At 38.6% G+C, this 288,358-nt stretch overlaps 4 protein-coding genes across 16 annotated transcripts in view; 2 read left to right on the top strand and 2 right to left on the bottom strand.

Annotated features, from left to right (window-relative positions):
• ALDH1A2 (aldehyde dehydrogenase 1 family member A2) overlaps positions 1-36,972 on the top strand; it is a 214,198-nt gene extending 177,226 nt beyond the window's left edge. The window contains exons 3-14 of one of the 2 annotated variants that reach the window (XM_072870179.1): positions 5,681-5,785; positions 5,983-6,123; positions 7,736-7,865; positions 13,730-13,791; positions 16,524-16,652; positions 16,785-16,898; positions 26,380-26,482; positions 29,412-29,596; positions 30,342-30,506; positions 30,946-31,103; positions 31,914-31,988; positions 36,717-36,972. In XM_072870179.1, the coding sequence (XP_072726280.1) occupies positions 5,681-5,785; positions 5,983-6,123; positions 7,736-7,865; positions 13,730-13,791; positions 16,524-16,652; positions 16,785-16,898; positions 26,380-26,482; positions 29,412-29,596; positions 30,342-30,506; positions 30,946-31,103; positions 31,914-31,988; positions 36,717-36,789 (1,440 nt within the window). In that variant the 3' untranslated portion in view covers positions 36,790-36,972. The remainder of the gene's footprint in view (positions 1-5,680; positions 5,786-5,982; positions 6,124-7,735; positions 7,866-13,729; positions 13,792-16,523; positions 16,653-16,784; positions 16,899-26,379; positions 26,483-29,411; positions 29,597-30,341; positions 30,507-30,945; positions 31,104-31,913; positions 31,989-36,716) is intronic. The other variant, XM_072870180.1, reaches the window with a different exon arrangement.
• A 92,539-nt stretch (positions 36,973-129,511) lies between these two features.
• MYZAP (myocardial zonula adherens protein) lies at positions 129,512-214,424 on the bottom strand. Of its 5 annotated transcripts, XM_072869237.1 has the most exons (18): positions 213,774-213,884; positions 209,736-209,893; positions 206,730-206,844; positions 206,475-206,640; positions 184,752-184,841; positions 175,071-175,229; positions 171,871-171,963; positions 169,467-169,580; positions 168,450-168,602; positions 165,412-165,537; positions 164,418-164,546; positions 162,146-162,231; positions 158,668-158,773; positions 143,886-143,969; positions 143,357-143,457; positions 132,049-132,744; positions 131,163-131,385; positions 129,512-130,180 (listed from the first exon to the last, which is right to left on the bottom strand). In XM_072869237.1, exons 4-18 carry the CDS (start codon positions 206,571-206,573, stop codon positions 130,043-130,045), a joined length of 2,397 nt encoding a protein of 798 aa, XP_072725338.1. In that variant the 5' UTR covers positions 206,574-206,640; positions 206,730-206,844; positions 209,736-209,893; positions 213,774-213,884; the 3' UTR covers positions 129,512-130,042. The 5 variants fall into 5 exon arrangements, with proteins under 5 accessions (XP_072725338.1, XP_072725333.1, XP_072725337.1 ...); XM_072869232.1 differs by lacking the exons at positions 129,512-130,180; positions 131,163-131,385; positions 132,049-132,744; positions 209,736-209,893; positions 213,774-213,884 and adding exons at positions 138,267-141,907; positions 206,997-207,385; XM_072869236.1 differs by lacking the exons at positions 129,512-130,180; positions 131,163-131,385; positions 132,049-132,744; ... (2 more) ...; positions 209,736-209,893; positions 213,774-213,884 and adding exons at positions 138,267-141,907; positions 214,305-214,424.
• On the top strand, positions 133,126-151,947 carry LOC140656238 (uncharacterized). Its single transcript, XM_072871734.1, has 3 exons — positions 133,126-133,164; positions 133,260-134,173; positions 151,774-151,947. Exons 1-2 carry the CDS (start codon positions 133,126-133,128, stop codon positions 134,157-134,159), a joined length of 939 nt encoding a protein of 312 aa, XP_072727835.1. The 3' UTR covers positions 134,160-134,173; positions 151,774-151,947.
• On the bottom strand, positions 212,400-277,057 carry CGNL1 (cingulin like 1). Of its 8 annotated transcripts, none has more exons than XM_072869227.1 (20): positions 276,917-277,057; positions 258,385-259,987; positions 257,759-257,853; positions 256,680-256,773; positions 255,550-255,651; positions 254,684-254,832; positions 254,034-254,169; positions 251,846-252,058; positions 236,719-236,925; positions 236,292-236,396; positions 229,806-229,958; positions 228,975-229,145; positions 226,353-226,514; positions 225,435-225,524; positions 222,339-222,389; positions 218,996-219,079; positions 217,038-217,162; positions 216,363-216,471; positions 215,296-215,459; positions 212,400-214,648 (listed from the first exon to the last, which is right to left on the bottom strand). In XM_072869227.1, the coding sequence occupies exons 2-20, from the start codon at positions 259,966-259,968 to the stop codon at positions 214,513-214,515; spliced, it is 3,930 nt and encodes a 1,309-aa protein (XP_072725328.1). In that variant the 5' UTR covers positions 259,969-259,987; positions 276,917-277,057; the 3' UTR covers positions 212,400-214,512. The 8 variants fall into 8 exon arrangements, with proteins under 8 accessions (XP_072725328.1, XP_072725325.1, XP_072725326.1 ...); XM_072869224.1 differs by having other exon boundaries at positions 212,400-214,651; positions 276,917-277,056; XM_072869225.1 differs by lacking the exon at positions 276,917-277,057 and adding an exon at positions 275,871-276,575 and having other exon boundaries at positions 212,400-214,651.
• Between the last annotated feature and the right edge of the window lie 11,301 nt (positions 277,058-288,358).

Here is a 288,358-nt window from a genome sequence, read left to right as displayed (position 1 = left end):
TTTGTACTTCCTTTCTGGTAAATAGTGATTAAAACACAAAATCCTATCCATTTTCTCCCTGCTCTAAATTTTGCTACTGCTGCATTGCAGATTAGATTGTTCAGCCTGGTTTTGTACATATCCCTTTCTCTTTGAATACTTATCACTCCAATTACCTGCATGGTTTGAAATGAGCATTAAGTTGCTAATTATTAGCAAGCCAACTGGGACAGGTGCCTACTTAAACAAGATATTGTAGTTGTTTATTTGCAAAGCTTAATTTGCTTTGCTTTGTGCTAAAAACATTTATTCTTGGCTTCATTTCAACACTGATAAGCATCCAAAAATGCTATTGAACTCAGTGCAGAACGCTTTTGAAATGCAGGTCTTATGCAAAATGCAATATATAATTTCCTTCCAACTACATGTCAGCAGAGTCTCAAAGTAACTTGGCTTTTTACATGATAACTTTGACTTTTACTTTTCCTTTGTATACTTTTTTGTATGATATGGTATCTCAAAGGCTCTGAACAGTCATGTGCCCTGAAGGATGGGTCAGATTGCTTCCTTGATTAGTCCTATGGAACTCTGCCAACAGTGGCTGCATGTAATTAACCACGGGCAGAATTTGAACCTAGCAAATATGTGGTGGGACCATTATCTTGCAAAGTTCTATCAAAAGGTCTATGAGAACATGTGTGTGTGAGGAAGATGGTTATTGTCAGTATCAGGAGGAATGTGCCTGTTCTTTTAGGAAAATACCATGCCCTCTCCATGGAAAGGAACAGAAATTATCAAGAGACCTTTACGATGAGATCTCATGAGAATGATCACAGTTCAAGGGCACGTTTACAGGGGCAACCGGGAGCTTCAAACTGCACCTATTACACTGTAAGACCCATTTGAAACTTGCCCATCCCACACACATACACACCTTACCCACCCACAACCTGAGCTGCTGCTCTGTTCTGCATGTTGGCTTAGGCAGCATTGTTAGTGAACAAATAGTATTTTGTTTCCTCCTTAGACCATTGTACACCAACAACAGCCAGATTCCTCACTTATAAGAGGCATTGTCTGTTTTGCCAGTTGTGTTTGTTCTTGGCCAAATCACTGTACTGACAAGGACACCTAAGTGAAACAGGAAGGTTTGCCTTTTCTCTTCCTGCTCTGCCAGTACTGCAGTTATTGGCTCTACTGAGAGTAGGTGGCAAACTAAATGTTCACGTGTTCCAAAATTTTTCAAGTATTCCCTTCTTCCGTTTCCATTTTGGCACAGTTCTGTTGATAGCACCCAACAGGCCAGATTATTTAACTACTCACAATACCGCATAGCAAATACATGACATACTATATACTTTTTCTTTTCCTTACTGCAAATCACAAAAGGTAACACTAGGACTCAAACAAAAACAAATTACCTCAGTAACTCCTGGAAGACTCAAGTGGTTAATCAGTTACCTTTTATTTACATATATATGCTTAATGCTGAATTAAGTTGTAAAAACCAAAGGCTGATTTATAGCCCCAGTCAGCCTTAATTAACATTGATTCCAGGGGAATAGTAAATGTGAATAGCCTTCACAATTGAGGTTGAACAATGAACTCACTGGGTGTTGTCCAATTTGTAGCATGATTTACATGGAAGCAAGCCCTTCTTTTTTCTAGGGTTACCCCTTTTTCATCTGGTGTTTAGGATGGGTTATATATAATCCATAGATAGGAACATTTGCTGTCAAATATTCTCCCTGATTTAGAGTTAGCCTTTACCATGGTCACTATAAATAAGGCAGAAAAAAACCCAATTTGAGGCTTTGCAGGGATTCCTTGTTCTTGCAATGTGTCATCGCTTGTCCATTTCATGGCATTTTTACGAAGTGGCCATAATGAAAGTCAGATTAAATGTACAGGATATATACATTTAATCAACAGCCATTGGAGTCACTAGTGCTGGAAGAGTTATAAAAGCCCCTGTGAATGCAAATTTATTGCAAAAGAATCTGCGTCTTGGTGGTAGGAATATCTGCTGAATGGTACTACCTGACACAGAACACCTAAAACTTTCAAAAGTGAATTATTTAAGTGTAAGGTTTTGCTTGTAAAGCTGCCAGCTGCTGCATTTCAAGACTTGAAACTGTTCCAAAACATGGGACTAGGTACTTTATTTGTGCACTAGAGTAAATACTCTGATTTTACTGCCAATTTAAATGTGCTCAGTTTACAGTAATGAGCTTGTATAGGCAATACCTTGTTTATAGAAAGTGGAACAGGAAGAAACTAACATTAACCATTAACAGTAGCAATTTCTCTTGCCTTCAATTCTAACTTTATGCCAAATAGATCCTTCTCATGTCCTATCTGAAATACTTGCTATTACTGTTCTTTTTCTAAATTTGTGGGATAAATGGAGCATTCAATAAAATAATACACCTTATAGTTCCAGTCAGCTTGAATTGCAACACTCTTTTGTAATTCTAAGGCACTATTATTCCTATGGTGAAACGTATTTTCAGAACAAGTAAGTGTCCTGTGTACTAGCAAACCTGATGATAGGTGTTCATCCCAGCAGACTGTAGTTACATTTTTTAATCTTTTTAAAAAAGAACAGACCACTTCTATAAGAGAAGACTACTGAATTGTGGTTGCCTCTGCTTCTCAGGTTCTTGTACTTAACCTAACTGTTTTATTCTTTCAAGACAGATCACACGAGGAACCTGTGTGTTTATGTACATACTGCAACCTTAAACAAACATCCTTGCATCTCCTTTGGCCATCTGTTCCTGAAGCTGCAAGCTTTTCTCCCTTCCCCTCCCTCCTCAGCACACCCACACACACTCTGGGCATGGAGTTAACTCCACTGAACTCAATGGAAAGGATGACAGTAAAATCCTTCTTCCACACAGGTCACAGATCTCAAAGTTTCTTTGTTTCACTTACAGTCTAAAAAGTGACAATGATACACCAGAGGATTTCAGCTTATGGTGTTAGTCACTAGAGATCATACTGGTGATTCTTTCATTATCTTATTTTGGCTGGGTTAGCTCCAAAATGTCCTAACGGGGACAATACTTTGGTTTGCAAAGCAGTGTAATCACTGACCAGGAAGACACCACCCACGGTCTGAGGAGCTTACAGTCCAAGGACATGAACAGGTTCAAGATAAATACAGTGTGCAAAGCAAGTGATAGATGGGAAATGGTGTGCTAGGTCCTGGGTTCAGCTACCTCTGAAAACCAAAACAAAAAGTTTAGGGGGAAGTAAAGAAAGGATGGACTCTGAAATGGATGGAAGGGCACACAGCAAAGTACCTGAGGCTAGAGGCACAGGGAAGATGAGGAAACACAATGCAAATACATCCATAAAAGCAAAACCACATGTAATTGTTGGGTTTTATGCACAGTTGTTATATTGCCAGGGTCTTTTCCAGGCAGGCACGGGTTCCTTCTGCCCATGTCCTGAGTCAGCTGGACGTGAGTCAGCTCTGAACCAGAAGCTATGTCACTGCAGTTAGTGTGGCACTGAGCCTGAGCTAATAAGCCCTGCTGAGAAGAACACAGCTACATGGCTCCCATTTGGCTTGGAGAATAGGTTGAGCAAGCTCATATCTGGTAACAGAAAATTCTACAGGTGCATCTTTGCCTTCATGTGCAAATATGAGTGTGCAATTTCTTAACTTTCTCTAAAATGCACAGGCACACTGGTGTCCTCATCATGTTCTTTTCTTTTCCAGACACGTTATACCTTTTGGTGTTGCAACTGTTCATCTTGAGTGTTTTGACTGTATTTTCTCTTGGCTGCTTTTTTTGCTAGAATAGTGTTCGTTTTTTCCCTAGCTCAGTTTCTTCTCATCAATTTATGACTAGCTCTCTACTTGTTTCCTTCCTTCCTTACAGATACATTAAAGCTTTGGTGATCCTCTTTCCTTAGACACCCAGCATTTTGATGCTGATGCTTTTTTTGCCATCAGACAAGTTGTAACCACTTAAGTTAGAGTAAGTTTTAAACTATTTAGTTGGCAGGCTGGCGCGGCTATCCTCGTTGTAGTATTCCAAGCCTAAAAAATCAGCAGCTGATCTATAATCATATCATACTATTCTTTGACTAGAAAGGACCAGTATTACATTCCATTCACTTCCACATGAAAAACATGTAATTTTTTTGTTCTGGTTTTGCCACATCAAACTTTGCTATGAAGAAAACAAACAAAAAAGGAACCAACAGCCTGACACCATTTAAGCAAAGTCCTTACATATGAACTGTCTTCCATCATCTCCCTGAGCTCATCTGGCTGACCTGAGCCATGTACCAGTACAAAGGTAACAGCTTCTTTATTGCATGGTAGTAAGACAGCAGAAAGTGCAAGACTGAAGAGGTGGCAAAGTACTACTCTGGACAAGTGGTTTGTGATGTTTAGTCTGTCTAATCAGTGGGACAGGTTTTTGTCCCAGCATCTACGGTGGTCCTGTGAGGAAGCTGGACCGATGCTTAATGTATCATTCTTGTTCTGTAGCCATGATCTAAAAAGACAGGCCAGTTGCTACCACCTAACTATCTCTGATTAGAACTGAGACTCCTGAATCTTTCAAAGGGTTCCTCGGCTTTCTACTCATCCACAGTCGTAGGATCTGTATGGGGTATGGGGCTTTGCTTTGTTTCAACCAGAGAAAAGTCCCTGTCTCTATAAACACAACTTAATCCCTCATGCAAAAAAGGGTGGTGAACATTTCCTCTACCTAGGGTGGAACTCCTGCCTCCAATGAAGTCAGTGGTAAAATTCCCATTGATTTCAATGAGGCCAGAATGTCCCCTTACACATTTAAAGTTGTATTTCATGGAATACAATGAAAGAACATTGACACCTCAACACCAAGGAACCCATATGGTGCCTGGGCTTTCTGAACAGTTCTGTTCTTAGAAAGATTTCAAGGACAGGAATAGTCTGAATAGCTGGAAAACCTTTCACTCAGTTGTTTTCCTAGAGTGATTTATTTCATATTTGCTGATAAATAATTGCATCCTGTTCTTGAAAGTCATTCAGTAGAAAATAACTGGCATGTATGCAGCTACAAGTAAAAATATACTTTAAACAAACTCATTTGTCATTACCTCTCTCAAGACAGCTGTTGTCAGCACCATTAAAACTCAAATTTGGTTTGCCCATGACAATTAAAATTATGTCAACACTGAGAGAATTTAACAATTTCCATTGTTCCAAGCAGATAAGCAAGTTAATTCTGTGCTGCAAGCCATCACTGTAGCCATAATCAACTGACTGTGTATTGAAGAACTGTGATGTTTGAGATTATTCAGCCTTGACTGGGTTGTATCAGTGACCAAATGTTTACTTACTGAATTGAATTATTACTCCAAATCCTTGTCTTGTCTCCAGCAGTTTCAAGGCTTTTTCTGTGATACAGGTATTTCTTTTTTTAGTTTATTTGTTACAGTATTTGAACCAAATTTGAATGTCAACCAAGTTATTTAGAGTTTGATGTTGCTTCTATAGTAACACTGCCACAGAATACAGAAAGACATCAGGGGCTGACCCTGAGCCTGAACTCTTGAAAACTGTGATCTTCACAGGCATAAATAAGTTTCAACTCTTCTTTATTAGAATATGCAGCCTTTCCCAGGAGTTTGTTGTTATATACATTACTGTTTGTTCATGCAGGAGGACTGATGACTTTTCTTCCTTTTCTAGATTTTCATCAATAATGAGTGGCAAAATTCTGAAAGTGGGAGAATATTCCCAGTATATAATCCAGCAACAGGAGAGCAGATCTGTGAGATCCAGGAAGCTGACAAGGTAATGCATCCCGTGAATGGGTAGAAATGTATAAATAGATCAAAGCAACAGGTCCAGAATAGCACTGTTGGACAGTTCTTTTATCTATCACAGTTCCAAAACCCATAATGTGACTAAGGTTGTACAACAGAAAATTTCATGAGCCTGGTAATGTTATTTACCTCAGTGACTTTGGTTTTTTTCTTCCTTCTTGACAGGTTGATACTGACAAAGCAGTGAGGGCAGCTCGCCTTGCTTTTTCTCTAGGTTCAGTTTGGAGGAGAATGGACGCTTCCGAAAGAGGCCATCTTTTGGATAAGCTAGCAGACTTGGTCGAAAGAGACAGGGCAATTCTTGCTGTAAGTGGCATATGAAAATCAACAGTCAAATCACCTGTCAGTTTTACATTCTGAGAGAAAATTAGTTCATAAATGTGTTAATATAAATTATATTGGAAAACTACACTCAGCTTGATGGCTAAGATGGCTGACTGTCTACTTAAGACCTGATCCAAAGCTCATAAAAGTCAACAAGAGTCTTCCAATTGACTCAAATGAGCTTTAAATTGGACATCAGAGAAATGAATGGGTGTGCATACACGTGTATGCCTGTTATGCGTGCTTGTAACTTTTCTAAAATAAAAAATGGAGCACTGAGTGAAGTGATTTGTGCAGATATCAATGAAATGGCAGGTGAAACGCTTACTGACACTCAACTGGGAACATGAATTCTGGGTATTGCACTCTTTCACTCACGTATGAAGCCATCTAAACAGAGGCATTGTTAATGTTGTTTTCCGCATGTCAAGTGCTTTGAACTAAGCTGGTGAACATCTTAATTCCAGCTTTGTCAACACTTAAATCATCTTACCACCAGTGTATACTGTAAAATCGCCACAGGGAGAAGGAAGTGCACAGCAAATCAAGTTTACTCTGCCTGTCATTTGATTTGTATTTCTACAGCCAAGTTCTTCACTGAATTGCACTGCAGGCAATGCTATTAATTGCTCTTGGGGATATAAGTCAGTGCAGAATTAGGCATCCATTCTTCTCTATAGAAACTCATTTGATGGTTGGTGTGTTACACATGGGCGTACTTTGCCCATTCTTAACAATTTCTGTTAGACAGCTATCGAGAATGAGTTAAGCTACTCAACATCTTAGGATATTTTATTGGATTCTTTTTGCTAAATGATCTTAGGAACCCCTAAGAGGATAGCTTATAAGATATTTTAAAAAATAAGAATATTAACTTAAAAATAAGGACATTAGCTTGTTAATTTATGAGCTTCCCTAGAGGAGAGTTTGTTTATTTGATGGCAATAAATAAACTGGCTGTACAGTATAGATATCTCAGACCTCAGCAGGAGTTTTGGCAGCCATATAGAGAAATTTTTATATTCACATCCATTATATAAAGGGGGATATGTCCATTCTTCTCTTTATGGATTCAGATCATTAATATGGGGGTTACAAGGAGCCCTTTCTCAGCTGTTATCATTATCATAACAGAACCTAGTTTGACAGGCATTTTTATCTTGGCTCCTGATTAAAGCAATTTAGCATTTATATATCTGGACCAAACACAGTGGCTATGAGGTCCAAAATACACACAGGCACATGTACATGCATGTGGATACACACACAAACCCACAAGACAGACAGACAGACACACACATAAACACACACGCACACACATGTTCTTAAAATCGTAGTCATTCCAGAATACTCCAGAAGGAACCAGATTTTTTTTTAAAGACAATGCTTTTTGTTCACGTTTGCAAAAAGAAGTAACAAAGGGGATCAGATAGTTGTTCTGAACCTTGTGGGTTAAGACTATGCCAAGGCATAACTGGTTGGTCTTCATTAAAATCTGTTGTGATTGAAGAGCTGTTAAGACAGTGAATACTTAAGTACAATAGTCTAAAAATGCTACTGTGCTTATATCTCTTAACTTTTTCTTGTCCTCTAGACTATGGAATCACTGAACAGTGGCAAACCTTTCTTGCAAGCTTTCTATGTAGATCTTCAGGGAGTCATAAAAACCCTGAGGTATTATGCCGGTTGGGCAGACAAAATCCATGGAATGACCATTCCTGTAGGTAAGGGGGATTAAAGCGCAGGTACGCACCTAAACCTTCTCATGGCCAAATGGCTTAATAGATTACAGCTTTGTGAAAGGTAGAAGAGAACCCTGTTTTGGTCTTATAGTGAGTAGTATGTTGCTGAAGCAGATGTTTAAAAGTCAGCAAGGGCTGGACTAGATGACCTGCTGTTGTTATGCCCTACATGCACGTCCCGAAGAGTGTTTTGTTTCTTTTGCATGTGTCCATCTGAGAAGGAGATAGCTCAATACCTACATGTAAATATTGTTACACTTACAAAAATAGTTGTGGTATAAGCCTGGCAAATACCTTGGAACACATGACAACAGTGTTAGCTGCCTCTTTAAGAAATGGTATGCTTAGGTATATATCTTGTTTATATATGTCTTCTTACTGCCTATGCAAATCATTTTACTTGAGACTAACACTGGATCCAAATTCATTTATACCTTGAGAGAGTTTGTAATGTTAATATAGAGAACTGTACATATGTATCAGATATATTTTGTTATATATGCTTCTTCAAATTATTCAGTGGGATGAGTTTTATTATGTACATATGAGATAAATCTTTATGAGTGCTAGGAAATTAGTTATTCTGCTCTTATTTTTTGCTAAAGAGATAAGAAAATAAATAATCCTTACCATTATTTTTATTTAACAAGTCTCTTCCTCCTGCCCCTCCCTCCCAGCTGTTTAACAAATACAGGCTGCATTTTCTGTTGTGAACATATTCATTTGCAGTCTGGACTAGATGTACCAACTGCTATAATTATGCAAAATGGCACATGATAGCAAAGAATGATTTTATGCAGGTGCAGTCATTAAGATAAATGTACTCATCTTTTACCTGCATAAAATAAATCTTTGGAAAAACAGAAAGGAAAACTAACATTTATTCTATGGATTCTTTTTGGCTTCATGGTGCACGCTGTTCCTTGCACATGCATGTTTATTACACTTCACTGAAGGAGACCAGGAAGGCACACTCACAAGTAAATGAATTTTGCTGTTGCCCATCTAGTTCCATAAAATTGCATTATGTAACATGATATCTGCAGTACACTAGCTTGCCTCTGTACAGCAAAGCACAAAACTATCAAAGTTAGGCAAGCAGATAAATTGAAAATGTGGCCCCAAAATTTTCAGGAGGAAAACAGATCATGTAACACTTATTGCAGCATTATTCATCATGGTGTTTCAGCTTATTAAAATTGCAGTGTCTACTGACTGATGTTTATCATCACTAGTATATTTTCACCAAAGAAATTACAATATTAATATTTCAGGTGTAGACTCTTCTGTAAGGACTCTTGAAGATTTCCACAGTCATTTAAGCTGAGATTCATATATCCTGGTTTTGCTGCTTGCACTTCACATTTAAATGTGCAAAAGTGCAGAGCACACCATAAATTCATATATTCAGCAAATTTCCTGTTCCCTAATCCCTTTCTCCCTGGTCAGTGAATGCCTCCTTCTCACTCATTAGCCCGCAGGTACACAGAATTTAGGTCAGTTACCAAAAGGCATTGCCAGGTTAAGGAGAGTAAATATTCTCTGCTTATTCTTGTCCTCACATAGTGTATCAGATGAAAACCCTGATTTTTTTTTCAGTGAGGTGGGCTATGCTGAGGGAGAGGAAGGCACATTTTCAGTAGACCTTCCTAAATGCAAACTTCAGTGCTGACAAACACAGTTATCAGTAGTGTAGAATTGTAAGTCCATTCACAGATTTTCAGGGTATCAATTAGTTCTTCCGCTTGGTTTAACACTCCTCTGTATTCCTCTAGTTTCAGACCATACATTTGTCATTCTCATAAAGCTATTTTAGAGCAAGGCCAGTGTTAAACAATGGTGCTCTTTACCATCAGCTCATCAACAGAAACCAAACAAGACAACAAAATCAAAATAAAAACCCTATTACATCTCCTCCTCTTTCATTCAGTATGCTAATAAATCTTTCATCTGTTTCTGTTGAGGTTTTCTTTTCCTCTAAAATAAAAATAGGCAAGTGATAGACAAGTAGAAGAAGAACAGTGTGTTTTACAATCACATTCCTTTTGGTCCCAGAGTTGCTAAAACCTTCATACTGCCCTTTGCTTGCTCCCATGCATAAAGCCTTGATGATTTAAATTAAAACAGAAAGAGGCTAGACTAGAAACTGTTAAACTAATAAACTGAATGCAAGTGAAAATGTATCTTTAAATCAATATATGATATGATACAGCTTAATGGACCAACTTGGCTCTCCTCACCCACTTGTTTGCTGTGTCCTGCTATATGAGGCATGTGACTGTATAATGATTGTTATGCAAATAAAATATCCAGGACGGGGACTCCTGATGGAAATCTGAGCAAACACATCTGTGGAAGGTATTGCTGTCCCACAGTGAGATCCCTGGATAAATGGGGCTTTCTTTCTGATTAAAAAATAAAAATCTTTGGGCCAGGTAGTAAGCAGCTGAAAACTGATCTGGCTCTATTAATATCAGTGAGGACTGAAGAATGCCAGTTTACATCAGCTGAGAATAGTAAAAAAAACCCTTTTAAGACAGATTTTTAGATTGGATGTGGGATCAGACTGTCAGATCCCTCTCAGGCAATGTTCTTCTGGCTGCCAGCTAGTCGAAGGGTAAAAGTAACAATCATCAGCAATAGCATCTTAGAATAAGTGTCATTAGCATGACTTGTATAAACTAATCTTAAAACTCTAAAACATTTTAAAAGTCTCGCATTTAATTTCTGAGCATAGGGGAGCTTTCTATGCTCACTGTTCAGAAAAAGTGATTCACTTCATCAATCTTGAGTTATTTTGCCATGGTAACAGCTTATTTTACATTATGGACAAGGCAGCTTTTAGATACGTCTTTGGCCTGTCCAGAGGCATCTGAAGCTTCTGAGTAACTTCAAGTCACATATGTTCACAAAGATATTGTTAAAAAGCAACCTCAAAAATCCCATCTGAACAGCAAGTCTGTGGATGATGAACTTTGGAAGTAGGTGTCAAAAAGGGCAGCTGTCTAGAGTCTAGTGGAAGAAAGCAGGGCAAGCAACTCTGCATGGGAGGTATTGCTCTGCAGAGAACGTTCTGCCTACATTTGGTAGAATTAACCACCATTTGTCTGACTTGGCAAGCAGGTTCAGGTTATCTATAACTTTATGTTATGAAGCACGCAGACATGTGGCAATGATTATGCAGTGACAATCTAAAGTCAGACAGCGCTAACATAACTGTGTTACTGTTACATTGTCACCATCCTTCTGGCTGAGAATCCACCTCTCACAGTACTACCAAGTACAAGCTGGTATTTTTAGCTGACTCCTTTATGTGCCTCTTGAGCACTTAGTTTTGCCTGTAAATACTTCTCTGTATTTTGGTTTCTACTTTACTTCTGTCTGGTCTGATGATTCTTCCTATGGTCTGTGAACCACTGCTAGTATCTGTGAAAGATAACCTAGAAAATCAAACTGATCATCTCAATTTGTGAAACAAATATTCTCATCTCCACTGGGAAGTTGTTAAGCATCTAGAGATCAAAACAGTGCAATGACATTTTGTCAATGCAGAGCAAACTGACTGATCAACTATTTTCTTCCTCCTTTTCCTGATGTGAATCTCTTTTCTATCTCTCCCTCCCTCCTTTATTTCCTCTGTTCTGTCCCTTGTCTTGGTTGCAGACTATTGTTACTTTTCTCATAATTATTCTGTATCTGGCCCCCAGCTGATATATTAGCTACCCTAGCTCAGGTTTCTACTGAGCAAATCCTGTGAAGTAGATGTACAGAAATAAGCAGCCCTGAAAATAAGTTATTTCTAATCAAATTCAAGTTGAAGTCTTTACTTAAGCCCAAGAAGCTTTATGAATTAACCCATTTATTGATACCAGATGCATAGTACAGGACATTGCAGCGGCTTCCCAAAATGTACTCTCCGTTGTGAAGTTAGGTCTTTCCCTGATATTGAACAAGGCTGGCTGCAGCTCCAGACTGAATGGGGTAGAGGCCATAGCTGCACACATGCTCTCACACCGTGTGAAGGAAAGCACATACCCCTGCATTGGACAGTGACAATGGGAGCAAAAGCACTGTCATCTCTCCTCCTCTTACTCCCTTCCTCTGTCTGACCATTTCCTATCCTGGTAAATCAACTCCTGTGATTGAGCCTAGGTAACCTTCTCATCGTTACCACATACTTAGTTGAAATTATTTTTCTAAGTAAAGAGATTCAAGTTTTTCTAGATGACCAACCACTCCAGGCCAAGAGGCACATTAGCTCATGCCTTTAGCGTAGCCCTTCCCTCAGCTGTAGCCTCACTGAAAAACATTTGACCTAAATTCAGAGGTGGTTTGAGCTAGGGCTAGTTTATACAGCTACAAGACTCAATTTAGGTACAGAAGTGCTATCAATCTACTTTGCACAGATGCAGGCCAAGCACACTAACAAAGCTGATGGTTCGACAATACCTTAACCGGTCCCCACACAGAGCAGATCATTTTCGTGCTCTTTATCAACTGGGAGGAAACCTACATCGTATCACAGCATGTATAACCTCAGCATGTACTCCCAGACCACAGGCAAGTGCTGAAGCAGCAACAACCATGCAGCTTTGTGAAAGAGCATGAACTCCATCACCCCCCATGACAGTCACTTATACCAGCTGTGCAAAATGAGCCAGCACAGAGGCCTGCCGCTCTGAGCAGGCCGGGCCATGTGAAAGGTTCCCACAGACCACAGGCCTGACCCCAAATCACAGATCTGTTTATTTCATGACCTAACTCAGGCTGCCTTGAGCTCAACAGTGCTTTAGTTAAGGACCGCAGATCTAGCGTAGCACTCACTTTAATTAATGATACTTCTCACCCCTGGAGTTTTTTGCCATTTTTGGTCATCAGGACCTTAAAAATAATTACCAGATCAGAGAGTTAATTAAGTAATTCCCTTTAGCCTCATACCATCCACACCTGCTGTTTGTGAACATGCAGTCTGCTTTTCCTGCATCTTTGTTGTTAGGATCTTTCTTAGTCAATATTCTTATTTCTGTCAAAAGTCCAATGAGAAAAGCCCATAATTTCCACATTTCCAGTGACTTGGTCTCTTCATTTATTTATTCACCTCCACCTTGCCCAAAAGGTTTGTGAAAACTTTTCTTATTCTCTGATGTCTTGTTTTCTAGCTGCATCCAACTTTTCCCTGTCAACTTAAATTGACTGCCTGTTTAGCTTGAGGCCATTTCTGATACAGGCCTTGTTCTACAAGTCAGCTATCAGAGCATGGCTATATGATGACCCCTGTATTCTCCTTAGTGTTGTCTTCTGCAGTAAATTATGTTCAATTACACATCAGTCACAGGCTTCTCCTCTTCATTCCACATGTACAGAGTGTGGTATATCATTCCATTACTTCAAATTGCCTGTGTCTTCAATGGAAGATGAGCGAGATGTATGTTATTCTATTATCCCACATCTGCTTCTATATATACCTTTACATTGCTGTGTTCTAGTCATGCCTTTCAGGAAATTGCCTTTGTGACTCTTCCTTCACATTTCTCACCCTGAAATCAGCAGAGGCTTCCTCGCTACTGCCCTTTTTTGTGCAGTACAGCTTGTCCTCTTTCCCAAGAAACAAAGCAGGTTACTTTCGGATGGGATGCCTGCTTCCTTTGTTCTACAGAAAGAACAGTTAGGTTGCTCCTGAACCTAGGTTTCCCATGCTGGCTCATGAAAAAACATTTCCATGGCTTCTTTATTTCTTTTACTGCCATCAAAGGCTGATACTTAGAGCTTTTCCCCCCCCTCTATTTTTTTTTTTTGTTCTGCCAAGTCAAACTGCACTTGAGAGTAACCATGCTCATCTGTTTCAGATGGAGATTATTTTACGTTTACAAGACACGAACCCATCGGAGTGTGTGGACAGATCATCCCTGTGAGTATCTCTACTAGCGCTTTCTATTTATTTTCATTTGAACGAGCTCTCTTTAAAGACACATAAAACATGGTCCTCAGCTATGTGTGTTTTCCATTACGAAAAAAGCTGAGCTCATATTGTTGACATATCTTTAACAGCCTCCCTGCAAATGCTTATTTGAACATGCTAATAGGGTTTAGGCTCTGTTATTAGGAGTTAAGTTCTCAAGTCATAGAATTCTCATGATTAAAACAAGCAAAGCAAAACACAGTGTTAATATGCTGTCAGTGGTTATGGATGTTCACACAACTTATAGAAAATTGATGCTTTGCTGTGGTAGTCTTTTTATTTATTTAGTTTTTACTCTGATTTAATAGGCTCCTCAGTTCCTGGGAGAATGTGGTGCATTTTAATTCCATTCTTTCCTGCTATTTCTTTTACAAGGCTGGAGGAGAAAAGGAAACTCCAGGAGATGTATCATTACAATTAACATTGTGTAGCTAATAAAAGACATGAAATGTTTGTTTTATTCGTTATGAGAGAGAAGCACAGCATTTCATCAAATCTAATACTCCCCCTACACCTCAATATACATCCTTAATATACTCTTGCTGAACACTGCATGGGAATTACACTGAGAAGCTAACTTTTTCAGAAGAACCAGTTAACTGACTTCGGCAGAAATTTCAATGGGAGGCTCACATATAGCTATTAAAATATTGTGTGGAAGCTTTTTTCCTTGACAAAGCACTGGGGAACTAATCAGGACATTCTCTGAAATTTTTGTTGATGTTGGTTTTTTGTTTTGTTCATGTTAACCACAAAGCCACTAAACAGCAACATGCAGCAATTCCATTAAAAGAGGAGCAGCCAGAAAAGATTGCTTTAACAATGTTAAGCCCTTTTCCCCTATTTATATTTGTTGTTATTTCATGTGTTTGTTAAGGGGTGGCTATTGTGTTTGGCATTCCGTAGAAACCCAGAGAAACATGCAAACGACTCAGAGAGTCTGTGGCTACACCCGTCCTGCAAACACCTACGCACTCCCCTAAATTGACTCGCAAGTGGCCCTTATGAGTGAATGATTCCACAGCTCTGTCCCCATTCTTCAGCCAAGCACATGGATAAGCATTTGCAAAATGACAACCCCAACATCTAACCCCAAAGTTGCTGGACATCTCTCATTGAGCCTAACTTACAGATCTGTTGAAGAAACTTGGCCACAGGCTGAAGATCATGCCAAAAGCAGGATTTATTTAGTTTAGATTTGTAAAACTCTTTGTTCAGGGTACCCAGCCATTTACCATACTTGTTTATTCTTCCCCCCAGTTTGTCCTCCAAAACTTCAACATGGCTGTCATACACATCTATTCTAATACTGCTCTTAATCTAATGTTACATATTTCCTCCACAGCTACCAGTCACACAGTACAGCCCCTGGGCTGCTGCATGCACTTAGCCATTACACTAGCAAATATGTTATTACAAAAATAAAATTAAACAGCAAGCCTAACACTAAACTCCTCATCCTCTCACATCCTAGCTTCCATCAAAACATATGCTCTTTGGCAGCTTTGTAGCATAAACAGGGCTATATACTACCCTATAAAAACTCGTCAGAGCTGTCCTTGCAATACCATTAGAAGTACAGGCTGTCAGCACACTGTTGGCCCTATAGCTCCCCTCCCAGGTTTATATACTGGCGATGGAATTAAAACATCACTTTGTCTCCAGAGTTTATAAACAACTGAGGGAGTAAAAAATTGGGTGTTCAGTGAAGGAAAGACAGTTGTGTATTTTTTCAAGCTAGCCAGGGGCTAGAGAGATGTCCATGAGAGTGGCAGCTGATATGCATCAGGCAATAACATGTTCTGGCCAGTGGCTGACTCTTTGTGACTGGTATTTTCTATTTTCTTTCCAAAGGAGATTATTATGTGCATTTATAAAAGTGATTGTGCAAACGCAGTTATTTTATTACTCTGGCATTTCCACTGAAATCAGCGGGACTATCCACTTAACCTGTTAGGATCAGGGCTTGATATAGCAAGGCTTGTTACTCTTATCTTTATCCACAACTTGTTTGTGCATCAAACTAATATAATTCACTACATCTGCTGCTGCAGTTAAATGATGTTGAAATTAATGATGATACAAAATTTTATATCAGTGAAGAGTGTTTCTCAACTTGTTCTTTTAACATCTTCCATGTAAATTGCTCAGCAAAAAGTTTTAAAGAAAATTAAATACTTTGACCAAGCATCGACATTTATGGGCTTTTTATTGTAATCCCATCAATTAAGGATTATATAATTTTGAGTATAAATTTTATATCTTAAGATGTATTCAGGGATAGGAAATTTACATCCAAAAATGCTTCAGCATGAACAAACAGTTCTTTCCAAATGTATCAGAAGCAAGAACTATTTGTCATGGGCGAATTAAAAGTGCCAATTGCAAAACAGTAAATGAAATAAAAAGTTGTGACTAAAAAAATTAACAGATAACAGAAGATCCTTTCATGAAGACTGCAGGTGGGGGCTGTATTTCTTCGAACAGGAGAGAAAGAACTAAAAGGTCACCATTGTCGCTTTCTTAATGGCAGTAATTAAAAAAAAAATCCTTGCTTTGTGCTGGGAAAGATTTATGTTGAGGATCAGCCTGAGAAATAAGTGAGGTAGCAGCTTGACATCTTGAAAACAAAACACCACTGCAATATTTTTCCATCTATCAACTTTTATTTTTTCCTACAGTGGAACTTCCCCCTGCTGATGTTTGCATGGAAGATTGCTCCAGCTCTGTGCTGTGGCAATACAGTAGTTATTAAACCAGCAGAACAAACACCACTCAGCGCTCTCTATATGGGAGCCCTCATCAAGGAGGTAAGAATAATTGACAGGAATAATGTCTCTGTCTCTCCTTGTGGGGAAGGAACTACCAGCACATGTCTGGTTTAATGTGCTCCGTCAGTTTTAATAAATCATGCTTCCCTTCATTCATTCCTATTTTGACAGGCTGGCTTTCCACCAGGAGTTGTCAATATTTTGCCAGGATTTGGTCCAATTGTTGGTGCAGCCATAGCATCTCATGTTGGCATTGATAAAATTGCTTTCACGGGATCCACTGAGGTAAGAGGATTCACGGATATGTTACTGTAAAATGTGAGTAAATACTTAGGGTGATAGTATTAAGTCCTTGTGCTACATTTCTCACTGTCACCAAGTAAAAGAGCCACATCTAAATAACAGTGGTCTGTCCTTCCCAGCTAAACTTATGTACTGCAGTACTTCCAAAGCAGAAATGGCTGCTTTCCTCTGGCCCCTGCTGTGCTCGGCACCTCAGCACAGGAGATATGCCTGGAAAAATATTGCTGGGATTTCCTGTGGGCTTATGAGGATGTGAATCACATGCAAGTAGGCAGAACATCCCGTGTATATCACAGCACACATAAATGCTGCTTTAGCATCCATAATTTGTGTATCTTGGCATACTTGGGGAAAAGGGGAGAGGAAGGGGGCAAATTGGGGCAAATGTACTTCAACTTTAATGCTGCATTCAAGTATATTGAGAATGAGGAGGAGGTCTAAAAAGGAAGCAGTGCAGGGAGAAAAGGAGATTGTCCAAGGTGTCTGTTCCCAACATGATGGAAAGAAGCTGTCCAGAAGATGAAGGGAGTCAGTTGTCTCCTGGATGCCAAAATGTCTTGCTATAAGTCTATGATGCAGATGTTACAGAGGAGGTTCGGTCTGAAGATGAAGGCTGTAATCTACAGAAAGAGTAACAAATCCCTCAAAACGCAGATCATGTCTTGCTCTCCAATATGTGGAAAGCCAGCTGTTATCAGGGTTCGGGTGGGGATGATAGAGGTACTCCAGACTGAAGTCACAGGAGAAGGGGCCTTATCTCATTGTCTGAAGGCAGACAGAAAGGAATCTCAGTGGGAGTTTCAGGGCTGGTTATATTTAGAGAGTGCTAAACCCAGCCCTTTTAAATTCAAAATCTGACAAACTATTGTATGGAGGGAGCTAAACCCCAGGGATCCAGTCTCTCTTTGATATGTTTGACTCCCACTCGTGGCAGTGGGAGGCTTTATGCATCCCAGGGATACTGCTCTTCACAATGAGTCAATTTGTTTTTGATTTGAGTTGATAAATTCACTGACCAAGCAGCCCTACTAGATATGTGTGGGTATCTCCCTGGTGGGCCCAGGGATTGCAGATTATTTCAAATATTTCATGCAATTATTTCAAAGAAATTATTCTGTTGGAATTATCCTGTAATTGAGTTTGGAAGTCACCACACACAAGCCTAAATTACCAGTAAAAGGTAGCTGCAGTCATATGCTTAATTTGCACACACACAGTTGTTTTGCAATTACTATATGTCTACATGATTTTTTAATGGTAATTTTAGATTATAATATACACAGGTTCCATTCTAAGTCAATGGCAACATCAGATTTCAGATTATTCTGTGGAATTACTCTAGTCATTACATCTCCTGTAACCAATTTATATTAGCATCCTGGAATACTGAAAACTTTAATATGAGCTGATTACCCCCCATAAATTAAGCTGAAACAATTGTTTTCATAAAGATATGTGGTCTCTGTTTAAGATAAATATTCTATTATACAGGATGTTGCACTGTTTGGAGGAGGGAAAATACAGATGGGTTAGGTTTCAAAGTTGTCTTTTGTAGCCAAAATAAATTTTTATTGTAGTTCCAGACAGCTTTAGTTTTAATAGGCGTTTAAACTCAAAAGCTGTGGGTTTTATACTAACTCAGTGCCCACCTTTAAAAGCCTTACTAATAGGAAGTGAAAAGCATTACAGAGATGAAAAAGCAATTCTTTAAGAACCTAAAGCAAGAACAGATGGAACGTTTTAATGCAGAGTTAGTGTAAACTATTCCATATTGTTTCTGATTTCCTGTAACACTGAATTTTTGTAACAGCAAGTCAACATTGTAACATTTTAAACACAATGCTGTGATATGAGCTATACTGTAGAGTCTTTGACTTCTCCAAAACAGATTTCAATTTCTAATGAAATAATAATGGAAATATTTTGTCTCTCTGGTCTTGCCTGAGGCATGTCAACTGTACACTCCAGTGATGTGGACTTCCGATAGCCATCAGATATATAAATGCCACGATATTAACTTCCATTCCCCCATTTCATCCGGTGCTAGTTAAGGCAGTTAATACTTTCAACTTGAGCAAGTTAATGATAAAGCCTATCAGTACAAAAGCAAAGATCAAGTTTAGATGTCCGAAGCACAGGTTTTTCTCAAGTTTTCACAATGAGGTTCTTTTGGAAAAAAATATAAATGCTTTACCTTTGAAGTATATACTTATGGCTAATGAATATGCCCCATTTGCCTGTAAAAGTCACAAAACCCAGGCTATTATTATCTATTTCCTGCAAAGTTTTTTTAAAGGCAGAAAACAGGCTGCTCTTCCTACAAAAAATTTAATGCTAATGTTTTCCAAAATTTGTAGAACCCAGTCCATAGAAATATGAGCCAAAAGGCCAAGTTCATGACCTTAACTCAATAAAGCCTGACATAGCCCCCACCAAAGATCCATCCAGCCTAGCACCTTATCTTGCAACATGACCAGTAACAGATGCTTATAGAAGAGAGCATGTGTAGAGTGATCCTTTCCTTGCCATAGCCTCACAGCTTCTGGTAATCAACAATTTAAAGACTTCCTGAGCCCGAAGGTACATTTGGACAATTGTATTTAATAGCAACCAATGGCCTTGTCGACCATGCATTAGTCCAGTACCTCTTGAAACTCCTGACAATTGTGAGGCCTCGAGCCTGTGCCTATGCAATGGCAACACATAAATGACTTGTAATTTATGAAACTGATTTCTAATTTATGATGCTGGTCCAGTTGGCACTCTCTATTTCCTTTCTGTTTCTTAGATTCTTTAGTGCTTTGAAAATTGTTTTAAGTACTACTATTTACTTTTCACACACTCCCCCCAAAAATATATAGGAAAAAATCATAAAGAGCTCTTTCTCTGTGGTACCATCACTGTTTGATTCCACTGCTCTCCCTCTTTCCTTCTGACCCCTCCTTTTATGGGTTAGCTCACACATGTTAAAAGAGTAGTCTGCCAACTCTTTCATGCCTTAGCCGGCCTGCTTCTTATGAAACACCCTCCCATGGATCACCTCCTCTCCCAGTCCCCTAGCGCATGGCTCTCAAAACTCTTCCCTCTACAGCTCACTAGGAAGGGTTCTGCAGACACCCAGGAGGCTGTGAATTTCACTTTGACAACTGTCACACTGAAAGAAAGAAAATCATACTGAGTATGAAAGCAAGCCTAAAAATATTGTGCCGCCTTAGATTCCAGCAGCTTTCTTGGCTTCTCTGCTTGCTTTGGTTCGTACTCTTCAGCAGCTTGCTTGGTATGGGTATTTTAATAAAAGTGTTTATTTTTACTGTGTTGTTTTTAGTGAACCAGGGATAATCCATGATCCTCCGGCAATCTCCTCTCAGGCTTCACTGACACGTTTTTTCCTCATCTTCCACAATCAGATGAAACTTAAACTGCCAAAACCAATCTTTCTTCCAGCCAATCTGACCATGTCAACACTTGATCCTCTCCCTTTCCTACCTTCCCTTGAAAGCCCACAATCAATTTAAATATCTCATTATGTCTTACTGTATTTCTCCTTGATCTTTCTGGTCCCTAGCTGTAGGGTGAAATGCTCACTCAGCAGGACCTTGGGAGTGGTTCTGTTAAAGCTCAGCTATGTCCCACACTACCCCAGTTGTTAATTATACATGCCTCTCCCTTTTACTCTGCCCCTCTCTGCCTCAGCTTCCTCACTGTTCCATCTACTCCTTTCTATTTGAGTTCCTTTTAAAAAATTACTAGCAACAATTTAATTAGAATAAAACTCAGTCATTTGTATTTTCTGAGCTTAAGAACAGATCCAAACTCAGGATGTCTGGCTTACCCATGTTTCTGCTGTTGGGCTGCAGAGCTCAGAAGTACAGGAGAGGTTACACAAGTCTCTTCGCTTCCCCAGTTAAATGAACAGTGGACCGTATTTATTTCCAAGACAAGTGCTGATGAGGAGACAATTTTTACACATATCAGAAATGCAGAGAGGTTCTTTATATTACCTTCTTATTTTCTGAAATAACTTTTGCTAAGTAGCAAAGGGGAGGCCTTCAAATAGCAGAGAAAAGCAGGCATCAAAAGCTGCTTTACTCTTCATTTGCCTTTATTTCCACTCAAGTCTGTGAATTCAGTTACAGGCTTTGCAAATACAGCCATTTTGACTGCTGCGAACTGTCTGGCCACGTCTGTATATGTGTGCTCCATTTGAACGGGAACTGCATACCCATAAATTCCTGGTGTACATGGAATAGTTGGGTGCAGTATGTTCTGGGCTTAAGAGTAGAGATGATTATGGAGAGCAGGAAGTTATAAATTTAAAAATATGTGCATTTAAAGCACTGGCTGCAGCTTACAAAATTGTATTTTGCTTGTTGCAAAAGTTTAATGAGTTCTAATAACTTCTGTTCAAAAACAAATGTGTTGTTAGCTCCAAATCAGAGTGGCTTACAAGTCTCTCCAGTTGTTAAATGCTCTCAAGATGAGAATTATAGATAGCACACAAAACTTTGAAGCCCTGGCCAACAAGAAATGTATCCTAAGTGGCTGGTTTCCACTTTATTCAAACTATGACCCATTAAAATGCAGGCAGATTAAAGATAGGATTCAGGTCTGTGTTCATGAAGTTCTGTAGAGTAACCCAAATAAATATCCAACAAATTGGTTTGGATGCCTGTGTAAACAAAAGGTCTATAAACAACTGCAATAAACCCCAGCAAAAGAGTCTACATTTTGCTTGGCAGAATGTTTTCTTTATGCACTTAGATTAACAAACCATGATCTCATCATTAGTCAACAAGATACTAGAGAGACCATCAAAGCAAACTACAGGAGAGTCGAGATTGATTCATGCCAAACAAATGTTTGTAGCTAACAGCTGTATTACCACTGATTCTAATTTACTCAGCAGGATTCTCCTTTCATTTCCAAAGTGAGATGAATGTCACAATGCATGATGTAGACAGAATGTCTACCTACTGCACGAGCAATGAGTTGTGTCAGCTCTCCTGGATCACACAATCTCTTGCTGGTTTTGGATATCACGAAGAATTACATCCTGGCATTTTCTACTTTAGCAACAAGAATCCTAAAGGTGATTTGACCTGTTCTGAGAAGTCTGTTAGCCTACCACGCTACACACATGCCCTGTTCAAAATAAGGAGGATTTAGGGAGGCTACATTATCATTAATTCCTGCTTCTGCTGAATGTTTTTGATCATAGCTTGGACAGCTTGTGCCTCCTGAATGAACAGCAGTTGTTTCCCTTTTCCTTCCTTGGTGTTTTTGGTAGAATTTAGGGAGCGGTCCTTGGGCAACTGTTCTGCCTCTTTGCCTATAAAAGACACGTGTCAAAAGGATTCACCTTCTTAAAACTGAAACTAATAGCGTGGTGTATCAGCCCTGTCAAAGTTAACAAGAGTTCAGCCACAGACTTCCATGGGGCCGGGATTTATCCCAAAGAACAAATGAGCCATTTATAGCTTAGGATCCTCTCCAGGAATTTCTGTTTGGGATTGCCTTTTTACTTGTACTGCACTGTTCACTATGCTCTTTTCAGGGCTGCTACTCACACAGGGCATTGCACAGTCAAATAAAGCTGCTCTTTTTCATGTCAATATTTCAAAATTCACTTGTCTTTGCTGGAAACACACCCTGAACATGCCATGCAGTCCTAAAATGTTTCTCAGAAAGATTTTGCATACAATCTGGAATTTAAAAAAAAAATCGGACAGACTAAGTAAGCAGCAGCATGGGTTTGAAGGTTTTGCCAAAACACTGACATCCAGTGCCTCAACAGCTGGAGAGAGAAAACTGAAATTCCAGAAAACATAGAAAATTGCTGTCTGATCGTACCATCTCCCCAAAACTTAATCAATCTCTTGTAACTTAAAACACTGTTCTTCAGATATTCTCTCAATATCCCAAGAAAGGTATAATAGAGAAGATGGGCAGCCCAGTTACTTAAAATGCCTAAATAACTGAAGATGTATGTCTCCTCTGTCAATTTTTGTGCTGTTCATGGAATCTTTTGTTCATCTACATAGCTTCCTGTGCAGTCTTACCTTCACAGTCTTGTCTGTGGCAGTATGCAAGAAAATTACATGCTGTTCAGCTAGACTGCTGTTCCTCTACATTCAGGTGTTCCCTAATGACTTAACGTGTATCTGCAATCAAAGGAAGGTTCAGAGCAGAGGAGAAGCCAGACATTCTGACAGAGCTGTAGAGGTAGTATCACAAACCTTGGAGATTTGCTTTTGACTCATGAGACTTCCAGTGCTTTAACAGGAACAGGCGAACCCACCTGTACCATTTAGAAACACTGATTTCTGTCTGAAAACAGAAAATTTAGAGAACATGAAAGGCAACAGACTTTTTCGAGTTTCTGCACGAAGTATTTAAAATGTGATTGAATAAGCCGCCTCTTGAAAGAGACATTAAACTTCCAAACACAAAAGGCATAAATAAGCAATAATCAAATGTTTTATATCATGATACACTCTCAATGCCTAACGTCATACAGTTCACAGTCCAGAAACAGACCCTTCCAGGACTATTCTTCAAATAGCTTTTTTGCACAGGGGTGCCGCAAAATGTTTCTTTAATCTTTTTTGTTGTTGTTGTTCTGAATAACAAATTGTTTTCTTTGAGATGAGCCAAATTACATCTGCCTCACCCTCCATGCAGCTTACAATGTTATGGTACTTCACAAGCTATCCAGGGATACTCCTGATATCAATCTTGAAGCCTATTCAAAATAAGGATGAGGAGTCAGGGCTTTCTCTGCCAACATTCCTGCTGAATAATCACAGAGCTCCATTATCTGTGGGGGAGTCCTCTCTTCCAGTGTTCCCTTGCAAGGCTGTACTCTCTATTGGGAGCTCACAGATATAGCTGAGACACACCACAGGAAGCATGTACTGAAAGACCATACAGATTGCAATACTATCACTTATCCCTTTCATGCTGTCTTTCTCCATAAAGGGAGGGTCAGTCACAAAAGGCTGCCTTTGTCACTAAATAATCACAGCGCTGGTGCCTTCCCTAAGACTTTTCTCAACCTGTAAGTGCATAGGGCACAATAGGAGCACAGTGAACAAAAATGCTGAGCAGCATGAGCCCTACCATCCTGATGTCTACACTGATTTCTAATGGGAGGGACTCACTGATTTCTAATGGGAGTTTGTACTTGGAAACTTGACAACAACCTCCCTGTATTAACAATAGTCTGCACCATACTTTCTCAAATTAACACCATTGCCTCCAAGCCCTTTGGCTTGGAGGCAATGGTGTTATGTTAAATGTTATGTATATGGTGTTATGTTAAATGGTGTTATGTTAAATATTATGTATATTTGCCATAGACATAATATTTGGACTTGCATATTTGCCAATCACTTGTTTGCATAGAACCCTTTCAAAATCTTTACTTATGTGGACAAAAGAGTTTTGACATTAAAGTGGTAGAATGGAAGGTGGAGAGATGGTGGGCTGGACACACTGCTCTGGCTTCCTTGGTCTGTTCTGCTCTTTGTGGATTTTTGAGGGGAAATAGGTGGCTGTTCTTTGAGAGAGGGAGGTTCAAGGCAGGGAGGGTGCGAATGGCATTGGCTGGCACTGGCTATAAACACAGGACTCTCACTGGTTTCCAGTGTACATTTTCAGCACAGTCTGAGGGATTGGAATTTCCAGATGATGTTCTCGATGTATGTGGTGGGGGTGGAGGGCAGAAAGGGTCCTTCTTTTTCATGTTCACTTCTGGCTGTCAGTCAAACATAGCAATAAAATCACCTCCAATTAAGGGGATATGCAAAGAATTTCATGATAATGTCAACACTCCATTCCATCAATACAGGGGTAAAGAAAAGAAGCTAATTTAAATTTTTTTTTTTTTTTTAAGAAATAACCTCAGTCACACTCGACTGTGGTATCACCAGATAAACAGTTAATCACAAAGGTATATGAAGTGGTTGACAATTCCTTCATTATCCTGTGGGGGTTTTGCTTTGTTTTTTCTGTGGGGGCCCTGGTTTCTGTTTCATTTGCTTTCTGATTACTCCAGTGCTGACTTAACTTTCTCCAGCAGACTGCCTTCAGTTCTCTAAGAGGTTCAGCTTCTCATCCATTAACCCCTTACTGCAGGGAATCTCACTCACCTGACCTTAGAAATAGAAAACAGCTAGAGAGACCAGAGTACTACGTGGAGAAGAAAGTCCAGCTCTGACTCACTCCCATCTCACTTCACATCTAACTTTCTGTGTGACCTTAAAACATGTCACAGTTAAAAGAAAGCACGTATCAAGGTTCTCAAGCTTCTCAAAATTCAATAGATACTTTTAATCCTGTGTTTTACCATGTAGGGGCCTAAATCTACCTGTGATTACTTCCTTAGCTGCAAAGTGGGCATAGTTACACTGCAACAGTATAAAATCTGATCTATTTTGGATTCATTGATCCAGGGAGGGGAGAATTCCAGTGAGCACAGCTGCCTCTCCAACTGTACTGATGTGGAAATACATCAAATATGTAGCTGTCAGATTGCTACTCCTTTTAATCTAGCCTCATGTTCCTTGGTGAGATCTGCAATTTGCAGCTGCTCCAGCCACAGGGCTGCATTCTGCTCCAGCTGACCCCACAATCTACAAAGACATTTTGGAGGTGCTTTTGACCTCCTCAACCCATATTAAGATTATCTGTGGTGCGGCTGAGGGTCAGGTCTGGGATGATGCTTTTGAAAATTCTTGCCCTACTTTGTATTCTGCTATGTGCTGTTAATCCTGCAGAAAAGGCTGATGATTTCATCAGAATTTGACATATTCTGGATCATGATTTCATGGTCAAATTACTTAAACCTTTGGGCACTGAAAACTGTATTTTGAGGAGAACAAATGGCCTCCTACAAACAGGTTGGCTAGCAGGTTAGTAACTATAAGTAGTAAGAGTGAAATAAATTCTAAAAGCAGTGATCATCTGGGGTAACTAACACCTGGACTATATAAAGTAGTGATAAGCTTAGTACATGAATGAATGAATAGTAATAAGCTTAATACATGCTTAATACATACTCAGATATCAGATCTATTTTTTTTCCCCCACTAAAAACTATATAACTAAACCTCTTAATAATAGTATCTAAAACCTTGTGAACATGACACTAGTTTGGATGGAAGTAATTCTAGTTACATCAATTTCAGATTTTTAATTCAGCCCTCCTAAAGCACCCTAAAAGAAAGCCCCCAGCCGTTTTAGCATAGATACAAATGGGTAAAGGGTACAAACACTTTCTGCAGGGCCTTATCCCCTCTCAATTTCTAGAAAAAAACCAGCTGTCCACTGCTGATGAGAATCTGTTTGGATTGAAGAATCTGCTGGATTATTTAAAGCTCTGTTCCAGTGATAGCCAACATTGGCTGTTAAAGTGAACTCTATGACTACATTCCCTGTAAAATGTGTCTCCATTTCCTTTCAGGTTGGGAAGCTGATCCAAGAAGCAGCTGGAAGGAGTAATTTGAAGAGAGTTACACTGGAGCTGGGTGGGAAAAGCCCAAACATTATTTTTGCAGATGCTGATTGTAAGTCAGCACTTCCATATTTTTCTTAAAAACATGTTTGTGTGGTGTCTTTTTTTTTCATTTTAGGGCATATCTTTCATATGAAGTGAAATGGACCAATATAGCTGTATCTAATTGCACTTTTTAATCTTACAGAAGCAGCCTAAGGTGTGATATTTTTTATAAAAAACCCTTTGAACCCACAGATTCATAGACAACAAGAAAACAGAAAAAAGTTATAACCAAGCATATAGAAACGGTCTTATTCACAGTCATGGTCCCATACACATTTGTCATCCTAAACTCGGCACCAAGGTGGTTTAGTGCTTTAAATCTGGAAATTCTGTGATTTTTTTGTTTCACAGCAATTATAAAAAGGGCTTTAATTTACACTTGAGTTCCTAATCTAGTCAGTGCAGTATTCCTTTGTTAAGCTGTTTTGATAGTAGCTATAAATGGAGATTATTCCATTTTTTAAATTTTCACAATTGAAGAATTGTGTATTGAAATATCCTCATTGCCACTGTCAGCAGGGAGCTGAAGATTTTGGCAGCTAGATGATGTTGTGCAGCTGAGATTTTTGGCACCTGAGAAGGTACAGGACAGCTGTTTAGGATAGGATAAAAACACAAACTGGAAATTTCTGCTTAAATGATCAGCAATTAAATAGTTAAAAATGTTTATATCTAAATTGTCAGCAGGAGGTTTTGAAGTTAACGCCCCATTAAGATGAATGGGACAGTTCACACCTTGCTTTGAGCTATTGTTTCAGGCTGTGTGCAGGCACACTGTATTCAATGCATTTTCTGAGAACTTTGAAACCCAAATCAATAGACATATAAGGATTTGGTCTTTTAAAAGGGGAAAGTGAACAGAAGAATGATTCTGAATAGCATGAAGTACAAGGGTTGGTTACAATCCTATATCCGTTTTCAAAACTTACCAATGTCTGAAAGACTAGGGAAAGCTTGAGAACTTTCAGCAGCTTTTCTACATAGACATGTTTTACCAAGTTGGGGGTCTACACTACAGCCACAGTCATGCTGGTAAGCTAAAAAGGCTCCTGTCAACTGGAGCCAGATGCAGATGTTACAGCCTTCTACCCCAGTTACTCGTCTCCATCTCTCACCGGAAATCACTGCGTCTCAGATGTCCCTAACCTACTAACTCAGACTGGATCACCAGAACACTTCTAGTAGAGTAATATATGCTGGGGGCAGGTCTGTGTTATGGCCTTCCACAGGGGAAGGACAAATGCTCCTAGCTGCCACACAGAGCTGTAGTTTATCTGTGACTTGCTGTATCTGCCAAATAAGGTTGAGGACCTGGGGAGAAGTTGCAGGCAACAGGGGAATAACAGGGCACAGAGGAGAGTACAGTCTTCTTCAGGACTGTCTGTTCCACAGTATATCATACTAAAGCTCTCTGGTCTTCCCATAATTACAATCACCAGCACTCGCCCTGAGATTCAGACTTCAAAGCTCTGATTATTTAAGAACATCAGACTATTTGCTCACTATTCCAAAGGAGCTGTTTGTTCTGTTTGAGGAGGACTGTGTGCCAAAAGTTAGCAGAAAGCATGACAAAACTGTTCAAAAGTTTAGTGTACCAAAAAAACAGAGAATGGTTAGACCCCCTCATGGTGAAAAACTGTGTTCACAGCAGAGGAAGAAACAACAGTTAATTAGTTCTATCCACTAGTGTTTTCAATCTCCACGGAGCTGCCTGGGAAAATTTGAATGTGGTCCAGGGAACACCCCATATAATTTTTTTTCAAGACCACACTGAGGGCAGAATAAGACATTTCTGTTAGATGGAGTTGTCTAGGGTGTGCTGAAAATAAAGCACTGTTGCTTTGTTTATTCCCTAAAAGATTATATTTTAAGCAATGTTCCAAAGTGCTACAGCTGATAACAGAGGTATTACAGTGCTGTAGGGCATCACTGTTTAAGGATGAATTAAATATTCTTGTCTAGTCAGCTATTACACCCAATGGGACAATTTAGCTCTGAATGTCTAAATATGGATCCTCTCTCCTGCTTGGATAGTGGATGTGTTAGTTGTACTTCCAAGGAAGTTAGAGTAGAAATCAAGGGTTGATTATTCTATAATTGACCTATATTTTTAAAGCCTTAGCCAGTCACCTGTATGGGCCAAGCAGATGTTTCTGCCTTGCAGAAAAATAATCTGGCTTCTTGGGAAGGATAGGTCTTGCCGTTATCAAAGTCAAATTCTCTCAAGTACCTGGTTGGCTGTAATTCTCACATATGCAGTATTAAACCAAGTGTAAACTTGGATCACAGACAAATTTTTCTCTCCTCTACTGACCCCAGTGAGACAGACTTCTATAATGTGGGGCATAATCCGCTTCCTAGGGTCTCTTAAGAGTTTTAGTTGATGAATTACATGTTGCTGGTATAGAAAACATTGGCGAAGTTGTTCTTGCATACCCTACTGCTATAGACTGCTAAAGCACTGTCTTGATTTAATTTTTGCAGTGGGATATTATGCAATATTTTGTGGCTTGTATCACACGATGGCATGTGGAATGTATTACCTATGGACTCTTCTTTACCTAGATGATACCCAAAGTCCCACGTAATCCCTTGCAATCTAGTGTTTCTGAAACAGTTGTAATGCTCCTAATATCCCTCCAGTATAGCTGTGTCCAGGGTGGAATAAATGGGGAAAAAAAATCAACTTTAGACATGTTTAAAAACTCCATATTTTCACAGGGATTATGACACAAAATGAAATGAATCATCTTCATTTATGACCCGACACAACAATAGTATGTTTTGATTTGGTCACTGTTTAGTTTCTTTTAACCAAATCCTACTTCTGCTTTGAAGTTTTGGGAATGTGGCACTATGTAATACACATGACACTGGTGCAATAGCAGATGTGTCTATGATGTTTCAAAGCAACATATGCTGTCTTGTTTTTTTAGTGGACTATGCTGTGGAACAAGCTCACCAAGGAGTCTTCTTCAATCAAGGTCAATGCTGCACTGCAGGCTCACGGATTTATGTGGAAGAATCAATCTATGAAGAGTTTGTTAGAAGAAGCGTAGAACGTGCAAAGAGGAGAGTTGTGGGGAGTCCTTTTGACCCAACTACAGAACAAGGTCCACAGGTAAAGGAATAGTGCTTCAGCTCTACGGCCCAGAAGGTGCCTGGAAGCATTTAAACTCTACTAGGACAGAGGTCAGTCAGTGCATACTCACTCACAGTGAAGGGTAGATGACATGATAAACATTTTAAAGATTAAAATTCCAACGGAGTAGATAATCTGTGCAGCTCAGAGGTGTTTCTTTTTAAGTAAAAACTCTCATCTTAAATATCAATAAGTTTGCCTCCCAGCTTTCACAGCAAGATTCTGATAGTCAGCCCCAAAGATACAGCTGTAAACTGTGAGAAGCTCTCAAAAGTCTCTGTGGGCGCTTACTTTCAAGAACTGTCTACAACCATAACTGTGCTTGTAGACCACTAGAGATACAGGAATTCCAAGCAAAAGACGGGCAGAAATCGAAATAGGTCTTTAGAAAATGTTCCTGCCACTAATAACCAGCTGGGCTTATACCATTTTCAGGAAGTTAACCTGGGACAAAAAATAATGATCTGCCTTGTTTGTGCTTATAAACCAGATTGCTTAGCAAGAATGTGGGTTGAGACACATTCATAAGGGGACACATCCTTAAGAAGACTGAGCCCTAGGTTACAGTCAGCAGCTGTTTGTAGATCTTTGGCATCTCCAGCCCAAAAAGTAGTGATTATAAGCATGAGTGTACTTGCTGGGACATGACTTGTCTAAAAAAGCAATTTTGACTTGATTGTCAAGTGCACAGTCTTCAAGTCAAACAGCTTCTTCTCTCTTTCAGATTGATAAAAAACAATACAACAAGATCTTGGAACTGATTCAAAGCGGCATTACTGAAGGAGCAAAACTTGAATGTGGGGGTAAAGGGCTAGGAAGAAAGGGCTTCTTCATTGAACCTACAGTGTTTTCCAATGTAACAGACAACATGCGGATTGCCAAGGAGGAGGTATTCACACACATGGGCAAAATCATTTTAGAATGTCCTAAACATGATTTTTTTTTTTTTGCCTTTTGTTTACTTCCTGAGAAAATTACCACTATATTAAAAAAAAAAAAAAAAAAAAGAGTAAAATCTTTTCAGAACTCCTTATGCACACAGCAACTGATGACATCAGTTGGGTAAAGAGGCTCAACTTTTGTCATTGGCAGTAAAGTCTCAGACCTCAAAGAAGAGATGAGGGAAGAATGGATGAGTTCCACTGAGGCAACTGCTTTGGGAAATTAATGCAGTTTTACAGACAGCTATTATCACTATTAAATGTTGCTGTGGGAATTTGTAAAGAGTACAACAGGAGAGAGAAGACAATTATAAAAGCAGAATAAAACAGGAATAAAATGCCTCTGAGTGGGCTGGTTCATGAATTAATGATTAATCTTTGTTGCAGATTTTTGGGCCTGTTCAAGAAATACTGAGATTTAAAACCATGGATGAAGTTATAGAGAGAGCCAACAATTCTGATTTTGGGCTGGTAGCTGCTGTCTTTACAAATGACATAAACAAGGCCCTGACAGTCTCTTCAGCAATGCAGGCTGGCACAGTCTGGTAAGGCAGAAGTTATCACACTCCAGCTCTTGGAGATAAAGAGTTTGACTCACTATCATTATGGCACCTCAGTTTTGCACCCTTTGTCTGAAAAACGTTTATCTAGACCATCCTAGTGGTGAATCACTAACCACGATATGGAACAGCTGTAGGGAGGTGTTGTGACTCTGCTTACTGCGGGTGAATGCTATTGAAAACTGGAGAGTGCCTTGCTTTCCATTAGCATGGCAGCCACGCTGCTGAATGGCATTACTGAAAACAAACAAAGCAGACTGTAAACGATCCTTTCTGTGGAGCAGAGGAATCCTGTGAGGTTTCTGCTAAAGGCACAAAGAATCATGTACTTTCTACAACATTAAAGAACCGAGGGGACACCTCTTCTCTCTAGTCCTTAGGAAGAGGTAATGCCACTTCTGGAGTTTAATAGCTTGCAATTTGGTATGTCAAGCCTGGGTAAACTAAAGATCCATGAGAAATCAGGGAGAAAAAGGACAAATTCAAATCTAACAGCTCTGTATTATAAACTAGCACTGAGATTTGTCAGCAGATTAACAGTCCATTACTGAAGCTGCGTCCAAGTGCTTGGTGCCCTCCTCCAGTCCTCACAGGCCAAATCCCATTCTCCTTATGAGTAAGGAGCAGAATGTTGGTTTTGTGGCATAAATCCCTCATTCCTTTTCAACATGAGACAAGTTTGTTATTACTAAGAGGTATCCAGTGTCCTTAGCTCCACAAGTTTCAGCCTCTCCCTGAGTTGTCCAAAAGTCTCTTTGACAGTGCAGTTGGACTTAATGCCTCTTCCTGTTACAGGATAAATTGCTACAATGCCTTAAATGCCCAAAGTCCTTTTGGAGGATTCAAAATGTCTGGCAATGGGAGAGAGATGTAAGTATTACACTGCTGTCTTCTAAACTGTTTTCAGCTCTACAACTTAATAAACATTAGTGAATCCTTCCATGCAAATTAAGATCTGGAAATACTCCCATCTGAGGATCAGGGCATAATATAAGGTGACTGATAATCATTGCCAGTTCTAAATGCAGTTGATTTACATGGTAAGACCATTTTCTTTTCCTTTTTTTTGACATAGCAGAATAAGTTACTGGAACTCCCTTCTTACTCTGAAAGGAACTGAAAATTTCTGAGTATTTTTCTGAACTTGTAACCTGTGTTTTCTGAGAGTTTTTTTAGCCATATTAACCAGCACTTTTGCAGAAAGATTCTCTTTTTGGTACTGCTGTGTGCTTGTTGACTGGTTTGGTGTACTTGTTTGAGAGGTGTTTGGTGTACTTGTTTCAGAGGTGTTTTGCCACATATTTTGCCTTTTTTGCTATTTTTTCCTTTCTTTACTTTTTCCTACATTTATTAATATAGGTGCATCTGAATTTTATTAAAATGTTATCTATCTCTTCCAGATTTATAAGCAACGTTAATTGAAATCAGGCCTAGAGAAAGATATAGATAAATGTGTTCACATCCCTTTCAAAAAATCACCTTCCATTACAAAGCTTTCTGTCTTGTCTTATTCCATTTGGAACTAAGTGCCAAATATTTTGAAATGGAGCTCCACACTCAAATACTGTCCCATGTACCTAATTTAAAGTCTTACCAGTTTTTAATTCTCATTACAACCGCAAGGAAGTTTAGCAATTGCATCAGCCCCAGATTGGTTATGCATACAAAGGATTCAATTAATTTCTGTGCAGGAGGCATGTATACCAGATATGTCTCACCTAAGCTTTCAAAACAGCTTATGGCTAATGGCAAACTCAGCAGTAAAACTAAAGTAAGGTCAAACTCTTTAAAACTTTAAATATGTTGAAGTATACAACTTGATCTATAAAATAAGCTCTATGTAGTCTGAAATATTTTCCCTCATTAGGGAGTACTTTGAATAACACATTCATACTATTCCCCACATTCATGAGTTATGAGGTGATCTTACACTGGCATAAATATGTCAGCTCATCTAACTCTTATCATTGTGAAAATATTCTAAAACTACTAAGCTCGATAGAGCACATGAGTAACTTGACACCCAAGAGTGACCCCATTGACTTCAGGGAGGTTAACTGTGCAAGCAAAATATTCACATATTGATATCATACAGTTTTTGAAAGGGGGGGAAACCAGGCAGCACCCCAGCTCCCATAGAACAATCTACAGTAGTTGTACACTTGATTACCATCTACAGCTTTAAAAATATTCATCATAAACAATAAATGTTTGGAATGGCAATAATCTCTATCTCACAAAGATGCCTGAAAACCTAATTATGAGTAATTACTCCTTTCAGAACCTCTTTGATCAGATATCAACTTCTAATTCACCTCCTCCCCCCTGCATTAATATCTGCATACTTTTTATCAAAATGTCACCATTTCTTAGATCCCTGTTTTTAAGGGATACATTTTACAGCATAAATAATGTTGAGTCAGGCAATTAAAGAACAAAAAAAATCAAGAAGTGTCCATACATATATGCGTCATTGCTAAGCTAATACTATGTTACAGACAGATCGTAATTGTGCCACTGTGCTGTCTGTGCTAGCACTGTATTATCTGGGACTTGTTTTTTTCCTGCATTTAAATTCACAGATTTTTATCACACATAGGGAAAAAATGAACACAGAACGTTGAGATCTGCTATACTCATTTTACACTCCCACAAAATGTAGCAGGGTATGTGCATACCAGTAGAGGACCTGAACTCATGTACACAATACCACTGATTTCTGTTTACATTAAGGCTCCTTACAATATTCTTGTATTCTTAAAGGAGTCTAAAAGAGGGGGTTTTTTTACATTTACACTTCTTTAAAGCTTCTTATCACTACCTGAGTGGTGTAAAATTTAACTCCTGTAACTAAAAATCAGGTGATTCATCCCAGATAGCCACATGTGGCCATTTTATATTAGATAGAGTCCCCCAAAATTCTGGTCTCTGTCCAAATGTCTTCAAGGGAAGGAGGTGCCATTCTACTTCAGAACTATCCTTTAATGTCATAGGAATGATTGTATTTTATGTATAGCTCTGAGATACAGCAGTGCATAGTTGCATTCCCAGAAAGAAGTGCAAGCAGGAGAATGGCTTGACGTTATAATTCTTTTCCTTATCTTTTTTCTCTTGGAGTGAGAGAGGGAAGAGAGTATGTAATATTTCTTTTTGAAGAGCAATTTGTTCCCCTTCCCTCACACCTACACAACCATGATAGCATCATGCAAACTTGACCTGTGGGCTCCTTCCTTTTCACAGACACAACCCTTCTTCTCACCCTGATACCTAACTGCAATCCAAGAAGACCCAAAGTGGCCATGGAACAGGATGTTATTGCTCCCTGCTTCCCTGTATTAGGCTGTGGGGACAAGCAAGCCCTTTAATTGAACACACACTGACTCTTCTGCTCTGAATGTCTGCAATAATCTATCTTCCTATTCAGCAAGAGCAACTTTTTAACTTTTGAAAAATACTTGCCTTAGAATTCACCACAGTTGTCCACTTCCAAACTTTCGGCCAGAAAACAAACGCATAAGGCTCTGAAGCCTTGAGCTGAAGAAACAGACAATAAATATATCTAATTTTGTTTGCCAGACTAAGATAAGAAACCAACTGGCAGTTGGAACATACATAAAGGCGCTGGATACTCTGTTGGCTAGGTTATCTGTTGACTTGCAAAAATGTGTCTAACAGGTGTCTGTAGCCAAGCCGCAGCCCTACTGAATCAAGCAGAAACTTTCAGACAGAGAGACTTACTAGCGTTAGTTATTGGGCCCCATGCAGCTCCCGGTGACAGCTTCCACTGAGCCATAACAGAATAGTTCTGTGGCTCAGTCGAGTCTGATAAATAGCTAAAGTTTTTGGTCACTCTTTGGAGACAAATCTACCACTTTCTACTGAAAATTGGGGGTGGGGTGGTCCAAATCAATGGGAACCTTTCACATGTCAAAAAATCTTTACTAATATATTTCCTTGCATGTACTTAGACTCTGGTAAATCTTAAAATGCCTACTGAATAATCAGTCTGAGTTAAATGTCAACCACTATATCACATGTAAGGCTTACTAAGTCAACAGGCACATCAGAAAGTTTTCAAAACTGCAGGTGGAGTGAAATGGGCTGGTAAATACTCATTATTTCTGCCCAAATGAATTAACTTTCCAAGGAAGGTTACAGGAGTTCCTCTCCCGGTGTTACATTTTGTGTAAAATTTACAGTGTAGAGTAAATAAAAAGTAGGCTATGCAACATGGGGGGCATACAGAGGGGTTTAATTGCTTTGAACAGTGGCCCCTCACTCCATTCTGAAAGCAACACTTATTAGAAGGCGGTTCTGAGGAATTCCCCTGAAATATTCTTTATGGTGCAGTTAGCATTAAATTCTGCCCAAGGGGGTCCAGAGGGAAGGCAGTGTCAAATAGTAAACATGCTAACATGATATACATGTCAGCACTTTTTACGTTTTAATATAAGTGAGGGAGCAGTATTGTGTGTTTTAGGGGCAGGGGTAAGAATTTAACCAAGAAACAAATGTCTGTAAGAGCTTATGCAAAAGAATCCTCATATGAGTTCATATAGAAGAGATACTCTACTTCCAGACTTGAACTGTACCTGTTTTGAGGTGGGGGCATTGTTTGCTTTACCTACATAGCATCTGGCAGATATATTAGAACTTAACTAATTACTTGACTAGAACACACTTCTCCATTACTCAAATATGCACAGCAAAATGCAAATACCGATACTTCAGAGAAGACAGGCATAACTCCCAAGAAGCCATGCAATATCCACTCTAAACCTCAGCAGAGTTGCCTAAGAGATAAGCCAGGCCAGAGCTGACTACAACAAAATCTATATAGCATTCAGAAACACCAATTTCTTAAGCATAATTTATCCAAAGCAGAACATGTACCCCTCAGAACTGTGTGTTAGATGACAGGGACCTAGTAAGTGGCTAGCTTCTAGCAGTATAAAGGATCTTATGTAAGATGCTTTGCCAGGCATCTTACATAAGCTATCTTCTTACAAAAAGCTATCTTCTACGTAAATCTAGTGGAAATCTGAGCATGCTGAATGCTCTTTCACAGAATGTGCAAATGCTGATTTTTGCTGCTGCTGGATATTTTGTCAGGGAAAAAAGATCAGTGGGCTAGGAGTCAAGTTCATCTTTGTCCAGGGTTGTGAGTAGTTCATTTTCCATAGCACTCAGTTTGGACCTTCTCTTTCTTGAGTGCAAATATAAGCAGTAATTTCACTGGCCAGTGGCGTAGGTCTTGGTGTTTGGACATTTTCAAGGTCTGGAAGGGACAGTGAACATCAATTCACTCCCCACAGTTCCATCAATGGACAGTGAGTATTTCTGGGTTTAATGTCATTCTGTATCTTCTTATCAAATGCTGGAGCCATCCATTAGTCTTTTGACCTAAACTGAAACTTCATCTCCAGGTTTTCTGAAAGATGGCATGAAAGGAAAACCTGTACAAAATCATAGTACAACAGAAACCTATGCCGAGAATTTTAGGTTATATCTTAGCTTTATCAAGGAATCACTTTGCAGGTTTTTGCTTCATAAAGAATTAATGTCTGGTGTAAACTGATGCTGCAATTTGTTTTTTAGGGGTGAATGTGGATTGAGAGAATATTCTGAAGTTAAAACTGTGACAATAAAGATCCCTCAGAAGAACTCCTAAAATGACGAAGGACCACGTGCAGAAGAGCACATGATGCCACCCTCTCTATTCCTTATGGAGACCAGCACTCAGGAATAAAAAGTGTTACACAATATATATTTAAGAAATTAAGTTGCAACATATATACTGGGCACATAACTGCATATGTAATGCAAACCAACTCTGCATGTTTTCATAAAACTCTTCTGAGAATCGTTACATCTTTATAAAACAAATCATAACAAGAGATAAAATTGCTATTGGGCATCATTTAATAACGGTTCTAGCTATGAAACTGTTAAATGCGAATGCATGCACACATACACATTTATCTCTTCTTTAAATAAACAAAATAAGTCTTACTGCTTTTGGGTTGCCTTCTCAAACAGACCTGCCTTGTACTGACATTCTAGTTTCAATCAGGGCTTTACAAGCCAGATTTTAACCAAAACGTTAGCAATGAACAATGTAAACAAGTATCATTGATGTTCTTAAAAAACAAAAGACTCTGAACAGTAATGAGCCAAAAACTGGTATACTGGCAACTTTCCAATTAGCATGCTCATATAAAGAGGTCAACCTGGGGAGGGAATCAAACCATTATATGGACAATGAAATCCAAATACTTACCAGTGTGATTTGGCTTTCATGACCCCCAGCGATTTGGTTTTCAAAGCTTATTTTCATAACTACTTTATGTATTGCTCTAAGCAAAAATCCTCTCTCACTTACAGGAACTTGAAAGGTTTTACCTGCCTGCCAAAAGAGCATGGCCAGACAGGGTGGGAGGGTGTTAAGGAGAACGGGAACAGATCCCAAGGCTTCACAGAATATTTCAGCTTTCACTGCTTGTCTAATTTTGTTGTTGTTGTTACTGTTGTTGTTTTCACCTTTTTTCTTTCTTTAAACAAGTATATGCACACGCAGACTCCATTTGTCTGCTATTAAACTGCCTGTGATTACACTGGGAATTATTAAGTATTTGTTACAGCAGAAAGAACCCAGCAAAAGTCCACCTGACAAGAAGTAAGCTTGCCTTTATTTTCTTACTAAATGATGGCTTGCCATCCTCACCATGCTTGTGAGCCTCAGGTGAGCTTACCGGCTGGTACTGACTTTTCAATTATGTCTGTTCTTTTTTTGGCCCAGGACAAAAATATGAGCAAGTTCTTTTAGAAGTGAGGTGTTTAAAACCTGTCACATTATTACCTGCTGCCTACAGAATCTCTTCCAACTTGTAACTAACAAACTAAACGCCATCCCTTTCTTCTTTCCAGCTGCAGAGCTCATTGATTCCCCAGACTTTTTTTAAAGAGGTTTCATTTTATGTTTTAACTTAGAATTAAGAAAATTTATTTTAAAAGTACAGTAAATCATCTACACTGTGTAGCTACATTATCTGGGGTATAAGGACAGAATTATGGCCTCAGGTGTAACAGTTTTCCTAGCTGCAGAGTCTATACTACGAACTGTTGAAAACTCCAGACCTGATCAGCAAATCATTTCTGCACGTTCTTAACTTCCTTTACTCTCTGAGGAATTCCTCTTAGATTTGAAGTTGTGTGTGTCCTTAAACATACTGCTGGATCAGGACAAGAGTATCCAGCACTTTGTAGTGTGGTGGCCCTCAATATTTTGTATTTCTAACTCATGTCAAACTGTGTATGTGTTTTTAAAGCAATATGTATACATGATGTTATTCAGAAATGACAGTACATTCACAGACATAGAGATGAATCAAAATATTCCTGAGTTGTTAAATGCAAATGCCATATACTTCTACCGTAGCGTATGTCTGAGTGAAGAAAAACAAAATACAGCTAATAAGAGATTAGTTATCTTTTAAACTGCAATATAAAATGTGAAAAGGGAGATTTTACTTCTTTTCTCCTATTTACTTAAAAAGGAAACTTCCTGTGCTAACAGCATTTACACCGTGTACTCTTTTATATTCTTTTTTGTGTATTTTGTATGTCTGTGCTTTATTCCCAACACATTCAGGTAAATAATATAGAGTTGCCATTTTTTTCAGCCCTGTCACTGCAGCTCCATTTGATGTACATGGATTTGTGAAATCCTTTTTTAAATGTACCATCTGCATGGATCCAACAAAACATTTTTCCAGTCCCTGCAGCTTTTTGTTACAGTTTTTAATCATGTATATAGTTATATGTTATTAAAAAAGTAAAAGGATATTTTCTATGAAGTTTTTTCCATTAAAAAGGTTTAGAGAAAGACTTTAGACTGTGAGACTCCTTTATTGTTGACAGAGCTATAAAAATATTAAAAAAAATATTTTCTTAGCAAAAGATCTGCTCTCACAGTAGCTTTATTTTCATTTGCAAAAGTGAATGAAGTAAAAGGCCAATTACATTTTCTGGAATATTATTGCAGCTGTATGAAAAACACTTGTGAATTGCAGATCTAGGTCATAGCCAAAGTTCATCCTCACCCTCATGGTCATAAAGTTTAGCTATTGGGGAAGGTCTGAAATCATCAGAACCAGTGGGGCACCCTTGCAAACTGCTGCATCACAGCTTGAGTTTTGGATAATGTTTAAAAAAATCGTGATGCCTTTTCTTTCTCTAGTAGATGAGTCACATACATGATTAAATTAACACTCAGATCTTTTATATTCTGTGATATAAAGTGATATTCTGCTTGTCTTTAATTTCAAGATGCTAAAACAGGGGAAAAGGACAGACTGAATGTTATTTGACAGCCAGTAAAATTCACATGGCCAGGTACCATACAACTCTCCCTCATGCAATCCCTTTATTCCAGGGTTACTTTCATTGCCAGGAACAGCATTCCTCTTTTGAAATGGTGCCTATTTAGATAAAGTAACTACTCAGTTAATAAGGCCAAGCTACTTCATTCTATGGCAAGCCATGGTTATACCTCAGTGTCACGGAATAATACTGTTGGTTTAATAAACACTCTACAGGCAACCACAGTAGATAAAGTAACTTAACTAAAACAGATGGGATAAAAGAGAATAAAACTTAATAATAGGAGTGAAAGGAGTACTGTTCCTGAAAGTCTGGGGTATCGGGAATACATTAAGCAGAGTTTCATTTCTATTTAACTAGTGGGCATGGACAACACTCTGTCATGGGACTGTGAGTGGACAATTAGCACTTTCTATATTCCCTGTCTCTCTGACCTGTTTGCAACCTGTCTCACCACTCCAAGCAGTCACATAGGCACAAGCAATGGAGTGCTTTTCTGAAAGCAAAATGAAGGAAGGAAGGTTGTTCTGGAACCCACTGAAACAAGGAGTGTTGTCACCTAATGAAATGAGCCAAGTTCAGTCCATAGTAAATAAGCACTCTGTGGAGCCCCAGCCAATGAAAGTAAATGTATCAATAAATATGTATGTAGGTGTAGTAAAGGGAGAGTTTGGAAATAATTGTGCATTTCTTCTGGGAAAAGGATGTGAAGAAAGGCAAAAACAATTTCAGTTCTGTGGCCTTCAGACAAAGCGATGGATATTGATACTACTTGAATAGCATTCATACATTTATTGGTGCTGTGTTACAAAGAATGCTCTTTCTCTTCCTCCCCACAGAGGCCAGGATGAAAAAGCTTGCCTTGCATATGCAGAGGCACTGTGTTACAGTGCCCTCTTATTTCTCAGTTCTGTCCTGGAAAAAAGAGAACCCATAATAACACTGAATTCAGGGCACCAATTTAGCTAGAGAGGAAGTCAAAGACAAGCAATACACTATACTGTTTACTTACAGCTCTCTGCCTGGTCACACCTAGAGCTCTGGAGAGCTACATTTACAACCACCTTACTTTGCATCCATACATCTCCGTTTACTGCATGCTAAGTCCATCAACACAGGAAGTTATTTTTCTCATAACAACCTCATACCACAACGACTGATATTCACAGTGCTATATCTATCAGGAAGCAGGAAAAGCCTCTGTGGCTATTAGATGCCATCAGCATTCCCAACCCATTCAAACAGACTTCTCTCAGCACATTAGACTACAGCTGCATAAAACACATCTTTCTTCCTTGTCCTTGTTAAACACATAGTTGATTAATTCTTTCTGTATCTTCACTGTATCTTCTGTGTCCACTGACAGTGCACAGGTATTGGGAACTATGTGCAGCTCTGCCAGGAACTTCTGAAGCAAAGTGGGGGACTTTAGCATGAAGTTGGGCCATTTGTAAGGATAGATTAGGCTGATGTGAGAGTAGCGGTATAATTTAATGTGACTAAAGTGTGGCTAGAATATGCTACTACTAGGGCTTGGGGTCCCACTTTCCTCTTCCACACAGCACGACGTGGAGTGCTGGGATGCTGGTTTCAATAAGCACTTGCCTAATTTTTCTCAGAGGACTGGAACTGACACACTGGAATTCAAGGTTAACACAAGCAACAGATTATTACAGCTGGCTGCAGTGCAAGTCCAGTCATTTTAGTGGTGAAGAGCAGGTTAAGCTATCTGTGTAGCCACAGTTGCTACACAGGGGTAGTGCTCAGCACCAAGTGCTTGGTTATCTAAGACTGAGGTGTAGAGGCTGCACACACACATATGACTGAGAATCTGTCCCAAAGACAGTGAGTAGAGGCACAAGGGTGACTTGCCTCTTGGTACAACTGGGATAAGTCACCAGAGCTGTTGCATAATGTCCTTAATCCCCTTAGCTTACTGTTAGAGGGGGAGAAAAAGCACATCTACATGGCCCTGGTTCATAAGAATGGTTAGTTCTAAAACAGTTCAGCCAGTTGAGTTTAAATCCTGAACCCTCACTAAAAGCCAACCTCATCCCCCTAGCACAGGTACTCTAGAGCCCTGTTGCACCATAAAGACCACAACTATTTTTTTCTGATATCAACAAATTTAAATCCACTCAAGCCACTACTGAAAAGAGGGACTGCACCCATGATCCACTGCTTCTATATGGTGAGCATTTCCACTGTTACTTTTCATGGGTTTATAGGATGAGTTTCATCAAACAGCAGAGACTGCCCTGTACTGTGCACAGCACATACACTTTTGGCTGTGCCTGCAGTGCCAGGAAGCACTCCAGGGAACATTATTTTACCCGATTTCAGGAGACCTGGATTGTACAACCACAACAGCAACAGACCATAAGAAAAGCTCCAGCTGCAGAGGTTGCCAAGGAGGCTGCGCACACAGCAGGCTGAAGTAACCCAAAAGGGTGCTTGTGAAATGTTTGTGCTGCTGGCAGGCAGCACATTGCCAGGACAGATCACACATCATGCATTTGCACATCAAATGAAGCTGCACTGGTCTGAGAGCATGGGAAAGGCCTGTCTTGAACGGCATGTGTCCTACTTCCTAAACATGTATATTTTACACTTTACACTTGGTTATTGGCCAGATTGAAAGTACCGCAAGTTCCCCAAAGCTTGTCGTTTTGCCTTTGAAGTAGAACTGTTTGGATAATGTTTCCTTTGGCAATTTATCTATGTAACAGAGCAGGAACTTAGCTGCACTGGCCTCTCAACAATCCACCACTAGCTTTTGCCGAAGTATTCATGCCTTTGTGTATATGCACTCACATACAATTTGATAATTTTTCATGACCTTGCTTAGCCCCTCTCCTTCTCCCTTATGGTTCCTCACAATGAGGTTGGTGTAACTTGTGCTAATATTAACTGGCTTCATTTTGGGGTTTTTCCTTGCTCTTTGTACGCCTGGCTGAGTTCCCATTTCCTACAGCAGCTTAATTAGTAAGACATTTGTGTGCAGCTCACTCCTGCTGCCGAACATAAAGAAAATGTGTTTGCACTGCTTCCCCTGGCAAAAGGGCTCCAGCTCATGGTCCACTGGTTGTCTCAGACTCACCTGGGACCATGAGATGGGACATAGAGCAGGATCTCTTGTGAAGATTTCTCTCTGCTTTCTATTGGTCCAAAACCTCTCCCACAGTCTTTGGCACTTGACATCCAATCTCAAAGCACAGTCAGTGCCTGGCAAGAGAGGCCTCCTTTTAGTTTTTAATTTTGAACTTCACAAACACTAAGGCTTCTGGGAAGGATGCTTAATGGAAAGGTACTCCTCGCTCCCACCATGAAACTGCAGATTAAGGACAACGGCTAAAGCATTCCCCTTGCATCTGATGGTCCTGCATTCCCCTTGCATCTGATGGTCCTGCCACTAGTCAGAACTCGCAGCTCATTCATTCACCATGGGACCGTGGCTGTCACTCAGAGCTGGCTAGTGAGATGCCCTGCCCCCAGGCTGTACAGCTATGGGGACTAAGTAGACAGCCTTTATTCAAATCAAGCATTCCAAAAAGTCCAGAAAAGTCACCAAATACTCTTCAGCCTTATTCTTCCAGCATCATGTGCATATTCTCTTGTAAATACAACCTGGCCGTGAAATTAAGAATTGCCTCCAAAGAAATGGGCATTTGTAGAGCTACCAATCTGTGGTTCCTGAGTAGCCTGGAGCTCCTGAGCAGCACAAGGAAAGCTTCTATGCTACGATGTTGCACTGCACCAGGATTGCCTTATCACAGCAGCTTATCAATGTGATTGCTTATCACATTGCCTTATCACAGCAGCATCCAATGCAGGGAAGGAGGCAAGTCTGGTGAGGCTGCTGAGAGCACTATGGCCCTGCTGTCCTGGCATGAAACTAAAATGGAGCAATGGACTCTTTTCTGAGAATCTGTCCCATGTTTCTCCACAGTGCATATTGCACACCTTAAGCCACAGGAAGCCATTGCTAGAGAGCTCCTGGGGACTGATAAGTTGGCCAGGCCTCTGATCATATCAATATATACAGACACACATACTCCCATAACTGAAACTGCAGCAAAACCCAGAGCAATTCCTGCTCTGTCTTTGCTGCAGCCCTGCCTCTCCAGCAGTCTTTCCCTTGCAGCATTTGCCTCCCAAGGACAAACACAATTTGCCAGACATTTATGGGAAAAAATGCCCAGGAAATGCCACTGGTACAACAGACTTTTACAGGAGTTTCCTTAGAGAATGCAGAACATTTGACCCTCTCCACAGTTCCCATTAGATTCCCCTTTGTGAACCTCTCTGATGCCACCATTTCAGATTACTCTAGTGGGAAAATGACAGTAGACTCCAGCTGCCCAATGCCTTTCAAAAAGACCCAGAAAGATGCTCTCATCTCCTGCATCTGTAGCAACTTTATAGGCAAGGCTCTGGGACAAATGTTTTAAGTTAATTTCATATTCCATTATAACAGACATAAAAAATACGATGACAAAATCACCACAGATACTGTTTCTCAGTGTTTCAAATCCCCTTGCAGCTCTTTCCTATGAAAATGCCAAACCCGTTTTCTTCCCTGTAGTGAACTGCACATGTATTATAGAAGGGCTGGTGCAAAGCTCTGTTAAAAGACAGGGTTGCTGGTTGATCTCTATTTTAAAAACACATAGAACATCCTGAGCTCTTTCTCAGTGTTTTGGCAAAGAGGATCTTTTAACTAACTGTGTTCTTAGGTAGAACAGCAACAAACGGCTCAATGATGTGTTTTTACAATGTCCTCTCTGGGAAGACTAATTACCAGCTAGCCTTCTAGCATGCAGTTTCAAACATTTGGGGCCCCATTCTTTTTCAGGCAAAATTCTTACTATGGACTGCAGAATCTGTCTGGGTGGGGGCATTTTGCTGCAAGTTTCTAAAAGCTTTAGGATTATGGGCTGGCCAAGAGATTTCATGATGCTTCTAGAATTTTGAAAAATTAAGTAGGAAAAAAACATGCTTTCCTCTGTATTACTATTTGTCTCTTTGAGGTACTAATGCAGTCACCAAACCAAAGACACTGCAAATACTGTTCTCAGCTGTTTTGTACACAAAGCTCAGAAGAACAAAGGTAGATTTCCTGCATTAGTTGTGAAAGCTGTGTTCAGCAGCAAGAACCACATTGCACAGAGCAGTGCAGTATGTTGAGCCACCAGCAGATTCTGCCTGACAAAGGAAAACAAACTGATGGGCTTCTTCCAGTTTGTCTTCTTTTTATACAAAGTTTCAGGACAATCAACTTGTCTTCCTCATTATTCTCCCTAATGGACTTCTTTCTCCCTTCTTAATTCTTACTCCTCTGGAGTAAATGGTGCCTCTCTAAAGGTTCTGACTGAGGCAAAGCACTGAATGTTTAACTTTACCGTGCATACAGTCTCTGCTAGTATTTTCCAGCTTTGCCATTAAACACTGGGCAGGCCGGACAGTAGCTCCTCATTAGACTGTTCCTGGATGATTTAGACTGCAGAACCAAGGCAGCAAACATAACTGACTTTCCAGACTCAGTCACAGCAGCCAGTGTTCAGTAAGTCATTATTAGTCTCATCTGCACCAGCCTATCTTAACCAGTCCAACATGCCTTTTTTCCAATTATAAATATCAACCTTTACAGCAAGTAATTTTGTAATCTATTTTTATCAGGAAATTAAGCAGCAGCAGAGGTACTATATGTTCAAAACTCATTGTTCAAACATGTTTTATAACCTTTAAAATAAAAAATGAACAATCACAAAGACTTGCTAGGTTTCTATCCAGAGTCGAGTCTTTCCCTGCTTTGAATGTTATTAAAGCTCTGGAAGACATGCTTGCTTACTTTAGCTTGAGTCACAAACCATCTCCCATTGCATTCACAAGCAAATTAGTATATCTAAGCAATTGCAGATGCTGCTGAGCAGACAGAAAAACTGATAAGCCAGGATGAAATTTATGGAAGGGAAGGAGTAGTGGGAGTGGGTGGCTTAAATGGGCTTTCACTTCCTCTTTCCCCCACAGTCCTTAGCACACCTCATGCAGCCTCACGCCTCACTCCCAGACATGCACTTGATCACATCTCCTGTACAGCTCCTCTTCTACAATCTTCTGCAGTTGTCCCCTAGCATTATTTTAGAAATCTAAATGGAAAGGTTCCTCTGAGTATAAGAAATCAAGCTATATAAACCTCACACAATATTCAGAATTTCCAGAATCCATACAGAATCCAAAACCACGAATATGCTTCAGCTGCTTATTTACATCAGGGATGTTTGAGAAATACAGACCTGGAAAGAAACTTGTCCTCTCTTCATGAGACTGCAGATACGGACACTTCCTATGGAACACATTTACAACACAAACAGGCTTTGGATGGTCTATAAACCAAAGTTACAAGAACTGAGGGAGTTACAGTTACAAGGTAAGCATCCATTTTGAAACTGTTCTAATAAAATAAAGTTATTTCAGCTGCAATAGCCTGTAGGGACAACAATATTTGCTTTCTTTTGCATCATCTTTGTTAATCCTCCTTCATGACACAAAAAAAGAAAAAGGTGTTAATTGATCACCTGATTATTTTTATGCAGTCAGTTGAAACCATGGCCCCACTGTCCTCTACAAACATCACAGACTTTGTCTAGGCCTCAGAGGTTTTAAAAGTAAAATGAAAAGCCAGGAAAAAAGAACATAATTATTATTACCATTTTACAGACAAGGAGGTAATTGAAAGAAACAAATGCAGCAACTCATCCCAAGATTACAGAGGAAAATCTGCTGCAAAGGCTAGGACCAAATACAGATCTCCTGACTCCCAGCACAGTGCCCTACTTGGTACTGGCTTTTTCCTGAGCCGTGTTTCTTGCATATAAACACTGTAATTATACTATTGTAAAAGAAAAATTAATACACGCAAACACATACACAGAGAACTGATGAGACTCTTACAGAGGAATTATTTTTGTCTAAAGATCTGTAGGAGTAGAATTTAAATACTTTTCACTTCTGACAAACTGAGCTGGGGAAAGCCCTTGAAATTCTTTGGAACGAATGATCTTTTAAGACCTTAGGTAGGGGGGTCTGATTTTTCTTGTTACAAATAGCCACACCAGCCATTCATTTCTACGTATTTAGACTCAGTGCAGGATCTCTCAGCTAATAAATAATAAAATCAACTTTCACCAGGGCTTGACCGTAGACAAATGAGCTTTTCAGCACTTATATCAGTTTACTGCCGTTTTGGTGTGTTGTTTCCTGTTTCCCCACAGCCAAGTGGCAAGCTCCATACTTAGATATGCCTGTAAGTTATTTATTTATTTATTTTCTCACACACACACACACACACACACACATGTACATTCAGGCTACAGTTTTTTTATTTGGATGCATACAGTTCAATCCCTTGCATTCCCTTTCTCTCCCCATTCCTGCATTTGCTCCCCACAACAGGAGGTAAGCTTGCAGAAGAGCTAAGCACTGTTCATCCCTACTGAGTTCACTGGGAACTGACAGTGTTCAGCACCTCTGAAAACCTAGGATATATAGGTATTTAGGTATCTGCGAGGCTTTAACTCAAGGAAGCAATTAGGCTTCAGTTTGTGGCTGCCTGTGCTTGACACCAATTTGTAGTTGCCTGACTAAAAACCTTTGAAAAGTTGAGTCTAGAGACGGACCACTACCTGAGATTTCTAACAGAGGTCCAGCCAGCACAAGCAGTGGCATACTGGTTAGAGCTCTAGGTTGAGATGCACTGTTTTCTAGACTCTGTTGACTAGATCTCTTAAGACAGCAATGGGAGATTAGACCCACAGAGCAGCTATCAGCACCTCCAGCATAGACATATTAACTTAGGGTGAGATTCACCTTGCCCAGGTTCCTAATTTAGGAATCTTATTTGAAAATTACATCCTTTCCGAGATTAATTCAAATTATATGCAATGCTTCATTTTTTAAACTCAAAACTATTGATGATTTGATGGCAAAGTTACGTAACTATGTATGCAACATGCTGGGTTACCCTCAGGGAACCCTGACTAGAGCTTCTTACTAACTCTGTTGTTAAATCCTGAGGATTCAAAACATAGAGGTGCCAATACACAACTGCACTGTAACACAGGCACAACAATGCCTTGAGAATGTCAACATTATTAAAAAATACAAACAAACAAACAAAAAAACCCTGAAAAATGCATGCTTTTAAGTAAAAGAAAGCTATAATTTTAGAAAAGCATATAGAGAGAAAACACTTAAGCAGAAACAGTAGAAATTCATTTAGAGTTCTTGGTAATCACCATCCTAAATGCCAATGATTTTGTAAACTGGTCAGATAATTAATGGTGATACATTTTTTCCTAAACTCTTGCCACTTACTCTTTTGGTTCCTTATTCACCTAAGTACTTACATAGTGTGATTTATGCCAGCCTGTGTGTTATTTTTCTCTGCTTTTTTATTACTAGTCTCAGTACTCTTTTTTGCTGTCTTAATACTGAACAAACTGCATATAGTCACACTAGCTGCTTGCTCTTAGCTCTTGGTATTTTCTTTTTACAGTGTAATTACAGTGTAATACCCTCCTAGAAGGTACCAGGTACTAGACAATTCAGCTGCCTTCACAAGTACAATAATATGCTCAAGCCAGTGCAAACAAGTGATGCAATGCAAGCTGTGTTCTTCCCAAGGGTGGAGAGCATCCCCCAGCCAGACTCTCAACTTGTTTCTTCCCAGGAAGAACAACTTGCAAGGTCACTTTTGAACCCTTACTTCCCATGGGGTGGCCAGAGTCCACCCAGCAGAGCTAAAGGAAAAGAAAATTAACCTCTGAACTATCTTTGCTCATATACAGAATACATGAACTAGCAAACAGCAATATATAACACTAATTAATTGCAGCTTCACTTGCAAGGATTGAAAGATTCTCCTAAATAATCTGAAAAGGTACATCACTAGTACTGAATTCTTGTGACTTTCTTTGGAAGCTTAAATTAGATGGTAGCATAGCAATGTATAAGTCATGTATAATTTCCAAATGCACAAGCCTCCATTATGTTCTTAATGTTTCTACAAAGGTTGCTGGTGATTCCCATCCAAATCTATCATTCAGAAATTGATTTAACTAGAAGAAAAAAAACACCATCTAAATAGATGATAACTACTATACTTTTTGCTTTTTAAAGCATTGTGGAAATAGAGAACACTAGAATATATTAATTAGTATAACAAAGGATTTGACAGGATTAGTACTATAACAATTCTTTAGTTATCAGTCAGGTTTCTTTATATGACCAGCATTGTTTGACCACCTAATATCTACATTTGTTATTCTGATGTCTTGAAATAGCATTTTTTATTATTATTCTCTTCCTTAAACAGCCAAAATATGTATCGCTGAGTTGGCCCCTAATGGGATTTGGACTTTTAGCAGTTTTTCAAAATAGTGAGGATTTTAATAATAGACAAATAAAAGCCAATCCCTATTTCAAATACATAACTAGATACAAGCAGAAAAGCATTTAAAAGAAGGCATACAAGTCAGATGCATTAAGAAATAGTTTGAACTTTTGCAAAATGTTGAACATCTCTGAACTCTCATCAAGGCTTAATATCCAAGTGCACCTCTTTTCCTGTTCACTCCCCTGCTTCATTCCCATTCTGTATCTGTTTCATACTTCAGTGCACCAGATAATTTTTTCTTGTCATGACTGTCTCAGTCCAGCTGACTCTGGTTAGAAATCTCTTCTTGTGGCAGCCCAACCCATTCTCCACACCAAAGAATGGTGATAAGCAACCAGACTTCTTAAAGGCCAGACCAACGTTCTTTCTGATCTTTTCAGACGTTACTTGCTCGTAACATAGAACAAAACACTTTAATACTGGCCATCTGCAATTAAATCAAGATTCTTACCTAACAGTCTAAAGAACCTCAAAAACCTTATCATCTTTTGCCTTAAATGTGTACACACAAATGTAAAAAAAAAAAAATTCCAAACCAGAATACATCACCGCACATAGAAATAGACTCAAGAATACACACACAACAGATGCTAGTTATTCTGTACTAACGGAAGGTTCTCAGACTGTACGTGGTCTGGAATAGTCTGCAGGGAGACTTGTATACCACCTACAAAACATAGCTGCTGCGAGATTTTCTAGCATCTTTCAAGCAGATAAATAGCTTCTACAGTGTTATAAAGGACCATGCTTGGGGCAACTTGGACTGTATTGGACTGAAATTGTGCAGCCACTATACGCAATAAAAATAACAAGTTTTCTTGCACAGTACAATATGATGTACTTAAAATTTAGCCTTAATGCCCATGGCATTCCATAGCATCTATAGGAATTATGAACCAAAGGTCAGACCTTCCAGTAGGTGACATGTGTTGTCCCAGTGATGTGTTCCACAACAAATAAGGGCATAACACTAAAGAAAACATGTGATGTTGGTAAAGAAAAACAAACAAACAAACAAAACATGGGAGGGAGAAAAGACAAGAAAAGACATCAATTTTTTTTGAGCAGGGCAGAGGAAATGTTTGACTGAAAAGCTTCAGGTCCAGCTGGGAGAAGGCCAAGACTAATTTAACCTTTGGTCAAATGGTTGGGAGTTAGCTAGTTTCCTTTTTCCTCTTACATCACTCCCAGAGATTTCGACAAAAATAATATGGCCCCGATTACACGACATTACAGGCTCTCATAATCACTGGGGAGGATAGTGTTGAAACCCCTTGGAGACAAATTAATCCCAGCAAAGCAACAGCTGTAAGATTGCTATAAACAGGGAAAACAACTACAATGTTTGCATCATGTACTTACATGATTTTAATATAACTTATTAAGGGGATTAGATTATCAGATTTTTTTTTCACAGGTCTGACAGCCTTGTATCATCATGAAAATATCAGCTGTCAGGTTGCGTGTAGTTGCTATTAGGACATTTAACCACTCAGTACATTCTTCTAAAGCGCTAAAGCAGACCCAGGTATAAGATGATTTATCTTGCTTTCAGAAAACGTATGCAGTCAGAGAATACATGATCTACAGGGTTTTTTTAAATATGCTGGAACGGATCACCACTTCTGTCAACCGTCTGCCTCATACAGCCCCTGTGACTGATCAGGTGTCAAGCACCTGTTCAGCCTGCTTGCCCCACTGACTCCCAGCCCCCCTGCGCCCTGGTACACTGTTCCAGGAACCGCCCTGAGGAGCCCCCTGGGGGCCTGTCCCAGAAAGCTTCTTCAGCGTTTGCACTTTAAAAAAAAAATAATTCCCTAGTTGAAGAAAACACAATCCTCCTGTCCCCTGCTCTCCAGTAACCCTATATACATACCCCTTTCCTAGTACCCTTGCCAATGCCGATGTGGTATCAAACACGTGCTGCTCTCCTCTGCTATAAAACCAGTCTAGTTGTAGCCCACGTGCTTATTTTGGAAAAAGACAAACTGACCTGAAGGCAGAGTCTAGTTTAAGCTCCCTCTCTGTAACCACTCCCGTGCCCAACACACACACCCCTCCCAGGTTTCGGGGGCCCACGCTCACGTGCTGCCAGCAAGCCGAGGGTGCAGCTCAGTCACCTGTGCCTAGCCTTGTGGAGGCCCTCCTCTGCCATGGTGGAACCACCCCCGGAGGCCACATGTGCTCCAGGCCCACTAAGGGGCCTCCAGAGAGCAGCAAAGTGGCATTTCAGTTGGGCCAGATTGCAAAGGATGGGCTTAACCCTCACCATGTTCCTCACCCACCCACACCTCCTGCTTCCAGAGCACTGCATTAAACCCCAAGTGTGAGCCCCATGCACCAAGGCAATGGCACGGGGCAGGGATGACGATTCCAGCACAGGAAGGGCGCAGGATGGGTGGAAGGCAGGTTTACCTGGGCCGGTTCTGGACGCAGCCAGCAGATGAAGAGAAGTGCTGTGAGGCCACCCTGGCTGGGAGCTGTCCCCAGCCACGACGCCAGCGAGCCGTGGCAGCGCTGCCCACAGGCTGGACCGTATGGCCCTTGCTGTCACAGTGCTCCGCAGGGCCTGCCTGTAGCCAGGCCAACCCCTTCCCCGCAGCTGCGCACACGGAGCAGCCTGCAGAGGAGAGGGGAGTGGGGTGGCCCCGGCCTCACAGCACTGCTGGGCTGGTGGCTCAGCCCCCGTGGCCCCTCACTGGGGCGGGGGGGGAACACACACCTTCTGGAACCTTCAGGGGCAGCAGGGCCAGGGCACTGCTGGGCACCACTGCTTGCCACCCGGGCCACAGCAGGAAGCTGTGGCCATGGTCTGGCACTGCAAGCTCACCAGCCACAGCCTCATGGTCAGCCGCACCAAGAACCATTACACACCCTTGCACCTCTGCCATGGTGGCAGAAATCCCTGGCATAGCTCAGCCCTCCTTGTGTCGCTTCTCCCAGCAGCCTGGCCTGCACCTGCTGCACAGCAGCTCTTGCCCAAGAAGCTGAGCAGTGCCCGTGTGGGAAAGACTTCAGTGAAATAGTGCTTTCTTGTGATAAAGCAACCAAAACTACCTCCCTAAGTTTATAGCAGCCGGTGGAAAGCTGTGCAGTAAGCAAGAAGTGCGGAGACCTCTACATGTGCTATGAGGAGAGAGGGAGATTATTTTTTTCCAAACTGAGAAAATATGCTCATATGGAGGAGTATTTTTAGGTGCTTTGTGTTGCTACTTTGAGAACAGGAGCTGGTTGGGTTTTATTTTCCCTTACTTGGTTTGGATTGCATTTCTGCCTTCCAGTTTGGAGGAGTAAAGATACATGTTCATGGTAACCGTGAAATATGACAATACGTTCATTTTTAAGAACTTTTTTTATATATGGTAAGCTTAATTTTATCAGATTAAATTTAACTTGTGATTGCAATTTGTAATGCTTCATTTCATAGATTGTAGCTAATAATGTCATGACTATAACAAATAATATATAATATCACAAATATTGCTGTGAAATTTAGTGCATATTACCACTTAAAAATTTCATAAAAGGCATAAAGCAGTTTCATGAAAATTTGCATCGCTTTTGAATAAACACCATTTTTCACTTAAAATTATTCAGGCGAGACAAGATATGACTGGATATGCTGTTATGTTCCCGTATGTGTTTACCCATTTTATATGTATACTTCATGAAAACGTATGGATTTCATGACAGATTTTAGGAATACGTTACAGGAACTATACCTTGATAAATGCTGTATCATTACATTGTATGTAATCCATAGGGGTTTAAAAATCTAAAAATCCAAAGAGGTTTAAATACCATACTTTCTTCTTACAGAAATTTTAACATAATATAATAAAATGTGCAAACTTGAAAACAAGTAATTAATAAAACCAGTGAAAGTTTGCACACTATGTTGAAAGGTCAACACTACCCACAAACTTAAAAACTGTGAATGCATACTTGTCTGGCTGTGCAGTCTTCACTTCAGGCTAGGGCTGGGCTGCTGCCCATCTGAGGGCTGCCACACTGTGCCAGAGACCAGAGTTTTCCCCTGACAGCTCGGGCAGGTTCCTAAACCCCACAGCTTCCAATAGCCTCTGCTGTGTTGGAGGGGGCACGGGAGGCTGCGGGGTGGCACATGGAGCACAGTGTCCCCACAATACACGAGACGCATCCTGCTCTCCTTGTGGAGAGGACGAAGAGGACTGAAAGCATATGTTATCTGTTGCTGTATAATTCCCGTTCACACTGTTCACAAAGTCACGGCACTGGTCTAATGTGAAACCAGAAAGATAGAGGGTGCTTCCAGGCCACGTACACTACCATGTGTGCAGTGAACATGTAGGTGTCTGCTGTGCCTTGCTGGGAAATGGGGCTCTGGCAGTCAGGTGCTTCCCAGGGGCCATTGCTCTGTGGCCTGGAAGGCAGGGCCTTCCTGTATTTAGTGAGGATAGAAAAGTGAGCCTGTTGGCGGGGACATGTTGTTTACAGGAGGTCAGATAAGCAATTACGTGTGTTCTTGTGGAGAGCATAGCTGTCACTTCTTAAGAGATGCAAAGTATGTCTCAAAGACAAGGGTCTCCACTGCTATGCAAGGTATGCTTTGATGTTCTTCCTCCGAATGATCTTTCACGATCTTCTGAATTGAAAAGACATCTCTACATATGGTGGAAGAAACAATAAGAAGATCTGTCAAGTAACAAGGCCATAACAGAGCACCTTCCTTGAAATGTAATTGTCTGCATGTATGCAAAAGATATACAAGTCTGCTGGGAAATAAACAAGGTTTTGCAAGCATCATTCCAAACCTGGAAAGGAAGAATGCTCTTGCTTCATGGATACCTTATTAACTCTATGTATTTTCATGTATTTTCTAAAGCAAGTTTACAGTCTATTTAAAGTGTAGGCCTGTGCCAGGAAAGAAAATGGCAAAAAATCTAAATATGAGCAATACTATAGAATATGCATCTAGGAATTACATGTATGCCTTGCAGAGTTATGCCACCTTTTCAGTCTTACATTATGAGAGCTGTAATCTCAAGCAGACACTAAGTAAATGAGACAAGCTCATTTAAATGTGGCCCACAGTGCAATAATTACAGCTTTTTTGGCCTGAAACTGACCCTAGTACCATGCTACTGCAAAGGGCATGATCTTGGCTATCCATCAGCATCTAAACAAGTAAGTACCATTTGATCAGCTTTGCTCTCGAATGGCAAGTAAAGAGACTAGCCTGTTTTGGTAGAGGAATAAAGTAAAGGAATGCAGGATGGTAGTAAGGAGACTGCTAAAATTACCTGCAGCATAACAGGCAGTCTACATGAATGTCAACCCCCACTAACATCACTCCAAAAATTCACTTTTTTCAAACAGGACACTAGAATACGCGCACTGTCCCACCCATGAGCATGCAAAAATAATTACTTGAAGAAAAACAGGGATCAGTAACCCATGGCACTCATGGCTAAAAAAAGTCAGCACATGGATCAATTCTGAATACCATGTAGGAAGACTAGTGTGTGGCTGAGAAATGAAAGTTACAAAAGCTGAAGAGAGGTATCCATGGAAAGTAGCAGCTTCCAGCTTCCACTGAGTTCAGCTCTGCGTGGAGTCATCGTACCACCCATCAGCTGGCCTGTCTGGAAATCAACGGGAGCTGGAAGTGCTGCCTTGCCAAAAGAAAGGTCTTGCGATTAGCTCTGATTGACTTGTGTACTTCACCTCTAACTTTAGAAGGAAATACCCAGTTTGGCACTGGACACCAAAATAAGGTATTGGCCACTCATAAAATGTTGCTGACCCCAGCAGTATAACACGTTGTTAAGCCAGTTCCTCAATCTAATGGAGTAATTCTGGTAAAGTTGCTTGTTAAAAATATTGGGACCATACTTTTCTAGTAATTGCATAAAGAAACTTAGTGTTGTTTAGAGGATAGCCTGGTAAGGGGAAACTAATCAACATAGTCAATTTAGAGGAGCAGTGAGATTAAAGTTTGTGGCACTGTTATATTTCTGCCTTATTAATGATTACAATATGGAAAAAAATCCCTTCCTAGGACTGACTAGTCAAGATCCATTGGGTGAAGGAAGGGGGAGCTGAGGTTGCTCTCCTAAGTCTCTGCAGTAAAAGCCCTTTGTATGAGCCTGCTTTTAATAAAACATTCTGAAAAATTAAAAATAACAGTTTATAAAAGTCAGTATGCAGCCTCACTGCATATAAATGCACACACATGTATACATGCCTATTACCGAAAGATATATTTTTACTTAACCTCTGAATATGAGAGCCATGCTGGTAGGCAGACTTCTCAAATGTCTTCCATTTCATGGTACACTTTTATGGTGGGAAGTTATTGACATCAGAAAGGAAGAATAATGAAACTGAGGTCACAGAGTTATTTACACTGGCGGGTGGATCCCACAGCATTCCTGTATGATTTGATTGTTTTGATGACCCTCTATTTGGGATTCTGTCACACATTACATCTGATATTTGGATCTTGGTAAGTTGAAAGGGACACTGAGAGGTTTGTTTGGTTACTGTTACCAGTGAGTTAACAGGAGGTTAAAAAGCCTGGCCCTGTTCAAGCCAATGGCACAATTCCCAGTGACTTCAGGAAGCGTCCAAACTCCCTGCCCCAAAGTGCTAACAAGCCAAACAGAAGAAGGAGCCATGTAGATACAAAGCTGAGCAAGGGACACCCAGAGAACACCCAGGGAACATCCAGAGAAATCTGATTAAATCACTGAGGGGGGAAGGAGAGGGAATAGTCAGCAGTATGCAAGTTCCTTTAAAAGGCAAGCTTTATTTTTAATTTTACTGTTGGAAGGGAAATTTGGGAATTACTGCCTTAAAGGCTTTTGTTTAGAGTTGGGAACTGACAGTCCACTGCTACATAAACCAATAAAAGAAACAGAGCACAAAAAGTTGTGTTTAGATCATAAGCAGAAATCCCATAAACGCCCCAGTCCTGAGATGAGCCTTCCCTCTGTTTTCAGACCATTACTGTAAAGCTGTTAACCTTCACAGATACTGTACCACAGTCTGGCCAGCAGGAATTAAAACCACAGGCCACAGTGATTGGAAAAAACAGACTAGTGACACATTAGCAACAAGGATGTGTAAGTATGGCTGTGAATAACATGGCTCTGATCCTAGTGCAGAAGCTAAGGGCTTCATTACATTTAATTACTTCCGGCATTAAATCAAGGCCTGCTTCAAAATGAGGGTGGCTGCTATTAAACTAAATTACTTTCCCCTCAAGCTCGTATGGAAAAGTACAGTACCAAAGGAAGACAGCTTCCATTAAAAGCAGTATGGTAAAGGTGCTGCTGCCAATCTAGAGATGGTTTGTAACTGGGAGCAGCTCATAAATGAAGTTTTATATGGTCTCTGTCTTTAATACTTTATGAGGGAGAAACGTTTGTATTTGGCTTGGTTCCTTTTTGCCTGTTTCTTTTTGCTGCTCATTGTGCCGCTCTGAAGTGCTATGTAATGACCTTTCCTAATGCAGAAGTTACACATCAGCACACTGAGACTTTTTCCTGTGGGTTTCCCCCCTCACAGGGTGGGTATAGGGAGTGACGGTACGATACTCAGCAACACGAGACTTCCCAGAAACAGAGTGTACTCTGAGATGCGGGCAGGTTTGGATGACCATGTGTTTGAGCATAGATTTCAAACATAAACACATTAAGCGATAGAAGAAATCCTCTCCCACAAAGGTCGCAACACTTATATCCTGGACCTACCCGGATGACAGGCCCAATTAGTACTGATTAAAAAAGCAGTAAGAAGCAAAACACCAGCAACAGCCCTCGATAAAATAATCTGCTGTGGGATACACCAGATTCCTAGTGGACAAGCTGAAATGAAAATGATGGATAGGTTGCTCAAATCAAACCAAATACGAACTGAATGAGAATTTACCCAAATCTTCTGACAGATTTTTTTAATCCCTGTTGTGTTTCTGGCTCTCACTCATATTCAGCATCTGCTCTCTGTCCTTGATCACTATCCGAATATTTGTTCCATGCACTTAATTTCATTCTCTTTCATTTTACAGCCTGCATGGTTCATTTGTTCATTCTTTGATTTGCCCTCACATTTTCTCAGCTTTTCATCTCTTTCTGCCTTTTTTTTCCCCTGTCTCCTGGCTTTATTGTCTCTTTCTCTCTCTTTTTTTGCCTTAGCCTATACAGCCCTAAATTTCCCTTCCCTATTTCCCTGTTGCCTTCCTGTCACCATTTGTTTTCTATCACCCTGCTTTTCTGCTGGCTGATGTTGGAAATATTTCAGGAATTTCTAATTCACAGTGCCATGAGAACTGTTATCTTTGCATTTTCACTAGTGAAAGTGCTCTCGCACGGTGAGGACGATGACGGAGCAAGCCTGGGACAGAGAGGCTTCGGATGGACTCTTCCCTGAGCCCACTTTGCCTCCGGAGTGGTACACTCCAGTGTGGAATGTGCGAGAGGAAGCCGGGTCCGTGGGGAGTGTGCGGGCTGGGGGCAGGGAATGTGTATTGAGAAACCTCAAATTCCGCACAACAGAAATGAGTACAGGAGAAACTGAAATACAAGAGAGAAGCAGGATGAGGGACCAGCTGGAGAAGGGGCGGGGGGGGGGGGGGGAGGGGGGCAGGAAAAAAAATACACCCACCACCACCACACCCTAGCCTTCAAGTTTTTCTTTCATGCAGGTGCAGATGAGCAGCAGTACCAGCCCTTGCTAATATTCACTTGCTCTGAGTAGTAATACCAAGAAAGCCTCAGACCTCAATCTATCCATTACTTCTTTCCCTGAGCAGGGTTAGGGGTCACCTTTAAAATAACAACTGCAAATGAAAGGCAATTACATGGAATAAAAAATGATCAGTGACCAAAAGAGCCAGCCAATGCATGGACTGCTGGTGACTTGTCATTGTAGTATGACAATATGCCAACTGAAAGTCACCACAGAGAAAAAAATAAATAAATGGATAAATTATTGTATTCCAGTATCTAGAGATGTCTCAGGAAAAGACCATCAAAGGTTAAACCACCTACTTTGTTATTGCTTCTGCTGCTCCTGCTATTGTTATTTGTATTCTGGTATCACCAAGAGGCCTCAACCAAGATCGAGGCCGTTGTGTTAGGCACAAGATAAATACGCACAGGAAGAGAAAGTTCCTGTTTTAAAAACTTAAAGCTTAATGGATAAGATGAGCAACAAGTTGAGGAAAAACAGAGATAAAGAGAATGAAACGACTCAAACTGAGTCACAGCAGGTCAGTCAGAGAGCTCCTATCTTATGTTTTATAGTTGCAAGGGGTTGAATAGGAAGAAACTGGGAATATTGTATATACTATTACATTTATTGTTTAGAAATGTAAGAATTCCACAGGCTCTTCCATCCACAGTGATGGAAGCCTCCTCTGTATATGCAGATAAAAGTTAGTTATGTTCACTGTTTGCTAGGTTGGTCCTTCACATGCCCAGCCTACTGTCTCGCCATGATAAACATACATGATATTCATTACCATTTACAGATCATGTGTAGATGGTGATGACATCAGGATATGTTCAGCTGATACAGAATATCTTTGTCTTGTCTAGTTCTCTTCCTTCTTCCATTCAATTTCTGCACTGGCTTTAATTAAGCTCTCACAGTCTCAAGAGCTGCCAGAACTGTCATGCTGTTACAGAAAAGGTGACCTCAATCACTAGGTAGGACTCAAGAGCTCCTTGGATTCTGAGGTCATCTCTGCTTCAACTTCACATTCTCCAAATATTACTGCAAACAGTTTGCTAAAATGCTACCCTCTGCATTTCAGCTGCAGCTGAAATTCGAACAGTAAAGTAAGCTAGTAGCTAGTAAAGGGAAGCCACAGGTCTACACAATGCAACAGCAGTCATTGTGCCAAACAGCAGCAGCACAGCATGATGCTCAAAACCAGTGTTTTTAAATCTTCAGAAACATTTTACTGAAGTGCTACAACCTGCTAATGTAAGATAGTGCAGAGATGTCTCTAACTGCTAATTGCAGACTACAGACATACCAGGATGTGGCTCATGGAAGAAGTACTGCCTATCATCACCATCTATGTTTTTCAGAACTTCAGAACTTAAAAGAATTTCAGAATCACCCCAGTGCTAGTCCAGTAACAGCAGCTACTCCCAAGACTTCAGGATGGATGCACTGTGGCTGGTAACATTGCAAGACACTCATAAGATAATTAACCATAAGGTTTGTTCACACTAGGTCAACAGGACACAGTGGTACCATGTTTGAGAGATGGCTATCCATTAAACTTACAAGTATTGAAAAGACTTTCAACACAATTCACTACTATCAAACAACATTTTTCCCCTAAATAATAGAGAAGAGTAAGAAAGAGGATGTCTGTAATGATTACCTGTCCCTACTAAAAAGGCTTTTCCTTGTCAAGATCACAGAGAAGTACCCCTGAGCTGACCAGCTGCCAGTGCCAGTCACACAGTCTTCCAAGCACCGTGCAAGCTCCAGGCAGAAGACCTGTGACTATGGCAGAGAACCCATTAGTCTTTGTCCTCATGATTTCCCCTGAAATCCTATTAACAGGTTAGCAATGTCTGACAGTTACTGCAGCATTGATTGACTCCTGTCTTCAAAGCATAAACCAAAGTACCATGTTTATCAAAAGCTGTTGAACGATTTAAGATGGCCAATTGGAAATGAAACAAGGAGTTACAAAGCCCTGACACAGGGAATGAGGAGAGTTTTCTGAAACTGTGACAGAAACAAGCAAGGGAAGGTATTTTCATCGAGGGTGCCTCTCTCAGAATGACGCATTCCTGAGCACCTATTTCAAAACTAATTGGGTCCAACCTATAAAGATCAAAAAACAATAATACCCAGCAGCAATCAGCTGAGAAAAAAATTAGGACAAGACAGAGTAGGTTAATCATTGTGGCCTATTTAAAGCACTTAGAAAACAGAGGTGGTCCTTTATTCTCAGTAGTCCTCGGGCATGCCACCATAAGGAGAATGATCAAATTCAAGGTACTTAATAAGCCTCTTCTCAGGTTCTGTTCCAAATATTTTAACTTCATTTGTAATCATTAAGCACTGGTGGCCTCAGGACACAAAAAAAAGAGAGGGAAAGTCAGATATGAATGAAAATATGCCTGACCACAAAAATACTTCATCATTACTTTCTAAGCTTTTGAAAAAATGAACCAACTCTGTTGAAAATATCAGAATGGAACTGCTACTTCAGGTGGTGTTCAAAATATGGCATAGCTAAAGCAGATGTGGACACACCAGACAAATGGCAACTTACAGAAAAGTATCTGTGGTTTATTGTGGATCACAAACTGAATACCAGTCACCCATGTTAGGCTGTTGCAAAAAAATATAAACACAGAAGTGCAGAAACAGAAGGACAAGCAAGAAGACATGTTTACAGAGTACAATTACAGGTTGGAGATAGTGAAGAGAAAATAATGAGGCTGACCAGTGATTCTGAAAGTATGATCACAGAAAGACTCAATAAACTAGAGGTATACAGCTCAGTCAAAACACTCAAGAAGGTGATGGGGGGTGGAAAGTTAGGAACAGTAACAACCTCTGAACATGTAAAAGGCTATACAAAAAGGACTGGAAGAGTCTGACCTCCATAAATTTAAACTGTGGCAATGGAAATTTGGATTAGGCATTAGGAAAAATCCTTCTAATGTTAAAATATTATACTGGACTAGATCGCCTGAAAAACTGTGGTGCCTTCATCACTGGACATCTTTAAGAATAGTTAAACAAACACCTGTTGGGCATGACTGAGTTAGACTGCATCACTCTTTTGGGCAAGGAGATAGACTGGATGCTTGTTCAGCATAATGATTTTTCACATTTTTCATTGTAATTGGTCAGTCACCTGGTATGTCTTACATAGAACCCCCTTCTCTGGACAGGGAAACAACACTACACTTCTGGTAATGCTCGTATTCAAATCCCCAGTTGCCAGACGTTCAAATTAGAGAATGGGTTTGGAAAAGCAAAAAAGAGAAGTTATCAACATGTCTTGAACGTAATCTGGAGTCTAAAAAACAGAAAATCAATTCAACAGTGAAGGACAGATTGCATTTGGGGGTGTCCTCAAACCACTTCCCATATTGTGAAATCACAACCATAATTTTCTGTGCAACTGACACAGTTTTGAAATAGTGAGGCCACCTTCATATTAGCTCAGGTATGAGCTAATAATTCTCTTTTCATGTTGTCTGATGCAAAATTACTCTTGACTTTTCCTGTGGAGAAGAGAGGGAAAGGGCTCTCCCCACAAGGCTTATGGGCAAAAACAAGAAAAAGAGGTTGACAGGATTTTTAAACTAATGCTCTTGATTACCTCAAAACATTATTTTCCTTGCTCAACATGTCAATCCGTTTGACTTTTGTAACAAAAATATAGTCAGACCTGTGCATACTGCATTTCAGAAAAGTCTTTTTTTTTGAAACATCTGTTTGGAAGTGTTAAGGTTCTGCTGAAAAACCTCACACAGATGTGGGCAGCATGCCATATTCTGAACAACAATAGAATCTCCAAACATCCTCCCAGGACATCCTTAAATAAAATTTCCAAAGAATGAAACCAAAGGTTTTTAACAAAAATTTTGTTTTGCTAAGGCGCACATGGTACCATATCTGTCCAGCTGCATGGAAGACCAAGTCAGCTGCCACTTTCTGGCAGTACCATGTCTTGCACTATTGCATTTAGTTCCATTAACATGGTCCCACAGTATGTTTTCCACTACCCCATGTCTACTGATGCCTAGCACATTAGGTAAAGGAGAAGAAAAAGGGGGAAAACCACCACAGAACTCAGAGCAGTATATTTTTCTTATTTCTTCCCTTTTTGCCATTACAGTACCCTGTATGTGCTGAATATTTGCCAGGATTCTCCACCCAAACTTATTGCTCTCAATTCTCCCATATTTTTCAACACTTCTCTCGGGATTCTCATCCCATTGTTTCTTTCAAATTTCATTTTCTTTTCTCTTTTTCTCTCTAGCTTTCTTTACTTTTCCCCCTATTTTCCACAGTCCCTCTCACCCCTACAGGAAAGGAAAAAAAAGGAATGAAATGAACTGCATTTTAACAATCAGAGTAACAGCGAAACAATGCTCTTGAGATCCCATCTGTTGCCAACACATCTCCCAAGACAGCAAATGATGGGCATTCCTGGCTAAATAAAGAGAATTTCCCACACCCATTAAAGATCTACACAGCAAAGACTGTTGCTTAAGTATTTACTTTTTATGGCATACAAGAAAACTACCTGGAATTGTAAATACCAATGACATATTGTTCACATCTCTACCAAACATGTGGTCAGTGGCCATATGGATAACTTCTGGGTGTGAAATGTCCTTTCTCTTTTTTTACAGTGCTGCAATATGCTTGTGCTGGAAGCTTTTTTAAAAGTTTAATTGCATAATTCTACCTCCAGTGGGTGAATTTAAATTCTATTTACAAACAAACCCCACATCCCTTCCTACCCCAAAAATCTACCAAAGCAAACTGTGACTCAGTTCTTACATCCTACCCAATAAAGAGCTTTTTTTTTTTTTTTTAATTCATTCAAACTTTCTCTGATTAGGATTTCACAATTCTTGATCTGAAACAGCAACATTTATGCACACCATTTATATCCTCCATCTAAGTCACAAAGAATAGCAATGATTTAGAATATGATTGCCTTGGATTTCTAGGGTGGACTTATCAAAAACATCAACACTGGCATAATACTTCTCAAAGTTAAATAGTTTACTAAGGACTTAAATGGGAACATAGTGAAGCTACAGCAGAGCATCTTTAAAGTGCAATTTCTCATTAACTTGCTAAAGAACTTCTGCATTAAAAAAGGAAAAGTGACAGACTTTTTAAGAGATACTGTGCAAGTTCTTAAGAATTTTCTGGGGAGTTGCCTTGACATCCTTACTGTTTCAGCTTTAGGTCTGCACTCTAGAGAAATGCAATTTCCATATGGTTAAGCAAATGTTTCTCACCAGCGTATCTCCAAACCCAAGTTATTTTGTATCTCCTTTTTCATTAGAGTCATATCCCAGATGGTGCTTCACAACAATAGGTGTTACTGTGAAAATACTGAGGCTTCAGAAATGTAAAACCACAAGAGAAAATCTGAGACAAAGATGGAAAGAAAACAGTGTAAATTAATATTGCTTTATTTGCATCAGTGCTGAAAGACTTTTTGAAAATGGGTGGAAATCCATGATCCAGAGAAACGAAATGAGGAAAAGACAAATATGGAAGAGTGTAAGAGTAGATAACAGGCCTCTATTAGTGGAAAAGAGGAAAGAAGGGAGAAAAAGATGTTCATGCAGAAGGCTGGAATGATCCCAAGACAATTTTAAAATCAAGCAATGCTTTTTCTGAAGCAGCTTGTGAGTTGAGTGGGGAACCATTTGAGTTGTTTGAGGACGTGGGCGATGTCATTATGCTCTCTTGCATATGAGAGAATCTGCTCTGCACAAACTAGACTTTGAAGGAGGGGAAGCATGGAAAGGCACATAGAAAGAAACTGCATTAGAAAAGGTAGGAAGACAAAACCAACCACAGATAGGTTACAGCTAAAGCAAATCTGAACACTGGCATACATGCTTGGTGTGGCAGAGGTATGATAGATGCTGAGAGGAGGAATTCATTCAGAGTTCAAACAGAAGGCCAAACTTGTAGGTACTGGAAGTAATCAGAACATCTGAGCAGAGAAGGGAGGCAGATGATATTGAGTCATGCTGAGGAAGTTGCTCTGCTTTTGAGAGATATTTAGCTGAAGAAATTAGCCAAAAAATATATTTATTGAAGGCTCTGAACAGATTACAGTTGAACCTGATTAGGATGAAGACAGTGTCACTAAAGCCATGACAATCTAAGGCACAGTTCATAGGCAAGGGTAGCATCTTTTATTATATATAACTGATATAGACCTCATTGGTGTAATTGAAAAATAAAGTCTCTCAGATAGAGAATTCCCTCTTCACATCCCATACAAATACAACACAGTCCATGTTTTGGAATAAGAGTAAAGATAAGAGGTCAGAGAGGCAGAAAATAGCGGAAAAGACAGAGGCCTAGGCAGTATAAAGGTGCATATCTTAGCAGAGACCATTATCATTACATACAGAAGAGGAAGGGGAGACAGCTGTCTGGATGATGTACATAAAACCTTGGAAGGAGGAGGACAGCTGAAACAGTTCAGCAGGGTGAATGTATCTGAAAGCAGAATATATGCACTATCGTTATCTTCCATATAACAAAACCCTTAAAAGAAAATTAGGATAAAAAGGATAATAAGAGGATAAAAAGAAGATCGGTGCCAAAATATAATGTATCTCTCCAGCCTGAGTACAGACATCTTGGGAAGCTTAGGATTTGATCCTTACATCCAGAAAATGTTATTTCCAAAGAATGTTCTTTCTCTGCAGTAACACAACATCACAGATAGGTTCTGGCCGATTTGATCATCTGGTCCTGTGATAAACTATTTTGGAAATATACTCTTTCAAGAAGTAATATAAAACCTAGCTTCTGCCTACATATAATATGCTGGTTTTACTAATCCATTACTCAGCAAGTGCACGGTTGTATTGCACAACTGCTTGTGTCTCTTCTATGTATTTAAATAATCATAGCCAGAAGTAAAATGTCTGAATTTCCTCATATGAGAGGGAAACAGGGAAAGTATGTCAGGAGGAAATGGTCACACCTGTTTAGCAATGCCTGACTGATAAAATGGTGTGAACACATTTGTAAACGAGCTAAAATGCCTGAAGGATTTAATTTATGCTTCATTCATGAAGGTTACATTTATGCTTCCTTGTCCATTCACGCAAAGTAACAGTGTCTCACATTTCTAAAATACTGCCATAAAGAGGCAGGAAGCACATGCAGCAGGTACAGCTTCATACTCCTTCCCAGTTGGAATTGGTTAAAACACTTTTGCCTTTTACATTTTCCATTCCATGTCCCCTTTCACATATTCATCTTGCGGTCTGTTCCCTTATCTGACCATGGTTGTGGAACGGATTTGTACCTCGCTGCACATGCAAATACTCAGTCTCATATGCAAATCAAGGACAGTGGACATCTTCCTACTGTTTGTTGGGTGGGGAGAGTAGGAATACATTCTTTAAACAATTCTGAAGGATTATAAATAGTATCTGCTTCTGTTCCGTGTGACAAAACTCAAGTCAACAAGAACCAGTTAGCCTTATGTCTTCCATCTCTCCTCTCTGAGATACAGAAATCCACAACCAATTTTCTACTTGGAAAAAAGAAAAGGACACAAACAGCACAGTTCTCTCCCAGATGATGATGGTTGAATTCATAGCCTTTACTCTTTAGCAACAGTGATTATTAATACTACCTCAATTATGCTTGATGATGATGAAGATATAATTAACATAAAAATCCATTTTATTGATGTTAAGTGTATGTTGATTATAAATGGGACAGGATGTATTTACTCGAGCTTCACTCTTCGAGGAAGGTTGTGAAATCAGAGTCCAATCCTGCACTGAGAATAAAACCTGCACCTTTTATAATTGTAATAGTATCCAGATGTTCCTGTGTAACATGGATGCAGGTGGTGAAAGCAGTAAACTGGTATGGAGCAGATGTGTTCTTAGCACAGGTGGGACTTGCTCCCAGTGCTACAGTGAATTTTGCACTCACTGACGTAACAGAAGAAGAGTCCAGAAGATATAAAAATGTTGTAAAAAAGTGATGTAAAAATGTAAAAAACTGTTTCAAAGTTGGTGGCACACCTTGATTGTTGGGATTTTAGAAAATCTAGCAAGCAAAACAAACAGGGCTTTTTTAAACTGAAACTACAAAAATCCAAAGAGGCCAGGTAACTGACAAAAGGCTATGAGCAACTAAGCATGCTCAGGTACAGAAATCCTGGAGGGTGTAGTACTTCATACTTTGTGGGATGTTTGTAATGTGCATCAGCTGCAGAGATTGTTTCTGCCCCATGCCACCACATAAATAATCACTACTACCATGTTTTGACTGTATATTAATTACCTAACTGACACTTGAGAATTACACTCTTCTTTACTGTTCTATTGTGGTAGATTAGGGAAGACTGAATTTACTTTGTCAGCAAGCTGGGCCAACCGACCTGATTCTTATTAACTTTTCAGACTGCATCTAAATAAATCTAACAAGTCTTCACTGTCATGTAGAACAGACTCTTTCTGAAATTTTACATAAAGGCTGAACACTACTTGTACTTCTCTGTCATTATGTAACACATACTCCCAGAATACATGCACCAATTAGGCCCTACCTGTGCTAGGTGTCCAACCAATCTATAGCAGTCTAAACAAGAATAATCCGTGCCCCAAAAGTACGCACACTGAAAGACAGTCAATTGGATATGGAGAGACAAGATGCACTTGGAAACTAAGAATATAATCATCACCTCGACAGCACCCCAATAGGCTACTCACTGGCATGTTTTCTGTAGACATAAGCAAGGGAAAGTATTAGAGAGGGTGTAGAAGGGAAGGAATGAGACAGTGTTGTGGATGTTTGTGGAGTGCCTGCCAAGTGTAGGAGGCAGCATCAGAGTATATTCAACAGATGATATGAGGGATCTAGATACTAGAGACAGAATTTGTCCTCTGGATACAGAAAGGCTAGGCTGCAAGAGACTGTGAAAATGAAATCTGAGATAGTTAGAAAGTAGGAACCACTTGAGGGATGTTCTGGCTTACCTGGAGGATAAGAAAGGAGCCTCACAGCTGCACTCTGAGTGGATCTGAATGGTGCAAGACTATGGGTGTCAGAAACAGGGGGAGGAAAATATCACATAGTAAATTAGCATGGTATGCCAGTACGGTGACCTTAGCTTGCAAAACCCTCTCAATAAACTGCAATAGTCTGGTCACCAATGCACAGATTTATGTTGGGTTAGTTTTCGTTATCTCCAGGTCGTTATTTATACTAGATGCTCAGGGACACCACCCAAAATAGGTGCTTTTTAGACAAATAATAAAGAGCCTGGTTCCTGTCCCAGAGAGCTTGCAGTCTAGACAAAAACATCTCTGCTATTCCTAATCATATCAAGCTGAATCTGGCTGTTCACATTTGGAGCCCAGATGAGAATAAGATTTCTGAGGCATGCCCCATGACTACTTCCCCTCTGTGAGTTGAGTAATCAAGTTATAAACCATACCATGATGGGCTTGGCAATTAAACATTCTGTAGCTCATCTGAAGAGATTGCTATGGTAACAATTTCTATACCAGCTCTATTGTTGGTCCTATTTCTTCTACCCTTCTTCTTTATTTAGCAACAGTCATTCTTTATCTTCTCTTTAACCATACAAGGTGGTTATCCTGATAGCAGCAGACGTACGTAGTCTAAGAATATTGCTATATAAGGAAAATGTTATGGCTATGATATGTCTGGATCAAAGAGATAAAGATACCATATACCTAAATTGTGATATTAATTCCCTGTATGAATGAGAAGCTTTATGATGGTATGCTGAAAAAATTAACAGTGAGACAACACAATACCTCGAGAAGCAACCTCCAAACAAGTACTTTGGGGGACAATTACAGAACAGCAGTGTTCTTCCAGACTCCGGTTGCATAACTGTTTTGACATTGATAGGACCCAATAGCTTGATGGCTGCAGGATGTCTATAATGTCTGCAGTGCACTGTGGCCATATCTGAGCCAACTTTAAATTAGCTAACAGGAATACCAACTACTGGTCTAAAGTTAGCTGCTTTAAAACTTCCAGACTTGAGCCATAAATTAAGATTCATCCCACTCACAGATGAAGGAAACCTTCTGGGGCAAAAGCACAGTTATCATTGACCGCTGCACAGCAACCTTGCACAATAAGATCAGAAGAGATAATGATGAATGCTGGATATATTTGAAATAGCCCGTTGCATGAACTAGCCTGATTATAAACTTGAATAGAAATAACTCCCCTAAAAGTTCAGACAAAGGACAAAATACTTTGCAAAGGGGGCAAAATCCTGACATTACGTCTCATCCAAAGGACAGGTGGAAAAAATCTTTTTATATCTTGAAGTTTGAAAGACTACCATTTTTACATTTTCCACTGTACTCACCTTTACCATGAGCACAAAGCACATTTCATGGAATCAAAGTTCTTATGCATTTCCATAATAAGTCAACGTGTCATATTGAGAGAGAGGACTAAACATCATAGTCTAAAGGTACTGGTCGTAAAATATTCCTATAGTTTCAAACTTTTCCTACCACCCGCAGAAGTCACCCTCACAAGAGGAAGGTCTATACCGATGTGAACAGTTTGGGGGTTTTTTTAAAGCCCGTTATGGGGCAAAGCTGGCACCTGTAGTGACTTAGCTGTGTCTTCTTTTTCATACTTTTGGGTTAAGAGGAAGGACACATAAGAAAACAGTTTGGAGTCTCAGAAAAGTGAGACAATCCAAGAAGGAACAAACAACTGGGAAAAGGCAAAAATTGCTCTGCTTTGAGATCTGTGGATGGGCAGAACTGTGCAGAGATAAGTATTATGAAGGAAGGGAGAAGAGGAGATGACTGATAAAAGACTCCCACCTGTTCTAAGCATCAACAAATACACCCTCCCAAAAGAACCAGTCCCTGAGGAAGGTAAGGACATTTTCTGCATGTATCTTTGTAGCTAGTATAGTTGATATAGTCTGGATATGATAAGTCACACACCACTGAAGAAAACAGATACTCAAGATTCAATTTACTCACGTGTAATGGCATGCAAATTTGTGATAGGAGTGAGCCAGCAACAGCAATGCACTGACTTGCAAGAACGTAAGCACCACTGCTGCATCATAAAAATAAAGGATGGCCAAATCTCAAATGATTCCTTTAACTAGAGCTGACTACAACACTTGAGAAGTCACTGAAATTCTAGCCCAGAAAATCAGTTTCCAGTAGCATAAGTACCCAGGTCCTAACCATGTGAAAGACTACAGCTAATAACTCTAGACATGTTTTGGTATTTTCACCTATAAGGCAGCCACAGAAGGCAGAAGTACATGAAACTTAGGATAAAAGTTGTCTGTGGCTTAACAAAGATACAAAGAGCTCCAATACAGGTTGGGTTTAACTTGGAACAATTAATTGTTACAGTGCAAAACATGAGACAGTTTTGTTCAAGAATGCTAGGAGTCAGAGTTGGCATTAGTGAAGTAAGACAGACAGACTTATTTTTCGTGTTATAATCATACATGTGAAACAGTATATTTACTGGATTTTTGTTTCCATCATGGCTAGATATGACCTCTGTTTCAATGCAAGATATTTATTTAAAAACATTATCACAAGTACCCTCCAAATCCTTTTTTTTTCTAAACTAAAGCAACAACTGAACAGTATAGATCTATTTTTCTACTCTCAATAGGATCTCAGCAGTTAAGAAAAATTCACCTATTCCACTAATTTTTTGAGGCTGAGTTTCAGCTCAGTGTGAATATGAACATACACAATATGAGGGAAACTGACAGAACAATGATAATGCAACTTGACCTGTGTGCTGATCCCAAAAGAAAATTACAGCATTTCTTACCCTTCTTACTGCATTGACATTGACTGTCTGCCTAAAATAAGCACTAAAAGCAGAGCACATGCACACTGACTCTGTTCTTTCTATCCGGACAGATAAAAATTAGCTAAAGGATATCAAACTTGCAGGAATTTTATGAGCTTGAATATTGCCTCATTTCACATCTGTATTCCAGAATGATTTTGGTTATGTTTATACTTTATAGCCAAAGCTTCAGGTACTGTCTACTGCCTTCTGTTGAGGATGATGCCTTTGTATCATTGCACCTGTTGTGAATTTTGCTTTTATTGTTTGGGGGTAAGGGATTGTTTTTAGCACTTAGTTGGCTCCATGTCAACAATACCCAATGAAATCTTGGGGAAATGTAGGGAAGACACTAAGAAAAAGACTGTGGTGAAAGTGGAGAATACCTAAAGGGATGCTGTTCGGATGTATGCACTTCCTCCAATTCTTGCACTTCTGGCTCTTTAGTGTTGCCACCTATCCCTCTCCTTATCATTTATCTTTCACATGGGCTTTTTTCAGTTACAGCTGCTGTTCCTCCCCATAAAAGGTACATCAATAAAATGGAAATGCCAAATCCCTGCTCTCTTCTGACTGATGTGCATTTTGCAGAACATAAACAGCTGGAGTTTTAAGCTCTGTGTTCTGGATTGTATGTGGCTGGGAGATGAGGGAGTGAGGGGGAAACCACCCTAAAGTTACTGTTTAGTTTTTATACATAGAAGAATCTACGGAAACAATTAAAACGGTCTTAGCCGTGGTGTGTAAGAGCTGATACCCATTATGCCATATGCAGTTATTACTGCATACGGCACAATGTCAAGGTCACAGTGTCAAATAACACCACATTACCACATTCCTTGATATTGTAAGTATGGCTGACATACAGGGCAATATTTGTCAGTATATCTTTATTTAAGCAATTTACACCAGGGATATATTTGATCAAAAGTGAATTAGCATCAGTTCTGAGGACTGCTTAGAGCCACTTTTGAAATAATAACTTTTTCTCACAGGTAATTACTTTACTTCAAACTGAAATGTAATTGAGATTTAAGCTTCTCTCAGGAGAACCCAGATACTAAAGTAGTCAAATCATTAATAATCAAATTCTTTCCTTACTGCAACATATATGGGGTTTCAATTTAAGGAAGAAGTGAATGTTTTTGTATGGACCCTGTTACGCCATTTGTTGCTTGTACCATTTGATGCATCTATGATTTTCATAAAGGAAAGGATCACGATGTTACTAGGAATCTCAATGCTATTAAACTGTATAGACAAATGTCAGTGGCCGTCAAAGACAGAGCAGGGTTTCTATTCTGTCAGAAATGCCTCTTCTCCCAGCCAATCACACCTTACTAAAAGACTGGACCTTCCCCAGGGGCCTTTTCCTGGTAGTGCCCCCAAAGATGTTGGCCTGCTCATCTTCCCTTCCCTCATGCTCTTTTGGGCAGCATGACCACAGATTATCACTCTCCCTTCCTGCCATCAACTGCCCTCTTGTGAGCAGCACTTTATCCCACCCTGAGCCTTTGGTAGGAAGAGGGATGCACAGTATCAGCAGAAGTGGGCGAAAAGGGGATAGAGTCTACTTCCTACTTCTTCCATCTTCCCACTGCCAAAGCATAGCAGCCATGAAAGGTTGGGCAGAGACAGCAGAGACACAATGGGGCTTCACTTTGCTGAGCAGGACCAATCTGGGTGCCACACACAGATTGGCACCTGGCTGGGCACAAAACCAGTATCACAGAATCAGCACCTAGTAACTGATTTTTCTTTGCTTCTGCTTCTATTAGGAATTTCTACGTTATCCTATCGGTCCGTTTCAGCCGTTATTTCTGTGCTAATAGCCAAAAGACAATGCTAATAAATTATTTACAGGAAGGTAACCCTGGCATGGAGCACAAAGCTCTCTACGTGGGAGAGCTGTCAAGCTGAAATGTTGCTTTTCTAGTGTATTTATGTTGCCATTGTTTGTGTTTTCAAGCAGTATAATGAAGTTTGTGCATTTAATGAGAGAATTCATTACAGTGTCTCTCCCAAATTAATAAATATTTTTATTTGCTTTGAAAATAAAAACATTGGTGTACTCCATTCAATAGTTTAACACATTTTATATCACAAGGTTAAGGAAAACAAGAGGTTTCTTGAAGACTCCTGCTTGGGAGAGGGCTCTGTCCTATGCTCTCCAGTTCTCAGAGCACAATAAACTCTTCAGCAATGCCTTCCAAGCTCTTTCTATTTCTCACTCTCAGTATTTCCTATATCAATATTTCCTGTAACCGAACCTTCTTCAGGAACTCTCCTTTTGCTATGACAGAACTGATTGTACACTTCTTGGTTTCTTCCTAATAAATGCCACTTCTCCTGTTAGACAGTCTCAGTTTCTCATTTCTCCCTGTTTTTTACCACATGCAACACCAACTACCTCTCCTACTGTCCACTGTCAAAACTGACAAGCCATTGCTTCAGGCTAGAGATCTTCAAATCCACTTTCCTCAGAGCCAAAGATATCCTCCCTAGCAAAAATGTAAAAGTACAACGAAATCTCTTGCAAAACACTTCACAAATAATCTCTCATTCACATCCGTCTTTTATTAGAACACAAAACCTAGCATAGTCAAACTGACTTCTACTCCACAGCCCTACTTCTGGACAAGTCTCAAGTTGTTCTTTTCCCTTCCTAGCTAATACTTGTGAAGGAAAAGTGTCGATTTCTTTGTAGCTTTAATTAGAAGTTGCTGACTTAATCCCTTTCCTATAAATTTGAAGTAAATAAAAGCGAGAGTTGGCATACCTTTCTAATGCTGCTATAATTCAAAATACCCTCCACTTATCACCCATCTCATGTCTTGTAACACTAAGCACTAAATGTGGTGGTGTTTTTTTCCATTTCTTGTTTGTTTTGTAACTAGACACAGAATTTCATAAAAGATCCGTTTTACTGATCTTTTCATCTAAATAGGGCATCTAAAAATCTATTTTAAAGGTAAGCCCCAGTTCCAGAGAGCACCTTAACCTTATATAAAATACAGTTTACATGCATGCTAAGGTGCTTCTATTAAACAACAAACTCCTTTCTTGGATGTGGGCTAAAGTTTGTTAGGTGTAACTGAACCGTAGCTCTAATACACTTTTGTTATCCAGAGGCCTAATTCATTACTATTATGTACAAAAACAGCATTAGAGCTTTTATATTAAGAGTTTGGGAGTACTTATTAGAACCAGAAACAGTGCATCCTAGAAATTTCTGTAGAGAGTAAGTTTGCTGTAGCACAAGTGATAAAGCTATTACCAACAGCCAAGTTTCCTTCCAACTTTTCATTTCTGAGTAATTTCTGCAATGAAGACAGAAGTGTAATAGACATGAAGGAATGTGGCAAACCATTTGTTTTATTTCTATGAAATTATTGCTGATTGCAGGTTTGGAGGATGTGTGGGTGAAGTTTGCTGATTTATTTCAGTTTGGTCAGGAATGCTTTTTTAAAACACCTTTAACCTTTTTCTTCCAAACAGTTAATTTGGGTCACTACTTTTGCACTGAAGCTTTGATTGTTAGAGGAAATACTTCTGCATACTTTTGCTCTGCTGTAAGAGAGGCAATATGTTGTGGGCCATATGCCAACAAATTTTAACCACAAACTTAGGGAAAGGAGACAGATTAGATTGTGGTGGTCTTATAATCAGGATTTCTCAGTATTCTTTTCTTGCTAAGAGCAAGTATTCACCACTAAAGTGGTTCTATGTCATACAGATGGCGTATCCATAGTAATAGGGCAAACTAAACCCCCTCAGCTGCATTCCTCTATTCTCTGATAAGCATTCTATAATAATTTTATCACAGAATAACTTATTTAAAGTGTACAGCCAAATAATATACTTTAAGATCTTCAGTGAGTTCTGAACTACTTTTTAGCTGTCTGCATGCAAGAATCTTATTCAATAGAGGGAGGTATTAAACAAAGACCTGGAGGTTTACGATGATGAGGAAAAGCCTAACTTCTATTCAAACATTTACAAACACTGTTCCTTTTAAAAGCTGGTGGTCAAGGAACAAAGAAACAAGATCTATTTGGTCACAGCGTCTATCTGCCTGCCATTGCATGTTTGCCTCCAGTAGCAAACTGTCTAGTCGTTTGGGCAATCTATCTTTAACCACCTAAGACATAGATCAAATAGTTCCTCCACCAACTCTCTAGGGAGACTACTCAACCATTTAATAAATCTCTGTGATACTTTCCTGATACTGCTGGTTAGTCTTCCCTTTCTTAAAGTCTTCCTTTTCTGTGAAACAGTCAGGGATTGTGTGCTCTTATGCTGTGTATTCTTTTATTCCATCCCTTACTCCTTAGCAGCTGCTGGTGCCAGAGCAGGATCAGTTGATGTGGTGACTCACCCAGTTAGCATCTGGGCCTGTCCAGAGCTGAGAGTGTGTGAATGCCTTGCGCAAGAAAATGTATTAACACAGTGGGTGTTCCAGGGAGCTGTGAAGGAAGGGTGAGCCATGCACCCCATAGGTGGGAACTCAAGAGTTTTTAAAATACGTAGCAGGCTAGCCAGATGCACAGTTTTTGTGATTTTGCACAGATCCTCCTCTGCGGAGGAATATTCCTCTCCTATGTTGACACTGTGACACAAATGTACTGCAAAACCTGACTGCTTCCATATTCCATCTTTACTTGAAACACGAACGTGCAAGTGAAAACACAGTCTGCTGTCAGACTGCTGCAGTCAAGAGCTCAAAGCAAGTTATTTCTTAGGCAATGCAACAGACAACAGGTAGAGCATGAACCCACAAAACCATTGATGCGTCTTTAGATAGAGGGAATGTTAGTAACCACTGACTTCCATTTTATATCCTAATGGCTGAAATTTCTAATAAGGACGCTGCTTATTTCAGTGTTGGTTTTGTTTGGTTTTTTAAAACATTTTTGAAGTTTATAGAGACTTGATTTTGTAATTTTTAATTGCTTAAAGGATCTTAAATGAATGCTGCACAGAAGCAGCAGCAGCACACTAAATGCTTTAATATTTAAATAACTTCCTATATAAATGAAGCTTTTAGGGTTTACACCCATGTTTCCCAAAGCCATGTTAGTGCAGCGCTGAGCCCATGCTAAAAATCTCCCGATGAAGCCTGAAACTGATTTGCAGAACAGGAATCCATGCAGAGTGTTTTTTCTCAGATCTCAACATCTCTTCAGTGCCTCTGCTGTGAAGAAAACTGGAATTTGTTACTAAGGAATGAGTCTCAGGAACTTGCAGAAGGAATCTCTTTCTCCTGAGGAAGAATGAGTAAATGATGGGCACTCACATGAGACAGCAATTTCAGCTTTTACTTAACATGCCCATAACAAATGCATGCAGAACTAACTGAGGAGGCAGCTTGCTGTGGGGGGAGGCAGGGAGGGAAATGCAGAGCTAGCAAGACAAATAACTTAAATCAGCTTCCCACCTTAAAAAAAACATCAGGTCACAATTTAAGTTTCTATGTGAAAAGTCCCCCTGTAATGCTGGCACATGAAAAAGGATGGTTGGAGAGCTTTGTCCTGCAAATTAAGTCATTTTCTACCCAATTCATAATCTCAAGGGTTACCTCAGGAGCAGAAGTTAAAAGCAATGGCAGTTTCTTACATCACTTAAGGGGACTTGAAGTATGAACTTCTGACAGTCACTTAACTTCTCTTTCTCTAATTACTCCCATTCAGACACCCTCATTTGACGATACAAATATATATAATATAGATGGTGCACAGATTATATACAAATATATATAATACAGATAGGCATAGATCTAACTCTAAATATGAATAAGCAGTCTCAAACTAACGAACATAGTAGCTGATTAGGTTATAGTGTCCTCAAGAGGTACTACCATCACTAATGCATTTAGGTTGGCTTTAAGTATATGGCACTCAGCTGAACACACTGGATCCCATACTCAAAGGGATCCCCATAGGTTCAGACACACTGCTTCACATTTAACTATCTCCATCCTGTCCTTGTTTACCTCTCTTTAAAGTCACCCTTGTATAGATTCTTTTCAGGAGAGGAGGCATGATGGAGAGACATCTCATCAAGGATTAAAGTGGTATTGCTGGTTGGCTTTTAAAAAAGGTAGAGGATAAATCTGAATAGCTACAAATAAGCAAGCCTTTCTTCCATACTGAGCAAGTAATTTGACACTGTAAGAGAGAACAGAATAGTATGCATAGATAAAAAAGATAGAAGGAAAAACAAGCTGACTCTTGTAAATAGAAATCAAATCAAGAACTTTTCACAAGACACTAGAAAAGACTCTTCAGGACTCTCAGCTGTCATGTAAAAAGAGAAAAGATCCTTTCCTTTAAAAGTGAGAAAGCAAAAAGTAGAGATTAAATGGTCATTTTGCACCACAAGTTGCAGCAGAAGTTGGTCCCAAACAGCTGGGACCAGTACCGTTCAACCTGTTCCAAATTATGCAGAAAATGGAGAGAATGGTAAGAAGGCACAGACTACTGATGGCACAGAATTCAGGATAAACAAAATTAAAAATAACTATGAAGAGCTGAAAAAAGGGTTTGTGACATGACACTGAATGATTGAGCAAATAAAATAACAGGAGAAATTCAGTGCTGATAAGTGCAAGGAAATGCAGAAAAGTTAAAACCAACCTTAATTATACATGTTAATCAGTAGGATCTGTATTAGCTATTGCCTCTCAGTAAAGAGATCTCTCAGTCACTGTTTTTCAAAACCTGTTCATATCAACTCAATGCTCAATAAGAATTAAAGAAAATGGATTGGTAATAGTCATCAGGAACAACAATGAGAACAAAAAAAGGATCATCATACCTCAGAAAGTATTACATGCACAGCCTAAATGGACAATGTTGAGAACAGGCCAGCTCTCTGTTAATTAGTTACACAGATTATGATAGAAATGTGCATTAATTTATTCTTATGAAGATAACAGATTATGATGGATAAAAAAATAATTGGTCTGTAATGATGGAAATTATCCATGCTGGCAAAATAACACCTTTGACTGTTCTACCACTTTGTCCTTTTAAGCACAACACTGTAACTTGTGGGAAACAGAGCCCCAGCAAAGCATTCTATATCACTTTTACCCCCAATAAGAGCTACTGCATAAATGTGTAGGTTTATTAAGCCATTCAGAGCAAGAAGCGATTATGAAAAAAATAATTTGGTAGGAGTAGTAGATTCATTTTATTGTGTTCCAAAACAGTATAATTTCAATCACCATTTCGGTGCCAAAATGAAGAACAATTTCTCTAGCCATTCTTGTCTTCTTGCTTTACTGAACTGTGGTAGAGACATTCAAAAGTGTCAGTGGGGATGTGCTTTTCTGCAGTCATCGCTATTTTCTATCTCCTACACCCAAAACAAAGATGTATTTTCAGCTTCTTACTCCTTCCATCCCCTCCACAGATAATTTTTCCCTTGACAAAGCTTTGCCGTGGACAAATGGTGCCTTCCCGACCTCCTTAGAACATCAGTCTAAGTGAGTGTATTTTGCTATCAGTGTTTAGCATATTGATTAACTTGTTTTTAGATAAAAGCTGTGAAGGAGAAGATGCTTCTTTCTTCTGTTCCTCAGCAGGGATCTCAGCAGTTTCTCATCACCTCCAGACTACACGCTGAATAGAGGTGTGGGGCCAAGTTGTCTGCAAACACCAACAGCTGTGCTTGGTGTAGCCAGCAACCCAAGCACATCATCTCAGCACAGCCCTTCAGGTATGTTATTTACTTCTAGTTGGATAAACAGCAGAAAGAAAAAGCTTATGGGAGAAGTTCTACATAACACAGTAGGAAATATTACCCTACTAGTTCATTGTTCTTCAGCTATCCTGTAGAGTTGATACTAATAATATTCCACCTAGACTATTTATCAAAAAGCATACAAAACCTACAAGGAGAAATGAGGTTCAACTTGTCATTCTCTAGTACGTGTAGGTTTTCAAGAGTCCTTTTTGGAAAAATGTATAAATTTTACTCCTACCCTATTCTAAAGGCTCTTCAGAAAGGAATGGGAAATCTAGGATTCAGAATGATTCAAAATATTCAGGAATAACAATTTCTAGTTTCATTTCTCATTTTGGTGATAGACATGGCCCTGCTTTCCAGTCTTTACCACAGTGACAGTTCTGGTAACCCACTCCCCAAGAGTTTTTGAAAGATTAGGCAACTTAACAGCCTTATGAACAGGGACTCGCAGCATTTCATATTCTTCAGCATCAAACACTTCCAGCATTTTTCAAGCGTTTTTAACATAAAGCCTGAAAAATTATTTTTCTCTGTGGAAAAAAGTCTCTACCCTGCTACTCACATGAATCTTTGAAACAGTTTTGGAGTGTCATTTATTAGCCATGTACAGTTTGAAGTCAGAGAGCACGTAGGTATTCATACAGTCACTGCTGGATTTAAAGATCACTCTGAAGCACTTTCCATACTGACCTGACTGTGATGTGTCTGCCCTGCAACAGCAAGGCATGACTGCAGTCTGTGGTAACTTGCCAAGACTGGCTCTCATCAAACTAGTCTGGCACAACAGCAGCGAAACCATGAGCAGACAGACCATCAACTTGATGCTAGGTGGGGTCCCAGAGCATTATGCAGGCTTCTCAGGCTTAGCCAAAATTTTTGTGGAGCTTCAGTTCATGCTATTGGCTATGACAGATTGTATCTTGTTGGGGGAAGACTGCAATGACAGGGGAAGACATACCAGAAAATGAATTACAGAAGCTGCTGCAGATCACTACATTGTGAAAGCTCTCCTGCTGGCAGGAGTATTCCTCACAGTTAGTAATGAAGCAGAGTGTTTCAGAACCCAACTCTCCACTCCTTCCCTGACACACTGAGATATGGCAGTGCACATTCTAATTGGACTATAATAAGTAAAGCAACAAAGCAAACCCAAGTTGCCTCCCCCGATTCAAAGCTTGGTGTTTGTTTCATAAGAGGATGCAAAACTAGAAGCACAAAGCGTTCTCTTGAAAAGCTAGGATGCAGCTGAGCAGCACTTTCTGTCAAATTCAGGTGCCATGGGAACAAGGCCATGAAGTATGTGATGCAGATCCATATGGTCTAACACATTCATTTCTTCTCATGAAAGAAGTTATTTTCTTAATGTCATTGGAATAATAAAGAATAGTTGCAAATCTCAGGGTTGACAACTTCTCTTCAGCGTCATGCTGCTTTTAAGTTAATGTCTTTAGAAGAAATGCAGGCATAGTCATGTCCTCAGCAAGCACATGAAAGAATATCACCAAAGAACCAGAAGTTCACTAACTAAACACATGGTTCCGAAGCTGACCATTTGCTTGCAAGCATATGTAACATTTGTTTAAATTCCCATGCTATTGAGATGATTAACAAATAGCTTATTCACCTTGTTTTTTTTCCCATGTCCTAATGGCTCAGGTAATAAATAATCCTTTACAAAGGTTAAAAAAAAATTCCCAAACTCTTACAGAAATCTGTTGAATCCCAGTAACCAGAGATTACTAATTTGAGAGGCATCATATCAAAATGGGATACGTTGTATTGAGTACAGTTGCTTAAAAGGTATATGCCTGGGAATAGCCATTTTGGAAACTAGCCCACATTTTTCTTCAGCTTTTTACATCTGGTGTCATAATGAAAATTCCAAAAAATTGACTCCATACCGACAGCCCAGAATGTGGTCAAGCAACATATGAACAAACACACAAAATGTCATCCAACATCATCACATCACACATTTTAAAAAGTTAAAACCAAATGTACTGTGTCTTTTTCTGGTAGCCTAATATTCATTTTAATCCAAGTTAACCACTGAAACATACTGAGGTACAATTGTTTCCCTTTACTATTTCATATTCATACAAAATTAAGTATTTTTGGAGTGTAGAGATGTAATCTACTAGAGATTCTTCCTCATTTGCCCATCAAAATACTAGCTCCCTGATGTGGCAGAAGTTATCTATTACTACTGCATTTTTTAAAGAAAAAAGAAACCCATGTAAACTGCAGCTGGCATATGCAATCCAACCTGCTACAGGCAAAACAGCAGTGTTTACCTACCCTGTATTTGAATTCTGCTTGTATATCTGCACCTGCATGAATTCTATCTATATATATACTAAGTGCTTTTTATGAAACTTTTGTTTTTCTTTTGAATTCTCTGTATCATCCAACTCAGATCTATCTGTCCACAAAAATATCTCATGCTATTAATCAGAGGCTGTATCAGGATCTTTGTACTATGAGCAGGTTTTACAGGCATCAGTACTTGTGGAAAGCATGTTGCCTTTGGATCTGCCAGTGTTCTGCTAAACCACAATAACCTTTAATAAAAAATATTACGAGAGGAAAAAGGCCTGCAAATCGAATTATTGTTTTCCTTTGCAATTTACATGGCTTGTAAGTGGAATGTATGGATTATCTTCAGGCATTTCAAATATACTGAGAAGTAACATCAGTGAAACTCCTCCAGTAGGAGGAGTTGATGTTGTGATCAAAATTTTTATATTTTCAGGTCAAGTTTTCAACCACAACCACTGAAACAAATCAGATTCTTAAGAAGTGTGCATTATACATTTTCTGAAAAGTCAGGACCCTGCAAGATATTTTGAAATAGTCACTCAAGTACTGAAGCACAGAAAGCCATAATCATTTCTGGAAGGCCTGATCATGAGTTATCCCACCTGATGTGAAACGGTAAGAGAACATAGAATAACTTGACACTCATTCTAGTCAGTTGGCGCTTGGAAGGGTTTTAAAGGACATATATAAAGATCAGTTTAAGAATGGATTGAAAAACATAAAAAATACTTGAAATTACTTTTGAAATTTTCAAAACTATTTTGACATCAAAGCAAATAATTTTTCATTTACTTTTAATCATTCATTTCAAATTTGTATTAAAAATTATTCTGACATTTGGTTTTTATACTCCTATTTCTCTCTTTCCTTTCTCTTTTCGCTTTTGAAAAAAAGGAAGAGAAAAGTGGGGAGGACAAAATGTGGAAAATGCTTTTGTCTGTTGGTATTGTTCTACAGAAGAGAAAATACTTACATGCAATTCAGTGAAAAAGAGAGAGAGGGAGAAAGAAAACGTGTATGCACACACCTGTCCCAACAATTATACTTTATATGTACAGTTATCTGAGAATGGAAAATCTCTAGTCAAAACACTTGTACTTCTTTAAACCTTTGAGATTTACATTGGGTATGCAGATAATTATCCCATGTGATGAATTTATCTATTTTTCTGTAGACTGAACCATAACCTTGTACCTAACCAGCTAAAAATCGAAGTTCTGCCTGGGTTTATTTGATTTCATTAGCAATGCAATTAGAGTATGGTACTTTGTGAAGGCAACAGCTTACAGTTTGGGTAGCGTCATATCCAGCTGCCTTGACTTGCCCAGTCTATGTGAGGAGGTACTCATTTTCATCTGGTTTGGGAGGGTCAGCTTTCAGAACAGACTAATCCTAGACCCAAACAATCCTATCCTTTCTGCTACTTTATGCAATTTACCTTCCAAACCACGAAACCACATGGTACCCACATGCAACTTTAATATTGCTTGAGAAATTTTTATTCCCAAAGTAACTCATACTGATATCTCACTTCCTGTTAGGATTAGAAAGTAAATAAAGCCAATTGTGGCTCTATACAACTCACAATCATGAGCATTGCTATGTCATTGCCAAGAGAAATTATATGTTGAGTAACACTTAGACATTACAAACCCTTCATAGAAATGCTCCTCATAAGACTTCAAGCATTTGAATCGTTCCAGCAGCACTGCTTTGTCTGTCATGAGGTGGGGTTTTTTTTAGGAGCAACTCTGCAATATATTTTCTCATGTGCCACAAGAAAATAATTTTCTTAAGCTTATTTTTCCCATCAGTAATTTGGACCTAATCTTCCAAAACCTTCCTCAGATATATACAAAACAGAATAGATTCTGTCCAGAGAGACACTTGTCAGTGGGAATACTTGTGAGTAAAGGATCTCAAATCCTTTATTAAAGTCATCCAGTTCAACACTAGATAACACAAGTACCATGCATTTGAATTTCCTCCATATTTCATATCTAAAAAAAAAAAATAAATCTGAAGGACAGAGGCTTCTTTTTCACAATGCTAACAGATTCTATCATTGGACAGGTCTGGTTGTTGAGAAGAAACTGCAGAACCCAGCTCATGCATTACTAAGCCATTTGTTTTGTTAACTACCTGTCAATGTTGCAAAGTGATAATCTAGCTGAGGTACATAGATTCACAGCCTTCTTGAATAAACACTGTACTTCCCCACCCTGAACTTCTAAAGACAAGAGTTCAAAGAAAAAGCCAAGTTCATTTTCATATGCTGAAGCAGGCAGTAATTAACAACCCTTAGTTAAACAGAAAGGGGTTTATTCCTGACTTGTCAGTTTACTTGTCAATATATTTGAACAACTAAATGATTGAACTGATGTATCTGTCCATAATGCTAAATCTGAAACTCCACATTAAAATAGAAGTTATGCCTTTAAATGGGATGTGGTGTGAAACACATTTCACCATCCCTATTAGTATTTTCCAAAACGTTATTCAAAAAGGGAAAGGTATATTTACATACCAAAGCAGCTAAGTTATTACAATGGAGAACACAATTGATAAATTCAGCATTCTGCTGAGCCTTTAATAAACTTTATCATTTTATGCAGTGCTGTAGCAGATTTACTAAGTCAAGATTTCCCCTCCTTACTACGTGTTGGAAAAGCAACAGCATAACATTCTTGCATCCTCAAATGTGAGCCCAAAGGTAACACTGTGTGTGTATCAAGCCTTCCATCATCCTAATGGCAGACCACTGGGAATTAGGATAATTTATAAATGCTTTGCTTTGTAAGCAGTCACCGTTTCTCTGATGTGTTTGCCCAAGAATTAACACAAATTATTCCCAAAGTACTTTTTTTGAGGTGTAGTATCTATTGGAATAGTCCAGCTAGGATTGGAGAAGATCTTACAACCCCTCTCAAAGTAGATATATTTCAAGCTGCCGCAGTAATGTTGCTGTTAACTGTGGTGAGCAAGGCAGCACTCCTGGAATGAAGGGATACCCTTTGTCAGATGAAATTATAGCGCTGGGAAGGACAGACAAGATTTCAAGCATGTAGATCAATCTATTGATGTGATAGCTGACTGCCTTGCTGATATCTTTCAGCAGACTGCCAGTGGAACTAAACATCCCTTTTAGCTACAAAAAAGATGATTCAAGAAATTTTCTATTTTACCAAATAGGTGTATCTAAGGCAAATCTTTGAAGTAAGAAAGTTTTCACTTCTCGGTAGAGAATGTGTCTCATTTAGGTTTCTTATCTGTCATACGTGCTGCAATTCTGGCATTTCACCGTGCTTTCCATTTGATTAACCCTTCTTTGTCTCATTTCTTCATTCATTTTTTTCCACATATCTTAGGTGACTTTTGTGTTCTAAAGAGGCTATTTTTGCATCTTTTTAGCATGAATGGCATTCCTCATGAAGCCCTTTAAGAAGCAGAACTCTAGGCAATAACATTGCTTGCTGCTTTCAGAGAGGCAATGCAACTGTAGAAATGCAGTTTTAGGATTGAGAATGCTAGTTCCTTACTCATATGGCCTTGAAAGACGTTTTATATCTGATCTCACAAACGTGATGAACAGGATGAGAGTTCAAGGGTGCAAAAAGTCAACCTGAGTGCTGTTACTCCAGTGCCAAGAGATACAGAAGTCAGCAGTCTTCTTCTGGCTGCAGCTGATTCAAGTAAAGAGGTTACTGGTCCCAGCTGCTTCCCAGCATATCCAAGATCACTGCCCCACTACTTGCTTCCTGATCTAGTTCAAATAAAATGCCTAGGTTAGCTTAAACACTTTAAAAATATATGCATAAGTTTTTTCTCAGATAGTCTAGAGAGCATTTACACACAAAGTTATCGAGGCAGATCTCTAGGGAGTGGGAAAAGAAACAGAAGAGAGCCCCTGGGCAGTAACCTGTTCACCCTGCAAAGCTGCAATCAGAACAGAATGTGTGACTTTATTGTATCTTCACATTATGGTTCCCTAGACAGTATTGAGCATTGTTTCCTTTGTCTATAGAAACAATGGCATGTATAACTGCACATGAAAAAGTTATTTGCAGAAGTTACTTGACAGTATTGTATTAATCTGACAGAGCTGGGGGTAGCAATTAAATTGTGGAATCAACAGAAAAGCACAATGAGTGCATGCAATGTACATAATGAAGGAAGTGGGTATGACAAACAAGCTAAGGGAAGGTCAAGTTGTACTAGGTACCAAAGAACACCAGACGGATTGTAATAGAGATTCTCCAGAGAGAACTGAGCTGGCATGAGACTGACAACAGCTGATAATTCCCTAAGAGAAGAATCTCGTGCAAGTCTGCAAAGCTGATAGGTCCTCAGGAGAGATGGACTTTGTGTAATCAGAGCTTTCACCACAAGAAATATTTGGTCAATGCCACCAACATCTGAATGCCTGGACTAGAAGGAAGATGTTGAGAGATAACAATAATACTTGTAGAAAGCACAGTCTCTTGTTTAAAGAAATGTGGGAATAAAGAAACTGCAAAGCCTGAACAGGTAAATAAAGCTGAGGAAGACCTCAGGGAGCAGTTCTAATTTCTTTTCAGTGCAATAGTCCAACAAGCACTGAAGATCCTGTGTCAGTAGTACTGCATAAGTGATGTCATCCAGCCACATGCCAAGGGATGACAGCATCTTATCTAGAAAGGGGCAGTGCAGTCATTCTGCCAAAATATTTGTTTCTGCAGTTACAACTAGAATTTTGAAGAGACCCTAGATTAAGTCCCTCTGTGTAGTCAACGCTGTGAAGTAAAACTTCGAAGCCCAGAAGACCACCTGCTGGGCAGTGCAGGATAGGCCTGCTGGAGAAGCGCAGGAGAGGGGGTCATATAGCACAAGAGCCCTTATGGGATCATCCTGGCCAGCACACCTGAACAGCCCAGAATACAAGATGCTCTCAAGGGAAGCTCGCTGCCCCCAGTCTGGCTCCGGCTGATTACAGAATTCATGAAGATGGCTGCTTTGAGCCCTTTTTTGCTGTCCCCGCTAGTCATTTGCCTTGAAAAGTAACAAATACTTTTTTTCCCCTTTTAAATTAAGAACAAAATAAAACAGCATAATCAAGTTAGAAATAAATTCTGACTTATTCTGTGACTCTAGCCATACAAACCCCCTGCAGGATATTGAGTTACACAATAGCCTCAACCAACAAAAAATAACTTAGAGGCATTACATCATCCGATCAGACCCAGAGGCAACAGCATTGTTACCTAACAACTTCAGACAGCTGATTAACCACTTTTTGTAGGGTGTCAATTACACCACACCCTGCTTGTTCATAACTACATTGTTGACAGCACAACACAGCAAGAGAAAAGCATACTACCCCCCACATACACACCCCATGTACGCAAACTAATGCTACTGCCAGAATGATGTGTTTAATTTGTCATGAACTCAGCCAGAAGTACTTAGAAACCTTCAATAAATAAATAAACAAGCACAGCAACATAATGGCACATCTGGGCTTGTTACGAGATAGTATAGTGAAATTTTAAATTTCTTCATGTTATGTCACTTGTTTGGGGAAACAGAGGATTTTAGGAGGAGCAATGAAGACCTTTACGAAGGGAGGCATTCACCCTTGACAATGCCACTTTGAGATTCAAGAATTGCACTATGGAAAAGGGTCTTTTCTTAAAAAAAAATCTTGTTTTATTCACATTCTTTCTGCTCATCTTTAAGATACACTTCATCATTATGTACATTACTGGTGCTGAGGAATTTAAAGTGATCTTTTCAGTTTGACACAGAACTGATAATGCATACTTTCCTTATAAGCTCTCCTTTCCATGTGCCTGCTGGAAATTGTTTTTCATTGTTCATAAATCCAAGGCGTGTTTACACTGAAATACAGGAAAAGCTAAGGGAGAATGCAAGTGTGTAAGCCATAGTGGCTTTTTTTGGCTTTTGCTGTGAAGTGATAAATGATTCTTGGTCCCCCATGGGTTAGAGGGCACCAAACTTCAAATAACTACAACATCCGATAACAAAGTTTTTCTCCATCATTTGCAATCAAAACACCAAGAACACAGCCCTCTGGACCTCTCATCCTTCATGTTCAATTGTAAATCCTGATTAAATAGCTTGCAGGTGTCAGGATTAGAGTATATTCATTGGGAGCCTAAACATAGCACCAGCTGGGTTCCTCATTTGCCAGTTGTAGTTGCTTCTTTGTTTTGAAACTGTTGACAGTACAACTAAAAATATTCCTTTGGGTAGAGACAGAGTTAAATAACAAGCAGGATGAGTAAGAGAACAGCTGTAGATATTTTTCTGTGTTTAACATACCTGCCTTGTTGATTTATAGTAAGCCTTCCATATAATGTACATTCTGTGTAATCCAAAACATTTAACCTTTCGAGCTGGGGCTGTGATAAAGCTATCAAACACAGGAAAGGGTCTTGACAAGTCCTGTATTACCAGCCTTTTTCTCAAAGGAAACGTGAAATACAGTTTCACCTCACTTTTAGTATACAACAACAAGCAGTATTATGCCTTATCGGTTGCTACCAACTAAACTATATGCCAGACATCTACATAAACAGCAGCATGGAGATGGAGAAGAAAAGACATAACTTTGGCAAGTTCTCAAAATCTTGCTCTAGTGAGTGCCCAGTTGGTTTGAGCATGGCTTCCTTGAAGGGATGAGAAGTTCAGCTCTTCTTTTAAAAACAGAACCAAAGTGAGTAAGTGCTTGAAGAACAGAGAGGCCATTTTCACAATTAGTCCTTTGCACAAAAGCAAGCAGCATCTGCCAGCACGCAAGACCATCAGTTCAAATTCAAATCCTTTTTATTATGATTTTATAGTGCAAGGGTACTCCACTGCCAGTACTGTTGGCTTAAGATGTAACACCAGGGTTGCAACTCATTTCTATCATTAAAGAGTTTCTATTGTTTTTGCTATTTTGTCCAAAGCCATGTTCTCTTTAGAATTAAGTTCTGGCTACTTAAAAATGCCTAAAGTTTTCAAATAGTTATTCATTTTGACTTCCTGTCCCAAAATCTTGAGTAAAACATTACTATGTTGTAACCCCAAAGGCCACTTAATTTCAGTGGGCAATGAACCAAGTCATACGGAATAGATGTAAAGAGAGAGACATATGTGTACAAAAGACATTACTACTTTCCCTATAAAAGAGCAGAGGGAAAAATCTGAAAAATTTAATAGTCTTTTTATTACATGGCACTGAAGCAAAAAATTTTTGAGGGTTTCAGATAATCAGTCCAAGATAAGCTTAAACAAAATATTGACTACTTTACACATCTGTATTTATGAGGGGGGAGGATCATGAGTAGACATGGGCCAAATGGTCCCAAAGCAATTTGCACAGTAGTGAGGCACTCACCTCACTCATGACTAATTGAACTCACTTTTCCCAACATCAGGTCTCAGGAGAAATTCAAAGCACACTATAGCGTCTATCTTTAATACTGAGATTTTAACAAGTTAGCTTGCAATGCTGCTAGAGTTTTAAAGGCAAGTTCCTCCCAGTAAATAATATAATGAGAAAACATCAGCACTTAAGAGGATGCCACAGGGTTAATGCCAGGTTTTAAAAGACTTCAAAATGGATTTTACCCAGTTCACATGTCAGGAGGCACAGCACGGAATCAATTTACAGCAGGAGCCAAAGATCACAAATTTTAGGGGAGCCTGGGGACTGATTCCCCCAATCGGTGCCGTGGGGTGCACAGATGAAAGAGCAAACTTGTTTTTTTTCTTTAATGGTGACAGCGTATTCTGAAATTACGCACAGCAGGCAGGAGAAACCTGCATAGATTTCAAAAGATACTGCAGGTTTGTGTGCTGAAGCACACATTTAAGGTCCTAGTTAATGTGCTAGCCTTTCACCTCTGGAGGCCTGGGCTCAGATTTATCTAAGGTAAAATGAAGAAGAATTTGGGACTTCTATCTTCTTAACCCTTATTGGCCTTTAGTCCATATCACAAAAGTACAAACCAGTTATCAAACTTTGGATCAAACTCTACTTACTTTTACCATTCTGAAGTCAACCTGAAGTAATTCATCTAAACACTAATAACACAGTTCTGGGTTTCCACTAATTTAAACTGGACTTGCTGAATGAAAAGCCAAATTCTATTCTTTTTTATATCAATGGAAACCTAGACCTGTACCAGTATTCAGGGAAGCCACACAGAGAAATTAAGTATAAGACATGAGAGAACAAGACACCTACCCAGACTGGAAAGCAGACTTTTTTCAGGTCCAGAATATTTGCTCAGAGCCTGCTTGGAAGATGCCATGTTCTCTATTTTTCTTGTCACGCACAAATGCTGTGTAAGTATACCTTCTAAAAACGTGTGCATACATTTGGCTTTTACTAATGCTGTTCTAGATAGAATTAGAGTTCAAGATGTGCCAGGCAATTTCAAACACACCAAGATAATCCTTTTTCCTGAAAATGTAGAGCATTACAAAGAAAACAAACAACTCTCAAAAAAACCCCTAAAAAGTAGCTATTTGCATGGAGACTATCCTGACAGAGTAGTAATCTAGCATCTGTCCATTGAAGAAATGAGTTCTTAAAACAGGAAAAGAGAGCTCAGAAGACCTATTGGATTATCCAGATGTGTAACTTTTAGGGCTTCTATAGGATTGTTCCTATATAGTTGTATTTCCAAGTGTTTTTCTTAATCTCATTTCAGAATTTCCAAGCAACAAAGTACTCACCACTTCTGCAGCCCAGTTCCTCTCACTTAAGAATTTTCTTCCCCATGAATTCATTCTCTCTCCTAATTTTCATTCTACTCATGTGAATCAAATAATTTACATGAAACCTTTCCTTTCTAGACCTACCAACTACAAATCCAAGGTTATATCTAACTCTGTGTACTTTTATGCCAATTCTTGTTATGCATAAGATCTATGTTTCAAAGATTTGCACTGCATAGGGTGTATCACATGAGTGGGTGTATTACACAGTACTTTTTATCTAGAAGAGCCATTTCTCTTGCAGCATGCTCTGAGGATAATGATGATATCTTTAGCCTTACGTGCAATAGAAAGCTAGTCTGCATTCATAGGTCTCATATATAGAATTTTCTCTCTCACATCCTCTGTGCTGTCAGATCTGTCATCTGAAGCCACCACACCTAGCCTTTAGGCTGACCAATCTGTACCCTATATCAAGGCAAAATGAACCTTTATTGCACTCAGGTACTTACTAGAGAAAGGTACGGTACTGAGTTTAGTTCCATGCTGATGCAGGTGAGGCTATGTACAAAACCCACTGGTCCTGTATATAAATACAGTCCTTAACAAAGTCATCTTGAATCTCCATCATCCTCTCTGGCAATAGTATGCCCATTATTTCCTGCTAGTATAGACAGTATTTGGTGCAGGCTAACAATTTTTCTTTTAGCAAGCTTCCTAAGGACAGACATAACTTCTTGTAGGATATGACATTCCTGAAAAGACATATAGCTTTTGTTTGTTTGTTTTAAAACACAAGGTCATCTTAGGCAGAAATTTATCCTTCCATTTGTCTTATTTCCTTTATTTTTATGATGAGCATAACCACCACAGTAACTCATATTCACTGTTGAATTTATATATGAAAATGCACTTTCTTCTCAGTGCATGTGGTTGTAGCTTCCCTCTAAAACAAATCTAACCACCAAATTCTGTCTATTAAAAAATACCTCCTTACAGCTTTAAAGTCTTCCTTGTCTCCAGAGTGGCAGAAAGAGCTATGAATGATTATTTTTAAAAAATAAATAGCTAAATAGCTTTGCTTAACCTGATCTGGGGGAAAAAGAAATCTTAATTTCCTCTGCAACCATTACTTTTTAAGTCCCTCTGAAATTTAACTTTAAACAATGCATGTAGCGTTAAGCCTAAAAATACCTTAACAATATTCTTTCCGCGTTGGTTGCAGAAATATTTTGTAGGAAAACATGATAATCACCATTTACGTTTACTCATCAGGAATGTTCCTCTTTTCCATGAAGGACTTTTGACTAAATTCTGTTGATAATGAACTTATGAAGCCCTCAGCAGGTTGAGAGACTGTTGTTAGAATCATTTTTATAACGACCAAGCCAAAAAACTTGCCATATATATTCACTGTTGTCTCCCTTCCCCCTACTCGCTCTTTCCAAGTTCATTCAGTAATCATGGGTATTAAAGAAGCCTAGCATACACAGCTGTTTCAATATTGCTGGCTCAGAAGTCTGACATGAACATACAAGTTTGAAGTTTGGCAGTTGTTTGCATTGCACGTGTTGAACAATGTTTTGTCTGTACTTCAAGTGACAAACTGGTTTCAGAAACAGGTTTAACATGACAACATAAATGGCGATGAAAAGGGCCATTTCTGTAAGGTAAATGTCACACACACATTATCAGAGCTCACACACAGAGAAAAATATGTCAAAACAGAATAATTAGCAACAGAAAGGAGTCAGTTATGCCCAATCACTTATGCTAACAGGAAAGATGCGTTATACAATCCCATGCAAAGGAAAAATATTTAACTGTGCAAAATATGACATATTACAATCTGACACAGTAGACAAGCCTCTAATACACAGACACATGTAGAAACAAATACACTAGACTGAAGGACTGAACACAAAATGACAAACTACACCTTTGCACTGGGAGAGGCAGTCATAAAAGATATATTTTCTTGCTCTCGCTCATTTTCTTCATTTTAGAAAAATGTTTGAAAAAAGAAAAAAAAAATCTGTATTAGTTCATTTGAGATCTTCAAGTTTTTTCTAAACAGGACAGGTGAGTGAAGTGAGGAAAACAGTGCAAACTTCCCAAGCTACAGCTTACAAGACGACAACCTGAGCCACACTGCACAGCAAACAGTCTGGTCAGAACGTACAGAAAACAGAAGCTTTATCTTTATAGGTTTCCTGCAGGTATGAACAACCAAATAACTTGAATGTCATCTCCTATGATCAGATACAATATTATGTTCATTCATTCACACAAAGCTGAAGTGATGGATGTATGCGAGACGTTACTTTGTAATTAAAGTAAAATAACCTGAAACTTTTCTTCAATACAGTTCTATGCCTATATATGAAGAAATATATTTTCCCAAATGGCTATGTCTTCATTCTGTTCTAATTCAATAACTGAAGATAGAAACTATGTGAAAAATATGAGTAAATTTTATTTTAATTGGTGTTTTAACTTCGTTTTCTTACTGAAACTGTATTACATATTCTTTCCTGGAAAGACAAGTAATCTGATCCGTTCTTACTGAACTGCATGCATATAATATATGCAAATTGTGTGTGTATATGTGTAAACAGAGAGAAGTAAAAAAAAAAAAAAAAGCATGTCTTATATAAGCAGTTGGTTAAACAAATCATTTGCCGATTTGAAGTTTAGATTTCATCATTAAAATACTGTCAATGCCATGAAAGTAATTTCAGGCAGCTTAAGTATGATGGACAGTCTTGCTTCTAGAGTTGTCTGGATTTTGTTTGTCAAAAATTACTTGGAATAAATCTTGATGTATCCACAGAGACTAGAACAATGGTGTTCCAAGATAAATTATGGAACAACCTTCAACTCAACTATTTTAAAGGGGACTTGCTTGGTTTCTAGCAAACAGAGATTAGCCTGAAGCATGGCCACCACAAGCAAAGCATAAAGGCATTAATTTAACTTCAAGCACTTGAATGGGGCTTTTGAGATTCCTGATCAACCTGTTGCTCCTGTTCTATCATTCATTTTGAAGATAGTCATTTTTTTCATGGATGATACTCAACACCACCTGTGACAGTATTTTAGCTCTACCACGTGCAGACGTTAAATCTGCATAAGACACCTGGCAATATGCACCCTGCATTCATGCCTTACAATTTGTACCTCACTTTTGTACCTAGACCACAACAGAGTTGTTTGTTGAAACTAAAGTATGCTGGCAGGAAACAGCATCAATTAAAAGATGCATTGTCAAAAAAAAAAAAAAAAATCAAATGGTGTCCTATAAGTGATACTGTTAGGTTATCACTGATTTCTTATGCCAGCTAAAGCAAGAAAACTGGAAAACTGGGAATCAGTTGCTCATGGCAAATAGCACTCAACAGAGATCAAAATGACTATTCAACAGGAATCTAAAAAAAGCTATCAGAAATGCCAATTTATACATCTTAGAAAGTATTTGGCATGGTACAAACTGTAGTTTAATACTAACAAAAACACCACCTTGCATAAAAAGAGATTATTTTTCAGCATACATTTTCATAGAGCACATGAATTCCATAAACTTTTATTCATTAAGTAAAATAAATTTGAGATCAAGACATACAGACTGAAATTAATACAGCTATCTTGGTGACATATGTCAGTTTAGGGTTTTGTCTTAAATGGGCAAACTATTCCCAACCAATACAGGTAATTATTTTCAGAATAATTATTTTCTGAATGAGTTGCTGCCATATGTTCTACAAATTCTGCTTCAGTACTCCTAAATGTTTCCTAAAAGATGATGGGACTCCTGCAAATTCTTCCTAGTCATAGAAAACAACCCTCCTATACAATCTCAAATATTTAAATCATCAAGAACTAATTATGAAATGATGTTTCACAGAACTTTATGCCTGATCTACCATTAAGTATTTTCATCAAATATGATGCCTAATTTTACTCTAAGTAATAAAAAGCTCTTTCATGTAGTTTAATTTAAAATGACCACATTTTTCAGCAAATGAAACGACATGTTGTCAATGAAATTCAAGCAACCTCAGGAGTACCATAGAGGTTTGACTAAATAATGATCAGATGAAAAATTAGTTGGTTAAGTCTTACCAAGGATGTCCACACATTAGAGTTAAGTCTGCACTGAAATGCTGCATAAACATATACTGCTTCAGGTTTTTTTTTCCTTTTTCTTTTTTTATTTTTTTTTTTTAAGTGAGTGTTTTTCATTTGGAGATTATATCATGAACAGATGTAGGATAATGTTAATAGTCCCTTCTGGAAACATTAATCACAAGGTTTTACTTATTATTTGGTGTCAGCATTTAAAAGCTAAAGCATTTCCAGAACTGTCACCATTGAAATATTCCTTTTGCTTAAAGCTAAATTACGGAACAGTAATTTATTTTACAGTCCCAGCATCTTTTTTAAGGCATATATAAGAAGGAAAATGGCAGGCAATGCCCTGTTCTTATGGCAACAGTGTAGACTGACAGTAGTAAGCCTGTTTCTACTTTAGGAAGAGGACTGAAAACCCAACTCTACCAAACTTTTAAAATGTTTGAGAAAATTTAAGTCTCCACAGAAGAGATTTTGGTTGTCAGCATGATACTAACATGATGGTTTCAAAGGTGGATTTCCCATTCCCAGCTCACCGAGCAAACATTAACCAGAATCAAAATAAAAGCAAGCTAGAGCCTTGTTACCAAACAGACCTCAACCTCTCTTCCATATATATTCCCACATGTAGAACATTGTGCAGGTGAAGCAGACTGCTACTACTTCAAAATACTTGTTAATGTATGCACAGAAATGTCTCACTAACTATATTCAAAACACCTAAGAAAGTAACCAAAACAAGTCCATATCCTTCTATTCCCAGGTAATGACCTTGTTGGTTACTTCAATGTCCTGGAACTCAGGAACTCTGCATTATTCTTCCAGTTCAAGATGTGCTACATATCACCCTGGACAGGTTCAGCAAAGAGCTTACATGCACTTTTATATTTGGGCTATTGAAAAAAAAAAAATATGCAAGCCTGTCCTTAAAGCATCAACAAAATGTAATCAAACACGGCAGCACAGTCTCAACATCCCCAAAATCATTCTCCATATTTGACCAAGGTGAAAGTTATTAACTGCTTCACATGAGATTTACCTGAGGTTTTAAAGCAAGCAGGTAAGACTATTCACTTGTTTAAACACTGCTATATTTGTCAGCATTTAGAGGCCAAGAACTTTTTCTGTAACATCCTCCATCACCTCTTCCCTTTTAGAATACACAGGATGAACATCAAATAAACTCCTCCCAGAGATGCCTGTCTCTCTCCACTGGCTCTAAAATTGAACCAGCTTCAACAAAGCACCAAGTTTTTAGAGTGCTCAAGGGACGTGAAATGAATCCTAAAGACCATTTAGTTATTCTCACATCTTTAGTTCTGAAATTTCAGCCTTAATCCTCCTCTGCCTAACTCCACTAACTGGTCCTTTAGATCTTGTTTGGCACCTCTGGAGAACAATAGCAAGGGGCTAAAGTAAACATGGAACTGCTTTTGCTTCCATGTTTAGTAGAAGAGACCACATCTTGCAGTCTGTACAGAAAAGTGGCTTAAGCCTGCTCCCTGGCAAACTGATTCTCTAGATTCCACAGTCAATTTTCAAAAACATCCATGTGAAAATGCAAGCACGTGCACCAAGGATTATTTTGACACATGGTATCCATCATTTGGATTTACTAATTTTCCAAAATAAACTGTTTTGTCAGTTTCCCTGTGCATGTGAATTTTTGAGTAAAGGCAATGTGTAATGTTACAAGACACATTCATGTGCTGACCTTCCACAAAACCAGAATTGTTAGTAAAGCTAGGGTGGTGGGAAGCACTCCATTTTCATTTTGGCCACAAGACTAACACACCCAGATTTGAAGAGAGAAGCTGACTGGCAATAGCTTGTGGCCTAGTTCTGCTACCTCACATGAGCGATCCAACTGAGGATGCAGCATTAACGAAAGTTACTTGCACAACAAAATGTTTACATAAGTCGATCCTTTCAGAAAATTTATCTGCATATGACCTGCACAAACCAGGCCTATGCAAGTAACAGTAACCAACTACAGCTTATTTCCAGATCTCTATGTTCCTTTAGTTTGGCACAGGTATTTCCGCAGCACACACTCACAGAGCCAAGTTTTGTGTATTCCTTCCTATTCCTACAATCACCACTTAACCCCTACTTTTATGCAAAATCCCCTATTACTTCCCATTCACAGGGTATTTACACACGTTCAGTTTATTGACAGACTGAATTCTTCCTTACTTGACAAGATTTTTTTTTGTTTTAAATGTTTTGTATTTCCAGTTAAATACTACACTGGATTGGAATGTACTTAGAAACCAACATTCCAACCTTTATATCTATCCACCCAGCAGCTATGGGACTCCATGAACCTTAACTATGGAAAGAGGAGTTACCAACGCAAGTCACTTAAAGCTGCAGCATGCTTACCTACCAGGCCGCAGAACAATGTAGCTACAATTCCTCACTTCACTTGAGTCTTCCTTCTGGAAAGGGTTTATACCACTGCACGCTTTTTCGAGAGAATTTGCATGAGATCAGTTTATATGCATTCTACTTTGACCAAACCATGGCTTACACTTTTACACAAAAGCTTTTTCAGCACTCATGCATGCCATCTCATTAAATTGACCTCTGTTCAAAAGAGCTCACAATAACACAGGTTTTTAAGCTGCACAATCCAGATTTTAAATACACTGAGTTAAAACTAACTTTTCTTCAGTTCAAGCTGGTCTCCTAGGGGGAGGAAGCTTACACAATCACATGCTCTATCTGTCATTCTTGCCATCTGTCATTAAATTTTGAACCCATTCACTCATTTCAGCTAAATGCAACGAAGGCAAAACAGCTATAACTCTGAGACCTGTTTTGTTACGGCAAACCCTTAAAAAGCCAGCCTTGTTCCTTCTCCTTTCACTTCCACCAAAGGCAGGAAGAAACTTCAAAGAAGCAACAGCAGAAACCATCTTCAAAGCACCAGAGAACAGCAGATCTGTTTCATCAGGTCTCTGTTCCCCAGATCAACCTTAACTTCTCATTCCTAGCTCAGACATGGCCGAGGTCCCAACCTCCTAACCCTCAAGGTAGTGAAATCTGGTTTTGCCTGCAATGATGAAAAGCCTTTAACTGGTAGTGGGTCATCCTGGTACCTCTCCACAAATTACATTAACAGAGTAAAAATTCCTGCTTTGTGGACTCTTAACTTCCACTTTCATACAGCTGCAGTGATCAGAACAGCCAAAAGACTCTGAGGGTCTGAAAACACATCTTGTTTGTCTCAGCTTCTGGATACCCAGGCTCTTGACAACAACATTGGAACTGTCAAGGCTCATCGTCAATTTAAGTCCATGTTTAGAAACTACTTCCGAAAACACAGTTACAGACAAAATAGTACCACTGAGCAGCTTTTAACTAGGAATCTTTCACCGAGCTAAATGAAACCCTTACACAGTCCTTGTGGCATGGTCTGGAGCTGCACTCATCCTCTCTTAGGAACTGCTGTGGCTGCATGACCTGAGCTGTGCACAGCCATTACTAGCAGAGATCTTCACTAATCCCCTACCTTACTGCAGCTTCCAACTCCAATTCTTTTGGAGGATGTAAAGGAATACTACTTGTCCCTGTCTCCCTCCCCACCCCCGCCCCATATAAAAATCCACATATTCCAAAAATCCAGACATTAAAAAAATAATAAAACTTCTCTTCCCCTTGAAGCACTGCTCCTGCCTTAAACAATATCAAGTAAAAGCACTTCTGTTAGGGGGAATAATCAATTTATCTTCTTACAAGTATATGTATATAGAAATAAGGAAACGATCCTTAAACTGTATAATCAGCCTTTGTAGCAGAAGGAAGTTCATTCTGGGAGGACACAGAACTTCCCACCCCCACCGTCCCAGAGCGTGCCCGCCAAGGACATCTGACTTTGTACCTATTGTACTACATGACTCAGTAATGGGGGTTAGTGTTTCCACTTTGCAGTTTCTGGCAGGATCCCCGAAGTACTTTTCGATTAAAAGATTAAATGCTGGTACTTGTCAAATGTGAAGACATAAAGTGCCGTAACAATATGAAATAGCTTCCTTACAATTAAATTAATTTCATCAGGTATTTAAGTAGGGGTTGCAAATATTATGCCTTTGGGTAACTCGAAGAAATACCTAAATGAAGTGCAATCATTTTCTGTCACTGCTGTGTCTCAAGCGGAATACAAGCTTGGCCTTCAAATCCTTTCAACTGAACAATTCAAATACATGTAGGTCCAGCAAACATTTGAATATTTTTGTTTCCATTAGTAGACTGTTTTTGTTAAATTACCATGTTGTTAAAAAACCAACATTTTTGTTTCCAGTGCTAGTCTGTTTTTTCCCCCCAAATATGTAAACTAGCCATAAATCAAGAAATAGTGATGCTTCCAGATAATCACACCAAGAATCAACGACTTCAACTAAAAAGAGGCAGTACTGAATAAATTACCCCCCCCCCCCCAGGTTAATCTTCCTCTAATCAAACTGTTAAATAGTAGAATTATTTCTCTTTTATAGGTCCATAGAAAAAGGCTTGGGAAATAGAACGCATCTGAAATAAGGAAAACACAATAAATGATAGATAACTTCTGGGAATTGAAGGCTCACTCTTACCCCCAGCGAACTATTCTTATATCTAATTTGATTGAGGAGTGAGAATTATGAAAATATATGAAAGTATATTGAATTCTGAAGCAGTCTGGGCCTGTGGCTAAGGCTCTGGCTTGGATTCAGAGGATGAACTAACAAGACTTTTGTTTCCCTGGTTCTAATACTCTTGCAAGCAATTCACTTCTACATGTTTGAGTTTCCTCAGGTGTAAAGGGACAATAATGATGCTTACCCTAATTTGAAATGTCCTTAAGACATCTGTCGATGAAAACATTTCATAGTTATTTTAAATTTAATTAATTTTCAAATCTGTTAAGTAAAATAATATTGTCAAATGCTGCTCCTGTTACACTAGGAGGTCAATGCAAAGATCCTATGCCTGGATCATTGTTTGAAGTGTTGCAGAATTTAAAAAAATATGTGCAATTAAAGCTTTGACTCAGCAAGGTCTTACAAGTGAACTCAATGTAAGTGATGGGATTATCCTTGTATTCAAAATTAAGCATATACACAACTTATGTGTTTAAATGCAGAAGTTCAGCTTGGCTGTAAGAAACATACTGCATACAGAAACAAAGCAAGAATAAATCTTAATTTTCCTGTGTAGGTGCAAGCAACAACCCCTCCTCTCCTAGCCTTGTAACTTGTCCTCCATTCATCAGCTGGTGTGTTTATTTTCGCTATATGTGATGTGACTAGCAGAACTTAGGCAACAAAAACTTTTTAATCAAGTGAAGATCTTTTGAAGAAAAAAGAGGACCTGCTCCACTTCTCAGAATGCAAGGTCAAGAGTTATGTACACACATTTAGAGCCCAGTTTCATTTAGTTAAGTTTACAACTAAGAAAAGGAAACATTTCTTCATACAACCTGCGAAACCCATTTCCACATACAGTTACTGAAATAATGTTTTGGCAGTAACAAAACCAGAACTAGCTAAGTATATTACCATTAATAATCTACGTACTTATGCAGATTATAATTCTGTATCAGATCACACAGCCCACGAGTAAATCAGAGAGAAGTTACTTCCATCTGATGCATAGCACTACTCTTACACCCAGACAAAGCATTGCAGAAATTTGTTTTTACGCACTCATCTACCACCAAAGTATCAAGGTTTTCAACCAGTAGATATATGAGCAATCCTGTATTTCAGTACCTAGAACACAGAATCAGAAATTAGTCTCTCACTATCATGAGTTGTCCCTCCAGCCTCACATTGTAAGATAGGAGTGCAGTAAAGACTAACAATAACTTGGAGTGAAATACATACATTGTTATGGAGTAACAGAGGTGGAAAGGTAGCAGAGATTTTTGAAGGATTAACTCAGATCACCTCAATTTTATCAACTTCAGTGAAGGGCATTATCTTACACTTATCGCAGAACAATGATGCAAGACTGAAGAGAGTCCTACCCCTGCTAAATATTTCCCTAGAGACATGGCCTTCTCAAAACCTCTGAGGTCTTTCTTTGTACTCCTGGGAAATGACCTGGGGAACCATGGGGTATGTGGTCTTGATTTTAAAATGCTAGCAGCATTTATTAGTGGTGGAAGTGAAAAATGAGTTATTCCTACACTCCAAGGAATGAATAGGAAAATAGGGAGAAAGAAGAAACTACATATTTGTTCCTGATTTGTTATTTATTTTCCTTGTTTACTTCCCTTCATTCTTTCTCTATAGAGGCAGAACATGCTCATTTGTTTTCTGCTTTCCAGGCTTGGTTAGAGAAATACAGTCAGTTTACATGAGGCTTTGAAGACAAACAAGTCATGGGAGAAGGAAGGAATGAAGGATACATCAGCAGAGGAGATGATACTTGAAACTTAAAGGAGACAGGGCAGTGAAGCTGCCCACATGGCTTCATTGGTGCAAGGCACAACTGTAGACCCAACATTGCACTGTCTTTAAAATGATGAAAGGAAACACGTCAAAACTATAGGTAGCCTTTTTCATTCTGCCTCTATTACTTCCTATGTATGCCGAAGACTACTTTTTCTTTTTTTTTAAGCAAAACCAAAAATCACAGCTAGGTTTTTTTCTCCCTTCCAGTGGAACATTAAGCTTGCTTTGTCCATGGGCCCTGCTACGCAGCCACAGTGTCTCTGCTTCCTTCCAGCCTCAAAGTTCCTTCCAGGATGACGACCCCATGCTAGCCACAGGCAGATGCTTCAGCATTTGCCCAATGAGGGCACTCTCCACATTGCTGCAATCAGTTTGGCAACCAGAGGTGGATTATAGTATCAGTCAAACAGAAAGTTATCTGCATTCCTCACAGACTACCAGGAGGTTACCTGAAAGCTAGGTTATATCTGTAGTGATATATATACCTCAAATGTCTGTCATTCCATGGTAATTACTTCTGTGTGTGCTCTTACACACCACTAACTGTCGTAAGTATGAGTTAACTTGGCCTTCTCTCCTCTACCTGTAACTGCATCATGAAGTTCCTCTTAAGGCAGAACCAGAGCAGCGACAAAGGCAGTTAACACAACATACCTTATGGACTGTGGTTTCCCTTTCATTTGTACCTCATAGTAACTTATTTTTGTACCCACGTGTCCTTAAGCATGTGAAGTACACCAGCAGCAGCCAAACTGAACATAAAACTGTGTTTCCTTATGTTGTTTTGTAAGACCATCCCGAAATAAAAGGCATCACCACCTGTGTCAGGAGAAAAAGCTGGGAAAAGAAGGAAGCAAGTAAACGTGAGAAAATCAGAGAAAGTGAAAAAATATGAACTGTTATAACCTGTAGACATCAGGAGTTTGGGTCTGATGAGAGAGGGAGAGAGTGGGAGAGAAAGAGAAGCTGAAGCTTAGGAACGGAAGAGTAGTTTAGCAACAATATTTGACAAGACCAAAAATGAGATGGGGGGGGGGGGGGAAGACTCAAGTAAGGGTATCTTTTGGGCTTAGTAAGGTAACTCTTCCAGAACACTATGGATTAGATTTAGAGCTTTTGGATTAAAATAGTTTTATTGCAGTTTAGAGCAGAGTCAGCTTCTTAGCTCAGAAGGAAATTTCCATTCAGGAAATTCATAATCACAGCCTTCAGTACCAATCAAGAAGAGAAGCTGGGATTGTTTTCATTTTTTTGAAATTGCACAGGAAGTCAGTAGAAGGAAAGGCTGATTACTCCACATAGGTATAAACTGTGGGATGCATCACCCTAACAGCACTATGGCCACGCTTTGTTCTAAACCATCAATAAAGAAGCTGCAGTTAATGATGAGGTCCTATTCAAAACTGCTAAATTCTTTATGGCCTTTTCATGTCACAGGACTATGGCACTAGAAAAGAATTTTTATGAGCTAGTCTGCAACTGCTTTTTCAAGCCGTTCGAAATAATCTAGTTATTTCCATGTTTCATACAGATGGCTACAGTTTTCTCATTAAGATACAATCAATTTACATTCATTTAAAAATAAGTTTTAAAATTATAGCCAGCTTTATCAAACTCTCACTCTATTTTCACATGTATAGATTCCACTTACCTATTTTGTCAGGTTCAGATAGTTTAGTTCCATATCCAGTCAAACTTGATTCCTTCTGGGAAGCCTAAACAACTGTATATTTAGCTCTCTGGGTTTATTTTGTTAACAGCTATGCTACGTACTTTTAATCCTTCTACTGCAATGTAGACTACTGTAATGTCCATTTTCTAGAGAATTGAAATTCAATGAACTTACCATTACCTTTAAGGTAAGACAACCAAAGGTAAGACACTATTAAGCCCAACAGAGGATTAAATACGGCCTTAGGGAAATCAGCAATGTCAGATGTTAACTCAGCATCAGAAATTATATGGGTTCTGGTCTTCGCATCTTGAAAAAGAAATAGTAGAGTTAGAGAATATATAGAGAGAACAGCTAAAGTGATCAATGGTTTGCAGCAGTTGACTTTACAAGGAGAGACCAAAAAGTCTAGGATTTATCAATCTGGAGAGAAGATCAAGGGGGAATACAATCAGGATTCCCAAAATGATGAAGAAAGCGTGAAAAATTAATGTAGAAATTTTATTCACAAAAATCCTGCAATTTTCAGGCTGTTAGGAGGCACTGAATGAGCATGTAATACAAAACAGATAAAGTACTTCTTTACACAGTGGGCAGTATACTTCCTGACCTTGCTGCCACAGAAGGTGGCAAGGACAGAGTGTACCAGCAGGTTCAGAAAGGGATTATACAAATTCATGGACAACAGGTCCACAAGTGGATAATATACAATGATTATTGGTGGGCTGTACACACTGATATGCCTCCATAACAACTGCAGATGCTGTTGTGTGCAGATGGGGAGTCTAAGGAGAATGGACCATAGCAAGTGGCTAGGCTCATGTGCACTCCCTATAGAGTCTCCTGTTGCAATGGTTAGAGCCCAGAGCTCCTCTGATCCAGTAAGGCATTTCTTATCTTCTTATTTAGATGACCTTAAGAAAACAGTCACTTTATTTAACTATTCACTAAGGAAATGTTACCTGACCTATATACCAAAAACTTCAAGATAGCCACACAGAGGTCAGGTTATTTGTGAAACATGCAGCCAAATTAGGATGCTAGAGGAGAGCTGCGTGGAAATGTCAGAATGCATTAACCTGCATTGTATATAGATTAGGAATGCATAAATAAAAGAACAGTACTTCTGTATTTAATTTGGAAGATCTGATCAACAGTGTTACTCATGTTTATCTGGAGTACAGTGCACTGGTATATATACGAAGAGTTTTTCACAATTCAGTAATTGTCCCAACTGCAGAAGGTATACAAAATAAAAGCTTCACATGGAAAACTGTTACTGTGTCAAACCAGTACGCAAACTTTGAGATTGTGGGTTCTACAATTTTTTAAAAAACATAACATTGAGAAAAACATCACCATCCTTCCTGTGAGTAATGAGCATAGCAAGTTCCCTGAACAAAAGCCCTTCTTTCAAGAGTAGTTCTCCTAAAACCACAAGGAGCAGAGAAATATATCTTAAGTAATGCATCTTAAATTTTTCAGGATATATTACAAACACAGCTGCACAAACGTTAGCATATAAAAAAAGAATTTTAGCCAATTAGCACACGAATCATCGTTTAAAAGCCCCTTTGGTGTCATTTTTTGTTTCAGTCAGAAGAACTTAAATTTCAATTGCAACTATTCTGGGATATTTATTTTATGGTAATCCACTTTTGAAAAGTTTGAATCTACTTTATTTTCATCGAAAAATACGTTTCTAAAATGAAACATCTGGCTAAAAGAAGAGGAGGAATTTTGGCATCACTGGGCTTTAAAAATCTTACATATATGAACGTATAGTGACACACACATCAAAAGGAGAAAAATTAAGGAGAAAAACTGCCATGGGCTTAATCCTGCCAGCAGGACAATTGTTTTTCTTCTGAAACAGAAGTATTACAGCAGCTTTTAGAGGATTTCAAAAGTACAACTTATCTTGACGAGAGAACTGATTGACGTCTACATAAATTTCCACACAGCATATTTATTTTCATACACTGCTGCATTCTATTGTTATGAATGGGAAATACTTATGAAAGATTCTTTTTTGAATACCATGTCATTCTGATTAGACCATGAATATGCTGACAATTTTATCAACAAGATTTTGGCTGTGTGTAAGTTAAGAGAGTCCTTTTAATGAGAAGAAAATTACTGTGGTTTCATGATACCTTCCTTCCTTGGGTGCTCAGAGATGAAAGCGCATAAGAAGGGACTTTAGGAAAGGTATTTTTGAGCAAGTTATAAACACACATTAAATTGGGAATGTGAAATATTTTCTTTATTAGGAAGTAAAAATGCGTGGTCCATCTAAATGCATTAAGTGGAATAAGTACGCCATTTGTACTATTAATTGATGAAAAACGAATGTTATAAAAAATAAATTATAACAGAGCATGTGAAAATCTGGAAATCCATGAAATTTGGAATAAATGTTGGCACTGTGGAGCAGCTTCTAGCTCTGTACACTGATTTGCTAGTCTTTCAGAGGGGTAATGACAGATGACCTTTAGCGCAGCTTTAAAGCCTCCACTTCCAAAACCATAAGGATTTGTTAAATTTTGTGGCCTTCTAGAAAGGGTAGTTTTCCCTACATCATCAAGGTTTGATCTACTACAGTGAAAATATCTTAAGGCATTACCGATTCTCAAGTTTAACCACTGATTCAAAAATAAAATATCATGCAATTTTTACACACTCCTTAAAACACTGCCATCCAAGTGCTAACCAAAGGGGAGTAAATTAGAATCAAGCAAGAAATTATGAAGCTCCTCCATAAGATTTTTGGGTCAAGCCATCAGCTTCATCCACAGAAAAGCGTACTCGACTATTCCTCTAATAAACTGATACAGCTCTGTAATAAAACTAGTTAGTTCTTCTTATTCCATCCCACTATGCTTGTTCCAGAACCTGGCTCTTCTGTTAGTTAGAAATCTAAACTGCAGCTCAAATTTCCTCAAGGCCAGTTTATATTGATTTGTTTGTGTTTGTCTTTTAAATAGCACTGCTTTTCTGGTATTTTCTCCCATGGATATATTTGTAAGTCACATCTCAGATTTCATTTTGCTAGGCTAAATAAACCATTGTCAATTTAGTTTCTTCTTACAGATAAGCTTATCATTCCCATGATCCCAGTAACTCTTCTGTGGATTTGTGGTGGCTTGAGTTCCCCTTTTTCAACAAGGAAAATTGGAGTTGTACATGGTATTCAGATACAGCTTTATCATGCCTCGTCAGGCACAAATACTTCCTTATTTCAACTGGGAAGACTTGGTCAATCTCAAATTCCGTTTGCCCTTTTGTGCCTGGAACATATTGCTGGCTACTAGCTATCCTGTGATCACCTAATATACTCAGGTCTGTCCCTTCCTCCGTTGTTTCCAAACAATGAGCTTCCAGTTTATATCAGAAATTGTCAGTGATCCTAAAGTGCCTGACCTTGCACTTCATTCCATTAACTTTCAGCCTGTTCCTATTACTCCAAACCTAGAGGTCATCCATTCTTCTTGTAAGATATTCCTTCCCTTTCTGCATTAGCAATGGGTCCCAACTGTATATCATCATAAAATTTCCCCAACATTCTCCGTCTTTTTATGCCAAAGTCATTAATAAAAGCATAAAACATATCAAATCCCCTGACCGATCACCAAGGAACTTCATTTGTAACCTTCCTTCCTGCCCAGTACTTCCCCTCTCAACAGAACCCACTCTCCTCCCTCCTTCAGGCAGTTCCTTACCCGCAGTGCCTGTACACCTCCTACAGTCTAACACTAGGAGTCCCCTGTTGCTCTCTAGCAAATGTTTTGCTGCAAAACAACTAGAAGAGATATACATTTTTTAGACAAGCTGTTGTTTTAAATACCTGTTTAATGGGCTATGATCTAACTTTGGCAAGCACACCTCACACGTTGTCACTTTTTTTTTCAATCTCCATCTTTAATTATATTTTGTCTTTAATACGTGTTCTCAAGCCTTAAAAGTACATTATATCCACTACAGGAGGGAGTATGGAGTGGCACACAGATTCAGATCCTGAATTGTATCTCGTCTTGAAGAATATTTTAAAATAATTTTTCTTCCTCTCTGCTTTTCTGCCAATGGATTGGAGGACAGAGTGTATTACACAGAGATCATTCAGTACTTTCTAATTCTAGATCATTTCTTTGATTGAGATCTTTACTAGAAAGAGACGACAGAGATGAAAAAGCTTCTACACAGTGGGAAACAAAATAAAATAACATTTTAGTTGAAAAGAGATAACTTGAAGGAAATATGGTTGAACAGGGAATGACTAGTCATTATTTTTCACAATAAAAGAATAAAGTAGCAGTACCATGTAAAATGATGTAAAACAAACAAAAGAAAGAATTTGTTGACATAGGATATGTGGAAGTCAAAAGTAAGAATGTCTTATGAAAGGGATTTGATCAGTTCATGGAAGATAGATATGCCCATGTCTATTAAATACAATTACCCAGCACAAGATATTCTTAAGCTGCCAATTTCCAAAATTTGAGAGGGTCTATATCTAACCTTATAAGAAATGGCCACTGTTGGTATTTTATTAAATGAATAACTGGTCTGACACTCTGATTTTCGCTGTAAAACATGATTGGGTGGAACACCTAATACAGCTAATTCATTTAATGATCTCCAATTATATCATCCATGGCATTGAACAGAACTCAGGCCCCTTCATCAATACAAAGGAAATTTCCCTTAGAAATTAATGGAACATACTTCCGTACTCTATTCATCCACCCACACAAAATTCCAGAAGACTGTACAATCCTATTTTATCATGCTTCTCAACAATTTACTCAGCTCTCTGCTAAAGTGAACTTGGTCCCACATCACTCTTACACAGCACAGCAAGTATTTCTTCCCTTTAACTTTTACATTACTTGAAACTGTGTAATAACATGAATAACTAGTCATGTATTGAAAACCATGAAGATAAATTTTACAGGAAACCTTAGCACTTTGATGTACTCAAGTGAAGCATCTCTTGTCCAATACAAACTCTATTTGACAGTATACCTGTAAGATCCAACACACTCCAGAGAGTTCAAACTCAGCCAAAAATATGTTTCCTGCTGAAGCATAAGATAAAGTCACAGCCCCCAGAAGGAGGCTGTGGGTGGAAGAGAGATGGGGGCTGAATTATTTTTCTCCCAAAAATCAAGGAATTGTTTTGGCTTCTTCTTTGCTGAGGTCATTTTGTGTCTGCGTAGATAATAATAAATAAATACATTGTAATCACTGTGGATTTATGAGGCAACTGAAGGTATTTGGGCTCTTGCAGAAAGCAAGGCTGGGAAAATAAGCTGGCAATTTTTTTGATGTGTCACATGCCCAACTAAAACAAGCTTAAATATAATTTCCCTTATTCATCTATACTTTAAAAAAACAAAACAAAACAAAAAAAACAACCCAAAAAAACCAAAACCAACCACAGCTGGCATTAAACCCATAGTGTGTGGGCAGCTGTATTATGTGCCCACTTTGCAGACTTCAGAAGGAGCACTCACAGGCTGGTTAGAACACTGACAAAGTAAATCCTACCCCAACTGATTCTCACACACCCTTGGCAACCAGTTCTCTTCCAGCTTATTCTTCTGTCTTGAATTAATGTTCCAAATCCTACACCACTAGCTACACCCTGCTGATCTTGTGTCATACTTACGAACACAATACAATCATTAGAGGGTTTCTCCAGATGAGCCACCACAGAAATAAACCTCACATTTTATTTTGTTTTGTTTTTCCTGAAAGGAAAAGTTCTTGATGTGGCATCTTAATTTGCATATCTATTGACTGGTGTAGCAAGCTGTTTCTACCTCTAAGATCCCAGCTGCTTCCTCTACAGATGTTAAACTTTTTGGAGCTTCTATAGGAAAAGGCCAAGGTTCAAAATATTAGGAAATAATACCATATTTCCTGAAGTGGACTTTATAAGGTCAATTCACCCTGGCATGTCACCTTATGAATACTGTGATTTGCTGAAGGGATTTTCAAGCTCTCATTAAAATAAGTGTTGTTTTTTCCTTAGCAATGCCTTTCCCACCACAAGAACAGATTACTCAAAGCTACTAATAGTGCTATTTCAGTCCTAAGTTCCCACTCATCTACAGCTTTGGCATATTAAAGGACATAGGGACCTGCTTTGGGACCCTTACCAACGTGCTATACAAGAAATACATACCTCAGGCTTCACACCATTTTATTGCCAGCTTTTTGCCATTTCGTCTATACATTTATTTAGGTAGACTTACATAAATGAAAAAGATACAGTATGTTGCTTTTCCATTTTTAAGTTCTCCAAAGGACTCTAGATCTTGTCCTTGTACCTAAGCCTTGCAGAGATAAGAGACAAGGAAAGAGACATAAGGAACCCCAGACATTTCAGTTATGAATACATAGCTTTTAAGTGGTCAATGAATTGAGTTTGCCCTGCCCCCAAACATAAACTCCTGAAAACAGCCAAATCTTTCACATACAGTGAAAATAAAGTTTTGGCTGACTTAGCAGGAAGAACTCAACAAATGGAGTGAACAGGATAAAAAACTTTTGTAACAATATTGGCAGCCTTATAGGACTCCACATTCCAAGCTGACAAAAAGATATTCTTAAGAAAAAAAATTCTTATATCTTCCCTAGGGAAGGTGGCACATCTCTAAGTATATCCATGAACAAGGCCCAAAAATTAATCCCTATTCGCTTGCTGAACATGGCATTTCTCTGCTGGTAATGTTACAATCAGCGGTGCCAGTTTACTTAACAGACAGTACTTTAAATTATCTTACTAACATGACTGAATATTAATTATCACAACTACTACTTGAGGCCCACATTGTGAATAGGAGTGAGGATGTGAACCTTAGTGCCTAAAGACCAAACAAGACCAGTACCCCTTCCTCTAAGTATTGCCAAAGCCTGTGTGCACTGAAGCAGTTTAAGACAACAGCAAAAAGGGAGGGGACGGCACATACAAAACAAGCAGAATGAGCAACATGAGACCACTTACAGTCATGTTAGTTCTACATTTATATATTTCATTTTCATGGGTAAGATAGTATGTCACTACCGGGAGCCTAGCTAGCTGTAGTGAAAATGGGTTGCATTTAATTTCCCATTCTTGCTAAACAGAAGACCTATAGCACTACAAATGCATATTTGCCCACCTATGAGATTTTGCAAGGTTTTAAGAGCCAGGAACAATATATTGCACAACATGGGTTATGCTGTGCAGCTCCAGCTTCCCTGAAGTCCACAGCAAAATTCCCATTGACTCAAGCAGAGCCAGGACTTCCTATCAGCTCCCAAGAGGTCAGCTGTGCTGAGAATTGTGAGCTGTGTGCATTGCAAAGAGTGAGTATCACCAACCCTTCAGCTTGCACTCACTCTTCTTGTGATCGTTTTTGCATGTGGTGGTTTTAGCTTTGCATGCTTTACAGATCAAGAAGCCACCACAGCATTCTGGTTTTGTTTTATTTATTTCATGCAATAACGAGGCACACTTAGGTGCTGTTTTCCAACCAAAAGTGCTGCAGGGGTGGAAATTAGATAAAACCTCATAATTCATCTGGTTTCCCACCCCCACCACCTAGCTCTCTTTGTAACTACCCATTTGTTGCAGGTCAGTTACTAAAACTTTTCCCTGCTCCAAATAAGCTTCAAACCTTGTTTCTTCAGCTTCAATTACACATTATCAACAGAACTTAAACTGTTCTTGCCTTACTGATGCATGTATGGAATCTGAAGACAAATTTAGATTTGGATGAATTGCTGTCCCCATAAGGACAGTAGTTGACCATGGAAAGACATCGCAGTTCTTTGGCAGTACTGCTCCTGACAGCTACCACCATCAGACCCTCTGGGCTCCACAGCCATGTAGCAAAAGAGGAGGAGACTAAGATGATCTGCATAAACGGATAGAGCCTGAGCTGTAGGAAATTTTGCAAGTTTGGTTTGCACAGGTTCTTGTGAATTTTTCCTTTGATTTTTCCATGTACGTGTTTTTGCACCCCCTGAATTTCACTTTGAGTTTCAGGGTTGAACAAGAATGTTAAAAGCTCAAATTGAAACTCACTTGAAACCATCAGGTTTCATTTGCAAAACCGTAAGTGGGCTTCAAGTCATTTGAAAGGTGCAAATTAAGGAATTTAAGTGAAACTTACAACAGACAGTTTTATATCTAAATGCAGAGCAAAACTTGAAAGTAGGCAAGTTTTGTGTGGTTCTGTAAGAAACATTTCATGCAGCAGTTCTCCTGGGCTTACTCTTGGTGTATGTGGAGCAATGTACTCTGCACTCGTCTAAGATGTTGCAATACTCTAATATGCCAGATTACTTTTTCTTTAAACCTCTGCTTAATATCTCTCCTCCTTACTCTCTCTGGAGCAGAACCAGCACCAAGACCTTTGGGCAATGAACTTTTATAATAATTCCCCAGAAATCTTCTCTCCTATTTTAGGACCTAAGGGGTTCCTTGCTCATGGTTATGCACCATCTGTCATTATCTACAAAGACTAAAATGCCAAGGATGGCCTTCAGCTGTCAGCTCTGCCCTTCTGAACAGGGTGTTACAGGATGTCTCATTCAGCATTTGCAGTCACAGGAGAGGGGAGATTCTTTCATTCAGGGAATAGCCTCCACAGCTGCAGAACACAGGAGGCCCAGGGAACTTCCTAAGGCCAGCAGCTGTGGAAGCAAATTTTGGCTGGATTGGTCCATTATTGTTGATGTACATAAGGCCTGAAAGTCAGTTTCAGGAAATAGTGCACATGCAGAAAGACTCATGGTCTTATTTTTCATATTTAGCTATGCAACGTATAATAGTTAAACCTTGCTTTGATGTTATGTTCAATATTGTTAGTATTAATGAAAACTTATGCCAGCTCTTTTAGTGAAGTCATATTTAAAAGAAAACTCAGACCTGCCACCACCTCCCTTTTCAACTAAACCAATCCACCAGTGCAGTAATCATGACTGGAAAAAGTTGTCACAAGCACGATGTTAAACTAAGTTAGACATCTCTTCTTTCATACTGTAGTATGTATGAAGTTGGGAACATTCAATTTTTATTCTTACTCTGACTTAAGTACCAACTACTTACCACGCTAAATTACCCAGCAGTATAGTTGTATGCCCAATCTCATTGCAAAAGTTCATCTTTCAGAAGCTTCCTAGGAGACCTACATGAAGACAACGAAACCTAACACAGTGTTTGGCACTACACTTTTTTAGTACTTCTGGCTCTGTCATTATGCACAACCCTGAAGATGGGGAGATTTCTGTCACTCTGACACCAAATTGCTTGAATCTTCTTGTAAACTCTGGGCTAACTCATATTATTTTTGCACCTTGATTTCAACTCCTGTAACAGAGGCAACTTTTGCCTAACTTCACACAGATGTGTGTTTAGCTTATGACCCTCTGACATTCTCAGATGTAAATTCAGGACATTATTAGCAATACATGTAACCCCAGAAAGGGCTAGGAAGACATTTTCCCCAACATGTTCAGGCAGACACTAGACACGATCTTTCCATTTCCTTCCAGTTTCAGTCTGAGGTGAAGTGGCAAAGACTGCCCCTCCAAATCTAATGTTCTGCAAAGCAGCAGCAGATTCAGCATGCCCTACTTCATATATGCCCGGCAGAGCAAGCCAAAAATCTAAGAAACAGGTTTGCTCAACAGCTGAACAACAGAGGCAGAAACAGATCCATTCAGCAAGGAGAGCCAAAGAAGGAGTCAGAGAGAGAGCCAAAGAAGGAGTCAGAGAGAGAGCCAAAGCCACCAGCTTCCTCCTGCCGGCTATGCAAGTAAGAAAGGAGCCCAGAACAATGGAGGCAGCAGAACAGGATTACACTGGGGTCATTTGGTTTAGTTCCCAAATGGCTGCTAACAGATGCCTCTAAGTAAAATTTGCTCTGCGTTGCTGCTGCCTCATCACCCTGGAGCCACATACCCCATGCTCAGTTTGGCAAACTGCTTCTCCTTATGTGCTTCATCTACCCAGGCTGAGACCCAGACATCAATGGGCCCATGTGGGAGGCCCAAACTCTACTGGCTCCCCCAAGTTTTGGACCCATCCCTAGGCCTGGTAATTATTCCTTTGGCAGCACTTGCCTGCCAGAGAGCATCTCCCAGCCCACTACTGTGGGGTTATGAGAAAAGTGCAGCTGAGAAAAGGATTGATACAGAATGGGTCAACTGACAAGCAGAAAAGGATCAAAGACCACTTGATAAGCATAGGAACAGAGGATAGCGAGGCAGGAGAGGACACTGAAGGAAAGAACACCAAAAGGGACAGATCATGGGAAGGGACAGAGAATCTGGGGAACAAGAATATAAAGGAAATACTATGACATGGTGGCTCCCAACCTATGACTTGAAGGTAACACATTGTAATGTTGCTTGTGACACAGGAAATTAAAATGTTCCGAGGAAGACACGGAAAACAAAGTACGATGTTGCCAGCAGCGCGATACTTGCTCACTGTTGTTGTCGATAAGCCAACACAGGTTGGGGAACACAGCTCTTTGTCTCCCTTAGCTAAAAGTTAAAATTACTCCACCTGATTACCCTCCAATTTTTTTTTTGTGGCTGCATCTCTGGTTAGAGGAATTTGGCTTTGGAGCTGGCCAGCTCTAGCTGGCTACAGCATGTGTAGGCACACTCTGCAGCCAAGATAAAACGGTCACAGCCCATTTCCCTACAGGCAAGCAAATACCACACAAAATGTCCCCAGCACTGCCTGTGGATGAACTGGCCTCTAATTCTTAGTGCTGCTCATTTTGGTGCTCTCACCAATAAGATGGTGGCAGGCACGCAGAGAGATGCTCACTGCTGCTTTCTGGGCTGATCCTGCTTCTGAGGGTATGATCTTAACTTCCAAAAGTGCAAATCTGCCATGCTTCACAAGTACCCAATATATCACAAGAATTAAAGATTTCTGCTGGAGATCAGATGAAGGAAAAGACCCCCCTGTGAGAAACAGAAGATAATGAAATTTCTTCATTTCTAAACAAATAAACACTGGAATGTTTACTCTCTGGTCCCCACTTCATGTACATGATGATTTTTAAATCTTTCTGTTTGTTTTATAATATGCAGCAAAATTAATGCTCCTTACACACAGAAATAAACAACCCTTTTTCTCCCTGCCATACACACACACAAAATTCTAGTAAGAAACTTCCTTCCACATCCTTCCTTTGTGGTTGTGAACTCCTCTGGGGCTGACACAACTCTCAGCAGAGCCAACAGAACACTTGCCATTGCTTTCAGTCTGAATATGATTGTGCCCCTTTCTTGTAGCAGGCAGAGAGTTAACTGAACAGAGTTGAAGATGTATTGTAGGAGACAGGAGTAAATCAAATTATATGAAAACATTCCCACGGTTTTGATTTACTTCACAGAAAGAAGCAAAATATTAGACATCTTATATTACTTCACGTTTGCCTGGAGGGCAACTGTGAGGTAAATGTTCAGAAAATTCTAAAAATGTAGCAGTAAGCCCCCTCTAAGTTCTGTATGAGTTCTGCATTACTGAGAATACAATATTATTCTAAGATGCTGAATAGCAGTCTCTAATCCTGTCTCAGAGGCCAATAAATTCCACCGGTTTAGATGGGCTATTCCTTTGCAAAACTGAAATAGGAAAACTAATTAAAAATGTAAACAGGACTCTCGAAGCGGTAAACTGGGCAAGTTTGTAGTGTTGCTGACATCTACTGAGAGAAAGCGAAATTGCACATCTCAGCAAAGGGATGAGGGGAGACTTCGCCCTTATTTGTTGTTTGCTATTTTAGTTTTCAGCCGCCTTTTATGCATGCTTGCATACTTATTTATTACTTACCTTGTATCAATATTCACTTGTTTCATTTAAGGTCAGTGAGTCAACAGAGACGTTATAGGGGACGTTTAAGAGGAAATATAAGGGACATTCAGGAGACAGCTGTATCCTTTATATAAATGCTGCAGGCTTGTTCTTATTGTTCCAGAAGTCTGAATGCCCAAATTGACACACGGCATCAGGTATAACAGGATGCTCACCTAGCTCATGCTGACTGCACATAAAGCCCTCAAATTGTGGCAGCTAAAGCCAAAATCCACATAGTACAAAATACTGGATTTAGGAAACCACGCTGTACAAGTGATAATGAAAATTTATATATCATTTTTTTCTTATAGGAAATGGATAATTTAGCTAAACTATGGCAGGAATAAAAATATCACCACTAAGAGAATGGTACTCAAAATAACAATTCAGAGATTTCTTTCTGATCTGTGTCTGTTGTCATGATGACATATGACAGTTACACTATTCAGGCAGTTCAAGAAAAATTTTTGCTGGTATCTCTTGCATTATAAAGCATATTATTTTCCCACGCTGAACAGAGAAGAATCCATAGCCATCCTTACAGCCACAGAACAATAACCATTACTACAGATCTCATGTCTAGAGATTTCATTCTACAAAGTTAACAGGAAAGGTCTGTGTATCTCACTTTGGATAACAGCAAAACTAATGGGAGAGGAGAGAAACAACATATAAAATTTTAATAGAGTTGGAATGAGTCAGTGTGATAATGACTGTGAGTGGATCTGTGTTTCTCCACTTCTGGGAGAATTTCTCGTCCTGAAGTTACACTGAATTTACAGGATTATAAATAAAAACGAATTTGGCCAATAAATATTTGTAACATAGGGCAACACTATCAATAAAGCAGCTTAATTAATTTGCTTTTTGTAATAAGAGAAACATCCACAGTCAAAATTAAATATCACATTACAAGATTTGATCTGTGATTAAGTTGTTATGAAATGCCCGTCTTACCTTGACAGGGACAGGATTTCAGAGTCTGCATGGGCTTTTCACATTTGTTTCTGCAGATTCTGAAATCGATATAAACATAAGATCTTTGGCTCATGTATCTGATGTATAAAATATCCCCGGTAGTCATTCTTGGTCACACAGGGCTAAACCCCAGCTTTTTTACGTAAGTTCAATGGATAAAGCTGACACACACTCAGTTCCCACTTAAGTTCTGCTTTGAGTATCACACATAGATTAAAAACTGCAGCACAGTGTTGAAAACCCTCTCCCAATTTTCTCTAACTGAAGGTACCTCATTTCCATCCATGCTCCAGGTATCACCTTGAAGTTTTCTTGGTACCTAAAGCTAGGCTTCTACATGCATTCTGACATGCCACAATCTTGGGAGGGCTATACAACTCAGCACTTACTTCTCACACCAGGGCCCATCAGGATTCATGTAGTCATCACTTGTGTGTGATCCAGTATACATTCTCATTGCTCACACTGGCCTCCTCAGAAAAAGTAGTTGCAGCCTTGTCTTTCTTTCTGGAGTAGGAAAAGGTGGGTTATATAGCTTGTCCACCACAATAATCCTTTGAAGAGCGACTGGAACCTAATTTTTCCCTTCCATGTGTCAGGTTAGAAACCCAGGCCATGTTCTCCCTCTCCCGAGGCTTGCTAATCTGGATAACAGTTTCCCCAGAGGAGATAAGCTTACACCAGTACAGAATAGTTTGCAGGCCTGTGGCTAATACATTCTTCAGAGACACACAAGAAACAAGACTTGAAGGGAATAGGCTCTCTGCAATAAAAGGATTTAATTCCAGCTGAATTCTACAGTCGCCTAATCATTGGATGGTGTGATTTCAGAGAAATGACAGTCACTTAACTTCCAAAAAGAAATACCTAGGAACCTTTTCTCCTGTCAGGAACCAGGCTGCAAATCCAGAGTACCTGGAAGTACTTCCTTACTGGCTCTCTTTTTACTTTCTGGCATGAGCTGGACTTTGCACAGCTCTTTCAGAGGGAGCTTCTCACGTGCTCTATAACAAGCCCTGGCACTTAACTCATGGCTGTGCCTTTCACTCTGTGGTCAGACTTGTAAAAAGTGCTCAACACCGTAACATCTAAGTCTCAGAAAATCTCTTAATGAAATGCCACTTATACACTCATATCAATGCACTTTAAATGGGCATTCAGGAGGGTTAAGTATCTAGCAAAGCAAAATCCCACGGCCTGGTACTTGGATGGAGTTCTAACACAGTGTTATGTTTAAAAATACACAGATCAGAAATAAAGATGAGGGAGCAGATATATTTGAACAACTGTTCCTGAACAGAAATCGTTTCCTTATTCTATTATAAATCTATTTCTGATTACCTAAGAAGAATGTTGAAACATTTGGCTTTCTAGAAATAACTTGGTTCCAAAGATGAGTCTCTGAAAAGGCTCATTCTGGCTTGCACTCACTGAAAACCAAGGCACTCAAATTAATTTCAACATTTTGGCAATTCTAATAACAAAGACTGCCAAAAGTATGTTGTCTATCAAACGTACATGGAAGAAAGATGTTAGAATATTAGGAACAGATGTCACAGATAGCCTCAAAAATACTCATGCTCCCTAAGTACTCTGCAAGGCAAGATGTACAAAAGCTCATGAAAGATGAAATTAATGCATTTTGTCCAAATGCTTCCAAATGCCATATATGTATGTAAACTTACTTATAAAATATGTACATTTAAAGATGTTAGAAAGGAGGATTGTGTCATAATTTGATAATGGCCTTGTATCTTAAAATTTAGAGCTTTAACAGTTCAATAACATATTAAAGACTACTTTCTATAGTCTGTTATTTAAACCATTTTGTTCTGTTTCAGAGAAAGTGTGCAAGGTTTTCCAGTTATTGAGTATTCATTTATTTACATTTTAATTATTATTCTACTGACAAAAGAAGTTTACAAAAAAACTCCTATTAGAAAAATATCTATACAGCTCAATGAAAGTAATCTTTACATAAAAATAGCTTATTGTCTAAAATGAAAAGACCACTTAGAAAACCTAAATATCTTGAGGGTTTATTTGAGCAGGCATAGAACATGCTTTCATCCTCTGCTCTAGTTATTTTCGGTTTTGACAATTCCAAACAGTAAAAATTAAGCCAGCTTCCAAACAGAAAATCATGGGCATTGGCCAATTTACTTATTTGTAAACATAGGAAGCATTGGATTCTTTTTAATTGACAGAATTAAGAAAAGATTTTACCTCTAGAGCTGATGTTTCCAGATTTCAGGCACAGAAAATCACCTTACACAAACAAAGCCAAAATTTTCATATATGACATTCAGGTGTTGGAGTGTTTAAAAAAACCCAAAACAAAACACCCCCCCCCCCCAATCTTATTTAATATTTCAAAGCTCAAGATAAAATAATGGGCAATGACAACACTGTGTTTCTTATGAGATGATATTTTAAAGTCAACAGCAAAGAAACCTGAATATAGCAGTTTGAGCTAATGATTTTGATTTTTTAATTTTCTTACTGAAATCAGCATTTCAGTAAGAAGTGGATCACGGCTGTATAAAATATGCCACCAACTTACATTCACTTGAGCAAGCAGAGCCAAACAAGACTTGTCTTTATTTTAAGTTTAAACCTGTGTACCTCAGAAAATAAAGATTTTCTGATGTAAAAGACTGACTATTTGATGTTAAAATGACTGTGCTGAACTCAGAAATGTGATGTTGTGGATGATATAAGAGTAATGTTGTAACATAATAATAAAACAATACAATCGTAATAATAGCAACAACAGCGACATTTTCTGCTCTTAAAAGTTTTTAAAACACTCCTCATTTCTTCTTACCATATAATGCTGACAGGGGAATAGCAGCACAATACTGACAACTACAGCAATAATAATTTCTTGGCTAAGGGCAGACTGGGGTGCCCTCACAGCTTCACAGGACGCAGTCTGCCAAGCTCCAACCCCGCCATGGAGGCCGGCTCTCCTCCTGCAGCATAGCCCTGAAAAACATGTTTTATTTCCGTAAGCACCAGCATGTGTGAGGGCTTCACTGAAAAGGGATAGATTTAAGCCTGTTTTTGTGAAGTACACATTTACAGGCTTTGCTGAACCAGGCCCTAAACCATGACTTCTCTTTTTTTAAAATCATCCCCTTACAATTAACAGATGTGAAGGCAAACTTGGCATATACGGATGGCTTAATTTTTTCCCTTTGAATAACCTGGTTATATCCAGTTTCCGCAGCAATTGTAAGAGTGTTTACATTGGTTTTTTTTTTCATTTCCCTCTTTTAATAATACGAAGCAGACGTGGTGCGTCTGATTTACCTCAGGAGGCAGCGGGAGAGGAAGGGTGCTGCTGGCTCCTCCGCGGAATGTGCTGAGGGGAGTGGAAGGGGGCGCTGCGGTCGGAGTTATTTATTTTGTTAATATCTTCGGACCCCAAGGGCCCCATTCTCATCCTCCCTGGCTGGTCTCCAGACCGAGGCTGTCAGCCAGGGAGAGTATAATATCTTCAGGCTATGGCCCATTTAAAGTTTTTCCTCAGCTCTCACTGAGCTTTTCCTGCAGCTCAGGGGAGGCCACACCATCCCGCCTCAGCATGCAACTGCCATGGCCACCGGACCCCACGGGGCCGGGCCCCCGGGTGCCTCACAGGGCTGGAGCCCCACAGGGCCGGAGCCCCACAGGGCCAGTCCCCTGCACACCTACAGAGCCCAGGAGTCACTCATCTGAGCCTGCTGGCACACAGCGGCCATGAGGCCAGCTCCTCCCTGCCTGAGCAACCCAAGACCCGTGGTGCAGCTCAGCCACCATTCTGATTTCTGTCACCCCAGGTTTTTCCGTCCCCTCACAAACAAAATCCTTGGGCCAGTACTTGAGGCCAGGATTTTCCGCAGAGCCCTGGCCCCTGGCTTGGGGGGTGACTTGCAGGGAGTTATTCCTGCTTTCTGCATTTCCCTTCTTCTTAAGCTCCCTAAGGAGGTCTTATATTTAATTAAAGTATCATGAGAGAACTAGATATTTAATTACATGATTATGTCAGATCGCCTGGCTTGACAGAACATCATAAATCCACAGAAAAATGTTTTAATGTTGGTGTTAAGCTGTTACCCAGAAACTGCAAACAGGCCAGCTATATTCTTCATGCAATGGAAACAGAAGTAGAATCAGGCAGGGTCGCACACACCTGTATTTTTCAGTAAAAATATCAAAAGACATTTGAAAACCCTCTTAAACAATATTCAAAATTTATCCTGGTTGGTTATTCTACTGACAGGCGGGTACTACCTAGTACGACATCGTTCATTGGCAGGGCTTCATTAACCCAGGCAGAGCTCGGCGCTAATGAGGCTGTATTGCCTCCAGTGCCCTGACAAGCCAGCCACCTCTCTGGGGTGCTGCCTGGTGCCACGTCGATGTTTCCAATGGCGTTACGCAGGAATGCACTAGCTAATGACACAAAAAACTAGTTACAATTTTCAAACCCAAAAGCAAGTTCCAAACAAGGCCATTTTTGGGGGGGGGGGGGAAGTCAAAAAAATTTTTAAACCCTCTACCTTAGGGTTTAAAATTACTATGGCAGCCTTGAACCATTGGCACAACGACAAAAAACACAAAATGCCTTGTATGGCACAGCTCATCTCTGCAGCGGGGAACAGGGTGATCATGGGGGGACATCAACTCTCCAGCCAGAAGCACAAACTGGGATTTTACTGAGATCATGGCTCAGATGGCAAGCCTGGTTTTAAGCACCTAGTCCCGACCACAAACAAAACACTACTGGGCAGGTGAAACAAATGGCTACACTGGTTCAGACTGACCCCAGGAGTTTCACATTTGTTCCAGCTGTTCTGAAAAACACCTTTCTCCTGGCAGGCTGTGTGCTAGATTGAGTATTGCCTATCCTTACGCAGCTGGCATAAAATCATAAAGGCAGCACAACCAGCACACTGGCTGCTCCAGCTAAACAGACAACAGAAAATAGTTGTGTAGCCACATAGTAACCTGGTTGAATTAGTACTGTTGGGTGATCCCGTATTATACAGCACCATTATTACTAATAGTAAAACCATAACCTGGAAAAACATTTCCTGCTGTGGTGGCAGTCTGTGAAGTGGAGAATTTGTCCTTCAGTAAGTCTCCTGGTTCTCCACTGGCTAGACAGAGCCAGGTGGTCATTGACCAAAGCCCATGTACAATGTATTTAAATGTGATCTGGTCCAGGGCAGCCCTGTGACATATAGCACTCCTACAAACATCCTCTTATATTACTACCACAAACATCCATCTCACTGCAGTGTCCAGGCAAGAAAGTATGGATTTCATATCAAGTTCCATTATAAAGTGTAATCTGACTCTCACGTCTCCTCTACTCGCACCAGTAAAGCTATTTACTTAGATATCAATTTAGCAGGGAACATATAATTATTAAGTATAGGCTAGGTTTAAGGATGAGTGTCATGCTCCCCTTCCTGGCATATGTCTGGAAAAGGCGTTCTAGGCTTTCATTCTGATCTCTACATCATTGAATCTTAGAGCCTTCAAATATTTTGGAGCTATCCTTGCTTACACACCAATACTCAAAAGAGAGCACACCAAGTTCTCTGGAGCACTTGCCTCTAAGCTGTGGCAAAGAATTATGGGCCACATACACAGGTTAGACAGATGTGACACAGGCTGAAACACAAACTGTTGCTTCCTCCAGACCTGTGAAACTTTATCTCTCATCTCCCTGTTTTTAAAAGGTAGGAAATGTGCAGTTTCGGTGACAGCGTCCCACAGATCCTCAGTCCACCAGTAAAAGCACAGTCTGATCTCTCTAGCACAAAACAAGAGGCAGAGCCCCTTTTCTGTGGCAAAGAGTGCGATACCTCATAAGAGAGGCATAATGGGTGAAATCTGAAATGGTGCTTTGCCAATTCCCTTCATGCTAAAAGCCAAACACAACTGATAACCCTCAGCAACTACTTGTAAGATAGAGAACAGAGCTCCTCTGAACATCTGGCTAATATACCTGACCTGTACTCTGTTTTGCAGGAGGATTCCAATATCCTAATAACAATATATGCTGTTTGCTGGGTTGGTTTTTTTTGTTGTCGGTTTTTTGGGGGCTTTTGTTGTTTGTTGTGGTTTTTTTTTTTTTAAACAAAGTGCTATTTATAAAGTAGCAAATTGTAGCTTTACCGTCTAATGAAATACTTACTTATTAACATTTTTTTCTACATCTTGTTTTTTTTTTTCTTTCTTAAACTTTCTCTGCATATAATGTAGGTATGTGGTGCATGAGTACAAAAGTCAACATGTAATGTATGTACTTAAAGGTTTATTATCTTTGGATCGCTACAAAACTTTATAATTATTTAGGAAATAAAAATACCCAAATAGAGAATGACTTAACATTTTAAATGTACATATGTCAAGTGCCTCAACAGCCACTAAGTACAAACCTATAAAGTTCACTTCCTCTCTACTGCATGGCACTTTGAGTCAAAGGAGGGGTCAAGACATACAGCTCGAGCTCTTTTGCCTTTACACACAGCACAAAAAGAATGCATAAAGAGAATTTACATCTTCTACAGATAATTTGAAGTTAATTTTATTACTGTTTTCTATCAGCATTTTTCATTCTTGGAAAGAAGTAATCAATGCTGGAACAGGGCACAGCTGATAAGTAAGGCAGTTACCCAGACTGCCCCATCCTTTCAGGAAGATCAGAAAACAAAACTGGAGGAGGAAACCAGAACTGTCAATGTATTTCAGATTCAAGATCTGATGAGCAATTTCCATTAAATTCTATGGGAGTTAAGGCAGCCAAACTGAACCCTCAGGTTTTAATCACAAATAGAACTGAAAACAGTGGCTGCCCTGTAAGAGAGGGGTATGCTGCAGTTACAGCATGGCGCAGCACACAGAACAGCAGCAGCACATCCTGATTACCCGTTTACCTGGTCAGCACAGAGCTGTTCTCTGCAGTCAGTACTTTGTCCAGTGAAGTTTTAAGTACCTGCAGATGAGAACCTAACACTTTCCCATAGGAGATCATTCAACAGATAATTCCTGTTACAAAAGCTTTTGCTTAATAGTCACAATCTACATTTTCCTCTTAGCTTTATCCGTTCAGCTTTATTCCCTGTCTTTCCTCAAATTTATCTCTCTGAGTAATAAACCTCTAAATAATTTGTCTTCCTCCTTGGTGTTCCTATAACAATGAATAGATTACACTGTCTGAACTATAACACTACAAATTTCCGGTGTGTAGTTTTAGCAATAAGGAATTAGAATATCATTCTAATAAATACAAGGTTAAAACTAGGGGAAATTAATTACCAAGCTATAGATCAATGAGCAAGAGGTGAAACTGGCAAAGAGATGCTCTTATTAGATTATCAGACTCAAGGCTGATTTATAGATTTCATTGTGCTTCCTTATCCATCATTTTAATAGTACGTAGAAAGGGTTACAAAGCACAAATTGCCTTTTTTTAATTAACATTGAAGTTTTAGATAGGCTCAGATCAGGATAACCACGCTAAGTTACATTTTATTTTTTTTCCAAAACATGAAAGCAGAAAACGTATTTTATTGATCTGGGCGAGCTGTGACAGAACTGAATAATACAATACACTTGTCAGCCTGCAGCTTCCTCGTATGCTTGCCTATGATTTGCCCAGAAATGACAACAAGCTGAGGAGCAGTCCTGCTGAAAAGGCCCTGAGGGTCCTGGTGAAGAGCAAGCTGCACGAGCCAGCGTTGTACCTGTTCAGCCTGGAGAAGGGCGGGATTCAAGGGGATTGAACAGCAGCCCTTCAGTACTTACAAGGAGGTCATCAAAAGACAGAGCCAGGCATAAGCTGAAACAAGAGAGGTTCAGACTGGGTTTAAGGAAAAACTTCCCCCCACCCCGCCCCAGGAGGACAGTCATACACAGGAACAGGTTGCCCTGAGAGGTTGTATAGTCTCTGTCCTTGGAGGTTTTCAGTACCAGACTGGATTAAAGCCCTGAGCAACCTCATCTGGCCTCATAGCTGACTCTGCTTTGTGCAGGAGGTTGGCCAAGAGCAGTCCTGAGCTCCCTTCTAACCTGAGCTGCCATATGAACCCAAGCCTGCCTCAAGACATAACAATTTTGACAGTGAGAATATAGAAGGGACTTTCTGAATTGTACTCAAACACAATTCTGCCTCTTCCACCCCTGGAAGGGATGATGACCTGTAGGTCAGGCTAACACTGCAGTTCCCTAAAACTTTCTTAACATGTTGGTATAGCATAACTCAACCAGTGGCTCAACAACATTGGCAGCCAGCTTACGCTAGTGCTCCTGCTAGTGACAGCCAAGGTAGGAAACTGTAGGAACGTGTGCTGATGTTGACAGCCTGGGCCGTGAGGAAGCATAAATTAAACTGAAAGTGGCAATGAAGATTACTAAATCCTGAATACTCTTCAGAAGAATCCCCAGCTTGTCCAGGGCCCCTGGCAACAAAGATACAGATCACCTCAAAATAATAATAATTAGGGGGAAAAAAAAAGCATGAATGTAGTAATTTTAATGTAATGTATAAATAACTCTTTAACCTCAGAAGCATGATTCATTCCTTCTGAAATAAGTGATTTTGCAATTATAGCCTGCACTAGAAGTTTTTCTAAGGAACAGAAAAGTTGCACAAAAACTGAACGTGCTTTTACTAGCCATTCCCTCATCACAGTTGTAATACCAGGATCAGATCTGGACTGCAACCAGCATTTCATTCAGTCTTGTACCTTCATTGCTACCTCTTTTAAATACTTTGGTACATATAAACATCTCTTCACTGTCTGTAAGGGTTACCACGTTCTTAGCACTACCACATTACCAAAAGTAGAAAAGATAAGGAAAGAATCTTTAAAAATACTGAGAATAACTTTTAAAAATAATTATTTATCATTTTCTTTTCAGCACAATTTAAGTGGTTACCATAGCTGGAATGAATTATAGTGCACTGCCAGAATTTTCAGAAAAGGCCCTTCCACCCCAGGAAAAGTTCAGTTGCATTCTGCTTTAATGGCTCTTGGCAAGCTTGCACTATTGTTTTTGTACAAACAGAAGTAAATTTGATATAAATAAAAAATAGAACTTCATGTGAATGAAGCAAACATCAAATTCCTTAATCTTCAAAAGAAATTCTATCCCTGAATAATTAACTATGATATATTTATAAAACTAGAATAATTGAAAACAGAATTCAAAGTTGATTCATGTGGACTGCGCTGAAATATTTATTATTGCAAGTCCAGAAGATCTGTCTGGGTTTTGTCACTGGAAATGTCTAAACTCAGTGTCCAGATGTTTATTTAAGTTGCTCCCACATAGTTCTAATGTCAATTACCAGGGGTTATCAGAGAGCATCACTGTGTATCTTCCTTGACTAATATTCTCATTTCTTCTGCATCTTTGATGTTTTCTTTCATTAAAATTCCTGGCTCACAGCCACAAAAATCTGCCATGCAGGCAAAAAACTGGTCTGCAGACATGACACATGATGATGCCCCATGTCTGTGCAAGGATAATATTTATCATCAGCTATCATTTAAGCAGTACTATAATCAGTACAATGCCAATTCAAAGCAGCTCAGAGAAATACATGTGAAACCAGGGAATAAGAACTTCTAACCAATATGAAATAACTTGGGTCAGTAAAGAAAATATTATTGCATATAATGAAGATTTTGTGAATCTGTGTTGGTTTGTTTTCCCCCCTTCAGGAAAAAGCAGGGGAAAAGCCAATGACAAAGTAATTTCACACATAATTACAAATGGAATTGATGGATCTGTAACTCTGGAAACCACAATTACATCAAGACTTTTATAGTAACCAGGAGACAACACAGACCACTCATAACAGTGACTTACACAGAAAGAGCTTATCACACAGTCTCTGAAGATTGCCTACATTCAAATGCAAATAGTTGGCTAACACAGCGCGCGCCCGTGTGTGTATCTCTCTCTCTCTCTGTTGCCCAAAACCAGTTGGTTCATGTGGAAGATTTATTTTTAAAGATTTGTAAGAAAACAGAAGAAAATCAATGCTAATTCAATATGAATGGAAGTAGAGATACAAGATGGCTGGAGGAAATAGTGCTGATGCCACTTCATGTTTTCACATTAGTACCCGGGTACTAACACGGGGTTCCTCTCTTGGTGAGGAGTGTTACCCATTTTAGTTCTAATCAATCAGTAAGAGATGGACACCTTGCAACTTCAAGGGATAATGGTCTAAATGACTTGGAAATGTAAATCTCATTGTTTACATAATTTACTTCTCTCCCTACACTGTCCATTTGGGAAGGCGTATCCACCTACCAGACAAAGCCGTAATAGCTAAGCATTCAGCCTTGCTGAGAGTCATTCTCCCTCGCTGAGATCTTCTAGAAATTGTGTCATTGCACCTCCAGATTCAGTTGTGATTCTCTGTGTGCAGTAAAAAATCCTAGAGCTTCTTGCAGAATTGCAAGTTTTGTCACAGAATTTGTGCTCATTGCAGCACAGGTTGCATGCAACCTGCATGCACTGGGAGGGCAGTGCAGATGATAGCTTCAATTCAGAGATGAATGCAGGAGATCACATGCTGTTATAGCCAGAGCTACAGTACTCCCACCACAGTCTGACTAATCTCTGAGTAAATTAAATGTATGTGTTACTAGCATCAAGTAACAATTGAGAAAATATTTTTTCAGAAAAAAACAACAACAGAAGAAAAACATGGACAGAAATTTTGTAACTGAAAGTTCTATTCAGGAGAAGTGTACAAAGAATCTCTCTTATCAAGTGCTGGGCTTCAGAGACTCAGCACAACCTTGGACTGCAACTACTTGCCACATTATATCATTGCGTTGATCTAATAAGCAACTACATTAATACCAGCTGTGTGTGTAGAGGGAGGAAATATGAATATGTTCATTAAGCATTATGACCCCACTTATCTCCCTTATGACTTCAGTGGAGATGTGCCAATTTGTGCATGACTCAATTATGGTCCCCAATATCAAACCTGAAAGAAAAGCAATGAGGGTGTCACTTAGTACAAATTCTTTCAAATTTCCCTGTCAAGAAATCTCTCTTATACTTTCTGCTGGAGGACACATTCACTCATATTTGGATGATTAAAAGTGAAATACTTAGTTCAATGATTCTAGCAAGTTGAAAATCAATTTGCTTTCCCAGACACATTTCACTGTGCTCATTTGTGTCCTCTCCTCATATTCAGTAAGTGGTTCACGACTCTTATTCACGAATTGCCTTGCACACAAAGATTAAACAAAACACAGAGCCAATATCCCAGTTCAACAGAGCACTTGCACATAAATGTTCCTAGAGGAATCAAGCTTTGACTTCAGTACATGACTTCAGTACTTTCATGCTTCACCAAATCAAGGGCCAATTTAATAAAATCTTAATAACCAAATGATCAAAACAGTTGCTTTAAACAAGAGATGACTAAATGCCTCTAAAGCTTTGCATACATATGGAATAATAATTACAGTATTTACAGAGGAGTCAAGTGGAGTTAAGCACTCATATCCCATGGAAAGTCAATGTGAGTGTAAAATGTTTGGACTACAGTCAGCTAACATTTGCCTACCACAATGTCAGCAGTGACACAGCACTGCAGAAGTATGAGAATAAAACACAATCATTAGCTTACTGAAAAAGAAAAAAATACCACAGAAAAATAAATGTTGTTTTCACACAGCTGTCTTTTCTACTTCCCTTTCCCTCCCAGAACGTGGGAGTTCACAACCTGAAAACAAACATTAGGAAACCAGGAAATCTCAGTGGTGATGTCCACACATGCCACCCTAAGAGCAGTGGACTTGCAACAAAACATGAACCACATACTCAGGGAAACTACAGTTCACTTGTCACCTCCCTGGAACAAGATCACACCATGCAAGACCTACTCCCTGAAAAATTTGTCCTTTAACAAGACACTTTGGAGAAATTAGGCTTCCTTCTTATACTGCTCTGAAAAAGAAGCAGGGCTGGCAAAGCAGAGAAAAGACACCTTTTCCTACAGCAGAGTCCACAGGGTAGGGCACAGCTTCTTCCAATGCAGGATTCCCATTCCCTGACCCCTTTATGCCATTAATTTGATATAAAAGGCCAATAATTCATTCTAATTCCCCTGTCCCAAGGATACTCCTTGCAGACACTAACTTGCTAAAGGCAGATTATGACCCAAATGCCACCCAAATTAGGCCAAAAATGTTCTGAACAGCATCCCACTACAGATAATTTTCTGTAGCAAAACCCAGCATGGTACACAACTGAGATTACAGCCAGGCTCCCGGATCCAGGTAACTGGCTCTGCAATGGAGCTGCACAGAACAACCCAGCCAGCCAGATCTCCACCTACAATTCAGGGCAGTCAGGTCCTACCTCCTCTGCGAGACTGCTAAAGGCTGCCAGCTTGTGGTGTGTCTGCGATATGGGAATTGTCTGCAAGTTCCATAAAGAAACCCCCAAACTACTGCCCAGGGGCTGCTCATGGAGCATGACCAGCTTTTGATTCATCAGTCTGTAGCATCTGGATATTCTTTTCCCTGACTCCTGACACTCCGTCCCTGTGACAGGTTCAGAAATTCCACAGCACAGAGCCATGGTTTTCAAATTCTCTCAATTTACAGGCCCTGTTTCCTCCACACAGGAACTTGCAGCTTACTGCCACTGACTTTTTTTTTCTGATTGCATAGCTCTTAGAAGCAGTCCACAAGCCATCAGACAGAAAACTACTAACAGAACTGCTGACCTGTCAGCTAGGTCTAAGTCTAAAAACCACAAAAAACTTCTGCACCTTTTCTACCCTTAGTTGTAGTCCCCCAAAATAATTAAGTACAGCAGCATTTAGGCCTTTCTTCTTTCAAATGTTATTTCCCAAATATTTAACATAAATTTTTATGCTGCTAAATCCTCTAGATCATGTTATCACCACAGCTGGCAAATCAGATTGCAAGTTCTCTCCCTTGGGAAAGGTCACAGCTGTGAACAGAAAATCTGTTGAGCCAAAAGGTGCTTTTCTTCTGTGCAGTTTGGGGATCAGGTACTCCTAAACAATGCAAAAATCAAGGGACTACAGCTGCTGCTGCACAGATACCTGCCTCACACGCTATAGCTCTCAGACTTGCAGCACACCATTTAAGCTCTGTCTCTGTGCCACCCTTCAGACCTGCGCAATTGTGCAGCTTTAGGTCTTACAGATCTTTGCTCATCCATTTGCATTCCCAAAAGTTTTCTTTACCTATATAGCAATTGTTTCCTAACTCCATCTCCAGTGTTTTCCTTGTGGAGCACTGAAGCAAAAGGTTCCAGTTTTTCCCAATATTTGACTGTGAACTTTACATGGTCAAAACAAAACATTATTCACACAAGGAACTTCAGAAACACATTTTCAATTCTTTATTTTCTACTGAGTTAACAGCCCACTCCAATAAAACAGTCCACTCCCAAAAAAGAGTGCAAGCTCTTCAATTCTCAGTGTACATTTTGAAATGTTCTGGAACCGGAGAACGGTGAAATACACAACAGCAATACCATACTTGATCAGAAACTTAATTCAGTATGACTAAAACATTCCAAGATTCATCCTCTTATTCTCTAACCTTTTACAAACTTCTGGATTGCACATCCTCCTTAACACAGGACTCTATACCTGACTCTTTGCTTTCTTATCACTCATAAAATCTTAATTCAAAGTACATACCTGTACTCAGAACCTAGGACGAACAACCCTCCATGAAAGCTTCCAGGTTTTGGAGTAATACAAACCCTTTAGCAGTAACTTAAAATTCATACCTTAAGCTTGGTTTTGTATTCACGCAGCACTCTCTTTCACAAGGACTCTCCCAGCACTGTGCTGAACAGCTGCTAATTGTATAACAAATATACAATGCACTTCACCTGTTACTACAGTGATTTTTTTTTTCCTTAAGGGTGAAGTTTGCCCATTCAGGGGATCCATTTCAGCAGAGTCCCAACATGTTGAATGCTATCAAAATACAGACCAAGAAAACTGCCTCTGCTTCACAAAATTTAGAGAGCAAAATTAAACCTTAAAAGTGCAAGGAAAGAGCATAATTTTAGTTAGCATAAGAGAGTGGTCAGCAGAAGCCTATGTTGAGCTAGATTTCAGTAATCTAGAAAACAAATTCTTAACTGTGTAGCTTTGTGTAAATTCCTTTAGCACAGAAAAGCCAGCATGGAAAAACCACACACAGTAACTTAAAAGGTGTGACAGCACAGTCAGTACACAGACAAGGGTGATGATCTTAACGAGGGGGAGAGATGCAAACAGGCTTGGAAGCGGTAATTTGTGCTTCATGCAACAGCAAAGGGAAAACCAATACACTTCTGAGGCCTCTTGTCCTTAAGCAGTACAACAGACTGAAATAATGGGAGCACTGAAGACAAGACCCAGCTGGATGAACAGGTGGTAGGATGGATAATGGTGATCTAAGAGATGAACTGCACCCACAAGAGCAGAGCACTCCACTGGCCTGTGGAGTCAGAGCCACACACTGAAGGAAGACACTGAGGGCAAAAATACTGAGGGACCAGATGGGTCATCAACATGGGATGAATGTGAATGACTGAAAATGTGCCAAAAAATAGTGCTGACAAAGACAAGTGATGGTGAGAAGCTGCGAGGATGAAGCAGGAGCACCAAAAAAAAAAAAAAAGAGAAAAAGATAAAAAACCCAGGATAAAGTGGTAAATAGGAGCCTATAAGGCCTGGAATTGGCAAACACCTGCACAGTGTGAAACCAAAATAGGAAATAAGAAAGGAAAGCCTCAGTACGAGGGCAGCTGCAGCAAAAATACAAAGACATTCAGGTCTCTGTGAGATACTCAAATGACTGAAGTATGTAGAAGGTGCCCAGGTGCACAACTGGTATTTAGATGGAGTTGCAGAAAGCAAGTGAAGATAGCAATGGCAGGAGGACGTGTGACACGTGGCAGAAGTTCAATGCAGATACAGGGAGCGATATGTCATGTGAAAGGGAATGGGTGGTGCATGGATGCAGAATATGAATTTGCTTTAGTGACAGGAGATAAGTCTTACGAGGAAAAGGGAAGAGCACACAGCTGATGAGAAGCCAATGAACAATAAGAACAAGAAACCTGTGAGAGGAAAGGGTACAGGAAAGAGGCATCACAGATGAGCAACAGATGACCTAGTAAAAAAATAGCACATACTAGCTTAGCAGCATTTCCACCTGTCAAACTGCATTGCCAGGGTATAGACTGTGCCACAGGCACTGCCCGAGAGAGCTTGTGGAGCATTTGGGAGAGTTACTGCCTGCTAGTAAAGTGCTGTATGCACTCAAGAAGCGGCAGAGACTTTCATCCCCTATTTCTAGATGACATTGTGCAGCTTTTCGAATGACTCGCATCTGGAGCACCCTTGGTTTCCAGAGACACCATTCCTGCAGGAATATGTACGCACCCAGGGAGAGCCTTGCACACACAGCTGCCCTGCACACGCTGCTGCTGCAGTGTCTCGGAAAACAGGTGTTGCCAGGCTATACAAGGAATCTCTGAGGTTTGTTTTTTAGAACTGAACTCATACTAGGGCTGGAATATCATAGTCAATAGTGGAATATCATTGTAAATACTTCTCAGATGTGTTCCTTATCGTTCAAAATTCATATTAAAAGGCAGAAAATGTTATTGTAAGGAAGAAGGGGTTTTTTTCCTTCCAAGAACAGCTAAAACTGCAAAATACACAGAGCATTTTCTCCAAGAAAACCAGAGGGCGGATCTCTTAATTTACAGTATCAGGCTATGAAAAAATAGTATTCCAAAGTATGAAAACAGTGTACAAAAATATGGAAAAACACCAAGACCTTTAATAAAAATATTAAAGTCTTCAGATTAACTTGATCTCTTGATGTGCTTTGCAGTAATCACCAAAAATGAAACAGCAGAGTCCCTTAAAACCCAAACAGAATTTGAGTTACAAAATAACTTGACATTTTTAACCTATTTATAACATAAGGGCAGAAAGTGTTATTTTAAGGTGCGGGCCCAGAAACAACTTCTCACATGATAAGAAGCTAACTTACAGCCTAACTATCACATATTTATTACAGCTGTCCAGGCATGTATTTTCACCATACAGTAAAAGCAAGATAATCTTAAATAGATAAAAGAAGTATCTCACATTTGTACAAAATGAGCTTTCATACATGCGAGCAGTTCAGAAGCACCTTAGCTTACTTTATGGACATGTGTGCCGATGCCCCTTGCAATCACATTTCTGTGCAGAAGAAACCTTCTCTTGTAGATGACTCATCATAGCCTGCAAAAGTGTCTACAGAGCTCACTTTGCTGTAGCTGAAAACTATGAGGCATTCCACAAGGATTAACTGCCCCAAGTGCTCAAAAAACAGTCCCCAAATAACACTGGGGTTACCACTTAATAACACTTTAAGAGGTTTATATTGAACCCTTCCCATAGCTGTAATGTTAAAACTGTAAGAAAAAAAACTGACTAGATCAAGCATTCTCAATATCCAGGTTTGGGTTTTAAGAAGTACTGCATAAAGATCAGTTACGTAGCTCCTCCTCAGACATTCCTTCTTGAATTCAGTCCTCTGCTGAAAAATAATCTTCATCTCTCACTTCTCTGTACTGCATTGAGGCGTTTCCCTCTGGTTCAAACTTGAGCATTTTTATATTCAATCTCTCTGCAAGCTTCTGTGCTGCAAGCTTGGCCTGCATTTCCTATACAAAAGAAAAAAAAAAAAGGACACAAGTTAGAAAAAGTGTTCATTTATCATTTTTATCCTGGTCATGAAAAAACTAATATACTAAAGTATAAACTTGAAATCGTAATACTAGTAATGCCAGAGTGGGCTTAATTAAAAGTTTTAGTAACTAGCAAAGAAATTTCAGGTTTCTTTTCACACTTATACATAACTGTGCTATTAATATTTGAAGACCTTTTATAAGAGTTGAAATTCCCCATATGGCAGTCCTCACCTGTGATATGCTAAGGTCAGCTTTAACAGAACCAAATCAGTCCACATAAGAGAGCAGCTGTGCATAGTAACCACGTAGCAATAACAATGCTTGTCATTCAGCAACCTCAGCAAAAAATCTGTCTCCATTTTCCAAATAAATTACTTTCCTTAAAGTGCCAAGATGACTAAATTAGCAAGTGCTTTTAAACCAATAAGCAGCAACAAACAGTTTTATAATAGTGTCTAATTTAAACATTAGCTTGGCACTACCTGGAAAGTCAAAATCAAAATCCATTACAACAGAATTTGAAGAACCTGAGAACTCAGATTCTTCAGGCACAGCATAAATAAAGGCAAATGCAGATACTTGCATATTTTAAGAATACCAAATACTGCTAAGCCTTCATTTATGCAAGGGCCAAAACTCTTTAAAGAGTTAAAGAGGCAAGGTATACATTTAAATTTCTAGTCAGAGGTGAAGTGAGTGCAATGAGGTTAGCACAAAAACACATGAATAACACTAGACTGTTTAATGCAGGAATAACGGTTTCAGAAGGGATTAATACATTATTTAATTATATCATTACAAGAATCAAATACAAGAAAAAGTGCCTTTCCTCAAAGTCTGCCCATCTCAATTTCATCATCAAATTCATCGGTATGAAAAGATCCCTTTATGCTTTCTTTTTTAGGATTGATCCCAATTATATAATTGCTTTTCAGACCAAACTGTAAATTTGTACCTCATAAGCTCCTTTTTGCTGTATCTGAATTGCTATGGATTCCTCTATGGATAATAGCTTAGCAGGAGAATGGTGAAGCGGTGGCAGCCGAGCTGCTGTGATGTCATTCAAATGTTTCTTATCTCTAAGTCGCCTCTCTTCAGTAGTAATTGGAGAGCCAAATCCCCCAGGTGATTGACTGGATGAGGAACCATGCGATGATCCACTTTGCTCCCCTGATAATCTGGAAGAGGTAAAAGTTGTGACCCAAATTTGCAACACAAGGTTGAACAACTTCTGTTCCAAAACTTATTTTCAACATGTAAGACTTGTAAAGAAATGTGAAGTGTTATGACACCATAAACAAATAAAAATAAGCAGCGCTTGGAAAAACTAAAAAGATTTCTCTGCAGAGAGACAATATCACAAGTTACTCCTGATAGTGAACAAAAAAGGTATGCCAATTAATTAGCAAGTATGAAATAGCAATGCTTTGGGAGTCACACAAAGTATAAACTGCTACTGCTATCAATACAGACAATGTGAATCGTAATATCTCTAGAGGCGCAGGAAAAGCAAAAGACTACCTGCTATTCAAGTTCTACAAGTTCTAGAATCGATCCACTAGAAAGTTTTGCCAATTGTTTAATAGTTTTGTGGCTTAAGCTATGAAACTCTATGAAGATCCATGACAATTGTTTCAAATGGGTACAATTAGACTCCCACTCAATACTGAGATTCTGTGGCACTTAATGCTAAAGAGCCAACATATTAGCCTCACGTCATATAACTTTAAATCTCTTTAATCACCACAAGAAAATAAACTCACCATGCTTGTTCTGTACCTTTTCCAATTTTATACAAGTCAATTATTTCACAAAAGGTTTTTCTATTCCATAATACTTACACATTTGTTTTAAATTTGCTTTTTTTAATGACTGGGTTCTTGGCTCTAGACTCTAGAACTTCAATATAATGTGGTGTCTTGGGGTGCAGGCTTCCAAAGATATTGCCCTCATGTTTAGCCACGTTCTGCTCTTTTTCCAATACTTTTTCACTATTATCCCCATCTACAATTGTAACTTTTTGAAAGGCATCAACCAACATGTCTTTACTGTTGTCCAAAGCATCTGTACTTTCTGTCCCATCCTCCATATTGCTCTGAGATACTTGCTGATCATTTTTCAGACGACTGCTCATGGCTGACTTGGAGACAACTTCACAAAAAAGGTTCTGATCTTTTGTAACATTCTTTACTTTATTGTTTTTCCTCTGAGTCCTTTGATTTTTCAGAGCTGTATTTGTCGCATCTTGCTCGACAGATTCTGCCTCCTGCCTTTGGGAAGAAATCTCAGAAATTTCTTTAATATTAGAGTTTTCATTAAAGACTGAGGAATCTTCATGCTTTAGTGTGCCCTCATTTAGGATAACTTGCTGTTTGCTTGTATTAATCTCCTCCTGTTTCACCTGAAACTCCAACCTGACAGCAGATAACAGCTCAGCCGTCCTTGCTAATTCTTCCTCTTGCAAAATGGCAAGCGTCAGCTTTTGAGCAAAATCGGAGATCTTCTTACCCTTATCTGGAAGCCTAGCAATGAATTTCCTAAGACAAAAAAAAAAAAATATTTAACAGGGTATAAACAATCCTATCTCAATCTGGCATACAAAATTGTTCTATTAGAACACTTAATGTGGCAGGTTTCTCATTCTAACATTAAGTTTCTTATTTACATACTAGACTTCTGAAAAGTGGTATGATGCAAAGCACTTGCAGCCTCAGATATCAACTACGATAAAGCAACGATTACATTTTTTTTCTGCTCAAAGATGTAACTGCTGCTCTGAGAAGTGCAGCGTGCAAATATCATTTCATGTTTTCATCACAGTGGAGATTTCTCTGTCCATACGCCCAGAAATAACCATACAGGTGTTGCTGTGAACGCCCACAGGCTGTAAAACCACACAGACACGTATAATTTGAACGATGTCCCCCGGCTGTGATCTTGAGAGCCCAGACAGGAAGGCGCTGCGCGGCTCCACAGCCTACCGCAGCGATAGGGAAGCTACAGAGAGGCCGGGCGGGGACAGGGCCCACGGGGAAGCGCTGAGGGGCGGCAGCCCCGCGCCCTGCGGGGAGCCCCGCATCTCCAGAGAGCGCCGCTGCTGCGGCAAAAACTGGAAGCCCCTGTGAGGTACACGCAGCTTCATCAGCCCCCGAAGGGAGTTAAACAAGAGGAAGAGGTTTGGCCGCTGCCGCCTACGCGGGGACGGGCGAAGCCGGCAGGACGCCTGACCCGCTCCTCGGCGCCCGCGCTCCGCCTCTCCTCACCGGTCCGCCAGCAGCCGCTCCTGCCGCCTCAGCATCTCCCGCAGCTCGGGGAGGCTCCGGCCCCGCAGGCCGGCGGCGCCGCCGCCGCCCGCCGCTGCCATGCCGCCCCGCGCCGCCGGTCACCGGGGCAGCCGCCCGAGCCCGGCGCCGCTTCCGCAGCTCCTCGGAGGCCGCCATCTTACCGGAAGCGACGGCAGGGCGGCAGGGCCCGACTTGGTCGGAAGGCGACGCCGAGCCGGCCGCCGCGCCAGGCGAGCGGCCGCGGCCCCGCCCCTTCTCCTCTGGGAGGCCCGGGAAGTGCGGGAGAAGCCACCCCCAGTACAGGGCGGGAACGGGGCGAGACGGGCGTTCTCAGGGTGCAGAGGGCGGTGGGGGCTTTCACCCCACGCGCTGGGACGCGTTTCGATACGTTGACACAAGCCCAAAATAACGTCGGACGGTTGTCTTCTGTCGGCGCGAGCAGTTGTTGCGCGGGGCGGAGAGGAGCACACGCCGGCCTCCCCGCAGGGCGCGTCGGGCGCCGTGGCGACTTGGCCGCCGCGCTCTGGACACGCGTGGGTTACGTTCCGCGTCGGTCCTTGTGTCACAAAATCCTTATTACAGAAATTGACCTCGTATTCAAGAAGCATACTTCAGATGAGGCTGGCTGTGCGAAGTTGCGCGGAGCAGAGGCAGACTGCTGGTGCTGAACTCGGCACTCTCGGTACGCGTAAAAAGCTGCAGAAGCTTAAATGTCTCTTGCTTTAATTATTTTGCATTTTCAGTGACGAAAGCCATGCCATTTCCATGTGTTTGAGTAGCTTTTATCAGAGTATCAACTCCAATTTAGGACTCAAGGTTTAATTTTCAGAGATTTGTTAAAGTTTTCTTTACATGGCATCATGTTTATGTATGATACAGAGACTCAATATAGAAATTCAGACTGTGATACAATGTTGGCCTGCTTACTGACAACTTTCCTAACTGATACAAGTGCTATGAGCTTTACTAAGTCCACTCCATCTAGTAGGAATAAGGTCATTAGCTGAATGGTAGTTCCCAGGTGGCAGATGTCAGCCTTTTTAAGTTGATCCCCGTGGAGGTTTCTTGATCCAAGTAATAGTAAAGAGGCGCATTTCTCAGAGATTGTTAAAACAGTTGTTTTATGAACAGGATGAACGGAGGGCCTACCCCGGAGGGACTGGAGGAGGAAGCGTTTTAAAATGGCTGCCCGCCCCTTTGTTTGCTCAGCTGGAAGGTGAATGGAAAGTCTGAGGGCCAGGGGAAATGAGATTAATCAAGCAGGCAGCTACCCATGGAAAAAAATACCACGATCAGGGTGAGAAAAGCGAAGTTAAGTGACTAGTTGAGGAGACCGTTTCACTGTCTGTTATACACAATTTGGATCATCTCCCATGGAAAATCCCTCAGGGAGTTTTCTCTAAGAGTTGAGGGAAGAGGAAATCACTGTGAGCTTTTCTCACCAAGAGATGGCTCACTGTTATAAGGACACAAGTTCTCTGAATTGCTGCCTCTGTAACGCATGCTTAAGTTATGCCATCTATGTAACATTTCTGCATCTTGAAGAAGGAATACTTTATCTTGCTTTTTAGCCTCTTTCTCCTGTGTATACTGGAGAAAGTGGGAAGGCTGGGCATGGAAACAGCACTGCTTCTGCCTGCATGGAAGTGAGAGTCTAGAAGGAAAAATCTCGTTAGACCGCTGCTCTGCACTTACATGATGATGGTTCATCTCAGTTCAGCTGCTGTTATTTACGTGTACAGAAAAGTAATGCTGGTATTTACAGCGGGTTTCAGCTTACGTGCTAAACTGCATAAACGCAGAAAAATAGAGCAAAAAATGAAGAGAATCAAGTCCTAATAACATGACTGCTGGGAATCTCGACTGATCATTCTGTAGCCTCACTTGGAATACCATTCACCAAGCCTGTAGTTGTCCAACGTCATTGGGAAGGAATATTGTTCATCTTTACAGTTTGGGAGTGTTAAGGTTTGGAATACCATAGTCTGTTTACAGGTAACACACAGTTGCAGAATGATGAACAAATAGCTGAAATTTAGAAGGTGCTGGAACAAATACATTATTGTTTATGGAGAGATGGGCAGCACCTAGCTACAGCGCAATCTAGATAGTATCAATCTAGATACAAATTTGAAGAAGGAAAAATAGTTTTAAGCTTTCTCAGTCAAGGACCAGAAGTATGGAGCACTTGTGGGGCTGAGGAAAATTATATACTTATACATTGCTTGCCCTGGGGCGAAATACAGGTGTGTAGGAAAATCCTGAACACTCTCAACATGAGTAATCATCATCCAGCAATACCTACTGCAAGTTTAGTCTTAGGACTTTGCTCTTGCTTCTCTTGGGAGACTGATACACTGTCATTATTTGCAGTGCACAGTCATATTTTTATTGTTTTCCTCAGCGCATGCTTGGCCTTTTTAATTAGAACTTTTGTTTCTTGAATATTTTGATCAGCATTCATGTAAGCTAAGTATATAACAAAACTGTGTCTTTTATTATTTCTGACATAGGCTTTCCTATGTTTGTCACTTAGGACATTATCTCAAGAGCTATTATTAGATAGTTTTCAGTCAGTCTGTTTTCTGTCACTAGATATCTAGAGTTAAAAATAATTTATTCTGCAATAGCATGGCTGGAATTACTTTGCAATTTAGTATTACTTCTACAAGAAAATTAAATTATTAGAATGACAATGAAGAAGAAAATCAGGTATACTAACAAAAAAGAATAAACTGCATGAAAAAAACAACACGAAGCAAGGTGTGACCCAGGAGTATTCATCTTTGTATATAATACAGCTAAAAAGAAAGGTATTCAAATAACTAAGTAACTTATTCTAGCACACATTTTTTTTTAATCGATTACACCAGTTACAAGGAACATTGAACATTTGTGTCTGAATTTTTAGTATTTCTGTTTTATCAATGCCAGTTACAACTAAGCTGATGTATTCTAGTCATACGACATTTTGGGGGAAATGGCCATGAAGTACAACTGGCTGATTTTTTTCAGGTAGAAGAATTTCCTGTTAGAAATATCTTAGTCTGTCCAAAATTGGTATTAAAACTGACACTTGCTTCTTTTCTGTTAAAGGTATCATTTCCATTGTCCTTTTCTCCTTTCTTCAACTTTGTAAATATATAAATGTTACTCTTAGTTCTTTTCACTAGGAAAAGGGGCAAAAGAGACTTTAGAAAGTAGGTTTGGGTGTGGGGACACTACTTTTACAGTTTCTCTGCTTCTAGGTGGAAATATTGAGGAGCAGGAGGAGAGGAATCAAGCCACACATACAAAATAAGCCACCCCCAAAATAACAGAAAAAAAATGGTATGAATATTTGGAATTAAAATGAATCATTTTAATTTCATGTAAAAAAGAAAAAGAAAACTTTTTTAATCATCATGATGCACCTTTGTAATAATTAATTGTATTTTCCTTAATTTAAAGAAAATAACTCCTCCCTTAACCTTATTTCTCTAAAAAAGCCCCAAACACTTTAAAAACAATCCTATATATACTTATACCTATCAACATACTGTTTTACATATGGGGAGCAACTGTCAGATTATTGTAGTATGCCTATACACCACACACACCTTTACAGAATACTGTAACCTCATAGATGTTCACTTTTACATATTTTCTCTTTAATCCACCAGGTCCCTTTTTCTTCTGAAAGTTTTCACATACCTGAAGTTGTAGATGGCTGCTATCACCTTGTTTTCCTGTGTTTCTTCCATGTTCTAGTGCTTGAGGTAGGGCTGGAAGGGCCTTAACTCATCAGGTCTCTTAAGCACATTTCTTCTTTTACACATACAAACAGTCCCAGGTACTGAATGGGAATGAAATAAAATGTAAGTGGAATGAAACTCTCAGCATGTATGTCTCCATTCTGTGGAGCAGGGATTTCCTGTACAGAATTACAGACTTAACAATGTGGAGAGAACTTACTTCTTACCTATTTGCTCATCTGTCCATGTCTAAAAGTCTTCAGGTGTCAAAACAAGGATTTAAAGCCTTTCCAAAAAGCATTAGTATCCAGCTCCCAGAATCCTATGTTGTAGGTTTCAGCACTGAGCATTGCTGATCTCAACAAGATTTTATGAGGTCCTTTTGGCAATCTGTACTGAATACACATACACAGGGAAGCACTACTCAAGTAAAAAACTTCACATTCTTCAGCTGAGCATTGCAAACCAGTAACACTGTGATTGTCATGTTTGCATAACCTCTTCTTATGTAGTTGACAGGTAGATTGTTTCATTGTGTCAGTCTTAAAGATAAATCTCTATTATCAGTGAGTGGATATAAACTGTAAAAAAAGATGGGCCACAGTCATCCCAATCTCATCATGCTGAAGCCTGGAGAGCAGTATCCCAGATGTATTCAGATTTTATCTGTGGGAGCTGAAGCTGTTGGGTTTTTTTGCAAGAGCTGCGCTGCCCAGTTCTTGTTTGTCCTGTGCAAGTAAATAGTTCTTTATTTCATAAAAGAGTTCATCTACTTTTGTTACTTGGCTTTGAGAAGAGTCTTTAGTAAGGGAGTGTCTTCCTGTTCTCAAGAGCCTGTCTGCCAAAGGAAACACTGACAAGAACATCAAGGCTCCAGAGAACCGCTTTTGCATTCACACATGTTTTGAACAAACAAGACTGTGTAGAGTAAGAGTTAGCAAGGTTTTAAGTAAGTTATTTCTAAATGAATGTTGTCACAACAGAATAGAAAGTTTAAATACAATATTTATTGCAATTTATCCTTTTCAAGTCCTACATACAGGCTGTATTAAAAGCATACAACATAACTGCATTATTTATACAGCATATATGAAAACTGTATCCCAAAATACTTTCCAGAGTATCTGGAATAAATCACAAAAGAATACTTATCATGGTACAAATGTAGTCATACAATTGACTTATATTTAATGCACTTTCTGGGACCTATCTATATGGTTTTTATTGATGCTTACAGAAATTTTACTAGTTTCTAATGTTACAGTACTAATTAACCCAATCTCAAATTGACAAAATTTATACTGAAGTGTTACAGTCTTTTCAGTCAGATTTGTTATCATCTATGCTAATTTACATTGCTGCTGATTTGACTGGAAAGCTCTACATTTTCATGTAACACAGTTAGATAAATACTGTTCCTCTCCTGTTCTTCACAGTTTCCAAATTTAGACCAGTAGTCCAATCAAATGATGGTCATCCAGCTCACTGCATGTCAAAATGCTATTAAAATATAGCATAGACTTCCATCCTTCTTTGGTTTAGAAAAAAAATACCATTTTATCAAATAGACAAGACAGAATTTACACAGAAGACTTTTACAGGAAAAATTCAATGCCTTGCTGTAGTCTTGGTGGTCTTGAGCAGTTGATCATCATTTTGCAAGTCTCAGAGTTAAAATAGCTTGCAGTATTTTCAGAGGAGATCCTCAGGAGTATATTAAAAGTAGAATTAACTTCCTTTTGAAGTCTGTGTCAAAACAGCATTTTGATACTTCATCCTGCCCTCTCCTACCCTTCACTGAGCACTTCACAGTCATCAGGTTCTGTTTTCTGAATTCTGGCCAAAAACAGAGGGATAAAGTCTTTTTACTTGTTTAAACTTGTCAGTTAATGTCTTTTACAACAATATGCATTTCATTTTATCTATAAATACTGCCTTCATCCATTCATCTTAAGTTTGAGGGTAACTTTCACAAACCATGGTTCAGAATTAAATTCCTGAAATATAGAGAGAATATGTGGGCACAAAAAATGCTAAAAGGCATTATGTAATGAACTAAAGTTGCATCCCTAATGGACATCAATATGGCCAGTTGGGATTAGTTTTTAGTGTCTTTCTCTTCAAAAACAGATACTGTCCAAATATTTGCTGCTATCAGCCACTAGAGGGAGATATGATTACATAAGTACAAAGCTTATCCCTGAAATCTGAGTTGGGTCATTACCCCGTCATCTTTTGGGTTCACCAAAAGACACTTCCAATTTAAATGTTTTCTCATTTAGAGTTTCACTTCATGTTCTTAGTTGTTCATAACCAGAATTCATTTAGTTATTGATCAAATTAACTGTTATTTGGGAACTTTGTTCAGCAAACTCAGTCTCCCAAATTCACTCAAGCATCAAAACTTCATTCAATCAAAAATACTCTATGCATGGTTAAGGCTACAGCTTCTCCATGTGTCAGCTGTTTCCATGTCTTTGGTATTCAAGTACAAGACAATTCCTCTGCTTTGCATAATGAGAGGGTGCTGTGTCTAAGGACTGTTTTTATAGGGAGCAGACTTTATTCTCAGGGACCTTCTCTTCAAGCCCTTTCCCGTTACAGAGGTTTTGCACCTCTTCTCTGGGAGAAGCTATTTAAGCATATGTGTGGTATTATGCCTGTTTACTAATTTGACAGCTGGAAGGTTTTCTTTTCCCTTTTGATATCTATGAGATCTTTTGCACTCCCTCATCACATGCAAAGCAAACAGTTTCCTTTTAGAGCTATTAAAACCAACACTGTATTTTTTAATTATTCTTTTTAAAAGAAACATTGAGCAGCTGTTAATGTTTGCAACTTCTATACCAGTGAAGATTGCAGGCTTCCTTCACACAATAGATAATTTACCTTTTTGGTAATGGCTTTGATTGCAATTATTTCTTGAATTTTGTGCATAATACAATCCATAATATTGTGTTTGACTTTTTAGAAAGAATGACCATTTTAAGTTCTCGGGAGCTGAACATGGAGGAAAAAATAGGTCACGAGGAAAAAAATAGCTTATGTGCAAACAGAGGATGATCTGAACACAAAAGCTGGAGAAGTTTGAACTTCCCATTTTATTTTGTATATGCTCTGATTATATCAAGCAATTAATGTTTCTGCAAGATACCTGTACCACATCAAAACAGGCTTCTTTATTTAGTAGTTAAACAGCACAGCTACAGAATAAACAAAGTTCTGTAACAAATTCAGAAACCCATGAAATAATGCAGGAATAAGATTTGGATTATGAGGTCAATATTACTATTTTAAATACAACGCTACTCAGTATACTTAATTTGAACATACAGTACTGAATTTAAGAACTTGCAATAGACTGGAGATAAAAGCAATCACTTTGTGAAGCCCTGTGGCAAGGTGAGTACCTCCTGGGATTGACATTCAATGCAAGAACAATATTAATCATACAAAATGTAAGTTGTTTGTCTTCTATAGCCATTACTGTAATTAAAAAAATGCCCTTCATTCATGTTAATAGAACTACCAGAAAATATTCAGAATTCATTTTAGTTCACTAAGACTGGGAGATCAAAACAAGGTGTAAAAAAATACCCTATATATATTTAAATAAGTTCAGTACTAAATGCAGTCATTCCTGCTGGTACTTTGAAGTCAAGGATAAGATTTTAAGTGCTTTGGGAAAAAGAAAAAAAAAAAAAGATTACTCAAAAATCAAAATCCTGATTCAGGATTGCTGCTGCTGTACAAATTGCAGGGACTGCTGCAGGTTGCTGTAGGCAAAATTCTGTTTAATGAAAATACCTTCTTCTAATGGAAAAGTAAATAAAAAAAGTGACAGGGATTTTCCTACACAATTACTATTGAATGTATCACGAATAGTCACTCTGTCCCATGACTGAGGAAGTGCAAACCAGTGCCTTAGTCCAGCAAAGCAAAATCCATTATAATCTGCTCTATCGCTTACTGTTTAGAGCAACAAACATGACATTCATCTGCATGTGTTGAGGGAATTGTTTGAAACAGCCCAGTTGCATCTCTCCCTCCCAGCAAAAGAGTGCTGGTTATGAGTAAACTTCCAGGTGAACACAGCCCTTAACTATACCAGGTTTCTATGACAGGTGTGAACAGCCCTCACACTTTGTACATTGACAAAGTGGCAGCTTTCAGACTAATACCCTCTGCCAGCATAGTTTCAGATCCTGCTTCTAGTAGTATTGAAAATAAAATATTAGAGCTTCATTACACAAACAATTACAACACAACTGAAGAAAAATCTGTACAGCTATACAACTCCTTCCTTATAGGCATTTGAAATGACACATTGCACTAGACAGCTTCTAAAGAAGCAATATTGACTGCTGTTTCACTCATCCCGCTTCTTCCATATCCCCCTCACAGTTAATGTCAGTAGTAACTTCAGATGCAAAGTTACTAAAAAGCTGCTTTCAGGCTAAATTTAGCAAGAATCCATGCTGCTGTTCTTCTCTATGACGTGATAAAAATTTATCTAATCAAGCTGCAAAGGTGCAAGATATTTGCTCGTATTTTGAAAGCACGTTGACTTGAATGCTCAAGATGTACTGTTCTTTGTGCTAAATTCCAACACTCTCTTGAATGGGGTGTATGTCCTCACCAGCCTTGCACTTTCAGGAGATCTTCTGTTCTCAGTACTTGTACTGTTGAGGAGACAAGAAAAAGCTTACTGAGTATCAGACAGCTGGGCTGGAAATGCCACAGCAATGAACTTGTGCCTTGTTATTGACAGGCTAAAATTAAACTGTTCAGTGTATCTGATATGTTCCATATTTCTTTTCTATAATGCCACAAAGAATATTTGATAAAAACTGTGGCAGATAATGGCAAGTTCACACGCAGGCATCTGCTGGAGCTCATACTGGAATGTCCAGCAATACAGCTACTAGGACTAAGGATCCTGCAACAATAAAGACAGCAATATTACATTTAAGAACACAATTGTGAAGAGTAATCCCATAAAATCTAAACTGCATAGAGGTAAATTTCTGCAGAGAGATAAATCTCAAAAACAGGAAAAATATCAGATAAGTAGGGGCTGTTGGTTACATAGAGGGGCCCCAGAGAGGACAAAGATAGGTTTCTGTTGGCACCCTGAGTGAAAACCACTGTTTGAGGTTTCAAAACTCATGCCATTAAAATAGGCTCTAGGCTGAACATTGAAATGAGTGTATTTTTAAATTGGGAAGGAAATTTTAGTTTGTATTGCAGATTGCTGATTTTATATGCATTCCTCAAACTAAATGATTCAATTTGCAGGGCAGTTAAGATGGACAAGTTTACTTGTTGGTAGTAAAAAGTAATGTGCAATGGTCCTTCTTACCTTACTATTTTGGTTTCTGTTTTGCCCTTCCCTGTGGTGACTTGTTGGGGGGAAGATTCAAGTGCAAGTCCACAACCTTGCTCCAGGGCTCAGTGCAACCCTGTTGCAGTGTTCAGGGCAGAGAAAGGGGAGGAGGAGAAGGGGAGGCACAATATCTGGATCTTTACAAAGCCAGGCTACAGCGCCACTGGCCACCACAGATCAGAGACAACCATTCCAGTGCAGAAGTGCTAATGTTACCGTACTGTTTAATTGGCAATCTTCCACCTAGGGCTAGGATATCTCCAGAAATTGCTGCAGCCGTAAACTGTTACTGTTGGTGTTACCTGCCCTTTAAAATGGGCGCATCTCCCGGAACACAAAGAATAAAGCATGCATGAAGCCAGCATTAACCAGCCTCAGGGTAGAGATGTCCATTGTCTTCTGCTGCGCTGCCAGCAGACACATTTCATCAATATTTCCCATATTTCACAAAGTCGTATCTCTTGACTTCTAGCTTTAGTCCCTGCTTAAATCACGTTACTGTAAATAAGTACTTCCCAAGGGTTTGCAATATGTTTGCATCTTTAAAAAAAAAAAAAAAAAATCATACTCATTGAAGTCATTGAAGTACACTACACCTAGCTGATGTGCTCTTTTGAACTCAGGAAAATTTTGCAGAACTCCACAATCCACTCTAACAGTTTATTAGCACAATGGTTTACTAATACAGCACCAATACGGGACGTTATGAAGAAGTTTCCTGTGAACAAGCAGAAAAAGTAAATACCTGTATGGAAGATCACATCCTACACCAGTATCTCTGGTTTCTATATTGGTCTTTGGTTGGTTTTCCATTAAGAAGTCCAATTTGTCTTGTAATTCTTTATTCTGGGAAACAGTAATTTTCATCACAAGTTTATTTTATTTAAATTATGTTAATTAAACAAGGAAATAAAATTGCATATTGGCTTATCCCCACAAGAAATAATATAAAAGTATTTATTGAGAAAATAAAGGAATCCTTACTTCTGGAAAAAAAAATAAATTAAACCAACAGTTTTATTCAGAAGCTTCTCTTTTAAGTAATTGACATACAATTTTATAACATTATTATAAGAAACTTAGCATGAATATTGAGACTTTGTATTACATACATTCCTCATGTGACTGGTGTCATAAGTTTGATTGCCATACTGAAGAACAGCAAATACATATAGTAAATATGCATCCAGATAACATCAGGTGACATTGGTTCAAATTTTATTTGGTTTAATAAAATAATCACAATAATATAAACTTAAAAGGTAATGCCTTACCTCACATTCTAAGAAAGAGATTTTTTCTAAAAGCTGTATTATAAATAGTTCCTTGTCTTTTACTTTCTTCCTTAGCATTTCAATCTATGAAGAAAAATAAAACAAAGACATTTAGTCTAACGGGGATGGGAAGAGGAGGAAAAGACCTAGATACCACAGGAAGAAAACATGTTTAATTTTATTATTCAGCAACAATTGAATACCTATACATATTCACAAACTGCTTTAATCCATGGATTAGCTATCATCCCATACAATTAGGATCGTTTATATAAAGATGATACACGTATACTAACATGGCTTTTAAGAATTTGTATTTTTCTGGAAAGAGAATGGAAACTCAAGCATTGTCATGTAACAAAGCAAACTAGGGAAAACTCCGTGTTTGATTCAAAGGCCTTTGCTCCAGTCAATTTTGACTACACCCAAAAATATGTTGCATGTTTGCCAGTTTCTTGAACGTCTTATTTGTTCAGTTATTTCCTGGCATACCAGACTCCTTGAAAAAAAGTGCATTTTCATTTTATACCTAGGGAATCGAAATAAGTTATTTACAAATGTTCATGAAAATTAAAATAAAGTTAGCTGCACCAGAGCATTTCATCTTAATACTGTTCTATATGGAACAGAAGACAATCTTCCTTATATTCTGTGATTTCTGCTGGTCATAGAGCCATACAACAAGAACGCTTGCATTAAATCTTTCCCTGCTACCAGCACAAGAAGTATGACCAGAGAAACTGGGTGTGACCCAGATTTCATACCAGTACCTTGCTGCTGTCCCAAAGCTGTTCTGATTGTGTGGAAATGGCTTTCTAAAGCTCCTAAAGCCACAGTTTTCCTTTTCCATTCTTCTGAACCCTTTGCTTAAAGCATGATTTGCTGTGTGAGGTTCATACTGTTATCAGCAATTGTCTTAAGAGACCTGTTGACTGGCACAGAGGTCAGTTCCTTTCAGTTCACCGCATTTAGGAGACAATAGCATCTTGTGCAAACAAACTGAATTTTCTCCTTGGACCAAAGGAAAAGTAACTTGTTATTCTCTCTCAACCCCTGCTGACTACACCTACTAAAATAGTGGCTAATAAAAAGAGCAAAACCAAACAACAGCTAAATAACAACTTCAATTGTTACTGCTTCCCCAGGAGGCAGTTCAGAGTATTACTCATAGACAGCTGTAGACACACACCACTTTACAAGCACAGAAGACAAGGTGCTTCCTGTATCTGTAGTTAGAGTCTACTTCAGCTGCAGAAAGCAGTGTTAAAAATATTTCTAAGGAGAATCATCAGAAGTGCACTGAAAGATCAGTTTGAGGGAGAAAAGGGATTCTGCATCATGTTTGCGTGCAGGTGGGAACTGGAAGACAGCTTTCCCACTGTGTTCTGTGCTCATGCAAGTCTTGTCCTACAGCAACAGCAATGAAAGCTGATAGCAGTGGATACTCTTTTTGCTCTCAGTGTTAAATGGTGTCAGGTCAGTAATTTTTCCAATTAAATTTCAATCCACTTTTCTTGAACAAGCCATTTCAGGTCAAACGACATGAAAGTCAAAAACCTTATTTTCCCCCTATTAAGACCATGGGAATGTGTATCTCAACTGAGGTGCTGCAACATCATTAGCTAAACCCCTCTCCCTGCTCTATGCCAGCTCTCTAACTAGGCAGAGCCCAACCAACAACTTCTGCTCTACCAAACAGTGCATTATCTAAGGCAATTGTCTCCACAATTCATTAAAGTAAATTAAAGATATAAAAAGTTTCAGGTCTTAAGCCTGAAAGCAGAATCAGAAGCAAACCAAGCTAGTAAAAATGGATGGACCACATCACAAATGGAATGCCAGAGTCTGCCATGCACTGCTTTTAGTAAAGTCTCTATTACTGTATATATAAAGAAGTGCACCCCTTAAAGCTATGTTAGATGAGGAAAGAAAGATACTCAAACTGCCATTACAGCACTAGAAAAGTGTGTATCCCGCACATTCCTTTGTATTTTTGGGCAATATGCCAACAGAAAAAAAACCAGGTCTATACCGATGGCTTTTTTATCACAAAAAACCTATAAAAATACCTATGCATAATAAAAAAATAGGTATTTTCTATAAAACTTCACATTAAGTGAGGTAGCTTTATTTTGTCAAGTTATTGATTGGCTGTGGGCTTCATTGATACAATTTTAAGGAAAAAGTAAAAAGTATTTGTGGTAAAAAAAATTAGTGGACTTTTACTAAAGTGAATTCATTTTGTAGAACAGCCAAACTGAAATCAAGGAAAGCTCAGAATACATTAGTTTTTCCTGGCAATCATTATGTTACATTGATATGCAAGAAAGACCATTTCTAAATACTTGGGTCAAATTTTCCATGCACTCTCACCAGTCACTTTTTAACTCTGTATCTTAAAATCAATTTTGTGAAAGAACATTAACAAACCCCTTCAAAACCACCAGTGTAAAACTTTTCAGCATATCTGGAAACAATGATTAGTAGAAATATTCACATCCTGCTAAAAGAAAATTATAAAATACTCAAAGGTACAAACAACAGTACCAACAGTAACAACAACAAACAATCAAAACAACAGTAGTACTATCACCCTCCCGAACATTTACTGCTAGGTATTATAAAACATTTCAATCAAAACATACAGAACTATGAAAAAAATGAAGCAAAACAAATGCATAAATTAAACCAAAAAATGAAGAGTTATAAAACCAACTCAACTTTAATTTAGTCTTCATTACTTCAGTTATCACATCTCATTGACACAATGAGCAGTTATTACTTGAAAAGCTAAAATGTAAACTCCATACAGGAAGTGTTTTCAGCTGAACAGTTACAGAATATATGAGTGCTATCATCATCCATCTTTCTCAAAATCAGGTATTTCCTTTTTTTTTCTTTTACTTTAAAGTGCATGTAAAAGTTATCCATGTCACCTAAAGCCATTATAATTTCAGTTTTCAAATCACAGAAACACAGAGCTTGTAGCATTTTCAGAAAATCATAGAACATATTTTGATCTTCATATTTAATTATAACTTTGTTTAACAGTATGACTAAATTAAGTCAGCTATATCTTCACTGGTTGAATAGCTTCAGTCCTGCCAATAAATTCTGCTTCAGAAAAGATAAACTGTTCTTTTAGGACTTTCAAGTGGGTCTTCTCTATTAATATTCTGTTCTCCTACTATGCATACAAGGAAATAATTTTAACACCAGTAATCAGTACGACACAAAGGCGACTGAAGCCAAGCACAGCTATGTGATCGGGGAGGGTTTTGCCCTGACAGATAGCCATTCTTGTTATTGAAGATAATACACCTCATCAGCTGCCTATTCTGGTTTTTACATCAAACACAAAATATTTCTGTTTCCAAATAAGTGATCGAATTATCTATTATCCAAAAGCAAGACCAAACTCTTGTATTTCATAGCCATTTACCTTAAGTTATATTCACTCTATGATATGAAGGCTCTAAGACATGAAATGAACTGTGACAGTAACCATTATGTTTACCAGTATTATGTACAAATAGATTTAGCGTAACTTATATTTGTTTATTCTTCACATTGGCTACAGAGACACCAACTCCCTAAGGATGTTTTTTGAGTTATTTTAACTAGAATAGTCTGAAGGCAAAAATGAGCACGGACACCTTAAAATCTAACAGAGAACACAAAGAGGAAGACCTTGACAAATGGCTTCCTCCCCTTCCCAAACACAAACCTGAACTCCAAAAAGACATTTTGTAATTTGGCAGGAATGTTACTGCTTTTACTTTTTTTTTTTTTGTGAGAATCCTCTAAGGACTGGCAGACTGAACCATACACAACAGCACTCCCTGCCTCATTTTAACATGTTTACACAGTACCAGTCAGAACCCATTAAATCAATCTACTTTGTCCCTCTGAAGAATTATGCCAGAATTTTAAAATACACCTTCTCTTCTACAGCATGGAGAAGAGACAATGTGGTACTATATCAGCACACACACAAAGCCTCAGTCTAGCAGTAAAACAAAATGGAATGATTAGACCATGCAGATTACAGATATGATAAGGCTGTGAATTGGGTAACATACAAAAACTTTTGGTGGATCTTCAGAACATTATGAACTCAAAGACACAGCCACACAGACCAAATACATTCCAGGAGAAATAAATTCAGCAGTGGCTAAAATGAGAGAGGCTGTTTCAGCCTCAGGAAAAAAGTCCTGCAGTCCCGGCTCCCCAGATGCAGCAGAGCTAACCCTTTGAGGCTGCTGCAAAAGGAAAGCAGTGCCAGAACGTAGCAGAGCACCCATATTACTTCATACAGGCACGCTGCACCCCCAGACACATGGCCAACTAGTTGTCTCAGCAGCTACTGCAGTCCAAGGGCTGAAACAACTTCCAAAGTCATGACACACCTTTAAACTACCCACAGGCCTGACAGAGATGACACATCCCACCAGAGTAGTTTACTACAAAAAAGTTTATTTACTGCATAAGGACTTGAATACACATTATCTTATGCCATTAGCACCAGGAGTGAGTAAACCTGATTTGATTAACCCTTGAGGGGATATGTCACAGGAAACCAGGAAAACCAGGAATAACTTTAGGGGATTATATTAATATATTACTATATTAAATAAAATGCAACCTTAATTCAATACACTTATATGTCACATTGCATAAAGTAAAAGTGATGGTTTCCTTTGAGAGAGGAATGTAACAAGAACACTGGATCATAATGCTGAATTGGGTAAAAGCACTTCAAAAATAAAATTCATGCCTTGCTACCTAATGTCAATTTTGATTTTTCCATAAAGAAGTTAGTTATGGCAAACTAAAAAAAGATAGCACTTACAGCACCATAAACCTGTATTGCACAAACCCAAGTCTTGAGAGCATCTTTGTTTCAAGGAGCTGCATAAAGCAAGAGAACAACTAGCAGGTGACAGAGCTATAGATTTTGACTTCTGATTGAATATAAGGTAAGGAGAAGGAGAGGAGAAGCAAGATAGGTCAAACACAATACTGAACTGAGTGCCCAAGTGGTGGCCAGAATAGTCTAGCATCAGAAACAAATCAGTGCAAGCCAAAGACACTCAACTTCCATGGACTGACTCTTGGATCTGAGTCACTTCTGGACTGACTCCAGGACAAAATCATCACCAAGATGTTCCTACATTTTCTTTGCTCAATGCCCAATCTACCTCATCCTTGCTGTGTCTGCAGACTTTAGCATTTCGGCTCACTGCCAAATCAGCAACTTGCTCCCAAATCTGGCTTTTACACAAACTACCCTCTCAGATTTCTCCATCATTTTCTACAAGCACTATTCAGGTACCTCCTTCAGCCTCTCCTCTTCCAACCTTCTCTAGAAGTGCCCAGACAGACTTTCCCTAGAACTTACCTCTTGACTTGCATTGTTTGACTAGCCATTCTTTCCCCTCCACGTTTATACCAGTATTTCTACAACCTTCATGTCCACATTAAGCAGTCAAACAAACCTAGGTTGTTTGCTAAGTGGGCAACCTACTTAGCAATACCATTTTACATTAATGACCCACTCATTCCTTTCAAAACAGTTCTGCTAGCAGTAAAAATGTGAATTTAGCAACCCTGGGCAACACCAGCACCCTTTTTCCTATCACTTAATTCTCTCTTACCTCCCCCACCCCACTGTATTCTTTGCTCCTGCTTTTCCTTCTCCTGTTGGGAGACATCTGGCTATTCCAAAATGGTAAGGGAAGAGCTACAAGGCCCAAGCTACAGTTTGTAATTTATCTGGTCTGCCAGCGACTGAGGGCCATCATGTGCTCTTAGGCCACCCCAGGGGCTGGGAAGCAGAGCACATTCCCCCCAGTGCTGTAACAACTAGGAGAGATGAGCTCCCTGGCTCAGTCACTCAGTACGCACATGCTGCTCGGGAGCTCTACACCTGGCGACAAGGCCAACGCAGTGGGCTGCATGTGAGCTCAGCCCTTTGGCCACCCCATTTCAATCCCTGGCATTTGGCTGTCAGGTACAGGAAGGGCACCTGATCTCTCCCCATCACGGCAGGATCCATGAAGTTCCCTGCAGATTGTGTTGGCTGTGCAGCTTGCATTTCACATATCCACTGCAATTTCTAATGATCTGAATCAGCACATAAGATCCCACATGCAGTGTGAATCATCCTGAATGTATGCACTGGCTCAGGATTAATATGGCCACAGCACTTCTTTTCAAGCTCTCTCCTCCTTGATTCAGTCCTATTGCTGTTACCACCTCTATGCATTTACCTGCTTCTGAAACCTTGAGGTCATCTCTCTCAAACTCCCTCAACCTCCAGATCGTCACCTTACCTTGTAGCAACTCCCAGAAAATTCAGTTCTTCTTGTCTATTCCATCAACGAAGATCTGTTTCTTTCTCACTACTGCACCTTATAGAGTCTCCAGTACGTCTCCTCAAATACCAAACAAAATTGTCATGCTACTTGAATGGACTGTCTAAATACTTTATAAGAAGGGCTGCCCTTCTGAATTTCTGTTGCTCCACCAAGCAACTACACTTTGCTTCAGTAAGATGGAAAGCTAGATGTACGAGTCAACAGCATTAAATTGATCTCATGGATAGAACACCTAAGAAGAACAGTCAAGAAGAGAATTGTGAGACCTAAAAGCAAAAGTCTCTAAGGAAATTCTAGCGATATGAGTAGTGATATTAGAAGGGAAGTCAAAGATGTTAGAAGGGAATTACAAAGCAATTAAAGCAGAAGGAAGAAGAATCTTAAGAGAGAATTAAAGTTGTGTCCAATTTTAGAGCCTTTATAAAGAAAGTCTGAAATAGCAAACTTTATTTTATTCTGTGTACTCAGACACAGTTCTGGAGGCTTGAAATACACAGTGATCTATTGGATTGGAACAAATCCAGCTGTTAGGTAAACTCAGTCAACATTTACCACTTGATATTATCATCCATTAGTTTAAAATATTTATCAGAACATGACAGTGTTAATATATTTAAGTATTATATGTTATTCAAGTATCATGTATTTTCCTTATTAATCTACCATTAATGGATTAAGCATCTGTAACACTGATACAGACACATGAACAAACTGGTCATAAATATGACTAAACACAGGACAAACACATACTATATGATACAAAACAAGACATTGCAACATCAGCCTGAACTCTCAGAGGTAATTGCTGTACCAGGAGAGCAAGATTTTATTCAGTCCAATATTTCACTGGACCTTAAGTTGTATTTATCAGAGGCTACACAAGAGTGTTGAAACTTTTGCAGGGAACATAATACAGTAAATAGGAATGAGCACCTTTGCTTTTTAATCCTCCTTAAATCACTTGAGCAACCCCTCGATACTTTTTGTATTTTAAAACTCATTGTACTTAAAGAAAAAGTAACAACTGATTGACTTAAATTAATGCACCAACTTAGAAACCTTCCTAAACTAACGAGCTGTATGAACACATTACACCACTCTTTGATGTACACCTATTGCTAAAGCAGGCCCACAGGGCCTAGATGTCCTAATGAGTTATAAACATTGGCACATTGTCTAACAGTTCAATGCACCTTATTAAGAGCTACCGTGGTAATGTGCAAGTTTTCTAATTAATGACTTGGCCAGGCAATTCCCAGCTGAAAGAGCTGATGCTATGCATGTATAAACACTCTCACCAAACACCAGTAGTGATTCTACTTCTGCCAATAGATAAGCAATGTACTGCATTGCTCAAGTCCACTGAGGCACGCCAAACATTTGAATTGGGGGGTGGCGAGTTATTTCTGTTCTGCCACTTATCTTCTTCCTCCAAGCTCCCAAGGTGGGTTTCTCTTTCTACATTTGTTGTTGTGTGTTTTGTTGTTGTTGTTTTGTTTTTACTGTAGGTACTATACTGTAGGGCCTGATGAGATCCACCCGAGAGTACTGAAGGAACTGGCAGAAGTGCTCACCAAGCCCCTTTCCATCATTTACCAGCAGTCCTGGCTAACTGGGGAGGTCCCAGCTAACTGGAGATTAGCAAATGTGACACCCATCTTCAAGAAGGGACGGAAGGAGGACCCGGGGAACTACAGGCCTGTCAGCCTGACCTCGGTACCAGGGAAGCTGATGGAGCAGATCATCCTGAGTGCTATCACACGGCATGTAGAGGATAACCAAGGGATCAAGCCCAGCCAGCATGGGTTCAGGAAAGGCAGGTCCTGCTTGACCAACCTGATCTCCTGCTATGACAAGGTGACCCGCCTAGTGGATGAGGGAAAGGCTGTGGATGTTGTCTATCTAGACTTCAGTAAAGCCTTTGACACGGTTTCCCACAGCATTCTCCTGGAGAAACTGGCTGCTCATGGCTTGGACGGGTGTACTCTTCGCTGGGTAAAAAACTGGCTGGATGGCCAGGCCCAAAGAGTGGTGGTGAATGGAGTTTACTCCAGTTGGTGGCCGGTCACAAGTGGTGTTCCCCAGGGCTCTGTGTTGGGGCCAGTCCTGTTTAATATCTTTATCAGTGATCTGGATGAAGGGATCGAGTGCACCCTCAGTCAGTTTGCAGATGACACCAAGTTGTGCAGGAGTGTTGATCTGCTTGAGGGGAGGAAGGCTCTACAGAGGGACCTGGACAGGCTGGATCGATGGGCTGAGGTCAATTGTATGAGGTTTAACAAGGCTAAGTGCAAGGTCCTGTACTTGGGCCACAACAACCCCATGCAACGCTACAGGCTTGGGGAAGAGTGGCTGGAAAGCTGCCTGGCAGAAAAGGACCTGGGGGTGTTGGTTGACAGCCACCTGAATATGAGCCAGCAGTGTGCCCAGGTGGTCAAGAAAGCCAATGGCATCCTGGCTTGTATCAGAAATAGTGTGGCCAGCAGGACTAGGGAAGTGATCGTGCCCCTGTACTCGGCACTGGTGAGGCCACACCTCAAATATTGTGTTCAGTTTTGGGCCCCCCACTACAAGAGAGACATTGAGGTGCTGGAGTGTGTCCAGAGAAGGGCAACGAAGCTGGTGAAGGGTCTGGAGCACAAGTCTGATGAGGAGCGGCTGAGGGAACTGGGGTTGTTTAGCCTGGAGAAAAGGAGGCTCAGGGGAGACCTTATTGCACTCTACACCTACCTGAAAGGAGGTTGTAGAGAGGTGGGGGTCGGTCTCTTCTCCCAGGTAACAAGTGATAGGACAAGAGGAAACGGCCTCAAGTTGTGCCAGGGGAGGTTTAGACTGGATATTAGGAAATTTTACTTCCCTGAAAGGGTTATCAAGCATTGGAACAGGCCGCCCAGGGAAGTGGTTGAGTCGCCATCCCTGGAGGTATTTAAAAGCCGTTTGGATGAGGTGCTTAGGGACATGGTGTAGTGGTGGTCTTGGTAGTGTTAGGTTTACGGTTGGACTTGATGATCTTAAAGGTCTTTTCCAACCTATACGATTCTGTGATTCTGTGATTCTATGCAATGCAGATTTTGGTTTTTAAAAATTTGGCACCTGTCTGTGGCTGGTAATTCAATCTTCTCATCCTCTATGCTTCTGTGTGGCTTCTTTTACTTGACCTAAAATTGAAACTGTACTTCCATATTAAAACTGGGATATTTTGCTATATATCTGGAGTTGGAGTATCTTGATACAGAAGTTTTCAGCTGGTTATTAAGTCTTTGGTGGGAAAACGTCTTCTTTTATTCCCCGTTTGTGCAATACAAAGTATCTTCTGTATTTGGGATATCATTTGCTCATTAGCACTTTGTCCTTTCATGCAAGTATCTTCCACAACAGAACAGGATACAGCTTCTCCCTGGTGTTTGGTCACCATTTATTATCCAACGAATCTGAGACTAAAGCTGGAGAACAGCTCATGGGCCATGACCTAGAGACAGTTCAATTCAGTAGTTAGGGGAATTTCATGTGAAATCTGAGTCCTGTAGATAATTTCTTGGCATGGAATCAAATATCCTTTTCTCTTCTCAGTCCCCTTCAGAATAGCTCCCTATATCTGCATCAACCCACTTGCCTTACAAAATGCAAATGCTTATTTCCTTCCCTCTCCTGCTTCTCAACAATGAAACAATATTACATATAAAAGAAGCTTATTGTGCCATGAAACTGCAATCCATTTCAATGTCAATTGCACAAATCTCAAAACTAAAGCTCTCTTAAATCTCTCCAGATTTGAGATTGAGATCAAGCCAGGAAATACTTTTGTTGCTGATTTAAAAATCAATGTTTTGTATTTCATTTGAAGACTTTTAGCTTTATCTTACACTAAACTCTCTTCCATCTCCTACACTGGCACAGACAGGATAAACTGATTGACCATATTGAATAGATAACTCAAAGACAAGCTTTCACCCCTCTCACAGAACAACAGCAATTTCAACCCTGAAAAACAATGTGGTAGCAGCTTCCCATGCCCTCCCATAGCACCTCTGTGCCTGCCTCTGCCTGCCCAGTTCTGTCTCTGCATTGGAAATTCCTCAGTGGTAGGGCCTGAAGTTTGCATGCTTCCACCTTTCACGCTGTAAGTCTCCCTGCAAATTCTTCCTCTGATCGAACTGGCTTTTTCCTGGATTGTCTTTGAAAGTCTTTCTCTGCCCAGCCATACTTTAAGATGGCTACAAAGGCAAGGGCTTTTAAAAAAAAAAAAAGGCAGCTTAATCAAGTCTACCATTATTAATGTTCACTGATTTCACCACTGAGCTCTGGGTGACCCACTCCGGCTATCTGTCTCTTCTCACTCTTTTTTTGAAAACTAGCTATGTACAAATAGTCTGAGAAAAGGGCTGGGTTTCTACACACCTGCCAACTGCAGGTCCTGCACTTTCAACTGCCAGCACCTGATGTAAAATGTACTGCACTAAGCTAGTAACAAATAGATTTATTTAATAAAGAAGTTCAACACAGGGGTAAATCTGTCAGCCTTAAATCATCTGCAATCTCTCTCTAATGAGAACATGAGGCTTTAAGAATATGCAGGATAACTTTCTGCTCAGCTGGTGCTCTAAGGGGCTGCGATCTTGGCTCTCACAGCAGAGAATCCCTACGAGGCTGAAAAAATGGGTGCGTGTGTGATCTAACACACACAGAGATGTTGGTTGAAGGTCACTGACTCCAGCAAACTCCCATTTTTTTCCTTCCATTTATTTTCTTCTGAAAGTTATTTTTCATGCCTATTTAATTTATGACTGGTCTGACTAGGTCAAGTTGAAAAAGGTTCTATTCATGCCCAAGATGGAAGAATTTATTTTAAGAGAAAAAAAAATAGAAGCAAATTATTTATTCGCTAAGGAGTATAAGCATACTGAACTATGATTGTCCTTCTCTGCCTGGACTCAATTCCACAGGTCACACATCCACTGCATTCAGTACCAACAAGATAGATCCTGTGAAAAGGAAGGCTTTCATACTCTTTTCCTCCATGGCGTCCTACATTTGGTGCTTCTCTGCCAGCAGCCCCTTTCATGCATGCCTAGATTAGTACCGACCACAGCCTCCTAACACATTTTTAAATGCCATCAAAACAGCAGTGGAGGTGTTAGAGCTGCCTACTGCATCACAAAACTCCACTATAAAGCTTTTCTTTCACTTCCTCCTGACTGCTTGCTGTTCTTTTACAGAATGCCCTGCATCTGTCACTTGCAAATGATCCATCATCTTTCCCTAAAAAGGCCTGAAGAGCAATCTATTTTGTGATTTTTTCATCCAGCAGATTCATCTCGGTACTTGGTCAATTTTGACAGTTCTCCGTATAAGTTTGAAGCAGCATATCTTGTTTGTTCAGCACCCCTTTGAAATGATGTTCATTTCTGTAGCTGCACTTTGTCTAAATTGGAGATGATAACAGCATAAACCCGTTGTGGTTTACACTGAAAGAATAAACCCCACATTTATACTTCATATCTGTGTCCAAATATACCAAGATTAATACTAAATAAAGCTCATCCTGTAGTCAAGCAAGCATAGGCTTAGCCATCATTCTCACCTAGTTCATACAGTAGCTTTGTTTCAGCTTCTAACAAAAGCACTGCTGATAACTTTGACTATTTACTTTCCACTTGTCTTCCGAGTTTCCCAGGTTAGCCTGTTCTCAGTCTATTCTTGTGCCACAGAGAAGCTAAGCATTTCAGAAAGCAGGCTATCTAGCTGCTTTGATTATTCTTTCTTTCTCAATTGTATTATTTAAATGCAAGTTATTGATCATTATAATGCCCTCATAAACCCTAAGATGGAATGTTATTTTACAGATACCAGCCATGAAAGTATTGCAAGACAAGTAACATGGCAGGTTTTCATGACGCTTTTCTAGGTATTCCTAGCCATTACATTCTACATTTGGTTAAATTTAATGTAGAGAGGATGTGCATTCAAGTATACCCTGATGAACACATTTTCTGGGACTTAAATAGTAGGGCAATTACAAAATCTTCCCTATTTACTCTAGAAAGTGTGTTTAGTGCTGCTGCTCCCTAGTTTTTAACTTCACTCCAGAACAGACGTTTCAGATAGCATTTCTTTTCAACAGCCTACCTTTTAAGAAGTATTTTTGTTGATGGTTTCTCAGCTTCTGTGGCATAGTTAGTAAGTGTTGCTTAAAGTGAGCCTAAAAATACTTTTCTAATATTTATGTAGAAAAGAACACAAAATCATGAAAAATACCATATGTGTAGATAGCTCAGGGCATACACATCTGCAATGCTTTTTAGCTTCCCACATGGTGGACAGCTACTCTTCTCTGTACTATTAAAGCTAGTATTTTTAGGCCTTTAATTAAAAGAGTCCAGTTTAAAATAGCACATGCCAACTATATTGTAGATATTTCCTCAAACGCAGTACAAACACAAACCATGGATAGCATAAAATTAAAAAAACATTAAGCGCCTAACGTATTTGTTGCCATCTGACCTGATCAAACCTCTGTTACAGGAGTCTTTAGTTAGCTCACTAGTGAAAATACAGATGTAGCTACAGGTGTTCATGCAGTTCTCAAGGAAACTCAAGTAAAAGAAAAAACTAAAACACATGAGGACTAAAGGAGAGCACAAAAATATATTCCCTGTGGCTACATGGCAGTCAAGGATTTGTCCTGAGATTTAATTGATTTTGAAAAGCAGGTAGTCAGACATCAATTAAAAGTAGACATATTTGACAGCTAATTAGTGAGTTGGTCATCTAACTTCTACTTGTTAAATAGGATGACCAAAAGATCTAGAGGGGCTTTCTGTATATATGAAGGCGCCAGCAGAGATACATTACAAGCAATCAGCAAGCTGAACTTACCCATTAAACCTAATATTTATGAAATAATAATAATTAGCCCAAGCTTTATACACGTTTTTGCCAAAACACCCCATGGAACTGAAAGTATTTGTTATACCAATGCAGCCCACTAGAGGTCAAATTACACTGAGCAATTTAAAATATATTTAGTAATAAAGGGCAAAGTTTAGGCCACCATCCTCTTATATATTACTAGAATCATCTGGGTTGCCACACGTATCACGAAGTGCCAAGTCCTTTAGAACTTTTGGTTAGAACAAAAAAAGATCATAATATGATGGTTGGTTTACGAAGATACAAAACAGATTAAATAATTGTTCCCATAATCCATTAATTAGATAGATTGGATTATTAGATCAGAGAAGCTTTCGTTAATAGAATACCATGGTATAAAGATTGTTAGCTCAGTTTTAGACCACGTGTTACGATGCTTGAAAACAGTGAAAATGGCAAGCTGAACTAGAAACAAAACCTCAGGACTTTATACCAGTCTTCTATACTGATGATTTGACAGAAGAACTTTAATGCAAAGAGATAGATACTTTTGCATCCCTCTGTGTAAAAGACACTTAGTATCACATATCTGATCAGACAGCAGGGCTACATCAGAATCTTATAAAACAAAGCAGATATAGGTAAATATATATATAAAAATATAGGAGATATATATATTTAAAAATACCACCTTGATAAAAATGGAAAAAAATCCATGTCTAATCAGAAATCCTATAATAGTACATTGTGAATGCAGAAAGAATGCCTTAGGTTAGAATGGTTTCCAAATATTTGATTTTGTGAATGTGTGATGTCCAAATACAAATAAAAGATCTTTCATGAATGCCTATCCTCTGTGCAATAGCAAGGCTCAGTGTAATAATGCTGTCAGTCTGCTTTGTAAAGCGGCAATTTAAACTTAATTTACCTATTTCCCATGTCATTCTTTCATCCACTTGGAGAAACAGAAATGTTTGCAATCACAGCCTTCTGACTGCTAAACAGTTTCTTGGCATGTAGGTAGCCTGTAACTTGAACCAGCTTCCCAGCAGAAAGCGACTTCAAATTTTACAGGGAATTGTATCAGCTAAGATGATGTCCCAGACCAGGATAAAAAAGATGAGTGGTGAAAACTGTGTTTGCCCCCCTACTTCTGTGAGGAATGACATAAAAAACCCCAAAGGGCAGTTTTTGCCTTCCATTTCTGTACAGGAAGGAGACCCTCAATGACTAGTCTGCATTGTTTCTGCAGTTACCCTCTGAATGCTTCAAATTAAGTTTCAAGTTGTATGTTGTATTTCCTGGACTACCATGAAGAGTGCCAGAATTAGCATCAGCCTAAAGATCACAGTATATAACCCACAGCCACTGGATTAAACTGCTTTCACCTGGTCTTTCTGCTTCACTAGCTCCAGATGCTTAACTCATCTTCCACTGTGTTTGTCTCTTCCACAGAAGAGAGCTCCGTTTGGATTATGTACTAAAAGAACCAGTGTTCCCAAAAGATTCATAATTGTTTTACTAGATCTCACCTCTTCAACCATGTGCTTGACTTTCTTCTGTTGGCAGTGGACCATATCATCCAGATGTTTGATTCGCTCTCTTAGGCTAGCTGCTACCTCCTCCAAATGCTGTGACCTAGCAGAACATGGAAGAATTAAGCATGTAAGTGGGGAGCTATGCAGTATAAGCAAAACAAGAACAACCCCTATAATCCCACCATACATCAGGAAGACTAGGTCAAGAGGTAGGCAAGTCAAATTCCACTGACAGCTGTCACTTTGTCCAAAGTACATTTTAATAGTAGACTTTTAGTCAGAGTGGCTGTCTCCACCCAAGTTAACACCTTTGTCTTGCATACTGACGTGCTTACTCAGAGCCTGAAGTGCTGACAATTAAACAATGTGACAAAGCTCATCTCCTTAAGATGTCTGTTTTTCCTCGAAGTGAAAAGCATTTAGACAACTAGCTCTTTATCATCAGAAACACACATTTATCCTGACTTATTACCACCTGCAAACTTTTTGGAAATACATACTAAGTAAAAGCCAGGAAGCACATCTGCTGGCATCCTTTAAAAGCTCTCCTACTACAGGGAAGCCTTGAGTTAAGGATTTGGCATAGTTGCCAACAGTAGCAGAATGCTAACTGGAGTAGTATTAACTCATCAACAGTCAGCATGAATTGTTGTGGATGTTTTAAGTTTGTATGTATGACTCTTTAGATAGATTCTGCATTTCTTCAAATCTGTCTAACACAGAAATTGAACACCCACAGAACTCCTGCCTCAAGTTGGTTTAAAAGCCTGCCAGAAAAGTAGTTTTAGAATATGCAAAGAAACAGGAGGGAAGCTTTTTAATAAGATTTTGGCATGTTGGCCATGGGAGCCTCCATTTTTATCTGAATGTACAATTCTTGAAATTCTTCAAAGAAAGCAATCGCTTGCTTACAAAATAAAACTTCTGTAGTCCTAGATTCAGGACTGGACAGAATCTGAGAAGTGGAGGAGGGGAATCAAAAACAAAAAGGCTTTTTTCATCTTGGTCAGTGCACAGCAGAAGAAACTATTGAAGCTGCAAATAGAACAACCATTCTAAGGCAAAGCAGCAGATGGCAAACTGTATGACATGATTCCAATGAATGACTGAATTGAATGCTGTTTCCTCCCAGAAAGAGTCTCTATTAACAGTGAAGTACTCTACAGAACTGTAACTGCAGCACTTTGACAAGGACTCAAAAAATCAAGGCTTTGCTGCAGGTTTGTCAATCCTGCATATTAAGGTCTCACAAAACCGCAATTTACATTTTGATTGCAATTGTAACACATATTTGGTCTCTCATTGAAAGGTTCAGAATTTTAAGCACAGATAGCAATGGAGCAATGGGACAGAGGTCCTTCCTCAGGTGGAGATCAAGTGTCTGGTTGGGTACAGACAGGTAAAGAGAACTTAAGAACAGACTTCAACATCTGAACACAGATTCATTGCTTGCATTGCATAGATTCCAACTGTGTGCTTGCTTCCATTGCACAAATTCCTGTCTGAACGTTGCCTTTACCCTTTTTACTGCAGCATAACTTTTCATGCTGAGTGGACAAGGCAGGATTCACTGAAGCAAGAAGAGTATCTTTTATCCAGAGGTAAAGGAAGAAAGCAATTATCTTTCATCTCCATATTCCATGTTGTATGTGACATCTGTTCACTTTAAATTATTATTTTAACAGCCTGCTGTGAAAAGACGTTATTACCCTGAAACCAGATAAGCTGGTCACAGATCAATACAACTAGGCAGTGTGATGCTCTCGGCAGGGACCTCTGTTTATGTTTATGCTTCCTACAGAACAGCGCGATGCCAAAACCTTAAAACTCAATGTCTGGCCACAGAATTTCTGCCACAGAAATATAAGTAGTAATCAGGTACAATTATAGAGTCTCTGCTCATAATTCATCTTTAGCCACTCAAGTAGTGTCATATAAACCTTTGAGTGGTAGATGCAATTTTCACTCCAATGGCAGTTACACTATTCCAGTGTTGGATAGATTTATCTTGAAACTTTGCCTCTGGCTTTGCTTGAAGCTTTCGTTTGCCTGGTCATGGTGCTCTGTCAGTCTCAAAGAAGTAGTAATGGGTGCACATGCCACCTGTGGGCAGAAATAACACATCCAGGTGCCACCACACCACTAGATCTTTCTTCTAAGCCTCATGCTTTCAAGAACAACCATTCACAGAGGTCTAACTGACAATAACATCACCCTCACTTTCTGCAAATAACTTCATAGCTTATTTCTGCACTGTGATGCTACATGACAGATTTCTTCCACACCTTCATTTTGTTCATGTGCATATGTGAAATGCATGTGTAGACCTGCCCCTCCAAGCCCCAAATATATTCCCCGCTTTCCCTCTTTTTTATAAGAGGGAAAAAAGACACCTCTGGCAGTGATATGCAAAACTCTTGCTCTCTTCAAGAGTTCATCTTTTCAAAGGGGATGTCCTACAGCTTAATACAGGACACAGAATGTCTTTTATTTTAAAATTGTGTTGAGCAGTCTAAAAGGAGATAATGAAAGGATTCATAGCCAGGATCATACTGTGCTGAATTTGGGAATGCAGATTTAAGAAAAATCCAATCCATAAATATGTCACAACTTGTTCCACCTAAATTGTACTCTGCACGTTTGCAAACAACTTTTCAAGAAAGATGCTGTGCTGGTTTTGACTGGGTTAGAATTAATTTTTTCTATAGTAGCTAGTATGGGGTTATGTTTTGGATTTGTGCTGAAAACAGTGTTGATAATACAGGGATGTTTTCATTATTGCTGAGCAGTGCTTACACAGAGTCAAGGCCTTTTCTGCTTCTCACTCTGTCCAGCCAGTGAGTAGGCTGGGGGTGCAGCACAAGAAGCTGGGAGGGGACACAGCTGGGACAGCTGACCCCAGCTGACCAAAAGGACATTCCATACCATATGACACCATACTTAGCAATTAAAAGCTGGAGGAAGAAGAAGGAAGGGAGGGACATTTGGAGTTACAGCATTTGTCTTCCGAAGTAACTGTTAATACGTGATGGAGCCCTGCTTTCCTGGAGATGGCTGAACACCTGCCTGCCCATGGGAAGTAGTGAAGGAATTCCTTGATTTCCTTTGCTTGCGTGCGCAGCTTTTGCTTTACCTGTTAAACTGTCTTTATCTCAACCCACGAGTTTTCTAGTTTTTACTCTTCCAATTCGCTCCTCCATCCCACTGTGAGGGGAGGGAGCAAGCAGCCGTGTGGTGCTTGGTTGCCAGCTGGGGTTAAACCACGGAAGATGCATGAAAGTGGGTTTTGTTGCAAAAATTAATCCTCTTGATATTTTATATGTAAATAAACTTACATTCAGATGGACAATCCCTACCAGACTGCAGTTTTAAATTAGAAAAAGTAAAATTCAGGTGTCTTCAAAAAACAAACCAATCAACCCCTAAAGTTTCCTAGCAATACTAGAAGTTCCACAGACAAGACATATCTCACCTTTCACTGTCAGAGTCGTTTTCAGATTTTGCTCCAGATATTTGTATTTCATTTAGTTCAAGTTGTTTTTGCAGCTGGTGACGTTCCTAAACAAGAAATGTTATCCTTCAGTTCTCCCTATGTCAAAATGTAAAGGCTTCACAAAGCATATTTCATTGCAATTCAAAAGATCATTTGTGAAATTAAAATAGAAACTGATTAAACAAAATTCATGCATTTCCTATAGTCAAGGAGCACAGAATGCATAATAATAAAATAAAATTCCCAGCTATGCATGGAAATAAGATCAGTGTTTTCAATTTCCTATTCAAAGATGTACAGTTGTACTTGAAACGGAATTTTTTAAATAAAAAGATGAGTCATCACAATCTTGAACTACATAAATGACAAATTTTCCATGTTATCCCTCCAAAAAGATCTCTCAATCCAAGGCTAAGATAATAGGTATTGCTCTATTTTCTTCCCCCAAATATTCCTGTTAATTTTTTAGGTGTCCACCAGCACAGTGCTTGTGAAGATCTATGAGGACTTGGGTCAACAGAAATTAACAGAGGAGTCTGCTATCCACTTTAATGGGAATGTAAGAGGCATTCAGATTTACTCTGCAAGTATCAGCCAGATAAGAGCAAATTAAATAACCAATGTGTAGAAACTCATCTGTACTTAAGAACTATATTGCAATCCTTTATTCACTGCATAATACTTATAAGTTGTAGGCTGAAGCCCAGATGAAGTTAATGGAGCTACTAAAGGGGCATATTAAGCTGAATGATTTCTCACTGTAATCACTAATTCTACCAACAGATTTGCAAGCATTAGACAAAAGGGGCTCTATACAAATGCACGTTAGACTAAGCAGTCAAGCCAACAAGACTGGCTTATAAAAATCTATTTCTCAGTAACAAATATTTACTACACTAAAGTTGGTGAAAAAACATTTCACAAGAACAGAAGATCATATTCCCTCCACTTACTAGAATGCTCTCTGCTTCTGTATTTTAGATAGCAAGGCACAGATCTTTAAAGATAACAAGATGCCTGCTGTTGAATGAAATGAGAAATGACAAAATACATCCAAGAGCATTCGAGTCTTTTGAAAGGGCTGCTCTTACACTGTTTAGAGTGACACTGTTCAGCCTAAGGACTAAACAATAACATTCATTCTTAGTTAGGTGAATGATACCAGAAAACAAAGAGGAAATTTTACCGTAACTGTTTGAGACAGAAGATACAAAGCTTTTTCAGATATCTGAAAATGTTCAACAAATGAGATTCAGATGCAGCGTACTAAGTAAGGAGAGGTACTGTGATACTCTTAGGCTTAACAATACATTAAAATAATAATAATCTGACTACTAGTCTGAGTTTTGCCCTGGAGTGAAGTCCATAAAAGAGAAGGAAAAGCAGGAAAGAAAAAGAAGCAATGCAAAAACTGCTACAATTAGTTTTCCAGTAGTGCCGCCAGTGCCACAAGAGGTAAATGTCTCAAAGCATTTTTGGTTTCAAAGCTTTAAAAGTAAATTGTCAAAAACCTGTTCTCAATTACAGTTTGGTAGGGAATATTTATCCAGGGAGAGGAATAACTAAAAGTTTTTTAATGCTAGCAGGAAAGGAAGAACCTAAGTTTGGATTAAAAGTCAGTAAAAATTATTTTTTTCTTCTCTCCTCAAAATATTCTGAGCCATAATCTAAAAAAGATAGATATCTGCATGGAAGATTAAGTGGCTGCTACATACCCACAAAAAACCTCAAAACATTTTAGTCTGAAGCTTTCAGTTTAGCATTTCATCCACATGTGGAGAAATTTGGACATATAATTCCAATCAGGACTATAAATAGCTAAATAGTAAGGTCTATTCCTAACAAAAACACATTTTAATGGACCTACCAACAACATTTCTAAGAGATTTTGTATCATTTATGATTACTACTTCATTAGGCTTAGGAGACTGTGCACACTGAAGGAAGACAGAATGGTCTTTTTAAACCATTCTTTAAAATAATGGTTAATTTAGTAAGTAAATATTGACACCTCAGGCAGCCCTGACTAAAGACCACTAGAAAGACAGAAGAACCACTTAATCACAGTGTCTCTATGGTAGTCCAGGTCCATTTACTTATATGGACACAATAACTAAGTAAGATGCAAACAGCAATGGTATGTCACTGGGCAGGGTACTGAGCAGCAGATTAAAAAAAAATAATAATAATCAAATTTCCTCCATGCACTTCTGCATTTCCTTTAAAGGCGGCAATCAACTAACTCTCATACCTCTTCCATGCGTTCAATCAGCCGGTCGAGCTCACCAATTCTCTGATCTTTTTCCTGTATGCTTGTTTCTGTAATCTGCATCTTCTTATTTGCCTCTTCAATAGCCTTCAGAAGCCGATTAGTTTCCTCCTTCAAACAAGAACATTTACAGTCACATTAACATAAAATATATTAATGAGGATTTTTTTATGGGTTTTTTTTTAGGCCATAGAGCCAGGCTAATAGCTTTTAAGCAGAGCTCAAAGGTTTTCACCACACCTGCCCAGAAGTCTGGAAGAGTTGTGACCCTAAATGTGAATTGTATAGAACAAAAGATTTGGGGCACTTTGAAGTGCATAGGTATTTGTAAAGCTTCATTATGAAAATCTGAGAAAAACTTTTACCCATTTCTTAGATATTTGTTTTCCCTTCTGAGGATGCCGTGAAGTAAAAGCATAAGAAAAACATGCTGTTCCAGAAGATAGCATTTTAAACACCAAAGTTTGCTACGTTCAGCTTTGTACTTTCCTCACATATAAACCAATATGAATAGAAAGAGACTGGGGAATTCTACCTTCAGTCATTATCTATCTTTATCAGTTAGAAAAATGCAATGACAAACTGCTCACAGAAAGGTTTTACTTGGGGGTGGAGGGAATCCAGGGGACAGGAAGAGTTCTTGCTCCAGTAGCGTCCAGTGAAGTTGTTCCCCCTCCCCTTCTTAAACTATCACTAAAATTGGACGTTATATTTTCCTTTTTTTTAGAGAATCAGAAGTTAAAAAACTCAACTTACTCCATTTCAAATTTTGAAATCTACATTATCATTACAGTTACTGTGTTTGAACACATTCTTTTCTCAGCCCTACAACCCCAAAAGCTTGGAAAGCTTAGTAACTGTGATATGACTAGTCACAGAGACAGGAGTGAAGGAGCACATGTAAACTGTGGAGTATTAAGTGACTGAGAAATGACACCCAAGCTAAGCACCACTCTTACACACTGGTTATACATACTAGGAGAATTTCTTTCTCAGCTTTATGTTTCTGCTCCTCTTCTCGCATTTTTTCCTCATATTGACTATACAGTTTTCTTGTCATCTCTCTCATGACTTCAGCATTGGCTTCTTGCGATGATTCCACCTATAAGAGGGGAAAGGCTGAAAGTCACAGTTGACCCATCAGTCAGTGTAGTACTGCTGGCAGCAGGAGAAATGGAGTTCACATGATGTGAGAATAACACTTTGAACTTCAGCTCCACCTTGTTTGACACTGCTGAAGCAGATTTTCATTTGCATCAAGACCATTTACAACACTCTGCCAGTATGCAAGTCATTCAAATTTGTAGAAGTTACCGTTTCATCAAGTTTCATGTTGTCTGAATTTAACTAGTCATTGCTTATGCAAGACCAGGCTATGCCTCTTTACTGAGCCCTTCCATAACAGCCTCCAAGTCACTTGGTTTGCTTCCCCATTGTTTCCCCATTGTCTCCCCCCATTTTACAGAAGCATAGACTAGAGATGGTCTAGACAACTCCTGCTTCTAAATGACCATGAACACTCAAAGCAATAATTACTTCAAGCTGGACCTAAGTATGTGTTGTTAACTAGAAGACAGAGCTGTACCCTCCCTCCTCTCTCTCACTTTTCCACATACTGCTCTTTGTGTAGGCACAAGAACTGGGGTGACCATGGAACAAAGCAGATCAGGAAACAATCAGACTTAATATACTCACGGGTGTGGAAGGGTTAATTTTTAACCACAGGACCAGAAACTTCACTACTGCTACAGGGAAGAGGGCAGGAATGGTAATTCAGAGACAGGATTTCCCCCTTATGTTGGCTCAAAACACTGACTGAACCACACCCTCAGTGATTAAACACCAGATAGGATATTCACAGCTTAAACCCCCCCTACACCGTAAACCTCAATAACAGCAAAGTAAAATAGCTAGTCCAGGACTTAGTTCACTTACTAGAGATGCTATAAATCAGACAAGGTTATAGTGAAATGCTGTGGGTGCTCCAAAAATGTCAGGAAGAGGACGAATATACTGTCATCTGGGAGAAGAATAAAGTGCTCCCAGCTGATCACTACAGTTTACACAGCTACAAAAAACCTGGTTCTGATGATTAAGGTTTTGGGGTTTGGTTTTTTTTTTTTTCATTTCAAGCACTGAAAGATTTATTAAACCCTTGTGTTTATCTTGCATGGTGGGAACAAGCTGTTTTACTGCCCTGTAGGATAACAACAGTGTATTTCACCCTTTGAAAAGGGACTGAGCTCTGAAGGACTCCAGTTGTACTGCAATTGGCCCATTTGGCATCTCACCTAGACCAACACTGGGGCAGGGGTAGTAACCTGCACTTTGTGAGAGGGACTGGAGTTAAATTAAGTTTCAGTACAACACAAAACCTTCCACATTTCAGGAAGCCTGAAAGAATCATATCATTCAGAAAAAGCCAACAATCAAAACCCAGAGTCCTTAAGGTACACTGAACTGGAATATAATCTCTGGCACTGTCTCTCCATCATTCCTTTGCTTATAGCTTGAGCACGAGGAGAGTAAAAACAAGCATAAAAAGGCAGACCCGTCAGGGCATCTGTTATAGTACTCTTAAGCAACGTCTCCATCCTCAGTTATTGTCATGATTGTATGAATAAACCGAACCTACTTAATAAGCTACATGGGTGTGTTCTCCTACCCAGAAAATAATCATGGCATACAGTAGTTACTGCTTTTCAACTGCTAACCTCCCAGATTCCACACCATCCTCTTACATTCACCCTTGGAATTAAATCCCAGATGTCCTGGCATCTTTGATACACAATTTTATGTTTAACTTTCAAAGACAGCAATGAGCTATTTTATCCACTAACTTTGTAATAAAACTGCAACTTTGAGGGCCAAATTTAAACTTTTTCCTCGTTAAGGCAGGGCATATATTCTGCAGACCTTGACATGCTTGAAGATAAGTAAATCCTTAAGCATTCAGTTGAACTGAGACTTAACCTGTGGTTCTCTGCCCTTAGAAGCAAACATACCTTTCCCTGACTTGTTGGTGCATGTCCTTAAGATTATAATAAAGTCCAAATTTCTGTTTTGAAATCTTAATTGCATCAGCTTTGCTCTCTTCTTTTAATTGGTTTTTCCCTCTTTTTATTTCCTGCTGACAATAGCAGGTAAAAATGCCGGTACTTTTATAGCCTGGAAAGCTTCACTGTGAGAGGAAACTAGAACATGAATTGTAAGTTGAAATACACTTATGTTAATATTTTCTCTTTTAACCATTCATCATTAAGCATGAATGCAAGTCACTAGAGCGCAAAAAAGAAACATCATCTCTGACAAAATTAAGCATGAATAAACCAGTCACCTTAATTTCACAGTGACAAATTCTGATACAGTACTATATCCAAATTACTCTATTTTGAGCAATTTTGAGAGACAAAGGTTTCCAGAAGAGGGGTTTTGTGGGTTTTTTTGTTTTGTTTGTTTTTTTTTAAATGAGATTAAAGGCACATTTGGCAGATGAGGGGAGAAAACAGTCAAGCTTTCTGGCATATAAAACCTTCCAGTTTGCATTTTATTCCCTTGCATTTCTCTGAAAGAAATAGCTTAATTCTCTTTCCAAGACACTTGCTGTTACAGCACGGATCTGCTGACCATATGCTCATAAGACTTAACAGATTACCTATTAAAAAGTGTGCAATACCAAATAAACAAATCCAACATCAAGAAATCCTTATAGCACAGTGTAGAGTTATAATATTCTTTTACTTACAGCAGTGGACACTAATAACCATCTAATGGTTTGAATTTTCACCTGCCAACATCCCTGAATGGTAATCCCATGTCATGGAAAGACTGACGGTTGCCAGCTGATATTCTTTGTTATTAAAACAGTATTGATTCACAGGAATATGTCAGCTCTAGGGAATGATGAAGGCATGAAGAATGAAGAACCCTTTACAAATAAGGCCAAGGAATTCACCTAACATACTCCTAATGTCCTTACTGTGCAATATTTTTATAGGAGTTTATATACCGCACCTTTAATTTCAGTAACTGATTTTCAATTTGTGCTGTTTCCAGTTGCTTTTGCTTCTCTCTCAGCTTTTCCATAGATTGCTCATGTGTATGTTTTAAATTCCTTATTTGTTCCCTTATATCAGTGTTCTCCAATGTAACATCCACTAGAGTTTTCTAGAAGAGGCAAACCACATATTAAAAAAAAAAAAAAAAATCACAAATAATTTGATGAACTAATATAGTCAAGAGATTACAGAACAGACAGAACATTTAAGAGTTTCCTGATGTGTCAATGCAGTGTGAACAGTTTTGCAAGTTTTAACATTTCAAATTATGGCTTTTGTTGTATTTTTGTTATAAGGTATTTCCCTGTGGAACATTCTCAGTGAAATCAAGTCCTGGAACACTATAAAAAAAAGAAAGGAACATGGATACATTTCAGTATGAATGCTGCTCCCAACAATCTTCCTTTCTTCTCTCCAAGGGCCATGCTATACATATTAAATGCATTAGACTGATAAAAACTGTGACATACAAGAAAGCAGGAACATTAAGTTGTTCAGCTCAGATATGTGGGAATTTGGAAGTCTTTAAAACAGAAAATTCATTCCCACCTTCTCCCTCCCCCTACATTTCACAGGTATGTAAAGTCTCATAAGTGTTTAGCATCCAAACATGCCACTTCCATTTCTGTTAACCAGTGAAGGTAGGAATAAGTCAGGAGATGTACTGTTTTGCACAACACAGAACAAATCACATTTTCACCTTAGATATTTCGTAGAGACATGACTAATGGCATTAGTCTGCTGCAGATCAGTATCTCTTTATTGTAGACTATTTTTAACAGGTTTTTAAAAAACACAGGTGTTGGAATTTTTTTTCTTAGTTTCCTAAATTGGCTGCCTTAGATATCCAAGACAGTACTTTATGGGCTTGTTTAGTGTTAGAATCTATATTTTTCATCCATGTTTTATGTAAGCTTTTAAATCCATGTCAGAAAAGGCAGTTGTCAGCTGTGAAACAGCTATTAAAATGTACCTGCAAGTCTATTGATGCTGATGTCAAGGAGCTGTTCATTTCACTAAAGCTATCTAAGGCTGCAGCCTGCACTCGCACATGATTCTCTAAGGATTCCTGATGAGCATTTGTCACCTGAGCAGAAAAAAAAAAAAAAAGTTTTATATAGAATAATGATCAAGTTTACCTATTCTTTCAAAGGGAGCTACAGAAGAGAAAGACCCCATGACTAATTTCCACAGTACTAGGATGCTTAAAATATACAGGCCTCAAACCATATTCTTGCACCTCAGAAACAAAAACAACAATACTTAGAATCCAAATATGCTAACAGAAATACGGCACAAGTATCTATTGCTAGTCTGTAATCACTGTAAAAGCTGTTGGTTTTGAAAGGACAAGAGGACACTTGGGAGATGTCTGTTCGGAAAGTTTATATACACAGAGTGGGCAGATTGTAAAAAGTCAGAGTGAAAAGCAGAAGAATTTAAGAAATGAGGAAATCTAGAACAGTTTGGGTGAACTGTAGAATAGCCTTAATTAAGAAGGAACTGACTAATCAGGTACATAAAGAAGCAACATCAAGATGACTTAAGGATGAAACAATATGAAGCAGGTAGGAAAAGTCAGCAGAGTGCTTTGTTGTGTGAAAATTTGTCATCTTCTGTTATGTACACACACATGCTTAAAAACGGGGGAGGCGGGGGGGGCAAGGCACAAAATTACATCATTTAAGAAGAGACCAAAACCCAAACAGTGTACATCCAATAATAAAGAGAAAAAAAAAAAACACATTACTAATGGAGGCCAGCCCAACTCACATTCTTAGATGGACCAGATTTGTTACTTGATAAAAACATAGGAACACTAGGGACTGATATGGAGAACAATTAGTGTTTAGTAACCAAGTCATACACAGATTAGGTCAGCATAGGGAGCAGAAGCCAAGTAGTTACTGTTAACCCTATATAAACCTGTGCTCATGTAAAAACAAACAAAAGCAGCAATGCTTTGGATGGATTAAGAAAGTTACAAGATAAGAACTTGTGTGAAGAAGCATACTGTCAGGGCAGGATATTGGATGTACAAACTTCAAACAAACTTTATGAACAAAAAGTAGTCCTGGAAATTGATGGGGAAAAAAGCATAGTGATTCAAAGCTGAAGCAAAGAGTATGTAAAGGATTTTAAACAGGATCCCCAAATAGCATGAAAGATGGTAGTCACGTAAAACCAAAACCAAAAACCAACCAACCAAACAAAAAAAGCATATATTATTAGGTAGAACAACACTTGTGCTTTCTTTCAGGCACTCTAGAGTATTAAAAAAGGGGAGAGGGTGTCTCGTGCCATTTATGTTTGAAGGAGAGCTTCATAAACTGCTAATTTGCTTCAGAACTAGAGATTCTGTCAGAGCTGGTCAGAAACCCTTAATTAAGAGAGATGTTCAGACTCATGCAGGATTTCTACTGGTCTGATAGAAGATCTGGAAGCGCAGAATATCACCACTGCTATTCAGTTAAGTATCAGCAGCAAAGACGACAAAACTGCATCTGAATCAGCATTTGCCTACATGCATACTGGGTGGGGGACTCACCTTGTTGGCATCATTAAGACTATTTAACACAGTTTACAAAAATTCAGTTTTCTCTCCCTCCTTCTCTCAAGTCAGGGTGATTTTTTTTTTTTTTATACTAGTTGCCACAGAATAAAAGTACCAGTTTAACAGCAAGTTCTAATCTTTATGAATAATACAGCATGCAAGGAACTGACAGTCTCCAAATGAGGATGGCAGAAGGGCACAAGTCAGGGTCCCAGTCCCTTGAAGTCAGAATACGTTTAATTGCCAAAGCTTCATCTGAACCAGGGCTGTGAAAAATAAATGTTGAATATAAAATCCACAGCAAGTTTTCAGGGAGATTTTTTGGACCAAAGAACTCAGCAGTTTAATCAAAAGGTAAGTCATTTTTAGAACTGTAATGCACTTTAATACTAAAGAATATTGCTACTTCTTTTACTATAGTGTTTAAACAATACAGTCAGTAAAACAGAGCAAAGTCTGTTGAAATGACACGAACTAAGTTGCACATTACTCCTAATTATGCAATTTATTTAATTCACCTGGCAGCTTACTGATACAAACATCTCCACTAATTCCCAACGCACACAGACAATGCTATCATGATCATTCTTTTCTTTCCAAGAAGCAGGCAATTAGTAATTCCATATGCAAAAGCATCCCTGTCCTACTTTACCTTCCTGGAGGGAAAAAAAAAAAAAAAAAAAAAGTATAGATGTCACATAAAACAATAAACTGGAGTAGTTTGAGAAACTACTTCTGTTCTGAAGGGGAAAAAAAAAAGTTTCTAGACAACACTGGGACAGTTATTCTCATATGCTTTTCCTACAAATGAATGTATACTTACTTTCAGTTCATTCGTAAGCTGCTGTATTTTTCGTTTCATTTCATCATATTCACCATACATTTTCTTTCTTACTTTTTCCAGAGTTGCTCTCACCTGGTGTCAGAAAAATCAAATGCCTTTATCAAAGTTATTGATGATATTGTTTATACTAGGACATGAATGTTTTTTTTCCTATGTCCTTCATTGTTACTTCCAAAAATTTCCATTATTAATCTACCTTTTCAACCACAATTTACTCTTAAGAACAAGACAAAACCTTAAGTCTCAACACTTGCCTACATAAGGATGATATGAATAAACATCTCTGAGTAATTCTAAAATTCTCTGTACACACTTAAACACTTGTAAATGAATAATTTAAATAATGACTTTCAGTTAAATTATCTGTAACTCATTCTAACCTGATTACTAAAGGAATTAAAATTAATTTGAGTATATAATGTTTTCTTTCTGGAAAGAAGCATCCACACACGGATTTAATACACCTTCATACTTTTTAAAGTGGTTAATTAGTTTTCCCTGTGTATCCTTTGAAGACAAACCCTTTAATTTTGGACTTTTAGGCTGATATCTACCTAAACAATTTATTAGCATAAATTTACCAATGTAATTTCAAATCTGAAGAACAGAGTACTCAATTTGATTTTATTTGAGAACTATGGATGTAAAGTATACTTTGCCTTTCTAAAAAAAGAAAAGAAAAGTGTCCTGGTTTCAGCTGAGATAGAGTTAATTTTCTTTATAGTGGCTGGTGTGGGGCTATGTTTTGGATTTGTGCTGAAAATAGTGTTGATAATACAGAGATGTTTTAGTTGTTGCTGCACTGGTCAAGGACTTTTCAGCTTCCCATGCTCTGCCAGGTGCAGAAGAAGCTGGGAGGGGACACAGCCAGCATAGCTGATCCAAACTGACCAAAGGGCTATTCCATACCACATGATGTCATGCTCAGTATATAAAGCTGGGGAAGAAGAAGGAAGGGGGGACATTTGGAGTGATGGCGTTTGTCTTCCCAAGTAACCATTACGCGTGATGGAGCCCTGCTTTCCTGGAGATGGCTGAACACCTGCCTGCCCATGGGAAGGAGTGAATGAATTCCTTGCTTTGCTTCGCTTGCGTGCGCGGCTTTTGCTTTCCCTATTAAACTGTCTTTATCTCAACCCTCGAGTTTTCTTACTTTTGCTCTTCCGATTCTCTCCCCCATCCCACCGGGGGGGAGTGAGCAAGCAGCTGCGTGGTGCTTAGTTGCTGGCTGGGGCTAAACCACGACAAAAAGGAAAAAAAGCATGCTGGAAGCCATCTTAGGTTTACATGCCATTGCAATCATGCACAGAACCAAACTTCTCAAGAGCACACATTGTAAACAGTAGTTAAATGTTTCCCTACTGTCTACCTTCCAGCTACGTAATTCAAACTCCTTCCCCCCCCCCATCAAACACAGACTGATTGCAGATAATCCAGGGCAGTGAGCTTACCTCATTTCTGCATAGGCTTGGGGAAGGAGCGAGGGGAAAACACTAGTAGGGCCTTATACAAGAGAGGATGTTTCTAGCACCTCTACAGTATACCCACTCCTTCCCAGAAAGAGGGGTATTGGCCACCAAATCTATGCAAGGAGGAGGCACAAGGCTACCCCAAACTATGTGCTCCCTTTAGGATGAGAAACACCTAAGGAAGCTGACTCCTGCACTTCACCTCAGGAAAGCACCCCTCGCCCTGTCCCTACCCACACATATGCACATGCACACGCACACCCTCTTGCAAAGTGCAAATTTGACTCAGATACAGAGGAAACTGTCAGCAGTTCTGACATGGCCCATCATTTTTGGTCTATTTAAGTCAGCACATACGTGGCACAAGCTGTGGACTCTTGTTTAAGACTACTTTTAAAGACAAAACTTATCTGGCAGACCAAAGTTCCCAAATTAGCATAGCTGAACACAGCTTTCAGAAGATGGGAGAGCAAGGGCCAATACGTCTCTTCCCATGTCTTTCCTACTTTTTCCTGAAAAGATCAGTACCCTGAACACACATGCAAGACATGCTGTTCACCTGGTCTGACATGTCCCTCCATGCCACAAGCCGGCTGGGAACAGAGAAGGGCAGGGAGATGGTCCCGGTCCAAGCAATCTGCACCAGGTACCAGAAACAGTGAAGCCCAAGGACACCACCCCAGCAGGGTAGATAAACTACCCAGGCAGGAAACCAGCAGCCAAGGCAGCTCATGTACCTCCCCTGCACTGCAGTAGTGACATACCCTAACTGCGAGTGCAGGAACTTGAGTGGTGAATGCTGCAAGCTAACAAACTGTGAGTAATAAAGGAGAGAAGAAGCAAGTGCTGATAGGTAGAGACCAGTCAGATGTTAAGAGCACACATAATTACAGTCTCTTATACTGCTGGCTTGACTTAGTGTTCCTCCCTTTTATAGCAACTCAGTTTGCACTTAAAATCGGTGTAACACGATAACCATTGACCAATAGCTTCCTGGGTGGTAAAGGTGGATGGAAAGAGAAGGTCACATTATTTGCCCTGGGCTAATTAGGAGGTTATTGCCAGAGCCTGAGAGCCAAGGACTGACAGGCAAACAGATCCTGAGTTTCAAGCACAGAAACCAGCAGCATCACAAACGCATTTTTTTTCTTTCAGGAGAGCTTCTGCCAATTATGATAAATGAGCACGCACAGAAAAACTAGTACAAAGTCATCCTTATTAGGCTGACTATTTTAAGGCTGCCCCAAAATATACCCATGTGATTTTACTATGTCACCTAATTAGGAACCTTTTCAAAACTGGGGGGTTTGGGGACAGGGGAAGCAGAGGAAGAGAGGAAAGAGAGTTTATCCTTTCAGGTGTCTGCTTACATAGTTTCTTCTGTATCACATTTGAAATTATGAAGGCTTCAGGACAGAAACCCCAAGATCTGTTTGGCAGTTTTCTTGCCCAGCTGTAGCCCAGTCAGCAAGCATTAACAAGTATCACTTGGCACAGAAGCCTTGAGTCTGGATCACACAGTTCCCAGGTATATAGCATGCTTTTTTTCCAACTTGAGTACTAACAAGGCAAGCTTTTAGCTTCAGAGTAAGTTCCCAATTCAAATTCAGGTGTTGGACTAGACATCAGTCATCCCATATACACTCACAGCTCTACATGAATATATGGAAAGGATATTTGACAAATTTTGAAGCTGAAAGCATAACTCACTTCTTTAATGTAATTCATCTCCTCTTTTAGCTGATCAGCTGACCAGCCATAAACCACCATTTCTCTCTTATGGTTGTTGTCAGTTCGGTGCACAACGCCATACACCATCCCATGAGAGAGCTTCCCTGGAGACATGCCATTTGGTACATGGTAGAGCTCCTTAAAAGTAAAAAAAAAAAAAAAAAAGGTTATTTTTAAATCAGTACTAGAATAAAAAAAACAAACAAAAATACAGTAACATAGGGCCAGGAGAGACAGACAACTATAGTGAAAGCACAACAGTACCTAAGAACACTAGTTCCCAAATGTTTTGGGGCCAAACTGTCAACCTTCATTTTTTTGGGAAGATCAATGACCAGTTTATAATTGATAGAGATGACAGAGATGTCTAATTTCCACTGGCTTTAATGGAAGTGTTATTGGTACAGATAGAGACAACAGATTGGATTTGTGCAAGGAGAGGTAGAAGCACGCAAGAGAAAAAGTTATCCTGGCTTATTTTCATTCACCAACATATGCTACTTTTCTGCATTCTTCCAGAGCATTGTCAGCTCTCACAGTTCCCTTTAAAATCCTGCAACCACAGAATTGCCCCGCACTCCCCAAACTCCCTGCTGTGGGAAATATAAAAATTCACAAGTTTAATAAAAAATTTTAGAAAGTTCTCAGAAGAAACTGAAATTAAAACATTTTAGGCAAGGTTCCTTACAGAGAGCTCAGAAAATATCTGTTTATCTTGGACATAAACAAAGTAGAATTTCAGTTTGCATTTAAAGCTAACTAAGGACCTCCAAAGCAATAAAACATTCATTTCAGGGCTGCATTTTTCTTACAGAAGTTGTAGAACTGACATTAGCAGAGCCAAAGCAAAGCTATGAAACAGCATTCATTTGGATGTTCCAATGTTATTAACTATTGTAGGAGTATAAAAATTTGAAATCAGGTCTTGATAGGTAAATAGAAAGACTGTTTTGAAGTGCCTACATTTGTTATTTTAATGATCTGCAGAAATTTGTAAAACGTACTTGTAATAATTGTATATCTTACTTTAAGGCACTCTTTGCAACAGACTCCTCTTTTTCATCTCATCAATACACTTAGTAAGAAAAATATTCATTCAAACAGTAGGAATCATTTCCCTCAGCATGTAAATAAATATCTGCAAGGTCAGATGTAACCACCTGACCTGACTACTCACCTAGGCTCCCTTCTAATCAACCCAGAGAAACATCCTTCTGTAGCAATCATCTGGAATGAGTCAGTCTCCAGAAGTACTAATTTCTCTTCTTGATTACGAAGAATTTAGACAACTAGCTTAGATTAAGACATCTACATTATGGCTTTTTAAAAAGAAGGGAAAAAATATTCTTACCTACCTTTGAATATTTGCAAACTAGAAACCTAAAATTAGTGATTATTTCTGAATAGAAAGTTAGAAAGACACAATCTTGGAAATACAGCTGTTACCGCTTAGCTTTGCACATTGTCTTTGAAAGGCCAGTGCTGGGGACAAATCAGTTACAGGTAATGTTACTGAACTTTCTTTCTCACACTAGATCTACCAGGATACAGGTAAATTTGAGAATATTTACTACATTGACCTTAGAATATGTTTGGTTTTGTTTCGTTGTTCAGTAATGACACTGTATGAAAACCGACAAACTTTGAGATTCTTTACTAAATTAAGAGTCTAAGCAGTGTCTAAATACGCTCTTTGACACTAAACAGAAGCTGGAAGAGATGAAGCTCAGCTTCTTATATCCATCTGCAGCTGCATCATAGAGAGTCTCCAGTCCTTACCATGACAGATGGTGATGATAGCATCTGCAGTCTAAAGCAGTAGCACTTTCAGTTTTTAGCAGCCAAACTAACACAACTATGGTGGCAATGTAAGAATAAATACTTCTTTGGGTAAGGGAGAAATGAACAGGTAAATCTACTTGCATTAAGAAGAATGGGTAAAGATAGACATATTGTGTCCCTCGCGCATTGACAGAGACAGATTTTCTCAACGTAGTAAATCCTACACATTTTCCTTTACCATATCATTAATAGCTTAACCATTTTGCTGAAGCTCTGGGCGTGTGTGTGCAGGGCTGGGAGGTGAACAATCACGGAGCAGACACCTGATAAAGAACGTTTCAGGCAAAGAACAACAAAGCTATAAGCAATCATTTAAAAAGAAGGCCTTAAAAATCACGTAATAGAAAAACATTGAGCAACCAGCCCTACCTATACATGATATCATTTTGCACTTTGAAAACATCATACGCAAAGCTTCATATCCTGATAATCAGAAGTTTCATAATTATGTATTATTGGGGTTTTTGTTTTGCTGTTTGGATGCGTACAAACAAAAACCCCACACCTGATTTTTTTGAGAGAAAATACAGAAACTAGATGGGGACATGATTCAAAACTTTTTTGTGTTTGTTTGCTTCCAGGGTTGTACAGTTTCTTTGATAGTTTCATAGCAGCTCCTCCCCTGCATCTGGATAAAGGGATTACATACAAGTTTCCATCTTCCTCATAACCAAATGAATAATCACTTTGATTGTTTAGAGGTTACTAAGGTGCCAGACATTGAATTCATAAATCCATACCCTTTACCCATGAGCATTCATTTTTTATGAGGTGAACAGCTGAATACCAGCAACTACCAAGATCCTTTGTTCCTCCAAAACAGTAGCAGAATTGTTTAAAGTGCTGTTTGCAGAGTTCTGTATGAAAATTATGACCAAGTTCCTTATTTTTAGAATATTATGAACACATTCATAAAGAATGCTTTGAAGGATTTTTTTTCTCCTCTAAGAAAGACCTACAAATTCAGACCAATGGGTTTGCAGATAAAGAATCACCCATGGCAGTCACATATTTCGCAGACGAACAGACTTAAATTTACATCATAATGAGCAGTACATGCAGGATTAAGTATGCACAAAGCCAGACTGGTTACACGTCTCTTGCAACAATGCTAAACTTGCCTGTTGTCTATATTTGCACAAGCCTCCCAAGATGCCTTTGTCACTTCTCTTTCAGAAGATTAAAAGAATCTCCATCATCTGTTGAGTGTTCCAGTTCTACTATGTGCTATGTAAAATATAGGATATTGCTTTTACCCCCTCCTTATTCCTCCTTTGTATCACAATCCCCAGGCAAGCACCTGTTAAAATTTCAATACAGTTCTTGCTGGATTTAAAGCTGTGTGAACCAACAGCTATACAAATAACTGCTCTCATATTTCTTTAGTCTTTTTCCTTGCTGTTCTATTCCAGCTATGCTTACCTTCTGCTCCCCCTTTTCTCTGGTTGGTAGCTCTTAACTTCCACTCAATAACCGCTTGTTTCGGGGTTCAGCATATGCCCTAACAAAAAAGGGCTAACCTGATGCAGACTCCTTTCAGAGGAAGGGTTACAATCAGAAAACTGCTCAATGCAGGGTTGAGAGGTGGATGAGTTGCTTTGCTTGTTGACTATTATTTAATACACCTTTGCCTCTAAAGGAGGCCTTGCTGAATGGCTCAGTTCTCAAACTGCTCCACAGAACTGCATCACTAAGTATGCATGAGTATACTGCCAGTTTGTCTCCTCTCTTAAGCTACTTCCACCCACCTTTGTTTATTTTTCTCCCTTTTCTGCCTTGTCCTTTGTTCTTCCTCTGTCAACGTCCTCCCTCTCCCACGTTTCCTCTTCCACAAATCTTGGATTTTCCACATCCCCAGGGACTACGGAATGTTTTTAAAGTCAAATACTTTTCATTGTTTTCCTCTATGTCCCATACATATCCACTCTCAGAACTCAGATATTTTTCTGAGAAGGTCCTCGCCTGTCTCCACTCTGATCTGCAGTGAGGCATCTCAGTGATGATAACAGAGTAAGTAAACACATGCAAGTATTTAGGAGCAAGTAAATACTGTAAAGCTAACCAGAAAAGTGCTTGAAGATGAAAGGTTTTGTTAGATTAGTTAACCATTGCTGTTTAAGGTCAAAATATCAGCCAGCTCCAGAGTACAGGGAAGTTCTTGCTCCCCACCTGCCTATGCACTTGCTGCACTGCAACTGCAATTGTTGCCCCAAATTGTGCTCAAAATCCCTTCTGATGTGAGCTGCTAATCTGAAAAGGCAGACTTAGCTTAAGCAATTTGTGAATATTTCTTTATACCTATAGTCAATTATATGACAGTCCAAGGTAACAGCAAGAACACATCATGTTGGTGCACGTGAATACTATAGCAGCTTCCAGGAACATGCTTTGTCTGTGTTGCAGCAACACTCATGTTGCGCTTGGTGTGATCACATAGCATGTACTAAAGAAATGCACACTGTGTTTACTTAATTAATAAATACTTAAAACAGAAGCCTACACCCCAAGGTTGCAAAAGTCTTTGTAATTGCCATGCATCCTGTTTATGTCTTTGTCCAAGTAAGTAGCAGAAGTAGCACAAAACAGGTGAAGCAAAGACACTATAAAAACAAACCCTAAATATGAGTTGTTAGCTGCTTTTTGTATTGCCCATGGTTTTGTTGGCATTATGTAAATAACACTGAGGGATGATTTGCCTCCTAATCTACCTCTGTCAGTTTTTGAAATGAAAGTCAGATACCCCCATACTTTATACTTTCTTTCTGCCCCAAAAAGTCAGATACCCCCATACTTTATACTTTCTCCCTGCCCCAAAATTGGAAGCAGATATCTTATTTTGAGGAAAAAGGACATGTAACGTAATGATTAGCACAATTCTGGGTTTAGGACTCATATGGCCTTAAAATTTTGCTAAATCATGATATCCTGTTTACCTACAGCATCTAAAAACTCTTCTTTTAACTAGAACTGTATCAGTTAAGTGAGGCGTTAGCTTTTCTTCAACTGCCACATTCCAGAGGTTTCTGAAATACCCACTTATCTTTTGCTTGTTCAGTAGTTATACCAGGAACAAGAACATTCACATTGTTACTTAGGTTACATATTTTCTGTTCAGTAAAATGACAAATTTATAATATTGAGCTCACCAAGGAAAGTTACTGTGCTCTGACAAAAGGTAGCTATGTTTTAATGTTTTTTCATATTCCTCTACAGCCCATGAAACTCACGTTACATTTAGGAGTGTTTCATATATAAACAGTATTAAAATAGGGAAAATATGCCAAGACATAGACATGAGCATTCTTAAATTCATGATGCTAAATAAGAAGCGTTGTTTAACACATTCCAACATTTAAGCTCCTTGAAATATAAAATTTGGTTCCTACCTCAAAAAATAGAAGTGACAGGCATTATACAAAGTCATATCTAATCAATGAAATCCATACACAGAACACCAATGTTTATACATTAAGAAAACGAGATACAACAAATACAGCAGTAACCACAGAAGTCAGTGGAATTATTTCTGTGGTTTTCATGTAGTGCTGTTTTTAATGAAGGTGTCGCTTAATTAGTACACATCAAAAAATCAAGCAATCAGTGCTGGAGAGGCTGAGAAACAGTAACATCAGCCACCTGTAGCAGGTGAACCACATTTATGACACAACTTCTGTGCTGATGGGAGTGGGCTGGCAGCAGCAGATCAGCAGAGAAAATAGACACTGTCCTATATTCAATGTGTACAACAGCCTCATGTTCATTACATTCTTATTCTTTGATCCAAGCCTGACACAAGTTTCTGCTTGATTCCCTCCATCACATACAGGGGTAAATTCCCCTTCTGGTTTCTTTACAGCCTACTCTTTTGCTGGGGAAAAAAAATGTTTGCTATGCTTCTGTATTCCTGCTTAGGAAGCAAAAAGAGTTTCACCTCTTGGTTGTAATGCTTTAAAAACATAAGAAATTTAAAGAGTTTGAGGATATATACAGCCAAGGTACCAATTAGAGTTTAAGACTAAACACTGCTCAAACTCTGTTGAAAGCCACAAAGACAGGAAAGTGACACAAATTTCTAGAGCGTTATCTCATTTTCATTCTCTTGTCCTTGTGTCCAAATGAAAAAGAAAAATCTGTCTATACATATCTCCATATTCTGCCCTCAAATGCCTAGCTGGAGCTTCCAATGACACTTCCAAATTTAGCCATGACAGTGAAGAAAGGGACTGATGGATAAAAATAAGCCCAATCCCAAACAGGGACAATACAATTGTCTGGTAGTCCTTTATTATGCAAGACAAGGCAGGCTTCAGGACATGCAGATTTTGCATACAATCTGATGAGCACAATATTCCTTTGTACTTCATGGTGAAGTAAACAGCCTCATCTGTCATCCATTGCCTATCATTAACAGAAGTAAGGGAACAAAATCAGGATAGTTTCAGATTCTCTCTACCTAAAGTGCTAACAATTCAGAGATATTTAGCAGTAGGCTTTTAGCCTGTAAAAAGCAAACAAACAAACCAAACAGCCTCTACCTGTGACTTCAGTTCTCATATGCTTCTTTCAAGGTATCATAGCCTAAATATGAATATAAAAATCCAACCTGACACACTGGAGCACAAGCTGACTCCCCCTTCAGTTTTTGAGGTCAACTTCCAACTGTGTACCATCTGCCAGCCTTTCACAAAAGATGAGGGAGAGACCATCCTAGTACAGTAATGCCTGCAGCAATTTTGTTGCAACAAAACTGCCCAGCTCCATCACTTTACTCTCTTACACTGGTTCATTTTTATTTCATGGAAGTATAGCAATAAAAAAGTCAATCTAGAAACTTAATGCACTGATACAGATTTAATGAAATACAGCATACATTTTCTGCTAAACTTGGGCTACAATGAAAAAGGCTAAGCTAACAGCTACTAACATAACTAATAAAGAATCAGTTCTGATCTGACATCAAACTCCAGAACAAGTTATTGGGAGGATCAGCACTAGCAAGGGCTTCTGTGCAGTTCACTAGCTGATTTTGCAACTGAAATGGCTCTTAATGGTACTGAGCCCTAGAAAGATACAGAAAAGTAACAAATAGTAAGCCATCACTATGCCTCATTAGAGCAGCTCAAAATCACCTCCTTCTAATGAAAGATTTGAAAGAGGAGATTACAGCCAAATGTCATGCCATGGTATATTTATAGTTCTCTGGCACTCCCTTTGACACAGCAAGGTCTCTGCTCTTGTCCCTCACCAGCAGCAGGCAGAGGCAGGGAAGAGTCTGTCTCTCTCCAGCACTTGTCCTGCCCAAACAGGAGAGCGCCTGGCAGCCAGGCTCAGACTGCCTAATCTGCCTGAGCGTTCCGGCAAAAACTGTACAATCCCACAGATTACCCCTGCAGTTCATTTCTGTAAGTCACACTAATATATTTAAATACCAAAAACATTTTCCATGTTCCCATTTTCTTAATACTCAGCATTTAAAGACAGCACAGAACTCTAGATTCCAACAAGAGACCTGCTGTTAAATTTTATTTTTGGTGAAGCTGTATTTTTTGACCTTAAATTGTAAAGTGCAAGGCAGAAAACCGAGCAGTTCCCTAATTTCTCTCTATTATCTCTATTTCCAAGAAGGGGGAACAGTTCTCATAGGACTGTGCGAGGATTATCTAACATTTGTAAAACTTGTTATTCGCAAGGTGCTTTAAGCAATTTCAGTAACACTGAGTCAGTCAAACATGGGTGGATCAGCAGAGATACCTGATCACTGCTTTTAAAAGATGCTTTTTTTTTTTAAATTAAATTTTGCAGTAAAAGTATCACAGCATGACTAGTCAAGAGTCCTGTGTGCACTGTAAGTTACTGTGTAACTAATTCAAATACATAAAGCAATACATTACACAGGCAATAAAAATCTACAGGTAATACATTACTATCTTGTTTTAGACACATGAGGAAAAACAGTTCATGATCAGTGATTTTTTTTGTAGCTGCTTCTATACACTATGACTATACAATCTGTAAGGCTATTTTTTTAATTACACAGACCGTAAAACACAAGTAGATGGCACAATTACTCTGTGTTTTTTAATTGGTATGGAATTGACTAATCAGATCCCATCTAGCTCTGAAGGCTGTATATATGCTTTCTAAAAGTCTTTAAATTGGGTAAAAGTACTGAACTTTAGAAAACTACTCAGAACACACAATAATTAAATTACATACCATTTTTCTGGTCTCAAGTAAAAAGGACCCATCTCTTAAAAATCACTGTGCAATATACTGGAATGTAAGATGAACCCAATAATGTATTTATTACCTTTCACACCCTCTCCTTAACATTCTCTGATATAAAACTCACTTGCCTTTACTTGTATTATGGGGGAAATAGAGCTCTTATTATATACAAGGTCCCACAGAAAAAAAAATTGGTCACATAAGAAACTCACTACAAATTGTCCAAGCCCTAACCATTCACACTTACTTCTTATTATTACACTACTCAGCACAGTAAAGTGAGTAAGCCATGAGTCAGTATCTATCCTCCTCAAAAACAAACTTATATTACTCTTAGGGCAATGGGCCCATATGCTTAGGCCAGTCTGAGGGTTTCTGCAATCAGATACAAACTATCAGAGACTGACAGAGTAAGTGGTGGGGGCAACTACTCTTAAGTGCTACAACTAAACACCTCTGTACCAAATGAATTATTACTCTTTAATGGTGGCCCAAATTTAGTTTGCATTAAGGCCTCTCTAATCCATTCTGTAAGTAACATTTATAGATCGTCAAGGACCTATTACTCTGCCAGAGCAGTGTATGAAAAGCTGAGTGTATGTAAGACTCCAGCACAAGAAATGTCTGATAAGGAATCTTTATCTTGACCATTTTACTTTGCATTTATTTTTATTGCTTTAAAGTGTTTGTCTTTGAGTCATTTTACAGTTACTTTTGCTTCTGAGTACCACTAAGAAATTATTTCAAATAAATCCTATTGTTGTTTTGCTTCCTATTGTCATATTGTTATTCAGACATTGGGTCTGGTAAACTTAGCCAACTTCTTGTTTGATTTTGGTTTATCAAAGTGTAAATGTGGTGAAGTTGTGGAGCCTGTCCAGCTTCCCTTTTTAGTCTCCATCCTTAAGACAAATTAAACATCATCTATTGCTTTGAAACAGCTTTTAAAGAACAAGTTCTGCACCAAAGCAGCTGTAAGATCTTTTTTTTGTGTGTGCATGCTACTTGCTTCTACACAAAAATTGCCCTTCTGAACCCTTCTATGCACATGACCTTCAAATCACTTTCACTTCTGAACAATCTTGAATTCTTTATTTTGTATTTCTTATTAGTACATCACCTGTTACAAAAATTAGCCAACACAGCAAAACATTTAAGTCCCAGGCAAGCCAGCTCCCATACACATTAAGGCTCAAATCTTGCACACTGTTAAGCCTACATGAAACATAAAATCCCCTTCAGGTGAGGATCAAGATCCTGTTTAATGCAAGACCCTGCTCTTGATAGCAGTTTCCTACTCTTTAATATATAAATATTAAATAATTAAGTCTTAAAGGTACCTCAGTCACAAATCACCTACAATCTCTGTGCTGTTCCTCTACTACTGTCCTATTTTACATGCAGTTTTGCTATCCCCAGTTCCAAGGCTCAGGCTCAAAGCTTACAGCTGACTTGCTCAGCTTCCACATGTTCTTCACTCTTCCAAGAAGACTGGGCTTTGGACTCCCAAAACAACTAATACCAGCTTCTGTGGGTGGCAATATTTACTCCTTGTTTATACAGAATTTAACTTTGATTCTTAAAACTTACGTTTTTCTTTCTTTCAGGTTCCTTTGCTCCCTGTTCAGGCTGTGAGCCTTCATCAGGTGGTACTGTTAAGCGTAGCCTACAGACATTCATCTGAAAGAAAAAAGAAAGGTTTGCTTTTAGATTTAAGTGTTACAAAAAATATTTTAATAACTTGCTTTACAGAATGAACTGTACTAACATTCAAGTTTTAATTTACTATTTTCTACCTTCTGCCACATAGCTGACAAAAGATTATTTTTTAAAGGTTGGAGGGGTTTTTAGCTGGCAAGAAATAATTCAAGGGCATCCCCATAATTACATACCTGAAATAGCAAAAATCCATTTCAATCAACAACATGTTCTTATGTACTCATAAATGACATTGAGAGCTGAGATAACAGAACAAAGAACATAATTTTCTAGTTTCTCAGTTTTGTTTGCAGATTTGGCACTTTTAATCTTCAGAGGGGATTCTTTAGAAACACAAAGTGTATTCTGGAGTGAAGGCCTCTTTTCTGTTCAGTATATATCCAAGTATTTGATCCAAGGCTTCCTCAGTACTGCAATTCCACTGAATATGAATATTATTGAAATCTGATACGTACAAGTTGGTTTTTAAAACTAAGCTTCAAAATGCTTCCGAGAAAATTTAAGAGGTATTGTTTCCTATCGATTTCAGGAAAGCCATTCTCTTGCTGAGGAAAGAGGCCAATAGGGTTGACGCCTTCCTACCCCCAATTGCAGTTTGCCTTGCTTTTGGCTGAGAGATCTTTGGTGTCATGATATTTTTAAAGCAACGCATTTCATACAAGAAACTTGGTTAAAACTTCCAGTCTTAGTCCTATTCATGAGACATTTTTGTAGAAAACAACTATAAGTCCTAAGCAGAGCATAGCAAATGATGAAATGAGAAATCTGTCTGCCCAAATTTGAAGCTGCACAATACCTTCCCATGAAATCCCAGCTGTCTGTTGACAACAAACAGGGCTCTGAAAGCTCTACCTCAAAATGTCTAAAATATCTCTTTCATTTTTACTGTGGGCTGTCACCACTGTTCCCCTATAGTCCAGCATCTCAACTGATCTAGATCTCTCTAGTTTCTCCTAACTGCTTACCTCCAGTCATGCTGAATGTGTACCTTCTCTCTGAAATACACCTTTCCATGGCACTTGCCCAAGCTCACAGCTCATGTCTTGGTCATTACAGCACTTCCTTTTGCCTTGAAAATGGCAATCGTGTTCTGTTCACAGACATTCAGAGCACAGCAGCAAAGTCCTTTTCATAGACCCCAAATTTTACCATTTTATAATTCACTTCTTCCGTCTCTCATATCAATTAAGCTAACTTGACTTGACTTTCAAGGCTTTTTACAACACAGCCTCCTCAGAGCACCACTATTCAGCATCACAACAAGGATTCCAGTTTTCCCTGTTTTGAAACAATGGACCTTTTTCAACTTTTCAAACAAGCTTTAACTTTTTCTTCTTCCCAAGCAAAAGCAATTGGAAGAACTATCTGCAAATATCTGCAGCAACTTCACTATTTTTCTTCCAGTCTTTCTTCACATCCGTTGAGACGACCAATCAACAGTGTTTAGACTCCTGGTATGCTGTCAACTGTATTAAACAATGCTACTTTGTATTGCCTTCCATCTTCCACTCTCAGTTTGGTTCTTTAGGTCTGCAAGGCCTTCTACCAATAAGGAACAGTGTCCTGAGATACAGATAAAGTTCCTATAAAATGTACACTGTGTCTCTATTATAAAGAAGAAAAAAAAAAGTCTATAATAAGGCCAAGGTGAAATATAACCTACTCTTTAGACACATCTGTAGAGGCTACTTTTTGTGCAGTGCACTCCTCATTATTAATTCATCATTCAGCCATATGCTAGCAAATCTAGAACAAGACGCCACAGAGAAAGTGACATAAAACCCCCAAAACTTAGTATAAAAGCAGGTTATGCTTTCATATTTACTAAAGAATTCTGAAACAATGAAATGCATTTAAAAATGATGAATCCTCGTACACTGGCTTTTGACACGGATTGACCACTATGTTTGTTCTTCCAAGAACACCAGACTCTCCCCATATACTGCAGAAGCTGGAGGTGCTTCCTGCTTACAAGTTAGTTATCAAGACACATTAATAATAAACTCCTCAACTTTAGAGCTCCTTGATTCTTAAGGTAATTAATACCACCTTTTCTCACCTATTTAATTTCCATTTTCCCCTGCTCTTTCTTCCCATTAGCTTAGCAAGGCTCTTTCCTCTTAAAACATGTCTGTTTACAACAAGAAGGGAAACAGAGTCTGGCATTCCTCCATGTAGGCAAACAAAGACCAGCTCCATAAATAGGAAATACAACTGCATTTGTGCTGTGCTGTGCAGGAAGTGATAGATGAGGCCAATTTTTTCTTACAGTGATTTCAAATGAAGGAAAACTGGAGTAAAAGGAATGAAAAGCCTGTTAGGAGACAACATGAAAAATACCTCAAATAAATAGAAACAGATAATGACTGACAACTCACAGTTAGAAGAAATGGAGTTGTGTATGATTCTCTGAAGCTGGCAAATGGCTTGCCTGTTAGTCAGTATGGGACTAATTATAGCCAACATACTTTTAGATTCACAGTGCAGCGGTTGTAAATAAGTAATTATCCCTGTACCTGCATACCAGTTAGTGAATCATGACTGCCTGTCACATTACAGCAATTGATGTCTTACAGGGCTACTATGAAGGAAATCACAGAAGCCCAGTACAGATGGCAGTCAAATCATAACAACTAAGTTGGAAATATAAATTAATAACAGTAGTTTGTTGAGACTAAAAACACCGTGCAATCAAAGGGTTGCTATCATCTAAACTGTTTTTCTTGCCCTTTTCTTTTTACATTGCCTTCTCCATTACCCCCGAATCGCTTTTTTTTCCCCCACTTCCTCATTTCCACGCTGGCTCCTTACTTTTAAAACACCTCAAATCAGTATCATATTTTTGGCAGTATTTCTGATACAAAATAAAGCTGTAATGCTTTACTTTGCAGCCTGTTGCATGCAAATGCCAAACAGAGGGTGGCATTGGCAATCACCTAAGGATTCTAGCCTTGAAGTCATGCCCAGCGAGGCTTGTATGGCAGCGGCAAAGTATCACCCAATTCCTCACTAGGACAAACTTATACAGGCTGTACTCTTTCTATTGTTTATAACAATGGGACTTCCTCAGCATCGCTGGGGAAACAGCGGCAAACGTATAAATTAGCCATTCACTCCTGCTCCTCCGGGGCCATAGATGATGCACTCTACCTAAAGACGGAACTACAGACCAATCTGTTAAAATTCAAGAACACCTTAGAGACTGGAAGGGAAAAATAACAGGCATTGCTTTTTCCTCTAACCTCCAAAAGTGATTATGAATACTGTACTTATACTGTTCTTGCTATGCAGTGCTTTCTGAAGAAACAACACACTGTACCATTTGTCGGCAAGTTTACTTGACCAAATGAATGAGCAGGCTCACACGGAAATCACAGCAAGCCCTCCTCCAAACGGCAAAACACTGCTGCAGTGATGCCTTAAAATGGAAATGAAATCGTAACAGGAAGAGCCTCGACTCAGTGCCAAACAGTGGCAGAATAATGTGCAACTGAGGATGAAGGAGGAATTTCCAGAAACAAATTGGGTTATGCAGAGAGAAAGCAGGGAGGAGAATGTAAGAGAACTCCCCTAGCAGGGAAAAGGCTGTGCTTCAATTTCCTTCAACTGCTGACTGGCAGTAAGAACAAGTGAGGAAAAACAGGGACAGACATGTCTTCCACCCTACCTTTATGTCATCAACATTGTAACTTTGTGAGAATAACTTTTAAAAAGAAATACTGGGTAGAAGAAGAACCAGGTATCAAGTTTTCTAGACTATCACATTTTAGTTTCATTTGCAGCATCTGTAGCTTTGGCAAGCCAACAATACAAGTAATGTTAATTTTATGTTTGCTCCTGGCTTTTTGACACCAACAACCCACAAGTGGTATTTCCAAAGCTCATCTGACATAATTTGTGAAACAAATACGCAGACAGGAAAACAAAGACTGGCAGATTCAGCCCAGCACAACACCGATCAGCAAAAGTTTGCTGAGTGCAATGGAAATTAACAGGTGAACACATGCTCTTTTACCAAATTTCTAAGAGGCTAGTGGGACAGCATAGATGAGAGCTACTGCAACATGGCAGTTAAGAAAAAAGCCAATCTAGGTTAGTTAAAAATGTTAAGGCCTAGATCCACAATTCACATTAATGTTTACCATCCTACTCAAATCACTAGGGTGCAACTTAAAACAAATACAGATGACAGATTCAGTTTCAGTAATGTTCTTCAGCCTCTTCTTCCCCCCTTCTGAAAAACAAAGCACCCAGAAAGGCATTGATCGTAGTTAACCATGTACTGAAGTAATTACAGAGCTAGCATTAAAATAGTGAACAATGCTTTTATAGATTAACCAAAGTTACTAGTACAGCAATAGAAAAATACAAACTGTTCTACTAACAACCAGTCCCATTCTAAGATTTTCACAGTACCCCCACAGGGAAGATGTGGTTCAATATTGATCTAGCTTCAAATCAACTTTAGAGTTAACATCACCAGAATTTAATAGTTGATCTTTCTAATGTCTGATAATAAAATGGTTTGGGGATACCATGTTTGTTGAGTAACTATCTGCTAACCTACCAGCTCAATGGCCAAAAATCACTCCCTTTGCCTAAGACCCAATGTTAGTTTTAGACTTTTGAAGGTGAAAGCAGAAAAGGAGTGGGTGTTTAATTTCAGTCAGTCCTAAAAAGCGAAGAAAGTACTTTCTTTGGTCATTTATCTGTTGATTAGCCTGCTACATTTATAAAATCTCTGCTATGAGATTCCCCACACAATTAAAGGGCAGTTTTCCTGTGACCACAGGCACACAGGAATGTGACACACGTCTTTCATTTATTCAACAGTTATTCTAACTGTCTTCCTCCCCTCTTTTGACAACTCATAGTAAGGGAGTCACATTTCACTAAAAAAGGAACAGCAGCTTCCCAGTGGGTTTTATTTGCAAAGTAGGTTTTTACCAGTTTCCTTAAGAGAATGTATCAAATGCAGTTCATTTTACATCATCCCCAGCAAATAGATCATGGGGATGAAAATACAAAAATTATCACTTAAACACAAATTCTCTTAGCTTTAACTTCTTTAAGAAATACTAAAACAGGAAAACTCAATGGGAACATGGAAGACCTGTAGGGAACATAACTATGATTTCCAAGTCATCTTAATTTTTCCACATACATGAGCAATTTCATTTTTATTAAGGCCAGGGATTTTTTCTGTGGAAGAGCCTGACCCTCATGTTATCATGTAAAACACAGCAACATGACATTCTTCATTATTTCAGTTATGAACTCGTATTTTTGGAGTGTCAAAACAATCACGAAGGAATTCAAGAAGCATCATGATCACACGATTGTCTTTCTTTGTAACGACAAGCTTATCACTTATTTTGATTTATTTCTTTACACGTGGAATGTGCACTCACAATGATAGCAGTGTGGTTACAGAAGCAAAATAGGGCTATTTAAAGCAGGGTGGCTGTAGAGACATTCCTGTCATATCTGCCAGAGTTTTAACAACTTTTTAGAAGCATCTCCCAACCGATTAATACTTCATTATTATTTATCTCGTTTATGAAAATTACGAACAAATACATCAGCAAATCGTATTTCTGTATTTGAGGAACTGATTATAAAAATAAATTAATATTGCCACCTAAATCATTACAGTGAGCTTTCTCATGATAGCGCCTGGATAGGCAAGTTCTCAGTTGTAAATATGAAGGCGCATTTCAGGGGGGGGGGGGGGGGGCGCGGGGGAAGTCTCCAACACAAGCACACCTTCCTCGCAGGTTTCCACAAGAACAGCCAGGGACTAGCACTAACAAAAGCCTTGCAGGACACCCCAAACGCTCTTCACTTCCCAGCACCTACTACGAACGCGCAAAAAGATGTTCTCACACACCGCAATCTTCACCTGAAAACACCGAAAATAAGCAAGAAAAAAAAAGCGCTCCGCAGGTAAACTGGGGGAGCGGGGGAGGGGGTGTCAAACCGCCGCTTCGCCCCACGACACCGCCCGCAGGACCGCAGGACCGCAGGACCGCAGGACCTCCCCCCCGTCCCCCCCGCGCTGCCCCGCGCACCTTCCGCCGGGCGCGGCCGCCGTCGCCGGACGGCCTCCGGGGGGTGGTGGCCGTGACCGTGAGCCCCGAGCTGTAGCGCAGCATCCCCGCGGGCCGCCGGGCTAGCGCTGACTGCGGCTCCCTTTGGCCGGCGGTGCCGCTCCGCCCCCGCGCACATGGCCGCGGGCGGCCGCAGGGGCCGGGCTGCCCCGGCGGGGGCGGGCCGGGGAGGACGCTGGCGGGGCTCCGCGGAGGACGCTGGCGGGGCTCCGCTTCCCCCTCCGCGGCCCGCCCCCGCGGAACTTGCGTCCCCGTGCTGGCTCTTGTGCCACGAAAGTGCCCGATGTCCTCGCGTGGGGTGAAACTGGGCAAAGTCGCAGTGGGACGCCGCCCCTGAGAAATTTGTCCTCGGGACGCCGAGGTCCCAATGCAGGGCGGCATTCCCTCTGCTCCCGGGAATTTTGGGTGGTGCAGGTGCAGCATGGGGAGGGGGGCTTTGAGAGGAGACCCAGACGGGTCCATGTGTCACTCAGCCACCTCCTGGGCAGTGGAAAATAGGGGTTAGGGCTCGCAGGAGTCACTGGAGGCCACTTGGTCCCATTCTCCGGTTACCCACCTCTTGAGTGCTTTAACCAGAGCACGCTTTGTGAAAGCTGGACACTGTCCCCCCCTCCTTCCCACAGCTGCAATTCGTGAGCCATCCAGGCCTGTCCGTTTGTTAGATGTGCTCCAGCAATGGGTACTAGACTGATCAGAAAGCACCCCGATCCCAGACAGCCTTGGGTGAGAGGCACAAAGCCGGTGCAGCTCAATGCATGAGTGACAGCATAAGCCTTAGTGCCAAAGGTCCAAAAAGGAGGCGAGTCTTGTGCGCTGGCCCTGAGCCAGATTGCAGGTGTGGACTTCAGCATTTCAGATGATCAGCTCTTCCAGGAGCTGGGCTAAGGGAATGCCATAACCCTACACCGCTGTACACAGGCCTAGGCGCACTCACACCTTCAGCTGCAGCCTTGTGCATCTGTCATGAGCAGTACATTCCTCAGTAATCAAAGGAGTTACAACCAAAGGAGATTATTTCGTTTGAAAGAAACTGCAGAACAAACACCTATAACAGCATTTTTGAAATAGATTATCCTCTGTCTCCGTGTAATTACCTTGAAATAATTAAGACCACAAGAAAACACAGTTATGGATATGCAATGTCCTTGCCCGTTAAGATGTTAACGATCATGCTGCTATGGCTATATGCTGGTTCCTGATGTTGAGAATGCTGAAGAGAGGGAAGTAATTTGCATTGGAAAAATGGAAACTGCACTGAACTACCAGTGCCTCACCCTCTATGTACAAAGCATCTGTTGTCTTCTGCCTCTCAGCTCCCTGTCCCCAGGGCAAGATACTGAGCTATCAACATGACAAGGATCTGATGAAGAGAGGAAGAAAGAATTGCCCAGGCCCAGAGGAATGAATGGAGCGTCTGCATTTAGTATTCAGCATCTTTTCTGTTCTTTTCCCAGCTACTATTCTCTTCTCCACCTGAGGAAGGTAATATAGCCCAAGGCAAATGAGATACAACAACCACTTGTATTTGGATTTCTCTCAACTCAAGATTGGCTGCATGTTACACAATTCTTTTTGTGCAAAGGTGTCTTGTGCCTACAAACAATTGGCATTTCTGTATGAATCATCCACTGTCTTAACTCCTGGTTGTAATGCTGCTTTCAGAGTGGGTTTGCAGGTGGAGAATAGGTTTATCTTCAAAAACAGGAGCATGTTCCTTCACAAGTATGTCACCTACCCACTGGGCTGTCCCTTAGCAGTGGTCATTACTTGTTCCTGGTCATTCTGATGAGCAGAAATGTCTCCATTTAAATTCTGGTATGCAGCCAGCTGGTGGCCTTTGTGGTTTCAGCTGGGAAGGAGTTCATATACCTGTGAGATTCTCCTGGTTAGTGAGAAGTTGTGCCTTCTGGACTTCATTCCCCTTTGGGAAAAGGTGCGTACACAGGGCTGTCTAGTCACTGCAAGGCACAAACAGGAGAGCTGCTTTTCTAAGAACAGGCACAGAGACTAAACGTGTGCCACACTATGGGAAAGGACATCCCCTCCCATACGCTAGAGCATGAGAGAGTAAGGCATAATAACTGGATCTCTGGGAGAATTTGCAAGGTCTGCATCAGCTCTGAGAATTTTGATAATTTTGACGGAAATCTTATTGGTGCAGATGAGGAAAAGACTTGTCCATGGATAATACAAAGACAGATAATACAAATATAGTTTTCTCAGTTTTAGTCTACATTAGTAGCAGCTCTCCCCATTTCTTGGAAAATAGCAGCAGGCCATGTCTACCTGATTTACCAATATCTGTTTGAACAGGAGCATCTTCTACTTTTGGGCACATGCTCAAATTAAAATCCTCCAAGAAGGAATAACCTGCATGCACCGTTAGTAGTCTGCTTTTTTCGGATACTCTATGAATCATCTCCTTCGCCTCCCCCAGTGAGCAAGCTGCACAAGTGTACTAAGGAGTCTAATTTGTTTTCTGCCTTGCTAGTTGGCTGTGTATCCCATGCATCCACCTGCAGTCTCTTCAGCTCCTGTGTAGGCTGTGTGGTCCTATGTGCATAGTAAACATTTGAAAATACCTTATAATCTCCAAGCTCTGCCAAGGCTGACATGAGCATGTAGAAGTGAGACTCAAAAGAAAAAAAAAAATCAACAAATACTTCTCTTTGCATGAAAGCAACATTTGGAATAACTTTTTCTCCATCTCCAAAGCTCTGATACGCTACAGGGATTATGGAGCCAGCCACTAGTATTGAGTGAGCACCTGGTACCCCCAGGTAGGAAAAAGGAAGTTCAAGAGAAGATGTTGCAGCAATATGAGACATACACAGAAGGGCTGCAGAAAAGGTCAAAGTTACAGAATTATTTTTGGATGAAGACAGGATAAACAGATTTGGCATCTTCAGCTTGGACAAAAGACAATGGTGGGGAATGGGCAACAGAGGCATAGAAGATCATGACCGGTACGCAGAAGTGAATGGGAATGACTATTCATTATTTCCTACCCTTGGGAACAATGGATCTGAAGTAAACCAGGCACCACATTTATGCGCAAAATTAAATTATAGCAGAGGATATTCTGATTATGAAAAGTATAAATGCTCTCAAAAAGCAGCTGGATAAACTCATGGAACACAAGCTATGAGGGCTATAGAACATGAAGATATGTCTACAACTACTGATTCAGACAGTGGTTGAACTGTGGGTTTGCTTTCTTGACAACTCTCCTCTGACAGGACCTCTGACCACTATCTTTTCAGCCTCAACATGACAGACTCCCCACCAATAGTGGTAAAGGTGACAGGCTTCTAGCGAGCAACAGTTCTCCTCTGCTCTTAAAGGAGCTCTCATGCCCAGCATCTGTCCTTGCCTAGGACAAGCTCTGCATGTGTTTCTGGCTGCAGCTCATTATTCCACATCTGCCATTCTCTCTCACCCCCAAGAAGTGACAATCCATAGAGTCACTCCCTATTTCACTCCCTGAGAGAACAGGGAGAAATGTCTGCTTGGTTTCAGCTTGTCCCTGTTTGCCAGGACCCGTGACCTTACCTCCCTGGTTCTGATACAGTCTGAAGTAGATTTGCCACAGTTTACAGCTCTTTTTCCCTGCAAGGGTCATAGTACGCTGTTGTAAGCATTTCATGCTGTCTGTGGTTTGAACATGGTGCTAGCTTACAGAAACAGAATGGGGGAATAGAAAGTAAATCACTACTTGGGAATTAGTTTGACTAAAACAACAGTATTCTACTGATTTTTACAGTTAGATAGACTACACAAAAGGTATACACAGTCATACAGACTGCTCATAGACAATATACAATGTGGCGGCAGAACATAATCTGACCAGGATGCTGAGCTTTCAGTTCAAAACCTGCCAGCGCTTTGTGAATGCAATGATTCAAAGGCACAGCAGGTTAATTACAAGATGACACTACAGTATGAATATCTGGAGCAATAGCTATTGTGAAACAGCTGATATAATTACACAGAAACTGCAAAAAATTTAAAGTGTAGGCACCTTCTTCATTTTTTGCAGACTACCTTGTTCCACACCACCAGCATTACTGAAATGTTTTTTTTCCCAGGAGGCCCAAAGATCATTATGCTGTGGGAAAAAGGAAACAGGATGTCACAGAATCAACAGGACTTTATATGAAAAGCCCTTGGTCACAAAATGGGCAACAGAGCATACAATACATGGAGTAGGAAGTAGGTCTGCCCTCACAGAATAGCAGATCATAAAAGGATTCCTGCAGGAGTGAGTAGCCTGGTCTTACCTTAAAAAATTGCCTAAATGTAAGCATGATAAAAGGCTGATTTTTTTTTCATCAAAATCTCCTCTCCATCTTCAGGCTAACTGCTCACAGAGTCCAGAGGAAGAAGAAAAGTTCCAATAACACTTGATCAACTGGAATATTAATCCTGTGGGGTTTGGGAATAATTGCAGAGTTACAAATTGAACAAGAACTCACACCTGTGGTCATTAAGGTTATAAAGTCCCATTTGTATTGCTACAAAAATGAGGTGTTATAATTAACTTCTAATAGCCTTCACTTTCCGGGGGGATTAAAATCTATTCTGCCTTCATCATCCCTAAGGCATGAAATCCATTTATAGCAGAGATTATCAAATGGACAGACGCATGTAAAATATTTCAGGATCAGACTCAGTAAGACCTGTGGGCTTGATCACCTATTTTTCCTCAGAGCCGTTTCTTTTTTCTGCTAGCTTTCACCTTTGTATTCTACAGACACACACTTAGCTCAGCATCATGTAACTCTCACGCGCTCTTTTTTGGGCATTACAGCTAGCATGAAAATTTTAGCCTGCTAATGGTCATAAAACAGCTTGTTTAGGGGACGCATATCAGAAACCGAGCCCCCAAATTCAGTAGTCATAGGTCCCCTTATATGCAATATACAAACCAATATATAATATTTACAGTTCTTGTCTTGAGCAATAATTCATCTTTCACTGGCAAATACATCTTTGCTGCGTTTGGAACTACTGTGGTTTATAGTTACCCTTTTGAAGCAACATAACACATACAGCTATCTGAATGTCCAGCTTGGTTTAGCTACAAGCATCATATCACTTCTCAAACCTATCAATATAACTGTCACTTAACACTCTTGGTATGTGGCTAATACAGGATTAGTACAGAAACTCAGAGCCTCCCCTGCTGACCTCACATATACAAATTTATAATTAGGAATTCCCAAACCAGGAGTTTGAAATGTACAATATACATTTTATTTTGCAAAGCCCTCAGTACCCATTGCAGTACCCATTTTATGTGATTATTTCAGTTATGGTTGAATTGAATAAAAAAAGAAATTCCTGCAGTTACCTGCAATAACAGCTTGATTCCATCTTTACTGATAATGTAGAGTCACAGACAGTAACTGCAATAAATGTTTCTTTAAATGTTTTCTGCTTTTAATTGTTGTCCTGCTTCCTACTTAAAGTCCATCTTCCTGCTGAGGTTCCTAAAGTACTTTTTAACTATATATCAATAAAGTCACAAAATGCTAGATAGCTCAATAAATAATACAAGGCAATGTGCACTATCATTTCCTCTGGAAGAGACAGGAAAGACAAAAGAGAATGGGTTAGTCACTCAAAGCCTTATCTGGGCAAGAAGATAGAGCAAGTCCATCAAAGCCAGTCAAGTAATGATAATAGTAACAGGATTCTGCCATGTACCGTTATGCATATATATGTACGTTACTGTATTTCACACAGTTTGTGCACCTAGCAGTTAGAAAAGTGAGGATTACACCTGGTAGCTATGATTTGCAGACTCAGACTGTTAAAAAGCAATTTATAGTGAAAAAAAAGTTACTGCTAAAATTTTAAAGAAGGCTGCAAAGCCCTAGAAGGGCATGTTTTTCAGGAAAAAAAGAGATATTTTTAGCTTTATTTGGAAGGGCTTTTGATTTAGCATGTCTGTAAGTCATAATATTTACACAGCTATAGTAATGGCTTTTATCTTATTAAATAAAAAATAAAAGCTTGGACTTTACCAAAATCAACTGAGAGATTTGAAATGTATCAAGACAAATATAGGACAGTTTCATTTATCATGAATGAAAAAATAGCACTGTCATTTTTCAATCACAAATTCTTAGGTATTTAGATAGCATCATTTCAGATTTTGCTGAAGCATATAGGGCATCAATCCAGTTCTGATTCAGCAGAAAAAGTACCACCCCTTGATTCATCTTCACCATTTCCTCTTTCACGTAGGTCTCCCATTCAGTTAACAACTGGGTCACAGCCCATAGCAATGTGGCCCAAGACACACGTGCAATACTAGAAGCCTGTCATTCATTCTTCAGTTGTAGGTTTTGGTTTAGCCAGTCCACGCAAGCAGGACAGTTCAGCATAAATGTCATGTAAAAATAATGCAGCACAGGAGCAGCAGCATTGTTCACATAGGGGTGTGACTTGGCCAGGTCACATAATTGAACTGGTTAAGGTAGGTAGAAGAGTAGAAAACAGGCACGCCCCACCATTAGCACCACAGTTATATTGTTAGGTAGCTGCATTTAAAACCATATTCCACTCCCTGGAGATAATACCAAAGGATAGATCTCTTCCAAAAGACTGATTTCAGTATTGTCATTGTGGCAGGAAATAAGGAAATTTTAAAGGCAGAAATAAACTGTAGATTGCAAGTTCTTCTATAAGTGTACGAATGGACATATTTCAGGGAGTGGGAGCATTAAGGACAGGAAATCACTACATGTATTTGACTGACTTCTTTTAGCTTACAAAGGGGAAGACGAGACACATTTCACCTTTATTTCTCCACAGGAAAGGAAACATAGAAGAGGAAGAAGGGGAAGAACTATGTTCTGCTTCAGCTCTATTTTATGATAGTAGGCCAGAATAGCAAGTGGTGCACTTCAGCCCTGCTTCAGGGCAGAGGATGATGGAACATCTTTCTAACCAACAAAGCAACCAGGCATTTGTCTAGAACATCTGCATAGATGCTACAGAAGTTCTTGGTTGTCTGGCTTCCCCTTGTTTTAGACCCGATTTAGGGGTTAGACCTGGCTAAGGCCTCCCTTTTCCCCATCCCAGAATGATGCACATGGGAATTTAGCAGTTCTTAATGACTCTCCCAGCCCATTGCCTGTTCACACACATAGCTGGGACAGGGAGCTGTGCATAAAAGTTGTGAAGTACAAGTGGAAGATCTGGTTCTATTATTTATTTTCTTTCTACATACTAAAAAGAAGTTTATTAGAAGTCATATAAAAAGAAAATAAGGTGGAAGGGGAGGTATTTATTTTAACCATAAAATATCAGGTCATACTGACTCTTGATATCAGGGGACTTTCATCAGGAAAACTTTCGTCCCTCCAGCTCCAAAAAACATTCTAGCAAACCTATCTGTATCTACAGTATAAGGAAATTTTCTTATCCTGTGACCAAGAATTGTCTCATTTCCTTTGTGCATAAGTCATTACAATAATAGAAAAAGAAGTAAAGTTATAATCAATACAGAAGATATTGTTGGGCCTAACTGAAGTAAAGTTATTAGGAGGGAGTGTAGGGAGCACTAAATAGTTAAGGCTACTTACTAATAGATCAACCACAATGACTAAATATTACTTAGGGAAATGCCCCTCTAACGACAGACCCAGTCCTAGGAAGGAAATGCATTCACGCAGCTAACCACTTATATATTTGGTCACGCACTGTATCTGTGAATCTGGATGGCCACTCCCCAGATTTCCAGTGTGTCATCCTTCAGGCCACTTCAGCCCAGGAGGAGGAGTATGTTTTTCCTTCACCTGCATATGGTGCATCATCCAGTTAGCAAGAATGCAGGTGAGAGTAGCATGGTTCTGGGTCCTGATCACAGAGCAAGAGATTTGAACTATTCCAGGAAGGCACTTTCAAGAAATATTACAGACTTTGAAATAGATCAAACCAGTATCAGTGACTTGGACCAGTAGAGCAGGATTTCCTGACATTCTGCCTGCTTGATGATAATGTGAAATCTAAATAAACCTGTGGCTTTTGAATGACAAAGGCTGGTCTACAAAAGGAAATAAACCAGTTTTGCAAGATCACCCATAATTCAGAAATTAAAGTTTCTACTATGAAATTAAATTGTTTCTGCAGTGGAACTATTCCCATCTCTAGAGAAAACCACAACAAAAAGTAGTGAGTACTTGATCAAAAGACCTTTGAAATGACTTGAAAGACCCATTCACTTCCATTGGGTTTTGTCTTATTCCGTAAATTTATTCCGATCAGGAGATTTGGATGGCAGAAGTCTCCATAAAATTCTTTCCCTGCATTTCAGAATGTGCCTAAAATTTTACTGTGCCTAACGTAACTACTTGAATCCAAGGGAAACGCAGAAAAAAAAAAATACACAGAAAGCCATGCACAGTGACTATATTATGACAAACTCTTTGCAGGGTCTGGGGAAGGCTGGTTCTCTTTCACATCACCCTTAACTCCATTTTATCTTACTCTTTCTATTCAGATGCCTGGCCCTGTCTCTAGTGCTTTTGACATGACTTTGTAAAAAGATTTCAAACTATGTCTGTTGATAAAGTCTTTAGTTGCCCAAATTAATTTTAATAATATATATTTAGTTTTGTAGATATAGATTTCTGAAAGGTGTCATTAGCATTAACTTGAAAATTGAATTTCCCTGAACGATTAACTGCTATTCTTTCTCTTTCTCATAACTTCACCATGCTTAGGCATTTTGCTGCACTTCTGGCCTACCCAGATTACTTCTTCAAGAAGTTTATTTATTATAGGTTAATAGAGCACCATTCCCACCTCTGGAAATCTTTGAGAGTAGTTACCTGAAAGCTTGAAAAGCTACCGGAGTGGCTGGACTGAGTAACACATGGGATTCTATTAGGCCTCCTTGAGTTGGCCTAATAGGGCACATATCCTATACCTTGCTTGGGCAGAATCTCATCTTCACCTGGCAGGAGGAAACAGAAATGGCATATCTCAAGAGACATATTTAAATTCTTCCCTGTTGCAGGTTTGTTTTTTGCATAAGCATTTCAGCATGGAAAGCGAGCACTGTAGGGCTGCTATATGTATTCCAAAATGCAGCTTCTGCAAGGGGCGTTCTTTTCCCATTAGCTTTGTCTAAGTATAGCTCACTAAGCTTTTTTTTAAGTGCACACAAACACAGTCACATGCGTGACTTGATTAACAATGTCTTTTAGTTAGTACAACTTAATCTTGCTGATTTTAGAACTGCAGTATTCTAATGTAAGCAGAGAAAGCAGATACAAGAGGGGTATGGATAGTGAGGAATGCTTAGAACAGACCTGTCTGGAACACCTATTCTCCCTGCTGCAGAACAAGAACATAAAGACACAAAAAATCACCAAAAGACAATTGCCCTACTTCTGCTCTCATTTTTACTAGCATCTGTCTGATAATAACTGAGAAGTAAACGGAGGTGTTCTGGATATTAATGTGGGTTAATAGAATTAAAGTAGTACAAAGGAATATCTTATTACTTTTTATAATTAACCTGGAGATCCATTGCTGCCACAGGTCACTGAACAAAGAAGTTACTAGCATTGAAGGAAGAGATACATACAGATATGTACACAGGGTCAGGTTTGGGTCAGACAAAATGGTGAGCTAGCTAGCATAAAATCAGCCAGAGCTATCAATCAGGTTTACCCCATGGCTAGCAATGATCAGAGAGAGACTGACAGTAGTCTCCTGTGACATAACTGACAATAGACATGTGGGGAAGGAAAGGAGGGGATTTGCTTTCCTATGGGGCCCTGGGAATTGGCCACTGTTGAAAACAGGACGTTAGACCATCACTCTGCCCCTGGAAATTTCTATATTTTTACCTTTTAGAGAAATATTTACCAAATGATTAATATAGTAACACAAGACCCAATCCTCCGCCCTCTAAAATCAATAGCAAAATTCCCAGTAATTTCTACAGACATTGCACAGAGACTATAATATACTAATACATTAATAGCATGCACTGCATACTTTGAAAACACCTGATGATTGTTCATTTTCTAGCTCATTTTATTTGAGAAAATTTGGGGGAGTAACAAGCACTTTAGAAATCTTCAGTCCGCTATCCTATTGACACACAGTGTACTTTTGCTAAAGCATTAGAATGAAAAGTACACCAAAATATTCTGACAGCAGACAGGCTGGCAAGCTCTTAAGGAGGAGTTTTGTTACATTTCCCACTTCTCCTCATATTACTGGAGTTATAGAATCTCTACGAATTTTGAGGTTCTCCTGTGTTGATATGCATGTTTAGTATTTTGATGAATTAACAAGAGAAAGAAAATACTTAGACAAAAAGATCCCACAGAATTAAACATTGGACAAAAATCGTTGAAGTGGCCTCCAGAATTGTATTTCTGCTGAGCATTTCTGTCCCGTCCTTCAGGAGACAATGTTAAAGCAGATTTCTCAATAGAATATTGTTTTCCTTTCCTTGGCTTATGCAAGGGCCAGTGGCCAATGTAGGCATAAATTGCAATGGAAGATGGGTATAACTAGAACACTTTCCAGGTCCTACCCAGTTGGCCAAATCTTCTTATTTAATGGTATGCCTTTTCTGCATAAATCTGCTATAACCATAAACAGGATCTCATCCTCACGTTTGGAATCATTTCAGCATAAAGGTGATTCTCTGATGGCAATGGAAGGATCTAGAAAAATAATCAGTTGAAACATATTTGGATATTTGGCTGAAGTTTTGACCCTGATGGGAACCTGACATTAACTTCCACATCTCTAGGTTGGATTTTTGCAATGCAGGACAACCACACAAACATACAGATGAACACCAGCATTAACGATACCCGAAATAAGGTGAGGGGTTTTTTTGCATGCTTGCTACTGGCCAACGTCCACAGATTTCTTGAGTGCATATTGTCATCCACATAGCTTTAAGATTGTTTGGAATCTGTTTCTGTATTGCCAAAATAGCACTGCTGGCATAGTTCAAATGTCTTTTGTTTGTTTCCCCCATCTACAGAACCTATACAATTTATTCAGTTTTAACCTCTTGTGGCCGATGTTGTTTATTCATTTTGTATTAATACCGCAGGCGTTTGGCGTAGTTTCCACAGATCCCATCGAATTCTCTGGAAAGTTTTCAGCCTGTGGTTAGATTGCTCTTTGCCTGACAGTACCAGAAATAGCTGCAGTATAGAGGTCAGGTTCCTTGGCTACCTTTAAGTTAGCATGTTTGGCTACCAGCAAGCACTTTGCAACAGCAACACAAAGGTTATAATTCACTGACTTACCCTGTTTATGTAGATATAACTTGCATTGCACTGTTTCTGTAGCCCCATATGGTCTAGACACTTATAATTGCTTTGGATGAATTTTTAGCTGTCTTTTGGTAAATACCATCTGATCATTTTAATGTAAAACCTTCTGTGCTGGTTTTGGCTGGGATAGAGTTAATTTCTTCCTAGTAGCTGGTATAACACTGTGGTTTGGATTTAGTATCAGAATAATGTGATAACACACTGATGTTTTAGCTGTTGCTAAGTAGTGCTGATACTAGTCAAGGACTTTTCAGCTTCCCATGCTCTGCCAGGTGCACAAGAAGCTGGGAGGGGGCACAGCCAAGATAGTTGATCCAAACTGGCCAAAGGGCTATTCCATACCATATGATGCCATGCTCAGTATATAAACAGGGGAAGTTGGCCAGGGGGCAGCGATCGCTGCTCGGGGACAGGCTGGGCGTTGGTCAGTAGGTGGTGAGCAATTGCATTGTGCATCACTTGTTTTGTACATTCTTTTATTATTATTTTCTCCTCCTCTGCTGTCCTATTAAACTGTCTTTATCTCAACCCACAGGTTTTACCTTTTTTCCGATTCTCTCCCCCATCCCACTGGGGGTGGGAGGAGGGGGGAGGGTGAGCGAGCGGCTGTGTGGTGCTTGGTTGCTGACTGGGTTTAAATCATGACACCTTCCAAAAAGATTATGTTTTCCCTGTGTGGAAATTCTGAGGTTTCCCTTGGGCTAGAACAGCATGATTTTGTACAGAGCTTGGTGATACAAGTGGGGAACCTGTTCAAGTAGAAATTGTGATCTTGTTAACCTATAAAATTTTACAGATTCCTGAGGGCATGGCTAGTGTAGGCCACCAGTAAATAAACCACACACATTTCACCACAGTTCATTCTGTCCTGTGTGAATTCTGGAAAAGTGAAGGAACTCTTAGGGCCCACATTGTGAAATGGTGACTGCTCAAAACTCACTAGTCTGCAGATGTCATATTCTGCACATCACGAACAGTATCTTTGCAACTAGACTGGCCACTGGTGTTGATCCATATTCCAGTAAGCAAACATAAAAGAGATCATGTTTTCAGTGAAAGAGAGAGATACTAGGATCTTATCAAAAGGGAAACTTTGTCTTATAAAAAGGGAAACTTCTGAGAAAGATCACAAGAAGAAGTGTAAACACTCCAGTCCCCTAATGAAAGCATGAACTTTTCTTACTGCTTATACTTTTCTTACATTGCTGACATCTTCCTAGGTCAGTGCCTGAAGTTAAGTGGAATGAACCCAGGTCTAAAGCAGCATTGAAAATCATTTGTTTGAGAATATGTTAAAATGTTGAGGCAAAAGACAACTTGGTTTCCAATAAATTCTTTCTGTCCAGCCATAGTCACGAACTACCTCATATTGCCTCCCAGATCATCACTCAGTATTATGCATAGTACAAATGTCCAGACTGCATCAGAGCTGCTGTCTATCTTGTCTATCAGTGGCCAGTTTCAGAAAGATATGTAAGAACTTCACAGGAGATAGATGTTAATTATCCTCCCACTCCCTCTAAATACCTCCCTGGATTTCTCACCATTAGAGACTAGCTTACTTCCTGAACTATAGGTTAAGTAACTCCCGCTGACACATTTTCATGAATAATGGGTATTCTTACCAGCTATGAACTTTTGTTTCTTGCTAAATTATCAGCAGCAGCACCAGCATGTCTAATCATGCTGTATAAAAAAGTACCAATTTTGATTCTCCTTGCTCCATTCTGGTGATTGTCTCCTTGTTACAGTGTTACAAAACGGTAAAGAGTAGATGATATCTATGCTCTTTCTGTCCTTCATAAATTAGTTTCTCCAGACTCAGGACCACTCAGTTTTCTGTCCTCTGAGTAAGAATCAGTAAGTATGATGCAATAGTATCTGAGTACTACATACAGCAGCAGCACTTTTATAGGAAAGCACCATACCTCTTCTCATATTAGTCACTTCATGCACCTTAACATCTTGAATGCTATTTTGACTGTGGTTCTATACTGAAAAGGATCTTTGTACAGAAAGTGACCTGCTGCTCAACAGACTACTTCCTGAATGGCAACCTGGCTGTTCTGTATTGTATTTAATCACTGGAGAATTGATATCCAAGGAGGATTAAATAATTTCCCCCATCTTGCAAGAAACTTGTGCTCTGGCAGGAGCTCAATCTCAAGATTCCAACGCTTTGAGATACCCTTTAGCTTGTCAATCCCTCTTTTAGGTTGGTTTATTTATGAACCCTCTTTCCAGAGGGAGCATCACAATTGGTTCCATACCAGTTGCTGCCTGGGAAAACAAGACAAAAAGTGCACTATTAGGGCATAATTAACACAAGTCAACAGGGAGGCTGCAATACCTCAGCTGCAATGACAGCCACAGCAGGACTCCCTGGCTGCTTAGCAGTGCAGAGGGATGAATGTTGCCATCCTCACTATATTGAAGGATGCCAGCAACAAAATAAGGCAGTAGTGCCACTGGGCAATTTATCACCCCCATGGAAAGTAGTCACCAGCTTCATGGATATGTGTGAGATTTTTTGCAACAAACCCCTGTATTTTGGCAAAATGCATATAGTCATGGTATACAGAGGGCATCGCGTCGTTAAACACAATTCACGATGTATTAAAACATACCTGCAAAATGGGATCAAGACCCCCGTTTGCAGGAGGACCGTGAGACTACGGCGGGCCCCACCCGGCTACCGCCACCAGCACCGCCCGCTCTCTGCTGCCACCTGCGGGGCGCGCTCCCCCGGGCGCCCTTGGTGATAACGAGGACTTCTCTGAGGCATCTTAGTCGTGACTGCAGTTCCCGCGCTTAAGACTTCCCAACGTTTTCCGCGGAAAAATAGTCCTTCTCTCTCCAGAAAACTTGCACCAGCTTTCCCTTTTTGTGGCCTTTTTTTTTGTCCCCCATTTTTCTCAAGACCCAGAAATATCTAGCTCTGCTAAGCACAGAAAAGTTTCAGAGGAGCAGCAGTTAATGGGTATCAATCTCCCTTTTCCCCTCCATATTACTTCTAAATTTGTAAAAATTATAAAGGTGATGAGAAAAATTGCACTGACTAGATGAAGTGCCAATCAAAGTGAAAACGTGCTGCTTTTATCTCATGCTCTGCACTCAGTCGCAGAGCACCCTCAAAAGGCCTCACAACTGGTCTCTGGCAGCTGTGCACACTCATGTTTGGAGTCAGCAGCATGTCACTGCATGTATGCTTCAGGAAAGTGTAATTGCAGTTTGTGCAGTGGGTATCACCAGCATGCTCTGTGGCTGCTTGGTATCTTTATATTCTTGAGAAGAAAAGCTAAAATAACAAGACTTATAAAAGTATGTGGAATCAAAGCTCAATTACCTGATATCTGATGCTCTAGGCTTGGCAGGTATAGCAATACTGGTCTATTTAATCACTCAGTGTGGGGAACTACTCTATCCAGGAGTTACTCATCCTGTGCACTAGTGGTAAGCTTGACGCCATATAGAACAAATCTAGGCAGACTCCCCACCCCACTGAGTTTCCAAGTATTCAATTCCTTCCTGCCACCCGCACTGCCCTTCAGATGTAACTGCTAACGTCATTCATTTGATGGCACACTGACATCTATGGATGCTGCAGTTTATACACAGGCTCCTGAGGCTTGTGTCATCCCACTTTGAGGCATAAGCACATTTCCTGGAAACAGCACTATGAAGCTTTACAGTAAAAGCCCTTCAGGTGAATACAAACACATTGCAACAAGAGGCTAGGTAAGCAGTAATTGCACAAGTATAAAAAGCTCATTATTTTGCTCAAATAAGCTGAAAGATAGGTGTTTAATGTCATGCCCACAGTGCGTCACGACGTTTCCTGTACTACCAGCCTGGCAACGTCACCACAGCAGACTGCAGATACTGACTGTCTCTCACTTTACCTGTGGACACAAGGTAAGCTAAAAACATAATAAAATCCCATACATGTAGTCAAGGTTTCACCCATGACAGGGAAGACCCAACAGACACCTAGAGAACACAACAAGGAGAAAAACTTCCTCAGGCTCAGTTTTGTAGGTTTTTTTCTCTGACCAAAACAAAAAACAAAGCAAACCCCCCTGAAACGCCAAACTTGCCCAAAAAAGCAAAACGTCCCAACAGCCACGTATCAAACAGCCAGACCTTTCTGTCAGCACCTGGGAACTTGTCTTTGCTGTGAATAAGCTAAAGTTAACTCGATGTTTTCCAAACATCTGGTGGTCAGGACTCCTCATTTCCTCTCTGCCCTGGTGCATTTAATGCCATGCATTGGGTCTTCCAACAGAGTGTCTGCACTTGTCACTGATGAAGGAAGGACCACAGCTGGGAAGTGCAAGAGAGACCATCAGCCAGGTACTATGTTAGAAAGCACACCACAGCATAGCACAAATTGGTAGTCCTGAAATACTTACCTGCACCTTTGCAGGGCTACTGTGCAGTAAGTAGCTAGCCCAGCAGGGACAGTGCTCACGCTTGCTTCATGGTAGTTGTCACAGGGTGGCAGGTCTGATGAAAATCCAGTTTTGTCTTTGAAAAAATACTTTCATGAGACCTCTTGCAAACATATACTTGTTGACATATACACGTCTTTAAATGGAACTTGTTTATTTTAAAAACAAATAGCTGAGTTTGTGAGCATTTTGAGTTGATTTGTTATGTATGTACAAACTTACAGCTACCTTTCTCCTGCAGACAATATGAAGGACTCTAGCTTAATGAGTAGGGGTTTCCCAATGCCACTATAGCTCATTTTCTCAGTAGATAAGCCAGCGATAGCTATAAGGGCAGACGAGGAAAGGAGGTTGATTAAGTAGACTGCAGTTTTCCTTCTGCCATCCCCACTCCACATCAATAGTATCAGTGTGGTACATGCATACAGGAGGCTCACCATGTGCACACCTACAAAGATTCCTTTCCCCTCATATGGGTAGCAGCTGTAGTGACCCTATTTCTTACTCATTCTTTTCTCTTCTCTGCTTATCCCACAATGCTTATTAAACTCAGTGCATCTGAAAAAGTTTCGTAGCAAAAACTGAAGAGATTAATTCTCTTGAGCTCTGCAGGAGGCTCAGACTGCCCTTGGACATCCTGACAAATATTTATTGTCAGGTATGCGGTATCACATAGAGCACCACACAGACCGTGGTCTTCCATTGTGACTCTTAGTAATGCTTAAGAAGTTCACAGTTTGGAGAGACATTTTGATCTGAATTGTGAATTTGATCTTATCTTTAAAATAGCTGGATACCACACACAATATGTACTGAAATAGCAAGGCACAGTGAGCTGTGTTTAAAGTAAACAGAGCCTGATTCAGGAAGCTTCCTTACTTTGGTTGGCTTATGTTACAGTTTTTACATAGTTTTATTGGACTTAATTTATTTTTTCCTTCTCTCTTTTCATAGCCATTCTACCCATTACGCAATAAACTATTTTCTTATTTGAAGAAAAACAAACTTGAAACTCCCCCTAAAGCAGGGAAACCTAGACTTATGTCTGTCATTCTGCAGCAAAGACACTCCACAGAGCCTGCTGGTTACTGCAGAGCCAGCACAAGACCTTCAATCTCAGATGTGTGGCAGGTAAAACGGCTCCCCAGCTCCCCACCTGGAAAGCATTGCAGCATATCACAGACTGCAGGGCAAAGGGCTAAACACAGCACAGAAAGCAGATATGCTGAAAAACCAGATTCACTGAAAAACCCTTGGCATTTCCTCCTAACATTCTTATCCAGGAATTTTCAATGCAGACACTGTATCAAGTTTTCAAGGTCTAGTTTTGCGCTTCATTTTCTAGGCATGTTGACAAAAGTACAAGGAGGTCAAGGACTGAAGCAGCAGCTCAAATGGATTAGAAACCAGAATCCTCCTGGTTCCCAGTGCTCTACTTCGAACTATTAGACCACTCTGTCTCCTCTGGATGGTTCAGCTTCCTTTGTTTTCCTTTTGATAAAGTGTTTAAAAGACAAATTAGGAGGATTGTTGGGACCCTGTGAAAAAGCTCTTTTATACAGCAGATATCCAAGAAAATGCCAGAACTCAGATGAAGGTGGTCTGCACTGGGAAGGATTTACAGTAACCACAGTGTGACCATAGCTGCTGAATATGTGCATCAATTTTAAACAGTCGGGATTATGTTTTCAGGCAGGCACCAAATCAGCTGATACAGCACTTGCAGCGATGCACACTCCTCTCTCTCTGCCTTCAGAGTGTGTGTGTGCACACATGTATTTGCTCTTGCATGCTCTAGTCACGAATACCCAATAAGTCCTTTTTCCTTAAATAGTATTTGCTGTACTTTAACCAAAAGACTTGAAGAACAAAATTAAAAGTATACCAGTCTCAATCTCATCTGTAGTACAGAAATCACATGCTGGCAGCCTGAGCCAAAACAAGTTCCAGGTCTCAGTCCTTATCTCCCAGGAAAATAAAGGCCAGGCTAGGCTGAGAATAGCCAGCCCTGTGGGTATGAGAAGTGAACTTTTAGTCAACAGCTCAGCTCTCCTATGCACAGTGGAACTGCTTTCTAGAAAAGTAAATTTAGTTTCTGGCACAGGCTGAGTTTTCCCAGGGACAAGTCCCAAACAGTCTCATCTCTCCACTCCAAGGGTAGCAATGTTTTCTTTCTCTCTCACAAAAAAACCCACAGTATTAAACATATCTTTGACAAAAAGCCAAATCCAAGGGAAAACACAGAACTACACACACAATTTCTTTCTGGAAAAAGGATAAGATAAAAAGTAAGCCACACAAAATAGATGCTTCTGATACTGGCAGGCACTTAGGTATCCAAGGTCTAAACATGCTGAAAGCATTTCTGCAAAACAGAAGTATACCCATGCTGCACAGGGTTATGCAGCTAATCAGTCTCCATTAACAGTGCATCCACAGAAATATCAGAAACATATGCTGATCCTTTTTCAGCACTATCATTTGTCTCAGCTGGACTCTCTTGAGAATCTTTGCTGCAAATGCATACAAGAAATAGGCATTTCTTAGCACGACTTCAATGTGCACTACTTCAATGTGCTCCCTACACCCTGATCTTAAACCTTTACAGTCTTTCCCTGGAAATAAAATCTTACATCCATCCCAGCCCAGATTAGGTATCTGTAGGTTTAAGATGGCTTAAGCAACATTCAGTGCCAGGCTCTTTAAGAGGAGTGAAGGGAAGGTCAAAATCAAATTAATCAGAACTGGATCCTGCATTGATCTTTCTTACTGTCTGTATTTTCTCCCTTACTTCACATTATGCCGTTGGTAGGTTTCATCCTAGCCAGACTGCATGCAACTGAAGTAAAACCACTGCTTGAAACTAGTAAAAATAGCTTTGTAACCTAATATATAAAGCATTGTGCAGAAAGCCCATTCTGCTGAAGAAGCAGAAGTACACAGAAAGCATAGAAAAACTCAAGTTACCTGTAATGAGTCCCTTCTCTGCACTCACATAGAAGTGTTCCTACAGTTTTCCTGTTGGCAGCCTGGGAGCTTAAACTTTAATCATTTACCTGTGCTCAGAATTTAAGTAAAATTTTCTTATTGCCTGTTCTTCTGCTAATGGCATGAAGCTTCAGGATCTGAATAAAATAGCAAATTGTTATTAGAAGTGAAGAAAAGATCAAGTGTTCCCTCTTACATAAAACATAGTCTCTGCCAACCTCACACGAGGTTCACTGGTACTAACTATTAAAGGGCTGTCACACTTCTGAGGTAGGTAAGCCCAATTCACTACTGCACTTGACCTTGTCTGTTGAACTTTACCGCCCTTCTTATTAAGAAAAACCTATAATACAAAACCCCCTTTCTATTCACTTCTATACCTTTTTCTCAATAGCCCAGTGCTCACAAATAAATTTTGAAATAACAACAAAGTTTTCCCCACTATAACATAGTAGGGTTAGAGGGTTAAACATGTGACCTAATCAGCACCTTATGCAAAAAAGAACAAATTAAATGTGTTATAAACCCTGGCAATCTCTTAAGAATGTTGCTCTTTCAGCAAAGTCTTTGAACATTTTGCAATGCTACTTGATAACTGCAGTTGGTAGAAATTAAACAGCTGAAATGTGTAGCTCTACTCATAGGATAGGAAGCTCCAGTAAGCTAAAAGCATCAACATTTAATTACTGAAATATGCTGAATGATCCAGAAACAGTCTAAAAGCTGAAGCTACTGCACTGTGTAGCTCACTCAGCAAAGCATCCAGCTGGTCTGTAAAAAATGAGAACTGCACATGGCTTCTGGAACAGTTTAGAAAATCAGCTATAAGTCAGAACAGATTATTTAATCAGGAAAAAGGAAAGAATTAAGTTCAGAAGAATGAGCATAAATCAGAGGAATACACAGATTAATCAACAAGTTATAGTCTCATCACCAAGAGACTACATTGTGGTGGAGAAACCTGCCTGGTGATTGAACAATAAAAAGCAACTGACAATGCTGAACTAAGAAAGTATTTGCATAGTATAGGGTTTTCCTTAAATAAAGTGCAGTGCAGGGAAGACAACTTTTCCTTTTTCTTTCTCCATGTGCTAAAAGAGATACGATGTCTGAAAGACCTTAAATGCTTTTATGAAAAGAGATGCCTTCCAAACTCAAGGGCATTAAAATCCATTATATGTGACAAATATCCTTAATTCTATTACTCTGACAGTGGGTGAGGAGTCTATGAAGGACAGGAGGATTTTGTTCGCTTGTTTGTTTTACATTTACATATTTTGCATTGTATAGCAATTGCCATTGAAAGATCTTGGAGCACTTGCCAAATGTTAGTGATTTACAACATTAAAAAGCACTCTTGTAGAAGTTAACTTGTATTCTCCTATCTACAAAAGTAGGCTTAGAAAATCAAGAGGATCTGCCAGAGTGTAACAGATGAGTGAAAATGCTCAAAATAGAACTTGGATTTGATTATCAAAACCAGGTATTATAAATGACCATGTAAGTCCTCTTAAGGCACAAGTTGTCAGGAATTTAATATGGCAAGATTAATCTTACACAGCTGTTTGAAGAACATGTGTATTTAGGCAGAATAGAATTTTAATGGGAAGAAATGTTTTTATAGAAAATCTCTCACCACATAAAAATGGTCAAAATCTCAGTGGGATATGAAAGGCCATTAATTCCAGACAGGACAAAAAGTTCATTGTTTATCATAGATTACTTACACTGAGAGAGAAACATCCACTATATAAGTAATCAGGTTAGGCTTATATCAGGAGTAATTTAGCTTGGGTCTGTTTGTTTATGAGATATTATGGTATCATCAAAGAAAACTGAAGGTCTCTACAGCTCAGAATTCAAGCCATGTCTCTTTAATACACCAGAAACTCTGACGTTTGTACAAACTTCTAGGGACTGAATGTCTCATAACCATGTTTCTTCACATATTCTCCCTCTTGCTTCCTTTTACGGGTCAAGAGCTTCTTCTGAAATTCATTTAAAAATTGATTACATGGAAATATTGGGAAAATTTTTCTGAACTAAATCTTGACTTAAGATGAGTTTTGATCAAAAACTGCCATGAGATGGAGTGAACAAATCAGATGTCCTTAAACTACTATCAGTGGGTTTTTGTGGCAATCAAGATCTAGACCCTACCCTCACCACAGCTAGCATGTATCAAGAAACAGAGCTACCGACTGTTTTGTGAAGGAGTTGAAATACCTTTTTCAACATCTTAAGATTTTCTTTGATTTCAGTCATATCATTTGAGAACTCTAAAGAGGAAATGCCATTTCCAGGTCTAAACAAACAAACTAAAGACCAGTTCTTTTTATGAAGACACAGGGGTGAGGGAGGTCTAATAAGCAGGATCTCTCCTACTAGGAGTCCACAACAATGCGTCTCCCTCCTTCTAACTTATAATAAGTTAAAACGAGAAAAGGAGTCTTCTAGATATTACACCTGCCACCTGCTTTACAAGTTACAAAGAAAGTAGCTATCCAAAAAGAAGAAAATGCAGAAACTTGTTTACAGCATCAGTATTTACCAAATAATTATTTTCTTGTTATATTTTAAACACGTGTCTTTCATATGAAATTCAAGTGTCATATCAAGCTATCTGCACACACAAAGTAGAACTGAAAGAGCTGGCTGACTGTTTATTTTAAGTGAATTTTTCTTTTACAGTTTAGTGTAACTGGAGGTAGATGCAATATTAAGTGATTTTCTTCCAGTGGTTTGAAATAATAGTAATCTATGAACATTAGGACAGAGTACTGGAGATTGGAACCAGTTGTTTAAAGTTAAGCCTACATAAACATGCAAATGAAACAACAACAACAAAAAAATCACAGCAGGTTATATGATGATTGTCAGTACAGTATAGTGCAGATCTTCTTGCAGGAAAGGCTGCTTATGCTGTAGTACTGCAAAAAATTATGATGTATGCTACTTGAAAAGATATACAAGATTCAGAGACAGAGTATTACAACTATGCCGTTCATATTATTTCCCACGTATCTCAAACCATCAAAATCAAGTTGAAGGGAATTACATGTCAAAAGAGTCTGTAATCTGCTATGCATGAATATATTTCTGATCCCGCAGGCAGGAGTTTCATTTCATATAATCATATGAAAATGGATACTGCCATTGTCAGAACTTTTGCCTTAACAAGTCTATCGGCCTTACTTTCAGAGCTGTTAAATTTGTCTTCTTTAGTAGCTGCCTTTGTGGGAGTAATAGAAACTCCCAGCAACTTCAGTTTAAAGTATTTTTTACAATTACATTACACTATTATTTGGTCCATTCAACGAAGAAGTGCTCACTAACTTGTAACTGGGGACAAATACTAATAATCAGACAGGACTTAGCTATGGTTTATTAACAAAGTTATGTAGTAGTGTCCTTTCCTTAGAATCCTAGATTTGCAAAGGAGCGAAAATGGTCTGGTGTAATATAAATCACAAAACAAATATTTTTAGCACTAAAATGGAAAATGCTTTTAAAATAAAATCTGCAATGCTTTTTTTCTTTTAAATTTCCCGCAAAGTCTGTTGAACAGATGGATCACCCAAAATGCAGATACTTCTGTAAACTGAAATACTAACATATATCTGCATATACGACCATACACTGCAATATATCACAAACAGATGCTCAAGAACAGCTTAGAAAGAAAAATCAGATTACATGTTTTGTGTTTCCTTGGTGCAATTTCTTGCCAGGTGCATAAAATTTTGGGATCAATTAACAAACCGATTTAAGCATGTACTTAATTCAAAGACCACAAGTAATTTTACTGGAACGAGTGGGACTCAAAGAGACTTTAAAATAAGCCTGTCCTGATGCCCTCAAATCAGCAGGCCTATAATGTTCTGCCTCTGGTAGTATGGAGTCCATTTCAGGATATGAAAGATGCCAAGTAACAACTGACTTCATTCTCACCCTTCCCTACTAAGAACAGAAAGCTTCCCAAACGAAGTTTACAAGAAAGCTGTAGGCAAGCCTTACTCATTATGCAGATGGGATGGTCCTTTTAAAGTCAACAGGCAGGATTAACAGTTGATCTCTAATATACGGAATACATACAATAAAACTTGCACTGGTTTTAAAATGAGAATGTATTTCCTGGGTCAGGAACTGTGAATCTGCTCTGTAATGCACAAAATGTAGTCATTTGAATTTGTTTTCTTCTTAGTTAAACCCCAAATATAGCATTCAGTATAAATTTAAGTACTTTACATATAAAACTGATTTATATAATATTTGAAACTTTACAAAATAGTACTAAAGTAGTCAATAAAAAGGTCAGGTTTAAAATATTTACATTTTATACATCATTTCCCCCTACTTACAATTATTAAATAATCTTCTGTGGTTTCCTTAATTTTACTTTGTAGTCATTAAAAGTTTTTCCCTAATTTTGTATTACTTTCAAATGGCTTTTTACTTAAAGAGAATTTTAGCAAAATCACATTTCCAATATGAAACATTATCCCCACGTTTTCAGTAGCAGTTATATCTATATCTATAAATATCTACCTGTGTTTTATAGCTGTTTTATAATGCAATCCTCTTTTCTATAATAAACAGTGGAGATCTAAATAAGAAAATGGCACAGTATGGATGGAAACATTATGTTCCCAACTCTTAAATCCCTTTATGTCATTTGGCTTCTAGAATATCCAGCTTCTTGATAAATTATGTTATTCTTCCAGTACTTTCAAGGAATCACAGATTCAATACTCATTTAGATTTTTGTGTCATCATCTTTTGAGAAGTTATTTCCTGAAGGTACTTCACAGAGACTATCACCATCCGTGCTGAAATCATCATCATCGTCATCATCAGAATCAGCCAACACTTTACTTGGCGACTTCTTCAGCCTACTAAAACAAAAACACATGTCTCTGCTATTAAAACTGCACATCTACATGCAGAACACTTATGCAAAGCTTAAAACATTGACAGGTAGTATTTACATTTTTAAAGGACGTCAAAGAAACTCGTGCTCCAATAGGGGTAGTTTATCATAGACTACATCTTACACAAAACAAACATGCAAGAGAACGAAGATCAATCAATCATATTTTCAAGCACCTCTAACTAAAGTAACAGAGAGTGGAAACTGTAAACTTGGCACACTGAGATGTTCAAAGACGGCTGAGGAAAACTAACACAGGAGAGCTGTACCTCTCAGTCATTAGCAGGAAATTTTTATTACTACAAATAAGAATGTTGAGTCCCACCACCTTTTTCCATTTTTTATTCCCTGGCTCAATTACTTTATTCAGCAGGCAGATTTTAGAAAGAAGGTTTGGGCACCTAGAGCACCCTAGAAAGAGTTGGAGAACATTTGTAGAGAAAGGAAATGCAGAAGATTTTCACAGTTTTGTCTCTTACGCTCTGTCTGCTTATGACAAACTTGAAGTTTGTTAGAGGAAGCCCTCAGTTTATGGACTAAAGGAGCAAGAGATCAATCTTGTGAGTGGTGGTGTGATACATAATTGTGAGGTCTGACAAGTTATCCTACCTTAATTCCTTCTTTGCAGCGTTAAGCTGTCCTTGCAATTGTTCATTCATATCTAGTTGCTCTTCCAGTTCTCTCTGGAGTTTCTTTTTAGCACTTTCCAGTCTGTCTATTTCTTCTTCAGCTTCTTCAACTTGACGTTTCATTGCTTTTAAACGCAAACTTAACTGAAATATTTACATGTCAGCTGATTAGAGGACTATTTTAATAAAGGAATTTTATTCTTCCAGCATCTATGAGAGGGAGAATAAAGACACAACTTTGCCAGTGTAGTGACACTGTAATCCTATGCTTCAGAAATATCTGAAAGTCAGCATTAGACTTTGAGAAAAGTGATGGGATACAATTTTTTAAGAAGAAAAAACAGCAACAAGCAAAAATAGCTTCAGTAGAATAAGACAATATTATGTGATAGCAAGAGCCAGTTATCCATAAGGGAAGACTGGAGCTATTAGTGTGTCTAAGTTAAGCAACTTCACCAAACGGATACTATAAAATACTTCTTAAAAACCCAGAGAATTTTAAAAGATTGTTCCCTTAACAGATATCTGCAATTTGAAACATACTGTTCATTCTCTAGGAAGAATATGAACTATTTGACTCACGTACTGAAACAAAACATGTTTTAAGCAAGGAATCAACAAAGACCACAGGAATGGTAGAGCACATTGCTATTAGAATATCAACATATGCTTAATACTTATAGCCTATATTTAACAATAAATAGCTTCTTTCTTTAAACAAAATTTTATGGTGGCAGAACAGAATATATTATTTGTTGGTATATTTGTTTATAGGATCAGATGCTATCTGTTATTTGCTTTATTTCTTAAAATAGTTATAGCATTGCTTCTATAAGTGCTTCCTTTTCATAATTTTAGAAATTAATAACAATTTAGTACTAGACAAAAGAATATGATGACAATGGGAACTGTGAACCTCACTAAATGGGAGTTTATAAACAACACACTAATCAGTATCTACCTATATTCTTCTCATATCTTTTATGTATGATGATTTATGCTAGTAGGATTAATATCAGATATTTGCATATTAGTCTTTCCTTCTACCTGGTCCTTTTGATCAGTCAATGAGAGATGTTCATCATCTACTTGCAACATTAACTCCTTCACTTTTCTCTCAAGTCTGCGGTTACTTAGTTGGAAATTAGCTCTATCCCTAGAAAAAACAAAACAAACAAAAGACAGGCTTGTAAAAAAAAGGAACTGAAATACTTCCAATCCTACTGACATAATTCCTTAGCAATCTTCTAAGAATTAAATAAATACTAATGGCCCCTGCTTTCATTTACTGATTCAATGCAACATATTGAGAAATTTGTTCAAAAGCATGAACCAATAAAGGGAATTTCTTTTGTTTCCAGAGCAACATTTAGGAAAAAAAATACATTCCTCCAAGATTAAACAATGAAGTGAACATGAAAATGGAAGTGTTAAACTATAGTTAACACTTCTAAGCCTGGTACTGATATTAGACATTGATAAAATAATGAGATATGGAACCACGTTAGAACTGTACCCAGTTTTACATTTATAAGGCAACTTCCAGTGTGCTTTCAGTCAAAAAGAAAATTTGCAATACTTATATGAAACAGTAACCATTTTAATTTGGTGCTTGTGAGAAAAAAAAAAAAAAGAAGTTAATTGTATTAGACTTAATATTAGCAAGAGGTCATATTAACAAACATAAACATGCATGTTTTGATCTTAACGTAACTCGTTCACCTCTCTTCATTTTCAAGTCGTTCTTCTAGCTCTGTGATCCTTGCTTCCATTTGAGCAACAAGTCCCTCTTTACTGGATCGGTAAGAACCCTCCAGGTGAAGGATTCGGCTCTTCAAGTCTTTGTTCTATAGTTGGAACATACTTTATTAGTACATACATGCTCATATTAACACATATCACCTTAACACAAAATACATTTCTCCAGACTAACAGAAGGTGATCAGTATATTTTTAATTTAGTAAATATGAAAAAAGAGAATCCGTGAGATTTTACTATTTACTACAAAACAAATCTTCTATTGCTGTGCTTTATTAAAAAGAATTTAGTGTTAAGCTTGAGTTAAAGTTTTAGGCTTAAATGGACCCTTGAACTTCAGATGGTTGCAAGCCCCTTCCAACAGCATTTTTTAATATGCCAAAGTTTTTCAAATAGCATTGGATCTGTCTTATTGTCCACACAATTATTTTGTCAAATTCTGTATTCTTCCCCTGTAACTCACTGCTCTATGGCTAAAACAAGTAGACAAAGAAATTACTTGAATACAGTATCGCTTTACTCTATCAAAGCAGTTACTGTGGGGTTTTTTTTCTCCCTTTCTTAACTATCCAATGCTACTCACACTACATAAATAGTTTGAAAAACTTTGCAAGCCGCATGATTTGTAAAAGCAATCTTTTTGCTCAGATTTACACTTTAATTTTTATGATGCTACATAATTTAGGCTTTCAATAGGGATCTAATGATAAAGTTGCCAGAAAAAAAGAAGAGTTACACGAGGAACAGAAATTAAAGCTCTTTGTTACAGAACTTCAAACCATGATCTCAGATCTCAAACATTAAAAAAGCTATAATAGAAAAGTCAGAACTAAAGTATAAGGATGTACATGGGATATACCAGTAGGTGGCATTCTTTTTTCTCAGACAATTAAGATGGAATTAATGTCACATAATTTAAGGCACCAAATTAGGTGTCTGGTATAAACATGTTCTCCAAATTCCCATTACAATCTGTTTTATGTTCTTGAGGCTGTCAATAATACTATGACTTGCTACGATAGCTTTCCTCTGGATCTCAGCTGGGGATATGATAGTAATCTTGCTTTCAAAGACCACTGACCTGCAGAATAAAATGTTGCAAAAAACTAGAAAGTATTTTTAATGTACTTTCCATCACAGATATTGAAACATATGAGTCTTATTCCTTCCTAGACAACAGAGAGTAGCAGTTCTCTATCAAATCTGAATCTTTTCTTTCAGAGGCATGTCATTTTTTCACTTGTTTACTCCTACAGAAAAAAATACTCAACTAAAATCACAATTGCTTGAAATTATAATCTACCTTCAACAGTGTTCCTGAAGTACTGTTAAGACTTTGAAGAACAGCTCCTCCAAAAGTGGCCAAAGGATTTACAGCTAAACTGGATAACAGCGTCTTTGATAGTCTATAGTCTTTTCTGTATATGTTCTTTTTAAAAGTTTCTATATTGATATCTCAGTTTTATTCTAAAACAAGTGTACCATATCAACTGTCATATTTCTTATTTTTGTCTTTGATCCTCAAATGTATAGACAGAATTTGTGTGGTAGAGAGATGCCTGCACTCACTACCACAAAAATGTCTTGTTTTATTATATAAACAGATGTATGCATAGTATGAGAGTTTAGTATATGCAAAATATAAACTGTGACAAACCTCTAACTAAAACTATGGGGTACAGAAAGAAAAAAAATACTAAGAGAAGACATAACTCAAGATTATGATATTTTGAGTATCAGTATTAAGATACTCACAGTTTATAATCTGTTCCTACTAACACATAGTTCCAGCAGCACACTATAGTGGGATAGTGCCAGCTACCAAATAGTGTATTCCTTAAATGCTTATTTGAATTCCCCAATGAAGGCAGATACCCAGCCTGTTATCTTGCTAGTGTGATGATATGCCAGCTATAATTACCTGTCTTTCCAATGAAATTTTGTCACACTCCAAATCTTGCTTTATAGCTCTTTCCTGAAGTAGCTCTGTCCTCATTTGTTCAATCTATTATAGAAAGAAAAGACAGAAATTTTAATAACAGATTTACTTTACATTTATCTATATGATACTGTGTGTATGTATATATGTACACATATACATAAAGTACATACACCTACACAACGAGAAAAAATTTGCTCTTTCTTAGAACTCAAGACATACACATGATTTCAGATGAAGTTTACAATTACAATCTTGAACAAAATTTTCTGCTTTGGGAAGCCCATGTTATTCCCAGTGCTTATTCTAAGCATTTTGCAGCCACATTGGGTATTGCTGATGTTCCATATATATATTCTGTAGCAGGGAACTGAACTCTAAAATGTTGCATGAGAGACATATCATGTGGCAGTGTGCTGGTTTTGGCTGGGACAGAGTTAATTTTCTTCTTAGAAGCTAGTATGGGGCTATGTTTTGGATTTGTGCTGAAAACAGTATTGATAACACAGGGATGTTTTAGTTACTGCTGAGCAGTGCTTACACAGAGTCAAGGCCTTTTCTGCTTCTCACCCCACCCCAGCCAGTGAGTAGGCTGGGGGTGCACAAGAAGTTGGGAGGGGACACAGCTGGGACAGCTGACCAAACGGGTATCCCCATACCATATGATGTCATGCTCAGCATATAAAGCTGGGGGAAGAAGAACGAAACGGGGGACATTTGGAGTTACGGCATTTGTCTTCTGAAGTAACTGTTAACGTGTGATGGAGCCCTGCTTTCCTGGAGATGGCTGAACACCTGCCTGCCGATGGGAAGCAGTGAATGAATTCCTTGTTTTCCTTTGCTTGCATGTGTGGCTTCTGCTTTACTTATTGAACTGTCTTTGTCTCAACCCAAGAGTTTTCTCACTTTTACTCTTCCGATTCTCTCCCCCATCCCACTCAGCAGGGGAGTGAGCGAGCGGCTTGGTTGCTGGCTGGGGTTAAACCACGACACGCAGGGAACTGAGTTCTGGAACATCACATCAGTCTTCAAACACCTTCTACAGTTTCAAAGCTTCAGACTTAAGTATGAAGCTTTGAAATGGCACCTTATCTTTAAGCTGCTGACTAGTCTACTTTAAAATTTCACTTTATTAAAAACAAACTGGTAACGCAGAGAAGTGCCTAGAACTCAGTGAGATACTCTACAGACAATTACAGTTTTCTATGTCCGAGAGAACAGTAAAAGCTCTTTTCCAACAGACTCTGATGCATACTGGATATGAACATTGCTCCCCTCCTCCAGTCAATTTTATGTCTGTCATGCCAGGAAAGCACCGACTTCTGGATTTAGGGAGGGGAGGGGGTGGTTTTTGTTTGTTTTGTTAAAACACAACTTTTGCTACAGTTTCTGTAGATATTTCTGTTGCATATTCAATAACCAGAAGGAAAGTATATTCTGCATATGTAAGATGTTAAAAAATTACCTGATCAATACAGAATCAAGATAACAATACAGAATTACTTTGTTTTATCTCACTATTGGATTTGGCTGGAAAAAAAAAATTCTGAGGATCAAAAAGAAATTCTAAACTGCCTAACAGCTGCTACTGAAAATTCAGGGCTAAAGAAAGAAGTTTGTAGTGCCCAAATACTTTTCTTGCCTCTCATTCCTGCTGAGACTGCCCTCAAGTCTTTACAAATGCCTTTGGAGGCACAGCAAATATTACCACAGCATTTGTGCTATTCCCTACACAATGTTTACTATGGTAAATATCACCTGGGGAACACAGTGAACATCTATGCCAATTACTGTACCTGCAAAAAGACTGACAAAGGTTTCAGTGGCCACAGCAGTCTTCCCTGCTTTACAGCAGTTACGTATGAACTTGCATAAACACCCCATCACAGTTAAGCAGCTCTAAGTTACAGATTTATCTCACTAAAGGTCATTCAAAAGCCACTGAGAATTCTTGCATTAAAAAAATCCAAAAGCAATGCTAAGAATGTGAAGGTTAAACAAGTACAGCACATGAAATTTCACCTTAGGCCTTTTTTTTTTACCACATTATAATATTAAAAGGTATATTTTTAGTTAATCACATGTTTAAAAGAAGTAATTTACACTGTTTCTGTAGCTTTGAAATGAATATATGAATACAAACAATGGTAGCAATGCATGCAGTTGCATATGTTATGTCACAGTATGGTTTCAAAACAGTAGAAGGCATTCCTGAAAACTAAGGTCATAACAGTTACTGGACTACAAATGTTAGCAATGGCTGTGTTCTCAACAGCTGGGTAATTTCCTAAAAGCTCTCATTGTCGCATAGAAGCCTAATAATAATAATGTTTTATACATTATAGAGTAAAATATTATTTTATATATTAGAATATTATATTATATATAAAAATTATAATAACTCATGTATACAATAGCTGCATTTCTTCATGAAATACATTTTAAAAAGTTATAATGTGAGGGATTACATAGAATTTATTCCGCTATAATTGCTTTAGCCATGAAGACAGACACAGAAAAAAGAAAGCAAAATCTGTAGTAAAATGAATGACTAATTAAAAATGCAACTGTTAACTGAAGAAAGGGGTTTTGTTTTATGTAGGAACTTGCCTAATGGACCACTCTAAAGTTCTACTGTGCTCTTACTGTGCTCAAAGGCTGTGACAAATTTGTGCAACCTTCCCAAGATCTCAAATTAAGGAATTATTTAGAGGACAATTATTGTATTTCCAAGATGACTGCTACTGTTGTTGGACACCTCATGGTAAAAGCAACCTCACAGAAAAACAGTGGGAGAGAGAAAAAGTACTATATCTGGTTAGGATCAGAAAGCTATGTGCATATATACACGACCTAGTAAAAAGAGAAAGGCAGCAGTACACAATTCTTGCTGGGGGAGGTGGAAACTGTTTTCCCTTATCTCCCTGCACTTTTCAGTATTAAACACATAATTAACATGCACAAAGGAAAAAAGCAGTTGTCTGCCAAAATGTGCTCAAACTTTTCACTTATTTCAAAGCAGTTAAGATAGGCTCTGGGTATGTACCATGCAGAGCTTTGTGCTTCACATTCTACTTTTCCTGTATCTAATATATTCTAATAATGTTAAAAGAATAAACTATTTCTGCAGCTTAAGGCAACAGTTATCACAGCTGGATTTGAAGAATGCTAACAGCAAAGAATTGAGAACAGCAATAGTATCAGATTTTACAAAGCTTTATTAGACATAATAGCATTTTGTGCCAGCTTTAGGATTAGAAGCAGCTGTTGAGTTCATTATTAGTGAAAGCAATTTGATTTCTAATAATATTTTAGATGCTATCACCGTTGTTTGCCATCTCACACTAGGTTCACAGCTTATGTTTCTTCTTAATACCTAAGTAGGGAAAAGTAAAATATATATATGTATATGCCTATATATATATATATAGACCTACATACACAATTCTCAAGTATGTGGCCAAAAAAACAATGTTTAACAAACAAACAAACAAGCTAAAGCCAAACAAACCCCTTCATAATTGAAATGCAACCCTCATGTCCATGTTTACATTTGTTTGCTTCCCACACCTGGTGCCAGCTAAAGAGCAGGTATACAGCTATCCATTGCGAATGCTTTACCAAAAGGAAGTGAATGATGCAATCAATGCAATTTTATCCTTCTGTATTTATTCTAAAATTGTCATGGAAACTAACTAGTCCATTTTTCACACTTACTGGAAACAACTCTGAAGTCAATAGACCCATGTTTGCATTTTCACAGAATACAAGAATTGATGGCGGTATCTTAAGTATTTTTCAATTATGTTTGCAAAAACAAAATGGCAAGAGGTACTTCATTTCACTTGTTTGTAGGAAAAAAACCACGATGTACTAAAATGTGCCCTGTCCCTGCTCACTTTAGACTCAAAGGGCAGCTGAGCGCTCTAGTTTTCTGTGTATGTGTGTTTGTTGACTTTCCAGAGTTGCTAATACCTTATAATTTAAAAACTAATAGGATATGATCCACCTTTTCCCCAACATTTTTTGCTGTTTCCACTTTGTTGTGGTACTTCTCAAGAACGAGGTAGGGAAGATGAGAACAGTGTCTCATGCAGCCATTGCCAGATTCAAAAGGGTGTTCAAATTAAAAAAGGATAACATCTCATGGTAAATGAAATGTGAACTATCAGCCTTGCCAATGTTTATTCCAATATTTAGCTTTATGTAAAATAGAACCAGTTGTTTCAATCTGTTTTTACTAGAAATTTGAGTATTATAGTTCATTATCAGTATATTGAAATAACACATTTATAATTTAAAAAACCATTTACAGAAATACAGATATTACCAAAACAAATCCATTATAATTTCTCATGTCATTATAAATGCTTAGCAGACCCTGAAATACTCTTTAGTAATTTGACTACTTAGTCATTCTGGCATAAAATCAAAACAAAGCAACCTTTGTAACTCATGTGTGAAATGAGAAACTCCAGACCTCAAAATAAACACATCTTTTACCCATTATGTAACATTTTGGTCACCCATCTGTATTTTAGGTTTCCATTCAGTTAGCAAATTAACTTACTATAGTACCCACTAGTGCAGCTATGACTAAGGTTCTTTTATCCCAGGCTTACAACATAGGCATAGACTCTAGTAGTAAAGGCTTCCTAATTGAACAATAGCATGGCCCCACATTATTATGGGTCCTTTACATTCTATTTCACCCACTGCCTCAGAGTCTGTACAATATCAATGGAAAAATAGCAAAAAGACTATATTGCAATCAAATAGAATCTCAGTAACCTGAGTCCCAATAAAGTAGTAATGGTGCCTTGGTGTTTCAAGGATGCATGAAGGAAAGCTGAACTCTAACGCACTTTAAAACTCTCCAGCTGTCTCAGTGGAATATACAATTTCATTGAAAAGACACAGAAACTAAGATTTTACTTTCTGTTCTCCCTCTGAAATTAAAGCTATTCAAAAGTATATCAGCAATTCTTTTTTTCTGGAGAAAGAAAGAGAAATGAAAACAGAACAGACTATCGTGGGTTGTACCTCAATGCAAATTGTCTCCCGGACTTCTAGGAAATTACTAATGAGATATAGTACTTAATGTAACGCTACAGTAGTAGACATGCTGTAATGAGTTATGCATCAGTTTCACATCTTTCATAATGTAAAACTAAGGCAAAGAACATTGTCTAGGCCATGATATTCCAAGACAGCACAACCCCATATTCCTTTCCATGGACTAATCAAAAACTTGCATGCTACTGACTACTCGACCATAGATGCTCTGGTTACCTTTTCAGTCATCAGGCCTATTCTCTACTTTTCTGCTTTATTATAAATCTTTGTTACAGGACCTATCATTTCATATGTCAGTTGTCAGAAATCTTGATAATATTATTAAGGCCTCTTTCTTCAGAACAATGAACTCCTAATTCTCTTAGACTTGGAGATTTCCAGCTCAACGGTCCCATTTCCATTAGCCCACTCCACCTCCCCCCACCAGCACATTCACTGGCCTTACTGAAGACAGAGGCAAAATACTCATTTATTTGAGGAGGCATACCTGGATTACTTTTTATCTTGATTAATACCTCATCGTACAGTTTCCACAACTTCTTTCTTCTACTTATACAGTCAAGAACCTGTTACTTGTTTGAATTGCTATGATAGGTCTCACTTGGCTTGGCAAATCTCACTTTATCTTTACATTTTCTGCCCCATGAGGTAGAACCTTGTTAATAAATCCTTCTTCTCCTCTTTCTGGGCTATCTACACATATGACACTTCTGGAACTAATGACTGATGGTTTTATGCAGAAAACGCTTTCCAACTGTCTTATCTTTGATATAACTTAATCAGTTTTTACACTTGTAATGAAAATAAAGCTTCCTCTCTGTTGAAACTAGCCAGCATCTTCAGTACAGCTGACTTCACTAATGAATTCCACAATTTCCTAAGCTCCTCCTTCTTTGAAATCAAGACTATTATGCAGGCCTACTTTTCAGCAAGGTTAAAAGATTGTGATCTTCCAATCTAAGATACTTTCTACAACCAGGCTTTCTCTGATAGCCTCACCACCTAAAACTAAGACTAAGATAGCATCATCTCTGCATGCATCAATGATTACTTGATGAAGCTCACCGCATCAAGAATATCAGAGGATGATACTGGTCTTCAGTCTTTATATGCAATCTGTGTCAGTTTTCCAGTTAGGAAAACAGGAAAAAATTGGTCTGTGATGACGTGGAGGAGCATATTTAATCATGTTTGTGAACCCTGGTTTGCTGGATTTACATACTCTGCTTAAGTATAGTATATAAACCCTATTGCTAATCATTATTTAGTTAATCAATATTGTTTGTGATCCTAATAACGCTTTTTCCTCATCCTTACACAACAGTTGGAAAATTTGTCCAAGTACCTGTTCTCTGCATCTACTGATCCTCTCAGACAACAAATCCGAATTAGTCTTTTCTTCATCAAGCTCAAGTTCCAGGTGAGATAACTTGTCCTAAATGGAACAAAGAAAAGTAATTTCAACATACTACTATCCCATCGTCTTCAGATTGCTACCAGGGTATTCTTCGTTAAACTTCAAGGACTCAAACTGTCTGAAAAGACTAGGCTTGGAAAGTGGAATGCCTCTGAAAACACGTACAGAATCTAGGAAAAGAGATGGAAGGTAGATAAGCCTTTAAAGTGAATTTGTTTGTCTGACAGAAGTAAAATAGAAGTTTAATTTCCTTTTTAAATCACTCCCTCCAATTTCAAGAAAATAAGAGAAATTCTGTAATGTTTCTAGAGACTGTTTTCAGAATGTCTAAGTTACATTATGCATTTGGAAGACAAATTTCTTTTCATATGAGTACAATGGTATAAAAGTGCTGTTTATGAAAGTCAAATGACAGCTTATTTGAACTGAACAGTTATGAAGCTAACGCTGTAACAACATGGTTAGAATAACGATGTTATTTAGGGTCCTGAAATGAACTGATATTAGATGCTAAATAGAACTTTCACTTCTAAATACTTTTGAAGTTCTGAGTGATGGGCCTACAAATGAAAATAAAACAATTTTGCCTGAAAAACTCTAGAGAAAATGAATTTAAAAGTTAATTAAAATGATGAAAGAACAATTGCAATTCAGAACACATCATGCTACAATAGATACGCTAACAGATCACCTTTAGAATATACCAGAGTAATTCCTGAAGTAGTACTACCTGGATTTTCAACAATATCAAGTTATTTTGTTTCTTCCCAGGCAGAATCCATGTGAAATACCAAAATTATTTTAATCAGTTCTAATAAGATACGGACCCTTAAAAATGTCTTTTACCTCCATTAGTTTGATTTGTCTTGCCCGATCATCTTTTAAGTGGTTTTTGGCTTCCAGTTCATACTCCAAGCCTTTCACAGTCTGTTCTAGCAGCTGAGTTTTTGTTATTGCCTCATCCTGAGCTCTTTGGTGGTCCCTCAAGTTTTCTTCCATAAGACGCATCTGAAACAGTAAGATTATGGTAATACACTTTATACTGCACTTTCTATAAATAAGTGATGTCAGCAAAGGGGACTGACTACAAACATGACAGATCCGGAAGCGTGACAGGCATTGCACGGAGTTATATGCTTTTCACAGTAATTTTTATTTTATCCACAAGATGGCACCAAGAAAATAAACTTGGATTAAATATCAGATCTAAAGAGATGCTTCACACTACAAGTTTTACAGTGACAATTGTACATAGTGGGGTTTTTTTATTTTTTTCTTCTTACCCAGTTACAGCAAGCCAAAATTTTTACAATTTTCTAATTTTCTTTTGCAATATCATTCCCTTCCTTTTCAGACTACCAGTATTTTGACTTTTAAACAATTATGTAGTTTATATATCTGAGGCACTTTGATGACAGCATTTTACCAATGACATAATTGCTAACACATATGTGTTAGTATAACTTTTAGATATAGTAGGGCTATCTGCTGAGGACAAAAGTTTCCTATTCTAACAACAGTGTGTACTCAATAAAATTATCTAAAACCTTCACAGTACTTTAAAAAAATATATATAAGTAGTGAGAGGAGTTATAGGTGAGACTGTCATCATTCCTTATACTTGCAACTTAACTTATGACATGTATATAGTAAATGATGAGGGTTTTTTCCTTCAGCATACAGCCTTCCGTATTCTTCCTCTGTTTAGTCAAGTGCTTATTTTAGTGATGAAGCTAAAATAATGTATTAGTGACTGTTTACAGAGTTTGCTACCTATTGCTAAGTCTTGACAACAAAATGTTGGACATCTGCATGACTTGGTGAACAGCTAGTTAAGTGCAGAGATCTGTATATTAATAGCATTTCACATGCATTTAATGTTTCAGAATGACATTGGATTGACAACTTTCAAGATTGGCATCTTCTATGTATCCACAGAGAACTTACAAGAGACCTAGCACTGAAGAACTCCCATACTGCCTTGCAAGACCGTTTCATAATTTTTCTGCTAGAACAAGAAGATGATACTTATGTTGCCATGATCATTACAATCCTTGGCTTTTGATAAGACTCTCAAAAAGAATGTTTTGTACACTATGACACCCAACCAAGAGGATTTTCACAGACAACACTCTTTCACATTGAATGGAAGGACTATCTATTTGTACTTTGTGTTAAACACAAAAGAGGAAAAGACAATAAAGACTTTCCGTTTTCCTGAATATTTAGTCTCTCTAGAAAGTCTGCTGTTTAACCTGCCTATCCTATACTTTCAGATTTTGTTTCCTCTTTTGCACCTAGTTGCCATACTACATTTTTAAATCCCTAGGATTTTAAATATTGCCTCATGGAGATGTAGAATTCCACAACCAATAATATTTTGTCCTTTATATATTATTTCTATTATCTTTTTGTCAAATAATGAAGTTTTCTTTTGTTTTGAATTTTTTTCTTTGTATTTGTTTTGTAGTTGTAATAGATAACACTAGAAGTATTTTTCGTAACTGTAAACACAGTGTGTATACATATTTACACACACACACACGTATCTTATTTAAGCTGTCTATTCCCATTTATTCAACTTAAGAGCTATGTTCTCAATATCCCAGTTTTATCTTCCACATTTCATTATGAATCTTCATCCCTTTACAAAGGGTCTCCATCCCTGAATGGAATAAATATAGAAGGAAGACAGAATAATATATAGGAACTATACTTCTATTGCTGTTCTTTTAAATTGAATTTAAAACAAGTTTGTTAAGGGGAGAGGGCAACATAAGAGAAGTTCTGAACTGGAAAAATCAAACTATTAAAATATTCTACAAACACAAAACGTCTGTGATCAGTGTATTCTCACAGCTTTTCCAACTGCAGAACAAGTATATGCAGAACTTTAAAAGACTGGATTGCCTTTATGGCAAAATCTACATGCTAAGAGGCAGACACTTCAAGACTGTGGTTGATTCTTGGTTGCACATACACCTTTGTCATTTAAATCTGCAACTTGGCTCATATGAAGGAAGAGGAGAATGTATGTCAACTCCTTTAGAGACAGAATTTGGGTTTGGGTTTTTTTTTTGTTTGGTTGGTTTTTGGTTGTTTTTTTTTTTTTAAATAACTGCTGGGGGCTTTTTTCCTAATTCAATAATGTTTCCACATTCTCAATTCCTTCAGTAGCCGGCATTAAAAGAGCAGCAGAACATAAATGGAATCCTTGTCATATCACTTAAGGTACATTCATTTGTCAAACACCGCATTTACCTGTCATAAACAGGAAACACCATTTCCCTGGCAGAAGTAACATGCTGATCATCATGAAAAATTAAAATCAAAAGCATGCTCATTGAGATCAGTCTCTCATGATGAAGTACACAAAAGCGTGAAACAAACATTCATTGTCTTGAAAACTATCTGAGCTGAATTCTAGGTCAAAGGTTAGAATTCGTCACTGAACTTATGAGTCATTACCTCATCTTGCATTCTCATGGTTGTCAGGCGTGATTTTTCTACCTCAAGGTTTTTCTCTTTTAATTGTCTCTGCACATCTGCAAGTTCCCTGCGATTTTTCTCCTTGTATTCATCAAGCTGGTTCTGAAGCTCCAGAGTTGATGTTCTTGAGACCTCTACCATTTCAGACATCTGGGGAAAAGGTACATGTAATTTTTTTCCTAAAATAGCGCTACAAAAGGTTTTATCATGCTTAATACACTAAAAGGATTTTTTTTTTCTCCCACTTCAATATTCAGCTCTATATTTTCAAATGGAAAATTTATCAAACATGTTCCCAAACAAATGAACTCCTATGCAGAAGTGTGAAAACACAAAACAGTAAGGTTATTTTCTAATAGTATGTGTGGCAAGACTATTCTCTTTGTCAGCAGTTCTTCCAGTGGACTGACAAAACGAACTGCACAGTCACACTTCAGTATATCAATATTAAGTTGTACGGTTTACACACAGATGGCAAAATAATACTAATGCAGTAGTGTTTTGAGAATCAGCTGTAAAACTCTGAAGTATCGCTGTAGCATACATTAGAATTGAACTCAAATCTGGGATCTTGTTTAAACAAAACAGAACCATTTTACAACAGTATTTTGAGATAGCAGTGTTCCAACCACTGTTCCAGCCCTGAAAGCTTTTATTGATAGTCTCTAGGTTAAAGAGACTAACAGTAAAGTTTGCATTTCACTTTCTTTTACACATTTTAAAAAAAAAATTCGTTACAATTTGGCAGTTAATTTGCTTCTGTCTGTTAGATATTCAGATTTCTGCAGCCTCTTTGGAGTGAACTCATACCTCCTCCTGTAACTGTTCAACAGTCTTGTTCAGTTGCCATCGTTCATTCTCCATTTCATTCTTTATCTGCTTTAACTGTTCCTTCTGGTGAGTTTCATCTTTTAACTTCTGAGTTAGCTGTTGCCGTTCCTGTGAAATACAACGGATGTTCTCCTGCAGTAAATTTAAAAATATATATAATGAAATGCAGACCCTCTCTTCTAATGCCTTACATGAATGTTATATAACACTCTCTGTGCAGCAGTAATACCACCAGCTATTGTAACATTAAGAGAAACTTTTAAAAGTTTGTGGAGTTACAGTTAGCCAGTATAGGACAAACATTATTTTAGCGATGCAGTGCTTTATCCTCCCTATAAATTCCTAAAACACTGTTGCAACATTCGTAGGACCAAACATAGACCCTTTTCATGATTCTGTTACATGCAAAGCATACATTCCTCTACAGTTGCACACATGTCAGCAAATCCTACCTCCTGCACAAGGTTCAATATTCGTTTCAGGTTTCACGTTTTCATATATGCTCCCTTAAAAGTTCTCAACAACTACCATTTTTCCTAGGTAGAAAAAGTAAAATAAAATACAAATCTGTTCCTACGATGAGTGAGAAATAACTAGTGGTGATTTTTTTTTCTCCATTGCTGTACTTCTATAGCACCCAGAAGCCCTAATCAAGATGATGTCTCATTGTGACAGACACTGTGCAAACAGAACTTTGCAGCTACTAGCACAGAAATCCCCTTCTTGAAAGAACTTTTGCTATGCTGTATGCTCGTCTACCAGGAGCTCCAAATGTGTCTGCTACTACATTCAGGATGTTTAAGAACTTACCACCCTCCAACTTCTAAATACTGCCTGTCAGCAGAATAACTGACTGTCACTAGTTCATTCCCATACAAGAAAAGCAGGCTATCTTCCATCTGCATATTGGGAGTCTCTCCTCTTCCTTCTCCCTCCACAATAAAATACCTTAATGGCCCTATTCTAAATAGACACTACAAGACTAGAAAAAGGGTTCTGTTTTTATGAAGTCTGAGAGGCACCATTAAATTGATTAAAACCAGGTTATGGACAGTTTGAATTGTTCCAACAGAAAAATGTAAATAATTAAAGTCACCATAAATTGTAAAAAGCATTCCAAAACATTGTTTTACATTTTAATATTGGAAATATAAAGTTTTGTTGAATATCTAATACCTATGATGATTATGGTATTACACTTCAAAAAACTTTAAATGTGAAAATACAGTAGTATTTCTGTAGGCAATATAGATCAGAATGTCAAAAAATAATTGTTCTAAGAGAAAAGAAAGAACATCATCAAATGTTAGAAGTCAGAGATTTCTTTACATTCATTGTCTCTCTTATGTTCCTGTATAACCTGTCAACAAAAGACATCTCTGATACAAACAGGAATTATGGTGGATGCCTAGGAAGTGTATACATAACCCTAAAACATGCTGGGGGCTAATGGATGTTGTTTTGCAAAGCCTAATTCTACACCAGAATTGGTTTAGCTGACACCAAAGGATTTTAAGAACCTTGAAAAGGTTCAACTTTAGCACTTCAGTTCTAAAAGCTGCTGAAGTCTTGGGACCCTGTGAATGTGCCATATTTGAACAGGTTATAAAAACCTCATGTGCACTCCCCTCCATCAGTCTTTCACAGATCATTTAACTTTACTGTTTGTTTACACATCCTTGAGAAACAAACTGCACAGACACAGATCAGTGAAATACATCGTGGCAGAATAATGGTGCCAGCAGGATGCTGTTCTGCATTTCCACTGTGCTGAAAAGTGAAGTAAACATTAGAGCAAATCTGGTCACTCTCTTTGCTTCAGAGTTATCAACAACAAAAACACAAACAACCAAACAAAAAATTAATCACTAATATGAGAAGAAATTTCATCTACTAACTAGGGCAATTGCCAAAGTAATAATAGGTATGAACAATTACAAAATTTACAGAAAATAATAAATAGGGGGCTTGATGCAAGCAGTGGATCACCTCAATTTTCATCAGGTCATGCTAACTGTTGCCTGATTTTCAGATATGTAGCAGACTGAGACGCCCGAGATGGAAATGTAGCTTTTTCTCCTTTGAGTTATATTCTGGCATCCTGAAAAGGAAAATCCGTACTTTTCATGTATTGCACCTCCCCATTTTCATCAACATATTTTCACTGTTTGTTACCAAGAAGGATGATAAAACAACTACTAACTACACTACTAAAAATTAGAAAGTGTTGTGAAGTTGTAATCATAATTATTTTAATAGAAAATGCAATTCCTAGGTAACTAACCTGTTCCAAGGAGAAATTTCAGTTTTGCTGAGTTTGTTTTCAGTTAGTTCAATAATAAACTGACAGTGGCAATACTGCTTCAGAGTATCATGCGAACTGAAATTCAGGTGCTTCATGCTCTCATTCCCCCACATCTATTAAAATCTCTCATGCCCATGTCCCTCTTGTGATGCATCAGTATCTGTTGAGCCATGTGATGTGCCATAAGAATTACAGGACTAAGTATTTCCTAGACCCAATAAAGATCTTATCATTTTCCAGCCTCCCCTTCTGGTACATCATATTTATTAGTGACACAAGAAAGCAAAGGCTTCTCTGCGTACATATAAAGTACAAGACTGAAAAAAAAATTACACCAGTGTTGTTTCTTACCAAATCAAATCAACAAGTTTTTAATGCATGACCAAATGGTTTACATGCGCAACTATTCTCTTTGGAAAAGTGTATAATAGCTGATTGTTCTCTGGGCTTGATGAATTCTACTTGGCTGGAAATGGTGGTTTTCTTACCGCACCATTCTGTGTAATTTTCTTTTCAAAAATCTGTTTAATAGGTGACTATATTATGATCTGTATTATTTAGCTAGTAACTCTGCCATAGAATAATTTATTCTTCAAATAGTGAAATTACCACTAAAGCATAATAAGGTCCTTGTTTTTCTAACATGTAGCCAGAAGAAAACTCAGTAACATAGGTAGAGGGTAAAAATATTCTTCATTAAAACTGAGCATTGCAACAGAAATTATCTTTGTTTTACTAAAAAGCCTGCATCACAACAGATACTACTTCATTCTTGTAATGTTATTCAGGGGAAATAACATGCCATATGTAGTTTCCCATCAGTAATCATTTTCCTTGAGCAACACAAATTAGGGTACAGTATTTCCCTTTTCTAGATTAGCTGATAAAAGAAAAATACTGATAAAAATTAGCTCGCCTAGCTTAACATTAATATTTGAGATAGACTAATACGTCGTGCTAGAAACAACTGAACTTCCATTTATATCACTTCGCTTAACTCAAGTATTAAAAACCATGATGCAATGGAAATGTTGCTACTGACTATCCAAATGCTGCAGTTTCCTCAGCATCTAGCCTTTAAATACACTATACTGAATTTCAAGATTTGAAATTTGGGATGTCCTATAGGACAGCTTCAATAGCCAACACAAGCATAACCTCTAATTTGAGTCCCCTTCACATACAAAAATCCTTGAGTGCTCTTCACTGGAATTGGCCGGCCTGTCAGTTACAGTGTAACCACAAGTCAAGTAAACAGTTTGTCAGTTGCCAATTTAAAGCCCATCTGTACTGGCAATTAATTACCTTGTGAAGAAGCTTAAATACTATTTCAGTGCAAGTAAGTCTAACTCTACAGCAGTGTTTCTCAATTTCAGGTTGGTGGACAAACAGTGGTCCAGAAGACAGGGAGCCATAAAATAACAATGGAACACACTCACATTTCCACATACCCAGAAAAGAAAACAAAATGGGGAAAACAAAAGTAGTAATTTGCTTTCATAGTAACCTATAAGATTATTACAATACTTCCTTATTTTTCCAAACAATATTAGTTGAACCATCTCTCTACAAAATTAATTTCTTTCAACTGATAACTGAAAATTAAGAAGGTATTTCAACTTACAGTGCTCTGCCACATGCCTACCATTATTTACCACAACGAAAAGATAAGTTTCATATTCTTCCACCCATGGAAAGGATCCTGTGTTCCGATTGTTTAATTTAACAAGCACAGAATACTTGGCATTTCCATTCATGTTAGTATAACTGATATGTTTTAATATATTGCAGTACCATATATGCTATGATTAAGGTGCATAATAATTATATTAAATTATTTCCTTTCCCAAGAGAGTTCTCAAGAAACTTCCAAAAGTCTTCTCAATGTTGCAAAAATGTTAAGATGTATTTAATTTCTTGAAACAGTAGACTACATAGAGGAGGCTACCCTAAAACAGAGGTTATAACACAGCATGAGACACTACAAAAAATACTACTTGCCTGACCATCTGTAAAGAAAATTTCAATATATACTGAGGTTGATTTTAGACAAAAGCATTAAAACAAATTGTCTATAATAATTAAGTATATTCCAGCTTTATCTTTTCTGAGTAAAATTTGGGATGGAGGAGGAATAGATTTGGCTATGTTTACAGTAACTGTTACAATTCTATTCATATTGTCATTGTCTTTCTTCTGCTAGTCCATTAAAAGTAATTTGTATTATGTAAAAAGCAAGATGGGCCAGCCAGGAATTACGTTTCCACTGTGATAAGCATTATTACAGTGCCAAAGTTTGACATCTAAATTATCAAAGGTAACGCAAGGCCAAATCAGCCTACTGCCCAACATTGTTCATTAAAACAAGCAAAAATCTAAAGACAGAAAAGCTGAATTGTTCTAAACAAAAGGGACTGCTGACTACATCCTGAAGTCCGTTACTACTCGTGTTTCTGGTGGACAAGAAGAGTGTAGAATCAGAAAGAGGTTTAAACTTGATGTGCTAGAAATTAGACATAAGTTGTGACTAAAATGACAAGGCAGACTCTTCTATCTGTCACCTTTCCTAGATTAATTTAGAGACCCAGCCTGGAGGCAGCATTACTTGGCATGATGCCCTGAAGGACGCGTAAACAGAAAAGAATGAACACACTTTTCAAGCATCTTGACCCAAGCCTAATCAAGATGCAGGAGATGCATATGGTGCATTGATTCATGTTGTGCAGGAAGGTCAAGCCAGGCTGTGATAGAAGGGAGTTGTTAGAGAACAGTGCTAAATGCAAGCCAGTGATGAGCAACAGGCCATCTATTGTGACTATGCAGACTATCAGTAATACATACAAGCAAATCTGGAGTGAGGTAGAACAGATAAACAGATTTAAAAAGAAAAAAACCCAACTGACCAAAAGCCTCAGATGAAACATTTATTGATGTAGTTACAAGGAACGTCAGCCCAAAACTACCATATTGTAGAAACAAAACTTCCTTACCCATACTGTTAAAACCTTATATTCTTGAAGCATGTTCCATTTTAAAGACATAGTAGTACTTTCTTGTTGCTGTTATTTCTTCCTTTTTACCATAATTAACTGAACCATGAGAACATGCTGGTTAATACAATCTTCCTTTGGTTTATAACCGACTTATAGACAAGTCTCATTTTCAGATTTTCAGAACAGTAATGTAAAATTTGTGTTGAAGACAAGGGAAAACATTGTTCAATTAAAGAAGGGTCGCTAGCAATGTACATATACCTCACTTTAGAGTCTGACTTGTTTGACAGAATCACCTAAAAACTTTGCTTCTAGAAGCAAAACTAAGAGAATTCTAAACTATCTAATACTGTAGAAATAGATGCTTCTTTGGTACATGGAAAAGGTGAATTACAAAGAGAAAAGATTAGGTTTGCAACTTTTTCACATACAGAATATGATGTCAATAAGAAGAGTTTTAAGATTTATACACATTCATCTCCTTACTAAACAGACCTGAATTTTCATATCATCTGAATCATTCTGTCTTTACTCATACACAATATCCAACATCCCTCTCCACTGCTTTGAAGTAGATGCATTCCCCACATGATTAACTTCTGGGCTAATCTGGTAGAAAGCATATCCTTTCCTGCATACTAAGTAGAGTAAGGAGCAAGGTGGAAAGAGGACTTCATACACAGTTTAAGAGGCTGCAAGTCCTAGTGATATGTGTTAAATGTCTCTGGTTTTGTGATGAAATATACCAGTTCCATGCAACATTTGCAAATGAGACAGGTTCATAAAAAATAAAAAGAGAAACCAATTTCCTGATATTTGTCTACTACCAATATTTTTATTTATATCCAAGTACAGCTTTGTATTCTTTTACATGTAAATACCTACACACAACCAGAGTTGAATGATCATTCAAAATAGCAAAATAGATTTATAAAACCTTAGGCAGTTTATCTTGCAATTCATCTCCCTGAAATTTTGCAAGAAAATCATTTTAATTAGATGATGCTATGCTTTCAGGAAACATTTGAACATTGCGGTGAGGCCTGGACTTCAAAACAAAGTGTACTTCAAGAAGAATGAGATGTTACTCTGCAGAAAGCAATGGTGACTCAGGTAAACAAACAGGAAATTTAAAATTTAAATATTTCAATTTGCTCTTGTTCTTACCTGCATATCTTCTAGTTGGCTGTCCAAAGACCTTTTTAACATTACCAGTTCTTTTGCCTCCTTTTCAGCATGTTTCAAAGCTGCTTCTAATTGTTGCTTCTCTTCCTGCAATAATATGATTTGATACATTTAGAAATAGTGGCAAGGCCTTTAATCTGACAAGTAAACTGAGCTATAAAGTATGTTCGCTCTGGCCTATAACTGATCTCCCCAGCTGCAAGCTGTGATTTGCTTTTACACTGGTTTTCACTGGAGAAATCTTTCCTATACGTGTCAGTAAACTGCATCCTGCTTCTGGAAAACCTGCTGGTTTTGCTTAGCCTTCCCAGTGACATTGCCCATCCTCCTCTTTGTCAGTTTTTGTTCTATAGTGTATCCTTTGCAAACAGGAAGGAGACTACTTAAGGGGCTTGTTTTCTTAACTTACCTCATATCTCTTTATTTTCTCCTTCACTGAATTTTCTTCTCCTTTCATACTACCAATTTGTTTGTGCAACTCTTCAATCTTACTCTCTAGCTCATCAACTGTTCTCTTCAACTGTTCATTTTCCTCAGTCAGCTCTTTGACTTGATTTTCTATACTATTTCGCACCTCTTGTGCCGCATTTCTTTCACTGGCAAGGACAGCAGCACTCTAGTGAAAACAAATCATGTCATGTTTAAAAAAAAAAAAATTGATGCTGTTTTCTGACAGAAGTTTCATATGGCACCACAGCAAATATAGCTAGGATATAACATTAAAATGTCGACAAAGAATTTAACTTAAAGTCTGTACGCATTACAAACATGCATTTTTATTATTCATATGACTCTGGGAGAACACACAAGGAGCATTTTTTTCTTCTCAGGCATACCTACGTGCTAAAGTAACATACAACACCTGAACAGTCTCGTGCCTGCTGTCACATATTTTCACCTTAATATCTTCCTCTTTATTGCCCTAAAATATTTTCATTACCAAATCCCATTGTTAGGTAATTCCAAGTAATCTAAAAAATTCAACCGACATCAAAAGCCATATGGACCTTTAAGGAAGAACGTATTGATGATGAGTGTCTTCCAAAGCAACACAAAATTTAGGCAGTCTCGCCCCACTGCTTATTCCAAGCACTAACATACAACACTCTACATCCATGCAACTATTTGTGATCAACAAATGCATCAACTTAGGGAACAGGATCAACTGTAATATATACACACACAGATAAATATAAAGAGATCTTGACGCTTAAAAAAAAGGTGGGGGGGGTGTTACTGGAAAAAAGCCCCAATCCATTTCAAAACATGGTCCCACAAAGCGCTGTGTCAGCACAGAAGAGCAGATGGTGAGCAGGCATGAACAAGCAACAGAGACTGGAAGTACCTCACAGTGGTACTGGTGCAGCTCTACCTGCATCTCATACAGCCCACACATGGGGCTGTACTTACTCAGTAGAAGTTCTGCTTGGTTTTCAGTTACTGCCTGAGAATGGAAGGAGTTTAGCTACTGAGTTCAACTTGTATTCAAAAAGATACACTTTGTATTTTTTCAGAAACTCAAATCAATATACAGCACAAAGACAAATTATAATAAACTAATCACAATTTATCACATGTGGTGACAGATTTTTTTTTTGCAGGGTAACTGGCTGCAGCATGTAACTTTTCAGAGCTAATCATCACCTTAGTCTCACCACTTACCTTCTCTAAAACACCCTACCATTTATTGTGGAAACCATGAGTGGAAGTATGTATCCATATTGTTATACTATCTATACTGTTATACTATAACACAGACCAAGTATGTACTTGTAAACATTTAATTCTGTGGAGTAAAGGGCTGGAAGGATTTCATCTTTGCTCTTCATTGACTTGTCAGTCAGAATCACCTCCAAAGAACACAATCTAAGATATAATTAGTGGTTCTTGCTCTTGGGCATTCAGGGTCTGATACAAAGCAATACTCTGCAAAGATCTGGTTCTCATGTATAGGCTCACTGCCTTCCATTAAGACCTTAAACAACAGAAAGAACACCAGAACAGACACATGAGTCAATCTAGACCAGTATTCTCTCCAGTGGCCATAGTTGATGTTTATGGACAAAAAGGGGAAGAACTACTATGGGGCAAGACTTTCTCCATTACACACTCCCAGCTCTCACTCTTTTTCTTCCATGAATGTATCATCCATTAATTTCTCTAATCCTTTTTGAATCCATTTATACCTTTGGCCTCTACATTATCTGGTGACAATAGGTAATTACACATTAATTACTGAAGCATAACATTTTTGCATGTGAAATTGTGTTTATCTGACTGAAAACAAAAGAAATCCTACAGAGTAGTTTGGTAAGAAACTATTTTGTGAAATATTCACTTTTCAGTTATGGTACTTTTGATTGTAGCTCCCCATTTTCCCCTCCCCACCCCCAAAAGAAATAAGTAAGGTTATATAAAAGGGTGTTTACAAAGTGCGCCCTCACTAGATTGTTTTCTAGCAAGCAACAGCTTTAAAATCATGCAAATTAGTTTGATAAAGCAGTAACTCGGAAAACACTCAGACTGTCTACAGGGTCAATGAACTTATACAAAACCTGGCAGCATAAGTAGGCTGACAAGTTCTGGTCTTTTGAAAATACTGAAAAAACTTGTTCTTCTAAGTACACAACTAGTTAAAAGCTCTGAAATACATCTTTGTTGATGCTTTAAGTTCTCACATACTGAAATTTCAATAGCATTTATATATTCCTTTAATTTTTGCTTTTAGCATACAGCAAAGTTTTACTAATTAGCAAGCACTTCACCAGTGGCTCCTTTTTGTCTCATTTCCCCTTTCTGGAGCTGAGTGAAAGCAGCTGAGGCATGCTGGGGAGTTCAGGGAAAGGAATGTTGATTTGTCTGTTCTTTTTCATCCAACCGCCTACACAGGGCTGCACAGTAAGAGAGGACTGCAGCAGACCCACACTGTACCTGAAGATTTCACTACCTAATCTACCATGGTTTGCTCTACTTTCCCAACACAGGAAGCATTATTTACTTAGAAGTACACGCACACATACACAAAAGCAAACAACCAAATCCCCCAGATCTACATAGATAAATATACACATAAATACATATATATATATATGTATTTAACCTAAGAGGTTCAAAATTAAGTTCAACCTACACTGATGCAGTAATATCTAGAGATCTGCTCCAGCCTGCTTTTTGCTGCTTGTATCTTAGGATACTGTTCCAGCCACTAAAATTAAACTAAACTGGTATCCTCTCTCCTTTTTCAGTATGTATTTCAGTAAGTTAGCAAGACGCTAGGTGAATATATATAAAAGGTAAAGAAGTATAAAGGGCAAGTTACAAGTATCATCTTCATTAACCTAATTTAAAATCTTGGAAATAAATTGGGTATATAAGTAAAACCTGCCTAAAGTTCCAGCTGCCTGAGCGACTAGCACTTAACCAGCAGATCTCCACAGGTCTCTAATGACCTTGGCATCATTACAAGGGTTACACCTTCACATGAACGAACTGTTCCCAAACAATTTCTCTAACATGTTAAGTACAAAATTCCTTTATTTCACCTGGAAGGGGTATGTCTTAAAAAATACCAACAATAAATATATACACTCTCACACACACACATTTTCAAGAAGGTAGGAAAACTCCCTTAGTATATACAGGGAACTTTACTGTATTTTAGTTGGAAAGTGGGCATTTTTCTTACATATCTTCTAGGGAGAGTAGAAAAAATTTTCTTCACAATGCACATTTCACTGTAAACTATTGTTTCAAGATCTTTTCAACTTGTTTCGGATAAGACTGAGAAGAAACACAGGAGTATCTATCCTATCAGTTTACCTTACACAATTGTACTATACAAATAAGGCATGGAAGATCACCTTCAGGATATCATTCAGGATGACATTAGAAAAAACAATACATGAGTATCTTCAATTTGATAGTGAAATTTAAACAAAGTCAAACCACACAAATACAATTTAGATATTCCTTGAGTAGAAAACGCACACATAGCATCACTTCTCCAAAAGAGTCAAATTACACAGCTGGGTTTACATAGAAAAAAAAGCCTATATTCATTTATCCCCAGTGTAATGAGAATTGTATGCAGAGCTCTTCACTGGCATAAATGAAGCTTCTGGTTATAATAGCTTTTGGCAATACATGCTATATCCTGTAGCGTATTGCCACAGAAAGTTAGGGTATCAAAAAACTCTGCGCCTCTTCCTTTCTCCTATTCTCCACTGTTAGTCTCATCTGGAACCCCACATCACCTTGTACCTCCCCCTCCAGGTCTTCTCTTGGGAAGAGAGGTCAACATGATAGAAAAGAGCCTAGGTATCATTAGAAAGGATATGCAAAGGAAACAAGCACTGAAATGTAGTTCTGACAGACCTTGTAGCGACACTATTAGGGGAGAACACGGTGGAGAGAGATCCCCATCCATATATTGAACAGTTACATAAGGTTCAGGCCAGCAGCTATCAAATCATACATGGACACTGCTGAAGCAGAAATAGACGGTTGCATCCTTTGACTATGGAACCCTACCACACAGCCAGTGTACTCAAACAGCCCCAAGCAACTAGAAGGCAATATTACTCATGTAGAGACCATACGTTAAACTTACCAGTCTGTCATTAGAGATGGCCCACTATATTCTGCATAAAATTCCCCTAATAAAACATGCCAGTAGAAGATATGAAAACCACTGCACTGAAATTACAGAGAAATTACTATGTACATTGATAAATTCTGAATACCAATTATTGCACTTCATAGGCTAAAACTGAAAGTGGCAACAGCAAAGACAGTTTAAACTGTACAACAGATGGTATTTGCTAACAGCCAGTGGTAATCCTATTCTCTTTGGTTCTGTCTACATGAGCAAGAAGGCACAGCTTTCATTTAAAATTCAGTGACTGGCTCACACATTCAAAAAAGGAGTTGAAAGCTGTTTGCAAAAGCGTTGAATTAGAGTGGGTTAGAGCGATGAGGATGAAAGCAGAAGGATAACTGAACACTATAGGGCTAGTAAGTACGAATGACGAAAAAAAAAGCCAGACAGGGAGAACTAGCATGTACAGATTGTGCTGTGGATCCATACCCTTCTGTCCACACGATTAATTTGGAATGGTGCTGTACATAAACAGTGTGACTTAACAAAAGGTCCTTAAGGCTTGATGACACTACACCAGTTAATGACTCCTGTTGGTACCCATTCATAAATCCTTTATATTGCTACATTTAATATTTGGGGATGTTGGTAAAGTTTTGGCAATCAGTCAGTTTAATTAAGTTTATATAAATTTAACCCATGGTAATAGAACTGGGTAAAGATCACAAAGTAATTATTTAAGCTGAATATGGAACACTAACGTTGTTAATATAACATGATCTTTCGTTCACAGAATTGTGGATCAGCCTCTTGAGAGAGTTGAAATGAGATTATGTACATAAAGACGTACAGAGAACATAACAGATAAAACTGGTTAAACAAGACTCCTGAAGATAAGAGCTGGAACGAAATACTGTATATTCAGACATATTTGCCATACAAACACCCCCCCTCAAAAAAAAAAAAAACAAAACACCAAACCACAAAAAAACAAAACCAAACCAAACAACAACAAACCCCAACCCCCCCAAAAAACAGGGGGGAGGGGAATTGTATCAAGCATTGAAGTGGGCTCTCCGGATCTTAAAATTAACATATCTCAATTCCAAGACTGCAGTTTCTTCCCTATGATACATAAACCACGCTTATTTCTTTTTACTCCCACTTGCTAATTGTGGCAGTATGTTTTCACAAACCAACTTTTAAACTATATTATATTATGGAATTATATTTATGTAAGGTAAAAACCCTATAGCATTTTCCTTGTTATGTTTGTTTGCCTGCATTTGCTTTGGTTTTCCTTCCAATCTGCCTGTCTTCACTCTGTCTTCCAGGGCATTCAGTGCCTGCTATTCCCTACGTTTAGCCCGTTTCACATTCAGATTTCCATCTCTTCAATCTCTGAAGGAATAATAACTTCCTCTTAATACCCACATCCTTGCAGACTTCTTAAACACACACATACCTTCTTCTCATTTATTATTTTTGAATACATGAAATATTTTATTATGCTTTCTCAAATGTTATCATGTTTAAACTCATGATTTAAGACTGAGCAAGCCTTATCAGCAGACTTAAGCTACAGAGATTAGGTAAAAGAAGCTGGAAATGGGTTGCAAATTTCTGAAGAAAGCTGAAAAAAACAGAAAGAAGCCTGTCTGGAAGAAAGAAGACATAGCTGTAATGATGAGATCCCACAATACAAAGTCCTCTGTGACTCCTAGAAGATAAGCTTCTGCATTCTGACATTGTCATTGTGCTATACTACACATGCAGTAGTTTCACTTATTAGCCCAGCAGTGGACCCAAACCATCATGAATAAAACAAGTTATCAAATCCTAAAAGAAAGGTCCACTGCAAAAAATCAGTTTCTGACCACAAAAAAGATCAAACATGGAGGAAAATAATCTGTGGCAGTCAATAACCACTGAAATTTTTTAATAGTTCTCATACATTTTAACTCTGAAGCTTAAGGATTAGTCAATAAGCTTGAGAACAAGTCAAGAGTTTACAGTGAAAGAGGCTGTTGCTGCAGAAATAAAGGAGTGCTGCAGAAATGAGTGAGGCAGTAAGAGAAAGGACAGTTTCACAGCTAAAGTACCCAAATAAAGCCCTAGAGAATCTGGACTCTATCCTTGTCTCTGCCAAATTGCTCCTGAGGCAAGTCACTCAACCAAAACTTCCAGAGGGGATAACTGCATGCTCCTTAATTTCCTTGGATCTTGATTTGAGACACTAGGGTTTGGTTTCCAAAGTCTTGAGTGCACAGTTGCAACTGAAGTCAGCAAACACTGTACCCTGAATATACCAAGGACTATCTAATGGTTAACATTACATTAACCTTGGCACCTCAATTTGAACATGCACAACTAATGGATCCTTTTGACAGTAATCTGTCTACCTCTTACTTTCCTATACTTAATACGGGGAATAACATTACTCATGAGCTTGCAGCTATGCTAGGAAAAGGAATTAAAAGTTTGTGAAATAATCAATATAATTCTTTCTTCAGAAGTTTTTAATAGTATTGTACTGAGTGTAGGAACAGACCAAAGTGTGAAAAACATTGATAAATGAAATATTCTAGCATTGTGTTTAAGCGAGTACAAAGCTACTTTTAACTCATAACAGATGGATGAGAAGAAAGTGAGAGAATGCATGCACATATATATGTGTACCATTCGATTTGGTATGTACACCTGATTTATAAAGTTTTACCTAGTGCAGGTCTGCTTATCTGAGCCCACATAGTCACAGCTGCTGGAGTTCATATGCATGCAGCATTTAGTTTTCAGCTTTGGGCCTAAGAAAGTTACTCTCCATAAGGGAACCTGAGCAGTGAAATTCAATTCCCTCACTTCTCATCCTGCTCCTTTCAGGTGTTTTGCCTAAGAAATGAATCTAATAAAGTTTGGGTTTGTGTCCTTGTATATAGTTGTATACGTGTCCAGAAATATTTTTAAATACATTAAAATTAGTCAACACCAAGTTTAAATAAAACAATAAATATTGTTCCAACTCCTTTATTGCAGAAATCTCAGTAAAGCAAATATATTTATATACTATTCTACTCTCAACTTTGGTGCAAGCAGTGAACAGACTTAAAGAATCAGAGATGAAGCTCAGTTAGTACAAAAGGCATCAAAATCCTTCCCACCACCCACTATTGTGTAAACCCAAAGAAACTGGACAGAACACACAAACAGGGTCTTCAAGATGCAAATGAAATATTCTATTTCAACCTGAATACAGCAAAAAACCCCTTGGATAGGAATGCAGAAAATGTTCTGTGACTCCACACCTTTTTTTACCACACCCTCAACACTGGCAAGGACATGAGAGTGGTTGTGTAACTGATCATTAAAAAATGGTTTTGGCTGACTTCAGTGTTTCAGCTGGTGAAATTCCCCTTTGGCAGTGACTGCACAGTACGGGACCTTTAGAGTCCTTTTACAAAATACAGGAAGAGCTAAAGTGAGGGGAAGCTAAGTATCTCATTCACAGCTTGTTAGAGTTGTTAAATTTTGACAGATTCAACATTTATTAGGCACAACTCAGCAAAATTTTCTAAAAACCTTTACATTGCCTTTCAGAATCAAGTTCAACTGAGTAGAACTTAATTCAACCCATTAACTGTTTGTTCTTTAATTGTCATACTTGAAATACAAATCTAAAGAATAAATCTCCATTCAAAATGAGCTAGAGCACAAACAGAAGTTTTTTTAATGGAAGTAACAGACTTTCAAATACTCTTTCCATATTCATACTTGTGGAATCAAAGTAAATGACACGATAATCTTCCAAAACCTTCTGAAAAAAAGGGAATGGTACGGCTGCTCACTTCATTCTATTCCTGGTGTGGAACTGTTAAGGTATCAAGGAAGACATTGTCTGCTGAAACCAACTCTAAAGTCTCATGGGCCACCTTTTTAGGTTGATGCTGGACTAGTAGTTTAACTTCTTGAACTACATGTAAAATGTTTCATGTGGCTTCAGGGATTCAGATCTACCCAGCTCCCTGAGACGATCCTGAGGGGGTAGCAGTGATGGAGATATTAAATGCCTTTCCATTGTCTTTTCCTCTCCTTTTTGTATATAAACAAATCAAGTTTAAATAACACAACTAGACACTGATTTCTCTAGGTAACATGCAGGTGATTTCCAAAGAAAGAAAAAAACAAAACCAACCTACACCCAAAGACTGACACCCAAGGAAAAAAGGACAAATATACTCAGTCTCTCCGTAGAGACGGCCCTTTAATTGTAATCTTTATTAGCTCTTCAGTAAAGAGAGCTTCTGAAATCAGTATTATTCAGGTATAGTCATCTAGTTTTTAAAGCTCATGAATGCAAATAACAGGTCTTTATTTCTGTTTGTAGTTCTGGTATTTTTCCCCACAAGGGCCTTTAGGCAATTCTTCTAACCTCAGACGCTATTTCTTAAAGCGGTTGGAAGCCCTAGGATGAATGACACAGTAACAGTGGATAGCACAGATAATAAAATCTCATACCTCTAAAAAAGGAATGTGAAAACTCCTTAAAAGCAAAATGGGAGTGTTAGGCTACCATACCACCCCCTAAAAAAAAAACAAACAAAAAAACCCCCAAGCTTCTGGAAAAGAGACTAAATGGCCTGAACGGCTTTACTACCTTACACTGATAATATTAATTCTTCCCATCATCTCAAAATGAGGCTTAGCCTACTTGAACACATGGCTATGCCTTTGGAAGTTAACTATCATTAGTTATCTATTAAAAGGGTCAGTGTGTTTTTATCTCTCAGTGAGGTACGCTGCAACCAACCTGAATCATCAGCTGTACTTCAAGAGATTATTCAGTAAGCAAGTGCACAAATTTACAAGCAAGTCAGACTGTCTTTCCTTCCATTTCAGCTAGAGCCATTCTATTAACTGGTTAAAAATTATTCACTTGTGACAGTTTAGAGACAAGACTTGTTTTCTTGCAAGGCCATGTTCACTGATCTGCATGGTATCATATCCTTAATATTATTTCCAAAACTACTTAGGTTTTCATTTATGAGATGCAATGAAAGATTTAAATGCCTACATTTTAAAATTGAGAATGCACCCTCCCCCCCTTTTTTTTTTTAAATACAGAGCATATTAAACAAAATTTCCCAATATAGGCATGACCTAACATTTACACAGTTACAAAATCCAGAGCCAGGAAAGTATTAACCTCTCAACCAGTAGCTATATCATTGTCATATTATCCTCCTAGCTATGTATCATGACATACTCAGACTGGCTTTTACTAACAGTTTTTTCAAGGTCAGAAGTTGTTGCAAAGACTAGAGTAAAATATTAACTAGGTCTGTGTTCACATTGTACCATACTGAATGGACTTACACAGCCAAACACTTCACACACATACACAAACAAACATACACTTTCACAGGACAAACCACCTGAACATACATATACTGTCTGCTGCTGATAAGGATTAGAGATCCTCCTGATGGTATTAAAGAAGCATCTGACTGCACAGGCTCTTGCCAACTTTCAGAAACAAAACATCCCCACAAACAACCAAGCCCCCTTCCCAAACCAGACTAATTGAAATAGTCCTGGCTGAATAAGGTTCACAACGGTGAAATGACTATTACAGATAAAACAGATTTTTTTTTTTTTTTTCTTATTTAGATGTGGTCCAATCCAACTCAAACAGAACTTCACAGGACAGTTTTGGTCAGAGGCTTTCTTGACTCTACATACAGGATAAAAACCACTCAGTTGTAGTTTCATGGTACTGTCTGCATACAAACACACACATCTCCCCACTAAATAAATGGAGGAGTAAATTGCATGGAAATGAAAGACCAGAGGAGCTGGAACTTAAAAAGCTTGCTTTAGCACCAAAGACAAAGTCACCAAGTTACATCTTGAGCGTGCTTTAGAGGCATGTTTATTATTCTTGTTGACAAGACAGCTAATATTCCATAATTTGTTTGGTATTTCATTTAATGGGTGCCTAAAACATGCACGATGCTATTACCAAACAACTTCCTTTCCATGCACAGAACAGATACTTACAGCAAAACAAATCAAATCTGTGTCCCAGATTTTCCATATGCAGTTCTAAAATATGTGTTTCCAATAACAATGCCTATTTAAGGAGTGCCTGCAGCCTTCCTTCCACCATCACACGTCTGTCTGTGCACCCTCCCTTCTCTTTCCCCCACTTCATCTGTGTTTGTAGGACCACAATGGAAATCAATCAAAAACATGCCAGGCTTTTAGAGGGCTGGTAAAGGAGGGCAGAAAATGAAAGAGGGGGGGGCAGGTCATGAAAGAGGAAACATTGACCTGGACCAGTCACTCCACTATTCTTTGACTCTGTATACAGCTTAGATCAGTTACCAACCAGCTTCTACCCTTGAAACAAAAATGTGTTATTTCAACATGGCAAAGGCTGCCTCAGGCAAGCAGAGGAAAGAAAAAACCCACCAGTGGCATTTGAAATCCTGATTCATCTTCTCTAAATTCTTTCCAATTGTTGTGTATCTTGTTTGAGGTGAATGGACTAGACCCAGACACAGCATTCAGGATGCAGATTCAGATGAGTTATGGATGTATGTATACAAGGCATAATGATGTTCTTATGCCCAAGTAATTCCTGTCTTATAATTTGCTTCTTTTACTGCCATTAAGACAATGTTTTTATAGACCTATTTATTAGAATCCCAAGATTTCACCTTAGAGTGGCACAAGTTAGTTGGGATGCTATTGGTTTTTTCCATATATATAATTTTACAGTTACATAAATTAAATTTGTCTATCACTTTATGTACCAAAATGTCTCTGCGATGTTCCACAATCAATTACGTCTTCACTTTACCCTGAGTAGCTTGGGTAACCACTGTTTGGTGTTTGTACAGCACTATTCCAAAATAGGTTCTCAGAGTATACTAAATGTAGTTATGTTTCATTTAAAATTTAAACTATATATGCCAAGCCATTCCTACAAGAAAGGCATACACAGTATATATCAGTATCATTTACAATGCTTAAGCTAGTTTTTGTTAAGCTTCTGCTCTATGTGGGAGATTTTTACTAGCTTTGAAGAAATATATTATCAGGTTAGGTAGAAAAAGACACAATATTCACTTTCATTTCAAAGTTCTTTACAGCTCTGTGCTAGATTCGCCTAAATTCACACTCACTTCATACAGATGGGGAAAAAACAAAAACAAAACCAAAGCAGCCTATCATCTACAATACTCAAAATTTTATATTATATTCTTATTTTAAAGAAGTACAATTTTAGTTTGTAACATGTACAGAGGGTAACCACTGTCTTTTGCTGTTCCTACCACTTGCTCTGGTAAAATTCCTTCTTCTCTTTAATCATATCACATGTCTTAACACATACATGTCAGTTAAAGCTCACATGACCACAAGCTTCATTACATTCTTAAATGTGTTGATAAATGAATCAGCTTCTAAACTCTGAGTGTCTGTTCTATCATTCTGAGGACAAGGTCAGAAGTATGATGAACCCTGAATAAATTAGTCAAGGTCAGGCTTAGATAAGCCTCTTCACAATGTGATGATTACAGCTTTTTCTAAATAACATAATTTGTGCAGACTGCTTCTCAAAACAGACATAAATTTGACAGTGCTGTGCAGTTTGCAACTGCACTCCCAAGCTGATACAATTTCAGTGGAATTTGAACAGTACTAGTTGCAATTTGCTACAACCTTTTACCTACAGTATTACATTCCAAAAGCTATTTCTAAATTTTACTGAAACAGTGGCACTTCATCTACAGTGACAGAGCACTCATGGTTAAGTAGTAAAATTCTGGCCTGTTGTGTTGTATGGTCAGATTAAATAATATAAATGTTTGTACTACCTTAAAACCAGGAGGGGTTTCATATTCATTTCTGCTCTAACACTTGCGGTGATGGAGAAATCCATTTTTAATTAGAAAGACATTCATTTTTTAATTTATTATTAAATTAAAGGTAATTATTACCCCACAGAGGTATGTTATGGAAGAGTAAAACTTTTACTATTGTTAAATGGAAATAGTCTGGTCTCAGTCTTAATAAACAAGCAATGAAGTTAAGAACAATCACAGCCATCTCAAAACCACGACAAGCAAAAAAAGTAACACAAAAATGAGTTAAAAAGGTAAACTGTAACAAAGAAAATCAGTATCTTAATATCTGTGGCTTTATACAACAATCTCTATTTAAAAAAAAACCCAAACCAATCTATCACCACATCAGCGAGCATGAGAACAGAAATCACACGTGACAGACAACCCCGCTCTGTTCTCCTATCAGATAACCTTGAGTATGTTTCTAACATGATTTCAAAACAGACCTATGTGGCATTCTAATCACACAGACTAAATGCACTGTACATTACTTGCCAACCTATCTGACGTCTCCAGCAGCTGAAAAGTTATTGTATTCTCAATCAACAGTATTGATTTAACACTGGCACAAAAATTACTTCCTTTCTCCCTGCAAAAACTTCCTTTTCAGCCTAATACATACCACAAAACACCTTTATTCAGTGTACCAATTTGGATGATACAGAAGTAACATAAGAACTAACAACCTTGTACTTACAGACTCCAATATACCCTATCTATCAAACATCAGTATCCATATTTTCTGTATGATAAACCACTGTTAACAGCATTTACACACCTGTTTTCCTCATTAAATACAACAGAATGGCCCTTTCCACTAATCTTCAATGTAAATTTATTGTATCCCACCATCCACTATAAATCTTTCCAGCTTGCAATAATACAAAAAAACCCAACAGGTCAAGCAGCTTCAATTGTATAAAACATGATTTTTCACACACACTGTTGGGTATTCCAGATTAATTACAAGACCAATAATTAACATCATATGTAAGATCACAGCAGATCACTCATCTAAATCCCTGCAGACTAGTTATACTTTCCTGATAGATGATATATCAAACTCAACAACTAATCTCAGCCAGCAGGCATGGAGATAATGCTGGGCTTCAAAAAAATCATTAAGGGTATTAATACTAGCAAGATTTAAAAAAAAAACCAAAAACAAAACAAAACAAAAAACAAAAAAACCCCAAACAAACCCATACAAACAAAAACCCCACACCTTCCAATTAAGCATTATAAAAGTTTTACTTAAAATAAGAACAACAAAAATCACTTGAAGTAAAATTGGAAAAGCAGAACTGGTGCTTAGAGCAACATTAATTAAATTTCACTTTCGAACATCTTATTAAATTTACTATTAGATAGACTATGTCATGCAAGCAAATAAATGCTATTTATAGCTATCTCTAAGCCACAGCAACCCAGTCATAGAACCATTTCCCAGACTGTGTTATTGTTATGCCAAACAGACTACTCTTTCATTACTTGTCAGTCATAATTACAGTTCCATAATTGAAATACAGTAAATTATCATGCAGTAACTTTGAAAGATGGTTCACTGAGGATAAGCTGTCACTACAATTACTGTATAATAAAAAATGATAATTTAAATGTTCTACTTTTCTCTCAAAGAAAAAAATTAATTCAGTTCAAGCAGCTCAGATGAGTCAAATATCTCCATGATGATGTAAACAAAGAGAAACAACACATTTAAGCAAAGCCAAACAATCTCAAGTAGAAGTCCTAGGCTGCATAAACAAACCAGTGTATATAAACTTTTCTAACCACTGAAGAAAATTGCATATTTAAAAACAAACCTTTAAAATAATACTCTTTATCAGAATTCAGTTATACAATATCTATCCAGCATCTTCCATATGTGCTCCTATTTTGGTCATAAAGCACGTAAAGCTTTGGAAACTTCTTTCAAGTTTCAAGCTTAATTTTAATTCAGTTCTACATTATGTTTTCGGCCATGACTAGTAGGATAATGGCAACTCACCTAATACCAATGAGGTGTGGGTAAAAGATATAAGTTAGCATGGACATTTCTAAGCATAAAACTGAGCCTACAATTTTGACTTACATTGGCCAAGTGCAGTTTGCCTTTAGAAATTTTCTCAAATATTTGACAGAAATAAAATGAGGGAAGGGGATACAGAAAAGACACAAATAACTGGCATTGTAAAAATAATGCTCAAAATTTTATGAGAACTGTTCCCTTACAAAAAAAAAATCTTCCAATAAATTCCTACCTGCTGTCTCTGCAAAGGTAACTTCACAAAGGACATCTTTTGGAAAACAGTAACAGATATGCACATCTGAAAACTGTTCCTATTCTCCCCCTCACAAAGACTTCCTGCTGATGCTGGAAGAGGCAATTACTTCAGTTCTGTTTTCCTCCTGCCTGCTTCCAGACACCCACTCCCTGCTGTTTCCCCTGTGCTGGCACTCATTTGACCATTCAGTAAACAAGATAAGGTCAATAAATGAAAAGATCACAAAATAAAACAAAAAAACCCTAGTGGTAAGTAGTTCAAGAGACAAGGTGGGACAAGGTAACCAGGGAACAGGATGTGACACAAGGAGCTGAAGGTAAAACAGCAGGCTCCAAAGAACCGCAGAGAACTGCTAGAAGCTCCAAAACAGTAATTTCAACAGCATCAGTGGCAAACCATGCTCGCACTCTTCAGGGCATCCTCAAAGTTTCAGTGCTTGCATTTAACCCAAGACAAGCAAATGGTCCTCTGTACTATACTCCCATCTATTCCCTCTCAAAGTTTGCAATGAAGGAAACGTAGTAAATAACTGCTTGAAGAAAGGGCCACAACTTCAGCTGTGATAAACAATCAAAACGTTATGTAAGTGTATCAAAATTTATTATCAGCAGCTAAGAATCTCCTAGCCCAAATTTTTACCTATTTATTTTGCTAAGAAAATATTAGTATCTGAAAGCATCCAGTATGGGACATCTGTGAAAGGTACGATTTTTCCCTGCAGAGATTAATTGTAATTACTTATTTCACCTCTGTTGCTTTCTCCAGGCTCTGTTGTAGATTGAGCAATTCTTTATCGTGTTGCTCTTTAAGTTTATCCATCTCCATGTCATGGCTAGACACTTCTTCTTTTAGTGCTCCTTTTAAAGCTGTAAGCTCTCTCTCTCTCTTTCTCAAAATCTCTTCTTGTTGATCTTTTGCTATTAATACTTCTTGCAGATCCTGCTTCATTTGCATCAGCTCCTAAAGAACAAAATTAAACACAATGGCATGACAAATAGCTCCAGCAGATGTTCTGTTTGTGTTTCAGAGAAGGAAAGCATCTAAGTATAAGCTCCCCAAGGCCAACTTCGTTTCGTATGACTAACATATTTTTGGGGGCTTTTATAGTAAGCTAAAAATTTACTAAACCCTAAGATTATTAGAAGTATAACATATAGGTGATGTTTTAGATAATGGGTAAACATATCTGATGCTGCAAAACTATGAAAATATTTTGATGGTGTATGTTCTGCTGTCTGTAAATAAAGCAGGAGCCTTTTAACAACTCCCTCAGTCCTACCTTCTGTACCAAAGAGGCAGATAAGAACAAAGAAAAACCTTTGTTTCCCACACTGTAAGAGAAGTAAACCCAATAATAATTCCTTGTCATCTTTTCTGCCGGAAAGAATAAAGAAAGTTGCTTCTGCAAGTGCTGAAGACAAAACAATTGCTTCCCAACAGAGTCCATGGCTTTACACCCTTCCTTCTCCCACCATGTTCCCCCTAGAAGTCATTTCCCCTCTCCAAATTGCTGGGAAGGAAGAGGGTAGCCAGTGAATCTGAAGAACAAATACACACATTCATGTATACAAACACAGAATAAAATAACAGCAACAATAAAAAATGTACAGCTTCAAGAATTATCTCACTTGGTATTTCTCAAGCTGTGAATAATTGCACTTTCAAAAAGAATGTAAACTTCCCCTGCGCTGAAGCAGGATCAGTACGTCTAAACCATTCCTGGCACACATCATCTACTCTGTCCTTAAAAGCCTACTATGAAAGAGATTTACTACCATCCAGATAGCCATGTTCCACTGTTTAATTGTCTATATTGATAGAAAATGTTTTCCAACACCTACTTTAAATCTCTGCAGCCAAGTCTCTTATTTCTTACTCTATCTCCACACAACATAGGGAAATTGATCACTATCTCCTTTATAGCAACAGTGTAGGAGATGCGCTTTTGACCCTTCCCTCACTCCTCCATTCAGATTAAAGTAGTTTTTTTCAGTACTATCACCATCATTCCAGATATTCCCCTATTTATGCAAAACTTTCAACTGCATTGCCTGAGATTTAAGACAGTAATTTAAGAGAGTAATCAAATCTCACCTGCACAAAACGAAGGTAGTTATTCTACTCAGCATGTCTTGCATACAAACATCTTTCATGTTCCTGAGATCTACTGTCTATGCCTTTGCTCCCTATTTTGCATTTTAACATTTAGCTTCCATTTCTTAAGCTAGTTCTTTGCACTAGTATTAAAAGAAGTTAATTGTTTGGGTACTACAAAGTATTAAGATAATTCTGAATTCTAATCTTCCTCTTGAACCATTATGCACTGATACTCTCACCCACCCTTATCGACTAATTTAATAAGCAGTGTTCTCTATTTCATCATCAGTATACTACTATAACCACGGCTACAGCAAATTCCTCTTTCATCCCAAGGTGACAGAAAACCCATAACTCTTTTCTTCCTCTTCAGACTCTATCCCTTCTCTTCTCTCCCTGGTTCCATCAATAGGGAGTCAACAATTTAGAGACTGCTTTAGTGAGTTTTTAATTTTCTTAGTTGAATTTCATCTGGCCTTGCTACTGTGTACACCTTCTTTAAACTGATCTTCCCTGTTGTGACTCAAAATCCTATTTAATTGTTAAAACTGACTGAGATGATTATCTGGTAATAGTGGATAACTCAGCTGTCCCTCAACCATTATGTTATTTTTTTCTCCTATTCTATAAAACAACGGTACTTATACTTTGTATTCCTTTTAGTGTTAATGTAGTTGTTATAACATGCTTTCTTAGGTCACCTAATAATGGTATGTTGTTTTGGATTGACAGAATGGGAAAAGCTAAGCCATGTATTTCTTCTACCTGTATCTCGGCTCCCACTTTTTATACAATTCTTTTGATTTTTTCATCCTCCTTCTGGAACTTTATAACTAACCTCAATCAGAACTTCTTTCTCCCCCTCATCAGTATGTTTTGCGTTATCCAGTTCATCATGCATCTCAGAGAGCTGGTCTTGAAGATCTCTGATCTCAGTTTGGTGTTGCTCCTGCTCCATCTTCACTTGAAAAAGCCTCATCAGGAAAAAATCAGACAGGATTTTTTAATTTGTAGAAATACTGATTTGTTCTTTCAAGTACTAAAAAGATACAAGTATCTATTCCCATGTTCCCCACAAGGGAATGGGATATAATGAGGTAGAAAAATGAAATGTCAGAGTGGTAAAAATGAGAACCCTTTTAAGTAGGTATTTAAGTGGAAAGTTGTATTTCATTTTAAACCTGGTACTATATTCGTGACTAAAGCACTCAAGTGTTTCCATATTTTAAAGACTTGAACTATATATAATGACCATGAAAAATTAAAAGCAATTCATGCTAAGAGGAAGACTGTAAATTCAGCAATCTTTCTTTTCCTTCCAGATATTCTAAAAACATGCCTTTTTAAACATTAGAAACATTTCCTACAATAACAAACATCACTCTGTCTGATTCCATTAACATATTCTGAAGATACAGGTACTTTTAATCTAAAAGGTTTAAGAAAAGGTACAAATTCCAATTAATAACTTTTCTAGAATTAACTCACTCCTCTAGGTTTTGCCTGAGTTCCTTCTCGCTTTCTTCCAGCTGCCTTTTTAAGGCTTCTTTTTCACATATACTTTCATCAAGTTGCAACTGAAGATCTTTCAGGCTTGCTCGTGTAGCATCTCTCTCTTCTTTGGAATTTTGCTGATTCTGAATTTTGTACACCAAAAGTTAAGCAAGATAATAGACTAAACATAAATAAAAAGCTCTTTTTTATTATATGAAAGAAGCCATTTCAAGACTTTGATATTTTTCAGTTGTAGAAGTGCTTATTAATTTATGAATATTAAAAGCTTGGAATGTTTATTAAAACACACAAAGCACTGCTTTTCAATTTTTATTAGAAATGCAAGAAGTGAAGTCTCCTCAGTACTATCTAATCAAATATATCGATTCTTATCACAGACTTGAACTGCAAACCAGAAGAAGCCAAGCTGTCCTTCTCATGTCTTCAGAGTATGGCTGTACTTAATTACTTTGAATTCAGCACTGCAAAAATAATGCTGTGAGTATTAAACAGCAGCTAATGAGTAATACAGTTTGTCTCTCACTCCATGTCTGTCTCACTGCAGTCAACAGATTAATATTTACCTCTGTAGATACCCAAGAAATTTTATGTGCATGTGCCTAACATTTTTATTCACTGCTCCAAACTCCTTCTCAAATACTAAGAAAGAGATTTCTTAAAAAGGGTAACTATGCTATGAGCAACTACACTTAAAATAAAAGGTCTTCTGTAAAAGCAGAGGTATATCTGGATTAAAGAGAATATGAAGCAAAAACGATTCAGCTGGTTGATCAGTTGTCACTTACTTAGAAAAGTATATTTGAAATAGTCAATCGCTTTATACCAACAAAGTTCCGTACCCTAATTTCTAGATCCAGTTTTTTCTCTAATTCTTCCACTTTCCTTTCAAGTTCTGCTTTTTGTTCCACTAATGCTTTTACTTCAGCTGAAGAATCCGAAACCTACGATTAAATAGAGATGTTTATTCCCACAGAGCCAAGACGTTCTTTGACAATTGTTTTTTAAAATCTAAAGTAAAGCTACAAGCAAAGCTAATAAAGTGTAGCATCAACTGCCTGAGCTCACCAGGAACTTTTCATATGGGTCAAGCCAAGCTACTATTTTCAAAGGAACCATGATTTCATTTTCATAAAACTTCTTGGTAATTGCCCAAGGCAAGTTGCCAATAATACAGAAAATATACAAAACCTAAAGAAAAATTCAAATTAGGCAGCATATGAATTAAATCATGAGTACTTGGGGCCAAATTTGACTGAGATATCACCAATTACACAAAATGGACATCAAAGGGATTCATGCTTATATGTCAAGACAGATTTTCAAATGCTGTTTTTTGGTAATTTCTTAAGATGTGTTTTATATTTTCATTTTGATTAATTATAGCCCAGGATAAAATAATCATCAAAAGTAAGCATTTAATCCTTCTTATGCCATCGCTGCAACCACTGAGCATTTCTTCACTTTGCTTTAGAACTGAAAAAACAGTGCACCACATAGCAGGAAACAAAAACTTCTCAGTAGGCAGATCGTCAAATGCCATTATTGTAATATGGCTGTTAAACAATATCCTAGATTACTCCTCTTCTAAATTACAAATTAAAATGCTCTCTCCACTTATATATCTATTTATATCACTATAATGAGAAGATGTTCCACCATTATTTTTTAAAGTTATGTATGTTAGCTTTTTCTTCAATCCAACAACCTTTTGATGTTCACATTAAGTTTGCATCTCTCTCCTTCTTAAATGTAGAAGCGCTCATGGTAGACTCCTTTACATTCTTTTTTAATTGTTAACAAAAAGATTTCCTATAAATCTCCTCAGTGCATGATTAAAATTAAGCTATACTACTGAGGGACTACAAGAATAGTCTAACTGAAGTCAGTGATGGGATTCAAATTTTTAAAGCCCTGCCTGAACACGGTATCACTATAAAACAAGCCCAAGTAACTTAAAAAATTGCTTTACCTGCGTCTTTCCAGCAGCTCTTGACTTTAAAGTCTGAATTTTCTCAAAAACTAAGTTGACTTTCCTCTTTGTCGCATCGTCATTATCAGCACTTCTAAAACACAGACAGCACAAGCAAGCAAAGATATGATCAAATGTACTATTTTGTTAACATCAAAACAAATTCAGTGTACAAACTATTGAAAATCACCACCATTAAAAAAAAAAAAAATCTAATATGAACCAGTCAGAAAACATCTTAACTATGATTTCATTAAACCCTTTAAAGAGGGGCTGTTAAAAATTTATATTCTAAATGTTTTCTTAAAAAACCAAACCAACACAACAACAACAAAAACAAAAAAACACTGAACTTCTTAATTGCAACTCTTCTACAAGACTGTAGCTGCGGAAAGACAGGTATTCAGCATGTATATTATCCAAACATACTGAAATCAGAAGTAATTAGTATTAGGTTTTTCAAATCCTGACTACTGCACCATAAAATAACACTTCAACAGCTCCCAGAACCTGCTATATCAGGAATGCAAAGAAGTTTAAGTGCATCATGTATATTTTAATTCAAATGAATAAAATATATAAATGAATAAAATTCTCCTTCCTTCATCTTTCAATAAGTTGTCATTAGAAAATACCAAGTAAAAAAGAGTTACAAGTGGACAAAGGATTAAATGCACAGCAATAAGAAAGCTTCTGTCAAACCTTAAGAGATAACACCTTTTTGTTGTTTAAAAAAAATCCACAAGCTTAAACTCACATGAGGTATGATTTGAATTCTTCATGAACCTCCATATCACATAAAGTTTAACTCCAGATGTATTTAAAAGATAAAACATATTCTGATTCACAAGTGTCAAGTAGATTTAATCAAATCCTGTACAATACCTTATGTAAGTCCTGATTGCCTAGGTATTTTGAGATCCTATAATGCCTTAAAGGACACAGCTGAGATACAGAATTATGAAGGACATTTCATTTAGTTATAGCTTTGATTTTACAGTTTCACATTTTCAATGTAATAGAAAATAAACACAGAGAAAATACAATCTCCTCTCCAAAAGTTAACTATGTTTACTAACCCTTCCTTAAGGTAATTGTAAAGTATCTGTTTAGCAGTCTCTTCATTCGTTTGCTGTGCAAGATCTTGCTGCCCTTTTAAGAGATCAGGAGTTGCCTAAAAGGACAAGATAAAATGTCAAAAAATATAATCCTATGAGGGTTGTAAATACAACCTGTATGATTTAAGTTCTCCATTCTATTCTATTATGAAAACATTTATGTACTGTGGACCTAAAGTTCACAAAGATCCACTGGAGTTTTGGCTTAGTGCAAGAAGAAAACGTACTCCACACCAAAAGAAAGAAAACATAATTTTGCATGGAGTTACATATATTTCAGCATCGTACTTTTATGCATTTATGCTTAAGAATCATCATAACATCATTTACAATAATCTTCTTTGGCCCCACCATCTTCCTTCACCCATACAAGAATAAGCTGTTTTACAGACCATGTTTTCTATGTCTGCAACTACAGGAATAATTTTTGTATTTGCATTTCTCCAGAACAACTCTGCTATCCCTTTTGGAATATTGTGTGATGGGAGTTTGTTCCAATGAGAAGCAGAAAAATATGCATTTTACAATATGACAGTTTCAGTATGCTAGAGTACAAAACACAACTTAAAGAGTAAATTCAAAATTACCTGTATAGCAGGGATGGATGAAAATGTTTTTACAGAAATCTTCTTGGCTCCTGAATCAGGTGGAATTGTGATTCGGTTTGGCAACAACAAAGTAGAAGTTACTGTTCTAACTTCCTCTCTCTTATTCTGTCCTGGGAGTGTAGACGACCTAAACATCAAGCTCTCTGTATCAGCTCCATTTTGTTTACGGTATTGCAAAGAATTGAAATCGCTGTTCTGAGTGTCTTTATCAGGTATTTGCAGTTTTCCAACACTTCGAGAAGAAATCTTCATCTCTTTGGAAGGTGACTTTCGATCTCTGGATAACTGCTTGTGAAGGCAAACTTTAGATGGTCTCAGCAAGTTCTCAGTTGACTTACCCAAGCTTTTACTGAATTCACCTAAATAATCTGAATTTACATCAAGCCCGAATGACAAGGCACTATCAACGCTTCTTGATCTTTTACGATCATCTGGATGAATTCTGTTCCTTTTTCCTGACCTACCTCTTCTGTGAGGATCGACTTTCTTATCAAACTTCTCAATTAGCTGATCTACTCCTGGAAGTGAACCAGTATCAATATCACGGCCAGTTCCAGGCAAAAATGGGATATATCTTCTGTTTTCATGCCGATTAACGTTGTCTGCATAGATGGCATACTCTTGATCATCAAGTAAGAATCTGTATAAAGAATTGGCAGAAGTGGGAGTAGCTGATGAGGATGACGATCTTCGTGAGTCATCCAATACTGGCCCAGCTGAATCTTGTCTGCGGAAGGGAAGAACATCTGGTCTAGGTTTTCTTGTCTCTGGATAAGCAGTGGGACTAACACATGGGGATCCTCCTGCAGACGAAAACGATTCTGAAACACACACTTCATTGGGGCTGATAGTGCTACTGGGACAATCCAACAGCTGCTTATTTTGGTCTTCTACTGATCTGTTCAAATGTATCTTTTTTGAATTTGCTTTGGTTGGCTCTGCAAGATACGTATTTGTTTTCTGTAGGGACACTACTTTAGATGAGGAAATCCAAGGCTTTGCTTCAGTTTTGTCTTCATCTGCAAAAGACTTAGATTTGCTGCACAGAGAAGATTGGTAATTATCCAAGTTCAAGTTATTTTTTTCAGGATCATAAGGCTGTAAAAGTTCAGGATGTCTTTGAAAGTTCAACAGATTGGAGGATTTTGTTGTTCCACCTTTAAAATCTGATATTCCATTTTCCTTTTCATCCAGATTGGTTATCTTTAGGCTTTTAAGCATACAGAGTTGTATATGCTGTGTTCCAGGAAACTTTGTGCGTTCACTGTTTTTGTCCTCCAACTTAAAAGCAGTATTGGAGTCTGTGGCTGGCTTGCTTACAGTCTGAGAAATGACCTGCTGTTCTTTTCCAGAAGGAGGGGGATTTTCTGACAAACATCCTTCTGTATTGTTTAGTACTATGTAAGGATGTCCATCAATTCCTTGGACTCTAATACTGACACCATAAGACCCCGTCCTAGAATTTTGTGCATTTCTATTTTTTTGAGTCTCCTCACTTGCAAGTTCAAGAGTGACATCATAGTCCTGCTGCACGTGCTTAAAACCAGCAAAATATGGCTCCATGATTACCAGAGGATTACAGCTGAATAGAAGAAAAATTACAAAAACGTCATTGTTTTAAATACTTTAGACTATTTCATTAATTACTTTATTCCACCATTCAGTGTGACTATGAAGACTAATAGTAATATGCAGAGAAATCAATATACACCTGGACAAAGCCCAACGCAAATGCATTGTGATACAAAGACAAATGTCTGACTGACTGATTTTGGATCAATGTAATGTTATTTTATGACTGTAAATGTTAAGAAATAGCAGCAGTTAAGATTACCTACACAGAGTTGGTGCTAGTTGCTTTGGAATAAAATTACTTCAAATATAAGCAATTCTAGTACAATTCTTTGAGTCAAAGTAGCTTTTATTTTGGGTATCTCCACTATATTTACTGAAAGACTGTACCCTTCACAAATCAATGACCATTTTATAGCCAGCAGTTAGTACCACCATATTAACATTTAAACATAAGCCCGGGAGAGCAAAACTCAACCAGACAGTTTTAGGTTATGACTTTTAGGTAACTAAAGCACTGCAAGGAAGGTCAATATCCTCATGCCTTTGAGTTGCATTTTTATGTACCTGGTTTTCAACATTTGTTTCTAAAGACATATGAAAATAAACTTTTTCATTTATTATCTCATAGTCATCCATAAGAATAAACTTTCCTACAGTTTAATTTAAACAATCCTCCAGTTGTGGTCTTGTTCCAGAAAACTCTAGTTGCTATTTTAAAACAGGTACTTTGCTGAGCAACAGAAATGGAAAAATACTGCTAGTATTTACAAGGCTGAGAGTACCTTTTTCAGAAGCAACAGGAATGCTAACTCCAGCCTATATGTGCCAAAACTGTTTCAGTTCTAGAAAACAATAAATTAAACCCTATCTGCGCTTTTAATGTTAAATGCCATTCTTTCTTTCTGTAAGAGCTGGTTTTGTGGGTAGTTTTACTTTACTACCTGTTGCATATTATGAGCCAACTGTCTAGTGGCAGAGGCAATGCAGCGACAGTAAGAGCGGTGTCTATAAAAGAATGGAACACAAGACTTTGTCAGACTGACTAAACCTTGAGGGAATAAACTTTTGAACTGAGCTGGAGAGCTGAGTAACCACTGAAGCCTGACAAAACCGAGATCACTAAAACGACGGTGAATAATCATCAAGAGGAAACTGAAACAACAGGATGTCTCATGGAAAAACAAACCTCTGCAGCCAGTTTCACTCTCCTGTGTATCTTAGCATGAACCATCTCCCTCAGATATTCTAATCAACAGTAGAATTATCATTTTTTCCTGGCCGTGAATTAGAAAGTTTGGCTCAATATTCATAGTATGCTAGTTTCCAGCCAATTCTTCCTTCTAGCAGGATAGCTACCCTCAAAAACCTCTTCCTCTCCCTAAAGACTAACTCCAGCTCCTCCTCAACAGTAGGCTTACTTCATCTGAAGGAATCAGTGTATCTTTCTCTAAATACAATGCCAGATATCAAGTGATTATTTTAATGAAGAAAAAAAGCAGTCTCACTGTCAAAGTATTCCTTAGATATTAAAAGATTTGGTGAACTAGTTAAATTCTCCAAAATTAATTCAGGGGTTAAATTCACTTAGTAAAGGGAAGTAAATAGACACTATGAATTCGATTTCCACTTAAGACTTCCTGGAGTAGGAAGAGAAACAGAACAAGGGAAAAGCAAAGATGAGCCGGAGAAGGCTAAGGGAAGTGGAAAAACGAAGGAGCAAGAACAATGGAAGGAAACAGCAAGGACCAATACACTTAATTATCCTGGGCCTCCATTCTATGTATTTCTCCATAATTTTTTACCTTCTTTTCTGAATACTTGTAACATCTTACATTAATTACACTGTTTCAACACACAAGCTGAGACAATAATGACAAAGTAAAAATAGCAGAAGCTGATTCTAATCACCCAGAGACAATGAAGAGATCTCCATTGATTTAGTGGGTTTTTGACCAGGGCACTGAAATCAGCTTCTGAGCTGCACTGATGGTGGCTGAGAAAGCAATGGAGGAAAAAGAGATAGCACTGTACCGAGCTCTAACTTAGAATATACACTGTAAAGGAACCAGACCACACTAATCTAAGGAATGGTTGCTGAAGGTGGAAAAGAAACACTGCTCCCCACCCTGTTCTTTAAACTGTTGAGTGGGTCCAGCTACATTCATCAATGTCTCCAAGTTGTTCTTTGTTCGCTTAAGGCAACAAAAAGGAAGTATTTTTAAAAGTTCAAAAGTTCTTTTCAAATAAAATAAGCATTTTGAAGCTTTTATGCTTTCCATTTTTATATTACTGTTATATTATATGATGTTGATCTGAAGTTAGTACTACAGGTATGTAATGAAATAAAAAAATTAAATAATTTCAAGTTTTAGCAAAATAAAAATTATGAATTAAAGTTTCTCAGACTTCTAAATCAACTCTGCATGATTGTCTAGGGAAAAAGTGTTAACAAGACATGATTTTGTAACTGAAAATTACTAAAAAAGAGACTTCAAACGGCCCATGAAAAAAGCAACATAATTCTCTATCTTCTAAAGAGCAAGCGTTTAAAGTGTCTCAATTAATGTTTTCAGAAAATACAAATGATTCAGAACTCTAACTTTATAAAGATAAATCTAGTTTGCAGAATACAGTGTGTTCATACTACTCTGAGTAAGATAAAATCACTCACGGCATATTTGCATGTGACTGTGTAAGTGAAAAAAAAACCATGATTCATACATAGTTGGTAGCATACATCTGCAGGAGATGAATACGTGAACGTCTTTAAAAAGGCTCTCCACTTAGCAACTCTAGCAAGATTAGAAACGCTGCCAATAAGTTTAGACAAATTACTTAGTATATGAAAGTTTACACTACAGTTCAAAAGCTGTATGTATTAGCAGACCTATAAAAAGAGTAAAGTTCATCTGAATTTGCCAATAGTGGCAACAATTAACAAACACAAGAAAAAGGGGTCAATAAAAATAAACTTAAAACGTAAAATAAAAAAAGATTCAAATCAATCAGCATAAAGAATAGATAAGCAATAAATTACAACATGTCAAAGTCAGGGCAACTGCAAAAGCTGCACTTTCAAACATGTTGCAAAGTTGCTAAAAATATTAAATAACCGGGGGGGAGGACACGGGGGGGGGGGGGGGGGGGGGACGACACCAAAAAACCCAAAAACCCAAACCACAACAAACAAACACAAAACACCAAAATTGCTAGTGTACCGTGGAAACAGTATTTAGGTTAATAATCTACCTTAAATTAACCATTAATATATTTAATTTGTCTCTAAAACTATAAATAAATAAGTGTATTTGTCTTCATGTGCATTATACTAATAAAAACAATTTTACTATACAAAAGGATAAAACCTTGTAGAAATCAAAGTGCTAAAATAACAATTTTTAAAATAAAACATTTTATCTTTCTGGAACTGTGAAAAAAATTATATATAAAATCCCCGTTACATCCACAAGAAAGTAAGACAGATGGCCCTGCTGTTCAAATAGTTGAAGGCTTTACTTAGAGTTCCTATTCCATAGGATGTCAAGCCACAATGGATAATACTCCCATGAACTACATAATATCAAAAAGTTATTTTACAATACATGAAAACACTGGTTTTGTAATATTATAAACATTTTTAAATTAAAAAAAGCACTGCTGGTTTTCCTCACACCCAGCCTTTCTGATGAAAACCTAAAGCCTCTAATGATGTTAACTGTTTAATTACAGTTACAGTCATATTTCTATACACACATTGTACAGTCGGCATCTCAGGCTTTGGCAGGTTTACAGCAACAGATTAAGATGAGAGGACTGAAGCTGTCTGCCCCACTCCTCTGATGGACGTCACCATGTCAAAAATGAGAACATCTGAATACTATGATGGCTGAGTATACACCTCAGTCACAAAAATTTGCAGACTGGCATACTCAGGTAAATGCAATTAGCCTTGTGTTCCATACTATTAACAACTGAAATTCTGACATCTAATACAGTGGAGGAGCTGACAGCTGGGGGCACTGACAGCTACAACTGTCCAGTTTTAATCTTCTTTAAGTCCACTGAAGCTCTCAAATGTTACGACAGAACAGTTTGTTTACTCTTAAGCTTACGAAAAGAGGTTAGATATTTTAACAGTAGTTAGGAAGAGATTCTCCCTGTTTGTGGGGCTGCTTGTTGTTTCCTTGTAGTTACTTATAAAAAAAAAAAGTTGGTTGGTTCTTTTTTTTTTTAAATAGAGGGTGATATAAATTCTAATTCCAGGTTTTCTGCCAAACTAATACTTTTAAATAATACAGTCTTGCTAGTAATTTTATTTGCTGTCTCAGAGGCATTTAAAAATACAGTTTTCAGAAAACAGAAGCAATGATTCTGCATAATTCTTAATTAGGTAGAAGACTGTCATTCTATTATTTTATAAAATCAGTTCTTATCTCGTATTCGTGAAGCAAATATTGTCACAATAGCATATACAAATTAATCAGGACATAAGAAATAACTACTTAAATAAATTATTGTCTTTTGAAAATATTCTACTTGCTAAAACAACAGATAATATAATCAAGGACGTACAACCATCAATACATTTCAGAGATTAAAAGTTCAGCTGCAATTTACAATAATGAAAGTATATTGACATCTTTTGATTGGTAACTTCATCTGCTGTTCATACCAAGCCAAATTTTATTGAGCAGCAAAATTTCACCTGAAAACTTGCAAACAGTCCAGAAAAGAAATAGCCTGATTTTCTACAGTTACACCGTATAAACTTAAACAGCTGGATTTACCGATCAACAAGTTCAGTAAATCCAGTCATTACCTAGAGCAAGTCCAAAAGAACACAGAATTAAAGATTCAAGAAACACGGCCAGGCACAAACAAAGCAAATTCACTAAGTAACACATTAAGTTTTACAGATATCATTGGAGTGTATTCACTGTATGCCCCAGATAAGTTATTTTATTTGAAATTTCAGCGAAAGAGTAATTTCCAATCAAATATCTGCTTGAAAACTATCAAGAGCTGAAAGAAACTGACTTAATGAGTTTACCATAGACTCAGCCTGAGCCTACAGGCCTAAGCCTTTGTATCTACATAGGCCCTTCCTCACTCTGAAACCCCACGAAAACCATGTGTAGTCCCTGTGTGGTCACATTCAGTTTCATCAGGCTACAGGATCAAGTTCTTTAAAAAGTTCCAAATATGTCAGTTTGAAAGATGCTTACTTCACTTCAACATTGTATGTTACCAATCGACTTAAAAAATGTAAGCCATAACACACTATCCCCAAAAGCAACAGTTCCAGCACCCTGTTATCTCAGTTTGTACAATCCTCCTTGCTCCTTTTGTGAGCCAGCAACCATGCAGCCACACAGCTTTACTGATTCAGCAAAAAAATAAGCAGTTTTCTACCAGATCAGCAAGTAAGGCACCAGGGAATGATGGGATCACCTATTCTGACAGCAACATGGCCTTGGACTGCCTGAGGCAATCACAAAATTCCAAACTCATTTTGTGTTTTAACTCCATTTTCAGGGACAGAAACCTTTAAAAACTTCTGTGAACAAACAAACAAAATTGGCACTCAAAGCTGTTCAGGCCTTTCAGTTTTGGGATTTCTTTTTAAAATAAGCCTTCATAAAGGTGTTTAAACAGTCATTTTAAATACTGGCCTCCAATGGATATGAAAGTCCCATATTTTATCATTACTCAGAAGTGCTTTCATTTTTCCGAACAACTTATTTTTGCCAAAAATAGAAACTATGACATTTTTGTTTATAAAGAGAACTTGTCAGCAGAGGCTCTCACATCTGAAAATCCAATACTCTCCATGTTCTTCTGTAACAGTTCTTTCTTCAGTGGTGATATGATACTTTACAAAGAACCACAGGAGAGGAATACTGAAGGTTTAACAGGTCAAAACCATTTTTTTTTTAAATGCCTCCAAAACATTTCCTTTCACAGCTATTTTAAAGCTCGCTACCAGGACCTATTTGAGACACGCCTTACAAAAAAGAAAACCCCTGTGATTTGGAACCCCGACTGCTCTCCCTGCCAACATGAACAGAAAAGAGTGCCTTTGAGAAACATACTCCTGTGCCAGACATGGCTGTTCCCTTCAGCAGCTCTGCAGCCTTCCTAACATTACAGCATCACAAAGGCATGGAATTGTGTCCACTCATCCATTTCAGTTCTTCTTTAGCCAAATCTACAAGACAGATTTATAAAAAAAAAAGCCTTCCCAATCCTGTTAAATGCTACACTCTGCATATGAAACTTGTTCTTCTGTATCCTGCCCATACACCCTCATTACTAAGCATGCCTCTAACACATCTGCAATAAAGCACCTTGCACTTTCTGCTTCCAGCATGCGAGACAACTAGCTGCACTGGACATACAGGACTCCTGGGATATATAATACAGGCAGAGATGTTGACCGGAATGTGGGGGGATGCACTATCCCACCAGTGGATATGTTCCCTGGCCTCCTTAAAGAGCCACTGATCCTTCACAGGTATTGCCTCACATTACACGTATGCTCCTTTTGCATACATCTAGTGAAGGAATACGGAAGAATAAAAAGGATCTGACTTTTCCACTTTTCCTATGGCACTAGGACTCCTCCCTCTGTCTCCTGATGATAGAAAAACAGGAACTCCCTCATATCCAATATCATAATTCTGAGACTCCCAAGACTGAATCAGCTGAAGATTTTTCATTAAGGGAAGATTAGGGCATACCACACTATCTTCTCTTCGGAGGAGTGAACTTTTAGAATTCGGAAAATTTCAAGCTATTAAAGGCTAACTTATCAAACTACATTTGGTTCCATGGAAGTTCTTTCCAAATTTTTCTACCACAAAAAAAAAAAAAACCTCACTGCCCATATTATTTAATCAGTGCCTTTCTTTAAAAAGGGGGATCTAACAGTTTATGGATGTTTACTCCAGATTTTTCACACATGCACAGCAAAACGCCAGGAAGCAACTATAAAATTTGTCCTCCAGCTTTACATAACATTGAGCTTGCTCTCCAAGCTAAATAATGGATTCTCTGTGCAGCTGACTATTCAGAAAGTACCAGCAATATCACACGAAGACAAAGTGGGTGTTAGGTCAATAATACATGACAGTGCTATAGAAGAAGGACAGGAAATAACTTTAGAAGAGGAAGGAAAACTTACATACTGTGAGGGTAAAGAAAAGGAAGCAGACAGGATAATTCATGGAAAGACCAAAACTGTAATGTTTTTACACTTGGTGGAACACAATCTCACAAACATGCCTTTGCAACCATGAAGGGAAACTTCATCACTGTCAATCCCACCTACAATCTGAGGCTTCTGCAAAAGGAAAATGGGCCTGGGTTGCTGTCCCTTTTAGTCTATATGGAAGACAGCTCTGGGGTAGCTGAGTTTACTTGATCTACTGCTTACAGGAGATCAGAAGGGAGAAAAGTTAAACTTTAAAGTTCCAGATATGGGACTGCAAAAAGGGACAGTGAAACTCATTTAAGAGCAAACTGACAATATCCAGCAACAGAAAGACATATGAAACAAGTTTGCCATCTTTCCAGTAGATTCCTTATCCCCATTGAAGATTTTTTTCCTACCTGAGGTACATTTTTTGTCTATATAAAATTATATTTGTATCATATCTGGCAGTCACCCCTCACAATTATTAGAAAGAAAATTATGATAGTTACAGACACAATAAAACTTCCACAGCAATTTCTTCTTGTCCCTGGACTGTCTGTAAACTGCCACTCCCTGTCTAATGGTCAAAATTCAAAACTTTCAAGAGGCCTATACAGGGGATTTTCTACAATATGTCATGTCATAATTCAGTATATGCAGGCTCTCTGCAGGCAGCAGTGGGGAAAAAAAAATTACCCTGAGAGAGATTTATTTTATTATTGGTCAGCTTTTCTGATGTCAGCATCAAAGACCTGCCTAAAATTTCTATAAATGAAGAACTGGAAAAGAAACCAGAGTTTTAAAATATTCTTTCCTTTTAAAAGCAGCCTGAAAGCTTCATGACCCACCTCTTCTTCCTACCTGTTGGGATGAAAGAGACTGTGAAAAATTCTATGCTTGAAAAAAATCATGAGTTGCTGGGAACTTAAGCCATATGGCATATATTATTCAGAACTCCATATACCAGGTGCTATACCACAAAGACTTATGTGTGGTATCACACAGACACAAGACCAAATCCAGGTATCTCTTCAGCCTCCAAGACAGGGCTGACCTATTATTATAGGCAGAATTAATCTTACATATTTCATAAAAAGTAAGCTAGCAATTTGTATTCTTCCAAAACCACTACCTATAAATGAACTTCACAAGCTATTTCTAAACTTAGTACTAGATCCCACCCACCACCTTAGATACAGTCCCTCCATGCATCTATATTACTAACTGGTGCAGTGCAAAGAGTAAAGGACCAGGTTTTGACCTTCTGTATTCCATCATGGTCCCAGGACTGCATACCCAACATTGCATTGTTACCTGCAATGAAATTCATACCCATTGCAAGTCCAAGGTGTGCATGGTGCCCATGTAGAGAATTAAATGCTGGAAGACCACACACCCACACTGCAAGTGGGTCACTCAACACCTTTGAAAGCAGTAATTCCAGCCTCCACACCAGAAGCCATGTAGGTCTCTGCCTTCCATAAATGCAACGTGTTTTTTTTTTCCCTTGACAAAGTTGTGATTAAATATGGTAGTCATATGGCTTTGGGTGCATAATGAAAAATGAAGGCCAGCCAGGAACACTGACCCATAGAGAAGTCTGGGGACAGAAGGAAGCATACCATCACAGTAATACATTTTAGTAGTGAGTATTCCAACATTTCTAAATCATTTCTATCCTGTGAAAAATATCATTCTCTGTTCTGATTTCAGATGGCAGCCTAGGGATGACAAGTTCGAATTTCCTACAGGATGAAAATTCCAAATAACACTTTTCTTCCACAGCTGTTAGTGGAAGCAAACAGCCATGCTTAGGTTAGCATGGATTACACATATTATTTCATCAATTTCTCCTGAAACACAGTATAGCAAAGTAGATGAGTCTTGGATTTGCTGCCGTAGAGATGAGGATTTCAGTTTCAGTTCTGCCCAAATATTAAACAACCTTATTCAGATGTTCAGCCAATAAAACAGAATATTAATAGCCACCCTTTCAAGGACAGGAAGAGAACTGTATTTAATAAAGACTGTCAGTAGAAAGAACTATTAACAGCAGTTAGAGCAAAAGATACTGTTCGCTTGCTTACAGCTTGGTTCATACTCCCTCTGGCTGAAAAATGTTGTGTGTGAGGAAGTCTCAGTGTCTCAAATGTAAAACATCTTGTTAGTCCTATGAAAGTATGTGACAGATCAGCCAAATGCTTGAGCTGTGTGACAACTAGCAGGTTTTGTTGGTTTTTTTTTGTTTTTTTTTTTTTTTTTCAAAAGGAAAATCTGCTTCGATGGCTGTAAGTCAATAAGACATTTTGGCAGATCCTCAGATCTCATAAATTGTCAAAGTTTGACTGAAGACAAGGACATAATATATATCCCATTTTCTTAACCTGCTATGTATGAATTCATATAGTCACAATTTTACAGGATTTATCCCCAGAGGAAATATGGCATGACCTACTAACCTTGCTTACTGAGTGGAAATTAAAGCCTTAATTTTTGTTAATGATAAAAATATTAAGAAAACCCCAAATTTCTTATGTAATATTCTAAACTATTACCACGGATATATATATTTTGTATCATTATTTAAAAAGCTCTCTTTTTCTTTATTGAAGTAATTAATTTCCAGATTCTCCCAAATCATAAACGAAAGGGAATTGGAGACAAAAAGTACATTAAAAGTATACTAAAACAGAAGTCAATCTGTATCTGAAATACAGTTCCAAGAAACTAATTCATGTCATCTGCCTCCACTAGTCCCAGGTCCTGTATACTGTGGTACTAGTTAAGTCACTGGAGGAAGATGGAGAGTTACATTTGTTTATTAATAGTTATGTTGGTACAAGCTTTATGTGGAGCCGAATACCTGCGTAGTGTACTTATACCACTATACTGTTTCGTGTCCCACACAGGCTCATACACACCTGTACAAGCTCTTTTTTGCCCTAACGCAGAATGCAATCTACTGGGGTTATCTACTTGCACTTTAAGTATCCTGACATCATTGAAGTACAATTAACATTTATAAACTTCAAATACAAAAAGCAAGCAAACAACAAAACCTTATGAATACTTACCTCAGAGTTAATTATATATATGTGATATGACTACACTCAATTTTTCCTTGTTTTTATGACAAAATTGCAAAGGAGAATGTAAAAAAAAAAAAAATAATAAAGTCACCAGAGGAAATTTTATTTTACATACTCTCTTCCAGTTTATTAAATTCTAAATGTTCATATCTGTTGAAGTATTGACAGAAACAACAGCTGAGTGACACAAGGATACTTACAGATTCGAAAAGCAGTTTGTGATTTCAAATACAATAGCTGGTTTGTATCCAAACATCTGATATGATTACACTCACTCCACAAGAGACTCTATGTTGTTTCACTACATTTTCCTCCAATTGTCAGCGTTAGAAACTTTGTATTTTGTTCCAAAGGAAATTATCTTAATACATCCCAATGATATCATTATTGTTTAAATAGAAGAGAGTATCCTGTTCACATTTTTAGAGGCTCAGGCAAAAATCTCAAGTTTGTTAAAATAAAAGAGTCTCTTTGAAAGCCTTTCTCAAAGAAGTGGAACAGAGTTAGGGTAACCTTTGTTTAAAAGTTTTGCCAGTGCTTCAAGAACACAAAATTATTTATAATATTATCTAAAATAAATAAATAAATTAAAAGGTTCCTCTACTCCAAAAATTATTCCTTGGCTTTAGATGTGACATATCACTGGAGCTTCTTCTCAGTATTCCCACCCAAAAAAATATAATCTTGTCTACAGAAATTACAGTTACAGCAACACAACAGATGCAGCCAGCATAACCTTGATTATATAAGTATAGCTTATTCCTAAATAAAATTAAGAATGAGCTATGTGGGTACAACTGCATGCAGAGACCAAGGTCTCACCTATATGAAGACACATAGAAAAGGGTTAATCTCTATGGAGATGCAAGTATTTAAGTACAAAAAATACATGTAAAATAGACTTTAGGAGTCATATTTACACAGCCAACATAAGGCCACAGCTTCATGCATATTCAAGCTGGTTATGGCTCCCATTTTTCTATTGTTAAACTTTGTCTTAATTACATTGTATTCTTTAAACACTTGGCTTCGCACCCATCTAGTTTCTTTCAACTAACTCAACCATGCATTTTAAAATCTAAATATGCAGTCAGAACTGCAGGCCCTGAGCCCAGCCACCACGAGACAAGATGATATCATCACAGTCAGTCTGAGAGACATAAACTGAGTATAGAAGAGAGAGGCTAGATAACTCCACAGAGGAAAGGAGCTTCATAGTGTGCTGGACTGCTCCATCTAAGTGATGCAGGAGACGCATCACTTAGAAGGGCTTAGGAAGCCTATGCAGCCAAAGCTGCCTGTTGTGGACCCTGCTTGTACACTGAGCACAGGTTTAACCAGCTCCCACAAGCCACCACTCTTCTTACCTTCACACTGGGATAGCGTAATTACTGGGGGGTCATGAGAGAGGTAGGGCTGCTTCTTTATGAGGCTTGAAGTGTTTGTGGAATTATAATGTAACATTACATGCCAATTGTTCTTGTAAATAAACGCTGCTACTGCTGAACAGTGCTCCCTGCATGTAACAGCTAATGGTGTGCAAATGACTGTATGCAGGCATACCCCAACCCATTGCCAGTTTCAACAAGGCCTAACAAAATATTCTGAGCTTGATTCACATCAGTGAAAACATTCCCCCACCTCTACATAAAAGTTCAAATTTTACCCACTACTTCTGCATTATGCTTTATGTTGAAATAGATCACAAATCATTACCCACTTTGGAGTGGGTTTATGTACATAAATACATCTTCCATTCTAATAAACTTCAACAGCTCTTAGAGATATCTTTCAATAGAACTTAAAATAGGGTTGAAACATTCCTAGTGGCTGGTAATTACTTATAAAGCTTCTGCAAGTGTCTGTGAGAGTTTATATATACACACACACAGAGAAATACATAGGAACATATGCATATGAATGTGTAAGCATGGGCAGCCTAGCCAGTAAGTCTTCTTTTCATAGTGTATTTATATAGTTTCCACATTGACATTTTAGCTACGTTAAAATGGTGTGTGTAATGTACATATAACTAAAGAATTATGAACTTCTGCAAATGCCTGGAGTCAAGCTCTCATCATGTTCAGACTGCTGAGAGTCAGGCAGCTATTGGAATGGTAATGACTCCCAGCATGCTTGGGGACCCTCACAGAAAGGGGCAGTTGTGGTAATAATTGAGGCATCTTCCAGTCTTACCAATCTCCCTGATGTTTTTTTTAAGTCAAAGTGCTTTCTGAGACATTTCTCCAGTCACCTTTATTCCTCATTGCTCTCTGTCTTTACCAAAATCAAGTACAGTGTGAAAAGGTTATTATAGAATATTAATATTCAATCTGATACTGTCAATCTGGCTAATGCATCTCAGAAATACAAAAGATGAATCAATTTGTTTTAAAACAGAGTTCATTTGGCTAAAAATTTAGAGGCATTCATGGAAAAACCATATTATGTACTTAAAATGTTTGGCTATGGATTTTGTCACCCACTCTATTTCATAGAAAACAGGAGGCTATAAGCCTGGATTTGGATAAACCCTTCAAGGAGACTGCCAGCTCTGTTGGCAGAGATGGTACAAGGTCACAGCAAATACACTGAGCTCTAATCCCAAACAGTGGTGACTCCATGACTACCACTCCACTAAATCTTAGCACATGCATTCCTAACGTTAATTTTTCAGGTTTAAACATAAAATTTTCATACTTGGCTATACTGAAAAATATTACCATTTAGATTTAACTCCACTCAGAGAGTCAGGGCCAAAGCAGTTTCTGAAATGTGTTCATGTCTCCAGATAAACATGCTGGAATAAACACTCCATGAACACACAAAGTACCTTCCCTCACACAATAACCTGGCAATGTAGCATTCTTAGTGGGAGGAGTCTCCATACTTTTGCCAAGTAAGGACAGAAACAACAAAACCAACCTTTTTTGGGTTTTTGCACATCCTACCAACACAGCATTCAAGACGTATTAAAAAACCCTGTAAACTGCCAAACCTAAATTGAGGATGCATCAAGTCAGTACCATCTTCCTCAGTATGCAGTTCGTTGAGACCTAGCAACAAAACTGGAGAAATTATAACATCTTCACCTCATCGTGGCCATTCAAGACACAGTTGTTCATCTCCATATTGTAAAGATGTAGTTCTTTGTACAGCCTGGCTCTGAATCATATCACTGAACTGATCAGGTAGAAGATAACGTCCTCCTACCCCTACAAAGGAAGAAGTGGGGCAGACAGAAGAAAGAAGAAACACAAATTTCTTAAGCCTGCTTTATCTGAATACATGGGCAGTAGGTAGCTCGATCATTTCTGCTGCCTTTCAGAGTTGCATAGAGAGCGTGCAGAAGTGGGAAAAATGGCCCATTATTTTAGTGTTCATTGCCATTTCTCAGAAATCTATTATCATCAGTGATCTTGACCAGATTCTTGCTAGTTCCCCTCTATCAACACAGGTAGGCACTGCCGTAGGCTGAACATCGTTTTGCATAATCAGGCTCACGCATTTGATATTAATACACACATTTTCAGGTTATCAACATAGTAAAAAGGCCAGATAATAATGACATCATCATCGTCATCACCACTATGACTATGACTTCAAAAAAGCAGAAATGGTAAAACAGCAGGCTGCAGAATGAAACAGTGCTGGTCTACCTTTGTTTAATTTCTGACATCAGCAGAATTATTTGGCCTCAAAATACTTAAGTAGCTATTTTTAAATAATAACCTGCCCACTATGGTCCAGGCTGAATAAACTCCTTGCACATATGTTCATCTCCATGACAAAAGATTTAAAAATTCAAGTTTGAGGTCATGCCATTTCACCTACACATTTCAGATGACATTGCAGAGCCTAGACAAACCAGTTTCACCAATACTCCCAGAAAGATCAGCTTCCTATTACAAAAAGTAAACCAGAGGAAGGAACTGTCACCAATTTTTTTTTCAGCTTTGTCATCCTTTTATTGAGGTAAAATTCCTTAAACAGGATATACCACAGACCATTTTTGCAGTGAATTAAATTCCACATCCCCCATATATACCCTGTCAGGGGAACCTAAGTGCATTCTCACTGTCATTTTACTAGTGACAGTGAAATCTAATAATGCAATTAACAGACATTAAAATAAGCTGGTTTGCTTGGAGGCAATTCAGGCAGCCTAAGCAGTCATCCCATTTATTAGTTGTGTTTTGCTTTTAAACCTAAGTCAGATACTGAGAATAAAAATAGTTGTTTGATACACCCATGGAGAAGACAGGCTCTTTGGAATATCACCACAAATTCTGTAATCAAAGAAGTTAGCTATGATAAGCCGTCCCTTTCCATTACTGTCCTTTCCATTACTGACATTTGCTAAAATAATCCTTTCTAGTGTGTATTTGCAATGAAGTGGGATTTAGAAACAGTTAATGTCAGCTGCAATTCAAGGTGTCTGTAAACCAACTAGGAATTCTTTTCCAATTATTAATACGTTTCAAAAACACCTCTAAATTGTAAATACATACATGTAAAAATATCAGTCCCTTTATAAGATACTTCATTTGAAGCACTGCATTTTTTTGTTTAGCTCATATCAAGTTTAAAAAAAATATATCTGAATATTAAACTGAAAAACTTTTCTACTAATAACAATTATCTTCTCTTATGTGAAAAATTATCTTAATATCTTAAGAAAATATAATAAAATTAGAAATATTGCTTAGTAATAAAAATTAGAAATATTGCTTTCTAATTTTACAGAGTTTCCTGTTTAAAAATTATAGCTGACTATGTCTCAAAAAGAATAACATACAATAAAAAGCAGTATAATTGCCTTTCATAACATGACAAACTTCTGCATCTCCTTTGTAAAACATGCTGCTTACTACACTAACGGTACATTCCAATACTGTATGAAAAGTTTTCATTTCCATTTATAACCTTTTCCCAAAAGAAAAGACCTGAGTTCAAACTAACACTCTAATTATTTAAAAAAAAAAACACAAACAACCTTATAGCAACTTGGTATACTTTTATATTAATCATCAGTAACCACATCTGGCTTCACTGTGAGCAGAAGCGAATTTATTCTGGGTCTAACATGAGAAAAAAATGAGACAATTCAATGACAATGACATTTCTAGAAAATATAATTGCTAGTCAAACAAGTTCTTACAAAGCACCTTAAAAAAGTAATCAGCAGTTTGGTTTTGCCACTTTAATTATATTTTTATAAAAGTTTTAAAGTTCTGTTAAAACCAGCTCTATGAGGAGATCCTTAACTATGAGACATGTGACAGTGAGTTGTCACAAAAAGTGTCAGACACTGAATCTATCAAATTCATATGGGTATACCACAAATCGTTTTATCCTAGGGGGTTTCCGATTCATCTACAGGATTCATTTTATATGAATGCGCGCAAGTTAAACGCAGAGTAGATGTTCAGATAAATAAAACAACTTTCAAGGATAGGTTTCCACTATTTCTACTTTGATAATTATTCAAACTACATTGCAGTGATTTTTTAAAAAATACTTACATGCTAAAGAGAAAAACAGGAGAAAGAGAAAAGCTGTAAGAACTATTCTTCCATCAACTGCAGATGCTAATCCAAACTCACCACAAAAGTTTTATCGCAGCACTGATCTCCCCATAAAGTTGTCATCATATGGGAGGGATATAAATTATATCAGATGCAAAGTTAATTGGGAAGAAGAACAAATGGCTGAACTGCCATTCTAAGGTTTTCCCATGAAAAAGAACACACACAATGTAGACACACCCTTTCGCAAAAATAGGCTAATTCGTGGAACAAAAGGGAGATGAAGAAGTCAGAGTGCCCTCGGCTCAGGAATGCCAGGAATCCCCGGAGGAATGCGTGCGGGCAGGCGGCCGCGGCGCACCGACGCACCGCGGTCTCGGCGACCCGCGGGGGGCTCCCCGCCGGCCCGCCCAGGGTTCCCGGCCCTCAGCGGCCAACAGCCCCGCCCGTCCCGGACAGCGCGAGTTCACCTGAAACCAAAGGCCGGCAGCGGCACCGCAACCATCGCTCCGGGGCAGCCGCGGCCGGTACACGCACTCGGGGAAAAGAGCCCCCACGCTTTACAGCCGCGAGTGAAAACCAAGAAATAATCAGGTCTTATGGGAGTCTGTTTTCCCGGCAACTCCCTCTCCCCTCCGCGGCCCGCTGGCAGCGCTCCCCTCTCCGCCGTTCGGCACAGCCGCCGCTCGCCAGCGCAGCCCCGAGGAGCGCTCGGGGGGAAGGCCTGCCCCGGCACGGCCGGCGCTCCGCCAGCCTCCCCGCGCGTTACCAGCTGGTCGTGCAGGGAGAGCCGTGTTGTTCTCTACTCACACCCGGGAGGACTCGGCGTCCTTGGCCTTTGGAAAGGAGCGTGTTTAACGGAGCGAGATGGAGAAGGAAAGCCAGCGACCCAGGGCGCCTCAGTGCGGGGAGCCACCTCCACAGCCGCGGCGTCCCGCCGCGGGCGGCAGCCCCTGCGGCACCACACGGCGACGTCCCTTGTGCCCACCGCGCTCCGGTCAGGTCGCGCCACAGCCCTGTGCCCGCCCAGCCCCGGCCATCTCGGCAGGGAGAAGTGGGCGACGTGGTGCCCGCTCCTCGGCTCCCAGACCTCCCGTCGCAACCCGCTGTCGCTCTCTCCTCACCCGTCGCGAGCCGCCTCGCCCTCTGAGCGGGATCCCCGTCAACTTCGTGCCGCTCTCACCGCCGCCCCGCCAGCTGTGCTCGCCACCGGAGCTCAGCGCGGACTGCCCGCCCCCTCCAGCGGGGGCGGGGGTGCCGGAGCCGCCGGGGCCGCGCCCGCGCCCGCGCCCGGGCTCTGCCGGGGAGGAGCCAGGCGGGGGGCGCTCCCTCAGGTGAGCGAGGGGCTTCCTCGCGCCAGTGCGGCTGTTTCCCGCCCGTACCCTCCCCGCTCGCGGCCGTTGGGCTCCCAGAGGGGGAGCGGGGCGCGCGGAGTCTCCTCAGGTTGGAGCCCCTCGACACCTATAAATCGCAAACAGAGGGGAAAAACACGCCACACCTCCTTTGTTCAGGCTGCGGCAAACGGTGCCAGGACGAAAGGGGGTGGCTAGAAAAATCTTCTGAAGAAGAAACCCAGCCCCGGGCCCGGGTAGTGTCAGCTCGAGGCCACTTGACAGTCGGGTTTGTTTTCCCTCGCGAGCGCGGCCCGTTGCCGTGCGGAGGCGGCTGGCGGGTCTCCCGCCGCGGCGGGGAAGAGCTGAGGCAGCACAAGGACGGGGCAGGGCAGGCGCGGTTTTGAACGTGTGGTAGAGGTAAGAGGGAAGGAGCGGCGAAGAGTCGGGCCGCGGCGCGCAGTCTGGAGCAAACAGAGCAGCGTGCCTGTACTGCTCAGAGAACAACGTCATGAGCACCTCTGGGCACACCTAGGCTGTCTTCAGCGTTTTGGATGATTTTCACAATATCTTCAGCTAGACTGGAAATATCACAAGGTGTTTGCAGATTTCCAGAATATTCTACATATATAGTGAGAACTGGAGTGCTGCCATACTGCAGCATGTCTCTCTCCCCTGACCCATGTGCAAAGGGAAGCTAGGTGCTGAGGACTTGTAGTGACTATAAGCATCTCACAAGAACTGGGCCTCAGTTAATTTCTTCCATCCTCAGAAATTTGTTCTCAAGATTTGAACCACCTAAAACAAGCAGCATTGTCAGAAAAAAGGTTATAGTGAATATACAGGGAAAAAAACCCACAAGATGTGATAGGTCCATGTCTAGAACAGAGAAATGCAGGGCAGTGAACCTGAGAAGGAAAAATTCAGTATATAAGCCATGAAAGCCACTTACAGAGTTGTTCTACAGGAGGAGTATGGATAGCGACTGACAGCAATAGCTTGTGATAAAATACCATACTGATGATTAATCAGTAGAAAGAACTGTAAACTGTGGGAACTGGACAAATTATAAACAGCTCTAAAGAGCCAACTAGTGAGGTGTTTGCAGACATCTAACAATGTTTTCCTTCGCTGAGAGGATGGAAGTAGTAGGTGTGATAGGGGCTATAAAGACTTCTGTTGTCAAAAATGCACCTCTACATAATGTACTAAATTCATTCTCCCTCAAAATGGTTGTTGAGAGGAAAGTCATAGATGTATGGATTTTTCTGCCCTTGGTATTAAGTTGACTTGTCAGAAAAATGCTCATGGGACAGAACAGCCCGAACTTGTGTTGCCGTCTTGATCTTTTACATATTTTGCCATTTAACATTTGCTTTTCATATACATTTTTTCACAAAACCAGGGGCCATGACTAATCTTGGAGCTGTTTAAGTAAAAGATTTATATAGTTTGCTTAGCCCCTTTCACTGTAGTTTTCAGATGGCTCATGAAGTTTACCCCCCACCCCCTCTAACTGGTAAAACTGAGAAACAAGGAATGGAAAAGAAACAAAGTAATTAAACTTTTTTTTCTCAGAGTTACATGAACCATGTGGCAAAGTTTTCAGTTGAACTCACAGACACACATATATATGGCGGTATTTTGTTACAATTAAAATGTGAAGAAATATGCTGACAGTTTGTTCAGCCTCGTATTGTAGTTTTGTAAGGTGTGAAGGAGTTGAACTTAATAGAAAACAAAATGCTTCATTACAGAGTTGTATACACCTATAATTTTCAGGTTATTGTTAGAGGTTAATTAAAACAGGTGTTAATCAATGATGTTGTACAATAATACATTTCCATTGCAATTAGAAGCAAACCAGAAAAAAACATAAAAGATTCGTTTCTTGCTAAAAATACCAGGCTATGATGACTACTAGTCATTATTATATAGTCTATAATTAATTTTTTTCATGATGTATTACCTATCAGGCAACAGCTCAGGAGACAATTCAATTGCTATCTGGCGTGTTCAGCATTAAACTGCTTAGAAAACTGTTCTCTTGTTCTGTATTGAGTTTCAGAAAAATTGTTTCATATGATAATTAGGCCAAGGCATTTTTCTTTCTTTTTTTTCTTTATTCTATTTCTTGTATTAAAGAAAAAAAAAAGAAAAAAAAAAAAAAGGTGGGGCCAGCACAATTGCTAAAACTCTTATATTGGCTGTGAGCATCCCAGACCAAAAAGGAGAGCTTTGACTGGATTTTGACTCAAAGCTCTGTCCTACACTTAATGAGCCTTTGAGGAAAGTTTAATGTGAACCTTTAAATTTTCATGAAAACTGAAGTTTAAATCAAACATTTTGTCAAACAGTTTCTTACAGATCTTTGGCATATTCTGAACATGAGTTTTAGAAGTACTTCGTATAATAATGCTACAAACAGTAAGACTTTGTTCACTAAAAGCCATAGTCCAGCTGGAATACTGCAAAAATACAAGGTTGTCCAGTGAGGTAAGAATTTTTTGAAGGAATGTATACAAACACAGCAATAAACTAAAATTGTACTGAATACAGTTAGGTCATACAGAGAATATCATCTCAGTGCAGGGTACCATCTCCTTTCCCACCCCTCATCCACCTACTTTTCTCTTCCTCTCCTTTAAGTGAAGGCTTTGGTCCTTGTTTACAAAACTGGCTCAACACTATGATTAATGTCTCTCTGTCCAGGCAGCGTATTATCAGGCAGTTATGAAATACAATACAAAATGGAGTATGCAGCTAAAGCACAAACAAACAGTAATGCCCTAGCAGCTTGTGCTGTAGATTAATTCCAGCTGCTAGCTACTCCAGCACACCTCGGGTACTGAATAGTACTCCCTAAATTCAGCTCTCCTTTTGCATTGAGTCAGACTGTATTGAAAGCTTGGTTTATTAGTGCTATGCTTGGCTCCTAGCAAGATGCATCTCTATCTCTTTCTATTCAACTACACATTGAACTGAATTTTGACAATTTATTATAGTCCCCTGATTTCTTTGCCGGAAAAGATCTGATCCAATAATCACAGTGGAAAGTTAAAAAAAAGGTCTTTCTCACAGTATGTAATTACTTTGAAACACTGCTTCTGACTCATCTTTTACAATATATATTGTGAATTTTCTCAAATTATTATAAAAGACTAGATGTCTGTTGCTTAAGAAATAACAGAATTATCCCTGTTATTACTGTATTCAGTAAGGTATGGAATAGACATTTTTCTTTCTTATTTCAAGAAACACAATTTTCAAAATTCAGGTCTTCTTTCTAGTCTCTACTGTTATTCTCACTGACTTGTTTTCTCAAAACATTTTATCTTAAGCAGAATGTTTACAGAGTTGATTCTAAAATTATATCTGTATCTCAACCATTTTAACAAACTTAAAGTAATTTTGAGTTATATGAGCATGAGAAAGTACCCTTTTATAAAAATCACACCACTTTGGCTATCATAGAACATGAAGAAACAGTTCTATTTTAAATACTAAATTTACTGTGGTGTAAATTTACTTTCAGAGGAGGATTTGGGTTATTTGAAGAAATTTAATTTTACAGTCTTACCAGATGCTTTTTAATGTATGATGTCTGTCTTTTCCTCAAAAGACAACTAACCAGAAAGGGAGGCCCTTTGTTTTCTACCTTTCTTGGGTTTTTTCCTCTCTTTTTGCAGAGACTTTTCTTTCTTTCTTTCTTCCTTTTTTCCTCTCTCTCTCCTTTTTCTTTTTGGGCATAGTCCCTATCTTTTACATTTGTCATCTGTTGTTCTCCCATTCCTCTATTCTCCCATATACAGCTGTCAAACACACAGGGTACTACTGATACAACCCAGAGCACTGGGTTCCCTCTATCTACCCAAGCATACAATGTGGAGAGGTGTGTAATAATATTCTAAAAAAGCCTGAAGAATCCGAAGAACATATTTATATTGCAGGAGAATAAGATGTGGTATATAAAATGTATTAAATGACAGATTAAATTGTAGAACAAGAGATTAATATTTTCAGATGTCTTCAATGGGGGAAAATACCTGTTTTTACTTTATGTTAGCTAATCCATGGTAAGGACAAAGTTAAGAGATGAAGATTTAAACTGTAACTTGTCTTCTGTAGAATTTAATTTCATTTTAGTTAGCTCAAGTTTACAAATACTCTTCCTACTGAATATAAGACTGTACAATTATTCATCTTACTTATGGACATAGAAATCAAGAGTGAGATACAATATCCAAAGGTGCAAGGTGAGATGAAGAGAAGATACCATTGACTTCAAAAGCTGTTGAGGGGAAAATACACACAGCACAAAGTTTGATCACATATAATATGATAGTTTCAATATTCATTTAACAAATAATATATAGTCTAGTAATCAAGTGAATAATTAGTACTGATATGAACTTCAGTTGAAGATTTTGGACACTGTTCTATATCTAGCCACCACGAGACTTTCTGATCTCCCATTCTTCTCCTTGGACAACTTTTCGCTATATCCACATTTCTTCCTTCAACTTAATGACACAGTCTTGCTCCCACTAGCCTTATTCAGGTAATCCTAGCAATGACAAAAGAAGTTTTTCCAAGAAGAGCCTGCAGAAATCCTAGGTACTACCAACTGCATCTACATTAAAGTTCCAGAAACCATTGTAACTGTAATCTGCTCTGCTGTGGTCTATGTAGCTCCTCTTGGTCAAGTCCAGCCTGCTAGGATTCAGCTGTGCCTATGCTGCAGGAACAAACTGGTTTTTTGGGAGTAGCATAGGCTGAGTCTCTATTTTGCACAAATATGTAAAGTTAGTAATTTGTTGGTATTGTCAATGTATTTATTTGAAGAAAACTTAAAGGGTGCTTTGTTTTAGTCATTGCAAAGGTAAATATTGATTAATTTATCACAAAAATAGTAATGTAGTAGATTAAATGGTTCCTATCCTCTTTATGCATGTGGCTCTTAAGAACTATTGCTCTTATCTATTATATAATAACGCCCTCAGGATTAGGACATTGTACTAGGCATTGTAGAGCTCCATGCACGTATAGGTCCATACCAAAAAATGCTTTACAATCCAAGTAGACAAAAGATTTCATCACAAAAAAATAATGCAGAATGTGCTATGCTGAAACCAAAAACATATATCATGGCAAGATAATGGAGAGACTGAGTAATTTAACAATTCTGTCTCTCATCCTGAAATAACATGCATATGTGCAATGCTAAGCAAATGAAAGCATTTTTGATGTATTTAAAGTTTAACCTAACACATAAATATTTGCAAAATTAAGGTCTAAATTAAGATTGGCATGCAAAGATTACATCCTGGAGACAGAATATATTCTGTCTCTCTCAGAAATATTAATTTCAAATCTTGTTTCACCTTTAAGTAGCTTTCTTTTGTTTACAATATATATCAAAGATTATCTTGGTTTAGGGTATGCAAGCAATTTAACACATATCTATTGTACCAAGGAAGACAGCACATAAGAAAAAAATTAATATTTTCAGGTTTTAAAATGTACTTTTGATTAAAGATATAGCAGGGCAAAGTTTTATTTAGTTTAATGTATCTATCAATTAATCCTTTTAGTCACATGAGGATTTGCAGATATTACATCTTACATTCAGTTTTCTTAAAAATGTTTGTGTGCCTTTGATGAGAACTAAGGCCAATATCCAGTAAAGAACTTAGGCTCCTAATTCCCACTGAACTAAAATTATTTCAATAGAGAGGTGAAATGTTAAATATATTCTTGGGTTTAGACCCAGGTAACTTTTGGAACAGAGATAAAATCATCACTATTCCATGTAAAAATTAACTTTTTTTTTCTTATAGACATGCATGGATATCTTAATTATTGCTTTTTTTTTCCCCCCCTACTTTTGGCCAAAGATAAGGAAACATTTCCAAGCCTATGGAAGTCTAAAGCAGTATCTGATCCAAACTCTTTCTCCTAACTTATACTGGGCAACGTGCCAAAATTACTTTTCTGATGTTGTGCAATGGCACCACCTGGTGGCTACAATCATTTTAACCGTTCTGATCCTTTGACAAACATACATCTGAGTAGCTTGAAAATTAAGACCAGGGAAAAAGGGTTATCTTTAATATTCTTAAGATTGTTTTTATCTCTAGCCACTTTTCTTAATCAGGTGAGGTAAAATAATTTAAATAGTTTTGTGAAGCAATATTTTAGAAGAGATATAAGCGTTTCAGTAATGTCCCATGTAAGAAACTTTAAGGGTCAACTTACAAAGACATTGATCCTTCTGCTTTAAAGGTAAAGCATCACTCCTGCTTCACCTGCAGTATCCTAAGTATGAACGCACTGAAGACTTAAGAAAATATCTGTGTCTTTCCAAATCTAGGCAAGACCCAGAAAGACAAGTTAAGAAAGATAGGTTTTAGAGGATTGTAATTTCCAACGTTTATAGGTTTGTTTTGTCAGGACTGATGCAGAAAAGTGCTTAAGCGTGTGTTTAACTTAAAATGCCTTTGTCAATCCTACTCATTTCAATATGACATAAACAGTTATTGAAAATTAAACATGGAAAAATAATTAGGGCTGAACATAGCACTTGGAGACTGGAGCAGGGAAAAGGGAGGGAAAATGAATGAGTGATCTGGAAATAAGCATTTCATGGTGAATTAAATTTTTTTAAATTTTTCCGTTTCAGTTGTGAAAGAATTACTTGTTTAGTACTACTCTTACAAAAAGTATTCCAAGAACTAAAACCAAGAACAAACAAACAAATGAAATCAACTCAGGGAAACTAGTTCATCCTGGCCTTTGCCATGGTTTATTCCTTGCTTTCTTTTGAAAATAACAAACACTATCTTTTCCTAGGTTTCCATTTCAGATCCCACAACCACCCATTGTTTTAAGAAGTTTACAGCCTAATTATGAGTCAGCCCCAAATACTTTATGTATTTTAAATCCTCAAATATGGGGGCTTCAGTGATGAAATAGGTTCTATCTTTGGTACTCATGCAAAGTCTGCTCATCTTTACTGGGGCTTAAAGCACTCACAGAGATAGGTTCATATAGATTTGACACTATACTGATAAACTAAATTGATATTCCAGTTTTCAGTTAATACTGTGTTCTTTAGGTAGAAGAGGTTTTCCTGGTTAGATAGTGTTTTGTGACTGTAGAGGGTGCTCTTAAAATACTGGTGACGGTAGTAATATATGGCAATCAGCTTCTCTTTCTGTAAAGCCTATCAATGTTAAGATGTTTATATTTAGCAAAGAAAGTTGTTGTACAGCTAGTGTGTTTTATTTTGAATATGAGCAAGAGTCACTATCCACATTTATATCCAAATACATCCCTGGAAACTTTTTTGGGATTTAGTTTATTTTTGCAAGTATGTTTCTGCCAAACAGTGATAGTATCTTCTGAGAAAACTATTGATGCTGTCTAAAACAAGTTGAAAGAAATACTAAATAGAGTGTATTTTTAGTTGCAAGGTCGTTCAGAGTTGGATAAGAGCTTATTGTTCCAAATAAGTCATTGAAATATTCACAAAAATTCTGTAGTTACATGAAGTTGATGCTCCCACATTGTGCTATCTAGAATTCTGTTGGGAAGGATTTAACTTTATTTTACTTTGGTTTGTCTGTAGTTTGGTCGATTGCTCCACCATACTCCCAAGCTATGTGTTTTTTATATTTCTCTAACTGAATTAGCAGGGGGAAAAATCCTAGATACAATAAACTAAATCAAACTTTGTCCTGCTATATTTTTCTCTCAACTGTACTATATATATATATTTAGTATAAAATTATGTGTTCCCCTCAGTACAGCCAAGAAATTATTGAGTTAATTCTGTATGCTTGAGAAATGGTACCCCTTTCCAGAGAGGGTACACTCTTTAAACCTCAGAAAGATAAGAATTTTATTTTAATAATCAGAACTGCAATAAGCCTGTTTTAGAGCAGTGTGAGGAGAGTTAACATTTCTGAGGTCAGGACCTTTCCTGTGAAACCACGACTAGGCTACAGGCTTCTGCCAGCACTGCTCTGTCAGTCCTAGATGTGATGAGGTGTGATCTTTGACTGATGTGACTGTGTCAAAAAAACCCTATACTGTAACATACACCTACAACAGCAAAACCACATTTTCTCTTGAATATGTTGTTATGCTGGGAGGAGATGAAACATGCTGCAGAAGCACAGTTTTCCCAATCTAAACTTTTCCTAATGACAATTACTCTGCTTCTTATACTGGATTTGTATACTTATCCTGAGAAGGTACTCTTAGGCATGGACTCAGATAATAAGACTTTCACCAGAGGTCACTCATTTGAGATTCAGACATCATATAAGATTAACCCTATTTCAGACCAGGTCTAGAGAAGATATTTATTAGAGTATCACAAAGGCTGTGACTCTTCACTGCACTTTTGTAACAGCTCTACTGTAGGCCCAGTTTAGAGCATAGAAGTCAGTGCAGCTTATTTTGTCTGCAGAAGCTTTCTGAGCTTTTTTGGCTAACTTTAGCAGCATCTATTCTAGGAAGACTTTGCCAAGAGCACCACATTAGGAAATCTTTTAAGCATAGACCAAACTTAGCAGATGTTTGCTGGCTTCTAATGAGATGAACTTGGCCTGTTCCAATCTCCAGTTTCCACATCAAATTCATCACTCTATCAGCTTGCAGGTTAGGGCGTGTCCCTTAACATATTTGTACACTATATCATACAAAAGAGACTTCATGTTACCTGGGACTGTGACTGCAGGCTCGCCATGCAAATAGTCAAATGAAATTCTGTCTTTGTGAGAGCTGGCAAAATTAACTATCCTCACGCATCAGGCAAGTATCTTCAATAGAAGGAATGATTCTGCCTGAGGTCCGATGGTGGAAAATATTTCTGATGCAAGCCATGTAGCAGGGGAACACAATGATAGGCCGAAGACAAGGAGCTTGTCTCATAGGGTTTTCCTTCCTCAGGATTTAGTGTTAAGTAGTAACTTGAACAAACAGAAACCTAGGCCTCCCTAGGTTTGTAAATAGCCATGCTTAATTCTCTTTCTATCACAGTATTTCTGGTGGGCAGTGTTTTCACTTCCATAGGAGAAACTATAAATGTCTCACCTAAACATCCCTTATACTGAGGTTCTTAAAATGCAAAGTTAGAAATGCAAATCTAATACCCTCAGTAAAAGTCAAGACTTGAATGCAGACTTCCTCTGATCACTAATCTTCTATTCACTGAGCTATTAGGTAAAACAGATAATACTTTTCCTCCTCTGTTTTGTAAGAAAAGGTTGGCATAAATTTCTAACTCTAGGAGAGAGTTCAGAAACGTATTCTGTAGATTTTCACATTTCTAAAGCTCACATTAAAGGACCAGAATGTCAGAAACAGATGTAACTCAAGACCCATCACCCTTTCTTCAGTCTTTAATAATGGCCAATCTAGGTGCAACCTAACAACTTTGCTCATTTCTGTGGTGGACTCTCTTTCCCCCAAGTGTGGAAAGAGGCAATGCACTTCATTCTGGGTTGGAGATTCCACTACGCAGCAAAGCATCACAGTACCAAAGCCTCTAACCTGTAGCCACTTATAAAAATTACCCAACACATTCTAAATTGAATCCGCCTTTACCAGTTCACTTTTTAAAACACACTCTACAATTCTAGAAAATCTTAAAAGCTCAGAAAAAAAATCCTGCATTGTACAGTACTTGCGTATTTCAAGCAGTGAAAGCTGTAAATGATGCACATGTTGGAATGACAATAAGACAAATGGAAGCTTTCATTGGGAAAATGCAAACCAGAAGACAGATAGCTTGTTTTGCTTTAGGCAAAGCACGAATGCAAACATTTAAACTGGAGAAACTCCCCTTTCCTTCTGTGGCCTCTCTGAGCCATTACATTAATTACTTGGAACTATTTACCTACTTCCCTTCATTTAGGTCCCAGGTGCAGACACTCTGGATACTGAAAATTATTTTCATTCTTTTCACTAGAGTGAAAAAACAGTATATGGAAACACTCATCTTTTCCTTTCCGAAATCCAGGAATGTGAGGAGAGATGGCATCCTAATATATATTTTGTGCTTGCCTGTTTTTTAACACCCCATAACAAAACATGAGTGGTAGGGGAATCAGTGATGTTTCTTTTTCAGAGCACAATGAAAATATTTGTTTAGTTTTGTTGCAATAGCAGGGGCAGCTGGCAGTGTTTGCACTTATGTATCTTCTAACACTTCACTGAAGAGATACCCCTAATCTTTGAAGAAAGACAAATATCTCATTTTGCAAAGGTGCTGACCTGTGCTTATGCAATGGCTCTGACTGTCTTCTTTTGTGATCAGAATGTTAGCCTGTCTTTGAAATGTGTCCTTAAAGTATGATCAGCCAGATCCAGGCATGCACTTTTCCATATGTGAAGCTAGAGAATTAATGGAGGAATTAAATGTTTAGAAAATAAACAATCACATTAGAAAATTTAAAAAAAAAAAAAAATCACAGCAGAGGCTAAAAACCTAAATTTCTAAATTGGCAGCAAAGAGGATCAGTCTCAATATCTATGATTCTTTTTGGCAAGATAACCATGTCTCAAAGCTCTTGCTTAGAGTTTCATTTCTAACTTCCCTCTGGGGGAAAAATGAATTAAACCTTTTCTTGTTCTCTTACTGAGAGGTTCTTCTGCTCTTGATTATTTTGCAATACAAACAACAGACTGTGGGACACTGACTGGATAGATATCTTTAAATAATGATTAACAAAATCTATGGCTATTTGCACAAAGTGTATTCAACTTCTCCCTTCCCAATAAAGAATATCAGTCAATCCCAGGGTAGCCCAGGTCATCAAGGGGTGGCTACTGAGTCTGGCTTCCCCTGTCCCTGTCACAGCTGCCTGGCAGCAGGCCCACCCTCAGGAACAGCCAGCTGGCTCTGCTGTGCATTTCAGCTTCCTCCAAGTTTGCATGTGGACCTGTGAAGCAGCTGAGTCTATTTTGCCCGATCGGCGTATTTGTTGTCAATCCAGAGAGTTTTCCTGTCGCCATGACTGCTGATGATGCAGTCAGTTTGCACTTTGAGTTTTCAGCATGGCCTCTCTGCTCTGTCATTTCTGCTGGTCTGCACTGGCTTTTCAAAAGATCAGATCTGTTTCACAGATTTTGTTAGTTTTCAAGTCAGATCAGCACTCCTCTGTTCTAATCCTATTGCTTGTCCAGATGCACAAGTTTCTTTTCTCAGTCTACTAGCTTCTGGCC

The sequence above is a fragment of the Ciconia boyciana genome, chromosome 8 (genome assembly GCF_034638445.1).
Source record: "Ciconia boyciana chromosome 8, ASM3463844v1, whole genome shotgun sequence".
In the NCBI taxonomy this organism is placed as follows: Eukaryota; Metazoa; Chordata; class Aves; order Ciconiiformes; family Ciconiidae; genus Ciconia; species Ciconia boyciana.
The sequence above is the reverse complement of the archived record's forward strand: the minus strand, read 5'-3'. Positions and strand labels throughout refer to the sequence as shown.

Coding starts and splice junctions, on each gene's coding strand:
- CGNL1 (XM_072869224.1), bottom strand. CDS start 259,968: ATGGAGCCATATTTTGCTGGTTTTAAGCACGTGCAGCAGGACTATGAT. Junction 252,059..254,033: donor AGAAAGAAGTTCTGATTGAG/GTTAGTTATAAA, acceptor TTTGTTCTTTAG/GAGCTGATGCAAATGAAGCA. Junction 236,926..251,845: donor GCCTGGAGAAAGCAACAGAG/GTGAAATAAGTA, acceptor TGTTTTCACTAG/AGTGCTGCTGTCCTTGCCAG.
- MYZAP (XM_072869237.1), bottom strand. CDS start 206,573: ATGCACCAGGGCAGAGAGGAAATGAGGAGTCCTGACCACCAGATGTTT. Junction 171,964..175,070: donor AGATGAATTACATTAAAGAA/GTGAGTTATGCT, acceptor TTCTGACACCAG/GTGAGAGCAACTCTGGAAAA. Junction 143,458..143,885: donor TCTCTTTCTTAGAATGTGAG/GTAAGGCATTAC, acceptor ACTGTTTCCCAG/AATAAAGAATTACAAGACAA.
- LOC140656238 (XM_072871734.1), top strand. CDS start 133,126: ATGTCCCCCGGCTGTGATCTTGAGAGCCCAGACAGGAAG. Junction 133,165..133,259: donor TTGAGAGCCCAGACAGGAAG/GCGCTGCGCGGC, acceptor GAGGGGCGGCAG/CCCCGCGCCCTGCGGGGAGC.